The following is a 288,358-nucleotide window of genomic DNA, read 5'->3' as shown; positions in this document are numbered from 1 at the left end:
TGGGCCAATCAGATAACATTCTGAAAAGTGAAAAAGAAAAAGCATGTTGCAAATTAGGGGTGTCAATTGGATTGAATTTGATCCAATCCGGTTCAATCCAATGTGAGTCCATTACAAATGGACCTAGTCCAATCCAGTCCAATGAATATTTTGGACCATTTTGAAACGGTCTAGAAACTGTTCAATCTATTCAAATTCCTGCTAATTTAGATTGGTTTCAATTCAAACCTGGTCCATTGACAATTATGCTCTTATCTTCTATCAATAGACCAGATATTGTCTCAATCCAATATAAATTCATTATGGGCGGACCGGGTCCAACCCAATATGTCATATTGATCCCTCCAGCAAATTCAATATGTCTTATTGGTCCGTCCAATCCGTCCAAACGAATCAAATATAACACACAACATTTAATATTTCATCGTTATTATCATACAATCTTTTTGTCAAAATGCCAATAAGAAATGAACAAAAAAGACTCCAATAAAACCCTAATTAAGGCCTAAGCAAAAGGACCAGATTTCAGAGTAACATATCCATCCATGGCCTCTCTCCGTCTTGCCCAACACAGGCACAAAATAAGATGACGGAGAAGCAAACAAAGGATCGCAGCGGTAGCATACACAAAAACCATCAACAACTCCGAGCGATTCTTCGGCTCATGAAAATAATCAAACACTCTGCTTAATGCTTCAGCATAGGATCCGTCATTCTGCATCAACACTCCACCATCATACTGTGGGAACCAGATGGTCTGGAAAGCAGGATCAAAGAAGTCCTCCACGCCATGAACAATCACATGCCCATCATTGTACAGATTCCAGTAAGAGATCTTGACGTCGTTGACAGAAGCGTGTCTGTTCACCGAAGTGACCACAAGTGGATGCCCAGGAAGGAGGGTGTCGACCTTAGACCAGTGCAGCTGCGATGTCTCCAAAACCTCCCTGTCCAGATTTTCGAGTGCAACGTGGTATCTGAGGAGGGTCAAGGGAGGTCCTGTGTACTTGAAGTTGGGGGACGTGAATGCTTTGTCAGAAGGGCAAAATATGGTGAGTGTTTTGATATCTTTGTTGTTGAAGAACTCATGAGTTGGGATCAGGTTGCTGAGAGCTAGTTCAAGAGTCATGGACATGGTGAGGTAATTTGAATCAGAGAGGGCTTTCTTGATCTTCTCTACTGGTATTTCTAGGGCATGATGAGCAGCAGTTGGAGTATCATCAGCCGTGGTTGGTAAGACAAAGAAACAAGAAAGCAACAGAGGAAGGAAGAGGGAAGAGAACTGCAACATGGAAGCCATTAGAGAGAAAAAATGGAAAGTGAAGCAGGTCGTCAAGAGAAACTGATCACTACTGAAAGAACAAGAAGAAGACAACCGAATGATGAAGGGAAGGAAATGGGGTTGGGGGATATTTATAGAACATACATGGATTACGTTACGTATAGACCAACAATCCTAGTTGCTTTTGGAAAGAGTTAATTTGAGTTAGGAGTTGTGAGTTCGTTAAGACACGGATTTGGGTTGCGGTTTACTTGTAAGTTAAGTCGAAAACAAACTCTTGTTTTAAGCATGATAAGTAGTCCAACAGGTCGATCTTAACCGTCCATACGTGATTAGATGGCATTCTCATGTTAATTAATTTGGGCCGTCAAATGATTGTTCTATATATAGATCGAGGCCTACACGGTTAAGACATTCCCTGCATGACTGAGACACGTCAAAGATTGAATTAAAGACATTGAAATAAAATAAAAAGAGAAAAATAAATTCCAAGCCGATACGAGCACCAATGAGTTACAGTAACAGTCTTGCACGAGCAGAAAAGCCGATACAGATAGGGGATGTGAGAGAGATGAATAAGAAAGAGAGCTTTGGGAGGAGGAAGGAGAAACGCAGACACAACAGAGCGCGAGCGGGAAACTTGTGCAAGTTTCCTGAATCTATATTAAATCTCTACCATTGGTTTTAATTGAAATCAATCATTGAAAATAAATCATATGTACGGTGGCGTTTAATGTTTTCGTATCTTATATATATATAGATAATTAGATATATATAATTATCTAATTATATAAATATATAATAGTTATTATAAATATTGTTAATAATTAGATATCAAATTGTTCGAATGGTTTTGATCATTTTTTATTTTATTTTTTAATTTTTTTGTCAGAAAGGGCTGATCATTCGTATTAAACCGTTAGGACGGTTTTGACCGTTTTTTATTTTTTTATTTTTTTGTCAGAATGGACCGACCATTCGGTTCAAACAGTCAGACTATTTGACCCGATAATCAAACCCCTGATTGGTTCAGTATCTGGGTTGGTTTTAAAAACCATGGTGTTATGTCATTCGAGCGTGTGACTCATATGACCTGAAAATAGAATTGTTCTGGCCACCGGTTTTTGGGTCGATGGTTCAACCGTTTGGTTTAAACAGGTGGCCCATTCTGACAACAAAAATAAAAAAAAATAAAAAACAGCGAAAAACCATTGAACGTGTCAACGGGTTGGTGGTTCAACCACTCGGGTCAATGGGTTGTTGACCAAGGTTTTTGGCCAGGGACCGGGATTGGGGTAGAACGGAACTGGTTGCCTGGACGGTTCCCAATTAAAAAAATAAAAAAAATAGACAAGCCGTTCTGACAACAAAAATTACAGGAAAAAAATTGAGTGTGAGGTTCATTAAGCAATACCATGCGTGTTATGTCATTTGAGCGTGTGACTCATACGACCTGAAAATAGAATCGTTCTGGCCATCGGTTTTCAAGTCGATGGTTTGATTGTTCGGTTCGAATGGATGGCCCGTTCTAAAAGCAAAAATTAAAAATATAAAAAAACAACCAAAAACCATTGAACGGGTTAATGGGTCGTTGACCGATTCAATGATTTTTTACCGGGGACCAAGATTAAGATAAAACAGAATCAGTTACCTTGATGGTTCCCAATTAAAAAAATAAAAAAACGGCGAAAAACTATTGAACGGGTCAATGGATCGATGGTTCAACCACTCGAATCAATAAATCGTTGACCGATTCAACGATTTTTAGCAAGAAACCGAATCAACAGTTCCATTCCAGCCCCTGCGAAGCAGGGCCCTTCCGCTAGTTCACTATTTATTACAAATATGGCTTTCATGCGAGTTGATTAGTGGCGTCTAAGATATAATTTAGCGGCAGTTTAAAATCTGCCGGTCAAAATACAAATACGATAGCAGTACACGGTTGCATTTTTAAGATACGTCACTAAAGATTTTTTATAGGGGCATCTAAAAAATGCCACCATAAAAAACGCCAAAATAACTTGAATTAATTTGTTGTATTGAGGGAATAACGCCTATGGCTGTATTTGGAAACGATATAAATCAAGATCGATATAAATATTTATGTTAGTTCGATTTTATTGGCATTTGGAAGGAGTATAAATCAAAATCGACATAAAATTCTACTTCAATTTAAATTTAATGGTGTTTGAATAGAGTGAATTTTATGTTATAAATCGATGTAAAACCTCGTCACATGTAAAGTCTTACATCGATTATCGATATAAAACTCAATCCTTTTTAAGTTCACACTTTTCAAAATAACAGTCACTTTTTTACGGTTCGGTGTAAAAGCTCATTGATGTACTTTTACACCAATGATCATTCTTGGTGCAACCCAACCCGTAATCCATCCGGCAAAACTGAACCAAGTCCAAAATTTGTTGTGTCTGATTTAGAGTTGCATTGCAAACAAATAGAACCTAACTCTTATACATTGCCATCAAGTTCATACTTGCAAATACAGTCCAAGACCATGTGGGTAAGTAAGCCTAAGTTAAATAAGCCAGTAAGAAATACTTGCATATAGGTTTTTAAGTAAATCATAGCTAGCATATAGAAAGCATGGATTTGATTACTCAGAGGAAATTATGTATTGATGAAAGAAGCAAGGATTGGTCTATTTGCAAGCATTAACGAGCTATTTATCTTTTTAACATACCACATCAAAGATCTTCTACTTGGATTATAGGGACAGATTAGATCTGTGTTGGATTGTCCTGGCGGTTATTTGTAGGAAGATCTCTACTACCGCCCAAAATTCCTTGTGGTGCATGGTGTTATAGTTAGTGTGGTGACTGGTATTGATGTAAGACTTTATGTAACTTTCAAGGCAGTTGTTACTCTTAGCGTCAGAGATGAATTCTTTCTTGGTTTGACTCTCTAGGCATTGACTCAAGATGGTCGATCAATTGACCTTTGGTTGAGATGGCCATCGGCACCAGTGGATCGACCGTTAGGATGTTGATCGCCAACTAGTTGCCTCAAGTTGTGCATCTCATCCAGTAGGATGGTGATCTATTCCATTAGTGACTAGAATTGCTCTTGGGTGATCTGAGTTTGAGGAGCCAATGAAGAGTTCTGCCTAGAAGGGTAGTGGATCTTCGATCTAGAGTTTACACCTATCGATCATTGAATTTGACAATGAAGGTAAATTAGAAACACTGGGAGTTGAGATTGGCCTAATGTCCTTACTTAACAATACAAGAAAATGTCAGAAGCCCCAAATAGTGGTATCAGGACAAATACTCTTAACGGTCAAGTTTGCTGAGATACAAGAGGCCAAGGTGGGAGCAAAAACAAGAGTGGGAGAGTGCGTAAGAGAGTACTTATCGCTTCTCATCCTTTTTATTGCTGACCTCAATTAAATTGGTATTAAAGGGGTTTTATAACAGCTCCTTAAGTTGGCTTACATTGACTACCGACTACATTAGTACAAGGACATAGTCGAGCGTTACACTGTCATTTAGTGATCCCAAGCATTCAACTAAGGTTGTAACGGTCATAAGGATATCATCATTAATATAGGGACCTATCATTTCTTGTCCTATTTATAGGTGAGCCTCTATTAAATGTAGTATTAAATATAAAAAAAAAAAAGTATTAAGGGTGATCACCGGTCGGGCCAAGCCAGGCCCGGAATGAGCTTTGGAACCAATGATAAGGCCTTTAAGCTAGGCCTGAATTTGGCCCAACCCACACCCCAGCCCTAGATTATAAGCCCAAGCCCGATACTACACAGGCCCAAGCTGGGTTTATGAGATTTTTGGGCCTAGCGAGTAATGATTTTGGGCCTATGATATCAACAAATAAAATTTAATTTATTCAAAATTTTTAAATTTAATACCTACAAAAAAATTATACAAGCTAAAGTTAAATTGGACTTGGCCAGGCTTTAGGCCTATGGCACAAAAAATAAGGCATGAGCTTCATTTTATTGTTAGACTTGATTTGATTTGGGTTACTATCCTTTTATAGATAAAGACAAGACCTTCATTCCCATTCTTGAGCAATGTAGGATTTGGGACAACACTATATAGTTAGTGCAACCATTGAGTCATTGACTATTTTACCAAGTCCCAAATTGCTTAAGAAATAAGAATGAAGACTTTGCATTCACCTATATAAGCCCTTGCTTAGGACAATGTGTTGACATATGTGTTGATTCGTTTCAATTCATAAAAATTTATTTATATATTGCGGGCCAGGCCGGGCCTAGGTTGGGCTAGAAGTATTAGACCTTGACACTATATTATTGTGGTCTCAATTTGCTTGCTTCAGTGCATTTAGGGCCACTAAGAATCTTGTTTCTTGACTTAATCAACTTACCTGATGATGCAATTTACCATCTAATGTTTAATACTTTAATTGTCCTTCAATATCTATATCTGGGGGAATGCAACAAAAACGGTAATATCAATATCCATATCACATCTAGGAACCTTAAGAACATACATATTTGTGAACATATATGGTGGTGTTCTGACTCTTCTATGAAAATTGATGCTCCAAATCTGATTATGTTAACATTTGAAAGTGCTTTGCCAAGGGGAGAATATAATATTTAGGATGTATCATCTCTCTTGAGAGTAAGATTCGGTCTTGTAGAAGATCTATATCACAAGAAGTGCAACTCTACTGAATTTAAAGTAGAAAAGCTTCTTGGTGAACATCATGTTAAAGAGTTCACAGTTAGGGGTGTCAATTGGACTGGATTTGGTCCAATCCAGTCCAGTCCAATGTGAATCCATTACAAATGAACCTGGTCCAATGAATATTTTGGACCATTTTGGATCGGTCTAGAGAGTGTTCAATCTGTTCAAATTCCTGTTAATTAATTTAGATTGGTTTCAAATCAATCTATGTTTATTGGTTCAATCTATGTTAATTAATTTAGAGAGTGTCCATTGACACCTATGTTTTTATTTTCTATCAATGGACCAGATATTGGTTCAATCCAATATAAATTCATTATGGATGGACCAGGTCCATCTAATATATCATATTGGTCCATCCAATCCATCCAAATTCAATGTCTTATTGGTCCATCCAATCCATCCAAATGGACTTTGATTTGGACAGAATCCAACCCAAAACCGGTCCATTGACATCCCTACTCATAGTGGTAGGCAAATTCCTTCAGGTATGAACATCTAGATCTCCTTTTGATTTGTAACTTATTTAATGCATGATGAATGGTTGTTTAAGTAGCCAAAAATTTGACATTTTCCTAATTATTACTTATATTCACAAGGAGTTTGGATGCATAAGTTATTTGGTTTTAAGCAGCACCCCCAAGTTGTTGAAGTGCATTATCCAAAATGAAGTCATTGCCTTAGCTCTACTTTAAATGATTCTCTTGTGAATCAAAATCCATGATGTTATGCAATCATGGCGGCAAGCCAAATTGAATTGTAGTCATTTTTGTTCTATGTCCTCTAAATAAAGAAACCAGTAGTGATCTAAAAGAAGAAAATAAGAGAGCTGCAATTTCTAACTCATAAAGTTTATTCTGTTGTCTTTTCAATATGTTTTTTTTTTTTTTTTCATAGGTTTTCTATATCAGAGAGGTATGGAGTATGGATCATCTTTCTCTTAGGCCCTGTTCATTTTTTAGTAAGTTATTTATCCAGGTAAATGCATTTACCCATGTTCTTTTATTTTCCATATAAATAAGGTATGACCATTTTAACCATAAAAATCCATTATTATTAAGAGATGGGTATCATTTATTCGGGTAAGTGATATCCAAAAAATAAACTTTTCTTGGTCCCCACATAAATATGAAAAAAGAACATAGAATTCTTGATCAATGGAAATCAAAATCCTATTAACTAACTTAATATCACATTTCTGGAACTGATGGATTCTATAATTCCGTACTAGGTGCCGGATGGATTCTGATATTATACAGAAGCATGATTTCATGAAAGAGAGTACTGGAAGTGGAATTCACAGGAGCTTATTTTCTTTTCCCTTCATAACATAAGACTATCAAGATAAATAACTGTTTAATATTTGCTAGGGGTGGCATAAAAGCACATAAATTTTGAAACCCTGGATCATAAAGTTAAACTTGTGAGGTTTTTGTTGAGAAGCTGCAAGGTTTTAGAGAGAATTATTATTAGCAAAGGTAATTGTAATGATGTGGATGAGCGCAGATTTGAGCTATTGTTAAAAGTAACCCGCAATCTTTCGCCAATAAATGGCACACTAAGAAAAGTCAAACAGTCGATTATATTTGTATCTTTGAAAGAAATGCCTCAGAATTGATGACTTACGAAACTTCTAATCATCTTTTGATCAGATACATGTCGAAGTAAAATTTTTTTTTTCCAATTTCTGGTTGTGGCCAATCTCTCCAACATTTATCCAAAAGACACAAAAGCACCATCAACCGGTGTTGATGATATGGCTAAGGTTGTGTTTGATAGCATTGTCATTTTTACTTGTAATGTTTTGTATTAATGAATACAAATTTTTGAGAAATTATCTTGTCACATCACATCAGAGAATCACTTCCACTAAAAATATATAGACATCGTATTAGGTGTTGACATTTATAGTAAAAACACTAAATTTGACATTTCTTCAAGTAGTAACAATAGTATCCAATATTGTATTGATAACTCAAAGCATTTGTGGTAGAAAAAAATATATTCTCATAAAATTTGTATTGACCAACCTAAAGCGTTGCAAGAGAAAGTGACAATGGATTGTGGGTATCAGTCATTTAGGTAAATTTGTTTGAGATCCACTTTAATAAGCATGGAAAAATATTCAGAGGAGTTGTACATATCTTCTTGGACAATCATGCGTTTGCCAGGTCTCTGATCTTGAGAGGAATTACCATTGCTTTTACCTGCTTTGTGCAGCACCACCATAGGTACCCCCATGTCTTAAGTTGGTCTTATACCTGCTAATGATGCATAGTTCAACTAAATGATAATGCAATCTACTGCAATGTACCTAAAATATGCCAAATTAATGACCAGATAAAATTGATGGTCCCTCATAGGATGTAAAGAGGTTCAAGCTTGGGGACCCAAGGGCATTCCACTATCTAAACCAAATAAACTGTTATGAAGTAGCAAATGTATGATGCCAGGAAGTATTTGGAGATCAGAGATGACATGGATATTGTAGGGATCAGTCAAGAAGAACAGGTACTATGTAGGAAAAGAAATTAAAAATAAAACGAATGATGTCATGATATATTTGAATTATTATTCAATTTATCATATAAAACAAAGAGAAGTGTGATAATCAAGAATTATTTTTAAAATTAATTATAAAATAAAAAGAAAATTTAAAGTTTCTCAAAAATAAAATCAACTTTTTTTCAAGTCAAATAGGTCAATACATGATGTCATAGTTATATAATTAATACTGAAAAAATAGTTAGAAATAAAAATATTAAAAACAAAAAGTATGTAATATATTTATCATATTAAACAAAAAATAAATATAATAAATAAGAAATATTTTTATTGATAATGAAAATAAAATGCAAAATTTAAATCCACCAACACATTATGCTTTGATTACTTATCTTTTTTAATGGGTTCTGAAGAAAATATAGAAATTATCATTATTTTCTGAGATAATTACAGTGTACAATGCATGTACATGTTTACTAGTCTTACTTAAATTTTTAGGTAAATACCCACTTTCCTCCATCAACCTGGAGGACTCCATATAAGGGATTCAGTATCATGCGAATATGGTTTCTCCCTTTTTCTTTCTGACTTCTCAATATTTTTTTTCATTTTACTTTAAAAATTAAATTTACCTGCCAAATCCATGTTTCTTTTTTATGTATTATTTTTCTTGAAGTATATAAGTTCTCTTGACATCTGGCCATTTCCCTGTGTTTTCAATGAACAATTCTGATCATCCACCTTATTTGAATTTGAGTCGGTTCTGGATTGGGCCACTGGCCATATCGCTTTTGGGGAACAACAAAGTAAAATTTACAGATGTAGTTAATCGCTGTGACTATAAATATTGTACAAACTAAGGTTTTTAAAAGTGAATCGGATAATGAATCGGTTAGGGTCTAGTACCCGGGTCAAATGATCCAATCTTTCGAACCCAATAGACAGTCTATTTTGATAAAAAAATAAAAAATGGTCAAACCGTTGAAAGGTTTAAACGGTTCGACTGCTTAGTCAATGGTTTATTGACTAAATCAATAGTTTTTTAGAAAAATAATGATTCTAGGGTAAAATGAACCTGTCACCGGTTCCCAATTTTTCCAGTCCAACCGTCCAGTCCGATCCGGTTTTGAAAACCATGATACAAACAATTAAAGAAATACAATTTAATTCATGAAAGTTTTATATATCAAAGTTGTATCGTACAATTCTTGGAAAAATAATGAAAAAATAATAGATTCCAACAGAACCCCACTGCACAAGGGAAATTAATAGATTCAATAGAAAAATATCCATATAAGTTCTCTATATGTATTGGGCAACACAGTCGCAGAAGAATTTCACAAACCACAAAACAAGTATCCCGGCAGCTGAAAGCACAATGGTCAACATAAGGTCTGAACCATAATTCTGCTCAAGCAAAAGATCAAACGCTTTACTTATAAAGGCCGTGGCATAGGATCTGTCATTCTCGATCGATACTCCACCATCGTACTGTGGGAACCAGATGGTCTGGAAAGCAGGATCAAAGAAGTCCTCCACACCATGAACGATCACATGCCCATCATTGTACAGATTCCAGTGCGAGATCTTGACGCCGTTGATAGAACCGTGTCCGTTCACCGATGTGACCACAAGTGGATGCCCAGGAAGGAGGGTGTCGACCTTGGACCAGTGCAGTTGCGATGTCTCCAAAACCTCTCTGTCTAGCTTTGCCAGTGCAACGTGGTATCTGAGGAGGGTCAAGGGAGGTCCTGCGTACTTGAAGTTGGGGGACATGAATGCTTTGTCAGAAGGGCAGAATATGGTGAGAGTTTTGATATCTTTGTTGTTGAAGAATTCATGAGTTGGGATCAGGTTGCTGAGAGCTAGTTCAAGAGTCATGGACATGGTGAGGTAATTTGAATCAGAGAGAGCTTTCTTGATCTTCTCTACTGGTATTGCTTGGGCGTCATGAGCAGCAGTTGGAGTATCATCAGCCTTGGTTGGTAAGACAAAGAAGCATGAAAGCAATAGAAGGAGCAATAAGGAGGAGAATTGAAACTTAGGAGCCATTGAATTAGAGACCAAACAATGGAAATTGAAGATAATCGTCAAGAGAAACTGATCACTACTGAAGAACAAGAAGAAGACAGCCCAATCAAAATTGAAGGAAAGCGAATAGGGTTGGGAGGTATTTATAGGACAAAGGTTTGGAAAGAGTTTAAGTTCTTGTCAAAATTCGATTAGGAGTGGTGAGTTCATCCAGACACGGATTTGGGTTCCGATTTACTTGTAACTTCAGTCTAAAACAAACTTTTATTTCTGCAAGATACTTCTCCACGTTTTGAGTGACGAGATTTGTTCCTCACAAATGGGCGCCTCACAGGCACATCAGCGCCAGTGAGGCGCAAGGTGTGAGGAACACATCTGATCTCACGTTTTGAGGGTCGTGTAAAAGAATACCAAGCCAGCAATTGCTACGTGTTGCACTTCTAGAAGAACAGATCAATTAGAAATCGAAGCAGTACATCAATCTGGTTAATACATTCCTGTATGACTTGAAACATGTCAAAGATTGAGCTGAAGACGCATTGAATTAAAATAATACAAAAAAAAAACAGTCTATTTAATTTTCATATGAGCTTTCTGATTAATTTCCTTATTGGGTTTGCATCAGATCTCATCAGTTACGTTCTTAATCAGAAACCGGATTCAGTCCGTTCTAACAACCTTTATAGTCTTGCATTAGGAATATTTCCCCATAATGCAAGACTATCAGAACAGAATTTGGATATTGAATATCATTGATAAATCAAACCGAAAATCATTAAAATATTGTATTAATATTAATATTTTTATATTACATTACACAGAGAGTTAAAGGGGTGGCGTACAGAGCAAGGTCTATTGACCCTACCATGCCAATTAGGAGCTCAGATCTCAAAGCAAAAACTCTATACACATGGAATCCAGCGGCACATGGATAATATTTCCTGTACGTTTATATATTAAGTTTATAGGGAGATGTTCTCAGTATGCGGCTTGACTCCCATTTTAGAGTATATGCAAGAGTTTTTGGTCGTAGGGAATCCCGTCAGCCCATGGAAGCCTGCAGTTTGGACATATCTCTTGTATATATACCTTAAATTCATAAGGAGATGGTTCCCAATGCATTGTTGGATGCTAGCGCAAACCTAAATGCGAAGGCATGTGGTTTTGATCCTATGCCTCCATACTGGGGTTGAGTGACTATGTTAGGGCTGCAACTTGAGTGATCCTAATCTCAGTCCAACCGACCCAATTGGAGATTTTACTAGGCCTCAGGCTGGGTCTGACCTAAATTTGGATTGCACTTGGGTTGAGATCTCAAGTAGCTAATCCAAACCTAACCTGATCCATTCTTTTTATTGGTAAGATCAAAGGGGGAAAGGGCGGGGGGTATATACAATAAAACACAAAGGAGGTTTGAGATATACAAAGGAGGAGCGGGAAAGAGAGCTTGATGCACCATCAAATCTGCAACTTGGTTTACTTCTTTGAAGGAGTAGAGGTAGGAGACACCACATTCCAACAAGTCAGCCAGCCTTGAGCATTCTGAATATGATAGTCTTCAACTTCCAAGGGATATCAATCTTCTTCTTGAGGCAAGAGATGACAATAAGAGAATCACCTTCAATACATACATGGTAGTTCCTATAATTAAGAGAAATGTTATGGGTTTCCCAAGCCTCTACAAGAAAGCAATCAAACAATCTCCATCGGTCCTCCCTCCTAGAAGAATCAAAATTTATTTTAATAATGCCATCTCTTGGGGATTTCCTCATAATAGATTTCCATGTTTTTAGGGCCTTTGCATTGCTAATCTTTGTCAATAGAGGAAAAACTTCCTTATAGGAACTTAAAGCTCTATCAATAATAATTGGTGGGGAATAACTTTTATTATTAAAAGTTTTCTTATTTCTATTTTTCCAGATAGACCAAAGAATGAGATTGCATTTTTCATATCACAAGGGCTTCTCAAGGTTATTCACCTCACTCAGGTTTGCCCACAAATCTTGGATAGAAAGATCTCTGAATTTAAGGACCAAAACTTGGTTGGCCATGGTACACTTTCTGAAAATATGATCCACATCTTCATTTTCTCCACAAAAACTACAAGATCCCTCAATAGCAATCTCATGAAAGATAAGATGAGATTTTGAAGGAAGCCCAGAATCTAGGAGAAGGTAAATATAAGTTTTTATCTTTTTGGGGGGATTTTGAGATTCCAAATCTTACTAAACATCATACTTGTCCCACCCAACCAACCCCTTGACATCACGCTAGCTTCCTTGTACGCCAACTTAATAGTGAAGATTCCTTTGGGATCAAACCTCCATATAAGTTTGCCCTCACACGAACTAGAAGGGAAGAATATAGATCTAATATTGTCCCAAACATGGTTCGGCACAAGGCTACAACCCACGTCTTCTTTCCAAACTTTTCTCATGATCAATGAATGGATGGGTTTCTTACCACTCCCCTTGTCCCAAAATTCTGTTGACTTTTATTTATATCTTCAATAGCACTCTTTAGGATTTCAAGGGATCTTATGATGAACTAGGGCATAGTGCTAATGGTCGAGTTGGATAAAGTAACTTTACCTGCTAGTGAGAGGGTTTTCTTTTTCCACCCTTTGAGTTTGTTATTTACTTTCTCTTTGAGATTTGAAAATAATTTCTTGGAAACCCACCATTAATAATTGGAGCCCCTAAAATGGAGCCATTCTTTTTCTCCAAAGGAATTCTCATCAAACTTTAATAGAGTTTCTTTGACTCTCAAGCAAGCCAACATGGTTGTTTTGGCAAATATCAAATAATCATTAACAAATTGGACAATAGGCACACAAGGTCCATCTTTTGAGGCTTTATAACCAATGAGACTCTTAGGTTTGCTTGCTTCCACCATAAACTTTCTGGTAAGCGCTTCCACACAAAGAACAAAGATGTAGGGGGATAGGGGATTTACCCTACCTAATACCCCTACAAGGTTCAAATTTCCTTGTAGGAGATCCATCCTAAACAAATACATATATACATGCATTTTATTTGTATAAAACTATCTTTCTTCTATTTATTGAGGAAAAAGAAAAAATAAATAAAATATTTTACTTACTAGCATATAAAAATCAAAGTCTAGACTAAGAGTGAAGCAGATGAGGAAACTCCTCCAACTCTCAAAAGTCTCTTTGGCTTGGCTGGTTGAGAATTTGAGATGTGTGATCTTTCCATTGTGAGAAAATATGTATACTTCCTCAAATCCACCATTGTTTCTCTGCTTCTTAAAACAGAGGTACTTTGCATGCTAATAATCAAATGCCTATACATGGAACACTCTCATTCATGTTCAAATTTGTAGCCCTAAACCAACCAAGTGTCACATCCTGCTCCATCTCTCCCTACTCCCACCTTCACCATTTGAATCTCCCCCCTCAACTTGTTCGTTGGTGACCTTGGATCTCTCATCAAACAACTTCTCCAGTCACATCCCTCAAGCTATTTCTTCAAGTGTTATCATTTTGAAAATTTGAAGAAAAAGAAAAGGTAAAATAGTCTTTTCTATCTTTCCATTAACAGTTGCTAACAATTGTCAATTGTTAGGAAACTCAATGGTATTTTAAAGGACTTTTGAAACAGCAGGATAAGTTTTAGTTCATTTTCTAAAGCTTAAGTATTTTACCCTGAGATGTATAATATAGCACTCCACTAAGTAGAAGGTTTCTAGTTCTATTGACGTTTCCTCATGCTGGACTATTAAACCATTTAGGATAATGGGTCATAAGTTGGAAAGTCCAACCAAGTAATTTGATTACTCGATTCATTTCAAATGAAAAATAGCAAAGATTAACAAATAAAAATAATGGGGAAATTTATGATGCAAAAAAGATATGATACAGGAAGAGCTTTGACCAATCAACCCCCTCCTCGAATTTACGTGAGAGTTTAAATTGGCTCCCCACATCAATCCTACAGCACATTCCATCTGCACATCATGAATATATTTCATACTTGTATGTTGTCATTCAAGGGGAGATAGATATTCCCAGCAAAATATTCTATGGGGAGCCAATCCAAATTCACAAGATAACGATTCGTTTTGGTTACAAGTTTTTCAATATCATGTCTTCTCCTTCAAGACAAGGATGCATGACTTAGCAAAGTGCCAATTGGTTGGCTAGCAAGGTCTCAAGCCAATTGTAGTGAATATACCCTAATTTGAATCCGATGTGATCCATTTGCATCCCTAAAACCAGCTTTATTGCTAAACACATTAGTTTTAGGGAAGGTTACCAGGAGCCAGATTGTAATGTTGGGGTAGTGAAATTTAATGGTTTCAAACTTTCACTGCTTGTAATAAAAGGTACCTTCCAAAAATCAATACTCAGGTTTATCTAGAACATGTGATGTCAAGTGTACCTTGAAAGATTTAAAAATTCCAAAACTATTGTTTTCTTGTTTCATGAGTCCATTTTTCCATCTCTTTCATCAAGTCTCTAAAACCCTAGTTCCTAACCCTTTCTTTCCCATTTCTTAGGGTTGAACGAATAAAGTTTTAAAGCAACCCAAAAATTTGCACATTAACCAAGTCCGTTTTTGTTATTTTGCAATTTTATTCTCTCGTATTTAAACTGAAAATGGGTCTTTTGATAAATTTACCACTCACCACACTTAATAAATTGGACTTGAGTGTCGATTTCTAAAAGTCTAGGATATCTCATTGTTGCAAGTAAAAGTTAAGACCCTAAAGACTGTTTGGTTTCCCTACCTTTTCCTTCAAACCAAACATAGTCTAAGTATCACTACCCCCAAAGTACAGGGTACTCCTTATAATTTTCACTTTATGTAGATATAAGCACAAATGTTTGAATGTTATTGGATCGGATTAGGGTACATCAAGATTCCATCAAGTTTTAAAGTAACCGAAATCAAATCACTTAAATCAAATTGGTTTTGATCAATACTAGGTGTGGATTCAGACAAACATATACCATTTGAATTGGTTAGGCAATTTTTGGTACCTTGGTATATCAAATCACCTATAACATGTGATCAATACTAGGTTTATCAATTTGGAGACCAAGAGTTAACTTAATGTGACAATTTTTGGTACCTTGGTTCAATAATTCATAACAAGGGAGTGATTGAGTAAGATGTCATCCAAAGAATTAGAATAGGTTAGGCAAAATGGAGGGATGCATCTGGACTTTTGTGTGATAGGAGAATACTAGTTAGATTAAAAGGAAAATCTATAAAAACAATTGTAAGACCAGCTATGTTGTATGGAGTATAGTGTTGGACAATCAAGAAACATGTTCAAAAAATAAGTGTGGCAAAAATGTGAATACTAAGATAAATGAGTGGAAAAGATAGAAAGGATAGGATTAGAATGGAGTCATCCATAAAAAAAAACTTAAAAATAGCTCGAATAAGTGATAAAATGAGAGAGACTAGACTAAGAGGGTTTTGTCACATGCATCGAACACCGCCAACACAACAGCTCTAGTTAGAAGAAGTGGTTTGGGACAAGTGGAAGGGACTAGAAGAACTAGGACTAGACCAAAAGGACGTGGGTAGAAGTAATAAAAAATAATTTTAAATACTAATATTTTAAAAATAGATATGACTCTAAATAGAACAGATTGGTGAAACAGGATTCATGTAACCGACCCCATAAGGCTTGGATGATGATGATGATGATCAAGCAATTAGAACTATTTTGAGATTCGGCCCATGCAGAGGGAGTTCATTGTAGCATGTTTCAGTCAGATCAAGACTTAGAGGCATCCTACGGATTCAGACCATAATATCATATACAATATTCCCTTCTGGATGATAGAAATAACTATAATATCAACTGTCAAGCATGTATTTAATTTATCTTTTACACACGAAAGGCTGCAAAGCCATGGTTGTATCTCTTACCTTGTAAAGCTGTACCGTTGATGAATTTATCTGATATAAAACAAGTGCAGCAAATTAAAATTGAAGTAAATGGCTTCAACCTAAAAAATAGTAATAGATGACAAACACAAAATCTTTGACAGAACGTCAAACTCACTGAAAACAATGCCATGAAAAAGTTGCAGAAATAGAAAATATCAGTTCAAACATACAAAATCTCCTAAGCCTAAACTTTGCTGCAGCTTAGACTACCGACAGAGTTGCTCAACAGCAGTCACAATCTGGGCAGGCTGAACCACAGTCCACTCCTCCAATGTTCCAGCATATGGGGTTGGTACATCTTGTGATGAGAGGCAAACAACTGGTGCATCCAAGTAATCATGGAAATTCTCGTTGATGGCGGCCGTAAGGCTGGCACCAATACCACCTGTTCGCATGCACTCTTCCACGATCAGTACACGGTGTGTCTTCTTCACTGAATTTCCAATCGTGTATAGATCAAACGGCTTCAATGATCTGATATCAATAACCTCAGGGTCATATCCCTTGTTCACCAGTGTCTTTGCAGCCTGCATCACATGGTACCTCATACGAGAATAGGTAAGGATAGTAACATGCTCACCAGGCCTCACCATCTCAGCTTCCTCCAGTGACAGAACATACTCTTCATCTGGTATTCTCTCCTTGAGATTGTAGAGGAGCACATGTTCAAACAATATCACTGGGTTCTCACTCCGGATAGCTGCCTTCATTAAGCCCTTGGCGTTGTAAGGGGTTGAGCAGGCAACCATCTGGATCCCAGGGATTGACTGGAAATATGACTCTAGTCGTTGAGAGTGCTCTGCCCCAAGCTGACGTCCAACACCTCCAGGCCCACGGATGACAATTGGAATTTTGAACTGACCACCTGAGGTGTAGTGAAGCATGCCACAGTTGTTGGAGATCTGGTTGAATGCCAGGAGAAGGAAGCCCATGTTCATGCCCTCAACAATTGGCCTGAGGCCTGTCATTGCAGCCCCAACAGCCATACCAGTGAATGAGTTCTCAGCAATGGGAGTGTCCAGCACCCTGAGATCCCCATACTTCTTGGCTAGGCCCTTGGTCACCTTATATGAGCCTCCATAGTGACCCACATCCTCCCCCATGACACAGACTCGAGGATCTCTGTCCATCTCTTCTTCCAGACCTTCTCGAAGGGCCTCAAATAGCAAAAGCTCATGCCTGGTGATACAAAAGTGAAATACCATCAAGCACAGTTGCAACAGGTAATATCAGACAAGGATAAATAACAAATATAATGCAACATAATATAATTGGGATCATTCCATTAGCCTGGCATACAATATACCAGTGTCTCCTAGTTAAGGTTCTACTAAATCATTGAAGTAGCAACAAAAGTACGAGAAAGAATCATTTAATCACAACGAAGACATGCTATGATTCATGTGTAAAAAATGTCCTATTCTTTTTGGTTCTTTCCCCACATACGACACTCACATCATTAGCTGGAGCACCAGGCGGGGAAGGTATATTTTCATAATCTCCTCGAACCTTAAACTTGCTTAATAATCTCTTTTCTTGCCAGAACCCATTGTGGAAAACATGGTGGCTCATTCCACTCAACCACTTAATCTCCGAAGAGAGAGAGTGCTTCTTGCTCCAATCATTAGGTTGATGAACACACCCATTGGGGGATTACACTAACTAACCATTTCTTTTTCCAACTTTGGATCCTGAAATTCTCAAAAACACGATTTGGACCATTATAGATGGAGTACATGACAAGATGCAGATGAAATTTTTTAGATAGCAGATAAAACTATTTCTCTTAAAAATCTTCTTAGGTTTCTCTTATTTTCTTTCTGTTGGAAAAGAAAGGATTAATTTTTGAAAAGTGATGTTGACATCCTTAGACATCTATTTCAAGTTGTCACAAGCATTGATTTGACATCCTTCTGCCTGCAACAAACCTTCTGGGATACAACTTACCCAAACAATTCGAGAACTGAAGTTCAATGATGGCACCATCTCATGGTATAGAACAAAGTTAAGTTTCAGATGGCTTGTATAAGAAAGATATTGATTCAAGCATAGAAAGCTGAAGCCTAGTTCTTTTAATGCTATAGTCATTCTTCAATGGGATTGCCTCTATCACGTATTACATGGCTCAAACAATGTTACGAGAATCTCCAACAATCTTTCTGTTTTCAATTTGCAAATCCACAGCCAACTGGTCTACTGCTCTGGGACCACATACTTCTGCTACATCATTTGATGAGGTGTGAACGGGTAATACTATTGCTGTAACAAACCTTCTGCCTGGATCCAAACACACATAACCAGAACCTTCTTTCTTCTCTTGTATCATGGCTGCACCAAAGTAATCCTCCCAACCTGCAGTTTTTTCTGAGCTTTGACTGTTCACTAATGATCTTTTTATAGTATTCTGAGAAATTTTATCTTAGAAGTGTTCTTCATAAAGAAAGTTCCTTTCTCTTATGAATTCAAGCGAACCCTACATTTTTTTATCAGTCAAGCGAGTCCTACACTTTTGCTTGCAAGAGTATTTTATTAATAAGAGTAACTTATAAACTAATGTATCATATGTTTAGCCACATGGTTGGTTCCACCGCCCAGACAATAGGTGCTTTACTACTTTCCAATGGACATCTATAGGCCCATAAGATGTAAAACCCTGCATATAAAAAATCACACATGCTCTCTTCTAAAACTTGTAATAGTCCATAGTACTAGGGTAAAATACTGATACAAGGTGGGCTATAGGATCAACATGGACTGCAGGATTGGACAGGTGACCAATCCAGTGGATGACTTGGACTAGTCACATCATCCATCAACACTAAAAAGGGCAGAATAGGAAAGGTCATATGCATATATAAATATATTCAAACTGGATTTTCTTTTCAAACTATTTTATTTTTCTGTTATGTCATCTGAAGGAAATCAATACACCAGAGACAAAATTAAGATACTGAGCATCAAACAGAAGACTCTCTTCATAGGATTAAACAGAAACAATTCCCAGGTTTCAGGTTCAGAAAACAAATATTCAAATTCCAAAATGAGTGACTGTGTTTACAGAATTCCTTGGAAAAAAATCTATCTTCAATTGAGTGTTTTGGGCACAACTGTAATCTGTACTATGTTTATAATTCTGGTGAGACTCTCCTCTGTTGTATAACGTTCCCCTATTATAATGAAATCCTGTTATTGATAAAAAAAAAATCCTATGGTGCATTGATTATTTAAATTCCTAATAGTGTTATCAATGTAGTGAGGCAATAACTAGTCGATGAAGAAAAGATACGTTCTATCACAAATATTTAAAATAAGAGCATGAATATAACTATGTGATTGACTAGGTTGACTAGTCGTTAATTAACTAGTCGGTCTAGTTGATGCATAGTTGTCATAGGTGACCACATTGACTAGTTAATAATGCAGTCAATTGACCCTCAATTGAATAGTCAACAAGTAGTCAATCCTTTGAAAATACCGATTCTTATGTTAAGCTTTTGAGAAGACAGAAATCCAAACCCCTTGAGGACCGATTTCAGCAAATAATAAAAAGAACAAAGCCGAAGTAAAATGAGGACACTTTATGTAGATCGTTTATATATAGGAAAACAACAAAAATTAACGTCTCTTCTCAATGAACACAAAAGCTATGAATATAGAGAGGGGTGCAATGAAAGACTTGGACTCTACATCCGTTAAACCTTGTATTTTCAAACCCCAATTCATAATCAAAGGATTCTAAAGCAAAAAAAAAAAACTTGGACTGATCAACAGAACTATAGATTAGTAACAACCTGGAAAAGACTGAGTAGCATTGGAGTTTCTGTAACAATATTATGAAGCTAAAACTAGTTGCATCAAAATATAACACAAAGAATAATTCCTTACTTATCAAGAAAAATAAAATAGAAAAGAAAAGGAACAAATCACAATCTCAATAACTCTCTAGTTCTTCACAGGTTAATAAATAAATTCCCTTTTGAACTGGAAAATGCAATGTCAAGTCCTTGTAATATAACGTGACCAACTCTCAACCTTGGCTAACAAACATATCACAGCCAATGCTTATCAATTTAAATAAAATAGACAAATCCCATACCCCCAGTTCATTGTGGTAAGAAGAATACAGCGTCAAAAAGGAGAAATGAAAAATAAAAAACAATTTTCACAACAAGAAATAGTATAAAAGAATAGTTTACCCTCCAGTCTTAGATGCTGTAGAAGCCGCAGACTTTTCAGCCTTCGCGTAAACAAGAAACAGATTGAAACGTCATCAGTAACAAAGACCCATTTTTTTATAAAAATCCAAAAGAAATAGCTAGGACAATAGATTAGTCGAGATATTTAACTGCAACAGCATTAGCAGCAACCAATCGGCCAGCACTGCGAGCTCTGGCATTAGAAACAGGAACCACCTTTGCATCAGATCCGTCAACCAGAAAACCTCCCTTCCGCTCTGAAACTTAGAAAAATGAAATACCCAGATCCGGATTAAAGATGAATAGAAAAAGAAAAAAGGAATTTTCAGAAGATGTTCGAAACACCCACTTCCATATGGAATGCGAAATCAATAAGTAATTGAGAAAAACAAACCAGAGAGAGAGTGGGATCAAACCTGGAAGAGATTTGAGGGAGGGGAGCTGAACTCCCTTAGGAACGAAATCAGAGGATGATGACAGAACTGAGGTCGCCACTATACCCTTCAAAATCGCTGCCATTTCTGTAACTACGAAGAGAAGGGATGATTGGAGATCTTGTATACAACAAATGGAAGAAGGAGAAGACAGGAGGGAAGAGCCAACGGTGTTGCTGGCCACCGCTCTCGGCTCTCTTGGTTTTGGGTGTCTCTTACTCTCTTACTTGGCTGCTGACCCAAATTAAATGGACTTCCTTCCAACTATCATCTTTGGTTCTATCGCCTCCACTCCACCAAGTCTCTTTCTATATTTTCTTGTTTGGCCTTCTCTCTCTCTTCGTGTTTGATCATCATTTTGCCGTTGGCCAGCTATACCTACCATGGAAAAAATTCGGATGTATAATGGCTGTCACAGGGCTCTCCCTGCCTCACACGTTCATCTAATAGTAAAAATTATACTGCACTCCACTTCAGAATTTTAAATTCCATTTTAAACCTATACATAATTCAAAATTTTAAATACCCCATCTATAACATTAATATTCGCCTGTGTATTGGCATTAATTTCTAGCAGCACCAATCTCAACTGTACAATGAAACTAAGGTTTCTTAGAGTGACAACAATAAAAATCCCTAATCTATATATAAAGATGTCAGTGGATCAGGTTAGGTGGTCAATCCACAATGACTCGATTCTAATGGGTTAGGATCGGGTTGGGTTGAACTTAATTGGGTTTTTAGTCAAGTTCAGGTTGAAGCGAACACATGCTGAATCTGACATTGACATTTACAATGCAGCATTGAAACATACAAGTACACTCATTTTTTCTGATTGAGGTTGCATTGATCGGTTTTTTTTTATCATTTTGGTATTGCATTGATCGGGTTCAAGTTGGACCAAATCCGAAATTGTCAACCCTATAAATATGTAATAGTAACAGCGCTGCATATTAATATATAATGAAAACAGTTAATTTCTTTATATAAAATGTTAAGGGTTTTTTAATAACTTATTAACATTTTTAGAATTTTAATCAGATTGAATCATGTTTGGATATCTAACATTCTTAATAAATTTAGATTCAAATCATCATTTATAAGATGTGATTCGATCCATTTGCATTTGAATATATCCCAATTCAAATTCAACCCGATCCATTTGCATCTACATATCAACTGCCGGTGGCTCAATTGATAGAATCTCCAACTCATTATAGCGGATAATTGGGATCAAAATCCCTGTGCCAGTAGGGTTGGAAATGCTGAAAGCATGACTGTATCCATGTCATGGAGAGAGATCTTAGACAGCTGAAGCTGTCTAACGTGGAACAGACTTCTTAACCAAATTTATTCACGCACATGAGCTGATGGGCTGACGACTTGACGGGCACCACGTGATGATGTGTTTACAATTACAACTTTTTTTTAACGAAACTACAAGTATAACTTGATTGGCTCAGTATCCTCCATCTCACATAGGCGGGCGTAGACGAATCTAAAGCTCAGTTTGGAAGGAGTACAAATACAAAATATAAGATCTTGTGCTCTGCATATTTGTATTTGTACTCCTTCCGAATTATGCTTAACCTTGTATTTTGTATTCTTTTGTATGTATTTATACTGTATATATTTATATTTGTATTCATAGATATCTAACATGAATCTCTACAATCCTACTCGTAATAAAGGGCCAATCATAATAACCCATTTGTAAAATCTTACACAAGGCCAACATATTATAATGCTGTGGCTATAATGATTGGACCAGCATCTACAGTTAATAAAGGATCCGATAAGTTTGATAAGTGTCATGATTCATAGAGAGTGAGACAGTTGGGACAGTTGGAAGGATTAAATTAGGTTTGTGGACATAATAATAGAAGATTTCATTTTCTGAATTAATGGCCTTGGGACAAGACCCATCCTATTTGATCTTTATTTCGATAGAAACTATATAGCGGACGGTCCATAGATGGGGCCTTTTATCTTTTTCTATCTTTCCATCCAACCAAATATGATCCACAACTTTGGTGTCCTAATATCAATCATATGATCCTTTTGTCTTTCAAATGTTGGACTATTCCAATCATGTTACTGGTGTACCGGATCAACCCAAAGGTCTAAATTATCAAAGTATTCTCATAAGATTAAAGAATTATTAATCTCAACCATCCAACTGATGTACCAAGATTTCAATTCATTTGAGTCATCCAAAAAAAAATCAATCCAAGAGCCTATGCTATCAAAGTGATCCTTAAGATTAATGAATTAATTGTGGCCATCTGATTATCCGAGTATCTACGATTAATGCATGAAATTTTAGGAAAGAAACAGAAAGCTATGTAAATGATGTATAAAAGAACATCACATCCAGATGTAAAAGTCTACCCAAATGGGGTATAAAACTAATGTTTCCATATCCTATGTCCCTGCCGCTTCACTTTAGGCAGCTCTACTCTTGGCGGCAGATAGCCCCCGCCTACCATGACAGTTTTCACTTTGTTCCAAGTATCCCTTTCCATGACAGTTTTCACCCTGCTCTAGGTAGTCCTCCCAAGTAGTTCTCTCCATGACTTGTGATAAGATGTTGAGATGTGGTGGTAGGTTCTGATACCATTTGTTGCATAACTAATACACCAAATGGCTGTCAAGCCAAGCCATTTTAACCTTTTAGGACTGTAAGAGACCAGGCGCACTAGAAAGGAGGTTTTACCAAACATTCTTGAAAAGGAAAAAGATCTTGACAAAACAATTTTGTTGTGTAATGCACCATTTTTAACCGGAAAAAAAATTTACAAAATTTTTAACAGGAAAATTTTGCATTTAAGGCAATATGAAAAGAAGAAAACTTTGAATTTAATGAATGTTGCCTGAATCAACAATGACACAACACTTTTTTATTGGAATTTGCTTGCATTGGCAAACAAGTTGATATAGAACATGAATAACCCAAAATAAACAAATCACATAAAAAATACAAATCACTGATGCATAATTGCCAAATACCTCATTGATGATCTTCTGCGCTTGGAGCCCCAACATAAATCAACCTTATAGATCTTTCTCTTTGTTTCAATGAAGCCTTCAATCTTTCTCTTGGTCCCAAGGAAGCCTTGGCAATTTGGAGCACCACAATAGCATTCAACTTTGGGTCCAAAGTGCACAAATCTACAGAAAGAAAACCATGTCATTGTTTATTTTCACTTCCAATTTAAGAAGCTTGAAGCAAAGAAAATCTCATTATTTAGAAGCCCTATCAAACCAAATATATCGAACCAAAGGTGTATATCATTCTCAATAACAGGACTCTGGTCTTTTGAAGATCAAAAGATGAAAAAGGAAATAGTCAAATTAATCCTTGGAAGAGGTGTTCAAAACCACACATACTAGCAAGAGTTAACCCAATTCATCAAGGGTTGAAATAGCGGTACCCTAAAAAACTTAAAATATTAAATGAGATGTCAAAAATCAACATTTGATCACTTTCCCTAGAAATCTGCATTCATAATCATTGTATGAAAGCTCTTACATATGAAAAATACTATTGATGTGAATGATCTTCAATACGCTATACATATTAAGACCTGTAGTAAGTCTTGTCCTGAATTAGTGTGAAAAGAGGAGAGAACAAGGAGTAGAGATCACTGGTAATAATGATACCTTTTTTTGAAATATGAATTACTACTATACCCCAAATGTATCTTTCTATTGAGAGACTAACACTAATACTCCAATAGTCCCTCTCAAGTGAACACTAACCGGCTTGCCTAGAAATAATGTAATATTGCCGGCAACATAACCAATTGATCTGCCATAGCTTTTTTCAAACAAAGCAACTTGAAGATTCTGGCAATGGCAACCAGTGCAATTGCATTCATAGGGGCACTTTTGGCTCTTACCACAAGACAAATCTTTAACTGGTTAGATGGCCTGGACATTACCAACACAGTATTTTTAGAGGCCTACATCTCTTACCCAAGACAACCTATCATCAAATCCACCTCTCAACACATTTTCAACCATAGAACTACACTACCAACTTAATGGAGATTAATTCATAAATATGCCAATAAAAGAAACACTCTACCAAAAACTTCAAATTATCAAAGAAAGAGACCTAATAGATGTTTATCTCCTCATTGGTGTGCTCTCTGTAAGGCTGATGGTGAGTCCGGTTACCACTTATTAATTTCCTGTCAATTTGCAAAATGTATTTAGGAATGGTTCACTTCTATTTTTTTTTTTTTCTTTTGGGTGCAGTTGGAATTCCCCCTGAATGTGCAAAGCCTATTTACTTTTTCCTCCTTCAGCTGGCCAACAAAAAGAGGAAAGGTTATGTGGAGATGTGTTAGGGCTGCTGTATGCTGGTCTATTTGGGAGGAAAGAAACTTAAGAACTTTTTCTGATAAGGAGAGAATTCTAGAAAGTGTCATAGAAGTGATCCACATAAGGGCAATACACTGGCTGAAATATTTGCAGATGTTCAGACTTCTCAGTTGATGATCTGTTACAAAATTGGAAGGAAGTTGCGAAGTCAGTCCCATATAAGTTGACTTCAAGTCCATCATGGAATCCTCCCCCTCATGGCTTCATCAAACTGAATTTTTTTGGTAGCAGTTTGGGAAACCCAGGGCCATCTGGCATCGGGGGAGTGTTAAGGAATGAACAAGGGAATATAATAGCCTTGTTTTCTGGTCCAATAGGAGTTGAGACTCCCTTAGGGCCAAGGTAATGGTGGTCATGGAAGGTGATTCTAAGATAGTAGTGGGCGGGATAAAAGAAGACAAGATTGGGGTCTGGAACTACAACAATGAGAAGAGGAAGTTTAAGTGGTTGACTAAGGACGTTGATTTAAAATGTATTTGGGTAAAGAGAAGTGCCAACTCCTTCGCCAATGGATTAGCTAGGCAACGAATGCATAGGGATGCTACTTTCTGGGCTCATTTGTAACTGGTTTTTCTCTCCTTGATTGTTTATTCTGAAACGTCGGAGAGCTAAGATGTTTTATCTCCCCAAATCTGTATTCTAATCTCTTATTTTAATGAAATGCTTCCTGTTATTGATCAAATACCCCATAGAAACTGAAAGAGGGGTAGACATATAACCCAGTCTAATAACATAAACCCGAAGTGACCCAAGTTCTGAAATAGCAATCAGGGGTCATGTAACAAATCATGAGAGCAGCATGAGCACATACAAGTGACTGACAACTGGACAACTGACTGACATAGCAACCTCCGAACTTGCACTGATGTGGCATAACTGCCTAACAGATAGAAGATCTGGAGGGAGGGAGGGAGGGAGGGAGGAGAGAGAGAGAGAGAGAGAAGCTAGATAAAAGGGACCTTGAATCCTTCCATCCTCTTCCACCAGCTGACTCAAGCCAATCCTCAGGCCTTTCACATCCACTGCCACCATAACCCCCTTTTACAAAGTACAAGAACAATTAAAAGTAAATTGCCTTAAGACAAAAACCTAGAGTCATTTAGGCATTTTATCAAACATGTATGAAGCGCATTGAGTCCTGAAGCGCATTTAAGATAATTCAATGAGTATCTGTAATGCACCATGCATCACCAAAAAGCGTGACCACAAATGAAGAACCACTTCTTGTCATTTAAGATTCAGAAATGAAGCTTCACCTTCCTCCTAAAACCAAATAGAAACTTGAGTACCACTTGAAACAAGAGTACAAGACCAAGCTTAAAGCTATGTCTGATTACTATTAATCAAAAAATAAATTAAAAAAAAAAAAAAACTGTCTGATCACTACAAAAGAGTTCATCAATCCCAAACAACTTTATTGAATGATCCTTGATCACTTCATCACCAAAAAGGCCTAAATAAATGAATCTTGACCTACAATCAAGATATAAGAGGATAACTCCCAACAGGCACCAAAATAGAATGGGAGAAAAAAGAGCTGCTCTTAATTCTTCACAAAATCCAATAAAACATTAATCACTAGATCTAGAAATACTTTAGAAGCCTAGAAAAGTCCTAACACAAGCTACATTCGATTTAGACATAAAAGCACCAGTTTCAAGAAAAGATTCTAGAACTGTTTTCTAGACAACAAAAAAATGCCTCAAAATTCTCCAAAAAACCTTAAAAGCCAGGCAATTCAAAAATGACAGCCAACAGAATATACTATTTAAAGTCTGTTCTTACTATTTATGTTAATTCTAATAATAACTAATTATAGTAATTTCTTTAGATACTATAGCCATCATCATCTAATCTCTTTCCAACGTTATGAGTTCAGCTACATGAATCTTGTTCCACCATTCCTTTTGTTCAGTCCCATACCATTGTTAAAGCCTTTAAATTATATCCCACTACTTAACACATCCTTTTTGGCTTGCCCCTATCTCTTCTAGCCCCTTGTAACAGATCACTTCTTCTGATTGGTTCTCTTCTAGCCCCTTAAATCACTTATAGGAACTGATCATTTCTTTTGGATTTAACAAACCTTCTTAGTTGACCTACCCATTTTCACGCACATGAGCCACTCCTAGATTCCTTCTAATAAAGTCATGCCTGGTTGTATCCTTTTTCAACATTCTTAGTACTACCACACATTTTTTTTTATGTCTTCCTTGACTGCCCAACACTCTGGTCTATACAAATATTCCTTTTAGCCTAAGAAATATTTTCGAATAAACATGAATTGAATGAAAGATAACTAGACCAATAACTAAGAATTGTTGAAGAAGAAATATAGATGCTGGAGAGAACAGATCTGAAATTAACTAACAAATCTGAAGACATCATCATAAATATCTCCATCATTGCCAAAGTCTTCTTGGTGCTCTTCATACCTTCTTGTCATGAATATGAATATGCAAGGAGAGAGAAAAGATAACAATGAGAAGAGTAGAGAAACTCTTCAGAGATGTCACTCTCAGTTGGGCTACTGCCCAACTCAGGTGTTCTTTGAGGGAACACAAATATCTCGTTCATTTCTCCCTTCCAAAAGGGTTCCACTATATATAGATTTTATCACAAATCATAACAGCCTCTAATACTCTGATGCAGATCTTAATGGTTTCAGCTGACGTGGAGACGCTTTCTCCTAGCATATACTCGATCATATGATGGTCATGCACTTGGGTTTGTCTGCTGTTCGAATATGATAGATTTGTCTCCATCTGGTAAAAGAACACCCTCCAAATGGGCTTTGTCCTCAAGGACAAAATATGGATAAAGCTGTAGTAAGGGTTTATAGGGTTCCCATGTGGCTTCCTCCCTAGATAGCCCGATCCAAGCTACAAGTGCTTCCTGGACTATCTTCCGCCCTATTTTCAACCAACGGAGATCAAGAATGCTCTATGGCTAGGTAACAACATGGTCATCCTCGGAAAATTCTAGTAAGCAAGACACAACTGCTGAATTGAGACCTACGTATGGTAGAATGGCTGGAGGATCTTTCCCATAAAGAGCCTTGAAAGGAGTCATACCCACGGCTGAGTGAAATGGCTGGCGATGATAGGTCTCCAAACACCTATTGAGTACCTTGATCTGCCCATTTGATTGGGGATGATAGCTAGTGGTATGGTGTAGCCCTATCACCTGCAACCTGAAGTACTTGTTCCAAAACTGTCTGAGGAAGGTAGGATCTTATTCCAAAATAATAGCTGTAGTACCATGTAATTTAGCAACATCCTTGACATATGCCTCTGCAACTTGGGCCACACTATAAGGGTGTGATAGTGCCACAAAATGAACATATTTTTCATTAGTCGTTCCACCACAACCATAATGACCGATTTTCCAAGAGTAATGGGTAACCCCGAAATGAAATCCATGAATACTTAATCTCATACCAAAGCTGGAATTGGAATGGGCTGAAGAAGACCAGCAAGTGCCTGAGCTTCATACTTCTATTGTTGGCACACTTGACAAGAAGCAATGTACTCCCGGATTTTGTTCTTCATTGCTGGCAAGTAGAAGTGAGAAGCCAAATGGTAGTATGCTAGGGATGTATCATGGAATAACCTCAACAATTCTGGAATAAACCAGGATGTCAAAGGTATTACCATTTTGCCTTTGGAGAATAGAATCATATCCTTCACTGAATAATTTGGGTGGGAAGTGGGATCCTGGAGACATTGCATGCAAATCTAGGATAATCCTGGGTCCTCTTGGGCCTCAAGCTGGTCGAGAAGAGGGAAACTAGGCTTCAAGACTCCTATATGGCTCATTTCATGCATGAGAAAGAGAGAGAGAAAGAGAGAGAGAATCTTCCACCTTGTTGCTTGCACCTAGTTTATATGACATAATCAAAGCCCATCAACTTGGTTAACCATTTCTTTTGTCCAGTAGTATGTATGCATTGTTCCAGCAAGTGCTTCAAGCTTCATTGGTTGGTTCTAATGGTAAACCATCAGCCTAGTAGATAAGCCTCCACTTTTGGACCACTAGGACGATGGCCATTAATTCTTTTTCATAAATGGACTTGGTTTGAGATTGAGGTGATAGAGCATGCCAAAGAAGGCCAGTCGTTGACCCCCATGCATGAGGACTATGCCCACCCCGCAGCCTGATGCATCACATTCAAGAATAAAATCCTTTGAAAAATCTAACAGTCCCAAGGCTGGTGGAGTACACAAGACCTATTTCAAATCATCAAAGGCCTGTTGGGCCTGTAGGGTCCACTTGAAAAAGTCATTGTGCAGCAATTTAGTGAGGGGAGCGACTAACAACCCATAGCCTTTTATTAATCTCCAGTAATAACATATAAGGCCCAAAAACCCCCGCATTCCCTTTTGAGTTTTGGGTAGTGGAAAATCAAGCATGCAGGTGATCTTAGCAAGATCGACCATTATCTTTGCATTTGTCATATTATGGCCCAAGTAGCTTATTCATTTTTGTCCAAAAGTACATATGGAAGCCTTGACTATATATGAGAATGCCAATCCAGACTATATATACTAAAAAAAACTTCTAAGATAGGGCATGAAGACATCATTCATCACTGCCTAAATTGTGGAGAGGGCATTCATCAAGCCGAAAGGCATGATTAGAAATTCATAATGTCCAACATTTGTGATGTGGTTTAAGATTGTCTTTGAAACATCCAAGAATAAATCTCTGATCGGAATGGGAAACCAATCCCTAATGGTGATGTGGTTGAATATGGGTTGTTGTTAGGTTGAATGTGTTTCTTTGCTAATGGCTCAGTTACAATCTTCTCTATCTCCTCTCACTGAAATTGGGGGAATCTATAGGGGTAGACATTAGCTAGGGGCAGACATTAGCTAGGTGGGCCCCAGAGGCTCTTGGCTTGAGGTGGTTCAAGATTGCTCCCTTGGAGATGGTAAGGTTACTCATGAAGTGTGAAGTCCATTGTCATATTATCCCAATCACAAACAACAGGTCCTAGTTGGCACAGCCATTGGACCACTAATACCACATCAGATCCAGAAAATTGAAAGGGATGGAGGTCTACTTTAAATGGACACCCTTGTATTTTCCGAAATCCTTACACAACCCTTCACAGGAGATATTGTGCCCACTAGCAACCCGGACGACAAAGGGTAAAGTATGATAGATTACAAGCCCATGTTGCAGGGCAACAGTTAAGGTCACAAAATTAAGGGTACTTCCATTGTCAATTAACACCAAGAAAGTTCAACCCATTAATATTCCCTTAACCCACATAGTCAGATAGTATAGGGAATCTTTTGACAATTTAAGGCTTGAAGAGATCTCAGGTACCCCCATTTGCATCAAATCACTAGCATCTTCATTGTCAAGTTGGCCATGGACCCAGGGCTGGCTATCTTTAGTATCTAAATCCACACTTTGTGATAGGAAGACTTGTTGGGCCTTGCATTTGTGCCCAACCCAAACATGTCATCACAATCATAACAAAGGCCTTTCTCCCTTCAGGCCTACATCTTATCCCACTTTAGACATTTGAAGGGGAGGGTGGGTTAGCTTACCCCCTTGGCAATGGTTGGACGAGGGTTATCTTGTCCTGGGCCAAGGGTCTTAAGGATGGCTCCAGCTAGTCGAGTGAACTGCTTGGCCTAGTTCAACTTTTCTTCTCGTAGTTTTGCAAGGCCTACCATATCCATTATAGTAGTTGGCCTCCAAGCTTGAACTTCTAACTTGATTTCTTCCTTCAAGCCCCCTAAGGAGCTCCCTACCAGAGCTTTCTCAAACCAACCTATAACCCTGGTCACAATCTTCTCAAACTTGATTTAATACTCATGGACCAAGCTAGTGATAAAGTCTCAAAAAAGTCATTATAGGCCAAAGGGCCAAATCTAGCATACAGTGTCCCAGTAAAGTCCGCCCAAGAAAATTGAGGGTTAGAGGCATGTACTAATAGAACCAAGAGATTGCCTCTCCATCTAGATAGATGGATGCAATAATAACATGCTAGTAACTAGGGGTTGAATACAGATCAAAATATTTCTCATCCCTCAATACCTAGGATAAGGGATCCTCACCTGGAAAGTGGGGGAAGTCAAGCTTGGCAAACTGGATTGGAACTCCATTGGTGTGCCTAGATCCTCCATTGCTAGAAGCTCCATTTTCATATCTCTAACTCTCAACTAATGTGGACTTTTCGATCTACGTCATGATCACCAATAAAACTGCCTTGATCATCTTCAAATCATCTTCGAACCTATGTAGGCCAACCTCCAGTTGATCAACTCTCTCCTCCATGGAAGAGGATCCGGTAGTCAACATGATGCTCTGATACCAATTGATGGGTTACTACCCAACTCCAGTGAACTTCTAGGGAAAACAACCTCCTACAAAGAGAGAAGAGGAAGAAAAATGGAATTAGGGTGCATTAGGGTAAATATCTCATTCATTTCTCCCTTCCAAGAAGGTTCCACTATATATATATAGATGCTTTCTCCAAGCATACACTCGATCATATGATGGCCATGCACGTGGATTTGGCTGTTGTGGTTCGAATATGATAGCTTTGTCTCCATTTAGTAATTAAACCCCATCTGAATGGGCTTCGGCCTCAAGGTTGTGAGCTGCAATTCTAACACTCATTCTTTATATTTATATAAAATTACCCAAAATTACATAAAAGTACTTGAATATAATTTTTCTTCCTAAAAAAACCCCATTCCTCATACACCTCAAGAATTAATACTACAACATGAATAAAATGCAAGGAGGAGGAGGTGAGACAAAGAGAGAGAGAGAGATTCACTAAATGAACTAAAAGATTCATTGATAGGATATAATCACAATCATCACCATTAAATTTGTCCAACTTTTAACAACTGGGAAAACATTTATATTTTGCCATTCCATTAATTAGTGCAATATGAATTATCCTGAATGCTAGCGAGTTAAATGTACCCTCAATGTCAATTCATTATGAAGAGGTAGAATGATTGAGAAGAGGACATATGCAAGGTTGTCAACCTCCATTGTAGAATCAGAAATTACTTTGATAATCACATATCTCAAATTTTGGGTAATGAAAGGAAATTAAAGTGCCAATTACGTAGACACCGCAGTATATGAATTTCAACTGGAAAGTAAAAGATAGGAATGCAACTTGGACAAGCCTAGGCTAGCTTTTACCAAAATTTGAATGGGCCCAGCCCTCAGCCCAAAGCAGTGTAAAATGCTAGCTTGGGCCAACTCGAGTTGCACCCCTAGTAAAACAAACAAAAAGCATTGGATAATCGATAAATGCTGATATTAAAAATTTGAACCAAAAAAGGGCTAAATGTTATAAAAAAAGAAAAAAGAGGGAAGAAAAAAAGAAAAGAAAGTTCACAGAGCAATAATCTATACTACTTTAAAAAGTATGAATAGCCTCAAAATATTTCTGAAATTTTGAGGTATTAATTTGCATTCACCTTCATTGAATCATATATTAAGGCTTCTTTGTTTCTTCTCACCATTAAATTCTATAATTAAATGCATACATAATAAATTAATAATTTCAATAACATAAAAACTTATACTTTTAAAATCTACCTAGAAAAAATAGTGCTTTCATCTAAGTGGTGGTATGAAATTAAACCATTTGGGTCAAATGGACTAATCCATGCTGCCAAAATTAAATAATAAAATGAAAAAAATATATATATAGAAACTACAAAAATGGGAACGTTTTTAACATCATATATTTGACATATTAAATAATAATAAGTATGATAAACAGTGTTTTAAAAACCGACCCGGAGGCCAACTCGCTTTTGCCTTCGGGTCATAGTTCACCATTTTGACTGTCAAGGTCAAACAAGTCAAAATGCATATTTTATCAATAAATAGTATAATTATGTTTTACATATATCATAGTTATGATTTACATATATTACATATAATATATGTATTATGATACATATTTTATGTTTTTTAATTCCATATTAAATTTTTTATTCATAAAAAATATTAAAAATTACTTATCACACTTAATTTTTTATTCAAACAAAAATTAAGTGTGATAAGTAAAAATTATGTATATAATGTAGATGAAATATATAATTTAAAATTGATCTGAAAGCAAAGCTATTTTCTTATTTAAATGGTGGATCAATGATCCACCTTTTCAAGGAAATTCATGACATCATAATTGAATAATAAATATTTAAAAAAAGATAGAACACAAAAGATAAAAAGTATAGAGTTTTTCCAGACATTTTGGAACATTTCTAATGTTATATAATCATCATATTAAATAAAAATAATTTTTATTAATTTTTATTTAAGACATAAGTGGAATACAAAATTTAATAATAATTGTAGTAGTAATTATAGTAGTAGTAGCAATTATAATAATAATTGTTATTGTAATTTAAAATTTCTATAAGTGCACATTTAGTACAAGTATTTAAGTTTATTTTTAACCATATTGTTACTTTTATTAATTTTCAATTTCTATCCTGGATAAGCATTAGGGCTATGTTTGGTATTGTGGCCATTTATTTAATAAATGTTGTATACTTGATTTATCTTGAAAAACAAGAAAGTGGTTGATAAACGTTTTTAGGTGTTGTTGCTAGGCGCCATTAGATGCCATTAGGCACTACATAAGCTGAATAGTAAATAAATTTTGGGTGTTGGGAGAAACATTAATTTAATAAATAGTCTTACCAAATGGTTGGCTTTCGCACAAACTGACAAAACGTTTATCTAATAAACAGTCTTACCAAATAGCATTTTGGAATAAACACCTATGTGGCGATGAGCTGACACCATTTTTCAAATAAGCAGCCACAAAAGAAAACTCCTCTTCTCTTTGTCGAGGGAGCTGACCCTAAGTCTAATGAATTACAGGATGTTGGTGGAGAGGGACAAGAATCGGCCGTGAGGATGGATGTGGGTATTCCAGTGTCGAAAACACAGAGAAAGGATTGCCAAGTGGGTAGGTCGTTAGGAAGTGATTCTTTCACTATCTACTGCACAACTTTGTCCAAAAAGGAGAAAGGCCTTAAAACCATTTGTCGCCTGTCAGCAACTCAATTCTAGTGATTCTAGTCCTACCCCCGTCCTACCAGGTATGGGTGTCAATTCTTTTTTAGGTACTAACTTGTCTGCTATGCTTGAAACAGATATTCCAGCTTCCCATCCAGGAGGTTCTAATGCAAGAGAGAGGGTGATAGTGGAAGGAGGAGAGAGGGTGATGGAAGGAAGTAGTAAGGGGGAGGCGAACTGAATTTGGGAGTTGATCTGTACAATGATGGAGGAACTAAAAAAAAGGAAGGATTCTTAGAGAGATGTTGTAGCCAAAATAAGTGTGAGCAGGGTAAAATTCTTCCTCAGAAATTGGCTGGAAAGGATGGAGAAAAGAAACTGGATGATTGTTGCATTAGGAAGGGGGAAAAAGGAACAAAGAAGAAAAAAAGATCTGAAGTGGAAAGGCTAATCTCAGACATTGAGGGAGATTTAGAATTTAGTGGTAGGGGGATAGGAGGAAGGGCCTAAAATGAGGAGATTATGGCCTTTCATGGGTTTTTTGCTATTTTGTCTCGATGAAAATTATTAGCTGGATAGTAAGAGGGTTAGGGAGTGCAAGAAAGAGAAGGTGATCAAAGACCTACTCCAAAGGGAAAAACCCGATATTGTGTTGTTACAAGAATCCAAAATGATGGAATTAGATGGGAGATGGGTGAGGAGTTTTTGGAGGTCTAGAGGTTTAGGTTGGAGCTCGTCTCCTTCTTGGGGAGCCTCGGGGGGGATCGTAACACTGTGGAGGGAGGATGTGGTGGAAGTAGTGGAAGAATTGATAGGTAGATTTTAATGTCATTAGATTCTCTAATGAACTATATGCAATTAAGGGGCTATGGGATGGCCCTTGGTGCCTGGGCAAGGATTTTAATGTCATTAGATTCTCAGATGATACCAGTAATCCCCAACAGGTAATTACAACAAGTGAAGGAATGGTGGGGTGAGGAGGAGAGGGGGGTAAGATGGAAGGGGATCAAGTTTCATAAGAAATTAAAAAGGTTGAGAGCCAAAATAAAAGAGTGGAATAAAGATCATTTTGGTAGAATTGAGGAGCAAAAATTGTGCCTAATCTCTCGAATAGAAAACTTGGATGTAAAGGAATCTCAAAATGGGTTGACCGAGGAGGACAGAGTGTTAAGGAGACAATTCAAAAAGGATTTGGAAGAAGTGTTACTGAGGGAAGAAATCAGTTGGAGACAAAAATCTAGACACAAGTGGATTAAGGAAGGCGATGGGAACACTAGATTTTTCCATGATTTGGCAAATGGGAGACGAAGAAAGAATCTTGTGACCAAGCTAGAGATAAGAGAGGAGGTGCTTACCAACCAGGATGACATAGCCAGAAAATTTGTGGACCACTTCAAATCGATTTATAGAAGACCTTTGAGTGAGAGAGCAATCGTTGAAGGGGTGGGAATGGCCAAGAATTGATGACGGAGTGGCAAGGTGGCTAGAAAGGGATTTCGAGGAAGAGATTAAGAAAGTTGTCTTTCTAATGGATAGATCCAAGGCTCCAGGTCCAAATGGCTTTACAATGGGTTTTTATCAAGACTGTTGGGAGGTGTTGAAAGAGGATTTAGTTGAAGTCTTTAAGGAATTTGCAGACAACCACATTATAAGCCCTAGAATTAAGGCCACCTATTAGTCTGGTGACAAGCATCTATAAAATTATGGCTAAAGTGCTCTCGTTGAGGATCAAAACAGTCCTCCCCTCTATCATTAGTGAAACCCATGGGGCTTTCATTCAAGGGCGACAAATAACAGATCAGGTCTTAATTGCAAATGAGTGTGTGGAGGAAATGAAAAGGTCTAGGAAGAGAGGTTTCATTTGTAAATTGGATCTTGAAAAGGCCTATGATTTGGTGGACTGGGAGTTTCTATTAGAGGTTATGCGAAACTGTGGATTTGGGGACATGTGGTGTATCAGTACTTGTCACTACTCTATTCTGGTAAATGGTATGGTGAGGGACTTTTTTCCAGCTTGCAGGGGTGTCAGGCAAGGGGATCCACTCTCACCCTTCCTTTTTACCTTAGTAGCTGATGTGATTAGTAGGATCATTACTAAGGCTGACAGTGAAGATGCCATTAGGGGATGGAGAATAGGGAGACACCAAGGACCCGTCACCCACCTTCAGTTTGCAGATGACCTAATGATCTTTTGTGAAGGAGGTTTTAGCAAAAAGGTAGCAAACCTAAAGGAGCTAATCAAAGGATTTGAAAGTATTTCTAATTTGAGAATAAATTTGGAAAAGAGTTGCATGGCGGGTATAAATTTGGAGGTAGGGGAGGTCGAGGCTATTGCGGAGTGTCTTGAGTGTTCCACCTCTGCTTGGCCTATGTCATATTTAGGGCTTCCTTTAGAAGCAAATCCTAAGGAGAGTAGTAGATTTTGGACCCCGGTGATAAAAAAGTTTGAGAAGAGATTAGCCTCATGGAAGAGGAATTATGTCTCTTTAGGAAGGAGAATTACCCTAATAAGAGCTACCTTCTAACTTACCTACCTATTTTTTGTTTGTATTTAGGATACCAGTTAGGGAAGCTAGGAAACTGGAGAAGTTGATGAGAGATTTCTTATAGGAGTCGGGACAAGAAAAAAAGGATCACTTGGTTAACTGGGAAATTGTGTGCAGAAGTAAAAAAGAGGGGGGTTTGGGACTTGGGAGGGTAACTAGAAAAAATCAAGCTCTATTAGGGAAATGGTTGTGGAGATGGCCATTGGAAAGAGAGATTGTGGCATGAGGTGGTGGGAAGCAATCATGGGAGGTCAGAGAATGGATGGGATGCTGGTGTATCAAGGCAAGCTAACCTAGCAGCACCTTGGAAGGCCATTCACAACACCCTTCCTCAATTCCTCAATTTTATCAGGTATGAAGTTTGTTCTAGCAACACTACTCATTTTTGGGAGGATATTTGGGTAGGAGACACACCTTTAAAGGATCTGTTCCCTTCGCTATTTTTTGTTTCTTTGTACAAAAAAGAGGTGGCCTCAAAATTTGTCTCACCTTTAGGAACACCCTTAGATCCTACTTGGAATTTTGGGTTTCATAGAGGACTTAGGGATGATGAAATTGAATCTCTTTCTGTCTTGCTTGGTTGTCTTAATCAAGTTTGTTTGGATCCCTCCAAGCCAGATAAGAGGGTATGGACTCCATGACCCAATGGAACCTTCACATGTGATTCTTTCTTTAAGTCTATCTCTCAACTTTCTACTCACCAACCCTTTCCGTCAAAAGAAATTTGGTGTAGGCCAGTTCCCCAAAAAATAATGGCGTTTTGCTGGGAAGTATTCCATGGGAAAGTAAACACTCTAGATAACCTACAAAAGAGAAGACCTTTCCTCTGTATTTCTCCTAATTGCTGTATCCTCTGTAGAGCTCACGGTGAGGATTGTTACCACCTATTAATATCTTGTCCCTTTTCTGCAGACCTTTGGGCTTGGCTACTTTCATTGTTTGAGAGTAGTTGGAGTCTACCAGCAGAAGTTCACATGCTCTTCAACCATTCTACCTTTTATTGGCCTACAAAAATAGGGAGAATTATGTGGAGATGTGCTCGTGTTGCCTTGATTTGGAATCTTTAGGAAGAAAGGAATATTAGAATTTTTCAAGAAAAGGAAACGAGCAGTCAGGAATTGAAAGACTGTGTGTTAAATAGTGCAATACCTTGGCTGAAGACCTTGGAAATCTTTCATCAATTCTCCTTTAATGACCTTTGGAGAAATTGGTCAGTAGTAGCGAGGTGTTCATCCCTAAAGGACAAATCAATTACAAGCTGGTCTCCTCCATCCGAAGGCTCACTGAAGTTGAACTTTGATGGAAGTAGCATGGGTAATCTAGGATTATCCGGAATGGGGGGTGCTTTGAGAAATGAGAAGGGAGAGATTTTGTTGCTCTACTCAGGTCCCTTGGGAATTGGGGACTCCATCAGAGCAGAACTTTTAGTTGTTGTACAAAGGGTGCAATTTGCAAACCAGCTGGGGGTACAACACCTAACAATCGAGGATAATTCCAAAGTGGTGGTGGGTTGGTTGAAAAATCCTGAAGAGGTTATGTGGCGTTACAAGAATGAAATGAAGAAATTTAGTTGGTTGACAAGGAATATGTTGGTCACTATATAGTGGGTGGGGAGATCAGCAAATACTTTGTCAGATGTGTTAGCTAAGCAAGGGTAAATAGGGAAGAATTGTTTTGGGCTCAGTTGTGATTCTTGCTTTTCTTTCCTAGTTTACTTGTAAGATTCAAGGAGGGGCTGCAGCTCACGCCTCTCCCTGGGATGTTGTATGAACTCACTCTAAATTTGCTTCTGAATTAATAAATTTATTATCATTCATCAAAAAAAAAAAACAACCACAGAACCAAACACCATCCAAATCTAGCACCCACCCTCTTTCTTTGCCATTACCAACATTGATTTGTCAAACTTATAAAAATTGAAAGAACATAAAATAAGACATGTACATATAAGTAAATGGAATAAGAAAAATGAATTTATGAAAGTATAACCTGTAAATAAAAACTTCCATACTTCCTTACATCAGTGCAAGAAAACCAGCACTTGCTAAGTGGACTTTTAATACTAACAGGAACAAAATTTAAATTAAAATAGGAATTGTTCATCAAGAAAGAATAACCATGTATACCTGTAGTCGTAAGTAAGTGGTTCACCAACATTTATAGAACGAGCTGCAAACACACCTACACGTGTCTCCCCATCAACTTGCCTATGTGAATGTGAAACAGACATCATAAGGATGGTCATGGTCCATATATCACATGGACTTTAAGAAAGAAAGTACTCAAGGGCCATCTTCAATAAATTATATACATGCATGCATGCGTATGCATGTATTTATACACATACATACATGCGTTGTATGTATGTATTATATATATACATACATACTTGCATGTGTGTATGTATGCATTGAAAGAAGGTAAAGTAATTCATTAAAACACCACTATAGGCATGTACATGTAAGAGTCTTGTACAGTGAGAAACTATACATATATAGGCTAGGAATGTACACCAGTCACAAAAACACCATGTTCCATCATCTTCAATAAACTCAAAGCCATTTACTGGAAACAATTTCACTGGATTGGGTTGTTTAAATGCTACAGTTACTTCAGTATGATACAGCACAAAACTAGACATTAGGATCTTGACTTCTCAGTATGGAACTAAAACCGGGTTGCAGTAAAATACAAGATCAAATAGTTTTTTTTGTTTTTTCATTTATTTTTTATATTTGGGGGAAAGAGGGCCATAACATTTAGAAAGAAATGGGTTCCAGATAGGCAAGTTGGTTGATGGCATGCCTACATAGAAATCAGTTGTGAAGAGAATGACTGGCCTTGGATGCATTTATACACTCTCCCCTTAACTGTTACAGTTTGAGAGAAGCTAATTCTACATGATGTCACCAATTCTGCAATATGCCAAGAAAAAGTAGATCACAAAAAAAATCAAATGTACTAACCATTTTTCTAGTTTACAATTGGGATCACAGCTGTGATTTAAGAAACGAGAAGCATTGCCCTTGAAAGTTGCATCAATTGTGAAGTCCTTCCGAATTTCACACATGTAAAAGTTCTGATCACCCCTAAATTTCATATCCCAGAGCCTTTGCTCACACAAAGCATCATTGATGACTGAATGAAAAAAAAATTAAAAGGTGCAAGCATGAGAAGAACATGTAAAACGAATACAATACTAAAGACAGTAAATTAAATAATAACCCATATTTGTTTTACATTACTACTTTAGCGGGGAGAGAGAGAGATTTTAAAAATGATGCATGTCAACAGAGAATTTCTAGATTCTGATTAAACATTTCAATTGAAAGAAATTCAAAAAAGCATCTATTGACAAAGGGAATATTCCAAACCCAAAAAAAAGGAATTATGAAGGATGTTCTTATGATGCAGGTAGTAATATTAGAAATAAGAGAAGAGGTGTGATGATATAGATATCATAGTCTTACTTGTTAGAGCAATAGCGAAGGAAAGGCTGAAATGGACAAATAGTACATTATATAAATAACAAAAAAAAACTCCTCATCTAATAATGTAGCTAAACCAAGGTTAGAAATATACATCACTCATCCAAGTCATGCTACCCAACTGATGACGGCTCAGTTGGGTAGGATCTCTGACTCGTTGTAGCAGATAAATGGGAAGTGGGATCAAACACAGCTGCCACCAGGATTTGTGGGGTGAGGGTGGGGTGGGGTGGGGTGGGGGAGCACTGTTAGGGGGATAGGGGATGGGGTAGTCCCATGAACCAAAAAGTCAAGTCATACTTGGAACCACACTTGGTCAAGAACCACTGCAGAAAGGAATGCATCTTAGTCAAGCAGTAACTCAGAGACTCAAGAAGCTTTGACTCTTGATTGAGTCTTGCATGAGCAAAAGCCTCATTAAAAAACCAATTGCGTATTGTCCCAATGTGAAATTATATGTCACCTCCAAATCATTCAATTCTTTCAGGTTTCAAATCAAACATCTCATGTAATCTCTGCCTCAGCCAAAATATTTCCCAGTAACATGCAAGGCCACAGCCAATGATATTGCTGGCAGACATCATCTTATAGGCAACCATCGTCTCTTATATTATGGAGTGGAACTATTCTCCTTCATGATGATTATAGGAAACCCAGAAGCAATTTTATTATCTATCATTGCCAGATAACTTAACATGCCCAGTATACCTGTAGTTTATTTTAACAATGCTTACACAAAATTATTTTTTGATAACCATGAATTTTATTAATTATGAGCAAGTGTGTACAAAATGTACATCCAGCCAATACAATAGGTGACCCCTACTACCCTTTCCTCATCATTTAATTTACATGTTAGCCTAAAACATTTCATTACTGCCCACTCCTTGTTTTAAGAAGAAAAAGGCTAGAGGTAAGAGCATGACAGCAACATACTGGATACAGTATTTGTATCTTGAGAATGTGTCCCAGATTTTGAGAATAAAGAGCTGTGTATCCTGGTCCTGTATAGTGGTCCACTGCTTTGGGCAATCAGGTTTGGGCCTTCAGGCCAGGCCCATTCAAATTTTGACAAAAATCCAACCTGAGCCCACCCAAATTGCACCCCTAGTTCTATATTTGGGTATCTTGCACCAATAGTATACCAGCATTTTGCTTCGTAAGTATGCCAATATCTTCATTAAAATATTATCCATACACAAGAATTTTTACCATGTATGGATTGCTTATTATAGAGCTATTTGGCCATATGCTTTATTTCTTATTTCTCTTTATATTTATGGGCCTCAGTATGTTAGTTGTTTAAGTGATGATTAGTGCAGATCTTGCACCAATAGTATACCAGCATTTTGCTTCGTAAGTATGCCAATATCTTCATTAAAATATTATCCATACACAAGAATTTTTACCATGTATGGATTGCTTATTATAGAGCTATTTGGCCATATGCTTTATTTCTTATTTCTCTTTATATTTATGGGCCTCAGTATGTTAGTTGCTTAAGTGATGATTAGTGCAGCTAACAATTAAGGACACTCTTGTAATTGTACATTGTTTCATCAGTAGAACTAATAAAATACAATTTAGGGGGCTGGGGTACTGTTTGATTCTCTTCTCCCATACCCTATTTCTCTCTCTCAACTCTTCTCTAGTAACCTAAACCCTTCTCTTCTCACTTCTGCTCATTATTTCTTGATTAAATAAACAAACCTTATTTTACTTCTTGGTATCAGAGCAGTGATCTATCACTTTCTTTCTCTTTCTTGAATCCGTACACTCTAGAATCAGCAGTGTATATAGAGGGTTAAGTTGCGGATCATCATTGAATGCTGTCACCTAATTGGTAGGAGGTTTTGGAGATCTCACAGTTTGTTTTTGAAGCCTAGAAGATTCCTGAAGATTTCCGACAAAAACCTGGGCCAATTGGAATAGAATCTAATCCTACTTGAGGTAAGGGTTAAAAGAGGTATTTTGAGACTGGCACTTGGGGCTCTGTAGGAGCCTTTTTGTCTGTTTTAGCTGCCTTTGGAAAGTGATCCAGGAAGGCTGATAGGAGCAGCTGCAATTTCTCTCTTCCTCCTGAAAGCCAAAGTGGGTGAAACCCTAACTTCAGGTGTGGTATTGACTAGAGATCAGTTGTTTGAACCCAGAGTCAAAAAGTGTATCTTCCTTAGTTATGCCCCCACACAGAAGGATTATTGTTGCCATGATCTTGTTAGTGGTAGCCGTTTTATATCTATAGATGCCACATTTACTAAGCCTATTCCTTTTTATCCTACTCCTTCAATGGAGGAGCAATCCTACTTATTTTCTCCTCTTCCAATTCTAGTTCCTTGTATTGACTCCCTTGATTCCCCTATTCCTGTTTCTTGTTCTTGTATCTAATGTGCCACCTACTCTTGTTCCTATTGCATCTCCTGCTCCTACTCCATCTTCAAATCCCAGGTTCACCTCTCCTATTCTTTCTCCATTCTCCATCCAATGTATGTAGGTTCACAGAAAATATATACATGCACAGGTTGCTCCCCCTTCATCTTAAGAGCCTCCTATGCAACTAGTTACTGATTATGACATGATGGGATCTAATCCTTCTACTCCACCTTCAGCCTCTTCCCCTAACTTGGACCTTTCCATTGCTTTACAAGAAGGTAAACATAAGTGTACTGCTCATTGCATTTCTAAGTATCTTTCTTATGGCCTTCAATCTCCTATTATTCCTTTTTAGCCTCTATTTCTTTTAAACCTATCCCACAAATTGTATCAGGGGCATTATCTCAAATAATACATGGCAAATAGTTAATTTGCCTGATGAAAAAGAACTTGTTGGTTGCAGGTGGATGTATACCAACAACTATCATGCTAATGGCACTATTAAAAACAAGGTTCAAAATTTCGATACGCTAATGGGTGTATACATAAAGTGTTGTTTTTAAGGCTTTTTTTTTTTAAAAAGGGTCTCATTTTAAATGATAAATAACAATTCTATCATCCCCTCTGAAAACATGAAAGCAATGTTTTAAAATGCGGAGGTGTGACGCAAGGCGTTCCACTACCTAGAGGCATGAGGCATAGTTCAGAACGTAAGAGGTGATTAAGCCACCCGAACACAAGGAGGCACAAGCCTACTTAACAGGAGGGGGGATAAGGAGGAAGGAGGGAGAAGAAGGAGGATCTCATTTTTCTTTATTTTTAATAAAAATCTTTTATATTAAGAAGAATGAAGAAGCATAGCACTAGTTAAAAGTATTAAAAATGATTTTAGGTTTTGTTGAGATTTGAGAAACGTATGTGTTGAGGATTTTCTATAGATTTATGAGTTAATTTTATTGATTATTTGATTAGATAGGTAGTAGGGACCATAGCACACTTGTTGGGACCCTTTGGAGTCTTTTAGAGTGCCTTTTTTAAGTTCTTTATTGAGTTTTTGTGTTCAGCTGCCATATAAGGGCATACTTGTCATTGTACCTGTTTTTAACCTCAAGTATAAATAATAATGAGAGGGAGCGGCTCAAGAACACTTCCTTCTTCATCTTTTCTACAGGTCTTTTATTTCTGCATATTTCTACTTTGTGCATTTAGTTCTTATGGGGCTTTTATTTATTCAGTTGGTTCAGTCTTTGTATTCTTTTTTTGTTATTGAGTTCATGGAAAATTTGTATTGGACCATCCTAGGCCCATCAGCCATCCCCTACTAAGGGAAATCTGATCATTACACCTTTAACTGTAATTAGGTTGATTATAACAAAGATTAGGGTTCTAAGTAGCCACAATTTGACTTCGTCTCAATCATTATCTTCTCTCTTGTTACAATCCATAAGGATGACTACATGTATCTTGGGTAGTAGATGCAAACAAAGAATTCTATTATTCCCTACTTCCCAAGCACCCTAGCAAAAAGCCAAAGGGATGGGCTTCAACAAAGTGGACCTCCTCCGGTGTAGCTGGAGATACCCACCACATGCTAAATAGCAAAGAAAAAAAATCATATTCCATAAGGCACCTTGAACTCGGGAGCACATGTACTATAATGTGCTCACAAACTAGACAAGTTATACACTATCTAGAAAGAAACCCCTTCTATGTATACAGTTGTTATTGGACAAATATGTCAAGAGAATCTGACTAAAGAAAAGCCCCTACCATGGGTTGAAATCATAACCCCCATAGACAAACCAAATCTTCAACATTCAAGAAGGATCTAAAGAAAAACTATAAGGTGCACAAATTATCCTAAACTACAAAACTATTGACCTGTTCTGTAAGAATGGATGAGACCTTAAAGAATTTTAAAAGGTCCAAGAAGTTAAAAATTGCTGATGTGCTAAGCAAAAAGAAAGCCTTGTTTTAAAACTCATGCTTTCTTCTATACTAAAATATTTTTTTTACTAAACCTTTGCAGACATATAACCTTCCTTGACATAACAACCAATGATGAATAAGAACCTTGAAACAAACAAAAGGAGCATTCTCAGCCAAATAGACAAGTATCCAACTAAATAAATACAAATTCCAAGTGTGCACATGAATCCTTCACCACAAACTAAAGAGATATTAATGCAAAAGCAAATACTTGTGTTGGTGAGAACTCTCTGGTTGGATAAAACATAAACACTTTAACAAGAAAAGGTGTAACAAATAAAAGCCATTATAAGCTGAATGGGTGTAATCATAGCCACCTTCCCCAATGTATTCGATTACAAAATCCCCTTTCTTAATGAACTCAGCTGCCACGACTCCCCATCCACAATATTGAGTCTGGAAAGGAAAACAAACTCTTAATTCAAAAAGAAAAGTTATCTATCAAAAAAACTTCAAAAAGAAAAGTTTTACAAATTTAACTAAGATCATGCTAACTTTGAAGTGTACTAATAATTAAGATTAAAGTAAGCTAGTTTGTTTCTCTTACAATACAAATTAAGATAAATGAAAATAAGACTATTTGATTCTAGTGTAAGATTACCTTTACAATTTTAATCTTCTTCTCTTTGCGGAATGGTCTATTTGTGCATGCCTCTGAGCAATGACAAGACTTTGAGCAACTTATGCATTGAACCCTATTAGATCACATATTCATGTCATAATTCTAGAACAGTTATAAAGAAACACCTTGAATTCATTTATAGATTATTATCCATAAGAGAAAATGAAGAGAAGAGAGAAGAGAGAAGGAAGAGGAGAAAAGAGAGATCTGTGAGCAAAACTCAATGCTGGCGGCGCCAACTTTTTGGTATTTACATTAGGGCAACCATAACATAATATAAAAGAGAGAAGTCGGTTGCATTATGGTTTTGGGAGATGACTTGTTCGAACATCACTCCCTTCCCTAATCTTTTCATTAAAAATAATTTGCAAAGTTTTTGTATTTACAAGAAGGCCCTTAATTGGGTGATTAACTTAATTAAACATAAAACATAAAGAAACATAAAGGCCCATTAACAAAAAGGAATAGAAACACAAAGAAATAAGAGCAGCCTATGGGCCATTTGGCCCATTCTCTCTACACTCCCCAAGCTGACCATAGATGTCAATCATGCCCAACTTGCAAGTGTCATGTTGTAGTTTGGCCTTGGAGATTCCCTTGGTAAGAATGTCAGCTAATTGTTCTTCAGATGTAATGAATGGTAGACAAATTTCTCCAGAAGCCACTCTTTCTCTGATAAAATGCCTGTCAACTTCAATATGCTTAGTCCTATCATGTTGCACCGAATTGTGGGCAATCTTGATGGCGGCCTGATTATCACAATATAGCATCAATGGCTTATCATACTCAACACGTGGTTCCTCCATCAGGGATCGAAGCCAAAGTAACTCAGAAACTCCATGAGCCATAGCCATGTACTCGGCCTCAGCTGAAGATTTAGCAACAACATATTGTTTCTTGCTTCTCCAAGAAACAATATTACATGCCACCATGCTACAGTATCCCGAAGTTGACCTCATATCATCAATGTTTCATGCCCAATCAGCATCTGTGTAAGCCTCCAGTTTCATATGACCATGATTAGCAAAAAGAATGTTCTTCCTAGGAGTACTCTTCAAATAACATAAAATCTGTTATGTTGTTGTCATATGAGTGTCCCTAGGAGCATGCATGAACTACCTAATGCAGCTAACAGCATACGCAATGTCAGGCTGAGTCATACAAAGATGTAGAAGTTTCCCTAGTAACCTTTGAAACACTCCCTTCTCCTTCAACAGTTCTCCATTAGAGGCAGAAAGTTTGTGACTCATATCAATAGGAGTAGCCACTAGTCTTGCACCCATTTTGCCTGTTTCAGTGAGAAAATCTAGCACATACTCGCTGAGAGATAAAGAATCCATCCTTAGACCGAGCCACTTCAATGCCAAGGAAATACCTCAACTCCCCCAGATCTTTGATCTCAAACTTTGTATGAAGGAAAGATTTAAGATCATCAATCCCTATCACATCAGTGCTAGTCACTACAATATCATCAACATAGACTATGAGATATGCCACCAATGAACCTCTCCTCTTCACAAAGAGGGTATGATCAAACAGAGTCTGTACATAACCAAAGTTAACAAGAGCAGCTCTAAACCTTTCAAACCACGCCCTAGGCAACTATTTGAGTCCATAGAGAGACTTCTTCAACTTGCACACTTTTCCCTCCATGTTTGTGCCATACATCCCTGGTGAAGAGACATATAAGCTTCCTCATGTAATTCTCCATTCAAGAATGCATTTTTAACATCTAGCTGATAAAGAGACCAATCTGAATGAACTGCCAAAGATAGCAGAACTCGCACATAACAGTATAAATAATGCTGACTAATTTGTGATTGCACCAAATTCACTAACCATCCAATAACAGTATAATTCTCTTGCAACCATTTCTCATAAGATGGGTCATCTTCCGATGGTGCTTTCTTGCTCCAGGAGATATACCCCCACTTGCCTCTACTACAAACATGTATTTTTATTGATTCTGACCCATACTAGATAGTTAGTTCCAGAGATTGATTGTGGTCACAGCTAATAATGAGTCTACAGGTGCTCTTGGAACTTGTCCGGACTCCGCGCCACACTTATTTTCAACACCAGGGACATCAATCTTCCTCAAACAACTCCAGAAGAACTTCAAACAAGTTCAAATGATAAACAAGGAAGACAGGAAAAAGCAAACACCAAGTACCAACCTCTATGAAGTCGTATCTACCAGCTACGTCTCACCCGGAACCCGGGAGAAACAGGAAAACAATAGCCACTCCCTGTAAGCTTCACAGAACTACACAAGACTTGGATCGGTCTTCAAGATAAAGAAAAAGAACCCCTTCAGTCACTGAGCGCCAAGGTGAAAGCTCCCTGTGGGGCCCGCAATCAGAATTCTCTAGTTGATTAGAGTTTTGGGCAAAAAACTCCAAGGACTGCCAGAATAATGACCAAGACAACATCCTTTTCTCCAAAAAACCACTAACAACTAGGCTGAATACTTTCTTCAATCACTAATTCGATTCAGCTCTCCATACACACTGTATATGGGAAAAAAAAAAGGAGAAAAAAGGAAGAAGAAAGGAGCCCGCTATGATACCAATAAGGAAAACAGTCCATAAGAATGAGAGGACTGATTTAAAAAGTGTGAAAAAGGTTAGATATCAGCAGCAAAGAGAGAAGAGAGAAGAAGAAGAAGTCAGATGCAATAGGGTTTTAGAAGATGAGTTGTTCGAACATCACTCCCTTCCCTAATCTTTTCATTAAAAATAATTTACAATGTTTATGTATTTACAAGAAGGCCCTTAATTGGGTGATTAACTTAATTAAACATAAAACATAAAGAAACATAAAGGCCCATTAACAAAAGGAATAGAAGCATAAAGATATAAGAGCATACTATGAGCCATTCGGCCCATTCTTTCTACAAGGGGGAATTACAATAGTACCCCTATGATACTAAACAGAAATAAAATAAAAGACAAACAACCTATAAACAGCCTTTTAACACTCCCCCTCAAGTTCAGACATAGATGTCAATCATGCCCAACTTGTCACATAGATCATTATACTGCAAGTGATGTAACCCTTTTGTGATGATATCTGCAAGTTGATCTTCGGACCTAACATAGGGGGTGCACACTTCCCCTTTGACAACCTTTTCTCTGATAAAATGCTCGTCTACCTAAATGTGCTTGGTTCTATCATGCAGCACTGGGTTAGCAGCAATGTTTATGGCTGCCTTGTTATCACAATATAAAGTGATAGGTCCATCAACTGTAAACCCCAATTCCCAACTCACTCAACAAATTTTTTAGCCACATTATTTCAACCACTCCATGAGACATTGCTCTATATTCAGCTTTAGCACTAGACCTAGCCACCAAATTTTGCATTTTGCTTCTCCATGTGACTAGGTTTCCTCCCACAAAGGTACAGTAGCCGCTGATAGGCTTTCTATTATCCAGTGATCCTACCCAATCTACATCAGTATACACTTCAACCTTCAAGTGCCCATGCTTTTGGAACAATAAACCTGCACCTGGGAATTTCTTAAGATATCTGAGAATTCTTTCAACTGCTTCAAGGTGGGTGGTCTTAGGGACATGCATGAATTGACTAAGAACACCCATTGCATAAGCAATGCCTAGCCGAGTCATGGAGAGATATAGCAGTCTTCCTACAAGCCTCTGAAATTGCTTCACATCTTTGCTGAATTCACCTTCATAATCACTTAATTTGTGATTAGGATCAATAGGAGAATCAACGGGTTTCACTCCCAATTTTCCCGTATCCTATAACAGATCTAAGACATACTTTCTCTGAGAAATGAAGATACCCTTTTGTGAGCAGGCAACTTCAATTCCAATGAAGTATCTCAAAGGACCTAGATCTTTCACCTCAAAATGAGTAGCAATAAATCCGTTCAATTTTTGAATTTCATCTTTCCAATCACCAGTGATAACTATATCATCAATATACACTATTAGGGATGCAGTTTTCCCTTCCCCTCTTATCACAAACAATGTATGATCAGATTGACATTGCTTGTAGCCTTTTTGTTGTACGATTACCTGGAATATGTTGAACCAAGCTCTTGGTGATTGTTTCAGGCCATATAATGACTTCTTCAACCTGCATACCTTTTGTTCATTACCTTGAACCCGAAAACCAGGGGGTTGTACCATGTACACTTCTTCTTTAGGATCACCATTTAGAAATGCATTCTTGATATCCAATTGGTGAAGGTCCCAATAGAAGTTAGTAGCTAAAGAGAAAAGAACCCTAATGGAGCTCATCTTAGCAACTGGTGCAAAAGTTTTTGCATAATCCACCCCATACACTTGAGTGAACCCTTTTGCCACTAAGCGAGCTTTATACCGCTCCACTATGCCATCAGCCCTATGTTTTAATATAAATACCCATTTACATCCAACTAGTTCCTTCACCTCAGGAAGATCCACCAATTCCCATGTACAATTTTTATGTAATGCATTAATTTCTTCATTGCATATGTCCATTCAGGAACCGAGAGAGCAATAGGAAGGTCAAGATCTCAATACCAGAGGTATCAATAGCAATAGGATTAGAAATATCAATGGAAACTAAGGTACCTGGCTGGGTAGGATCCATCCCCAGAGAATTTGATGGCGTTGGTGGTACAACTTCTAAATTCTCCACAACTCTTGAACTTGGTTGGCATTTGTGACGGCGACAGAAAACACGGAAGGGAGGAGGATCGAGAAGAGGAGGGAGATGAATCTGAAGCAGAAGAGGAAGATGAACATGTTTTTCCTCATGCCTACACTCCCCCTGAGGAGAAATAGGAAAGAAAGGTTCACTCTCAAAAAAGGAGACATCCATAGAAACATGATATTTTCGAGAGACGGGATCAAAGCACCGGTACCCCTTCTGAGTTGTAGGGTACCCCAAAAGATGCAAGGAATAACACGAGGATCCAATTTCCCACGAGTGGTTGACAGGTTTTGGACAAAACAACGACTACCAAATACACGAAGAGGAATAGACAAAAGAGGAGCTTTAGGAAACAAAAGTTTATGTGGGGCTTTGTACTCTAGCCATCGAGAGGGCATGTGATTAATGAGATAAGTAGCACAAAGGATAGCTCCAAGCCAAAAACGTTTGGGGACATTTATATGAATCAATAATCTCCGAGCCATTTGAAGAAGGTGGGAGTTCTTTCTTTCAGCTACACCATTTTGTTGTGGTGTTCGGACAGAGGAGCTATGGCGGAGTGATCCGCGTAAAGCAAAGAACTCCGTGAGATCATTATGAAGGTATCTTTGGCATTATCGGATTGGAAGATTTGGAATTTTGGGTTGAAATTGGGTGAAGATCATTCTTTGGAAATCTTGGATAATTTTTAGTAATTCATCCCTAATTCGCATGGAATACACCCATGTGTACCTGGAGTAGTCATCAATAAAGGTAATAAAATACTTGTAGCCACTTCTAGATGTTACAGTAACTGGGCCCAAAACATCATAGTGAACAATATGGAAAAGAAATTCAGATTTATTATTCTTTGAAGAAAAATGAGTTCTACAATGTTTACTCAACTAACAAGTTTGACATATAACCTCTAACACTGGCACTGACTTAAACAACTCTAGGAACACAATCCTTAAGGAATCAAAGGATAAATAACCAAGACAATTGTGCCATAAATAAGCTTAACTCTTACTAGACTGAATCTTAGACTCTATGACTGCAACACCAGCCTTATTCTCCAACAAGTAGATACCATCCACCATATGTCCTCTACCAATCATCTTCCTTAAAGCCAAATCCTGAATCAAACAATAAGAAGGGAAGAAGGTTACTGAACAGTTTAATGAATTGGTGATACTACTAACAGAAAACAAATTAATAGGGAATTATGGAACATGTAAAACATTAGAAAGGGTAGAACCGAAAGGAAGAGAAATGGTTCCTTGACCAGCTATGGTAGAGAACGAATCATGTTGTACTGGGCAGAATTGTAACTAATTGCTAGAAATTGCAGTTTGTCCCTCTGCAATCTTTATCTATTGTAACTTAATTTCTCTATTTTTAATGAAAGTTTTTTGCTGATAAAAAAAAAGCATGAACCATCAGCCAATCTCACTTTGTCTCTTCCAGAGAAGATGATAGGTCTAAAAGTAAATAGATTTACCAGTCATATGTTTTGACACTACATAATCAATTATCCAAGGAGAGTCAGAGGAATGAGACGATACATGAAGAGTTGTAGCAGAATTATCTGATGTAGACACATATGAAGTTGATGGAGGAGGAGCATCTATCTGACGAATTGCCCTACCATAAAGTTCTAAATGGTCACAGAAGGAATTAATGATATCCTCCCTAGGGTCAGAACCAGAGGTGTATGTCTAAGTTGCAGTAGTAGTCAAGGGTTGGTTCTCTTGAGTAGCCATATTTGTTGTAGTGAGCTACCTTGCTGCCCTAACTTCTTATTCAGATCTGAACCCTGTTTCTTACTCAATTCCTGAGCCCATTTCAGCTTCCCATGAGGGTCCCAGCATGTGTCACAAGTGTGTTGAGACTTCTAGCAATGGGTGCAACATGATTTTTCTTTGTCATCCACCCTTTTTTGAGAGTCTCCCTTCTTAAAGGGATTTCCCCCACCTGTAACAACACTTCCTTTCGTTGCCGACACAACTGCATCTCCCCTAGAATTATTCATCAGATTTCTTCTAGTTTCCTCTAACTGTACTAGAGCATATACCTCTTGGACAGATGGGAGATCCTTGCTTCCAAGAATTTGTACTCTAATGGATTCATAGATAGGGTTCAAGCCAAAGAAGAAGGCAAAGACTCGCTGCTATAAAACAAGAGACTTATACGCTTTGGCATCTTCACCATAATTCCAATCTACACTCTGAAAGTGATCCAACTCCTTCCAGATGGAAAACAAGTCTGAGTAGTACACAAAGAGACTCCTCTCCCCCTGTTTACAAATAGAAGACTGCCTATAACTGATAGATTTTTGCATAGTGGCACAATTCAAAATAGGTTGACTTTGCTTGTTCCCAAATTTCATAAGGTGCTTCAGCCCACATAAAATTTCTTCTCACCTGAGGTTGCATAGACACTAAGAGCCATGACATTACCATGTTGTTTTTTTCCCTTGCAGTAATGTATAACCTAATCCCCTTCGACCATTCTAAGTAATTGAGACCATCAAGAGGTATATGACAGCCATAGGGAAAGATAAATCCATACCCCCACTCAGTCCATTCTGCATTGAGGAAACACCAAATGTAGCAGAATCTTCACTATTCATGATAACTGGTTCAGATCACACTCAAAAGAGTTCCAAAAAAAACTAGAAAAATACAGTCCAACCTGTTTCCCTTTCACACACTGTTATTTCTGGAAAAAAATGCACCAGGAAGCTAGATACAGCCACCTTTTAATTCAAACACAGTCCTTCAATAACCAAAAAAAAAAATGCTTTACTACTATTACGGCACCTAGAGGCCATCACCGACCTACAAACTAACCATCGTACTGCTGTCACAGCACACACAGTTCATCTCCGACCTACAAACACACCACAAAGCTGCTGTCATACCACATACAGGTCACCTCCGACCTACAACTACCACAAGGATCACTCGATCCTACAAAAAAGGAAGGTACAGGTGCTGATCACCTCACATCAGTTGATGGATCGCCTTGTTTTGGTTCTGTCCTGATTCACAATCAGGAAAAAAGATAAAAAGAAGGAAGAGAGAAGCTTCTAAGGTCAATCCAAAGATCTACCTTGGTTCTTCAGAGAAAAAATTCAGCAGCAAGTGAAGGGAGAAGACAAAAGAGTGCTTTCACGATCTCCTTTCAGATCAAATGGGCCTGCTCCGATACCATATTATCCAGAAGAGAAAGTGAAGAGAAGAGAGAAGAGAGAGGGAAGAGGAGAAAAGAGAGATCTGTGAGCAAAACTCAATGCTGGCGACACCAGCTTTTTTGGTATTTATATTAGGGCGACCATAACATAATATAAAAGAGGTGGAATTACAATAGTACCCCTGCGATACTAAACAGAAATTAAACAAAAGACAAACAGCCTATAAACAGCCTTTTAACATAGATGTTAATATATTTCCTAATATTTCCATGACATATTTTCATTTCCATGGGTACCAACACAAAATATTATTGGAACCAACATATTCAGTATATAGAATACAAGAGATGGTATTATAAATACCATAAGTTGGCAACAATATTGTAGACATGCATAGTAGCAGTTGAGCAGTATTATTGTCTGCCTAATGGTCATGATTTCCACTTTGATCTAGCTCAAACAAAAACAGAAAAACTATCTATTCCTTACAAACAGAAAACTAAATTCAAAAAATACACTTGGATGTCTGCCTTTAAACATCAGGTGTATTGCCAGCCATGAGTGGATCATCCCCAGAATTTTCCTTAGTACATCTTTTGAGTTCTGAGTTCCTTCAAATATTCAGTTATTTCTTTCACTCCACACTGCCCACTTAACAGCAGCGGGGATGATGCTCCATGCCACCTTTCCAACCTTACTAAGACCTCACAGTCATAGTCTATTAACCATAGTTTCATAGCTTTGTTTTATGATTTGGAAGAATATAATTTAAAACTGTGTACCTATGCTTCAATTATCACTCCGTAAAATATCATTCTATATTTTTGCATATTTTTACAATATGTCATTCATGATGTTTCCACCATATCTATAATTTTTACATTTCCAACATGTTTCCTATATTTTTATGACTGATATTTCTACGAACACTGATGTTTCAAACCTTGGTGTCAGATTTGTTTTAAAAACTTAGATATGTATCATGGATTACATTTATATTACATAGACATAGGTAAAAGCATTGACATATGACATGGGTACAACACTCAGATACCTGTACAAGACTAACTTATTGGTGTTGTACCTTGTAGAGAGACTAGGCCGAATGGACCCTAGTATCTTTTCTTGTAATATGTTATTTATTTATTTGTAACCTAATGGGCCTATCTTTATGGGCTTGTTATTTCTTTTTTGTAAGTTCTCTTTATGTTATTGCCTAGCTGGTTGCCCACTTAAAGGCATACTTGTAATTAACCTAATGATTGAAGTTTAACAAAAATATTAGAGAAGGGAGGGAAGAGACATTTCAAACTCTTCTTCTTCTTCTTCTTCCTTTGTGATGCTGTTCTCTACTTTTCTTCTTCTTCTCTAATTTTTACCGAGTTTATATCAGTTTTAGAGGATTGATTCACATCTGGGTATCAGAGCAGGTTTCTTTCTTCCTTTTTTCCTTTTTTTCCTCTTTTCCCATACACCCTTTGATTAAGAGAGTGTATGGAGAGATAGGTTCTCTATAGTTCAGAGGACCTTTTGCCGAGTTGGTAGAAGGTTTGGAGAGATGAAAAATCTGGCTGGAAACTACCAAGATGTGATGTTGTACTGTTTCTACCCAAAATCCTAGCCGATTAGAGATTTTCGAAGTTAAGGTAAAAGTGAAGCTTTGGGTGTGGCGCTCTGTGCTTGGGAGGTGTTTTTTGACTTCTAAAAGAGGGCGGTTCAGTTTTGGAAGAGATTGGGAAGCTCTGGTAGGAGCGGCTACATCTCTCTTTCTCCCCAACAACCGGGCACAGTGAAACCCTAGTTTTCAAGCATCTGGGTACTGGGTTGACTTTAAGTAAGTTTATAAAAACCAAACTTCTGGTTTTTTGAGTTTCGTTTGATTAATGGAGCAATGCGGAAGTGAGTTCAAGCAGGTGCCGGTTTCCGGGCTTGGCTCGATAGATTCCGTTTTGACTGGTGCATAGTTGTCAAGGCAACGCCTAGGCGACAAGGCACTCATGGGAGCTCGCCTGGCAGTCACCAAGCAGTTTTGTGCACTAGGTTATAAATTACTTTTATATTTTTAATTTTTTGACATTATAATTATAAAATAGGCATTATTAAACTAGAATATTCATTTTATGTGTTTATATACTAGTTTCTTTTTATCATTTTCTTATTTTGTTAGCATTTAATCAACACAAACAACTGTTGTATTGAACCCATGGTTCAAAGTATCGATACACCTCTATGTATTGGCAAAGGTGTATCGATACTTATAACGATACTCCCCCTATTTTTTTATTTCTTTGGTTTTCAATTTCATTTTTAAATATATATTATTTAAAAAAATGGGTTCCCAAAAACACCTATAAACAGGTATCGGGACCCCAAAGATACAATACAATACACCCGATACAAGGCATATCGTATTGAAATTTTGATCCTTGATGAAACCTCAAAAGTTTCAAAACCCGAACCAATAAGCAAGGGAAGAACTTAAAATTTTGTCTAATCAACACATTTTCTTCTTCCACCTTTTCTTTTCTTCTTTCCTATAACAAAAGTGGGGTTCAGCCCCTATATTTTTTGAATTTTCTTTCCTTTGTTCTTTTTCTTCTCATAAAATGTTGATTTTCTAGACTTAAACATGAAATTTATACTTTTCTTATGAAAATTATGAATAATTATTAAGGAAAAATGGTTATGAAACCTAGGGAACTACCCTAGTGTTAGACAGTTTTGTATGCCCTTACCTTCAATCTAATTTGATGTACTTTTGATATTTAGTGTAAATAAATAAAGTGCATGTTTGATTCATGTTGTATGGTATGATTCTATATAAGACCCTAAAACTGGACACTTAATGAGACTCGGTTAGTTTTGAATGTTCACAGCCATTGGATAAGTCTAGGAAGATTTATCCTGCCAAGGCTGATATTGGTGTGCCACCAAGTGTTGGGATGGCCTGTCTTGGCCACCAGGGTAAGACCCAAGGCACATGCAATATGGGATTACTCGAATCCTTGAATCGGACCAGATTTCCAGTATTGCCCTAGACCTTAGAGATAGATGGGCAAAACTGGAAAGTTACACCTGACCCCTAGACTCGATTATAATACTTCACTAAGTGTCGGATTGGGCTGTCTTTAATATGCCAATCAGTGAGATCCTTAGCGGGGGTCAAAACCTGGGCATGTTGGGGCAGTCTGAGAATTCATCTGAGTGGGTGATTGTAGTGACAGGATCAGCCCCTTTGTCGGACAAAGGTAATGATCGGGAATGCACTCTCTCTGATGGAAACCAAACTGCCAGCAGTTGATTTCAATCGTTGGAATTTTGTTTTTGCAAAATTTATATAATATGATATATATTTAAGTATGGTTTCAAAAATGTTTGCAAATGGTTTTAATTCCCGGGATCCATGTGAGTGGAGAGTGCAGCACTGTTCCTTGCAACCGAGGGAGAGATCCTCTCTTGTCGGGCAATGCTTGATCATTATGGGCTGAGAGGTTAAGTGTAAGGCCATTTAGGACAATACCTGATGGACTAATCTTGCACCTGCCCATAGTCCCTGGGTTTTTATAAGATGGCTTGGCCCAGGGACCACTTAATGCAAGTGTTGGGCCCATAGGGTCCATATGATGGGCTCAGGGGTTCACTGGGCTTCTTAGTGAATTCGGCTAGGCCTTGTAATAAAGGTTGGGCCGAACCCATGTGGCTGGTGTGTAGATCAATGCTTGGGTCCCACGCCATACAAAGAAGCCCAACTGGGCAGCAGATTGGAAACTAATTAAGCACTGATTATTTAATGGGCCAAAAGTCCATTTTGAACTGGGCTGATATGATCACCCACTTAAGGGGCGGATCTGAGATTAAGGTTAGCAAAAGGATTGGGCCTTTAACCTAATCCACTCTAGGAGACCAAATTCAAATCAAATTTGAATATGGTAATCTCCTGATAAGATCAAGAGTTATCTAACCTAATCTGCAGATAGGATTAAGATCATCCCCTATCAAGATGCTGATTTGGATTGGGATAACTCCCAATTAGGAGATTTCTTAATCAAGAAGAAAAGAGGAGAAACCCTAAGAGGAAAACAACAGAATTCGAACCTAGGGTTTTGAGCAAGAAATCATCTTGCGAATTGAGATAGGATCTCATACACATTCCAGAGAGAAGAAAAGCATTCTTCGCCATCTTCATCTTAGGAATTCTCCTCCAGCCACCGCCATTCTCTGAAAAGATTCGATCTTTGAAGAAAAGAAATCAAGAAATCAGTTCTTGATATCAAAGAACTAAAAAGGTTCGGTGCTCAGTGTTTCCAAAGGATTCTTTTGAAGGATCCAGTGTGTGGGACACACTCTGTTGGTTCCGTTCAACATATTGATGCATCATCTTCAGCAGGAGTGGATCTTGGTGTCCTCTATGGCCGTGAACACCAACTTTGGGAGATACTGCTTCTCTGGATCAGGTATAATTCCTCCCTTGTCTTTTGGTTCAGATCTGGTTCGATTATGGTTCAAGTAAGATCATTGAATATTGTATTCTAAATTTAGGGAATATGATTCCCAATTGGAAGAAGGTAGGAAAATTTTTGAAATTCGCCCACCCATTCCGCAACCTTTCTAGCGTCCATACGATGGATCCTACCATTCTTTCACCTAGGATATATGGTTTTACTTAAAAAAATCCATCGCCTAGGCGACAAGGCACCCCCTGTCGCTTAGCCTCGCCTTGGCGCCTTGAAAACTAGGGATTGGTGTGACCACAATTAAGCTAGATGGAACCAATTATCTTGCTTGGGCAGAGTCTATAAAGATTTATGTCTGTAGTAGAGGAAAATTACGATATCTCACAGGCAATAAGGTAAAACCCGAAGAAACAGACCCAGAATTTGAGAAATGGATGCAGGAGAACTATACAGTCATAGGATGGTTGGTCAACTCTATACAGCCTCATATAAGTCAGCACTATCTCTGGATGTCCTCGGCCAAGGAGATTTGGGACAGTGTCTGAAACCTATTCACAGAAGTTGAATGTGGCTAGAGCCTACAAGATGAAAAGTGATGTGAAGAACCTAAGACAAGGGAAGAAGAGTGTGGCAATCTATTATCTGTTAGTAGCTTAACTAAATCCATGAACTGTAGCATAACCTTCTTTCCCACTCGTTGTGTTTTTCAGGACCTGCAACCTCAGAGGATGATTGAGAGTGGCTACGAGATGAATGGAATATACTTGTTGGACACACCTGATAGAGTTCTTGGACCACCTCATGGAGTTGCTTTGGAGTCAGTTTTGTTAGTCTGTTGACAAAGTCATCTTATGTCACTTTCGGTTTGGTCCTTTGTCTTTTTCTGCTTCGAGTCATTTGTTTCCAGATATGTTTAAGGGAGTGTCATCATCAAGTCTTCATTGTGAGTCGTGTGAACTGGCAAAGCATTGTAGACAATCTTATTCAGTAAGCAATAAAAGATCTATTTTTCATTTTCATATTGTTCACTTTGATGTGTGGGGGCCATATCATTTGCCTACTATGGGGGGTTACAGGTACTTTATCCTTTTTATTGATAATTACTCCCGTTACACTTGGATTTATCTCATGAAATCCTGCGATGAAGTACCAACTATTGTGCAAAAATTTCATGAACTCATTCTTACCTAGTTTAACACCCGGATCAAAATATTCCATTCTGATAATGCTAAGGAGTATTTTGAGAAAACCCTCAACCTATCATGAAACTTTTGGGGTTATTCATCAAAGTTCTTGTTCCTACACTCCACAACAGAATGGAGTGGCGGAAAGGAAGAACAGGCATGTGGTTGAAGTGTCAGATCCATCCTTTTTGCATCCCATCTTCCTATAAAATTTTGAGGAGATGTTGTCCTTAGTGCTACCTTTTTGATTAACCGTATGCCTTCCCGGGTTCTTGGCTTCAAAACCCCCTTTAGCCTTCTCTTTCCGAATGAGGATCTCTTCTCTCTTCCTCTCTGTATTTTTTGGTGCACCTGCTATGTGCATGTTTACAGCCATCAAAGGCACAAATTTGAACCTAAGGCTCATAAATGTGTTTTTTTGGGATATGCCCCCACGCAGAAGGGATATTGTTGTTTTGATCCAGTTAGTGGCACTCGCATTGTATCTCGAGATGTCACATTTGCTGAGTCTACTCCTTTCTTTAGTATTCCTCCTGAGGGGGAGAAATCTGAGGAACCCTTTGCTATGTCTCCAACAGTTCCTCTTCCTGTTCCTTTTGAGTCATCTGATGAGGTGTCCACTTCTCCCACTGGACATACCTCTAGTATTCTTGCTCCTCCTCCATCTCATCCTCCTGTAATTCCTCTTCATCCTGTTCTCCAAAGGTGGTACCAGAAGCACAGATTCAGACATCGGCAAGTTGTTTCTACTCCTATAGAAGAGCCTCTTGCTCCTCCCATCATTACTGAGGCAATAGGTGAGCCTTCCTTTGACCCATCTACCTCTTTCCCAAACCTTGATCTTCCTATTGCTCTTCGCAAGGGCAAGCGGAAGTGTACGACCCATTGTATCTCCAAACACCTGTCTTATAGCCTTCTATCTCCTACCTACTACTCTTTTCTTGCTTCTATTTCTTCCCATGTGATACTCAGGTCTATACCAGAAGCCCTATCTAAACCTGAATGGAGGAATGCTATGATGGCTGAACTGGATGTTTTGCATAAGAACCATACCTGGGATATTGTTGACTTGTCAGAAGGGAAGGAACCAGTGGATTGTAAATGGGTATTTGCCATTAAATATCATTTTGATGGCTCTATTGAGAGGTTTAAGGCCAGGCTAATTGCTAAAGGCTACACTCAGATGTATGGTATTGACTATCTTGAGACCTTTGCTCCTAAGGCTAAGATGAACTCAGTCCGGGTTTTGTTGTCCCTAGTAGCTACTTTTGAATGGCCTCTCCACCAGTTTGATGTTAAAAATGCCTTCTTGAATGGAGATCTACATGAAGAGGTCTATATATCTTTGCCTCTGAGAGTGTATGGAAAGGAAATGCAAGGGAAGGTGTGTAAACTGCAGAAATCCATTTAGTCTCAAACAGTCTCCTCGGGTTTGGTTTGAGAGATTCAGGGCTACTCTTGTCTCATTTGGTTACACACAAACTCAATCTGACCATACCTTGTTCTTGAAAAGAAGTGGCTCTTTGGTGACCTTTTTGATAGTTTATGTTGATGATATTGTGGTCACGGGTAATGACACCCAAGAGGTCAGTAAACTCAAAAGGTTTCTTAACTCTGAATTTGAGATCAAAGATTTAGAAGATCTCCGATATTTTTTGGGCATTGAAGTTGCCAGATCTAAGGATGGTATCTTCATTTCTCAGCGCAAATATGTCCTTGACCTCCTTGTTGAGACTAGTAAACTTGGTGCTAAACCACCCTCCACTCCTATTGATCCCAATCATAAGCTTTCTACTATAGATGGTGAATTTTTATCTGATAGGGAAGTGTTTCAGAGTGATTGAGAAGTTGTTATATCTCTACATGACTCGACCGGACATTTCCTATGCAATGAGTGCTATTAGTCAATTTATGCATTCTCGCAGAGATACTCATTTAGCTGCTACAAAAAGAGTTTTGTGTTACTTGAAAGGTACTCCAGAGAAAGGCATTCTATTTGCCAAACATGAACACATGAAACTAGAAGCATACACTAATGCTGATTGGGCAGGTTGTATTGATGATAGGTGATCCACCTCGGGTTATTGTGCTTTGGTGGCAAGGAACATTGTTTCATGGAGGAGTAAGAAATAGTCTATAGTTGCCAAATGATGTTCTAATGTGAAGCCAATGATGTTCTAATGTGACAGCCACGCAGCTATCAACATGGCACATAATCTTGTTCGACGTGATAGAACTAAGCACATTGAGGTTGATAGACATTTTATACGGGAAAGAGTTTCCTCGGGAGAAGTTTGCTTGCCATTCATCGCCTCAGAAAAACAGTTGACTGATATTTTGACCAAGGGAGTTCCAAGAGGGAAGCTGACACACTATATAAGCAAGTTGGGCATGATTGACATCTATGCTCAGCTTGAGGGGGAGTATAGTGAGACTAGGCCGAATGGGCCCTAGTATCTTTTCTTGTAATATGTTATTTATTTATTTGTTAGCTTATGGGCCTATCTTTAGGGGCCTGTTATTTCTTTTTTGTAAGTTCTCTTTATGTTACTGCCAAGCTGGCCGCCCACTTAAGGGCATACTTGTAATTAACCTAATGCTTGAAGTTTAACAAAAGGATTAGAGAAGGAAGGGAAGAGACATTTCGAACTCTTCTTCTTCCTTTGTGTTGTTGTTCTCTACTTTTCTTCTTCTTTCTTCGCTAATTTTTACCAAGTTTATATCAGTTTTAGAGTACTGATTCACATCTTACCTGATATAAGCATATTAGATGGGATATTCATTCTCAGTTCTAGGACCATAGGAAATTGAGAGTTGTATCCTATTTCCAATACTTGTGTCCATTTCAGTATCTCTATTTAAGCATCATAAGTCAAACTTTAGAAGACTGAAAATAGGATCTACGCATTCCACAAGAGCAATTTAATTTTTACCTTATGTTTAATAAACATTATGTTTTATAAATAATGGAGTAATTGTTGAAAAAACTACCAAACATAGATAAAAATATAATATTTATAATAATTGCATTGAGTTATTAAGAATCATAATTCATTAGCAAATTTTATACTAAGGACTAGAGGTACTTTAGTCAGGTATGACAATTTGAAAAATTAAAGAATTTCATGAAGTGTCAAGTTTGTAACCAATGTATTTGACATGAGTAAAGGCCACATTTCCATTTCATAGATTACGAAAACAGAAGCATGCAACAACCTTCTCTAAGGTTCAAACAGTAAGAGGAAGGTGACAATCAGTTGTTTATCACAAATAGCATAAGAATAGAATATACAACTATGCAAATAAAGAATAATATAGAAAGAACATATTGGCCAAGAAAAACAAATAAGAAAACAATTGAGAGCCCAATTAGACAAGCAGCATAGAGGAACAAAAAACAGATCAAAATCAGCAATGTAATTTGGACATAGATTGTTTTCATTTAAAATTCTTTTATGAAAAGCTACTAGTTAGATAGTGTCTTAACATGGAATGGCTGAAGAAGGATTTTAGGGTCACTTGGCAGCATAGGTATACTTCAAGACAGATTAAACAGCTGGCTAGAGAGTTAGATGCGACCTGAAGTTGAATTTTTTTTATAAATAAGTGAAAATTTTATTAAGGAAGCATCAATAAACATGAGATAGTACATGCAACCCAAGGAAAGGTACAAGATGCACCCCCAAAGGTAATAGCAATGTTTCTGAATCTATTGGGGGCGAACCAGCGAATGATGTAATTTAATTGTACAAGGATTAGGTCACTGAGGCTAGCCTAATCTATGTAGTTATCATTGTACATGTTTTCAATTTTAATGAGCATACTTAACAGTTACCACTAAAAGAATCCTAAGTTCTATCAACTTCTTCATTACACAAATCATGGTCAAAATATGACTGCAATAATCACATTGGATCAAGTTGAAATGCATGCATTCACATTGTGCAAATACATAAATATTAATTGTTTCGTTAGGTAATTTACCTTTGAGTGTTTGTGCTTTATAAATTCTTCCTTGTTATTTTAGGTTCTTAGTTTTTCCGATTGAAGGCATCAAAATTCATATATTAAAGCATTGCAAATCTTATAACCTTTTGCAGCAGGACTTATTCATATCTTGCAAGGATCAAAAGGATGCATGTACACACAACTCCATGCCATTAGTTTCTAAACTTATGGCATGCAGTGTTGCTGTTCACTATTAATAATCACCTAAACCATACTAAAAGGTTTCTCCCCAAATGTAACAACTTTAATTTCTTAATTTCAGATTATTTTCTCTATTTCTTTTAACATAACCTAACCCAATAGTTCAGGCTAGTTTCTCAAGACAGTACCTTAAACTGTGTCATCCCTACTACATCATGTTCAAGTAAGACTGATTAAAGAGAACAAACACAAAAGTACCTGCACACACAATCCTCAGAACACATAGTACTGCAATTTGTGCATCCCATATCAGCATCTGCATCATCACGCTTCTTCTTAATTAGGTAGACATCTTTTTACAGTCAAGGATAGTACCACGGTAGAACCATTCAGTCCAAAAGACAAGAAATGAAAACACACTTATTGAAGGTAAAAAGCCTCAGAAACAACAGAATTGAAAAGTTGTAATAGGCTCCAATATCTGTTTTGATGATTGCACATATAGGATACTACGCCTGATGTGAACATATGGAGTTGGCTCCATTTTATTCTCCATTAAATCCTTCCAAATAGTATCAATTTTGAATTCCTCCTCGACATATGGTAGGGGTAAGCGAGAGAAAATTTCCTAAAGAGATTAAAGAATAATGTTAGCAAGTAGTAGAATGCTACAACTCAAAATAATATGTGCAGTGACTATAATAATTGGGATTGATTATGCTTTATAACATTCATTCTACATGCGCAAGAGTCATAATATCTAACCATTTAACAGGAAAAAGGGAAAAAAGGTAAGTAAACCGGTAATATTTCTTTTATATATTTTTAATTAGTAGGAAGGACAAAAAACGTTCCAAATGTTCCATAGCATGAGGACCATTTGTGTTAAACATTAATTCCAACAGAATCTTGAAAGCTCTGACCTCTATATCATTCGTTGGAACTGCATGCTGCTCATCCATCAAGATACATCAGCCCTGTCAGCCAGCCTAATCAATGAAAAATAAGAATAAAGTACCAAAGCCCTATGAAAAGCTAAATAGAAGCATTACAAGAAGAACATTTTATCAACCTTTGTAGAAACAGTTTAGCTTTCTTATACTTTCAAGTATTAAAGATTTTATGTCCTAACTTGTGCCTAGAAAATATTGTTTTTGGTATTAAACAGGTGACTGGGAAACATGAAAGTTTCCATATGCACATAAATTATGGATAAACACCGCCACATGTCTACCCCAAGAAAATGATAAATATACCAAAACAGGATCTGTAATATAACTCAAAAAAAAGAATTTGTAGAACATATTAGTGTCAAAATATGTTATTAAGATTTGGGGTTTAAGTTTCTGGTGGAGCAATCAAAATCTTGATACCCCCAGGATTTTGCAAGACCACATTTTAAAATCCAGATTTTAGAACTTAAAGTTTAACACAATCACATGAGATGGGAATGTCTGGGTGCCATAGCCACTCAAGTAACAAGACTAACCATAAGAATAAAGATAATTGCACCCCCGGTGACTTTAGACTTCTATTGGATTCACTGATATATACCATATAGGATTCCATTTGCTCCTCATTCTCAATGTGTTCAACAGAAATCAAGCACCTTGGCTACCTTTTTTTCTCTTTTATAGAACCAACCAAGCCCAAGATAGATGATGCTCCAGATAGAGCTCCTCACCAAGAACCTTGGCTACCTTTTTTTCTCTTTTATAGAAACTATAAAAATAAAATAATAATAATAATATCCAAGAAATGAGATTGAAAGGAGATCAGCCTGCATATAGGGTTTATGTATTCATTATGTTTTATTTTATTTCCTTTTTCTGTTTGGTGAGTCTTTTTATTGCAATAGGATGTAGATAAACTTTCTTGTTATTTGCCCAATAATAAGGGGCATTTGTGTAATTTTACATATTTTTGCTCTATTCAATAAAATATGCTCTTTGGGGGTGGGGGCATTCAATTCAATACATCCCCCAACTTCTCTCTTCTTATTTGTTCAACACCATAAACCCTAGAAGGGTGACATGGACCACATGGTATCAAACTGGTGTGGGGTCTTTTGTTCACGGGTTACTGTAGCATATTATAGCCAGGGGTCTTTTGTTATTTCCGTTTTCTATGAGGGTCATTTTGTAATTTTGATAGCTTATATTTTGTTTTCTTTTGTTGTTAGTTTGTGGCTTGGGCTGCAAGTTTCTTTCATGTGGCTTACTAGGCAAGCCAGTTAGTTATTAGCCTATATAAAGAAAAGAGGCAGATCTGTAAAGGGACTTTTGGCTTATTTTCATTCAATATTATCAAATTGAAAGGCTTGTTACAGCCCTTTCAACCTGTTCCTTCTTCTGATCATCTTCACTCTCTAAATTGATCTCTCCCCCTACTCTCCATACAACAGTTTGAAAGGCTTGTTACAGCCCTTTCAACCTGTTCCTTCTTCTGATCATCTTCACTCTCTAAATTGATCTCTCCCCCTACTCTCCATACAACAGTTTGGTATCAGAGCAAACTGATCTATTGACATGATTGCAAGAGGAACAGCTAGTCGCGGAGGCAGAGGACAGCAAAAGCACAGCAAGTTGAGATTTTAGAGATGCAACATATGATCAAACAGTTGTCACACCAAGTGCAAGCACTGCAAAGGCGGTGACATGCAAAGGCCCAAATGGAGGTACCGGAGGGCAACCATGAGACTGCTGGTGTACCGGAAGGTGACCAGGAGGAATATGAAGGGTCTGATTATGAAGAGGATATTAATCCTTTTCATAATCTTCAAGGGAGAGATGAACCAGATTGTGGAAGTTTAAAGGAAAGACTGGTGGAAGAGAGTTGAGGAAGTCCGCTTTTGTCAAAGAAAAGCAAAGATCAGATCGTGGAAGACATGAAGAGAAAGATGCAAAAACAATCCCTGCTTACAGATTTAAGGGACATGTACTACCAGTTCCATGACTTGAAACAAAGGGATCGTAGTGGAAAGGACTATTCTAATGAATTCAATAACTTGTTGGTGCGTATTGGTCTCCAAGAAACTAATGATCAACGTACTGCCCATTATTTATCAGGCCTGAATCTCTCGATTCAAGATGAGATTGGGGTGGTGTGGTTCACAAATCTGGAGGATGCCAAACAGCATGCCCTTTGGGCTGAAGCTAGAGTCAGAAGGTTAGGGTCAATGAAGCTCCAGCTGTATGAACAGATGCAGATTCAAATCAGAGGTCTTATGGGGCTGCTAGGAACCAATGTTTTAAAACGCGGAGATGTGACGCAAGGCATTCCACTAGGCATGAGGCATAGTTCAGAACCTAAGAGGTGTAAGCCTCCAAGCCTCCCAAACACAAGGAGTAAGCCTCCTATAGAGGGGGACGAGGAGGAAGGAGAATCTCATTTTTCTTTATTTTTAATAAAAATATTTTATATTAAGAAAATAAAGATGCATAGCACTAGATAAACTTTCTGTTTGGTAGGTCTTTCTTTTACATGTGGGGAAAGGGGGCACACCTCTTATGCATGTCCACAGCAAAGAGTTAATCTTGTTGAAGGAGAAGATGAAAAACAACTTGTGGAGCCTGTGTATGATGACTATGAAGATGAAGAGGAAGGAGTGGATGCATTTCCTTCCCTAAGAGTGAAGAAGAGGAGGATTGGTGTCGTCAAAGCATATTCCGTACATGTGTCGCTAATGGCAGAGGATGTGCAATCTGATCTTGGATGGAGGGAGCAGTGAAAATATCATCTCCAATGATGCTGTAGAAAAGCTAAAACTGTCTACAGAGAAATATTCACAACCTTACAAGGTTGCTTGGTTCAAAGAGAGTATAGAGTTTCCCAATTCCCATTACTTCACATCGCCCTGTAAGATTTACTTTTGGTGATAAATATGATGATGAAGCATGGTGTGATGTGGCTCCTATGGATGTTTGTCATATACTTTTGGGAATATGATCACAAAATGGTGCATCTTATGGATGGCAATACTTACACCTACCAGAAGGATGGGAAGATCACTTTGCATCCTATAAAGAGGAAGCTACAAATCCTCCAAGGACAGAAAGGTTGCAGATTACCTTTCAGCCCATAAATTTGAGGAGGAACGCAAGAAGTCGGGTGAGTCAAATGCCATGGCGGCGTGGCTGATGTTTTGAGCCGAAGATCTGTTCTGTTGTCAAGTTTGAAGGCATAAATAGTTGGATTTGAAGAATTGAGGACACAATACAGCAATGACCCTTTTTCAGCCACATATTGAAGGAATTGGAAGACCAACCAGCAGGAAGGATTCTTCATTTTTTATGGTTGAAGGTTATTTATTTAAAGGAAATCAACTATGCAATCCCAAAGGGTCACCACAGGAACAAATCATAAGATAATTGCATGGAGGAGGGTTAGGAGGTCATTTCGGTATAGATAAGGCTATGGCTATGATGGCTGATCACTATTTCTGGCCTCATATGTACCGAGACGTGGACAGGTTAGTGAGGCATTGCACAGCTTGTCAATTGGTTAAGAGGCAATCACAAAATACAGGTCTGTACATGCCATTACCAGTGCCAGAATCACCATGGGTGCATCTAGGCACAGATGTTAGGATTACCAAAGATAGCAAGGGAACATGACTCGTATTTTGTTGTGGTTGATCAATTTTCAAAGATGGCACACTTTATCCCATGTTCTAAGACAACCATAGCAACTCATGTAGCTGATTTGTTCTTCAAAGAAGTTGTGTGATTGCATGGGGTGCCAACATCAATAGTTTCCGACCATAATGTGAAGTTTGTTGGTCATTTTGGAGATCACTTTGGAGGCATTAGGGAACCCAATTGAAATATTCCAGCACATGCCATCCCCAAACTGATGGGCAAATAGAGGTAGTTAACAGAAGTTTGGGTAATATGCAAAGGAGTATTTTGGGAGAACATGTGAAGATATGGGATCAGCTCTTCCACCAAACTGAGTTTGCTTTATAATAACTCAGCTAATTGCACCATTAAGATGACACTGTTTGAGGCTGCCTATGGATATAAACCACAACATGTTTTGGATCGTGTTCAATTACCACAGGGGCTTGGGTGAGTGAAGATGGTGAGGCTTTTGCTGAACACATAAAGAAGATTCACATGCAGGTGTGTGAATCCTAAAGCATAGCAATGAGCTCTATAAAGAAGCTGCTGACTCTCATAAGTGCTTAAAGGACTTCCAAGAGGGGAATATGGTATTGGTGTATCTAAGAAAAGAAAGATTTCCAAGGGGCAAATACAGAAAATTGAATTCGAAGAAGTTTGGGCCATGCAAAATACTGAAGAAGATAAGCAATAATGCCTATGTTATAGACCTACTATGGCTTTCTCATCCTCCTGACTACTATGGCTTTCTTCCCACCATAGTTTTTGCTCTGTTCTTCTTCAGGGCTACATATATTTCCAAAAATTATCGAGAAGCCGTCTCTGTTCCTTGTTTGAAGGAAGCCATGGATACTGAGATGTGTGCCTTGATTGAAAATGACACATGGGAGATGGTAACTCTTCCTCCAAATGCTACAGCTATTGGTAGTAAATTGGTATTCTCCGTTAAGCTAAAATCGGATGGCAGCATTGATAGATATAAAGCTTGTCTTGTGGACCAAGGTTACTCACAAGAGTAAGGAGTTGATTATGAGGAAACCTTTGCTACAATTGTCAAAATGACAATTGTCCATCTAATTCTTGCATTAACTACTCTCAGTCACTGGTCTAGTTTTCAAATGGATGTTACCAATTCATTTCTTCATGGTAATCTCAAAGAAATTGTTTACATGAAACCACCACTTGGGTATTATTATAATCAACTTAGTTTGTTGCCTCAAGAAGTCTCTCTATGGCTTAAAGCAAGTTCCCTGTGCCTAGTTTGAATGCTTTCATCATGCTTTTATAGAAGCCAATTATCATTAGAGTGACTATGATTCATCTTCTTATGGTGACCGGAGCCTTACCATTTTGCTTGTTCATGTGGATGACATTCTTATCACAAGTGATAATATTGAAGGGATTAGCAACTCAAATTATTTCTCCAAGTCTCCTTCAAGATGAAAATCTTGTTACTATGACTTATTTTTGGGTTTAGAGGTGCGCTCATCTACAAGAGGCCACTTTTTGAACCCAAGAAAATATCCTATAGACCTAATTCAGCTAGTTCACCACACTTACTCCGAGCAGGTTGATACTTCTATGGAACTCAATGTGAAACTATCTCGTGATGAAGAACCTTTTCAAGATCCTACACTATATTGTAGACTGGTTGGGACTCTTATTTATCTCACCGTGACTCGTTCAAGCATAACCATGGTTCAAAGTATCGGAAAAGGTAATTTTAAGAGACGTATCGAGATACGCTTTGGAAACGCATAGATACGGACGAAAAATCATGATACACATGGATACACTAGAAAATCCAAAAAAAAAAAAACCTTAAAAATATGAACAACAATAAAAATGAGTTTTATGTGATTATAACTAATTTATTTTAACATAAAAACCATTCTTTAATAATTTATATAAAGTATCGGGATATAATTAGTAACTGTTGAAAAATAATAGAAGAACTAAAATGTATGTGTGTGTATATATACTAATATTTATTAGTTAATATTTTTTTAATAAATAAATATAATTTATTAGTAAATATTTATTATATATAGATTTAGATAATATTTATTGTGTATACAAGTTAATATATACCTTAATTTTTAATAAATATATATAATTTGTATTCATCTTATTAATATTAATAATCAAATTTTAGCATTTATTGGGAAACATCCACCAAGGAAAGAAAGATTAGTTGAGTATAAAAAAACATGTTGTTTTAATAAGCGATTAAGGTTGGTATAATGGTTAATTAATTATTGTTGTAAGCAAATGACTTGGGTTTGAAAATTGTTACCTTTGGTTTGTGATTTTTAACAAGTTATTTGATTTAAATAACATTTAATGACATATTAAATGTCGTAATTAAAGGTAGCTTAAATGACCATTTAATTAAATAATATTAGCATTTAGTGACGTCTCAAACTTTAAGGCTTAATTAAAATTGATATTAATGAGAGAGAGAAGAGATAAATTAAATTTAAATTTAAAAAGGAGAGGGAAATTAAACTCGGCTGATACATAATGAGTATCGGCCCGTTTCGGGTTGTATCGGCCGATACATACCCGAAATGGTCTGATACGAGGCTGATACGATCTATATCGGTCCGATACGAACGAAAAAATACGAAACCATCTAATTATATATGTTTCGCATATCGGAACTCTTCCGAAACGATACGTATTCAGCCGATACGATGCAAAATTTAAAACCTTGGACATAACACATTTTGTTCAAGTGGTTGGTCAATTTGTATCTACTCCTAGGCATCCCCATCTCATTGTGGTTCATAGGATTATTCAGTATCCTTGTGGTTCTCTTGACCACGGGTTGTTCTTCCCTTCTTCATCTTCTATCCATCTTCGTGTATACTCTAGTGCTAATTGGGCAAGATGTCCAGACACACATCGATCTACACCTAGGTGGTGCTTTTTTCTTGGTGATTCTCTTATCTCATGGAAATGCAAATAGGCTATTGTATCAAAATCCTCTATTGAAGCTTAATATCAAGCTATGTCTATTAGTGGTAAGATAGTTTGGTTGAGAGGTCTTTTGGCAAGAGCTTCAATTTCCTCTCACTACTCCTACTCCATTATATGTTGATAATATGAGTGTCATTCGCATTGCTTCCAACTCAGTCTTTCATGAGTGCACCAAACATATTGAGGCTGATTGTCCTTTCATTCGTGATCAGTTTATAGTAGGGATAACCACACTTCCACATATCTCTTCTGAGCTGCAACTTGATAATATCTTCACCTATGACTTGTGCACTTCATGAATTCCTTGTGGGCAAACTGATTTTGTCCCCACATTAGTTTGAGGGGGTGTATAGGGTCGTATGTGTTCACTATATTTTATTTTATTCCTTTTTTTGTTTGGTGGGCATTTTTTATATTGTAATAGGATGTATATAAACTTTCTTGTTATTTACCCACTAATAAGGGGGATTTATGTAATTGTATATATTTCTTCCCTATTCAATAAACCATGCTTTTGGGGTGGGGGAATTCTATTTGATACACCCTCTGACTTCTATATCTTCTTCTTTGTTGAACACCACAAACCCTAGAGGGTGACACACCCTTCCCCTGTCAAACAATTTGGAAGGTGTGTGTATGTTTAAAACACACTCATCTTTATTACATAGCACTCTCTACTTATGAAACAAATCAATTAATAGAGTTGCAAAAGTGGGGGAACAATTGGAAAAAATGAAAAATGGAACTTCCTGAGTTTAGGATGAATGCTATTGGACCAAAAGGGTATGTTGCAGGAGCTAGCCCATTGAAAGATGAATTAGAGTTTGGTCCCAATGTATTTGTAGCAATAAGCCCTTAAATCTGGACTTAAATTGATAATCTAGCAGATTATGGGAAGGATGGCATTAACTTTGACTGAAGTGTCAACCATCGTTTTGTTCTAGTTTGTTCATTTTCATCTACATTGAGTTATAACAGGTGTTGGGCATCTGGCTTTTCACCTAGAGTTGTTTGGATATGAGAAAAAATCAACCCATAGCCTTGTTAGACTTTAGATTATATTCCCCCTTTTTATTTTTTTTTATCAGTGTTATATTCCCCCTTTTTATTGGTTGTAAGGAACTGAATTACAAGTAGGTGAGAAGGGTTAAGGAGGTGAATGTATATGCTGTTATCTCCAATTGTCAAGTAGGTAACATACGTGATTACATGATATGCAGAAAATCAGGGGACAAAAAACAAGTGATTAGAAGGTTCAAATACAAGGTGACAAATAAAAGGTATAACCAAGAGGCAACAAGCAAGTGACAAATAGTTAATGGAAGTTACTTGCTTACAAGGGAATTTCTTAGTCCAAGTCTATATATACTTGTGTACCATGTTCTTTTGAAGGAAATATAGTGAAACCCTAGTGTCATTCGAGAAATTCCTTCTTCCCCTAGGAGAGATTCCTAGAACCCTAGTGTCATTCGAGATTTTCTTTATTCTTGTTAGTTGTGCTGACTAGAATATCACTAGAGTGATTCCAGTAGATCTACCCTCTCTTTAACCCCCAAAATCAGCATATCCCCATTTCCCTTAAAGGTCATGTCTTGCATCATCATTGTATCTTTATTTCAGGAATAATAAAAAAAACAAAATAACCTAGTAAATGGCTAAAGATGTCTTCAAACCCAACAGTTGGATCAATACAGAATGTCACATGTGGCAAGCTCAGTGATCTTGAACCTATCTCTACAGTTCTTCAACAATTGGACCAGTAGACTAGAGACACTAAGAGGGTGTATAAAAACACAGGTACCCTGTCTAAATGAGTTCTAAGAAAAGTTAACCTGACTTTTGATCAAGGAACCAAAATAAGCCATCTCCCCCACCCAAGGTTGAAAATTTCAATACGAGACACCCATATCAGAAACATCATATCGTATCTTTCGAATCCTTATGCGCTTATTTTCAGGGAGTTGTGAGAAATTTTGATTATTAATAATTAATATATATATAAAATAATACAATTCTGTGAAATTTTCAAAAAAAAAAAAAACTAAAAAAAAAGGTAAAAGCAGAAGGACCAAGGTATCCATACACCCCTTCCACCATATCAGAGTGTATAAATATTTTGAACCACCCCCACCATTTGGAGTTTATGGGGCACAGTTGCCTGAATTCGGTAAGCTAGCCAACTTAGGTCTTACTGGTTTCCTGTTCTTCTCATGATTTCACATGGAACACATTTTACAACCTAAGTCCTAAAACGTTGTTTTCTATTATTATGATCAGTCTTTAGAAAAGCATATTCTTAGAAATAGTTTAGGTAGAAAGAATTTTGGGGGTTTATAGAGAGGTTTGAGTACTTAAATGTAGTGTTATTTGTGGCAAAGTGAATAAAAATCATAATAGAGGTTTCTTATTTAAAACTAAATTTTCATGCTTGCTTCCATTAAAGTATACATTCAGTTTATTTTGGCTCTTTTCTTTGCTTACAACTTTTTTATTTGGTTTATGTTGTTATTTTAGTGTAGTTGGCAAGAACCAATCTACTTGACCTACAAATATTCATAAACTTTATAAAATGAAAAAAAAAAATGATACACTACACCACAATATCAGCTTTAAGTTTCAACTGCGAAAGTGTCAATATGAATTATGAAGTACTTTATGTATGTTTTGATATTTCACTTCAAAAAGCAAAATAATTCACGAGATAAATAAAATAATACTAAAATATAGCTATTAAAAGATAAAGCCAAGCAACCTAGAATTATCCCCAAGTAATTTACATTATAACTATTACCACCAAAATGACTGTCTAATAAGAAAATGATTCAACAATAAAATAATAGAGCCAGAAGATGAAGTTACCAAGTATTGGAATCACAGACTTACCTTCAGTTTCATGGAGAGGATTAAAGGCATTTTTTTAACTCCAACACATAAAAGGTATATTATCTATGGCATGACTAAAGTCTATAACCAAAACCAACTCCAGTAATTGTAAAAAGACAAACAGGATAAGAGGAAGGAACATTTCTGATGAAGGAAAGAAGAGATTGACCTTCTTTTCAAGCTTCCAATTAGTTGAATGCCTCCAACAAACAGCTCGCCTTTGTTGATTTGTTAGACAGATGACGTCTTCCGGCCAAGGTGCACACTTAGTATGTGATGCAATTGTGCATCGCACACAGCACCAATGACCTTTTTGTTTGCATACGAAGCAAGCCTGCCCATGGAAACATGTTGCACATATAAGACTAAAATCTCCGACAAACAATCCACACAGACAGAATAGAAACCAGGATGCATAAAAAACCATAAATATAATTCTGTTATATACGTAACCAACAATTCCAAATTATAAGCACCATAAATATAATTCTGTTATATACGTAACCAACAATTCCAAATTATAAGCACCATAAGTTAACAGATTTTGAACAAGAGCAAATCAGTTGCAAATCAAAACACTTGACAAAAGCACCTTATGTAGTTTATACATTCAAACCCCAAATAATTTGCAAAGATCAGTATGAATTTCATCCAATCAGATATGATTTATGAATGCAGGTTTCCAACTACCTTACCCTAAGCATGGAATTTGAGATACAAACAGATAGGATCAAATCAGATAACCTAGACCCATATCTGATTCATTAATATTCGGATTTGGATCATATCTTATCCTTCACATTTATATCAGATACAGTCAATAGAATTAATAAAATGAACTAAATTGACCTTCCTGCTGCATATCATTTTTTTGGTAATAAAACAAAATTTATTAAAATGAAAAAAAAAGAAAGTACAAAGGAGAAGAGTGACCAGAAGTCACTTGAGAGAGGAAAGGAACAGCAAACAACACCTAGACCAGAATCCCAAGCCACAACAACCTCAACAATACCAGCAAAACCCAAAACCCAAGATGAACACCAAAAACAAACCCACAAGAAACAAAAACCCAAGCACCTCAAAACAAACTTGACCTCAAAAGATGCACAAACAAAGCACACATCAGCCCCCCAAGAAAACAAACAAAACCTCAACAAAAAACCCCCAAAGATTGCATTCTTTAAAAAAAAAGAAAAAAAAAACTCTGACCATTAAAAACTTCTTGAGGCTTTTCTGGATTTCAAAATCTTCATGCTGCATATCATTAACAAACGAGTTGAATATAACCTGCACAAAACTTGAACCTTTGACTCTAGTAAAAATGCAAAATCTGAAATAATTTTACTAATAGATACAATATAAATTTTAAGTTCGTATATCAAATTGGATCAGATAGCAGTAGATCCATTTTTGAGACAATTATTCGGATCACTCTTAACCAGATAAAATTCGAACTAGGACTAATGGATACTGTTTGCAGCCCTACATGGAATTGTAATGCAAATCATCACTATCTTCACTTTACAAGTTTTTCTCATATTTAGAAACTGTGCAATTCACTCTTTCAATGATATATTATATAATGTGTTACTTTCAAGTTTGGATGTTCAACAACATTAGAAATAGAATTTAGTAACAAAGGATCATGAAGATGTTAGACAAGTAATAATATTACTTTACAAATCATTATACAAAACATATAGCAACAGTACCCTCTCAGTATAACATGTAATCTCATCTTGTTTCCTACAAACTTGAACCAACATAGAAAAAAAGTTTACATGTTGTGGGCATTTGAAACTTTTTGATGAAGAAAATCCAAGTCTTTCCTTAGCACATTTTAAGTGATAAACTTCTTGGCAACCACGAACAGAGCAGGATAATTCATCCCCTGGGTAGACAACTTTACAGCAGAGACAGCACTCAACCTAAATAGGATTGCAAACAGCATGTAAGCAACTAAGGGCTTCATTCAAAATGCATCAATAGTAACTAAAATATCAACAAAAAATTTAGCTTAAGACAACATGAAGCATTGAAGCAGGGACCCAAAAATGCTTCCTTTCTTTACTATGTCTGACCCTAAGTCAGTATTCACTAAAACTAAAATACCAAAACCAGACCCCATACATGCACACATCTATAGACTATGTACACATCCAGGGGCATATTAAGTACTAGACACATGACAAATTCACTAATTGCCACAATGAAATTTGCAACTTTTGAAAATATTTTTTTTATAAGCAAATAATTTCACTAAAGAAGAATATTAAAGTTAATACAATTGTTGAAGATACAAACACCCTTTAGTAGCATTTTACTAGTTTGCCCAAAAAAGATTTTTCCTGTCAACTCCTTGTTTAGCTAATACATCTGCTACCCCATTTTCAGGCCTTCTCACCCAGCTGAATTGTGAATTCAATAGCTTTGCAATAACATCAATTCCCCTGAAAGCATGTTTATATTTCCAAGGTGCTGCCTTGGGCTGCTTTGCCCAATCGATCACTAATTGTGAATCACCTTCTACCTACAAATCTCTAAGGCCAAGCTGCTATGCTTATCTCAAGCCTTGTAACAATGCCAGGTTTCTGCCTTTATTGAATCTCCCATGCCAAATGGTCCTGAATACAAAACCACCATCGAACCTAGATGGTTTCTGATAACTCCCCCAATACCTGCTCTTTTGGGTTGCCCACAGAGCTACCATCAAAGTTCAGTTTCAGTTTATTTACAGTTGGGGGCGGCTTCCAGTCCATTCTCACCTCTTCAGTGTGTCTATATGATTGAACCACTTCAGACCAAGCACTAATAATATCATTAACCGAATAGACTTTGAACATTTCCAAAGTTTTTACCCAGAGAACAGTTCTCACTGAGATAGCTTCTACAATCTCCTCCTTTGACCTGCTTTTCTCATTGAAAATTCTGTTGTTTCTTTCCTACCAAATTGGCCAAATCAAGGCAGCTTTTACAGTCCACATGATTTTCCCTCTCTTTTCTTTGGGTCTCAGGAAGTTTGGGTTGAAAAGATGGGTGGGGGGGGGGTCCATCTGCAACCAAAGAGAGAACAGAAATATTCCCTAAGACAAACCACAAGAGGACAGGAGATTAATAAATGAGGCAAGGTTTTATCACTAGCCTTACAAAGAACATATGAGGAGAACATACTTTAGATTTCTATCAAGAAAACATACTTTAGAGCTGGCAATAGTTATTGCAAAGGCCTTTGTGGACTACTTTAAATCAATCTATAAAAGGCCAACTATGGAGAAATGGAGGCTGGAGGGTTTGGATCACCCATTGTTAAGGAAGCTGCTTTCTCTATAGACCGCTCTAAGGCCCCGGGCCTAGATGGTTACACTATGGCTCTTTACCAAGATTGTTGGGAGTGGCTAAAAAAGACCTCATGGGAGTTTTTGAGGAGTTCTACTACAGAGGGTGTGTCAATAGGGGAGTAAATGCTACTTTTATTGCTCTGATTCCGAAAAAAGCGGAGGCGTGCCACCCCAAGGACTTTAGGCCAATTAGTTTGGTGACAAGTCAATATAAGATTTTAGCCAAAGTCCTATCCCTCTGCTTGAAAAAGGCCCTCCCATCGACTATCTTGCACTTCCAAGGGGCCTTCATTCAAGAAAGGCAAATTTTAGATCATATACTTATTGCAAATGAGTGTGTGGAGGACTTTAGAAAATCCAGAAAAAATGGGGATTGAGTGTAAATTGGATCTAGAAAAAGCCTATGATTGTGTGGACTGGAAGATTTTGATGATAGTGACGGAGAAATGTGGGTTTGGAAGAGATGGGGCAAATGGATAAAAGGTTGCTTACAATCTTGCCAATTTTCAATTGTGGCAAATGGGGTAGTCAAAGAGTTTTTTGGGGCTCTAAGGGGTACAAGGCAAGGAGACCCACTATCACCTTTTCTCTTCAACTTCATTGCTAAGGTTTTTAGTAGAATGATTTCAAGAGTTGATGAATGAACCAGAAATTACCATAGGCATGCAAAGGGATACCATAAACATTTATCCAAACGAAACTTGAATGCCCAAGTTTCTCAGAGCCCCAAATAGAGTGTTCCATCTCCCCAACCTTAATTCTTGGTATCAAAACTGATTTTGTTCACGATTTAGACTGTCAAGAGCTTCTACTTCACAACTAAAAGAAAAAAGAAAGAAGCCAGCATTGAGTCTCCTCACCTAGAAGTGACTACTCGGCTTCCATTCAGATATTGCCGAGGTCCACACCTCTCCCACATCTGGTTCCAAATTAACAAATCACAAAATTTATTTACCGCCATGGATGGGTTTTAAACTTGATGAGGAGTTTCACAAAAAACCGGGAGCTTTTACGTCCAACAATTACTCGGTTTGCCACTGCTTACTTGACATTGCAAAGCATTTATAAACAGAAGCAACCTCTTCAATCAATGTTTGCTTCTAAAAAGTGGAATGGGAGTCATTGGAGTAAGCATCCTAAGGGTGTCAAGGCAAAACAAACTATAATGTTTGATAGAAGATTTTGGCCTCTGGTGGCATTTTGTGTAAATACCACTTTGCCATTGTTGCAGTGTTGAGAGAAGTTGATTCTGAAGTAAGACCCTCAATGCCTTATTTATATGAAATGATGGATTCTGCAAATGAGCAAATTGCATTTGCTTGTGGTGGGATAAAGAGAAAATATATGCCTATTTGGAATAAGATTGATGAAAGATGGACCCCTCAACTTTACGTCCCTCTTCATGAAGCAGGCTATTATTTAAACCCACAGCTACACTATGAGCCAAATTTTTCGAATGATCGTGAAGTAAGAGAGGGATTATTTGAATGCATGAAAAGGACGATTCCTGATAGGCATGAACGTACCCTAGCAGATTGCCAGTTGGATATGTATGATAAAGCACTAGGAGATTTGGGTTGTGACATGGAAATTGATACGAGGAAGAGGCGATCTCCTGGTAAATGGTTTATTATTTTGATAATTAGTATTCAACTAATGCATAATTCTTTTTTTGGATATTTTAAGGCTTTACTAATGTCTTGTTAAATGATATCACCAGAGTTAACAAAATTTGCTATTCGAGTTTTGAGTCTTACATGTAGTGCTTCCGGTTGTGAAAGAAACCGGAGCACCTTTGAGTAGGTTATTATTTATTTTCTTATTTACTTTTTAGGTTTTTATGTAATAGTTGTGTTTTGTCGATGTTTTTAATAATATATATTTTGTCTTTGTACTAGATACACACAAAAAAGAGAAACAAATTGGAGCAACAAAGGTTAAATGCTTTAGTTTTATGATGTATAATATGAAGTTGAGGGAAAGAAACATGAAGAGGAGGGCAAGTGCAAGTATTGATCCAATTTTGACAAACCATGTGGAGGAGGATGAGTGGATTACTAAAATTGAGGATCCAGTTCTTCCAACTAATCCTTCTTGGGTGGCTAATGACTCTTTGGGCCTTGAAATTGCCGCAATTGAGGTGGTTGAAGATGCAGATACAAATTTAGTAGAGCCAACAGCCCCTATCAACAAAGAAGGATCAAGTGGAAGAAAGTGTTAGGCAATGTATGCCCTTGGCTCCAATCAGATTAATGTACATTATGACATTTATTGTAAATGAATAAAATACATATTTGATTCATGTTATAGTGGTGTGTTTCTGTGTAATACCCTTAAACTGGACACTTATGAGACTCGTGTTAGTTTAGAATATTCACAGCCATTGGATAAGTCTGGGGAGATTTATCTTGCTAAGGCTGACACTGATGTGCCGCCAAGTGTTGGGGTGGCCTGTCTCAGATGCCAGGGTGAGACCCAAGGTACATGCAATGTAGGTTTACTTGAAACCCTAAACCGGACCAGATTTCCAGTATTGCCCTGGACCTTGGTGATTAGTGGGAAAAACTAGAAAGTTACACTTGACCCCTAGACTCGATTATGATACTGCACTAGGTGTCGGATTGGGCCGTCTTTGATATGCCAATCAGTGAGATCCTTATAGGGGGTCAAAACCTAGGTATATTGGGACAGTCTGAGAATTCATCTGAGTGGGTGATCATAGTAACAAGATCAGCCCCTTTGTCGGACAAAGCTAATGATCGAGGATGCACTCTTTGATGGAAACCAAGACTGCCGATAGCCGATTTCAATCGTTGAAATTTGTTTTGCAAAATATATTTATATACGGATATACATATATATATATATATTACGGTTTCAAAATGTTTGCAAAAGGTTTTAATTCTCGGGATCCATGTGATTAGAGAGTGCAGCATTGTTCCTTGCAGCCAAGGGAGAGGTCCTCTCTTGTCGGGCAGTGTTTGATCATTATGGGCTAAGAGGTTAAGTGTAAAACCATTGAGGGTAATACCTGATGGGCTAATCTTGCATCTGCCCACAGTCCTTGGGATTTTATAAGGTGGTTTGGCCCAGGGACCACTTAGTGTAAGTGTTGGGCCCATTAGGAGCCCATGTGATGGGTTTCAGGGGGTTCACTGTCTTTTCAATGAATTTGGCCAGGCCTTGTAACAGAGGCTGGGTTGAACCCATGTGGCTGATGTGTAGATCAATGTTTGGGTCCCGCGCCATACAAAGAAGCCCAACTGGGCAACAGTTTGGAAGGTTAATGAGCACTTAGACTTATTGGGCCTAAAGCCCATTTCGAACTGGTTTAGTTGGACTAATTAAAGAGAGGGGCGGATCTGGGATTGGATCAGTAGATAGGATAGGGTTTTACCCTATCCACTCAGAGAGTTCAGATCTGAATTTAGATTTGGAAACCTCCTAATGAGATTAGGAGAGAGTTGATCTAATCTGAAGATAAGATAAGGACTTATCCTTATCACTTAAAGAGAGTCCATATTCAAATAAGGATTTGAATCAGGAAACTCCTAATGGGATTAGGAGTTGATCTCTTTAAGTCTATAAAAGGAGGAGGGGGCGAACCATTCAGCCCATCCCAGCATCCAGAGATCAGATCTCAGATCATACAGAGAGAAGACAGCAACAGCGTGACTGCGCCATCTTCTCCCTGCGTTTTTCCACCAGTTGCCGCCATAGCCAGTTCGATCTCCATTGTTGTAGGAGCGATCAAAAAGCGTTCTTGATATCATTTTTTGGTGAAAAACTGGTTGGGAGTCGTGCTCACCTACCCTCCAGCGAATTCTTGGTGAAGGATTTGCTTCTTTGGAAGAATACTACTGATTCTGCTCCATCCTGCACTGTGTCATCTTTAGTGGGAGCAATCTTTGTATCTTTCCATTGGAAGATATTATTTCTTCGTATCAAATATATCCCTCTCCTACTATTATGGTTCAAATCTGGTTCGGTTCTTGATTCAAGATTGATCCTTGAAAAATGTAGTTTTTCTAAAACAGGGAATGTGATTCCCAGATGGGAGAGAGAGATACCTACCTGCAAGGTTCGGCCATCCATATGATGGATCTCTCATCCCTTCAGAAAGAGGGGCTCAAGTGATAGTGGTAACAAGACATTTGATCGTAAAAATCAAAAGGCTCAAGCTGTAAATCTTAAAGTAAGTAATAATTAGTGTATATTGATTCTATTCTTCTAGTGGTCCAATTAATTTTCTAGTTGAGGATTATTGAGTGAGGTGATAATTGCAATTGAATTTTGTTTGTAGGGACAAGGAAAGGCAAGAGTGTTGAACTAAATTTGATTGATGAGGATGAAGATGATGAAATAGGGAGAAATGAACCATATGATGTGGATGCAACTCTTGAAGCAGATGATGATGCCTTTGTTATTCTAGAAGAAGATGATTTGATTGAGTTTCAGTCCTAGAGTTTTGTTTTTTTGTGATCTATGTTGCATACTTGAATCAAGAATTGTATTTCACATTTTCACTATGTTATATTGTTAGTTGGAGTTGAAAACTTGAGATTTAGAACTCAAATCTTGATTGAAATTAAGTCACTTTAGTGTTATATATGTTTTTATGCTTAAAATATCTATTTTTTATTAATATACCAACTATAATTATAAAAAAAAATAGATAGTTGAGGCTTACGCCTCCCTGTGCTCGGGAGGCTTACACCTCCCGCGTTCTGAACTACGCCTCATGCCTCCAGGTAGTGGAACGCCTCACGTCACGCCTCCGCATTTTAAAACACTGCTTTAAAGCATTCTAAGTTACTAACCAATCAAAAGTTTCTTCAATTGATCTAACAAACACATCTCTCATTTTTCCTACATCATTTTAAGCACCTCTAACAATCTTTACCATTTCTTAGGAGATCCTCCCATGCAGGTCCAGTTCTAGACCCTATCACTTCTCTACTCTCTTAAAATTTCCCTCCTTACCTCACCCTCTTTCGATTCTCATTCTTCTCATAGGAGACACCGGTTTCCACTTCACTCCTCTTTTTTCTTGCATTGTATCTCCCCTCCCCCTTCTTTCCTCACATAAGCTTTCAAGTTTGCATTTCCTTCTTTGACTTCTTTTGTTCTTTTATCCCTCCTTCAAGAGGGTTTGGTGATTGTTCCTCCAACGGTTTGATTCTCTAGTTCTTTCCCACCCTGAGATATTTTCACAACCTAACCTCCCACCAGTCCATACTCCCTTCATCTTTTTCCTCAAGAGCAATCAAGGTAGAGAAATTTTCTAAAACCAGCTTCATTATTACCTTCTCTTCCCCTGGCACTAACTTATCCCCTTCCAACCTTTCAGAGACATTCAAATCATTGTTCGTAGCTGAAATATGAGGTACAATTGGATCTACAAAGCCAACATGGAGAAGATTAGGGGAGTAGAAAATAGAGGGATGGATTGTTAGACAGTATATGCCCTTAGCTCCAATCAAATTGATGTATAAATACATTTATTGTAAATGAATAAAAGTGCATTATTGTTTCATGCTGATATTGGTATGTTTCTATGTAATTACCCCTTAAACTAGATACTTATGAGACTTGTGTTAGTTTAGAAAGTTCTCAACCATTGGATAGACTTGGGGAGTTTATCCTGCCAAGGCTGGCACTGATGTGCTGCCAAAGAAGTTGGGGTAGTTTATCTCAACTGTTAGGGTTAGACCCGAAGCACATGCAGTGTGTGTTTGGATGACACACTGAACCCGGACCATTTTCTTGTTATGCCCTGGACCTTGCAGATTGATGGACAAAATTGGAAAGCCACACATAACCCCTAGAGGCCTAGACTCGACTATGGTACAGCACTAAGTGTTGGATTGGGTTGTCTTTGATATGCCAATCAGTGAAATCCATCAAGGGTCAAAACCTAGGTATGTTGGGGCAATATGAGAATTCATTTGAGTGGGTGATCATAGTAATAGGATCGGCTCCTTTGTCGCACAAAGTGATTGATAGGACTTACACTCTCTCTTATGGAAACCTAAACAGCCGATAGTGGATTTCAACTGTGTTTGAGATTTGGTTTTGCATAATATATTTATATGATATATATATATTAATGTTTTATGAAAAAAAAAAATGTTTGCAAAAAGGTTTTAATTCCTAAGATCCATCTCAGTAGAGAGTGTGACACTACACCTTGTAGCCAGGGGAGAGGTCCTTCCCTGTCGGGTAGTGTTTGATCATTATGGGCCGAGAGGTTAAGTGTAAGAGACCATTACAAAGTTGATTACCTGATGGGTTGTATCTTACTTAAGTCCATTATCCTTGGGTCTTCATAGGATGGCTAAATTCAATGATCATTTAGTGTAAATGTTGGGCCCATATTGAACCCATAGTGATGTGCTCAGGGGTTCACTATGTTTAGCAGTAAATTCGGCCAAGCCTTTTCATAGAGGCTGGGCCAAACCCAATGTAAACTTATGTGAGGTCATTGTGGGGTCCCATGCCATACAAATCAGGCCTAAGTTGGCCATGCAACACCCTTGGATCGTGAGCCTTATAGCCGGCGGGCCTAAGGCCCATAATTAATATGATTAATTAAGCTGCCACATGACAACGTTGTCATGTGCCATGAGGCGAATCTGGGTTTGGATCTGGGAATGGAGCACTAATCTTATAAGAAGATAAGGTATATCTCTAATTAGAGTACCAATCTGATTTAGATCTGAATTATCTCCTAATTAGATTAGGAAATAGCTCCATAAGAGATTATAAAAGAGGAGGGGGCAGACCAGTCAAAGACAGCTTCATATTTTTGTAGTTTCTAGTTCTCTCTACACCCTTTTTGTCTCCCAGTTTTTTTCCCAGTTCGACATCAGCTTTCAAGGACTGATAGAGATCAGTCTTCTTCTGACTTTTGCAAGAAAAATTCAAAGGGATTTCAAGCTCACCTTCCCTAGTTCGACCCAAGCAGTTGGGTTGTAGTTTTGCTGAAAACTGTGTTGCTAAACCAGCTTCACCTATACACTACACCATCTTCAGTGGAGGCTGGTTTTAGGACTGATTTGGGGGTGAACTTCCATATTGGGATCTACATTTGTGATATCCATAATAGGTACAAACCTCCTTCTTTGTTTCATTTCAAATTTGGTCCAATTTAGTGCAAGACCGATTCAGAAAAATGCAATTTTTCAAAACATAAGGAATTCGATTCCCGAAAGGATTAGGAAATTTTTGAAATTTTCCCCATCCATCTAGCATGGTTCAGCCATCCATTTGATGGATCCTAACCCTTCCAACATGGGTGAGGATACTCCTTGAGGTTGCGTGACAAATTCCTCCATAAGACTAAGCTCTAGTGTGGCATACTCCTTTCCAAATTCAACTCGTACAACCAAATCAATTTGTTCCTCACGTGTATTTAGATTTGGCTCCTTTTGAATTGTTTCTATGTTCTCTTCTCTTAATAGCACATTTGGATTTCCCCTAAACGAACAAATTCCTTTTCGTTCCTCCATATCATTCAACTCAAGAGTTTTCGTAGCAAAGGTTTCCTCAAAGAGCAACTCCATACCTAACTGGTCAAAGTCGAAATGTTTGCAGCCTTTTGTAGTGTCATACCTCCAATACTTGAAGGTTGCTCAACCTCCTCTTCTTCTGCAAAACTGAGGTCCTCCCAATCCATTTCTTCCTCAGAGTCTGAGTCATCTGGGTGTTTCCTATTGTAGCACGGATTAGGCTTCTCTAGGGTGGTTAAGATTTCTACTTGACATTGAACCCACGCAAGGTCCTTACCTTTTGGTTTCAATCTCCTCTTAGACATCGAGGAGGGCTTTGGGATAACCTTAGTACAGGTCCGACCTACTCTATGGAAGATTTCCTTCGTTAGCATCCGCCCAACAACTGAACCAATAGATGGGGACAATGATAGATGGTAAGTATCATCCCTCATCAACAAGTTACAACAAATTGGGCTTTTTTGTAAAAAGTCACGTGACTCTAAGACATCCATCCCTACTTTCGGGTCAGCCCGATCTGGTTCAATTCGGGTTTAACCCACACCTTTCAATTCCCCCTTCTAATAAAGGATTGGCCGCCTTTTGAAGTGCTTCATTATAAGATCAGTGTGTAGGGTTGTTTTAAAGTGTAGGATTGGGTTCAAAATTATTTAAAAAATTATCCTTAAATGGAAGCACGTCCGTCAACATTGTGGTTTCCTTCTTTTCGGACTCCAAATTAGTTTCTCCTTTCTCAAGCCTTCCTTGCACAATCAAATGAGACCCACATGAAGTATTACTTTCCAACTCAACACCTTCTTCTTCCTCCTTCATTCCTTCTCACCAGAGTATCGCTTCAACTGTTGTTGCTAAACACACTCTTCTCCATCTTTGCATCTGTGGATATAGAAGGGGACTAGAACATAGTTGAAATACAAGAGTTCAAGAAGAAATAGGAAAGATTGAGAACAAATAGGAAAAATATAAAAAAAGAATGGTATTTTCCCTTGTTTAGGTTCAAATGACAAATTTCCACCCAAATTTTGGTTCAGTGCTAGGTCAAAGCACCTGATAAAAATTGGTCTTTGTCAGAATAATTAGTAGATTTTTTATATTAGCTTAAGTGGCTGAACTAAATGGCTTAATTCATTATCTTTGAATTGATGAAATAGTCATATAATAAAATATTTATCAGTATAATACTCAACCCACATGAAATTCATCCATTAAGGAGCTCACAGCCTACTTAATGATTAATTCACTAAAAGACAAAGAAATTAGCCATTCAATTCAGCCACTTCAATCATTATAAATGAAACAGATCCAAACATTTCAGAATTTTAAATAATAAAAAAACAAAATTGGGAACATTAGAGTTCATTGAAGATGCAGAAGTATGTTGGTTCAATCTCTATTTCAATCAAAGTCCATTTCAAGTAACATGACCTCCAAACAGTAAAATAGCTATTTAGATACTGAAATAGGCATGACCAAAGGGATCATTTTTAGTGCCAAAAACAATTAAAATAAGGTAGGTAGGTATCCATCTGCAAAATCCATCCATGCCTTAAAATGTCCAATTAGGTCCACAAATGTTCAACTTTTGGAGGAGAAAAATTCCGTCATCATAATAAAAAAATACAAAAAAAAAAAGTAAGAGCAAAGAATAAGGAGGGAAATCATAAACAATGGAACGATGGTACCAAGCTAAACTAGAAGCACAGTTTTCAATATAAAAGACTATGCTTGAACAATTGCAATAGATTCCCCATCTTACTACAGCAATTAAAGATAATTCCAGCATAATTGCATCCTGCTCACACTGATCAAAAAAAAAATCGCATCCTGATTCACAGAAAATAAAACAGAAGGTCCTAAAGAACCCAAAGAAAACAAAAACCCAAGCAGAAAAGAAAGAAGAGAATCACCATTTTAGTAGCATTGACAAGGAATGGGAGGAAGCATTCCTTTTCAGGAACACCTGATGCAACCTTCTTCTCCGCCCAAGCCTTCACATGATCCTCCAAAGACTTACCCATCACTGCCTTCTTAGTCCGTTCCATTTCCCCTCGAGCCAGCCGCTTAGAGTCCCTCCTTACAAACTTAATCCCTAAACCATTCCTTCCAGCAATGCCTTCTTTACTCCCATTTGGGTACCGACGTCTTTGCTCCCAACTGCAACACCACCCATTCTTTTTCTCTAGGGTTTCCGACTGAACTGAACTGGGGTACAAGGAATCACTCGAATCACAGAAATCTGACACTGATAAAAGATTAGGGCAATGAGGGAGTGCCAACGAAGATGAGTTGAAGACATCGAGGTTCGGCATTGCTGAAAAACAAAGAAGACAATTAGGGTTTGCTCATCGTCTCTGTGAGACGCAGAGAGGGATAGATACAGACTTCCTGGAACTTCGACTTCCTGCAGTTATTCTCCGAAAGAGCAGTTTCTGCAGTTACTAGTTTCCATATATGTGAACCAAAGAGAGAAAAGCAATAATAATAAGAAGAAATCTGAAAATGTTGCTTGGGCGGGAAACCCTGAAATTTAAGGAGCTTGAACAGTTGGGACTGTAAAGGCTCTGCAACTGAGTAAAATTACTGAAACTTTTATTGGTTCATCGAAATTTACAAAACTACCGAAATCCAACTGAAATTAATTAGCCGTTGGAAACTTGGATCCAATGAGTTCGGCTTCATGGTTCTGATTGCAAAGATCAGGATCTGACGCTAAAGAAGAGAGATTAGTCTCAAGGTCTTCAAATCTAGTGGCGTGGAAATGTAGTAATATTGTGATACGAAAGTACGTTACGTAGGACAGTATTCTCCATCTGCCAAATCCGCTAAAGAACGAAGCCTGGATAATTTTTCACGTGGTAATGGAGTGCAGCCCACCAACGCAAGTCAAGATAAAAAGTTCGCGTGATGGGATGATTCTAACCATCTGATCTGCAGACTCTCCGACAGAAGTACAGCTTTTCACGGGAGAAAAGCCCGGATCAGCTGCAACTCGATGGCTGTATTAGGAGCCATTTAACCAATGAAAACAGCCCACGTCAGCCATCAAGTATATGGGCCCCACAACCACTCCAATTTCTTACTTCACGTGCATGCTTTAACAGCTTAATATTATAGCCATCTCCGTTGTTCCAGCTTCCAACTTCCAAGGAGTTGCAGACTAACAGCCCATATGATGATATTCATAATACACGGCTTGAATGCACTGTGGAACGTTGTGGGGAGCAATCTCGTGAGGGTGATTTGAACTCATAAAAAGGGACGAGAAGGAAGGCTTTAATGGCCAATGGGCCTGTCAATAGTTTGGACTTGGACCAGATTGGCGGGAAAAAGCACCTTGGGTGGTTTTGGGCTCAAATAAAGTGGCCGAACGAAAAATTAAAAAAAAATAAAAGAATCACTTCTTTCTTTGCTTTTGTTGGATAAAATAATTAAAAAATAAGGTATTTCATGGGCATAGTAATCAACCCAGCTACTATTGAAGAGTCATTTATTTTAGCCACTTCAGCTTCAGTTGCTATCAAAATAATCTAAGAGGCAAAACAAACTTTTGGACCGGATGGTTTAATTGAAAAAAAAAAAAAAAAACATTTTGGTTTTTAGGTTCCCTGGTTCAATGGTTGTTTTACGTTTCCATCCCATCTTGTGTGGATAAATATGGTAAAGTAACTTTTGACAATATTAATGGATAATGGCTTGGTTTATTAAGGAAATTTTATTATTTGATTTGATAAACCAATGCCTAAATATATAATGGAATCGCTTTTCTCATTTATAAAATCTTTGTGAGGGCCATACTATGTCATATAAGGCAAATAGTTGCACCCCAAATACTATGATCATGTATGGTTAATACTTACACACCTGCATAATATGTATTCTTACACTAGGGATACTAAAATACTTCATGCATATAAGTCATTTTTCTATGATGGGAAAGGGAAAATAATACATCTTAATATATACACTCGGTATAGTTCTGGAAAAGAGTGGTATTTGGTTTGGTTTCATATTCATACTATTTTTTTAACCACACAATGCAAAAGAGGTTATTCCATTTGTAGTTCATTTTTGAACCATGATATAATAGCATTGATTGTACCATTCATGTCTTCATCTACTTTCACTTACTCTTGATTGTAGGGTCATCATCAAGTAGAAACATCATAGTTAGAGTCATATTGGTGTGTGATACACTCATACACCATGGAATTGCCTTATCATCTTTAGATCAGCCAACCATGTTTCCCTCTTGAAAATATCATAAAATGTTTTGCTGAATCTAGGATCAGAAATCCAAAATCGAATTTGGTCTTCATAAAATTGTGCTCGCAGCACCATTTTTACAACTCTTTTTAGCATACATTGGGAACATCTCCCCATAAATAAAGAACTATAAGTATGGAGATATTCTCAATACACAACTGAAAAGGATCATGAACACGGTGTGAGCACAATTTTGTGATGACTGAAGAATGAACCAGGGTTCTAAAACCAGTACCACAAATATACAAAGCGCCCAATTGCCTTCTTAAACAGAAAGAAATATGAAATCAACCATAAATTGAGCACCCCACCCCAACTCATGGTTTTTTTTTTCCAATATTTTGTGAGTATTATGATGTTGTTGATGATGATGATGATATGACTGTGATGTTACAAAATTAGATACACCGGTGTTATTAAGGGAGCCTTCATCATAATTGTAGTAAGGCGCAATTTCATCATAAAGTGCAGTAATGTGGGCTCCCTTTTCACCATGTGTCTCACCTAAAAGGTCACCTCTTGAAAGAAAAAAAGACCAAATTAAATTTAAATTTTAGTTCACTCTTGCTTTGGGTTTTGTTTGAGGTTTTATTTTACTTCATTTACACTACAAATAATAAACGGAAGTAAAATCTATAATAAAAGTAAATCAGAATTTTCATACAATTCATTTGCACTCCCATACTTTTGTATCACATTGCTTTGCAAACAAACTAAACCAAAAGCTGTATTTTTTCCCCTCAGATTGCTTGGTTGAACCAAGTTGCTGTTAATACGAAACTTCTTGATTTGATTATTTAGATAGTCAATGAACTTTACTTCCTGTCTCTTCAGTTCATAATTGCTGTTTATAATTATAACATCTATTTTGACGTAGATTTAATATCAAATTGTCAGGATATGTTGCAACAAAAAATCCAAAAGGAAGGGAAGAACAAAATAGGCAAAGATAAATATAATTCGTCTACTTCAAGTCCGTCTTCCTCCAAATCACCTCAAATTCACTTGGATTTGTAATTCACAAATAATCTAGTTTGCAATGCATGCACTTAAAATAATATTCTCAAAAATATAAAAGATAAAAGAAAAAAAAGAGACAAAAAAACCTTTCTAGAGAGCTTTTCCTCCATAATATTATTCAAAATAATAAGAAGTAAATTAAAAGTATAAACAGACTAAGCAATAAGATAAAGCAAAAAAAAGAGAAAAAATAAAAAAGAAACTATGAGATCAATGGAGATGATGCCTGCAAATAAAGCGAGAATGAATACTTATCAAAATGAGTGAATAAAAAGTGAAACAAGCATCTAACAACATAATAGAATTCAGTTTTCCATACGGTTGAAGATGAGCCTCTAATAAACATTGTTTATTAGTGTTGCTGGCCGAAATGGGCTGAGGGTAATAATGTCAATTCGCTTCTAAGCCAAGGTGTGGTTGAGTAGTTTAAGGCCCGTGTCGCGCACGGTCTACACCCGTCATCAAGACTCGTCTCCCTCACGGTTCGTAGACTGACAGTGGTTCCACCCTACAAATGACTAAGTCGCAACCTCACGCCTCTAAGTGTTATGCCCTCGGCACCTCCAACCGAGGCCGAGGCCTCCACGGATTTGTCTCTGCACCAAGAAAAGAAACAGGATAGGGGGGCAAGGTTCCCCTCATCCATCTTAGGTGCGGACACCAAAGCCAAGGCGGAGGCCTCCCAGTAGCAAAAGCATCCACAGCACCCCTTGGAGAAGGGAACGAAGATTAAGTCAATGCCACCACAAGCCACGTCATGCTCATCCCCGACAACCCGAGGCCGAGATCCTTATCCAAAAGGTCCAATAGTGCCTCCCAGTACAACTGACACACTCTCTTTGGCCGAAGTTGAGGTCCTCAACTCAGACCTCCACCATGGCATCGAGAGTGGAGGCAAATGATGTAGGCGCATATGGCCTTGCCCAATAGCAGGCTTGCACGCGTTTGGCGATGACGTTCAGAGCGGACCCAATCAATGCGTGCGTAGAACAGAGCATGGCGGGCATTCCGGGACCAATGGCGTAGAGTCACCTAGTGACCTCGGATGACCACGCCCCTCGTGTATGGACCACATCTAGACCGTTTGAGCTCACCTACCTCCAGGTGGCCTCAAGTATAAATAGGAAACAACCCCCCTCAAGGTAAAGGATTGGAACTTAGACTCAAGAATAGACAGAGAACCCTTAGTCTCCTTTGTGGCCTCATCTGAGTGTTCGCACCTCAAGCCTTGTCCACCTTGCAATGCATTCGTACTAACTTGACCGTCGGAGTCTCTGCCTCGGGTACCAACCCGGGGCCTCTGACGTTCTCCTTTCTTCACTCCTCGCAGGACGGGCCTATCAGCCCTGTGACACTTTGAGCCTCAGACTACTTGACCACACCGCCGCTTAGGAGCGAATTTACAGTGTTGCCCTTGGCTCATTTTGGCCAGCAACAATTAGTAATCGTATTACTTGATAAAGGTAGCAATCAAATACAAAAGTTTGTATGCTAAAACTACTCGAGCAAAGTAGGAAATGCAAGCACACCACCACTCACAAGGTCTTATCATGTGTTGTAAATAAAACAAAATATAATTAAAATAAAATAATAAATATTATGAAATCCATGTAATAGAAACACATGTATCATACCATTAGGGCTATCAACGGGTCGAGTACTCAAGGAGAAACAAACCACACAAGCCCAATTATATAGATCAATCAGGTTCAAGCATGAGAGCAGCCACTTTGTGAAAAAAAAAATGCCAAAAGGTTGGGACCCTATCCAATCTTCCCCTCCTAAGACCCCATGTAAATGAGTCTAGATCTGCTCTTCACAGAGTGCTCCTTACACCAACCTCACACCATGTCCAAGCCACACATCAAAAACATCTCCCACACTTGTATGTTATTATTCATGTGGAGATGTTCTCAATACACGATGGGATATGGCTGTGAGGTCGGTGTGAGGAGCACTTTGTGAGGATTGGATCCCAGTTCCATGTAACTGGGACCAACATTGGATATATGGGATTTGGACACTAGCCTATGATACGTGGACTCCATTTATTTGCCAACTTTCAAGTAGATTGAGATATCTATTCACACCATTGCTTACACATGCATCTAAAATGAGCACACATCCTTGCCAAGGTTGTATGCCTATTCATGGGCTAAAAAACAAGATGGCAAATGGTATTAATTTGCATTGAAATGAAATCTAATCCAATTAAGACAATTTGTTTAAAATAGGATCAAATATGGATTCATCCCAATCCAATTCAATGTGATATGATACAGTTATGTTAAAATAAATGTGAAACATAGGTTTAAGTTTTATAGGCTAGGAGTTATTTTCAAGACATTTTATTCATGACATTATTATTATTATTGTTGTTGTTCTTGTTTTGATAGTAGTAATAATAGTAGTACATATATTATTTTGACAATTTTATATTTTTTATTAAGAGTATTCAATATCCAAATTCAATTCAAGTTGATATTGTTGAGATGGTTTGGGGCAATGGTACTTTTGTCATTTTTGCTCCTTTGTATTTGAGCGCCCATATGAGGGTTTACTTGTAATTTCTCTCAAAAATATAAAATCTCAAATTTGAGAAAGTGAAGAGTAACTCTCCCTTCTCCATTTGTAACTCCCTTTCTTCCCTTGTCCTCTTCTCATAATCTTCTTCTTTTCTTTATTAATAAAACCAAAGATATTACAAGTTGGTATTAAAGCAATTAGGTCTTCAAAGATTCTTTCTCTATTGGTTTTTGCTCGGTAGGGGTGGATTCAAGCCGAGCCGAGCCGAATATTTGGGTATTTGAGCTCATCTTGGTATAACATTACAAGGCTTCAGCTCAGGTTCGAGCTTGATTCGAACTGGAAATACAGGCTCGAGTTCGGCTTGAATGAAAAAACCATATATTCGAGCTCAATTTGGCTCAAGCTCGATAATAAACCAAACCTATTTAAGCTTGAGCTCGAGCTCGAGCTCGAACTCTGATGGACGGTGTGGTGGTCTTTCTGGTTTTGGTATTGATTGTTACCTTTGAATGCTGGACAGCTGGTTACAATCTTACAAAGTAGTTGATGGGAGATTGGGAGCCAATCAGTCCTTCCAACTTTGAACTCTTAGATCTATAGAAAGGACACTGAAAAACCCAAAATCAGGAAGAAGAAGAAGAAGAAGAAGAACCTAAAATCTAAGAGACTAAGACTGTGAGAGGTGAGAGGTAGCAATACCGTCGGGCGTTGGTTGTAAGAGACTAAGAGGTTGAGAGTTGAGACTTGACTAAGAGCTATAAGTACTGTCGGTTCCCCGGTGCTGGGCGTCGACTTGACTAAGTTTGAGAGTGAGAGAGCTTGAGGGTGAGGTAGGGTCGCAGGCTCACACACAAGCCACAGTTTGCAGTCTCGCAGTCGCAAAGTTGCAACTTCGCAGGGAGAGGGAGGGTTGAAACTGAAAGGGTTCCTGGCTTGTTCGATTGATTTTTTCCCTCTTTCTCTTTGGTTTGGTATTTGGTAATTGATTTCTTTAGAATGTGAACGGGACCACCATACATATGTATCCCCACCAATAAGATTCTTTCCAAAAGCATAATATGTATAATAAGTGTTATATACACATGAATTTATATATATACTCTTAATAAATATAGGCTCGACTAGGCTCACGAGCTTAACGAGCCGAATTCGAGCTTTATGCATGGCTCGTATCTTATTCGAGCTGAACTCTTGGTACCCTCCTCTTAGACCCTAGATACTCAGAAACATAATCAGATCAACTCGAGACTTCCCAAAATCCAAAATACCCACCTCTAACACAATCCATAGGACAAATAAGAACCTTGAGATCAATATCAGCATTCGATCAAACATCATCCCTAGACTTTGAAAAGTATAACCTAGTTACACATCAATTTTCATGACTAAACTCTAAAGATCCACTGTTCATCACACCAACTTCTTTTCTAACGGCCCCGATCTATGCGATATCCAAATTCCAACTCCTCCAAAATCAAATCCAACATATCCATCACCCCAAGACCACTAGGAAATAATCAACAAGCAATCTACAGTGATGAACAACAAAAACATCAAAGTCTCATTCCGATGGCATTGAATGATTACCAAGATCAACCATATTTTTCTCCGATTAGAACCATCCACCGACTCCTCTCTTTAATCCATGCCTACCCACCAAATTGTAGCTCAAGATTCCCTCATTTAACCCCCCATCAAGTCTAAATCCTATTCCAACAAATCTCATTAATTAAATCCTACCAACCATCATTCCAACTTCACGTGACAAATCAGACCTTACCTTTGTGTTCATAAACCCAAAAAACCTCACCATGTCAAATCTCACGACCAAACACATTTGTTTAACTATTGAAAAAGTAAGATTCCATTTCAAACCCTTTCGTGATTAAAAAATCATAAGCTAAGACCATGATTTGAACTAAATTAGTCAATCTATACCTCTGATCGAAAACCCACCACTTCCATTAGATTCAGGGTGATAAAAAATGCCAACTCACCAAAGATTCTATTTTAGTAAATCTTATTAATTCGAACTTATCAGCCACAGATCTCAATCATCCCGACCCTATTTGTCCGATCAGACCTCACCACTATGTTTTGAGACCCAAAAAAAACCCCAGGACACCAAATTTCATGATCTGATTCACCCATTTGACCATTAAACTAGAAAGATACCATTTCAACGCACCAGATTAAATTGTCACATCATCAGGCCCAACTTGAAGTCTTAAAAGGGTGTTGGCTGATGTGAAACTCATTCTTAACCCCTTAAACACCTAGACCAATGAATTTGGACCTAATAGGCTTAAAAAACCCAAAACACCAAACAGACCCCTACTTAAAACCAAGAAAAGACAAAACCAGTTTAAAAAGTTCATCAAATTTACATTTTCTGCAACTAACAGCCCCAAATACGAGATTGTAGCATCTGACACTCCCTTGGCTCCCATTGGATGCACAAAAACCAGGAAAACCACCTCCAAATCAAAGAAAATGTTTCACCAAATAAGAAAGCTTAACTGGGCACCCATTTCTTTGAAAAAATCTTGCCTATTTCAATGAAAGAACTTTGCTCAGCCACAGACATTGTAGATGAGCGAATTTCAGACCATTTTCTCTATAAATAGAGGCCCAGCTCGAGTTTGAGAAAGGGGGGGGGACCTGAGAGGCAACCTGAGGAAGGGACAGAAGAGAGAAAATCTGAGGGAGTCCCCTAGAGAGAGAGAGAGAGAGAGAAGGGAACTTTCTTCCAACCCATACTTCCTCTTGTTCACTTAAAACTCAAAAGTAATCTAAACCCCATATCCCAAATTCGCCTCATCCATTTTCAAGCAGAAGTTTTTGCAATCGAAAGCACTTCCTATCTCAAGAACCCATTCAAGCTTCGTTCTACCTCATTTCGAGCTGCTGGAAAACTCCCGTCAAGGCACATACGGAAGGTAAGTCTTTTTCAGTTTTTTTGGGTTGCTTGAGGTTCTGAAATGTTGGAGAACCATTGCTTGCAATTTCTTTTTGACTAAGAGTAGAGGCAGAGAGGTGAGGGTCTTAGGGAAATCAGTACCTAAGACCCGATAACATCACCTCAAGATCAATTTAGGAGAAGTTGAAAGCATGTTCCTCCGGATTTAAGAAATTCTTGCAACCATTTCTGTTTTTCACCCAAAAGAAGCTGAGTCTGAATAACTCCCATATCGGGCTGCAACAGTAGCTTGGAGAGAGGGGTGCCTAACACCTCCCCTCTCCCAATTCTTGGGACCCGAATCTCTTGGTTGTATGCCTTTCCCATGGAGGACGAAGTCACTATCAAAGACCTGAAATCGATATTTTCAAACCTGGAATGAGGGCTCATTTCCTCTAAAAAATGGGTGGTGACTCCAACTCTTTTGAGCTAGCCATGAGCTTCCTAGAGCTCAAAAAGCTTGAATAGCTTGTGAAAAGCTCGGTTCGTTTCCACCTCTATGCTCAAAGGGTAAGCTACTAACATTAGACCGTCATTGGATGACAAGTGCATGGTTTGATTCACCTTGATTTTAGATGAATTTTGGTATATATCTTGTTGTTTGATGCCTCTATGATTTATTATGGATTTTTCAAGTGGAAAATCACAAAAATTCTAGATCTCGTTTAGAGGATTGCTTCTCTTGTTTGATATTTTTTTCTACAAAACCTAGTTATTCTAGGTTGTTTTATATTTTGTGAATGATGAGAAGTGGTCCCATGTTTTTCTAAACCCTAAAACATTTTGTGAGTTTTTCTTCTCTAAAATTTTACCACTAACCAATTTTTTGGCCCTTATCTAGCCTTCAACCGAGTTTGGCCCTTTCTTTTGGGTTTGTTTGTATTCCAATTGGGTGTTGGGGTTATCAAGAAAGTTGTTTGTGAGGTATGAAATAACCAAAGGATGTATGTATGGGTTCTAGTGTGTTTCCTGAAATGTTGATGTTTCCAATGGTATGATAACCACTATAAAACTTGATGGGACCAACTTTTTGGAGTGGTCCCAATCAATTAAACTTACCATCATAGGGGAAGATAAGTTGTGATTCATTACAGGCAAGGAGGTGAAGCAAAAAACTGAAGACCCTAAGTTTGCAAAGTGAGAAGAAGATAACTCACTAATAATGTCTTAGCTAGTCTATTCAATGCAACTTCACATTGCTTGTAACTACATTTCCTCTCGAATGCCAAAGATATTTAGAACAAGGTTGTCGCCACTTACTCACAAGTTAACAATACTCTAAAGTATATCAGCTTAAGAGGAAAGCTTGCAGTATGTGTTAGGGGAGATTATAGTGGTTATGTGTTTCTCCTCTCCACAATCTCTTTGGGAAGAAATAGACCACTTGAAAACCTTTGAGTGGAAGGATCCTATAAATTCTAAACAGTACAGTCATACAGAAAGTACATTAAGGAAACTAGGGTCTTTGCCTTTCTAGTTGGTCTAAATCTGGTGTTTTATTTCACTGGGCAACATATTTTGAGTGTGGGTATTTTAGCTTTGTCTATTGCTTACTCTCTTGTACAAGGGGAGGAAAGTGGAAGGGCATCCTTGATGTAATCCTTTGTGATTGAGCATTCTACCTTTATGTCCTCTAAACCTACGCCAAGTGGTAGTAATCATCCTATTACTAAGAAGTCTAATGATGTCGTTTATGAATATTGCAAGAAGCTGAGGCATACTAAGAAATATGTTGGAAACTCAATCGTCACTTAAAACCCAACAAGTTTAAAACTAGAAAGAAAAACAATGCTCATTTGGCCACAACTAGTAACAAGGGTCAATTTTATGATGTGACCATTCCCTCTCATGACTCCTCTAATTTAATGGATAAACTTTGGAGTCTTCTATTTCACTTGGAAAAGATTGAGGCATCCACCTCATCTAATTCTAGTAATCCATCAAGTGCATATGCTAACACAGGTATTGTACTTTCTTGTTCCACCTCTGCCACCCTATGGATTGTTGACTATGGGTCAAGTGTCCATATGACTAGTATACATACCTTCACACTTTCTTCATATAAGTTAACCCCTAGAAAGGACAAGATTACTATTGTAGATGGATCTCGGACCCCTATCTTGGATCAGGAGAAACCAAACTTACCTTCACGCTTTTCTTCATATAAATTGAGCCCTAAGAAGGGAAAAATTATTGTTGCAGATGGATCTCAAACCCCTATCTTGCATCAAGGAGAAGTCAAACTTATCCATAACTTTTCCCTTTGATATGTTTTCATGTCCCCCAGTTACATAAAAACTTGTTATCCGTTAGTTCTCTTACCAAGTCCCATATTATTTTGTGACCTTTTTTTTTCTACCTATTGTGTTTTTTAAGATCTAAGCTTGGGGAACCCACTTTCAATTTCCCTTACTAGCTTCTTCTTCCTAATGAACGCACATTCAATTTACCTCTCAAGGTCTTTAGATGTGTCTATTTTGTTCATGATATGAGTCTTTCAAGATATAAGTTTAATCTTAAGTCTACTAAATGTGTTTTCCTTGATTATTCTCTTGTTAAGAAATGTTATAGATGTATTGACCCTCAATGTGGTCAGAATAATGTTTCTAAGGATGTTATCTTCCTTTAGTCATCATCCTTTTTTCAATTATCATGTTTGCCTCTTTGGGCGGAGATTTCCAATGAAGATCGAACTCCATTCTTCTCCATTGTTCTTGTTTATGTGTCTAGTAGTTATATTCTTCCTCTCATCCTTGTAATGAAGGCATTATTTCCCCTCCTCCTCCACCACCACCTCCTATGTATCAACCTTGGTCCTAGCAACAATTTTTCATTAAGTGCAATAAGTGAGTGGCTCCTAAAGTTGAATGCCCAACACAATTTAATCCCTAGGACTCAAATAATCCTAAACTTCCTAGTATTTCTATTGCTAACCTTAATCTTGATCTCCCTATTGCCCTTTGGGAGGAAAATAGAGCATGTATCAAGTATTTCATTACTAATTGTGTCATATGATACTCTCTTACCCTCATTGGAGGGAAGTTATGAACTAAGAGATGGAGGCCTTGGTAAAGAACAAAACTTGGAAGATTGTGTCTTGTCCCAAAGATAAGGTCCCTATTCGGTGTAAGTGAGTGTACACAATTAAGCACAAAGTTAATGGTTCAATTGAATGGTATAAAACTCACCTTGTGGCTAAAGGATAGGTCTTAACCTAAAGCATTGACTATCAAGAAACTTGTTCTCTAGTTGCTAAGATTAATTCTATCCATGTGGTTATGTCACTTATTGTCCACTTTTCTTGTCCTTTATGTTAGATAGATGTCAATAATGCCTTTTTTAATGGGAATCTACAAAAAGAAGTGTATAGGGACTTACCTCCTTGAGTAAGCTTCCCTAATAGTGAAGGGAGTGTTTTACATCTGAAGAAATCTTTATATGGGATCAAACAGTCCCCTATAGCCTAGTTTAACAGATTTAGAAGTGTTGTTTTGAAGATTAGATTCTCTTAGTCTCAAGCTTATCACACAGTGTTCATAAGAAAGTTCGATGGTCGGTTAACTATGTTGATGACATTGTTGTGACTAGAGATGGCACCTCAGGTATTTCTCAGTTCTTTCTTGCTTCAGAATTTGAGATTAAGAATCTCGGTGATCTTATGTACTTTCTTGGAATTAAAATTGCAAGATTTAAGAGGGAATCTTCATTACTTAAAGAAAGTATGTTCTTGCTTTACTCTAATTGATCCCAAACACAAGTTGAGTACTATTGAAGGAGATGTTCTTCCAGGCAAAGGGGTCTTTCAGAGAGTGGTTGGCCGCCTTTTCTATTTCTGTTTAATTAGACCTAATATATCATATGTAATCGGGGTAGTCAACCAATATATGTATGAGCCTAGAATTTCCCAATGGCCACATGCAAGATATTAATAGAATCCTAGCCTATTTGAAGGAATGTCTTGGTAAATGGATGTTGTACTCCAACCATGGGCATCTAAAGGTTGAGGCCTACACAGATGTAGGCTGGGCAAGGTTTGTTGATGATAGAAGATCTACATCTAGTTCTGTGCCTTAGTTTGAAGCAATGTGATTTCATAGAGAAACAAGAAACAATCAATTGTTTCTCAATCTAGTGCTAAGGCAAAATATAAGGAAATGGCCCACGGGTTGTTAGAATTACTATGGTTAAAGACCTTATTTACTGAAATAGGCATCCATGTTGATACACCAATGAGACTTTATTCCAACAATCAAGCAGCCATAAACATTGAACAATCTTGTACAACAAGACTGTACAACACATATCAAAGTGGATAAACATTTTATTAGAGAAAGAATATATAGTAGAGAGATTTGCCTACCCTTTGTAAGGTTAGAATACCAACTCACTAATTGCCTTACTAAAGGCCTTCATCATCCAAAGTTTGTCAAGAACCTAAACAAATTGGGCATGGTTGACATATATGCTTAGCTTGAGGAGGAGTGTTGAGATTGTTTAGGGGCAAGAGTATTTTTGTCATTTTGTTCTATTGTATCTGGGCACCCATATGAGGGCGTACTTGTAATTTCTCTTAAAAATATAAAATCTTAAGTTTGAGAGAGTGAACATAAATCTCCCTTCTCCATTCATAGCTCCCTTTCTCTCTTCTCCTCTTATTCTTCTTGTTTTCTTTCTCAATAAACACCCTAGATATTGCAAGTGATATGAATCCAACAGGTAATTAATATCTAAATATTGATCAAGGCATATAAATTAAATAATTGACCTAATCCATTTTGCAGCTCTAAAGGTTTAATCAATGAGAGTATTCAATGCAATCAATGCCATTAGTTCCCAGTCAATAAGCAACTTGATTGGCTTCATGGTATGTATCATGAAGGTGCATGTGGATGGACTTAGAAATCTCTAGTATGTAGTATAAATCAAAAGTCTCTAATATTAAGACTAAATATTTCCATTTAATACTACCATACATAGGGATGTAATCGGATCATATTCAACAAAATTCGTTTTGATTATTGAAAATTTGCAGTCGAATCCTATTAGATTTGAAGACCTTGGATTCAAATTTGAATCCTAATAGACTGATCAGATTTGGATTTAATTAGGATCATTTTAATTTTTAAAATACAAAAAATTAAAAATAAATTATTTTTTAACTTTATATATAATAAATCAATGTAAAAATAACATATTGAATTTATTATGTATATAAATTCATGTGTAATATAAATATAAAAATATATTTTTTTATAAATTTAAATATAATTGTACAAAAATTATTATTAAAATCAATAAATATTATAACATAGTCGGATTCGGATTTTAATCAGATCGGATGGAATCAAATCCTAATCCGATGAAATTACATAAACATATCATCTTAATCTAAGATAATCTAATCGAGCTATAGATTTTCAAGTATCATTGATAGGCCTAACCATACAACTATTAATGAACTTTTGCGCATTAGGATTTTGGATTTATATACAATCAAATTGCTTGTTTGTAAAAGAACTATTGATTTGGTAAATAAAATGTGACCTATCTACAATCAAAGCATCGAATTGTTTAACTCAATTAGTAGGATTTTGGGTTAGACATTAATTCTCTCTTTTTCCTTAATTTTAATAAAAATATTTTTAATTATCACACATATATTATATAATATTAGAGAAGTGCCCATATTTTTCTACAAAATTTTTATATTTTTAACAACTTATTATATATATATTATATAATTTTTTATTATTTAATTATAGCATCATGGACTGACCCATTTGACCTAGATGGATGAACTATTGACCCACTACTTGGATGGAAAAATCGTTTTGTTGTGGGTCAATTTATAATTTTGTGTTCCATTGTCTTCATTAGTGAAAAAATATATTATTTTTCACACTTATTTTCGTTTAATATGATGAATATATAATATTAGAGATTTCACACTTATTTATCATACTTATTTTAGTTTAATAAAGACAAATGAATATATAATATTAGAGATTTCACACTTATTTATCATACTTATTTTAGTTTAATAAAGACAAATGAATATATAATATTAGAGATTTCACACTTATTTATCATACTTATTTTAGTTTAATAAAGACAAATGTATAATTTTAGAGATGTGCCAAAATTTTCTACAATTTTTTTAAATTTTTTAAACTTCAAGTATTTAATTATGGCATCATGAGTTGACTTGTTCAACCCTTATGGTTGGTCTACTTACTTGCACTTATAAAACTGGTTTTGCTTTCAAGTTGATTTCAAAATATAGGTTTTATACTTTTAAAATTATTACTTATGAATTTAATTGGTGGAATTTAACAATGAAAAAGAAAGATACCTTAATATAGGTTTCAAAGGTAAAGAATGAGAGTTAATATCTTAAACATATGACTTAATGAGAGAGAATAGAATTAACCGAATAATAGCATTCAAAGTACAATTTCTACTTTTACAGGAGAGAAGAGTCAAATTCAAACGAAGGGGTATTTTTAATCAAGAAAAAATCCAAAGGCCTTGGGAAAGCAATTCTTACATTTTATTAGTAATTAATATAGATGTATATTAAGGGGGTGCTAGCCAATGTGTATGATTTTGGTTTTCTTTTAAACAAAACAATTGCCACATTAGCAAAATATTTGTATATTATCTTTTGTGATAGTTGTTTTTGTTTTGACAAACAACACCAATCATGTTGCTCAACACCCCCTAATTGATGTTTGGTCTTTAAACAAATTCAATTATGTTTAGAAAAGGGTTATCATCTGAAACTCCCATTCACTTTATCCCATTTCTCTTATCCCTTTAACCTCTAGAGACCCCTATCAAAGTATGTTTTTTTAAAACTTAGAATCTATCAAGTCACCATTAGTGATCATTAACAAAAGTCATCCAGATAGGCTATTAATTATTTTTAATATCCAAATTAACCTTATCCTTTGTTAAATACCTCTTTAACAAAGAATATAGGTAAAAGAATAAAAAAATATTTCTTCTTTTATTCTCCTCTACATAAAAGGCCCCAAGCCATTTAGATGAAGAAATGAATCCCCAAATCTTAGATGGAAGAGTGTTCATCGTCACACAATTTTTGTTCATGGCAAATTCGAGGGGAGGGTAGTATAGTAAATTTAGAAAAGCCATTCATCTACCACTGATATATCTCTAACAAGGGGAAGTCTAGGGTATGTTTAAGGCCCCGTTCATTTACAAATTTCTCACTTACCCGGGTAAGTGCACTTATCCAGGTAAATGTTTCATAGGTAAAACTTACCTGGGTAAGTTCACTTACCCATGTTCTTTTGATTCCTATGTAAGTAGTATAATGACCTTTTTACCCATAAAAGCTAATGTGAAAAAGGAAAATTTGTCCCATCATGTTTTATAAACTTACCCCCAAGTGGGAAAATTACTTACCCACTTAGGGGAAGGGTAAGTTTTAGCCAAGGTTCAAAATTTCGATACATATCAGGTTGTATTAGGGGCCTCCCGATATGCCCCTATAGGGGGTGTTTTGGGGTTTAACGCGGCTCAAAGGGTAGATAGGCCTTAAATCGACCCCTATGAACTAGGTTTAAAAAAAACTAAAAAAAGAGAAATGAGCTTTGATACATGCCAATACGCCTCTACCGGCATGTCGGTCATATCAATATTTTGAACCTTGAGTTTTACCTAGGTAAATGAATCTCTCTTTATCATGGGGCCCTATACTTAATGCAAAAATAATACTGTAAAGTTAGTCAATAGGAAAGAGATACTCACTGACCAAGTTTCCCCCTCTTATTTACTAGTAAACTAATAGGGCCTAAGAGAAATGAGGAAAAAGGGAAGGGGAGCTTTAAATAATAACCCTTTTAGAAAATATTTGCAATTTGCAAAAAAACAATAAGTATGAACAATTTTATTTATTATTTATTTATTTTGGATCAATTCACCCTATCCATAAGATAATACCATTTGTTATTCTCTCTTGTTTACTCACTATCTCCCTCTTTTGACTATTTTTGCTGCAACAAGTAGGGGAAGAGAATATTTTTGCTTTGTATTTTCCAAAAGTTGTTCTTCACACCATCTCTTTCCAATTAATCAAGGGCTTTGAAAACTTGTGATCCTATAAGTGATATTGTCATTGTGGTTCAAAGTAATTTCAATTCTTTTCTACATTTTAGAGATTTTCAACAAAACAAGACCTTAAATAAATAATAACATATTAATGACTTTACAATAACTAGTAAATTTGCATGTGCTTTGCACGTGGCAATTTTAGATGATGAAGATAGTAATATACGTCCAAATTATTTTAAATTTTGTATATATTTCTGTGTATACAATAATTCTATATTAGAGATGTCCCAAATGTTTTCTACAAATATTTTGTATTTTTTGTGTTCTATTTCTTTAATTTTAATATTTAATTATGACATCATGGCTTGATCCATTTGACCCAGATGGTTGACCTTATCCACCACCTAGACAAAAGGACAATTTCATTTTTGGTTCAATTCTGAAAAAAAATGTGATTTATATTATAAAAAGTATTGGGTATAGATCTAATAACATAAATTATTGGTCAAAAAATATCTTAAATATATCATTTAATGAAAGAGAATGGACGTTAGTACCTCAAATATATGACTTAATGAGAGGGATTTGATTGAAGTGAAAAATAATAGTTCAAATTACATTTTTTTACCCTCACAATTAAAAAGGGACTAAATTCAAATTACATTTTTAACATTTTTATATTTCCATGTCTACAAAATTAATCCTTATTTATAACACTTTTTTTTTGTTTAATATGATGAATATACAATATTAGAGATGCGCCCAAATGATTTTTTTTTTTGAAACTTTTATGTATTTTTTATTTTTTGATTTTTTATCATGTTTTTAATTTGTATTATTTAATCATGACATCAAATATTGACACATTTGACTAAAAAGTTGAATTGTTGACTTGGACCAAATAGGAAATCAATTTCATTTTTTTGTTGGTTTTAAAATTTGTGTTTCATTTGCATTATCAATGAAAACAATTTTTGTTTGATACTTTTTTCTTTAATTTGATTAATATAAAAGTATTAGAGAAATGACCCATTTTTCTACATTTTTTATTTAACTATGACATCATGGATTTACCCAATTGGGCCATATGGTTGAATTGGCTTACCCACCACTTTGATGGAAGAGTGTTTTCATTTTTTTTGTTAATTTGAAAAAAAAAAGGTATATTATTGAAACCTTACCTGAAGTTTCTAACCGTTGCTGAAATCTCCCCTGAAGTTTGGTAATTGCAATCGCCTCCCTTGAATTTTCTAATATAGTTGCAAATAGACCCCCCTCTTAGAATCCTCTAACAAGAGGCACACAAAATGTCCAAAATACCCATGTAGTTATTATTGAGGTTAGTGTTTGCATCGCAAACAATACAAAATTTAAACAACAAAAAAAGTTTAAAATTACAACTTTACCTTTGAGGGATTCATATGAAAGGAAAATTTATAAAACAAATTAATTTTGGAAATGATTGGGGTAGCGATTGATATGAAGGGAAAACTTGGAAAATAAACATTTTAGTTAAAGTAACTACATGGTTATTTTGGACATTGTCATGCCTCTTGTTAAAGGATTATAAGAGGAAGGTTATACTTGCAACTATTGTTAAAGTTCAAGAGAGGTGATTGCAATTACCAAACTTCAGGGGTTTCTTATTGTTAAAAAATATTTTTTACCAAAAATATTTTTCAGCAATGGTTAGAAACTTCATGGGACGTTTTAGCATTTTACCATTTAAAAGCATGGGTTTCTTATTGTTAAAAAATATTTTTGTATTTGATAAAGATCTAATTATTAGAATTAATAGATAAAAATTACCTTAAATATAAGATTTAATGTGAGAGAATGTGATTTAATACCTTAAATATAAGACATAACGAGAGGAAATTAAATAAGGTGAAAATTATAAATGATATTACATTATTAGATCTTAGAATTAAAGAGGGACTAAATTCAAAAATAGGGGTAGTTTAGTAAAGTTCCATACCCTCATTGGTACTTTTAATAGTATAAATAAATATACTATATGTATGTATGTATGTATGTATAAAATAAAAGTAAATATATACAAAAATACTGACTTCATGTAGAAATTTTAAATTACAATAAATTTTGTATTCTATTTCCATCATAAATAAAATTAACAATTATTTTTATTTGACATGATGAATATATAATATTAGAAATGTTCCCAAATGTTTTAGACAAAATTCTATACTATTTCATTTTTTGTGTTTTATCTTTTTTAATTATTTATCATTCAATTATGACACAATGAGTTAATTTGAAAAGTTGGATAATTGACCCACCATCTAGGTAGGAAAATAGCTTTGCTTTTAGATCAATTTTAAATTATATATTTCATTTACATTATACAAATAGTTTTTACTTATTACACTTAATCTTTGTTTAATATAATTAATATATTAGAGATGTGTACACATTTTTTATAATTTTATATTCTTTTGATTATTTGTACTTTCTTTACTTATTAAAGATTTATTATTTAACTATGACATCACTGGTTAATCCATTTGACCCAACCCACGATCCAAAAAGGAAAATAGATTGAATTTTAGATTTTCTCTAGTTTTTTTTGTGATTCTTTTATTTTCTATTTTTAAAATTTTATTATTTGACTATAGTGTCATTTCATTTCTAGGTTGATTTTAGATTTGACATTCCCTTTTCATCATTAATAAAAACACTTTTTATATTTTATACTGATTTTGTTTAGTATAATGAATATATAATATTAGAGATATGCCCAATTATTTTCGTTTTTCTGTACTTTATATTTTATTTATTTTAATTTTTTACTATTAAATTATGGCATTGTTGATTAACTCATTTAACCCCGACCAAATGGTTGAATTGCTTACCCACCACCGAAAGGTAAGAAAATGGTTTTGTTTTCAAATTACTTTTCAAAATATTTATTTTTATACTATTAAAATTAATGTTGCGGATTTAATGATGAGAAAAATATATCTCAAATATAGGATTTAATGAAAGAATATAACTTAGATATGAGATTTAATGGGAGAGAAGAGAATAGGAAAATGGTTTTATTTCTGATTGGTTTTAAATTTTGTATTCCATTTCCATAATTAATAAAAGTATTTCTTATTTATCATAATTATTATTGTTTAATATGTCGAATATATGATATTAAAAATGTTCATATTTTTTTAATTTCTATATTTTTTTAAATTTTTTATTATTTAATTGTGGCAATATGAGTTCGCCCATTTGACCCAAAATGGTTCAATTTCTTACCACCACCTAGATGAAAACATTATTTTTTCCATATAGATTTTAAAAGTATAAGTTTTTATGTTATTGGAATTATTAATTTATTATGTATGGATTTAATTATAGGAATTTAGTGATGAGAATAAATAAAAAGTGCTTTAAATATATGATTCAATGAGGGTAAATGGGAGTTAATATCTTAAATGTAAAATTTGATGAGGGAGTTGAATGCATTGAATAATAGTATTCAATTTACATTTTTTACCCTCACAATAAAGAGACTATATTTCAAAAAAGGGGGTATTTTAGTCAAAAAAAATTCCAAAAATTTTAGAGGCTATTGGTTGATACATTATCAATAAACTTATTGGTGAATATCACACACGTCCTATCATTAGGTGTGTTCATAAAAAAGCGAAAAACCAAAATATTGAATCAAACTAAGAAAATAAACCAAAAAATGCGGTTAATTGAACCAACTGGTATATATATTTATATGTATGTTATATTTTCTAATATATATCAATATTATATATAAATATATGAGTACATTATATTTATAATATATAATATATTATATATATTTACTTATAATATATGCTATAAATATAAAAAACTAAAAAATCGAAAAACCAAACTAGTCAACTGGTTAACCAATGGTACCAATTTGGTTTTGGTTCAGAGAATTTCAAAAACCAATAAGACTGGTTTTGTTTCAAAAAATAACCCACGGTACAATTAACCGAATAGCCAAACCGTGGCACCCCTACCTACCATCGTGGTAATGTCATATTTCTTCATATAAAGCCTCCTCTCACAAGATCGCATCAAGAATTGAGTAAACACTGAACAGTCACCAAATGCTATCATGTTACAATGTTTTTCTTTTTGGTAACCAAAAAGGCTTCTCAGAAAAATATTCCAATAATGAGATTATTTCGAGGCCCATGAGAACAAGATCAGTCCGTGGAACTAAGGTTCAAAGTATCAACACGTATCGGCCGATACATATTATTCCAGAACCTCTCCGATGCACCCCTACAGTGGGTGTATCGAGGGTTTGACCGGTTCAGGGGGTCCCCTAAACCGGTTGCGAAAAAAAAAAAAGCATCAAAAGCTGTATCGATTCGCCTGATACACCCAGCCTTGCATGGAACACAAGAATTGGCAAAAGCTGCAAAACCCAAACACGATTCTACTCTGAAGAATCGCTTATATCACCAGAAGAGATTCTTCAAAGTGATGCCAAACAGGACCTTAGAGAATTCAAAATTTATTATTATTCAATGCATACCCACCAAAAAGCCAAAGAATCGAATATTTCCCATAAGGCCATAAGAGAAACACAAGTAGCACTAGATTTGGAATTCCTTCCTTTTCTGACTAGCTTTTCTATGTCGTTCCGATCCACTCCTCGAAGCAGAGGCTACTGAAAGTCCTAATATATTGCTGGGTTTGGATTGGGAGTAGTTGAACCATTGATGGGACAGAATTGGGACCAGAAGAATCCTCCATCCCGTAATTTGGGAATTCTTATCCGACTCAATTTTCTGTTTCTTCTCCAATCCAAGAACAGGGTAAATGAACACCAGAATTGAAACATATAAATATATAATTATGACGTAGATATCTTACAAGCAACAATTTTTTATTTTACATGGCAAAACCACTCTCCAGAGTAGAATGCCTCCAAAGAAAATATTACTATGTTTATAAAATATTCAACTTGGATAGGAAAATAAGCATTCCGGTTTCTCACTCGACATTACTGTATTGTATTTAATGTGATACACATGCACACGCCTGCAAATGAAGGAGTATATTACTTACTATATAATAAAGTTGTGAGAGTTGTGGTGGTCACTCAGAACTCCCTCTCTGGAAACAGAAGGGGCGCAACCAGAGACCAGATATAAAGGGCTGCTGTGACCCATCCTGTCACAATCCGGACCCACACAGATGGCCACCCCACATCGACCAAATTTCCACTTTCCCCAACCGAGGTTGACCAACCTGTTAGAAGCATTGCAGAATACATGCTAGCTAGCGAGAAGATGACATGGAAGAAGGCATATGAGTAAGTGACTGGCCTAGCTTCATCCTTCTTCTCGTCCTCATCAGCAGTCTTGTTCATGGGAAGCAAGGGCTTGTCGGCACCTTCACCAGGAAAACAACAATATGAGTTGCATGAAAGAAAATCAATTTTAGGCTTTAAAAAGCCTTTTCACCAATCTGTAATACTAACCTCCACGGGGTGAATCTGGTTCTAAAAGTAGTGTTGTAGAAGAGCCAGCACGTACAGCAGAATAGACAACAGACAGAACTGTAGTAAACAACCCCAAAGTAAGTGTGCCAGTAGAAACAGCTTTGGTGTGTCTGTGGAAGCCATTGCACTCGTAGTCTCTTGGTTCACTGGCAAGTCCACTGAAGCAGAGGTATGTGCAATACAATGATATAACTGAAGCTGGTAAAATGCTGCCGCCTACCTGTTCTTGTCAAAGAAAACCATGAGAAAGGCAAAGCACAATGCCATCTAATCATATGTATTTAGGTGGTTCATGCATTGCATTACCAAAGTGGAATAAGGTAAACAAGCTGTTTTACAGAAAAAAGAACCTAGTAGGCTCTAAAATCTAAAGTAAAATCACCACCTGACTGTTAAATGATGATAGAAATCACTTTTATTTCTTAAAATATTGAAAGGATCTGGTTTGAATTTTGTTTTATCATAATTTTATGCCCAGAAGCAATGAAAACTAAAATTGAATAATTTTTAGAGTCTTTCAGATGATTCAATAATTGGGGTCATTATGTTGTAAATGCAAGATCAACTCACCGCAGGATGGAGTGCGACAATTGCAAAGACAAATACAAAAATCAGGGTCATAACAATAAAGAAGGTATTGATTCCACAGTCATGTCCAGCTGGCGTGAACCAATGGAAAAGAAGACCCGAGAAGGAAAATGTCAACAGATAACACACAAGTGAAACAACAAACAAAGCAATGTACCTGCATCCAATATCTGAAGTCAGTTCTCAAAGACATACAAAACTTCCTTGCAATTCTGCAAGGATGAAAACCAAGGAACAACTGTGGTGATGAAGCTGCACTATTGCAAGAATATAAAAAATATTGCGAGAATATAAAAGATAGCTAAACAAACCAGAACTGTTCATCCTTTCTGACCCATTTGTCATTCCATTCATGAACGAAATCCAACAACAAAACCACTTGAACAAGAAGAAACAATCCAGAGCCAAATTTTGACACTGTCTCTGCATTTGAAAATTTTAAATGCCAACTTAAGCCATTGGAGAAAAGATTTCAAATACCATCAACAACAAAGAAAAAAGACAAAATTAAACACACTTGAAAAAAGGTCCCTATGAGCAGTGATACATACATTCTAAAAATATAGACCTCTTCACTACGATGAAATTGCAGTTTGGAGTTCTTTTTAACCAAAAATTCTGACTTCTATCTGATCTTGACAATGCTTCAACAAATGTGAATGTTTTTCCTGATAACCAGAATTACTATTCCTAACAAATCCCCTACATTAACAGGGTTTACTATTGTTATGAAGTAAAAGAATTCTGTCTGTTGATCTTTTCTAGGCTTCATATAAATATGAGTAGCTTGATAACGAATTTGTCTCGATCTGAATGACCTTTTTTTGGCAGTAAAATAGAATTCATTAAAAAGAAAAAAGAAGATTACAAGGAAGGTGACCAGAAGTTACTTGAGAGACTTCTGGTCTATTTAATTTATTGGCATCCTTGTTTGGGTGTGTAGTAGGGTCCACCACAAAGATCCTCCTATATGCTGTTCAGCCTTTTTTTGTACATCACCATGCTTGCATAATTAGTGAATAATCTTTCATTGTTTATGAATAAAAACTATAATTGCAGTTACCTTTCTTAAAAATTTTATGCTTACACACACACACACACACACACATATATATATATATATATGCACATGTTAGCTGAGCTGTATCAAAGGCCTACCATTCTAGGCTAACAATCTTTTTTGTTCTTTCTTTTCTCCTTATTTCTGTAGGTGAGTTCCACACTCTTGCTGCCAACTCAGAATTGTAGTTTGGATTCAGCAGATTTGAATTTTGACTTTTGTAGGCAAGAGTATGAGGTCTGGCAACCTCAGAAGGAGAAATTAAATTTTAAAGCCTATCAACCTTTAAAAAGACAAAAGCAAGGTGCCAGGCCCCATAAGCACTAATCACTTCTCAGTACAATAACATGCAAAAATTGCAGCTGCAACATAATACACATTGCCACACCTCATACTCTTTTAGCAGGATTATTGGCTATAGACAACTTAGTCTAATAGATAAGCACAACTATAAAAAGACAAAAAAGGAAGAATAGTCAGGTTAACATGCTTCCATATATAATCTAGAAGAAAATGGATTAATCTAGTATCCATATAATGCTAGTACACCTAAAAGGTAAACTAGCTTTCTTGATTGCTTGGAAGTGGGAAATTCTCAAATGGTGAAGGGCGCAAATCTCATATGTGGAGGAACCAAGGAAGAAAATGGATTCAACATCTCAACAAACAATAATAAGTTATAGATATTTAAGTCACTATATACCAGCTAATTAATACCACTTACCATAGGAGCTGACAATTGCGTTTGGAAGGAAAAACATGATAAATACTAAAATGCACCAGCAAACAATCTTCGTCATCCATCCACCATGGTGCAAACGATCACGAGGATCCTTTTGATCCTTGACTCCAATCATTAGAATGGCTAGGATGGTGAAGAATAGAAAGTTCCCCAAGCTCACACGCAACACTGCATCTGTTTCAAACCACTCCCTGTTTGGAGTTTGGTGGAAATGATTGATCCCTGACAGAGAGTTGTAAAAAGATCATTTTTTTCTGAAAAAAAAAAGATTTAAGTATGACTAGCATTAATCAAAATCAAAAACCTTACAAACACCCCACATACACCAAGGACATTGAACTCACATACATCTTTCTCAGGGTCTGGAACTACAATTTTGAGAAAGGTTATATAAGAAGCAAAATAAGCTATACATGAAAGGATGTACAGATCTACAGAAGACATAGTAAAAAAACAAAAGGCCAAGAGCTAGCCAGAAAGCTATTCGTGCAAAGGTGTTGTTACCATGCAAAAAGACCTCCTCAACCCCCATTTCTCAAGCGTCAAAGATGTGGCAACTGATTCCCTAAGAACCCATCTAACTTGGACACTCAACTGAACATAGTTTCTGTAGTTACTGAGTTACATTTAGAAGATGTTCTAGTCCTCACAGCCATTTCCCACTTTATGCACCATAAGATTTCATTCCTGTAGTCACCTTCTACTGCTAAGAAAGAGAGCTGAAGATGTCTAGCTATATATAATCCTGTGACTAGAGCTCTTACATAGTTTCTATGGAATATATGTCTCCAATTGGCCCACTATATGCTCAATGGATGGTACCGTCCACTTGAAAGAAGATAAAATATTTTAACCAATTCCAGATGATTTGGGGTTCTAAATGGAGCTTCCATCAAACTCGAAGTTGGACCAAATTAGCAAGGAACGGTGGCGATATTGATCTTGTGGTGTTAGATGAGATAAGGGATTTAAAGGAGGAGCAAGTCAATGGACCCTTCTTTGGGTCTATCATCGTCTTCCTCTATTCCTCTCGTAAATTTGAGCTTGCAATGAAAAATATTCTTCAAACAGGCCTTTGGGTGAAAAGAAAAAAAACACAGGAATGCTTTGGTGCTGAAAAGGAGGTCTGTAGATTTCAAAAAGTCCTTTTCTACGAAATTTGAGGGAGTTAAATCTGATAGCAAAGAGGGAAGTATTGTGAGCAACTTGGGTAATACTATGAAGGTTTCTCTCTCAGAGGAGAACCAGGAGCAGGCAAAGGAGTGTTGTAGATTAGATTCTTTGGAGCCCACAAACAAAACCCCACTGTCTGGCAATCTACACGAGGATAACTGTCGTTCATCTGCTAGAGTTATTTCAGGGGAGACACAGATGGAGGCATGAAACAACAGGACAGAACAAGATAAGCTTTTCGGACAGGAAGAAGCAAGCAGGGTTAGGGAGGAAATTCAGGGGACCAATACCTTAATCACTAGGTATAATCGACTGGTTTCGATCTCTGAACATTCAGTTGTGACATCAGATGCTAATGACCCAAAAACGGGAATCAAAAGAAAGTTAACATTGGATCAAGGGTTGTCACCAAATATTCCCAGTCACACAGGTTATTATTGAAAAATTAGGGGTGGACTGGATCTAGGAAGGAAAAGAGAGAAGAGTCTATCGGAAAGGAATTTTAAACCTTTAAAGTCTGAGGCTGGGTCGAGAAAGACCAAAAATCGAAACAATGGACAATTAGTACATGTAACAAAAGTTTTTCATCGTTGAAGGAAGGAATTTTTAGGGATGGCCCTTGTAGTAAATTCAAGAGGACATACAAGAGAAGGGTTTCAAAGACCAAAAGTGTTGAGGATTTTGTGCAGATTTATTAATTGTTTTTGTTTATTATTTGTTTAGATAGGGAGTGAGGACCACAACACACTTGTTGGGACCCTTTGAAGTAGGGGTAAGCACTATTTGGTTAAAACCGAAAAACCAAACCGGGAAATTTCGGTTTTGGTTTTTAGAATTAGAAATTTGGTTAACTGGATTAACCAAACTTTCTATTATTATTATATAATATATAATATATAATATATAATGTATTTATATATTAATATATAATAAAATGAAATTTAATTTCATAATATATATTTTATAATATATAATATATATTATATGTTATAATATATATAATAGAGTATATGTTATTAAAATTTGGTTTTTCTATAATTCGGTTTCGGTTTGGTTTGGTTTTTATTTTTTTAGTTCGGTTTATTCGGTTCAGTTTTTGACCGAATAAACCGAATGCTCACCCCTACTTTGGAGTGATGTTTTTAAGTTTTTTTATGCAGTTTTATGTGTTAGCCACCCTATAATGGCATATTAGTCATTGTACTCTCTTTTTAATTAAAGTGTAAATACTAATGCAGACGGCAGCCAGATCTGTTTTGCTCTCTCTTACTTTCTCAACTTCTTTTCATTTTCTCTTCTTCCACAAGAAACACTTCTTTTTTTTACAGATTTTTGATTCAACAGATTTCTACTAAAAGCAAAGAAAAAAAGCTCTGTTGGAACTAGCATCCATGATAAGTCAAAGCTTGAGCTTGACACAGAGGTTGTAAGACGTCCCATACAGGCCACTTAGGAAACTCCTTGCAAAGAGAGTTGGAGAGAAAGGAATATGAAGCAGGTTTTAGGGGAAGACAACACAGGTGAAGAAAAGACTGATGGGAAAAGGAGGAGATATCAGAGGAAGACAATTCTGAGGAGGACCAAGAAGAGGAGAGAGAGAGATGTTGGCCAGAGTTGGAATGGTAGAAAAGAAGACATATAGAAGAGATAGTGGAAAAGGCAGTTCAAGCAAACAAGGCTTTAGGGATTTGGGTGTTAGGTGGGGAAGAGATAACAAGGAAGCCGTTCAAGGAACTGAAGGAAAAGTATCTGCTAACTGAAGAACAATTTGGAGAAGGTGCCCGAGGGCCATGCTAAAGCAAGGGTTTGTTTTTGGGTTGGGGAATATTAATGGGGTTGAGTCTTGTTTTGGTTTCAGAATTTTGCTCTGTTTTTTTGGGTTTGATTTCTTTATCCTGTAATTAAAATCTAGGGCTGAAGGGGTGTGTATTGGTTGGACAATGGATGTTTTCATGGGGGTGATATCTTGTCACCTGTTTTGTTTTATCTCCCACTTTTAATAAAAGTTTTCTTCTTTATTGATTACCGAAAAAAAAGTAAAGAGGCCATCAGAAGAGGTTGGCCAAATTCTAGAACGCTCAAGGTAAGAGTCCAATGAAGCCTGCTTTAAGGTTTCAAGTAGGAGAATCAAAGAAGAACATTCATTTTCACTTAACCCCCTTCTGAACCCCAAATTCCAGTTTAAGCCAATTGGAGAAGGTGTTCCCAACCTGGAAATGGTCTCTCCTTTGGATTGAGAGATGGAAAAGAGTACAGGGAATCGGTCTTTAAGTGGACTTGGCCCCAGCCATAGGTCCTCCCAGAAACGTATTTTGTCACCCCTTCCCACATCATACCTGATAGAGTTAAGAAAGATTGGGTAGACTTCATGAATTGCTTTCCATGGAGACAAAGAGGAGCAGGGAGCAACTTTAGCATCCCAGCCATTACCTTCAAACCTAGGAATGCTTGCTATAACCTTATGCCACAGTCTACTCATTTACCTAGCAAAGGGGAACCTCCACAACCATTTACCTAGTAAAGCAGTGTTTCCTAGGACAATGTTCCCTAAACCTAAACCCCCTTCTTCCTTAGGTTTGCTGACATTTTCCCACTTTACCAGGTGATCCTTTTTTTATCTCTTCCAATTCCCAAAGAAAGTCCCTCATATACTTCTCTAACTACCCTGCAAACCTAGATGGGATGCAGAATGTGGAGAGGGAATAAATAGGAAGGTTTGCTAGTGTAGCTCTGACCAGAGTAATTCTTCCCCTCAATGATGTGTAATTCCTCTTCTAAAGGGCTAATTTCCTAGCGAACCTTTCCACCACCACTGGCTTCCAAAACTAATCACTTATAGGATTTCCTTCCAATGGCAAACTTAGGTATACTATAGGCCATTCTCTAGTCTCACATCCCAGAACCTTAGCAAAACTTTGCATTTCCCCATCTTCCATGTTGATTCCTGAAATCCCATTTCTACACCAATTAATTTTCAAGCTAGTCAGCCCCACAAAGTCATTGATCAATAATTTCAAGTTTCTCAAAGAAAAAACAGTTAATTTATCAGAAAAAAGTTACAAATTTTTGGAGTAAGCCTATCCCACTCAAAAGTTAAGCTTTCTACTGAGAAATTTTTCTTTATAAGGTAAATACTTGTGACATGCGGAAGAATAGAAGGCCCCTTGTATGCCTCTCTCCTCATATGTGCTTTCTTTGTATGCCTCGTGTGCCTCATGCACACCTCATACAGAAAGACAGAAAAAAAGAAAAAAAAGAAAGAAAAAACAAAACAAGGGAAAAGAAATGGGATAGAGGTGTAAATCGGGCCATGCCGTCCGCAACCCATCACAACGGAACGTGGGTCATGCCAGGGGTTTCAAGTCCTTGGACTGGCACGGCACGACACGACTGAGCTGGCTGTGCCGCTGGTATATTTATATATATATATATATATATTATATATAATATTTAATATATATATATAATTTTATTATATTATTTCATTTTATTATTGCATATATAAACAATTGTATACATCAAAATTCATATAAAATAAAATTTTAAGATCTTTTTTAATTCTTTTGTCTATTTTTTAATTTATGTTAGAATTTTCATTATTTTTTCAAAATTTTTAAAAAACATGGCTTGGCCAGGTCCGCGGTCCAGCCTAGCCTAAGGCTCGGCTTACGGACCAGCCCAACCCGCGGCATGGGCCCACACGGGCTCGGGCCATAGGCCGTGTCAAGCCGACCCCCAAAGTATCCCCAGGGAGGGAAGCATAGCCTGATTTACACCTCTAAAATGGGAAGGGAAAGAAAAAGAAAGAATGCCAATAGGTGATGGGGATCCATTAAGGGCTGAGGTTACGGCCATGATGGAAGGAGTGCAAAGAGCGAAGGATATGAACATCAGTAACTTGATTATAAAAGGAGATTCAAAGTTGGTGGTGAGCTGGTTGCTAAAGGAAGAAGCCGGACTTGGAACTACAGCAATAAAAGGGAGAAATTTAAATGTTTAACACGAGACATGGATGTGAGAGTTAATTAGGTTAAAAGAACAGCTAATGGTTTTGCTGATGCTATGGCAAAACAAGGGTTGGTTGAAAGACTGATCTATGTCTCTTACATCTTCTTTCCTTTTTTGGCCCTTGGACCACCCTTTTATGTTGTAACTTATGTACACTATCTTTTGTTTTATTATTTCTTGTAAGACAAGGACATAACTGTCCTTTCCATAACATTGTATTATCTCATATATAAGTTAAACATTTCTGGGTGTGATGTTCAAGACAGAACACACCCTTTTCACTCTCAACTCTTTCTCCTCTGTTTTGATCTGGGTTGACATGGTATCAGTCTATCAGAGCAGGTTTTTCAACCTGTCCTTGATTGAAATCCTTTTAGATCTGTGAGATCGACCCATCTTCTTCAGTTTTGGATCTCGTATGTTGCTGTACTGATCTGCACACATCTCGACTGCTATTTCTCTGGAAGCTCGCCATCAGAAATAGGGTTTCTTCATTTTCTCTCAATCGGCTACTCCAATCACTGTGAAACTTCAGATCTGAAGTCGGCCATGTCAGATCTACATAGATCTATTATTTTTTTTTTCGTTCGGATTCCTTTTGAAGAGTGTTCTACCCCTCTTCTTGTTCGACAGTCCAGAAAACTTACCTTTTTTGGACTGTTATCAGTTCGAGATCTCCGTGTGACTGGTTTCTTTGTTGCATTTTGATTCCTCTCTGTGGCGTGTGGTTTGGCACACTTATTCCACTGAGTTTTGGACTTTCTTGAACCTTTGGCTGCTCTATTTTCTCGGTTTTTCTTTGTTCCTAAACTTACAACTAATTTGATCTCAGTCGGTCAACTAGTTGAGGATGGTAACATTGTTCCCTTTTCCCATGATGGTTGTTTGATATAGGACCAGTGCACTGGGACGGTGAAAGGGAAGGGGCGTAGACTGGGTCAGCTATTTGCCTTGGAATTTGAAAAGACACCGGGGCACTCATCCACATCCTGTTTACTTACTATCACTCCTAGTACTAAGGTTACTTGCAGAAATAATAAATGGCACTTGTGGCATAGGCGTCTTGGGCACCCCTATGCAAATAAACTTGAGTCTTTATTTCGTGATGGTTATTTGTGTTCTAAAGCTATTTCTTTTAATAATGTTGATAAGGCTTGCATTTCTTGTTGCTTGAGTAAGAGCCATGTTTTACCTTTTCCTTCAGTTGTTGAACATGTGTTTGTTCCTTTTAAAATAATACATAGTGATATTTGGTCGTCTCCAGTTGTTTCCAGATTGGGATTTAAATATTTTGTTTCATTTATTGATGACTGTACTCGCTTTACATGGATATATTTCTTGATAAACAAATCTGAAGTTTTTTCTACCTTTGAATCCTTCCTAGCAAGAATCAAAAATCAATTTGATGCAAACATTGGGGTTTTCCATTCAGATTCGGGGGGTGAATACCTTGATAGAGATTTTCAAACTTTCTTGAGAGACAATGGAATACAATCCTAGAGATCTTGTCCTGGCACTCCACAACAAAACGGAGCGACAGAGCACAAGAACAGACATATCCTGAGCATAGTTCGAACTCTTCCCATGCTCCTACTTCATTTTGGGTGGAGGCGGCCAGCACTGTTGTGTACCTTATTAACATTCTTCCATCATCCGTCTTGCATAATACATCTCCTTTTCAAAGTTTGTTTCACTGTTCACCTGATTTTTCTATTCTTCATGTCTTTGGTTGTGTATGTTTTGTTCACCTTCCCCCACATGAACGCACAAAGCTGACTCCCCAATCAGCAATGTGTGCTTTTGTGGGATATAGCCCTGATCATAAGGGCTTCCTTTGCTATGATCCGAAGTCTCGTCGAGTTCGCGTATCCCGCAATGTCATCTTCCTTGAGAACATATCCTTTTTTGCTCACATTGTTAAGTTGCCTGCTACTTCCATTTCGATACTACATTCTTTTGACTCTGTAGGTTCTTCAGATTCACCTTCTATTCCAGAGTTGCTCCGTGTCTATTTCAGAAAGAGGTTAGCTGCTTTAGCTCCTATTGCTCTGCCCCCTTCATCACCAAAAGCTGATCCATCATCTCTAGCCACGAGTTCTCATCCTTCTCTTGATCCTGTAAGTACACTTGCACCCATCCATGATCCTCAACCATCTTCTAATCCTCCTTTACATCGCTCTTCTCGAATTTCTTGTCCTCCTGACCGCTATGGTTTTTCTTCAAACCTTAGCTCCTTCTCTGTTGTTCTGTCTGCCATAGATATTCCCACATCATACCGGAAGCCTATGGTTGTCCTGCATTGGAAAGAAGCAATGGATATTGAGCTCCAAGCTCTTATGGATGATGAGATATGGTTCCAGCCCCTCCAGATGCCTCTCTTATTGGAAGCAAGTGGGTATATTTAGTGAAACTCAAATCTGATGGGAGTCTCGATAGATACAAGGCACGTTTGGTGGCACAAGGGTACAAGCAGGAGTATGAGATAGATTATGATGAGACATTTGCCCCTGTAGCTAAGATGACCACCGTCCGTCTGTTGTTGGCTATATCTGCAATTAAACACTGGGAAATTCATCAGATGGATGTCAAAAATGCTTTCTTGCACGAGGACCTCAAGGAAACTGTTTATATGAAGCCTCCACCGGGATACTATGACAGTTCTTCCTTGGTATGCTGACTCAAAAAGTCTCTGCATGGCCTTAAACAAGCCCCTAGGGCTTGGTCCCGTTCAGTGAACATAGATGCAGGATTCACACAGAGCTCTTCAAATTATTAATTGTTCATATCAAGGAGTCCCCAAGGAATTACATTACTACTTCTTTATGTGGATGACATTCTTATTACCAGTGATGACAGTCAAAGTATTTCCTCTCTGAAGCAGCTACTCATAAAGTCTTTCAAGATGAAGGACCTTGGTCACCTCACTTATTTTTTGGGTTTAGAAGTTACTCACTCTCCCCGTGGGTATTTTGTTAATCAACACAAGTATGTGATGGACCTTGTGAGATATGCAAACCTAAGTGATGACAAACAGGTTGACACACCTCTTGAGATGAAAATGAAATTTCCGAGAGATGATAGGGACCTCCACGCAGATGCCACTCTTTATAGACACCTTGCCGGTAGTCTGATCTATCTCACCATGACACGTCCAAATATCCCTTATGCGGTTCAAGTAGTCAGCCAATTTGTTTCTTCTCCTCGACAACCGCACATGACGACAGTTCTTTGCATTATTAGATACATTTGTGGAACACTTTCACATGGCATTTTTTTCCTTGCATCTCCTTCGCTTAGCTTATCCGCATATGCAGATGCTGATTGGGCAGGATGCCCAGACACTAGACGCTCCACTACTGGTTGGTGTGTCTTTCTCGGTGACTCTCTTATATCCTGGAAGTGTAAGAAGCAATCGACTGTTTCCAAATCATCTACCGAGGCTGAGTATAGAGCTATGCCATCTGTCTGTGGTGAGATTATATGGCTGAGAGCCCTCCTTAATGATCTTGGCATCTCCTTGTCATCCCCAGTTCCTATTTATGCTAACAATGTGAGTGCTATCAAGATTGCATCCAACCCGGTCTTCCATGAGCGCACCAAACATATAAAGGTTGACTGCCACTTCATTAGAGACCAGTTTTCTGCTGGACACATGTCTACCGCACGTGTCTTCTGCCCTACAGCTTGTTGACATATTCACGAAGGGTATGACCCGTGCTCGCCACCAATTTGTAGTTGACAAGCTGATGCTCGTACCTCGGCATCAGTTTGAGGGGGGTGTAGAGACTGATCTATGTCTCTTACATCTTTCTTCTTTTGGCCCTTGGGACCACCCTTTTATGTTGTAACTTATGTACACTATCTTTTGTTTTATTATTTCTTGTAAGACAATGACATAACTGTCCTTTCCATAACATTGTATTATCTCATATATAAGTTAAACATTTTTGGGCGTGATGTTCAAGACAGAACACACCCTTTTCACTCTCAACTCTTTCTCCTCTGTTTTGATCCGAGTTGACAGTGGGAAGAAATCAATTGTTTTGGGCTCAATTGTAACTATATTATTAGTATTTGGGGAGAGTTAAGGGATTTTACCTCTCCTTCGTAATTTGTTTATTATGTTTTACTGACATTTGAAGTTATTGATCAAAAAAGAAAAAGAAAAAGAAAGAGAAGAAAAAACCACAAAAGAAAGAAAAGGGAAGGGAAGGAAAGAGAAGGGGAAAGAAAGTTTGGGTCCCCCTTTCAACTAGTCTTATGCATCTTCATACTTGTTAATATAAGGCATCTTTTATAGAAAAAAAAATAAAAAAAATATGAATCATCCTTCCTCTTCCTCTTCCTCCTCATCCCCCTCCTCTTATGTTCTGAACTACACTCACACGCCTTGTGCCACGCCTTTGCATTTCAATGCGTTTCAAAACATTTAGCCATGATATAAAGCCAAATGGTCCTACCTACCTTTCTTTTGCTAGACAGAATTCCATTATACATCCAAATTAGATAAAAAGCTCAAAAGGCATTATATAATTACTATCATAGTCACAGTGAGAAACAATTGTTCTCTTGAAAACTATAAACAAGTGGGTACTTGCAAATGCAAAACCACATGAACTGAGAACATCAATAATTTTAAGAGAAACAAATATAAGGTTATAAACCATAAATGTATACAACAAAAACCAAACACAACATCAAAGTGAAATGAATACAATAGGCTATGGATTTTGACAGACTTCCCTAGATAAATGTACTATATGAACTAGTTTTTTCGCCAGCTATTTTTTTATCAGTAACACGGAAAAACATTCATTCATTAAGATTTTAAAATAAAAAGATCACAACAAGAAGTTGTGAGAAACCAACAAACCCATTACAAACCAAACCACCCGACATTGTATTACAATTGTGCCCAGTACATTTGTTGTCTTCAACCCCTTGCTTAGCTAAGCCATCTTCCAAGCTGTTGGCAGATCTTCTAACCATCTTATTTGAATGATCATGTCTTTTGATATCTTTTCTTTTTTCTTTTTTATCAATAACTCTGAAAATTTTCACTAATTAAGATGCTTTAATATACAACAAGAAGTTACAAAGAAATCAGCATAGAAGCTTGACCCAAGACAGAATTACAAATGTGCCCAAAACATATCTGTTCTTTGAACCCCTTGCTTTGGTTCATGTCTTTTGATATCCATTTGAAGCACCTACATCCAATTCTCATCTGCCAAATCACCTCCTCACCTTTTTCCAATCACCCCACTACTAGTTTCGAATCACCTTCAATGATCAAACTACCAATTCCTAATTCTTTGGCTTTATCAGCCCCAAAAATTGCTGCTAAAAATTCTACCCTTACCACATCTTCTTGAGGGACCCAAATTGCCCACACTACTACCATCAAATTTCAATTCCATCCAACCATCCACTAGGGTTGATCAAACCTCTCTGATTGTTTGTTTCCTAGAGGATGAGCTAGCTATTTCCCCCCAATTCCTGATGTCCTCTACCTTAAAGTTTGAGAAGAGTTTCAAGGTGGGCAACTCTTAGAGTTATGTGAGCTCAAACACTGCCTCCTTACTCCTCTCCTTCTCCCTTAAAATTCTTGAGTTTCTTTGTTCCCACAATATCCAACTCACTGCTTCCTTTGTACATCTCCACAAGACCGTGTCCCTCCTTTTTATGCATCTCAAAACAGAAGGGCTACGCAACCTTTCCAAACTGGCATGAGGGTTTCACTTGCTCAAGAGAGCCAAGTTTTTCATACTCACATTGTCAATTCCTGAACCACCTTCTTCCTTCTTTTTACTCACCTTTTCCCATCTCACCAAATGATATTTATATTACCTCCATTGCCAATTCATCAATGTTAACCCCCAATGGGTTAGTAGTTTGAGTGTTGTTTTGTACCTCCATTGTACAGCCTCTGGTTGTACTTTTCCTTTTAATGAATTGATACTTTACTTCTTCTCAAAAAAATGATCTTTCTATTATCTTTTGGTTGACTAAAAAAAATCATTACCTTTGATTAACATTGATGAATAAACATAGATTTTTTCAATTTGTAACAAAAAATCTATATCTCGATTTAAGATTTCCTGGGCTTAAGATTATTTAATCATTTATTTTTAATGTGATGGTCAAATCAACCTTCCTTAATGAGGTCCAGGCTTCGGTGATTAAGGCTCACGGCTCACAAATATTGAGGTTTTGGTGCCTTGGCTCAAATCAACTTTTTTGAGACACCGAAAAGAAGTTATAATTTTTTTTTATGATAATTGAAAAGAAGTGAAGTTATAATTCTTGCACTCAGATTCTTAATACTGATACTTAGGAGCTTCTAAGGCCTCTTCCCAACCAGTTTAGAAGCATCAAAACCTTCTAAAGCCCTTCAACCAGTTTCTTGTACACTCAGAAGCAATAAAAGTTGTCTAGTTTCAAAACATTGCTATCCAAACGGAAAAACCTTCTAAATCCCAATTCGAGCTCATGAAATCTCAAATTTTCTTTTCCGAACAAATTGTGTTTTTTTTATCGGTATCAGAACAAATGCGTTTCGAATCCTATCAACGATTCAACTTCAATTTCAGAGAACATATAATACAGCAAAGCGCGAACAAGGAGAAGAAAATTTCAGGGACTTACATGGAATCTTCTCCATGAGAGGAGCAGCCACCTCTCTAAGAATCCATGAGACGATCAGAGACAACGCAAAGAGACCACAGTACGCAATCCGAGCAGAGCGCCGGCTTATACTAGATGCCACCGATCGGCATGCCTCACAAGCGCAGGCCGCGCAACATGAGGCGAGGCAAGAAGCTGCCCACATCTTCCTCAATATTACTCAGCACTGTTTAACATCCAAACCAAACAAACAAACTCCATTAATTAAATTGGTAACCAAAAAACGAATGAACGAATTTTTTTGCTTGAACTATGGAAATAAATATCGTATAATACGCCCAATTTGCAAGGGAATCCAGTTCCCCCTATACCATGGGAAGGACAGAAAGAAAATGATCAAAAGAACCTGAATTGCAGGAGGTCGAAACCTAAAACAAAAACAAAAAAAAGGGAAAAATATTGAAGAAGAAAGAAATTTCTAGGGTTTCAGAGGGAGAAAGAAATACCTTTGCGACAGAGAGAAGAACAAAAGGGTACGACGTCGATTGGAGTTGTAGGCGAAAGTGGTTTGGTCTATTTGAGAATCACCTTCAAAACAGCCAAGCTTTTTTCTCTCTGAAGTCTTCTCTTGGAAGAAAAGAGTCTAGTGACCGACGTATACGAATTCTAGGACGAACTATTCTCTGACTGGTCTACGGAGACCGTGGCGCTAGCATTGTTTACAGCAATCAGCAATTTTATCAACACGGGCCTTGGCCTTGGGCCCTTGGCCCATATAGGAGGCTCAATTTAGAAAGAGTGCAACCACAAATACATACATATACATTTTTATATTTGTATTCTTTCTAAACTGAACCATATACTCAGACCTCGGCAGGCCTAAAGAATTAAGCCGAGGCCCGGCCCATTGATTTTCAGGACTGATGTAAATCTGGGCCTGGACGTAAAACCCATACCCAACTATCCAACTACCCATGCCTGGAAATTACAGGCCAGGTTTCGGGTCAGCCTAAGAGTGGTCACCTCTAGATCTTTTAAATGTCCTAGGTTGTGTTTGGTTTGAACTTCCTTTTCCTATCTTTTTCTTTCAAACCAAACACAGCCTTATTGATTTCAAAAATGAATTTATCATTTTCCATTGACTGATATTATTGACAAAAAATAATATCAGTAATTAATCTCGAAAGTTCAAGAAATGAACCAAAGCTATGCATAGAATCTTGTCAATCTAAGGGTCAGTTTGGTTCGTGGACAGGATTGGAATCGGAATTAGAATTGGTATCTCCAGGAATGGGAATCAGAATCACTTATTCCCGGTGCCTGTTTGGTTCAATCAGGAACCGTAATCAGATTCTGACCGTTGCTGTTTGGTTCAACCAGAAGCTGGAATGGGAATCAGCTTAAATTTCCAACTTTGGCCCTCTTAAAAGAACTTCAATAGTAATGGTGAAAAAACAGAGCAATCCTGAAGAAGAAGAAGAAGAAGAAGAAAGGACCCACCTCTCGATAATTCTAAAGAGGATTCCATAAGGTTTCCAGAGATATTCAAGATCTGGGAGCTTGGATAAACACCCAATCGAATTCGGGAGAGATTTAAGCTGGTTTGAGTGAACATTTGACACGAAAATGTTCAGTAGTCTTGTTGTTTAATGATTGGAATGCTCTATTGACATTGTAGAAAAAAATAGATAAATTAAATTTAGGAATAAAACAAGATAACTGAAGAAAAGACATGCTTATAAGATTTTCTATTTATAGACATGCTTGTACAACAAAGAAATAAAATAATATTATTGGATGACCTGTAGAGTATACGAAGCCAAGAAGAAAGAATAATTTCAGAAGTAGAAGAACCAGAAGCCATACAACCTGAGACTCATTTTACTGCATTTAGATTTGATATGTGGAGATAAAAAGAACTCCAAAGAGCTAAACAGAATAGAAACCAAGAGGCTAATAAAAAATTGTAGAGAAATATCTAGGTTGCTGATAGTGGTGAGATTCAGAGACAGATTGGGGATAGACTCCATAGACATATTGCTGAGATCGATGACCTGAAACTTTTCTTCCTTGATGAATTTCTCTGCTCCGTCCACTTCCTTAACTCCATTCTCACATAGCATTTGTACATCATGCTTCTACTTTATGGTTTCTGATATTTACAGAAATCCAGAAATTGAAGAGATGGGATTGGCAGCGACAACGGTGGTGGCTGATTTGGAAGAAGAAGAAGAAGAAAAGGACTATGAATGATTAACAATGGCCTTAACTCACCAGAGATGGGGTTGGTTGGCGGTTGTCTTACTTCACCGGATATGGGGTCGACGGCGGCGACAGTGGGTAGTATGGAGGTTGAAGGAGTTGCTTACAGAGCCTTCAAACTTTAATGGAATAAGGGTTGGAATCGAATAGGATGTTTTCTGTCAAAAAATAAATAATTAAATAAATGGACCAGAATGGAAATCACAATTGGGATGGGGTCGGAAATGGCCATTCCCCCATATGGGGGAATCCCATTCCACTCAACCAAAACGTAGGAGAGTCATTCTGATTCTGATTTCGATTCGAAGATCCTATTCCCTCTAATCAAATGCACCCTAAGGCTATGTTTGGTTTGAAGGAAAAAGTAGGAAAAGGAAGGAAAAGATAAGAAAACCTTTACAAATCTTGTATAGATTTTTTTTACCTTTTCCTTCCTTTCCCTACTTTTCCCTCAAATCAAACATAACCTAAGCAAATTGAGTCAAGCGATGGCTCAAAACAATCGAAGTGATGCACCAAATCAACCCATCAAAGTGGTCTTTTATGAGAAATGAATCATCTGATCTAACTCATCCAAATGATGTATTAAATTAACCCAAAAGTCAAAGCAAACAAGTATTTTCTTAATATCAATAAATTGGGCTGGTATGTGGCTCGGGTGAAATAGTTGTCTTTTCCCCCTACTTTTTTAAGGGTTGGGTCTGGTGAGGTGAGGGAATTATTTGGATTCGGGGCAAGGTGGGCTATGTCCCCTCTTCTTTCAAGGTGGCTGCCCTGGAGTAAAAATAAAAAATTAATATCAATATATTGATCTCAACCAGCCAAGTGATGTACCAAGATTTCAACTATCTGGTGCATCTCTTCGATATTAATTGATTGCTCTAAGAGACCACTTTAATGGCCTAGATTTTTGGATTGGTTTGGTATAATATTTAATGGCCTTGATTAGTTCAAATCCCAGTATAGTATAAAACTTGATGGTTGAGATTGATTCGCTGGCCTCATGTTATCATTTTGATGGAATAGATTTTTCAGATTGATTTAGCATATAATTTGATTTTTTTTTTTGAGTTCAGCATATAATTTGGATGGATTAGACATAATGAAATCCTTTTTATGTTTTTTCAACAAAAGGCCAGAACCTTGGTACATTATTTGAATGGGTGAGATTAATTGACCGATTTCGGGTACCATTTTGATGGTCCAGATCTTAGGTCTTATTTGATAAATTACTATACGCGGCCCGGATCTTTTTAGAGATTTTTATGCATTATTTGAATGGTTGAGACCAATTCATTGATATTGATCTATGATTAATATTAGTTGAAAACTTGGTCACTGGTGCAATGAGTGGGCAATTTGTAAATGGCCGCTCACCTTTTGATACTGTTAGGATGTGCAAAGGTTGGGGTAATTTGCCAAAAAAAAAAAAAAGAATAGAGAGAGCCAAAACAAGTAATAACCATATTTTGAAGTGTTCAATAAATTAATATTGTGATCTATGAAGGCATCACATACTTTTTTTTTTTAATTTTTTATAGTTTCTAAATGTAGTGAAGTTAGATATTTTGAATGTTAGAACCTCCAAAAACTGTCCATCTTTTTGTTAAAGTTCAAAATATGATAAATTTGGAAATAAATGCGTAATATGATATGCTTTGGATATGCATGAATATGATGGATAGATATGGATATGCTTGGATATATCAAGGAAATATTCACAAATCCTACAAATACATCAATGATGCTAAATCCAAGTTTTTCTTTGATAAAATACTAAATATTTTTTTTGAGAAATGGTGTATAATAATATTCTTAAATAGAAAGGAAGCAAAGCTGCTGAGGGTAGGGGTGTCAATTGGTCTGGGTTTGGTCCAATCTGATCTAGTCCAATGTGAGTCCATTATAAATGGACCAGGTCCAATCCAATCCAATGAATATTTTGGACCAATTTGGACTAGTCCAATTCAATGTCTTGGGCCAGTCCAATTCAATGAATATTAACTCTTTTAATATTGATTTAATGACCAAATTGTCTTTAATTTTTAATCTTTTGGTTGAACATTCATATATAACACCATTTATTTGAGTTAATTTTCTTTATCATTCTTCCCTATAGCTTTATTAAAATTTTTTTTTCCTAATATTCCTTAACTCTTATTCTCATATATCAAACAACATTTTTACATATTACCACTAGTTGGGCCCTGTGTGATGCATGGAATTTCTTAAGTGATGTTGAAGTAGAAGGGGCCATTTGATGTTCCTAAGTTTTGCATTTCTGAAATTATTTTCATTCGACTTAATAATTCATCTAGTCATACATGATTATAATCTCATTTAACAATACGTCCAATCAATTATTATTGTTGTTGATGTCTATAAATGAAATTTGTTCATATTTTTTATCAACTCTACTTCAAAATTGGGTTATAAAACCCAACAAAATGGCTATACAAAAATATATTAATAAATTCTTCAAACCTGATTGATGTTTTTAGTTGATCGTGCATATGAGAAAAACTTTCTTGTGGCTGTGAATACAACTTTCTTTTCCTTCTACCTGGTGGCAAAGGTATAAGGTGAGACTAGTGGCAAAGGGGTTTTATTAGACACATGGTGTGGATTATAATGAGACTTTTGCTCTAGTTGCCAAAATGAATTGTATTTGGGTCTTATTATTTTTGACAATCAATTTTTCATAGCTTCTTTATCAATTAGATGTGAATGATGCATTTTTTGAATGATGACCTCGAAGAAGAAAGTGCATATGTCTCAACCTCTTAGATTTCAAATGTAGATAAGTCAATGAAGATAAAGTCTCTCACCTAAAGAAGTCTCTATATGGTTTGAAGTAGTATCTTAGAGCATGGTTTGAGAGGTCCAACAATGTTATTTAACAAGTTGGTTTTGTGCAATGACAAGATTTCACACATTCAATTGCCATTTTGATTGTGTATGTAGATGATATTGTGACCATAGGGAATTGGAAGGAAGAAATTTAAAAGTTAAAGAATGCTTTGCCTCACAATTTGAAGTAAATGATCTTAATCTTATAAAATACTTCCTTAGAATTGAAGTTGCTCAATTTGACAAAAGTATTTTTGATTTACTAAAAAAAAAGCATATCCTTGATCTATTGAAGGACATTGGAAAGCTGGGATGTAAGATAGCGATACTTCTATGGATCTAAGTAATAAACTTGAGAGTAATGGTGAGACAGTTTCAAATGTTCACTAATATAAGAGACTTATTGGGAGGCTTCCCTATCTTTCCATGATTAGACTAGATAGTGTATTTGTTGTGAGTCTTTTGAGTAAGTATATGCACCCATTTAAATCTAAACCCTCTCATTTTTATGGCAACTAAGAGAGTTTTATCCTACTTAAAGGGACACCCTAGTGGAGGCATTCTCTTCCCTAAACAAGGCCATACCAAGGTGGAATGATATACTAATGCTGATTGAGCTAACTCTATTAATTAGGCTTAGATGTCAATTAATATTAACTGTAATTTCATTTTTTTATTTATATTAATTAATATTTAGATTATTTGATATATATATATATATTGATTTCTAGATTATTTGATATATTGCTTATATTTCATCAATACGTTGTTGACTTACATTAATTTGTTGCATTAGAATAAATTTTCAACTAAAATAACTTAACTAATTAACTAAAGTTAATGAGGTGTCTACATTATAATTAATTTATCATGATATGATCCTATGTTAATAATCATACATTATTATTAATTATGGCTTAATATTCTTTTATTATTATCAACCTATATTATTCATTATCCTAGATTAATACTATGTTCTTATTAGTGTATTAGTATAACTTCTATATTGGTATTAATCATAATATTAGTATATTAATTCTATATTCCTATATCAATTACTATATATATATATATATGCATATATAACTTCTATTAATATGGGATTATAGTTTTTATTAATCCTATATTACTGAAATTGAAGCAAAAGGAGCTTTATAACATTACCAATTAGGCCAAGTTGGATAGAGTCCAACCTAAGGGTTATTTTTGTGTTATGTATTGTTAAAAGAATTATATTAATTATTATTAATAATTTTTATTTTTATTACTAATTGTTAAATAAGTTTGTTTTATTTATACTAAGTTTATTATTTTTAACTATGTTTTATTAATTTCCATTATTTTTAAGTTAATTTTAAATTGATAAAAGTTTACTAATTATTTATTAAGTTATTAAATAATTATATTTATCAAGCTATTAAATCAAACCACTCTAAATTTTTAAATTTTTTTCATTAAAAACTCTCCTTTTTATTTTGGAAAAATCTATGATATAAAAAAGATATGGTATGGAAAGAGATTTGACCAGTCAAACCCACCCATAAATTTTAATAAATAACACCTAATTCGCTTTCAAGTCTATGATTCCAGTTGATTGGTCAGGTGTTTTTCGGATATCATATCTTTTCCATATCATTGTTGAACCCTTTTATTTTTTGTCTAAGGATAAATAGCTTAAATTAGTAACGGATATTTAATTAATTGATACTTTGAAAATGTGGAGAAGATTAAAAGCAATATCCGATAGATTGTAGGAATGCTGGAAGGAGGGGGGGGGGGGAGATTTAAGAGGTGACATGATAAATTAAAGTGGAAGTGAGGTGATTGAGGAGAAAGCATATGACGTGGCATAAATTGTTCTATATATATGATATAGATTTCCCAGTAGAACATGTTCTGCTTCCCGGTAGAACTTTTTATTGATATCAAAATGTGGTGAGAAGCGTGAGCTGTTCATTTCGACAATACACCGACCTTTATAAATGAATAGTAGACACAGTCATACAGCAAAACAGCATTTTTCTTTTCTGTTTCTTTTCTTTTTTCCTTATCAATCAAAGCTGCCTACCGAAATAAAATAAAAAAAGTACGCTTAGGTGACTAATAATCAACAGGGACTATTTACATAAAGAACCTTACCACTAACCTAAGTTCCAGTTCAGGCTCCTTATTATCCACCCATGATTCCACTGCAGGATACTCAACCACCACCTGGATACTGGTATAAACCATTAGAGTTGAAAGTTATTGGCTATTCCCATGAGTGAAGCAATCTGTGGGATTTGAAACTATTGAGAGATGGTGTGTGCGAACTGATATCGCTATTAGAGGTTGTGTAGATAGGAGAGGAAAGGCCTTGAATCTTTGGCAAACCAGTGGCAGTATCGATGCTTGAGCTTGAAATTGAACTTCGAGATGTCACTTCACTGTCAACTTCTTCTAGTGTCTAGAAAATGATATGGACAAACAGTTTCTTGTTAAATGATGATGAAGAGAAATGCAAAAAAAAAAAAAAAAAGAACATGATAGCAAGAGTATAACGACATTGAGAAATTCCCTATTAAAAAAGAAAAATAAAAAAGCGAGTAAAATTCAAATGATTGGAACCTAGAAAACACCATTGGAGCCCACTAACCTCGGAATTCTGAGCATTACAGAACTGGACACAAACAGCAGAATCCAGATAACTAAATCTGGGAATACCCCCACCCCCAAAAAACAAAAAGGAGCATTTTCACTACTGTTTATGATCCAAACACAACCTAAATGAAAACAAAGGTAGATGTCCTCTAAAACAGCTTTAAAAAGCAAACTACTTTGTATATGCATACAAATGCATGCACGCATCTAGTTCTGAAATATAGGGATACCTGTTCCTTTATAATTTTAGCATAAGAAATTTGACTAAAGCCTATCTTGCAAAAAAGAAAAGGGCTTGATATCAAGGTTTTGATGGGCCAAGAAAATGAGTACATATCACTTCACGAAGCTGTTTTGAATTATTAACCTGAACGGCTTGTTGAAGAACCTGGAACATTTCTCGAGTACGCTTTCTTTTGACAACAGTATCATCCTGCACATGAAGCATCTCTTCAAAGAGATTCTCTCTGCAATGTAGACAAAAAAATAAATAAATAAAAAGAAATTCCAGGAAGAGAATGTGGGTAGGGGCAGAACCAAGAAAAAAATCCTTTATAGGGGCCTAGAGTAATTGTATTTCAAATTATATATAGTTAGTTTGGCTTCAGTCCAGGCACGGTTCGCGCATTCGGAAGACGCGCCACGTGTCCTCCGAATCCGAATAGTGTCTCCCGTTAGATCTGGGTTAAGCTGGACGAATCGGCTCCTCTCCACTCCTCTCCTCTCCTGTCGCAGGCTCACGTTCTCTCCTATCCGCCCGGCGGCAATCATCACCGGCGGCGGATCAACCTCAGGTATGGAGTTTTTTGCATCTCATCTTCCTTGCATCTCTTCTTCCATGAAGACTAACCCTAACCCTAATGGTTTTGGATGGCAGCCATCCACCCGGCGGCGGCGACAAACAACCAAGGCCATCAAGAAATCAAAGACATTGCTTTCTCTTCCAACCCTTCTGCAGCAGAGACCCTACTGTTGCAGCCTGTGGACTCTTCGTCCTCATGTACTCCTTCATCAGTGTTCAACATCGACCCCTCCCAAGTATAGTCGTTCTTGCCTCCTAAATCTTGCTTGTCTTCGCTCCTCAACGTTGTCTGTAATAACCCTTTTGAGAATGGTTTCGATTTGGGCTGCGACCCGGGCTTTCTCGCGCGGTCACAGGGGACCCAGAGTTCAGGCTCCCCTGTTTGCCAAAACAGGGGAAGCGGTGTCTTGAGTGGATTTAACGGTTTGACTACAGATGGTCAGATGAGTACTCCCGATCTGAGTTCCAATTCGCAATTCCCTAGTACCAGACTGCTGCCTTTGGCCAAGAACGGCTGTTCTGTCAGTGGCAGTTTCAGTTCGATTGGTTTTGGAGGTTTCGAAGGTTCTGCTAATAATCTGTTTCTGAATAGGTCTAAGGTTTTGAGGCCCCTGGAAACTTTCCCGCCTGTTGGAGCACAGCCCACTCTTTTCCAGAAGAGAGCTGCTTTCCGGCAGAACTCTGCTGCAGCGGCGGGCAATTCGGTTTTGATGGGTTCAGAAAGTTGTCGTGTTTCAGCTAGTGTTGAGGAAAACAAGGGGAAGGGTGAGTTGGAGGAAGAGCAGGAGAAGAAGAGGAAGAACAATGAGGATGATGAGGTGGAAGAAGGGAGCGTCGATGGGTCGGGTTTGAATTATGACTCGGATGAAGCTATGGAGAATAACAAGGTCGATGAGATTGTCAAGAATGGAGGCAACGGTTCCATTACAAATAGCACTGTCACCAGCGTGAGTCTGTGAGAGAGGAGAGGAGAGGAGAGGAGAGGATGGTCAGATGAGTACTCCCGATCTGAGTTCCAATTCGCAATTCCCTAGTACCAGACTGCTGCCTTTGGCCAAGAACGGCTGTTCTGTCAGTGGCAGTTTCAGTTCGATTGGTTTTGGAGGTTTCGAAGGTTCTGCTAATAATCTGTTTCTGAATAGGTCTAAGGTTTTGAGGCCCCTGGAAACTTTCCCGCCTGTTGGAGCACAGCCCACTCTTTTCCAGAAGAGAGCTGCTTTCCAGCAGAACTCTGCTGCAGCGGCGGGCAATTCGGTTTTGATGGGTTCAGAAAGTTGTCGTGTTTCAGCTAGTGTTGAGGAAAACAAGGGGAAGGGTGAGTTGGAGGAAGAGCAGGAGAAGAAGAGGAAGAACAATGAGGATGATGAGGTGGAAGAAGGGAGCGTCGATGGGTCGGGTTTCAATTATGACTCGGATGAAGCTATGGAGAATAACAAGGTCGATGAGATTGTCAAGAATGGAGGCAACGGTTCCATTACAAACAGCACTGTCACCAGCGTGAGTCTGTGAGAGAGGAGAGGAGAGGAGAGGAGAGGAGAGGAGCCGATTCGTCCAAGTTAACCCAGATCTAATGGGAGACACTACTAATGGAGTTGAAGAAGATTCGCACGCTTCAGTACCTCACACGATTCGGAGGACACGTGGCACGTCCTCCGAATGTGCGAACTGTGCCTGGACAGAAGCCGAACTCATATATAGTAGTAGTTGGTTGTTGGCTTGGAGGCCACATGATGGAGGACCGAGCGACCCTGATTATATATAATTCTTCAACTCTACCAAACTAAATATGGTCTATAAAAGCAGAAAATGATTGTAAGATTTGCTTGAATAAGTTAGACATATCTAATTAACCCCGTCACAAACAAGCATATTATAGAAATCAAAATTGCATGGACAACATGTATAAAATAAGAATCAATTTAACTTTTTTCTACAGAATTGGAGATAGGGACTGATGAAGTTTTGGGAGGATGTTTGGCTGGGGGGTGTTGCCTTTAAGGATAAATACCCTAGAATCTGTTCTCTCTCTAACTTGCAAAATAAATCAATCACTTCCATAGCCATCCCATAAAGATAATTTTCTTGGAGCTTTGGTTCTCAATGAAAGTTTAAGGGATACAGAAATTTCTTGGAACTTTGGTTCACAAGTGATATAAGTCATATTTTATTGATTAAAACATACTCAACTTCAGGTGGTTTGTGGTTTATCTGGCATTCCATAAGAAATTAAAGTAGTCCTTTCAATAATTTGCATGTCACAGAGATTCTTGGAAATATTTATGATTACCAATAGTGCTTGGAGAAAACTGTACCTGTACAGTTTTTGTATGAAGGTGCTAAGAAGGTTTCTCTTTGTGTGGTTGACCTAGGGCACATGACAAGAAGAAAAGTTCAGATGGAATGCCTAAGAAACAGATAAGAATCTTCTGATTAGTGCCAGTAAGAGGTACTATGTATGGAGAAAAGAAAAGACAATAACAAGTTACCAGAAAATGCATTATAGCTTTTGGCACAAAATCTTGAATCTTCTTCCTGACAATATCATAGTAAGATCTCAAAAGCAATTTAATCACTATTATTTCCAATTCCTGTTGCTCCGTATGAACTCCTGAAAGTCTTAAGAGGGCTGGGGGCTGAAACAACATAAGCAAGTAGAAAATTTAGTGTTTCACAACAAAGAAAATATATCAACTCAGACATGAACTAAGCAATACCTATGAATTAAGCCATTACCTCTCTCAATTGGACTGTTGTAGGTAAATGCACAACATCATGCATGGGTTCACCAAAGGATTTACTAGATGAGCTACCTCCAGAGGATATACGGGACTCACTACCACCGAATAATGATGAAATGCCCGAAGTCCTTCCAGTTGAATTACCTTCAAATAGCAGCTAGTGAGATTCCAAGCTCCAAATACTTGCATTTTCAACTTCCTGTCAGATTTTTTTTTTCAAGTTGCTTTCCATAATAGAAGTTCCTTGCACAGAAGCATAGAATGTAAGAAACAACATTGTATTCATGTGCCACACATTTGGTGCAGCATCATCAGAGAGAATTCAAGATCACCAAAAAGTTCTTCCTCAGATAAGGGTTTGGACCTCAAAAGGCTCCTTAAAATTCAACAACCTATTTCAAATGTGTCCACAACATCCACCCATGACCTATCTTTCAAAGTCAAAGTTGTAATGATATTTCATTTTTCTACGACTGTATGAGAAGTTTGGCTTTGGTTATCCTTTAATCCATTTTATATGCTACTTATATCTTTATATAACCATTCATTCCTTGACCTCTTTACAATGTTGTCTGGACACCCTGTCTTTGGAGGGTTCTTGCAATCAATGTGTGTTCATGAGTTGACTTGTTTCCGCTTCTCCAAAAAAATGTGTTGGGCTCAGCTAAGTGCAAATCAGGTGGATTTACCAATCAGCTAAGTGCAAATCAGGTGGATTTACCAAAATGTCTGCAGTATTAACTCTTCAAAATTATGAATCCTCAGTTTAAATGCCTGTGTAATAGTAGAGTTGGACAAGGTATGCCCTCAATATACAAGTTGCATGACCTTTAAAGAAAAATTAGAGTTTACATTATGTAATTACTTGTGTTGTGGGTAAGCATTCTGTGATATATCATGGGCTATATTTTATGATGATGCTAGGCTACTAGTTCAGCACTGTTAGAAATATAGGCAGCAGGAGATACCTGTCATTAGTTTTCTTAATCAAGGGCACTCTTGTAATTCTGGTCTTTATTATATAACAAACAATTTGGGCGTCAGTTGATTGAAGAGAGAACTCTCCTGTTTTTCTGGTCAACCCACTTGATTTATTGGTTCACCTGAAATCATACCAGGTTACTTTCATGGTATCAGAGCATATTTGATACCTGGTTCAATCTTAGGTATTTCCTCTACTCTGCACCTAGAGTTCTCAGCCTCTACACATGGGAGAAAAATTTTCTGGGTTGCTGTGACTGATCAGACCAGTGCTTAGAGGCTTCTATGCCTCAGTTTGCAGCAGATGGTGAGATTCAAGTGGTGCTTTAGGCCCCCTCTACTTGGCAGTTCAAAGAGGGAGAAGTTAATATGTCAAGTGAGAATTTCTTAGGTTATTGGTGATGGGATTGAGTGTTCAGGCTGGATTCAGAATTCTGGGTTGGGAAGCTTAATTGATTTTCTTGAGATCGGCAACCCTTGAATGAGAAGTTGTATGTTTCAAGTGACTGGTGGTGCTATGAATCTAGAAAACTAGCAACAAATGATGAGTGATCGATAACAAGTGGTGATTCGGTTTTTGTATGTTTCCTGAATTGTGAGAGGTGGACAGCACTAGATAGTTGGTGGCAAAGCTATTGTGAAGCTGTGGTGTTTGCAGAAAGTCCTAGCAGTGTTTGCGCTATGAAATATGCTGTTTTTATGTTACAGTGATGAGCTTATAGTAACCTGTGTGTGGTTACAGTTTTGATTTTTGCCTACAAGGTATTTGTTCAGTGTTAGGATGGTCAGCAAGTTGCAATCATTTGATTGGCTGATTGGTTCTTGAGATCAACAATCAGATTCATTGAGTTTCTTTGGACCAGCCATTCTTGAATGATATGATCTCTGTTTTGTGCATTCATATGGAGTTTGGGAGGTAGATTGCTGAAATATCATAAGTGTGTTTGGTATTGTGAGAAGAAAACCAGTCTGTGAGAGTGTGCAACGACTAGAAAATTTGTTTCTTATGGCTCTTTCTAGTAGCGAGAACAAATCTAGGTTGCTAATAAACCCAGATTTTGTGGCTGTTGCTAGAGGAGGTTGTGCTGGTAGAGGAATATGTGGAAGAGGCTCTGATCATGGTGGTGGGAGAGATGAAGTGCTAGGGATGGTAGCAGAAGTGGTGGTGGCCATGGGCAGGTGTGTGAATGCAACCAATGTGGCCATGAAGGACATATTGTTAGTTTCTGTCATGACTTGTATGGCCACCAACCACTTGGGATAATCAGGTTGCAGTTGGTGTTGCAGTTGGTAATTATCACATGTGAGGAGTATGAAAAGCTTCGTCTTTCTTCTTCTTCTTCCAGTACTACTTGCCACCCTTGCTAAGTCTGGTATAGATGGTCTAGTTTCTTTTTCTAAATCTACACCTTGGATAATAGAATCTGGAGCTTCAAACCATATGATTGGATCTTCAGATTTATTTATGTCCTTGTCTCCTTCTCATACGCCATAGAATGTCACCTTGGCTGATGGTACTACTTTATCACTGGTACTGGTAATGTGTCTCTTGATTCTAATGTCACTTTTATCTTCCATGTTATATGTACCCAAATTCCCCTTTAGTTTTTTCCCTGCGAGTAAACTGACTAAATCTCTTAATTGATTGGTCACCTTTTATCCTTCTTATTGTGTCTTTCACAGGGTTTAAAATGTCAGTGTCAGTGGAAATGTAAATCATCCAAATATAGGAAACATGTTAGTGTTGAAAATATTTTAAAAATTACAGACAATGGTGGAAACATTGTGAAATATGCAAAACTATAGAATTGAATTTTACAAAATGATAAAAGAAGCGTAGACACACCTTTTTAAATTATTATATTGTTCTAAATCATTAAACGAAGCTCAGAAACTAAGATTGTAGACAAAATAATATGTTGTGAAGTTGTCCTATAAGCGTCAAGAGTCAAAACTGCATGATAGAATGAGTTCAAGAAAAGCTTAAACTCATTGAAAATGCAAATGATTCTAAGATCTACCAAATAATCTTGTAAGTGTGGTGGTGAGGCAATGTGGGATGGTCTCCTTGAAAGACGAAGATGGGATTGGTCTTGAGTTAAGGTTGTAGGTAGGCTTAGTCTTCTGGGGAAGAGGAGGTCAAAGGATTTCGGTCGATGATTCTCAGAATTCTGTGTCTTGCGGTTTGTCTCCTCTCCCTTTTATAGAGAGGATCCCAAGGCTGTAAAGAGAAGAGTCCAAAAGAAGACATTTCCTATTAGGAAAGGGGATGTTTGTCCTTATGTTGGCTATCAAGGGAGCACCATTGGGGTTTTGCCACGTGTCCAGCGAGATCCTCCAGAAATAAATTTTCCTTTTTCCTGAGGATTCTTGCATAGTACGTGTTGGTTACATCCCTTTATGGGTTCTCTCTTAAAAGGCTTTCCTGTTTCTCCATACCCTCCACCGTAGACATCATTTATAAGAACCACCATCTGGATTGCCCTTACCATCCAAGCATCCAGGACCCACCTAAGTAGCAAGAGGAATTACCCTCACCCATAAGAGATCGCCACATTTTCTACCTTGGTAGAGGAATCTCTTAACATCTCTACTAACAGCATCATCCTCCTTCCAACCCCATAGGCCCAAAGTGAAGGGTGGCACCAGTTTCTTCCTTGCACAAAATTCATCTACTGCACATTTGAAATCCTCTTTCCATCAGAATCTTGATGATAGTGGAAGAAGCATGTTCAAGAATGATACCATGTTCAAAATACATGATGAAAAGTATTGAGTTCTTTTATTTATAAATAACACAAAATAAATTTCTTTTACATATATATGTATAAATATACTTATATGTATATAAACATAATTTTACATGTACGGTAAATTAGTTTTTTCTAAAATTAAAACATATAAAACAATATATCTCTAATCAATTGGTTCTTGTACTACATTTCTTTGACTGTATTTTTATTCTTGGAGTCAAACTATACATGATTTTTTTTTCCAATATCCCAAATGGTTGTCTATCCCTTCTATTTTTCACTTTGGTGCATATCATTCCCAAGAATTTACAAGGATGTGGACTGCCATTCTTTGTTTTTATTTTTCTTCTTTTTAGAGTGGTCAAATTTATTGAAGAATTCAAAGATCATAATCTGGATGATTCTGATAAAAGCTAGGAAAAGGTTACTTGTTAATTGTTATATATGTAAACTTTCTTGTAAGGCAACTTCTTACCTATTAAGTTCTCATAAAATTTCATCTGTGTGAAGCATCCAGATAAAAGTACTTAGTCAAAAAGCAAAAAAGAAAAAAAAATCATGATTTGATCAGTTAATATTAAGAAACATTAAGTTTCCTGGGAGGAAGAAGTATGAATTGAACGCTAATTGGTAATAGTATGCTTACCAGATGATGGAGGTTTGTCATTATTTAATTGAGGCCGACTTCCCTGTAATAAGCCAACAATCAAGTAGTTAAAAGAAACTTCCATTAACTTTTAAGGAAGATGCAAGGACAAAAGTAGTTGAATTTTTCAAAATCTCAGAAAAAAGGCATTTCGAACACATGTTTAATTAGCAATCTTCGTTCCTAATTAATAACAAGGAACAAAGATGAAATGGGATCATTAACATACCATTAACAATTAACATCCTAAAATTTTAACTGAATATTTTGTCTATAGAATTGATTTCGACTTGATCTTGATTTGTATTGACTAGTGTGTGTTCTTGATTTTAGAAGCAAATAGAGAGGCATGAAAGAGGAAGAAAAAGAATTTGAGAGGAGAAAAGAAGATGACCTCACATCATCATTTCTTTAAGCATATGAAGAGAATGACATGGAAAATTATAATAATGCCTTTATGTGATTATGTATAATCAGATCTATAGTAAAAACATGGATTATTTCCAATATCTCAACAGCCCCCGTCAAGTTGGAGGATGAATATTTCCCATGAACATTCTCCAGCTGAGTTTTGCTCATAGCCATGGTCAACGCATCAGTCAACAGTTCACCTGTCTCCACAAAGGATAGATAAATTTCTTTGGGAGTTTCGCATGAACATTCTAGCTATATATTGATGTCAACTTTCTTATCACAATATAAGTTCATTCCACCCATTACAAGATGACTAAGTTCAAACAAAATGGTTTTCAACCACAATAGTCTAATGCACCAAGGCTCTATCTGAGATTTTCAACTTGATCTTGATACCATAGACTGCTGCTTATTTCTCCGAGTAACTAGATTGCCACCAACAATGGGTGGACTTCCTATTTAAAACAAATTTAGCCTAGTCAGCATCAATATAAATCCCCATTTTCATTTGACCATTATTATACAAACAGGAGCCCCTTTCTCTGTGACCCTTTTAAGTAGCCAAGTATATGATTTAAAGCATTGAGATGACTAACACAAGGAGATTGTATGAATTGGCTAATGACTCTAGTAGCATGTTCAATGTTAAGTTTGGTGATAGACGAGTAAATAAATTTACACACTAGTCTCTAAAACATCCCTACAACTTCAATCTTGTCACCACTAATATCATCAGGTTCCAAACTAGGCTCCATTGAAGTAAAAAATAGCTTGGAAACTAAGGCCTCGTTTGGTATCGTTCCTCAAGAATTTTCCTGCATTCCTCGTGTTTTTCTGAAATGGAAATATGTTAGGATGGATAAAATAGCAAGAAATGTTCTGTTCTGGGAACGAAACAAGCATCCGAGAACATGTTTTTAAGAAATGATGATATCTTCATTTCAAAAAAGCTTCCAAAGAACTGTGTGTTCAACATCGTTATTTTAAATTTACAAACACATATGCCTTGTTTTCACATGGGAAAAGGGGAAACATGGTAATTTTGCAACATAAAGACGTCGGACACCTCTTCCATTGCCGCACTATCACTCCCTTTCATCGTCTTCTTCATTTCTTCTGTAAATCATTCTGAAAACCCCAACTCCATATCATCTTGTGCACATGAGGAGCTCAGGAAGAATGATTTTCCAATCAGGCTGCTGCCAATAAATGTCTTATCTTGACGGTGTGGCCGGCTAGGGATAAGAGGAAGAGAAGAGAAGAGAAGAGAAGAAGAAGAGAAGAGAAGAAAGGAGAGAAGAGAGAAGGTTTTGCAATGTAATAGTACTGGTGGCGCCAGTCTTTATTTTACTATATATAGGGCGACAAAAATAACAAGGGAAAAGACCCTCGTGCCCCTGAGTACAGTAACAGACATAACAGAAATAAAAAACGAAATAGAAAAACACTTTAATTAGCCAAACAGGCCCTAACATCTGCAACTAAGTTATTTTAACATTATTCTAACACTCCCCCTCAAGTTGGAGCATAGATGTCAATCATGCCCAACTTGTCACACAAATCTTTGTGCCGCACATGATGAAGACCTTTGGTGAAGATATCTGCAAGTTGCTCTTCTGAGCTGACATATGGTGTATACACTTCTCCACTTTCAAGTTTCTCTCTGATAAAATGCTTGTCCACTTCAATGTGTTTTGTCCTGTCATGCAGAACTGGATTAGCAGCAATATTGATGGCAGCTTTATTGTCACAGTAGAGTGACGTAGGATTGCTTACTGCGAAACCTAGTTCACCTAACAGATTTCTTATCCACATGATTTCCGAAACCCCATGAGCCATCGCTCTATACTCTGCTTCAGCACTGGATCTAGCCACCACACTTTGTTTTTTGCTTCTCCATGTGACAAGGTTTCCTCCTACAAAGGCACAATACCCACTGGTAGACTTTCAGTCATTGACTGCTCCTGCCCAATCTGCATCAATATATACTTCCACTTTTAAGTGATTGTGTTTCTGGAACAACAAACCAGCTCTAGGAAACTTCTTGAGATATCTCAAGATCCTCTCTGCAGCCTCAAAGTGAGTTGTCCTCGGGCTGTGCATGAATTGACTAAGGACACCCACTGCATAGGCAATATCAAGCCTGGTCATAGACAAATACAAAAGTCTCCCCACGAGTCTCTGGAACATCTTTACATCTTTCAAAAACTCTCCCTGACTGTCTCCTAGATGGTGATTAGGTTCAATAGGTGAATTAGATGGTTTTACCCCCAACTTGCCTGTATCTTCTAGTAGATCTAGTACATACTTCCGTTGGGAAATAAAGATGCCCTTGTGAGAGCGGGCAACTTCAATTCCAAGAAAGTATCATAAGGGGCTTAGATCCTTCACCTCAAATTTAGTGGCTAAGGATTCTTTGTCTCTGGATTTCAGCCTCCCAATCTCCTGTGATCACTATGTCATCCACATACACAATAAGAGCTGCAATTTTACCTTCACCTCTTTTCACAAACAGGGTATGATCTGACTGGCATTGTTTGAATCCCATCTATTGGACTGCTAAATGAAACTTACTAAACTAAGCCTGAGGTGATTGTTTCAACTCATATAGGGATTTTTTTAACCTGCACACCTTTTGTTCACTGCCTTTGGCACAGAACCCTGGGGGTTGGATCATGTACACTTCCTCTTCCAAGTCACCATTCAAGAAGGCATTCTTGATGTCCAATTGGTGAAGATCCCAGTCAAGATTTGCTGCCAAGGAAAGGAGAATCCGGATAGAGTTCATCTTCGCTACTGGAGCAAAAGTCTCTACATAGTCCACTCCATATACCTGTGTGAAGCCTCTTGCTACCAGTCTAGCCTTGTACCTTTCAACAGTTCCATCAGCTTTGTGTTTCACTGTGAATACCCACTTGCACCCCACTGGTTCCTTCCCTTCAGGAAGATCTACCAACTCTCAAGTACCATTTTTGTGTAAAGAATCAATTTCTTCCTGCATTGCATCTGTCCATTCAGGTTTTGACAAAGCTTCTGCCACAGTCTTAGGAATGGGGACACTATCCACAGAAGAGAGAAAGGCACGGTACGAAGGTGAAACATGCTTATAGGACACAAAATTAGAGATAGGATGATTAGTGGTACAAGATCTAACACCATTTCTCTTAGCAATAGGAATATTAAGATCATTGGTGATAGGGGAATCAACATTTAAAGGAGCAATGGGAGCAAGTGTACTTGGCTGATGAGATGGATCTGCCTCGGGTGAATCCGATGATGTTGGTTGCATAGTGTCCGACTCCATGACTCTTGAACTCTGCTGGCTCTTATGGCGACGATGAAAAACTCAGAACGGAGGAGGATCGGGTAAAGGAGGTAGTTGAATCTGAGTTGTCGCCTGTTTCTCCTCAACCCTACTCTCCCCCTGAGGAGAAACCGAGAAGAGCGGTTGACTCTCAAAGAATGAGACAACAATGGAAATATAGTACTTGCGGGCAATGGGATCATAGCAACGATACCCCTTTTGAGATGAAGGGTAACCAAGAAAAACACAAAGAATAGCCCGAGGGTCAAGTTTACCACGAGTAGGTGACAGGTTGTGGACAAAACAACAACACCCAAAAACACGCATCGGAATGGTGGACAGCGGGGCTGTAGGGAACAAGAGCTGATGTGGGGCCTTATACTCTAGTAACCGAGAGGGCATGCGATTGATGATATATGTCGCACACAATACTGCATCCATCCAGAACTGTTTTGGCACATTCATATGAATCAACAAGCCACGAGCAACTTCGAGAAGGTGACGGTTTTTTCGTTCAGCCACACCATTTTGTTGGGGTGTCCTGGCACAAGAGCTTCGCTGAAGTGACCCACTCGAAGCAAAGAACTTCGTGAGATCACTATGGAAATATTCCTTTGCATTGTCCGACTGGAAGATATGAATTTCCGTTTGGAACTGAGTGAACACCATGCATTGAAAATCTTTCACAATTTGTGGCACTTCATCTTGAGATCACATAGGGTAAACCCAAGTGTATCGAGAATAATCATCAATCAAAGTAACAAAATACTTATAGCCAGCTGCAGTAGGTAGAGTAACAGGGCCCCAAACATCAGAATAAACAATATGAAATGGAAATTCAGATCTTTTATTTCGTAAAGGTAAAGAACTTCTACAATGCTTACTCAACTGACAAGTTTGACACTGTAACTGACTCACTGACAAGGACTCAAACAACTTTGGGAACATAACTTTTAACGACGCAAAAGAAAGATGACCTAAATGACTATGCCATAAATAGGCCTGACTCTCACTTGACGAACTTGTGGACTCGGTCGCCACTAGACCAGCATTATTCTCCAACACGTAGAAACCATCCACCATGCTTCCTCTACCAATCGTCTTCCCCGAGTTCAAATCCTGAAACACACATGAAGACGGAAAAAAAGTGACTGAGCAGTTCAAAGAGTGAGTAAGACACACACATGAAGACGGAAAAAAAGTGACTGAGCAGTTCAAAGAGTGAGTAAGACTACTAATGGACAGCAAATTAATAGGTAATTTCGGAACGTGCAGGACATTAGGAAGAGTAAGGCCAAGTGGGAGAGGTATGGTGCCTCGGCCAGCTATGGTAGAAAAAGGACCATCAGTCAGTCTTACCTTATCTCTCCTAGAGAGAAGGTTATATGTTTGAAACGAATTTGACTTACCGGTCATGTGATTTGAGGCTCCAGAGTCAATAATCCAAGGAGAATCAGTAGTATGAGATGACACATGGAAGGCTGTGGCATTACCTGATGTAGACGCAAATGAGGTAGAAGGAGTAGGCCCAGAATCCACCTGACGAAGAGTCCTACCATACAATTCCAAATGTTCACGGAAGGAGTTGATAATATCTTCCTTAGGGTCGGAACCGGGGTGTCTCTCCTGAGTTACGGAAGGACTAGTCTCTATCGATGCCATATTAGCTGAGTTATACCTTTTCTGATTCTGCTGGCCTGGTTTCTTGCCCTGATCCGGTGCTGACTTCTTACCCAAATCCTGTGCCCATTTAGGTTTTCCATGGAGATCCCAGCATGTATCTTTCGTGTGTCGTGTCTTTTGGCAGTGAGTGCACCAAAGCTTGCTTTTATCTTCTGATTTTTTCTGAGTGTCACCCCTTTTAAAGCTACCTCCGACATTTGTATCTGAATTTCCCCGGACAGCTAGGGCAACTGACTCCCCTTCTACACCATTCATCACACTTCTTCTGCTTTCTTCTGACTGCACAGTAGAAAACCTTATGTGCTGATTTCGGCCAAGCTTCTTGTGAAAGGAAGAGTAGAAAGTTGGGGATTTCAGCAAGAGACAAAGGAAAGGGAAGAAAAGAGAAGAAGGTCGACTAGGATAGATTGACTTAACCCTAGCCGCCAACCCCTCATTCTATACTTAAGTATGAGATATTACAAAGATGCCCCAAGTAGGGCGGCAACTCAACCTAAGTAATTACAACTCTTGAAAAAATAAAGACTAATGGGCCCAAGGCCCAACAACATCTTAATTTAAAAGGAAATAAACTAAACACAAGTCGGCCCACTCAACACCCCCCCTCAAGTTGGGAGTAGATGTCATACATCCCCAACTTGTGTAGATCATGCTCCAGCTTATTCTTTGCAACGCCTTTTGTGAGGACATCAGCAAGCTGCAGATCAGAAGAAATGTATGGAAGACAAACTTCTCCAGAAATTACCCTCTCTCTGATAAAATGTCTATCTACTTCAATGTGCTTAGTTCGGTCATGCTGGACTGGATTATGAGCAATATTAATTGCTGCTTGGTTATCGCAGTATAGCATCATAGGTTCTTCTGCCTGAACACCGATTTCTTCCAATAGAGAATGGATCCAGAGAAGTTCTGAAACTCCATGTGCCATGGCCCTATATTCGGCTTCTGCACTTGATCTTGCCACAACTGTTTGTTTTTTACTCTTCCATGAGACTAGGTTGCTCCCAACTAGGGTGCACACTCCTGAAGTTGATCTTCTGTCATCGAGGCATCCTGCCCAGTCCACATCTGTATAGGTCTCTAGCTTGAGCTGTCCATGATCAGTAAACAATATGCCTCTGCCTGGATGTCCCTTCAAATAAGCAAGGATCCTGTCAACTGCCTTCCAGTGCTGGTCTCGTGGAGCATGCATGTATTGGCTCACTACACTTACTGCATAGGAGATGTCCGGTCTTGTCATGCACAAGTAAAGTAGCCGACCCACAAGTCTTTGGTACCTCCCAAGGTCCTTTACTAGTTCACCTTCTGATGCACTGATTCTGTGGTTCTGATCAATGGGGGTGCTAGCTGCCTTTGTTCCAAGTTTCCCTGTTTCTTGGAGAAGGTCCAAGACATACTTCCTTTGAGAGATAAAAATTCCATGTTTCGATCTTGCAACTTCAATGCCTAAGAAGTATCTCAGTTCTCCAAGGTCCTTAATCTCAAATTCCTTATGCAGGTTCCTCTTCAGACTATCAATCTCACTCAGATCATTCCCAGTGACAACAATATCATCCACATAAACAATTAGGATTGACACCAAGGATCTCCTGCGCTTCACAAACAAGGTGTGATCAGATTGAGTTTGAGTGTAGCCAAAAACGATCAGGGCCTTTTTGAATCTGTCGAACCATGCTCTAGGGGATTGTTTCAAGCCATATAGTGACTTCTTCAGCTTGCATACCTTTCCCTCTTTAGCATTATCATAAAAACCAGCTGGAAGATCCATATACACCTCTTCTTGCAGATCCCCATTTAGGAAAGCATTCTTTACATCCAGTTGAAACAAGGGCCAAGAGTATGAGGCAGCAAGAGAAAGGAGTATCTGAACAGAGGTCATCTTTGCAACTAGTGCAAAAGTCTCTAGATAATCAATGCCATAGGTCTGTGTGTATCCTTTTGCAACAAGTCTTGCCTTGTACCTCTCTATGCTTCCATCTGCCTCATACTTTACTGTGTAAACCCATCTGCATCCAACTGTCTCCTTGCCTTTTGGTAGGTCCACAATCTCCCATGTCTGATTCTTAATCAAAGCCTCCATCTCTTCTTGCATAGCTGCCTTCCACTCAGGTTTGGAGAGAGCCTCACTAACACCATTGGGTATAGACACGGAATCAAGAGAAGAGAGAAAAGCACGGTAGGAAGGAGAAAGTCCACTGTAGGATAAGTATTGTGATATGCAATGAGCAGTGCACTTCCTCTTCCCTTTTCTAAGAGCAATAGGGAGATCAAGGTTATTTGTAACAGTGTTAGTGGGTCAAATGGGAACTGAAATAGTAGAGGGATCAAGAGGAATACCTGGATCTGTATCAGCCGAATTTGGAGTCTCCAAGAGATCGACAGGAAGTGGTGTGAGTTCTGCTGTAGTGGAATCAACCTCCTTATGAAGTCTCTGCCGTGAGTAATACTCTGAGACGGAACGCAAAGGGGGGGGGCAAGGTAGGTGACATCGAATGGTTGTCAAGCACAGTAGTAGGCACAGGAACTGGAACTGGGAGAGGGATAGGCTGCTGACTTACTTCCCCAAAACACTTCCCCTGAGAAGGATTCCTTGAGAAGAAGTATGTAGATTCGAAAAAAGTGATGTCCATAGTAACAAACCGGTTCCCAGAGACTGGATCATAGCAGCGGTACCCTTTCTGATTCTCTGCATATCCAAGGAAGACACATTTCTTTGCCTTGGGATCAAGCTTCGAACGGTAAGGACCAAGAATATGCGCAAAGCAGACACACCCAAACACCTTTAGAGGAATATGAAACATCTCCCCCTGAGGAAAAAGAAGGCTGAATGGAGTGCTGAATCCAAGTATACGAGAAGGCATCCTGTTAATCAGATATACTGCGTAAGAACAGCATCACCCCAAAAACGAATCGGAACTGTCGCTGTGATCATCATGCTTCTTGCCGTCTCAACAATGTGTCTGTTCTTTCTCTTTGCAACACCATTCTGCTGTGGACTGTAGGAACAACTACTCTGATGGACAACGCCATACTCCAACAGATATGAGGCAAGATGTCTCTCAAAATATTCCTTAGCATTGTCAGATTTGAACATCTTGATTCTAGTTCCAAACTGTGTTAATACCATCTGATGGAATTGTCTCACCAAGGATGGTACCTCATCACGTGATTTCATCAAGTAAATCCAGGAATATCGAGAGAAATCATCCACAAACAGGAGAAAATAGCGATAGCCGCCCATAGAGGGAACATGATAAGGGCGCCACACATCCGAATGAATAACATCAAAAAGAGAAGAACATCTTTTATTACTTGGTTTAAAAGAGTGTCTACAATGCTTTCCAAGTTCACAACCTTCACACTTCAACCTTGACAGACTCACAGACTCAAACAGTTTTGGAAACAAAGAACTTAAAGAAGAAAAAGACAAATGGCCCAGACGATTATGCCAAAGTATAATCTGATCCACAAGTTTTGACTCACTGCCCTTGCAAACATGATGACTTTGGTGAATTGGAAGAGTATCTAGGAGGTAGATTCCATTCACTTCACAATCACTCCCAATCGTCCTCTTTGAATCCAGATCCTGCAAAATACAATGTCCAGGAGAAAAAATTACTGAGCAGTTCAGATTCTTAGTCAAACTACTAACAGATAACAAGTTGGTGCTCAATCTAGGAACATGGAGGACAGAGGGTAAACAAATGGAATCATTAATCTTGACAGATCCCTTCCCAGCAATAGGAACATGGGATCCATCAGCTGTGGAGACCCTATCTCTGCCAGAACTGAGCTGGTAAGAGGAGAAAATGGTGGAGCAATGGGTCATGTGCTTTGAGGCTCCAGAGTCTATAATCCAAGGAGATCTCTCCTTACCTGAAGCAGAAACATAGTTTGCAGTGACATGTGGACTACCTGTGTGGGCAAGGGAGGTAGAGTGAGTTCCACCTGTGCTACCTGTACCTTGTTGTCTGGTTGCGGCTGAATTGGAACTAACTGTATCCCTCTGATTCAGAAGTAACCCAAACCTCTCAAGCTCTGCCCTTACTGCAGCAGCTGCAACAGACTCCAAGGCAGCTGTAGTAGGAGGGGCCGGAGTGTCACCAGTAACTGCCATATGTGCATTTCCTTTCTTATTCTTCAATCTGGTTGGCACAAGATGTGGGTGAAGCTTCCAGCAAGTATCTCTTGTATGCTTCGGTTTCTTACAGTAGTCACAGACTAAATCCCTTTTGTCTTCCTTCTTGTTCTCATTGCCATTCTGTTTAGGTTTCACAACACTTACCATAGCAGACTGATCAGTCATGAGATTCTTCATCATTACATCCCTCTTGCACTCCTCCCCTGACACGAATGCATATGCTTGGGAGAGAGTGACACTGTCCCTAGAAAGAAGATGCTGTCGTGCAATGTCATACTCAGGGTTAAGGCCAGCAAGGAATTTGAACACCCTATACTTCTCTAAGTGTCTTTGATAGGTAGCTGCATCCTTGGTGGTTTCCCAAGCAAATGTCTCTAGATGATCAATCTCCTGCCACAGGGTCTTAAGGACTGAAAAATAAGCTACAACAGATCTATCTCCCTGCCTAGTAGCAATAATCTGATTTCTTAGTTGATAAGCCCTAGCAACATTTTCCTTCTGTGAATAGGTCTCTGCCACCCCATCCCATATCTCCTTAGTAGTGTTTGCCCATAAAAAGTTTTTACTTATATGTGGCAACATAGAATTACACAACCATGTCATTACCATATAATTTTCTTGCACCCACCGGGAGTTGCCAGTTTCGGGTTTTACCTCTTCACCAGTAATATACCCCAATTTTCCACGAGCCCCAATGGCCATCTTTGCAGATTGGGACCATTCCAAGTAACTTGTACCATCCAACCTAACTGTAGTAATGGTTCCTGCTCCGAAGGGGTCTCCAACACCTCCTCCCATTGGTCTCATTTCATTCCCGGGCTTATATTCAACTCTGTGTCCCTCCATGTGTCTCAAAGAGGTACAGAAAACAGCTAAAAAATGCACCAAGAATAAACAGAATACCTTCTGGAACCAACGACACTCCTTTGGTGTCCTGGACTTTCTTCCCACGAAAGATTCCTTTTCGGTGGGATGGGGAAAAGAGAGAGAAGAAGCAACCGCCCTCTCTAGAGGCCTCCAAACCACATGGAACTTGAATCGCCCCTTACAAAAAACCCAGAGGAACCCTAAAAAAATAGGGCGCCACTACCTAGGTCAAAATTGAAGAGTCCAACAAAATCAGGACTCTTCCCCTTTCTCCAGTTTTTCCTGATTCTGATGAGAAACCCTAGACCAGCTATAGGGCATATAGATCAACCAAGAAAATCCAAAAATTGGGCTTACCTGAAAGCTTCGATCAGCCTCTTAAATCTCCATGCAGTCGGCTGATCTAGGGCTGCAGGAACGAATCTCTTCAAGAACCTTCAACCCGCTCTGATACCAAGTAGAAAACCTTATGTGCTGATTTCGGCCAAGCTTCTTGTGAAAGGAAGAGTAGAAAGTTGGGGATTTCAGCAAGAGACAAAGGAAAGGGAAGAAAAGAGAAGAAGGTCGACTAGGATAGATTGACTTAACCCTAGCCGCCAGCCCCTCATTCTATTTATAATTAACTTAAGTATGAGATATTACAAAGATGCCCTAAGTAGGGCGGCAACTCAACCTAAGTAATTACAACTCTTTAAAAAATAAAGACTAATGGGCCCAAGGCCCAACAACATCTTAATTTAAAAGGAAATAAACTAAACACAAGTCGGCCCACTCAACATGCACCAAGGCATACACCTCCTGGACTGATGGCAAGTCTTTACTACCCAAGATCTGTACCCTGATGGACTCATATGACGGATTCAGCCCTAGGAGGAAGGCAAACACTCGTTGCTGTGATACAAGTGACTTATAGGCCTTTGCATCTTCATCACACTTCCAATTCACATTCTAATAGTGATCAAGTTCTTTCCATATTGATGTCAAATCAGAATAGTACATCGAGAGACTCCTCTCCCCCTGCTTGTAAGTAGAAGATTCAGCTTGTAGTTGATATATCTTGGCATAGTGTCTCTGTTCTGAATAAGTGGACTTTGCTTGTTCCCATATCTCACAAGCAGTTTCAGCCCACATAAAAGTCTTCCTTACTTGTGGCAGCATTGAAACCAAGAGCCAAGACATCACCATACTGTTCTCTTGGTTCCACCTATCATGCTCAGCACTTCCATACTTCGGTTCCTTTACTCTCCCATTGATGTATCCTATTCTCCCCCTAGCAGTGATATAGAGTTTTATTCCCCTAGACCACTCAAGGTAATTCAGACCATCAAAGGGAATAACAGCCATGGGAAAGCTCATATCCATTCCCCCACTCACTCCATTGTGGCTCCCTGAGATCTCTGAAGTAGCAGAATTCTCAGTCGACATGGTCAAGCAGTTAATCAGTCCCCAACACCGGACTTAGGACCCCTCCTTACTCCACAAAACAATGCTCCACTCAGTTCACACCCACACACTTGGGTTTAACAACCAGGTTGAGCACAAACAATACCAAATTCCGGACAAAAACTAAGGTAATATTCGGCAGATTTCAGACCTGTATAGTTTTAACAGTCCCCACCTACCAGAATTCCAGAATGTCTAACAGCCACTAATCAGCAGAAGAGATCCTTCTTACTTATAGTCAACTCAAACCATTGAGAAGACAGGTCATCCTTGACCTACAGTTGTCTTAACACATGAACAGGATCACACGATCCAAGAAAACTGGGGTTACACATGTTCGACAGCATTCAGCCGCCCCAGATTCATAGGGTTTTCACTCGGCACATGACCAAGGAGGGTAAAGAAGAGAAAAATAGGGAGAACTGTACCAGTTGTAGCTATTTTGTAGTCTAGAATCAGATTTCTGTTCTGCTAGTCTGTTCGATCTGTTCTTTGGGTTGATCGATCTTCTCTTGACAGTAGGGTTGATCGATCTGCTCTCTTTTAATCAGCATTCCCGCTCTGATACCATCTTGACAGTGTGGCCGGCCAGAGATAAGAGGAAGAGAAGAGAAGAGAAGAGAAGAAGAAGAGAAGAGAAGAGAAGAAGAGAAGAGAAGAGAGGAGAGAAGAGAGAAGGTTTTGCAATGTAACAGTACTGGCGGCGCCAGTCTTTATTTTACTATATATAGGGCAACAAAAATAACAAGGGAAAAGACCCTTGTGCCCCTGAGTACAGTAACAGACATAACAGAAATAAAAAACGAAATAAAAAAACACTTTAATTAGCCAAACAGGCCCTAACATCTGCAACTAAGTTATTTTAACATTATTCTAACATCTTACACTGGTCATATTTGGATTTTGGCCGCAGGGAGACTTTCCAACCAAAGTAGATGGTTCAGATTTCAAGAAAGTAATATCCCTGCCTTCCATTCGTATCTTCTCTGCCTTCCAGATGGGCAATGCAGGAGACCTCTCGTTGTGCTCTCACTGCCCTCTCTCTCTAATTTTGTTTGTCTCTCAATTCCATTCCTGCAATTATTACTTTTGATTTATGAGCTAAGGAATGATTACTTTGGATTTTGAAGCGGTAATGAGGATGGGTGATTTTGAACCAACACCAAGTACCAAATGTATGTTTGTTCTACTAAAAATTTAGAGAGCTAAAAACAATGTACAATATGTAAAAAAATGCTTCAGTAACTTTCTTTTCTTTTTTTTTTTTTTCTTTCTGTTGTTTTATTGCCATTGGATAACAATAAAATATTATAAATTTGGTGTGAATGGTCCTCAGTAGCAAACATGTGGAGTAGAGAAATGTATTTACAACTGTGGTTTCATCAGCGATTGATCTTAGAGTCAGCTTGGTAAGTCAGGGATTATTGAGTCTAGTCGTATAATTTTCTTTTTTGATCATGTCTCAGTTTGCTTCAATTAGGAAAAAATGTTAGAATTTATTATGTGCATTTGGTTAGTAATATCATGTATATCTTTGACAGTTTGAGGACTTTCTAAACTTGATTTCATGTGATTTGGTCCAAAAAAATGGTCTTAAGAAATAATGCAATCCAAACATCATTTCTGCTTGTATAGAATAGAAACATGTTTTTTAGGAATGTTCTGCCAAACGTGCTTTGTTTCTTAGGAAAAGAAAACAAGAGAGATGTTCTGGAATAGGAATTTCTTAGGAACAGAAATAAGCGGAAATGATGCCAAACAGGGCCTAATTTTCCCATTTCCTGTAGTAGGTCAAGAACATATTTCTCCTACCATGGATCTAGCAAAGGCAATTCCATGAAAGCAATTTCTGAATTGCTTTCATTTTGAAGAAATAGTTGGTTAGCCATGAGTGTGGGGTTCCATACCCACACTCAGGCTCTAGTGTGTGTGGTTTCATACTCACACCTAGTTGTTTCTTCTTTTTAGTAGTTTCTAATTTCTGTTAAGTTGAGCCGGCTGGCCTTATTGTTTCTATTTTTTGTTTATTTCCTATTCTTGTAAGGATCCTAAAAGCTATAAATAAAGGAGTGTATGGGGCAGCAGAACATTCACCACTGAACCCCTTCTTTCTTTTCTCCTCTCTTCACTCTTTCTCTCTCTCTCTCTCTCTCTCTCTCTCTCTCTCTCTCTCTCTTTTCTTCTCTTCAAACCTATAATACAGTAAACAGTTCTTCTTTAAAGTTGGTATCAGAGCCTTAGATCTAGGGTTTCTCATGTGGATTTAATTCAGCCGACCACATGAGAATTGTTTAGGGCTGAAAGTTCAGAAAGATCCTTATTCGGCTGATTCTTGGAGGTTGCAAAAAGGCTTTAGCAGCTGTCCTAAGATTGGAGAGAGCTTCTTGTAATCAGGAAGAATCAGGCAGGAATTGAGTGGTCAAGATCGATTCTTGATCAAGATTGGAGGTGCCGATCAATTTTTTTTTTTTCCTTGGTTCTTTGGTCAAGATTCAAGGTGCTGACAGTAATCGATTGATCAAGTTTGAAGACTGAAGGTAGCCATCAATTTTCTGGGCTTTTTTCTTCATAAAGCAAGTACCTTTTCTTGAGATTGATACTCAAAAGGACTTTGCTATTCATTCAGAGAGGTACGGATAAAAAATCTCAGGACTGATATCAATCCCAGGACAGTAGTTGGCTGTTATCTAACTGCAAAATCATTGTCCTAGGTCGGCTGTTCTTAACTTGAAATACAGTTTTTTCTTGTCATAGTAGTTTAAAGCCTCTTCTTAACTTAGAATGGAGTACAAGAACCAAGGGGAAGGTGCTTTTGGGACTGGTGGTTCAGGTAACATGACTGAAAACACCTTTCAGATTACAACTGTTAAGTTTGATGGATCTAACTACTTGGAATGGGCCCAATCAGCCATGATGGCTATTGGGGTTAGAGGAAAATTGAACTTATTGCTAGGGGATGTGAAGGAACCCTCCAAGGAGGACCCTGCTTATGCTAGGTGGGTCCAAGAAAATTTTTTGGTGATGACATGGCTATGCGACTCTATGCAGCCACACATCAGCCAAAACTACTTGTGAGCCAAAACAGCTAAGGAAATATGGGATGTTATGAAGGAAATTTACTCTTAGCCTCTTAATGTTGCTAGGGCTTATGAGCTAAAATGTGAGGTTAAAAATTTGAGGCAAGGAGAGAAGCAGGTCTTTGTTTACTTTTCAACCTTAAAATCCTTGTGGCATGAAATTGACCATCTTGAAACAATTGAGTGGGAGAGTCAGAAAGATGCACAAACATATAGAAAGCAGGTTGAAACTAACAGAGTTTTTGAGTTCTTAACTGGTCTGAACTCTGAATATGACATTGTGAGACAGCAGTTATTGACAAGAGATAGTGTGACTTTATAACAAGCCTATTCCCTAGTGCATAGTGAAGAAATTAGGAGAAAGGTTATGTTGTAGCAATAGCCCTCCGAATCAGCCTTGGTAGCAATTAGACCTAAATCTGGGGGGGGGGGGATAAGGAGAAGAAGGAAGCTAAGAAGGACTTAGTATGTGAACACTACAAGAAACCTAAACATACTAAGGACACCTGTTGGAAGTTGCACCCTCATCTAGTTCCAACAAAGCTCAGAAATAAGAAAGGGAATGCTAATATGGCTGTCAACACTGATAGTACATCAGGCATAAGAGGCACTCCTCTAGATACCCTAGCTGTAGTCCGAGCTGCTCTGACTCAGCTAGCAAATGAATTTAGTAATTCAGCTCAGCCTACATTAGCTCAATAGCCTACTTCAACCCTTGCTCATACAGGTACAAGAGCTACTGCTTGTCATGCTTCTATCCCAGGTAATACTAGACCTTCCTGGGTAATAAATTCAGGTGCTTCAGATCATATGACCAGCATATCTACTCTATTTAGCACCTATTGTTTATCCTCTGGGAGAGACAAAGTTTCTGTTGCTGATGGCTCTCTTGTACCAATTTCTGGCAAGGGAGACATCAGATTATTAGATACCATCACCCTATCCTTAGCTTTGCATGTTCCCAAGCTTAGTGCTAACTTACTTTCAATTAGTAGTATTACTAAAAATCAAAACTGTTTGATAACTTTTTTCCTTGATCAGTGTATTTTCTAGGATATGGAATGCATCACAGAAAGTGGTGGAGGCAAGTTGATTCTCGTACTCAACAACAATCCAAGCCAGTTCCAACATCTTCTACAGCTTCAGATCCAGACACTACTACTGCTCCCATTGTTGATCCCACTGTTATAGAGGTTCAGCCTTCACCGACAAATGACCTTGATCTTCCAATTGCTATTCGTAAAGGGAAGCGCCGTTGCACCTCATCCACTGCCCCCATTGCATCTCTAAGTTTCTTTCCTATAATTGTCTCTCAGAATCCTACAGATCTTACTCGGCATCTATTTCTTCTATTCCTATACCCAAAAAAGTGCAAGAAGCTCTTTTGATACCTGAATGGAAGGAAGCAATGCAAGTAGGGATGGATGTATTGTTAAGAACAATACATGGGAACTAGTTAACCAGCCTGAAGGGAAGAAACCTATTGGTTGCAGGTAGGTGTTTACTGTGAAATATAATGCTAATGGTACTATAGAGAGGTATAAGGCCAGATTGGTTGCAAAGGGATTCACACAAACTTATGGCATAGACTATATAGAAACCTTTGCACTTGTTACAAAAATGAACACTATCAGAGTTCTTCTATCCATTGCTGCAAACTTCTCATGGCCACTATTTTATCTGGATGTTAAGAATGCCTTCCTCAATGGAGACTTGTAAGAGGAAGTATACATGGAGTTACCCCCTGGTTTTTATAGTACAGAAGCAGGAAAGAAAGTTTGCCTTTTGAAGAAGTGGGAAGAAGGAAAAGTGGACTTGGGTGATCTCCATGTTTGATAACATAGGGAGAAGAAAGGATGAGCCAAAGGACGTGGGGGATTATGGTAGCAACAAGGTCAGTCATTGCTATGGAAAGCTTAATAGCACTTTAATAGCAAGATTTAGACATTTCAAGATCCTTTCCTAGCTTTTCAATGATCAGGCTGTGTCGGTTCAGGTGACGAGTGCCAAAGTTTCAGCTTGGCTGATGGAAGAATAAGGGGGGAGGTTGAATTTGGAAATGGTTTAGAGGTGCTGACAACAGTGGAGGAAAATGTTGAGAGGGAAAAGGAAGAAAGAGTTGCTTAAGAAAAAGATGAGTGTGGAGATGGCAGCTAGGTGTTGTCCTCAGGTTTTTTATCAAGGAGGCGTGGTGATTGATATAAGGTGTGCTTTTTTGAAGCTAGAAGTAATCAGTTGGTTACCGAAATCATTGTGGGAAATCTAGGAGTTGATTTGGGGCATCGAAGGAAGGACACTGAAAAGGTTGAATCTTCCAGGAGCTCAAGAAAATCTCATATTATGCATGTCATTAAGGTGTTTTCATAGCTAAAAGAAGGTTTAGTAAGCACAAGCCCTACTAACAAGTACAAAAAAAAAATGTACAAAAGAAGGGGAGCAAAACAAAAAAAGTTTTGGACCAGGGGGACCATTCTGGAGAGGAGATTGATCATCAAAAAACTTCAGTAGCAAGAATAGGCAGTCGTTGGGTTCCCTTGTAGGGGAGTTGGAAATAAGTACAGTCTTGGAGGAGAAGGAAAAGGAGAGTGGTTGTATAGTTGAGAAAAGAACTGTTGAGGTTTCCTTAGAGGGTTAGGGGAAGGAGAAAGGTAGTATGAAATCGAGAAGTTGGTTGACAGGGATATAAAGGTTGGCAAATTCTTAGGCATGTTTTTCTTAGGACAGGCTTTTGCTACAAGAACTTTTGAAGAGTTCAAGGGGAACAAATGGAAAGAGGAATGAGGGAGGGCAGGCGGGAGGAATTATTTGATGGGGAGGATTGAAGATGGTGGTGAGGTAGAGGGTGGGGTCGTGAGGCTTGCTTTTTGGGAAGTTCTTTGTTTGCTTTTTGGATGTTCAAAGATGAGTGTTCTTGAGTTTCCATTTGTGAGGGGAAGAGGGTGTCAGGTGTGTAGGCAGTCTTTCTTCTTGGGTTGTTGCTAGTTTATTTGGTAGTGCTGTCTTAGCAACCTATTGGTGACTGTATGTACCATATATTTTCCTTTTTTAATAAAATTTTTTCTTTTACTATAAAAAAAAGGTCAGTTTCATTCTATTTTTAGTTTTTGATTCTTTCATGTTATATAACATTTAATGTTTACTAGTTTATACATTTCATGTTATCAAAAGAAAAATATAACATTTCATGTTTACTACTGTTTTGATCATAATTCAAAAAAGAAAAAAGAACTCGAGTAGAATTAGGGTTTTCCTATCCGGGGTGTATAAGTATACACTATGTTTACTAACCCCTTAATTATATTCCTTAGAGGAAATACCCTTTGATTTTGATTTTATGTGAAAGAGTTACTTTGTAAGGGTTAAACCCAATAGTAGGTATAAGCAGTCCCATCAGCTTGGATTCTTAGTGGGTTATACCCATGAGCGGGCCCCACAATTGGTAGATAGGTCATAGGACTCATATACTGAAGGGATGAGAGATCCATCGTATGGACGCCTGAATCTTGCGGAATAAGGTTGGCGAATTTCAAAAAAAAATTTCTCTCCCTTTCAACTGGGAATCGAATTCCCTATTTAGAAAATCATATTTTCAAGGATCAATCTTGAACCATAAACTGAACCAGATCTGAACCATACCTGATACGGAGAAATAATATCTCCAAACGAAGGTGTTCACGCCCAAGGAAGGATCCAAAGACTGCTCCCATTGAAGATGGCGCAGTGTAGGATGGAGCAGAATCAGCAGTTTTCTTCTCCAAGAACTCTATCCTTCGCAAGAAACAGCAGGATGGCACGTGAGCACAGCTTCCTATCAATTCTTTCTCAGAGAACTGATGACAAGATCGAATCTTGCTTTCTCCCACAGAGTTGGAGATCGAACTGGATGTCTGGCGGCTGCAGGAAGGAGGCGCAAGAAAGATTTTCACAGGGATTGCATAAATCTTTCTTCTGGGATTTCAGCTCTGAAGAGAATGTGAGTATCTCTCTCTAAAGGCTGCCGCCCCCTCCTTTTGTAATCCTAAAAGATCAGCTCCTAATCCAATTAGGAGCTGCTGATCCAAATCATATTTGGATCAGACATCCTTTTAGATGATAAGGATAAGCCTTTATCTTATCTGCAGATTAGATCAGCCTTCTCCTAATCTCATTAGAAGGTTTCTAGATTTGAATCATATTCAGATCTGGACTCTCTGAGTGGATAGGGTTAAGACCCTATCCTATCTGCTGATTCATCTCAGAATTCGCCCATATTTAACTTATTAAATAAGTCCAGTTCGAAATGGGCTTTAGGCCCATTAAGCTTATGTGCTCAATTAACCTTCGTAACTGCTGCCCAGTTGGGCTTCCTTGTATGGCGTGGGACCCAAGCATTGATCTACACATCAGCCACATGGGTTCGGCCCAGCCTTTGTTACAAGGCCTGGCCGAATACACCGTTATGGACAGTGCACCCCCTGAAACCCATCAAATGGCCTCTATGGGCCTAAACCCAAGGACTGTGGCAGATGCAAGATTAGCCCATCAGGTATTATCCTCAATGGTCTTACACTTAACCTCTCAGCCCATAATGATCAAACACTGCCCGACAAGAGATGACCTCTCCCTCGGCTGCAAGGAATAGTGTTGCACTCTCTGCTTATATGGATCCCGAGAATCAAAACCTTTTTTTTTTGCAAACATTTTAGAAACCATAATATATATACTTTTATATCTCATATAAAATATACTTTGCAAAACAAATCTCAACAATTGAAATCGGCTGCTGATAGTCTAGGTTTCCATTAGTGAGAGCGCATCCCCGATCATTACCTTTGTCCGACAAAGGGGCTGATCCTGTCACTATGATCACCCACTCAGATGAATTCTCAGACTGTCCCAACATACCCAGGTTTTGACCCCCGCTAAGGATCTCACTGGTTGGTACATCAAAGACAACCCAATCCGACACCTAGTGCGGTATCATAATCGAGTCTAGGGGTCGGGTGTAACTTTCCTGTTTTGCCCATTAATCTCCAAGGTCCAGAGCAATACTGGAAATCTGGTCTAGTTCAAAGATTCAATTAATCCTACACTGTATGTGCCTAAGGTCTCACCCTGGCAGCTGAGACAGGCCACCCCAACCGACTTGGTGGCACAACAGTGTCAACCTTATCAGGATAGGTCTCCCAAAACCGACCCATTGGCTGTGAATATTCTAAACTAACACGAGTCTTAATAAGTGTCCAATTTAAGGGTATTACATAGAAACATACCAAGGGAACATGAATCAAATATGCACTTTTATTCATTTACAATAAACTCATAAAGTACATCATTCTGATTGAAGCTAAGGGCATACAAAACTGTCCAACATATACTATTGGGTACTTAGGTATTTTAAACTTACACATCTTAACAGTGAGTCCCGTTAATTGGTAGAAAGTGGGACCCACTATACTGATTTGGTAGTGGGCATGGCCCACTTTAATGTTTTAACAGTGGGTCCCACAAATAAATGGGACCCACTATACTAATCTGATAGTGAACGTGACCCAATTTGATATTTTAAATTTAATTATTTTAACAGTGGGCCCCACTGATGGGTGAGACCTACTATGATGACTTGCTAGTGGGGCCCACCTTAATGCTTTAAACTTGAATATTTTAATAGTGGGCCCTATTGATGGGTGGGGGCACTATGATGACTTGATAGTGGTGTGGCCCACTTTAATGTTTTAACAGTGGGCCCTGCTGACAGGTGGGACCCACTAGGTTGATTTGATAATGAGCGTGACCCATTGACATTTTATACTTGAATATTTTAACAGTGGGCCCATTGACAGGTGGGACCCACTAAGTTGATTTGATAGTGGGCATGGCCCATTTAATGTTTTATACTGAATATTTTAATAATGGGCCCCGTTGACAGGTGGGACCCACTAGGTTGATTTGATAGTGGGCATGACCCACTTTGACATTTTATACTTGAATATTTTAACTATGGGCCCACTGATAGGTGGGACCCATTAGGTTGATATGATAGTGGGTGTGGCCCACTTTAATGTTTTAAACTTAAATATTTTAACAATGGGCCCTGCTGACAAGTGGGACCCACTATGCTGATTATAAACTCGAATATTTAAACAGTGGGCCCCACTGATATATACTGTTTAAATAGTGAGCGTGGCCCACTTTAAACTTAACAGTGGGCCCCACTATACTGATTTGATAGTGGGATCCACTAATTCATGATAATTCATAACTGTAAATAATGGGGGTCAGATTATATTTTATTTATCTATTATATACATGTATATTTCTTTATAACTAAGGTGGATAGATCCACGGATTGAGATCCACATCATATGATAGTGGGTCCCTCTGTAACAGTTGGTAGTAAACTGAAAATTTGTCAGTAACAAGTGGCAACATGTGCTGTTACAGGTAGGTAGCAACCAACACATCTGTTCCCTTTTTAGGTGGGTAAGATCCACTGACAGTGGGTCCCAGAGGTTTGCTATTTATAAGTGGCAATATAGGCTGCAACAGTAATACATTTGTCACCTTTTTAAGTGGATAAGATCCACTATGGGATCCACCAAATATATATATATATATATATATATATATATATACAAAAACCTCCCCTAAAGTTTCTAACAATCATGAAAACCTCCCCTATAGTTTCATTTTAACAAATACCTCCCTTGAACTTTTGAAAAACTCGACAAAACCTCCCTTTTGTCACCTTCCTAGATGGAAAATGTTAGATAGATGCACTGGTTTTTTCCAAATGCCCATTCTACCCTTTTAAAAACTATTTTACATACAAAAATACTGAAATAACCATGTTTTAACTCAACAAAAATGTTAGAAGATGATCGTTAGAGGAGGTTTTTGTCAAGTTAAAATAGTGTTATTTTAGTAATTTTGTATGTAAAATAAGTTATAAAAGGGTAGAATGGGTATTTGGAAGAAACTGGTGCATCAGTCTAACGTTTTCCACTGGGAAGGTGACACAAGGGAGATTTTTATCGAGTTTCTCAAAAGTCCAGGGGAGGTATTTATTAAAATGAAACTATATGGGAGGTATTTATGATTGTCAGAAACTTTAGGGGATGTTTTTGTATTTTACCCTATAAATTGAGATAAGATCTTGAGTTCTAACAGAACTCTAGATAGATAGATAGACAGCGAGAGAGAGAGAGAAGATAAGGATTGATAGTGGATAAAATTTAAAGGGATAGAAGAAAAAGATAAGATCTGTACCTGTGTACACTTATCCTTAATCACTTCAATCAGCAGAACTATAAGTTCTCTCTATTTCCTCTCTTCCTCTCTCTTCTCTCTCTTTTTTTTTTTTTTTTTCTCTTTCCCTTTTATCTCTTTCTCTTCTCCCTTTTCTCTATCTGCCGTCCATTTTTTCTCTCCTCTCTCCCTTATATAGAGGAGGCAGTTATGGGTAGGGAGGTTAGAGCAACCTCCCCACTCTTCATACGTGGGGTGGTTGCTTCACTCCCCCCATAACCAAAATAAATTAACATTTAAATTTATGTGAAGTGGGCCAGCTGTCAAATCTGGCCCCTCAAGCCTTATATATATATATATATATATTATATTTTTAATCCTAAACAACTACTAAGGAAAAGTTAACTCATAAAAATATTAACAAAAAAAATCTAAAATTAACCAAGTCTTATTTTATAAAAGATAATCACAAAGGTTGTTAGCTGGATGACAATCACTACCTAGTCACCTAGCTCCACCTTAGCACCTTGAAAACTATGAAACCAATTGCTTATCTAAATTGAATAAAAAGTTCAAAGAAAAATTCAGAATAAGATAAGAAACTAGAGGATGATAAAAAACATGCCTGGTCTAAGACATATCCATTTGCAACAGACTTAGCAAGAATTGCTCGAGATTTCAGGCCCCTTTCTGTCATGGTTGACTTTTCCACATAGTTTCTACTTTCCCCAAAATTTGTTCCCATCTGCAGTAAAACTTTCTACTTTCTACTTATGAGAATCTTGAGATCTGTCCAAGATATTTTTAGAATTGTATAATGTGAATGAAACACTAACAATATTTCTGTCAAATATGTTACAAGTATCAGAGAAAATTTGGAACTTAAAACAGTCAAAGCAAAATATATTTCAATAGAAACTACATTTGTATTAATACTATTTTGTTGGATGCCAATGAATGAGTCCATAGGTAGCATATTTGTTAAACCTTTCATATATATATATATATATATGTGTGTGTGTGTGTGTGTGTGTGTACTTGGTCTTTTACAGTAAAATTAAGTTTTACACAAATTTTCCATATTCCCTATCCCTATGCTTCAATCATTCCAGAAAATGTTACACCGTTTCAAAATTTCCCATTTCTAGAAGATTGAATTATCAACGTTTTGAACCTTTCTGTATCATATGAACATTGTGAATCCTTAAGAGTTCTCATCTGCTTTAATTAAATAGTGTTTAAAAGAGGCAATAACAAACTCAGCAGTTGCAACTAAAAACATGACTTAGGTCCACCCTAAGTTGTATATACCTTTGTTGATTTCAGATGCTGCATTGCAAGCTCCACAGCTTTGCTTCCACTGAGAAAATTTGGATGAGAGGTATTTATATAATCCATCTGAAATAATAAAGATTGTTTGATCAGTGCAAAACCCACCAATGTTATCAGTCTTTAAAGCATCTATTTAAGATAAAAAACAGTGATAGAGTAATAGTAGGTGTATATTTAAATACAATAGCATTATCCATCTGAATGACTGAGCTCTAAAAGAGATGAAGCACTACCATTGCTCAAGTATTTTCTAAGAATACTGTAAAGACAACAATTTCTAATCATCATCATCATCTAAGCCTTGTCCCAATTATATGGGTTTGGCCACATGAATCCTGTTCTGCCATTCAGTTCTGTTCAGTGTCATATTCATTGTTAAATTATGGTCCCTTAAACTACCTCCATTTCAACGATGTTTGCTATCATTCTCTCAGCAGGCTTTACACCATCACATAAAAACTTGCCCATGACTTCGTCTACACTCCTTCTAAGAACAGGAAACCTCTGCATCTCAGTTGCCTCACAAGCCCGGCTCATCTGCAGTATAATACAATGACATAATCTTCCTTATCCACAGCCATTTAACAAATTAAAGAGATGAAAATCAGCAAACAAAAATTTGCACTACAATTGACTTTCAACAAAGTGTTGAACTAGTAACACCATTAACACATTCACCACTTTCTTCACCTTTATTAGTTCCTCATAGACAAAACGTAGGCACTGGAGGCTGGGATCTAACAACCGAGCAATCTGTCGTCTGATCAAAACTTCGAAGGGTTCCTAAAACATCAATGCTTGAACTGATCACAAAAGGAAAAGAAAAAGGAATGCTATACAAAGGACTTTTAGGCAAAAGGGTTTTAAAGGGAAGATGCAAAAGATGAAATTCCAGTACAACTGATTATAGATCTCACATCTGGAACAAATAAAGCATCTTTAGGACCAGTGGCATTCTCAATGGCTGTTTGGATGTCTTTGTCAGTGAAACCATCACAAGGATCCACTTCCTGCACACCCGTGAATTTCCCAATATGATAAATAAAATCTTATATCTGACAAGTTGATATAATAAAAGAAACACAGTTTAACAGTAAAAAGAAAGTGCTGAACGTAATTTATTTTGAGGATCTGTGGAATCAAATGTATATTCCAGTTTAAGGCATTGCTGGCAAGTTGATAAAATATGATTTAACAATCAATGAAGAACAATATAAAGTAATTCATTTGGAAGGTTTCAGCTTAATGGGAGAAGTTACCAACTACAGATTGATGAAGTACAAGATCATATGACAAAGAATAATGCAAGGATGCAAATCGCTGAAAAGGTAGATAAAGCACCTCCAAGCTTTTCACAAAAATTGATTCAAAAATGTAGTGGATCCTTGCTCCTCCTGACAACTCTGTAGTTGACATCTCCCTACTCCTCCCATCCAACATGTGAGAAAAGGCTAGAAATTTGATGTATAGGTGAAAAGCAGAAGTTAGTATGCATTAGTTAAAAGATGCAGCAGACACATAAACAGTAAGCAGTATTTGTAAAGACAAAAAACAAAAAATAAACCAGGAAACAAAAACACAATCAGCCCAAAACAGAGATGCAAAGTCCACAAAAAGCCTTCATGGTTACTATTAGCAGAAGAAAAGAGAAGAAATAAGGAAGAAGAAGAGAAGAGAGAAAGGAGAAGAGAAGAGAAAGGTTTGGAGAGTTCTAATCTGTCTGGCAGCACCAGCTTATGTTATTATATATAGGGCAACCATAAATAAAAGGGAAAAGACCCTTATGCCCCTGCTGTAGTCAAAGTACATAAACAAAGGAAAAAATGCTATTTTAACCAGACCAAACAGACCCTAAACTAAGCAGACCAACACTCCCCCTCATGTTGGGACATAGATGCCAATCATGCCTAACTTGTCACACAAATTACTATGCCGCACATGATGAAGGCCCTTGGTGAAGATGTTTGCAAGCTGTTCTTCTGAACAGACATATAGATTGCACACTTGTCCACTCACAAGTTTTTCTCTAATAAAATGCTTGTCCACTTCAATATGTTTTGTTCTATCATGGAGGACTGGGTTAGCAGCAATGTTGGTAGCAGCTTTATTGTCACAATAGTGACATAGGTTTATTAACTACAAAACCCAGTTCACCTAACAGGTGTTTTATCCACATGATTTCAACAACTCCATGAGACATAGCTTTGTATTCCTCTTCAGTGCTGGACCAAGCCACCACACTTTGTTTCTTACTTCTCCAGGTGACTAAGTTTCTCCCCACAAAGGTACAATACCCATTAGTAGACTTTCTATCATCAACTGCCCTTGCCCAATCAACATTTGTATACACTTCAACCTTCAAATGCCCATGTTTCTGGAATAGCAAACCAACTCTTGGGAACTTCTTGAGGTATCTAAGGATCCTTTATGCAGCTTCAAAGTGAGTTGTCCTAGGGTTATGCATGAATTGACTAAGGACACCCATTGCATAGGCAATATCAGGCCTAGTCATAGACAAGTATAAGAGTCTCCTTACAAGTCTCTAGAACATCTTCACATCTTTCAAAAACTTCCCCTGACTGTCTCCTATGGTTAGGCTCAATTGGTGAATCAATTGGCTTCACCCCCAACTTGCCTGCATCTCTAATAGATCTAGTACACATTTCCTTTGGGAAATAAAGATGCCCTTTTGAGAGCGGGCGACTTCAATCCCAAGGAAATAACGTAAGGGGCCTAGATCTTTCACCTCGAATTGAGTGGCTAAGAATTTCTTCAGCTTTTGTATTTCAGTCTTCTAATCTCCTGTAACCATTATGTCATCAACATACACAATTAAACCTGCAATTTTCCCTTCACCTTTCTTCACAAATAGAGTATGATTTGGCTGGCATTGTTTGAACCCCATTTGGGGTACAACTAAGTGAAACTTACTAAACCAGGCCTGAGGTGATTGTTTCAACCCATATAATGATTTTTTTAACCTGCACACCTTTTGCTCACTACCTTTGGCACAAAAACCTGGAGGTTGAGTCATGTACACCTCCTCCTCTAGGTCACCATTCAATAATGCATTTTTAATATCCAACTAGTGAAGTCCTCAATCAAGATTGGCTACTAGTGAAAGGAGGACTTTGATAGAATTCATCTTGGTTACTGGAGCAAAGGTCTCTGCATAGTCTACTCCATATACTTGTGTAAACCCTTTGGTCACCAATCTGGCTTTGTACCTTTCTATCGTACCATCGGCCCTATGCTTCACTGTGAACACCCACTTGCATCCCACAGGTTTCTTTCCTTCAAGAAGATCCACCAACTCCCAGGTTCCATTTTTGTGTAAGGCATTAATTTCTTCCTTCATTGCATTTGTCTATTCAGGTTTGGATAAAGCTTATGCCACATTCTTAGGAACAAAAACACTGTCAATGGAGGAAAGGAACACACGGTATGAAGGTGAAATATGATCATAGGACACAAAGTGAGAGATAGGATGATTAGTAGTACAAAATCGAACACCCTTCTCTTAACAATAGGAACATCAAGATCATTAATAACAGGGGAATCAATATCAAGAGGTTCAGGCATATCAATGGGATCAAGTGTACCTGATTGATGAGGAGGATCTACCTCTAGAGGGTCTGATGGTATTGGTTGCATAGTTTCAGGTTCCACGACTCTTGAACTCTACTGGCTCTTATGGCGGTGAAGGAAGACATGAAATGGAGGATCAGGAAGAGGAGGTAATTGAGTTTGAGTCTGGGTGTGTTTCTCCTCCTCAACCCTACTCTCCCCCTGAGGAGAAACCGAGAAAAAAAAGGCTGATTCTCAAAGAAGGATACACCCATGGAGGCATAGTACTTGCGTAAGGAAGGGTCATAGCAATGGAAATCCTTTTGAGATAAAGGGTAACCAAGGGAAACACAAAGAATGGCATGAGGTTCGAGCTTACAACGAGAAGGGGACAAGTCATGAACGAAGCAACGACACCCAAAGACACACATTGGAATAGGGGACAGAGGAGCTGTAGGAAACAGAAGTTGATGTGGGGCCTTATACTCTAGTAAACAAGATGGCATACAATTGATGAGATATGCAGCACACATAACAACATCCATCCAAAAGTGTTTCAGAACATTCATATGGAGTAATAAACCACGAGCTACTTCGAGAAAATGACAATTTTTCCTTTCAATGACATCGTTTTGCTAGGGTGTCCTAGAACAAGAGCTTTGATGAAGAGATCCACATGAAGCAAAGAACTCCGTGAGATCACTATGAAAGTACTCCTTTGCGTTGTCCAACTAGAAAATATGAATCTCAGTTTGGAATTGAGTAAAAATCATGCGTTGAAAATCTTTCACAATCTTTGGCACTTCATTTCTAGATCACATAAAATAAACCCATGTATATCTAGAATAGTCATCAATCAAAGTAATGAAATACTTATATCCAATCTCAGAAGGTAGAGTAACAGGGCCCCAAACATCAAATTAGACGATATGAAATGGAAATTCAGATCTTTTATTTCTTAAAGGAAACAAATTTCTACAATGTTTGCTCAATTGACATGCCTGGCACTGTAACTCACTAACTGACAAAGACTTAAATAACTCAGGAAACATAAGTTTTAAAGACTCAAACGAAAGATGACCAAAACGACTATGCCGTAAGTAGGCATGACTCTCACTAGATGAACTTAAGGACTTTGTAGCCACAAGACCAACTTTATTCTCCAACATGTAGAGACCATTGACACCACCATACTATTTTCTTGGTCCCACCTGTGATGTTCAGCACTTCTAGACTTTGGTTCCTTCACTTTACCATTGATATACCCTATTTTCCCCCTAGCAATAATGCATGGGGAAACTCATCCATCCCCCCACTTTCCGTTTCGACCTCCTAAAATCTCAGGCATTGCAGAATTCTCAGAGGACATGATTCAAGAACACTTCAGTTTCAACACACACCTTAAGATCTCTCTTAATACCCAAAAAGGTCCAAAAAACACACTAGAGATGCAGTCCACATGCACACACTCTGGTCTGGATACAATCTGAATACAGACCAGCTCCAATTCTCTTAATTTCAGGTTGATTTCAGCACTGCACAAGTTTAACAGTCCCAATCCACCAATTTTCCAAATCACCTAAACACACCAACTACTAGGAGAGATCACAAAGCAATGAAGTCACACCAAAACTTGGTAAAAACAGGTCATTTGTGGCCTACAAGTAATCCATTCTCAGGTACAGGATCACACGATCCACAGAAAAGAGGTCTGAACCTCACAATTCCTCTGACTGCATTCAGCAATGTTGTTTCATAGGGTTTTTCTTGGTACATGACCAAGAGAAAGGAAAAAAAAGGGTAAAGCAAACTTGTACCAGTCATAGGTCAACTTCTCTGATTTCAGTTGAAGAAGACAGCAAGGTAAAGAAGAAAGAACTAGTTTGATCTGCTCTCAGACCCAGTAGAACCGCTCTGATACCATATTAGTAGAAGAAAAGAGAAGAAATAAGGAAGAAGAACAGAAGAAAGAAGAGATAAAGGAGAAGAGAAGAGAAAGGTTTGGAGAGTTCTAATCTGTCTGGTGGCGCCAGCTTATGTTATATATATAGGGCGACCATAAATAAAAGGGAAAAGACCCTTATGCCCTTGCTGTAGTCAAAGTACATAAACAAAGGAAAAAAAAGGCTATTTTAACCAGACCAAACAGGCCCTAACTAAGCAGAATACAATCATAAATATAAAGAAAAAGATTCCAACAGTTACCAAACTCTAGCTCTACACCTAAAACAGAGTACCAGTTAAATAGAAAATCCCTATGATTTACCACAAAAACCAATTCTGTGGCTGAAAATCTAGCTAGAGAAGTGGACAGAAGTTATCTATAGTAGGAATCAGCATTGTCGGGACATCAACACCTTGCTTAGTTGGTTTTGACTTCTCATGATGCTTCATCTATAGTGGGTTATCATTTAAGCTTTTGTGCTTTACCATTCTGTACTTGTTATCTCCCTTTGGTTATCAATAAAATTCTCCTCTTCCAAGTCTAAAAAAATCACAAAATCTTTTTTTTTTCTTTTTGGAACTGATCAATAAAGGGATATGGAATTATAAGTGCGATAGAACAAGAATTTGAAGAAATTGATGTCTTTCTATTGAGAAAGTAGTACATATATATACAACCTTGTAGATACTAAAAAGGAAGAAAATCATATAGCCTTGCAGATACAAAAAAGGAAGAAAATCATACAGCCTTGCAGATACAAAAAAGGAAGAAAATCATACAGGCTTGTAGATACTAAATAGAAAGAAAATCAAAGAAAGAATAATTCCTATAATCAAGCTATTCCTAATTGGGCTAATACTACATATTTACAGCCTATAATTTCGTAACACTCCCCCTCAAGATGGAGCATAGATGTCAATCATGCCCAGCTTGTTACAAATATAAGAAATCCGAGCTCCATTAAGAGCTTTTGTAAAGATATCTCCTAACTGCTCTCCAGTCTTCACATATGCTGTAGAGATCAAGTTTTGTTGAATTTTCTCATGAACAAAATGACAGTCTATCTCGATATGTTTAGTTCGTTCATGAAAAACTAGATTCGAAGCAATATGAATCGCAACTTGATTATCGCACCATAGCTTCGCTGGAACTAAGACTTTAAGACCGACCTCAGTTAAGAGTTGAGAAACCCACATAACCTCACACGAAGCTTGTGCCCTTGCTCTATACTCAGATTCTGCACTAGATCGCGACACCACATTTTGCTTCTTACTCTTCCACGAAACCAGATTACCACCAACGAAAACACAATAGCCAGTAGTGGACCTTCAATCAATCTTGGAACTTGCCCAGTCTGCATAAGAAAAAACACTCAATGTTACTGTGACCATGATTCCGATACAGTATCCCCCGTCCAGGAGCTCCTTTCAAGTAACACAAGATTTGTTCTAAGGTTGCCCAATGGTGCACTATAGGAGAGGACATAAATTGACTTACAATACTAACTGAGTAAGCAATGTCTGGACGAGTCACTGTGAGATAGTTCAACTTTCCAACTAATCTTCTATATCGTTCAGGATCATCAAAAGCATCTCCATCCTTTGTGAGTTGCTGGTTAGGAAGCATTGGAGTACTGCATGGTTTGACTCCCAGTTTCCCAGTTTCTGTTAACAGGTCCAAAACATACTTCCTCTGAGACAGGAAAATGCCTCTTTTACTCCTTGCCACCTCAATCCCCAAGAAATATTTTAGGTGCCCCAAATCTTTAGTATTGAACTGGCTCTGCAAGAAGGATTTCAAGGATGAGATTCCCTTTGTGTCACTCCCAGTGATAACAATATCGTCTACATATACAACAAGTAGAATGAGGCCAAATGTGGACTGCTTATAGAAAGTAGTATGGTCAGATTTGCACTTCCTCATCCCAAACCTCTCTACTGCCTGACTGAATTTTCCAAACCAAGCTCGTGGACTCTGTTTTAGTCCATACAACGATTTTTGAAGACGACAAACTTTCCCAGACTCCCCCTAAGCAACAAACCCAGGTGGTTGCTCCATATAAACCTCCTCCTGAAGAACTCCATGCAGGAAAGCATTTTTAATATCAAGCTGGTAAAGTGGCCAATCAATGTAGCTGCCAGAGAAATAAATAATCGAACTGAAGTCAATTTTGCCACAGGGGAGAAAGTATCAGAATAGTCCACTCCATATGTCTGTGCATAGCCTTTGGCCACCAGGCGAGCCTTTAGGCGAGCCACTGATCCATCAGAATTAAATTTAACTGCAAAGACCCACTTGCATCCAACCGCTTTCTTACCAGCAGGTAAATCGACCAGATCCCAAGTACCATTCTCAGTCAAGGCATTCATTTCCTCAAGCCGCCACCCAGGATGGGATAAAGCCTGGTGAACAGTTTTGGGAATCCCTACAGAATCAAGAGAGGCAACAAACGAACAAGAAGTAGAGGACAAACAATCATAGGTAACATAAGAGGAAATTGGATAAGTACATTGACGTTTACCTTTCCGAAGAGCAATAAGTAGATCAATATCACTGGGCATTGGATCTGATGACGAAGAAGAGACCGGTGCCGGACTTGTCACAGGAGGATTAGGTCGTCGAGAATAGACTTGAGTAATAGGTAAATTTGGTTGAGAAGGTGGTGGTGGGGGTATTGGAACAACACTAGCGTCTGGACTGGTGACATGATACACTAGTAGATCATCATCCTCTTGTGGACACACAGGTGTAGATGGAGCAGTAAAGAAAGGAAGATGTTCATGGAATGTAACATTAGCTGACACAAGGTCTGTTCAAGAGAGTAGAAAAACACCTGTACCCTTTTTGGAGACGAGAGTATCCCAGGAAGACACATTTTAATGACTTGGGGTCCAATTTGGAAACCTGCGGACGAACATCACGAACAAAACAAGAACATCCAAAGATACGAAGTTCAACAGGAAGCATAGATTTATTAGGAAACAGAATCTTATAAGGGATCTGATCATTTAGAACAGTGAAAGGCATGCGATTAATCAAAAAACACGCTGTAGAAACAGCATCAGCCCAAAACTGTTTAGGAACATGTGTTTGAAATAAAAGAGCCCTGGCAATTTCAAGAAGATGTCTATTTTTTTCTCTCAGCCACTCCATTTTGAGATGGAGTATCAACACAAGATGATTGATGGAGAATTCCATTCTGAGTCATGTAAGTCTGGAAGGAATCAGAGAAATATTCTTTGGCATTATCACTTCGCAATGTTTGTACAGACACATCAAACTGGGTTTCTATTTCAGTAGACAAGGTTTTAAAATGTGAAAGCAACTCAGAACGAGATTTCATTAAATAAAGCCAAGTCATACGAGAAAAATCATCCACAAAGGTAACAAAATATCGAAATCCAGTCTTAGCCATAATAGGACAAGGTCCCCAAACATCTGAATGTACTAACTCAAAAGCATGACTAGCCCTTTTATTAACTCGAGAAACAGACGATAGACGATGATGTTTTGCAAACTAACAAGACTCTCAATCTAAAGAAGATACATCATGAAACTGAGGAGATAACTTCTTTAACAAAGGTAAAGATGGATGCCCCAACCGACAATGAGCTTCAAAAGGAGATAAAGTACTGGAACAGGCAATGGTCTGAGGTTCCTGGGTATCCAAAATGTACAGACCTCCTGATTCTTGTCCTTTACCAATAATCCTCTTCGTCATACGATCCTGAAACAGACAATGATCAGGAAAGAATGAGATACAACAGTTAAGAGTACGAGTGAGTTTGCTAACAGATACCAAATTAAAAGAAAATTTTGGTAAACTCAATATAGATGACAAAGAAAGTGTTGATGTGGGATTGATAGTGCCAGAACCAAGGATAGAAGAAATAGAACCATCTGCTAAGGTGACTGAAGAAGGAAAAGTGTGATTGGAAAGTGGAAAAGAGACTAGGATTACCTGTCATATGATCTGTTGCACTAGAATCAATGACCCATTGAGAGGAAGAAGAAAGAAGACATGTATTGGTTTTACCTAACTCAGCAAGGGCAGTGATGGACTGAGAGGAGTTCTTTAATGCCTCTTGATACTGGGTAAATTTCGCATACTCATCTGCAGAAATTGTAATGGTCTGATTTGACGATGGATGAGGAGCATCACTCGTAGTTACAACATGAGCTGACTGAGACCCAGAAGACTTCTGGTTTTTTTTTAGCAATTTCTGGCAAGTCCTTTTAGTGTGTCCTGGTTCATGACAATAGTAGCAAACTACTCCCCCTGTGGCCCGAGTTCCAGCATTCCAACCACTATTACTGCCACCTCTGCTACTATTCTGAGAACGAGACCGGCCAGTTGATCCATTATTCTGACTGACAAGTGCACTAGGTTGTTGTACAGGTGAGGTATGGGAACCAGTATCTGTACGAAGGACCCTAGTAAAGACCTCTTTTAAAGAGGTAATCTCAGGATTAGACAAAATCTGTGACTTAGCACCATCAAATTGAGGATTAAGGCCAGCCAAAAAACTCATAATAGCCATCTGTTCACGTTGAGTCTGCTGAACTTTGATATCAGTACTGAAAGGTAACAAGGCGTTCAATTCTTCATAAGTGCACTTGAAATTCATGAAATAGGTCTGAAGAAACTGATCCTGTTGTTCAACCCGATAAAATGTCTTGCAAACATAAAAAATACGGGAAATATTTTCTTTACCAGAGAACAGAAAAGCCAAATATTCCATTAGTTCTTTTACAAACTCACAGTGAGAGACATGACTGACGTACTCATTCTCAATAGAATTGCGGATTTGCAAAAACAATTGAGCGTCAATCCTTAGCCATTCAGTGTGGGTCTCATCAGTAGGAGGGTCCTTAGTCAGATGTTGTCCTTAGAGATACTCCGTAAATACAAACGAACAGTCTTACTCTAGTCTAAATAATTAGTTCCGTTTAGTTTTTGTTCAGTGATCTTAGACAGAATGGGGATAACACTAGGCATAGCCAAGTTCTTTTGTTCAACCGCCATCATAAACACAGGAAAATAAACTTTTAACAACCAGCAAAGCCAATAAAACAGAATCGGCAACAGATGCAACACCCAAACAGCAAGAAACCACAACTGGCAGCACCGAAATATCAACTGTATAAAAAAGAACAGAGAAGAAAGACTTTCCTGATGGGCAAACAAACACCACAGGAGTAACACCGAGGCTGTTGTGCTACTCTCCGACCTGTTGCAGACTTGAAAGCCCTCTCCCGATTGAAGTGAAGAAGAGATGGGTGAAGGTGGGTAGGCCGATCTGGGATTCCGCTTCCACTGGTAGGGGCGGTGAGATGCAGATGTCACTCGGAATGGGTGACCTAGAGATCGCAACTGCTGCTCACTTGGGTAACGTAAAGAATTCAAAGCTGCTCACTTGGGCAGCAGAGGGAAGAAAACCAGAAATTAGTTTCAGACTGGAATTGGTGTCTCCAGCTCTGATACCATGTGATAGAACAAGAATTAGAAGAAATTGATGTCTTTCTATTGAGAAAGTAGTACATATATATACAACCTTGTAGATACTAAAAAGGAAGAAAATCATACAGCCTTGCAGATACAAAAAAAGGAAGAAAATCATACAGCCTTGCAGATACAAAAAAGGAAGAAAATCATACAGCCTTGTAGATACTAAATAGGAAGAAAATCAAAGAAAGAATAATTCCTATAATCAAGCTATTCCTAATTGGGCTAATACTACATATTTACAGCCTATAATTTCGTAACAATAAGATTCATACATACACATCACAACTAGGCATCAAAATAAAAAGAAAAATGTTTTTTATAAAGTGTAAATTGTATTAATATGGAGGAGGACCCTCAACAAAACATTTACATGTATGTAAAGTCTGCACAAAATATTGCAGCTACAATCTTATCCACTATCCACAATTTCAAAATAATTCCCTCCCAGTAAGAAAAGAAGTGTTGATATTTCAAATGTTGAAATGAGCTTTGACAGCAGGCCCATCCCATGATGGTCTTTTCAATCTTCCCTATTAGTGCTTCAATTGGATGAGCTTCATTTTAAAAGATCCTACTGTTGTGATCTTTCCATAAGTTCCAACATATTACAAGAGGTGTCAGCTTCCACAAAATCTAGCTTTCCTTCTTAGGTTTTTAGACTGCCAAGAGGACATCAAGCATTCAAAGCTTCCAGGAACCACCCATTGCCTTTTAAAGAGCTGAAGGAAATGTGTCCAGATTTCATAGGCTTCTGGAAACCACAATTGCAGGTGCACCATGAACTGATTGGACTCACTTTCATTACCACACAAGCCACACATGCAGTCTACCTGCATTCCTCTTGCAAGCAGCATCTCTTCTGTCCATAAGAAAAAACTAACTTTGCCAGGGGCCTTCACATGCCAAATCCACCTCCAAGGTACACGTTCCCTCGGATGGCCTACAAGGGACCTGTAAAAAGACTTAACAAAGAAAATACCAAAACTTTCCTCTTTTCATCCCCACTTATTCCTTTCAGTTGGCTGAGGAAATTTCCTCAATAAAAGTTACATCGGTCTTTGTTGATTCTTTGTCTCCCAATCTTGAATGTTCCTCTGAAGTTTTGGCACCCATGCTGGCTGACCTCCCAGAATTTCATATGAATCTCTGACTAAAGCCTCCTTATTTAGGGCAATCTACAGTAAAGGAAACACTTCCAACAAGGGTGTTGACCCATGCCAAAGGTCCTTCCAGAAAAGCACCTTTTCACCACAGCCCACTTTAAAGGATATGCCTTCATGAAATAAGTCTCTTTGATTCATGATGCCTCTCCATAAGCTGGTACCATATGGTTATAGGCAGGAAGTTGTTTCCGAGTCCATGACATCACTCCATGCGTATGCTTAATAACCTTTCTCCATTAGCTGGCACATTATGGCTTCCAAGGTTCCTGATACCTGCTCCACCAAGTTCTTTAGGTTTGCAAACTTCATGCCAGGAGACTAGATGAATTTTTCTTTCATCGTTAAGCCCATCCCATAAGAAATTACATCTTAACCTTTCAAGGGTCTTTAAAACTGATGCTGGAGCCGCAAAAAGGGAAAAGTAATAAGTAGCCAGGTTGGATAACACACAGGATTAAAATGCATCTCAGACAGACTGCAAACAAGATCAGGAAGAAAGCTAGAGATACCAAAAATAGTCACCTAAAAGTGGGATGAGAAAGAACAGAAGCAATTCTATTATTAATCTCAGTGAAGATCTATCATTCTCTACTATTCAGGGAAAATACCAAAATGAATTGGAGGACAAGACAGTGCTTATGAAAAGTTAAAACTGTTAAAAATTATCAATAAGATAATGTTAGTTCAGGAAAAAAAGAATCTAAAATGCAATATAAAATTTCGAAGTAAATAGGCATGATGATGTGACCTATTTTCCTTTTGCCGAAAAGTACATTACATCTTGAAAACTTTACTTGTCGATGACTAGAAAATATAAAGTGATATATCAAAAAATGAATCTCACCTTTACAGAATCTTGTCAGAATGTTTAACAGTACTGCCCCTTGCTCCGCCTAGTTAATTAATGGCATCAAAGAAAATTCATAGATCACTCAGATGATACAGACATACATATGTCATCAGATACATTGAACAGACAACTTTTTGTTAGGCCCTACTCCTGTCAAGTGTCAACTACCTTCAATTTCAGATGGAAGCATGAAGAGTTATCTCACTGAACAAAACAGAGAGGCACTAAGGTTGCATTTGGATCATGGAACTGGATTTTAAATTTGAATTCCATTCCCACCTCAATTCCTCATAATCGAGATGATCAAACACCTTACCCCCTGCCCCCCAAGAAAAAAAATTGTTTTGAATCTGCTGAAACACCAAATTTGAAAGGCTAACCATTGTGTTATGCCAAATCCCACTCCAAAAAATGGACACAAACTGCCGATTCGTGAGCTTGATAGAATTAATGATTCCAATTCCATGAAGATCCAAACACAGCCTAATTGTTCACAGCCCTTGTGATGCCTCATGACCGTGTCCAGAAGGAACTCTATTTCATGGAGATATAATAATGGTGCTCAGTCCATATCTCTTTTCTGCATGCTAACAAGCTATGAAGTAAGTCATGCACATCAATGATCTTTGTAAAGGCAATTCACACCATTGACTTCATTCTTGAAAGGATTTGTGCTTACATGTAAACAAAATATAGTATGTCTACTATGAGCACAATTACAGTTTTGTCTTTCCAAATAGCATCACAATCAAAAGAGACAGCATAAAAACATATTCTCAAAATTGATCTTAATCCAGCTGAACTTACTTTTGATTCTATATCTTCCCCGTAGGTCCGAATCTCCTTTACAACAGCAACCATTTGAGAATTCAGCTCAGCCTTCAGTCGTGGAAGGACTGTTCTAATATGCTGTTCTAGAATCTGGTGCAGAAAAAATAACAAGGAAATATAAGAGAACTATTCACAATTTCCCACATTCCTGCTGTTTTCATTTTTTTTTTTTTTGGAATAACTCTGATATAATGCATGAAGACAAAAAGAAATGAAACAATTAAAGAATTAAGAGAGTTCCCCCCCCAAAAAAAAGAGAACTTTGTATGAGCACTCGTCTTGGCTAAGAGATGCATCAACTCTTTTTATCAATATCTGTGATTTAATAGATAAGGGAAAAGAAGAAATGCCTAGAGTACGAAGGACTGAACTCACAGAACCTTTATAGGAATGAAGAAACACCAAGAAATACAAGAAAAAAACAGCCAACAGAAACAACCATATACCAAAAGAAGCTGACCATCAAAAGCATCCCAGATCCCAAGAACAAGACGATGTCCAAAATACTTATTTTTTATTGATAACAGAAATTATATAAGTCTATGAAAGCAGCAAAGCATAAACATCCAGCCTACCCAAGTAGGTAGGGGTACAACTTGAGCAAGCTCAGATTGAGAATTTGTTAAAATCTGATTATCTGACTGGACCTGGCCCAAGGGCCTTGGTCGGATGCTGTGTAAATTCTTCTAATTTGGTACCTGACCTGCACCCCTACAATTAGTGCCGCACCAGACCAAAAGGAGCTGCCTCTCATACAAGAAGGTAGCTCATAGCTGTGTACCAACCAGGAAACAATTAAAAGTAGCAGTATAAAGAAATGGAATAACTCCAATAGAACTCAGCCCTCACCACTCCTTTCCTAGCTAATCATTTGCAGAGATGTTCACTAATCTCCATAACCAACAAAACAAGATTCTCACTATGAAAAATAGAGCTCTAGCCTCTGTAATTAGATGTCAGTATTTCCATTGTCCCTCGATACCATCTCTAAGCCATCCAATAACAATCTGCAAGTTCCTTCCAACCTCCAAATGGGCTGGTTATTCGTCAATGCAGAATCATACCATAAACCCTGAAGTACTGTGTTTATCTCAACCTTCATTGAGTATCCAAAACCCCATCAGCACTAAATATGCTATATGGATCTCCTATCCCATCCCTTTAATCACCCTCAAACCTAAAGATCCTAGCTTTTTTTTTCCTGATCGGAAAAAGTAGGATTTATTAAATAAATATTAAAACTGCAGGTTACATTTCTGTGGGTATATTACCCACACCCAAGAAAACATCAATATAAAGCTAGTACTCAATCCCAAAATTCAAACATTACATTTTATCCTAAAACATCTGTGCCTATTTGCCCCTTGTTTAGCTAAAACATCTGCCAAGCCATTTGCAATTCTTCTCACCCACTTAAAGGTAATATTTAATTCCCATGTTAAGCAATCAATTTCCTGGATCTTGTGCCTGTAAATCCAAGGACTTTAACTGTGAAGTTTTGTCCAAGAAATAACCACCTGGGAGTCCCCTTCCCCTACTAACATCCAAAACTCAAACTGCTTTGCAAATTTTAGTCCTTAACAAAATCCAGAAGTTCTGTTGTCAATGAGTCTCCTTGTTCTACAGGGCCCAAAAATAGTGCTAGTACCTTGTGAATATCAAAAGACACCCCCTAAACCAGCCCTTCCTTCACTTCCCAAAAAGCTTCCAACAAAGTTTAATTTCACAGCATTGGTTGTTGGTGGTCTCTGCCCCATTATCACTCTCTCCTTTTGAGCCAAATGCATTACTTCCTTCCATGATCTCAAAATATCAGTAAATGAGAAATCATGGAAGGTTTCCAAGGTTTTTAACCAGCGTGAAAATTTTGTGTTAATGGTATCTATGACTCTCCGACTCAGACCTACTCTTTTCATTGAAAATCCTCCCATTCCTTTCTTCCCATATAGTTCAAATCAGTGCTTGTCTCACTGCTTTCCACATTATTTTTCCTCTCTTCTTTGGCTTTCTCAGAAAGTTTGGATCAAAGAGACCCACCACATCTCGGGGAGGAGTCCATCTGCATCCGAAAAGAGAACAAAAATGCTCCCAAACACAAAGCACAAGAGGACAGTGAATAAATGAATAGAAAATACTTTTACCACTAGCTTTGCAAAGGAAACATGTATGAGGAGAGAGACATTTATTTATTTATTTTTTCCTGCAGCACCAAGAAAGATCTCCTGACAAAGGACCTGAATTTTTGGTAGAATTGTTTTGCTCCAAATTTCTTTCACTGGGTGGTTTAACCCCAAGATCACAGGTGAAGTTACCATCAAGAGATATTGCCCATACCCTTGTGTCCTCTGTACTTTGGTCCAAGAAGACTGATTCTAATTTGGACAATAGAGGTATGAGAGCCTCTATCTTCCTATGACCCCTCCTCAATCCAAAGACCCAATTCAACCCCAAATTGCTAAATGTCACAAATTTGGAAATGGGTTCAAACTTATAGTTTTTTTTTAATAGTACCAAGAAATATTTTATTAATTAGAATAGAAAAGATTGGGCAGCCTCGGCTACCCCATTACAAAGAGAAGCATTACAAGAAAACACAACAGTAAGTATGACTTAAGCATTATAATTGAGCCCAAAAGCACTGTGCTCTGTTAACCCCTTGTTTTGCTAGTTGATCCGCAATATTATTAGCCGACCTTGGGACCCACTGAAATTCCACCTGCCTATTACTTAGCAATCTTCTGACCTTTTTTATCTCATTCTAAAAGTACCATGGGGCTTTTTCAGACTGTTTCAGCCAACTGATTATTACCTTTGAATCTCCTTCTATTATCAATTTATTGACTCCTATTTCAACAGCTTTTTGTATCTCAAATGCCATAGCATTCCACTCTGCTGTCATGGAGTCCCCTGGGCTAAGAGGGCAGGAATATAGTCCCAAAATTTCTCCACTGTCATCACTTGTCATAGTTCAAACTTATAGTTTGACCATGCAAAGATCCAAAGAGTAAGGGGAATTGGACCTTTAGAGGTTGTTCTCCTATCCAGAAGTCTTCCCAAAACAATATCTTGTTCCCTCATCCCACATCAAATCGGATATGGCTAAGGAAGGAAGGATATGCCTCATGAATTGATTGCCAAGAAGTTGACAACACATTAGAAGCTACTTTTGCATCCCAGCAGTTGTCCAACTCCAACCGTCCATGTATATTTTCAATCACCCTGTACCAAAGTCTTTCTCATTCTAAGGGATATCTCTATAGCCATTTTCCTAGGAGAGAGTAGTCGTACAAGACTACAAATATTCTTTAGATTTTGAACAGAAAATAAAAGAAAGGAAGAGAAGAGGAGAAGAGAAGAGGAGAAGAGAAGAGAGATAGAGAGGGAGAACTCATGGAAGGACTTTTGAGAGAAGAGAGTGGTTGGTGTATTAAAACAGCCGCCCCACCCTTTGAATTTATATACATAGTTTCCTAATTGTAAAAGAACTTTAACGCTTACATGGCAAGATAAGATAATTAAAAAACTAATCCTAGATAAGATAGAATAAGATTAAAACTGATTCTACTAGGAAAGCTGATCCTAATCATAAATCTAAGTACAACTCAGGCTGTCACACGAGTACACTAATGTGGGGTCCACAGTTTCCTACAGAGAGCTGCACTTTTCTAAACTGAGTTCCCTATCCAAGCCCCCCTTTGTCCTTAGGTCTACACACATGTTCCCATTTCACCAAGTGGTATTTCTTTTGATCTCCTAGTTCCCATAAGAATTCCCTCATCATCTTCACCAATTTTCCTACTATTCTAATAGGAATTCTGAAGGTGGACAAAAATAAATAAGAAGGTTAGCCGTTGTTGCTTTGATTATTCCCCCTCCCCCATTGAAATATAATTTCTTTTCCACATGACTAGCTTTCTAGCAAATCTCTCCACCACTGGCTTCCAAAATCCATCAAATCTCAGATTACCTCCCAAGGGGAAACCTAAATATTCCAAGGGCCAACTTCTAACTTCACAACCTTAAAAGATATGTTATTCTATGGATTTCCTCCTCTTGCATATTTATCCTTGCAACACAACTTTTCCCAAATTAGCCTTCAATTTTGAAACATTTTCAAATGAGCTAAGAAGTTCCTTGAGATTCCTTGGAAGAGAGCTATCATCATCACAAAAGAGGATTATATCGTTTGCAAACTCCAAATGGGTAACCACAATCTCATTCCTACCCATCCTCCAACCTCTAAGCAAGTTATTCAAGTCAGTCTTGAATCTTGATGATCATATTGCTAAGTACCTCCTACAAATAGATTGAAAAGAAAAGGGGATAAAGGGCTCCCATGTCTTATGCCTCTTTTCGTTGGCAAGAAATCTCTAGCAGTTCCATTAATCAATATTGAGTAATGCACTAAACTCAAGAATCCCTTGATCCACATCCTCCATCTTCCCCAAACCCAATCTTCCTCATTACATCAAGTAAGAGAAACCAACCCAACATAATCATAAGCTTTCTCTAGATCAAATTTACAAATGAAACCCTTCCCCCCACCTTTCCTTTTCTCTACTACACACTTATTTGCCACTAGGATTTGGTCAACTATTTTTCTTCCTTCCACTACCTTCCAGAACTTCAGCTAAAATTTTATACAAGCTGCCCACCAAACTTATGGGTTTGTAGTCTCTTAGGACTGTGGCTTCTCTCTTTTCGGGTATTAGGGCAATAAAAGTGGCATTTGCTCCTAGTAAGACCTCACCTTTTTATGGAATTCCTTAAAAACCTCTAGTAAATCATTTTTTAAAGTCTCCCAACAGTCTTGATAGAACACCATAGAGAAACCATCCAAACCAGGGGCTTTTGATCTTTCCATAGAGAAAATGAACTCTCTAATTTCCTCAATTGTAAAATTGCTCCCCAAGGCCCTGGATTGTTAACTTGTCACCCTATGCCACTCAAGGTCTATCAGTTCTCGGCTTCTTTCATCTACTCTAAAGAAGATACCCTTGAAAGGATCCACATAAACTTTAATGATCTCCCTGTCCCTCCTGAATTCCTATTCATCCACCTCTACCTTAGAAACAAAGTTTTTCCTCCTCCCATTTGCAAGAGAATGGAAAAATCATGTATTCCCATCCCCTTCCTAAAGCCATTTACATCTAGACTTTTGCCTCTAAAAGATTTCTTCCTTCCTTAAAATTTCCTCCTATTGAAAAAGATAGGATCAAACATGGACTTATTTGAAGGAAGCTAGAAGTAAGTCCAATAGGTGATAAAATGAAGAAAAGTAGACTAAGATGGTCTGTCACATGAAAAAAAAAATACCATCTACAACACCATTAAGAACAGAATGGTAGCTACATGAATCACGTAATTAACCCCATATAGTTGGGGATAGGGATGATGATGATGATGATAAGTTTTTAGTTTAATTCTCATTGATAAGTGTTTAATTAAGAGTTCTTAGTCACAAGGTGCAAACTGGTTGGTAGGTAAGGTCTCCAGCTGGTTGTAGCGAAGACATGGAATCAAATCCCACCTGCAACAAGGTTGGGGGATGGGCTACCTCCTGTTGTGTAGCCCCATGGATCCAAAAATAAAAAATAAAAAAAAATTCTTAGTCTATAAAGAAGTTAAAATAATGATCTTATAACTATTCTTACTGCTTAAATTTTTGGGGTTGGAACTAATCTATTTAACTTGTTTTTCAACACTCATTTTTTATATACATATCAACAATAAGAAGTTAAGGTGAACTCAATGTGCTTCGAAGAAGTTAATGGCCATTTTATTGAAAAGGTCGATGACTCATGAGGGAATTAGAGTCTCAAGGAGTTCTTTCTCTTTATATAAAATTGGAAAGTTATGACTATTTTTTATTAGGTGGGTACTCTCATGGAAGCCAGGTCCGAGAGCATTGGAGGCACTTCCATAGGTCAAAGGGGTGGGATCCTTTTGATAAATCCACAGTGGAGTATAGATGCAAGAAAGAATACATTAGCAGAAGTACCACTTCTAGAGCTTAAAAGAAACTTTGTAGGTGTTTAAAGAGCCTTTAGTTTAACTGTTTAAGATCTACTACAAGTTCTATAGATAGTGAATTGGGTTTATTTGATATTTCTGTTCAATCTCAAGAGTCAAGCCATGGTTTGATTAGGATTTTTAAGTTATTTTGGATCAGGTCAATTGTTTGTAGTTGTTGGTTATGTTTTCAAGTTTCAATGTATTTGGGAACCCTAGGAAGTTAACTTGTTGTTTATCTATGATTAGATTAGAAGAGAGGATAAACAGATAAATGATACCAAATATTACTTAAAAGAACAACAAAGTAAACCAACCTTGTTCAACTTATTTGCCAATTGAGGAATGCCGCATTGATCAGAAAGGCCATGGTATACCTGTAAAGAGATGTACGTGTTCAACAGAAATGCAACTTTAGTGGCACTCTGAAACTCTCAACAAGTAATAATGAAAGAATAATCATTTCAGTATGTAAAAGATACAGGGTGGTTATGGAAGAAGTTCTCCTCATAATTAAGTGCTTCTACAATGCTCCAGTCTTGATTAATGTCCTACCAAGAGAAGCAAGGGAAAATCAGATATAGCATGGTTAAGCGAGTTTGTATTAATAAGGATCACAGGCATCACCCTAGCAGGGTTTGCACCAAATTTAATTATAAAAGTCTAACAACAGAAGAATTTAGTCCTCAGTTTAATATGCCCCTAGGTTTAATGACAACACCAAATTGAGGAACATGAAGACAAAAGATATAAACATTTCAAAAGAAAAATGATAAAAAAAAAAAAGATGTAAGCATTTCAACATCAAAGCAATTATAATGAATCTTGGAAGAAAGAAAGGCAATTCATATGACAAAAAACAAGGAGAGAAAAGTTCACTTGAAAAATGCAATTTAAAAGTAACTTGGAGGCATTTTGCAAAATGTGATACAAGAACATGAATACAAATATGCAGTGTAATCTTTAGTACTACATTTTTCAATAACTCTTGACGTTACAAAAAGTACAAGGAAAGATGTCTATTAACCTATACTTAAAGTGGTTAACAATTAATGTCATTCTTGTTCAACTAACATTAATGGATCCCAATAATGACTCACACCAATACACCATACACCAAACATTAAATGCTATTAAATTAGGAGAGGACAGGAAGTATGTAACTTTTTTTTTGATGACTAATAATAAATTTATTAATTCAGAAGCCGATTTAGAGTTGTGAATTCATACAACATCCGAGAAAGAGGCGCGAGCTGCAGCCCCTCCTTGAACCTTACAAGTAAACTAGGAAAGAAATACAGGAATCACAGCTGAGCCCAAAACAATTCTTCCCTATTTACCCCTTGCTTGGCTAACACATCTAACAAAGTATTTGCTGATCTGCCCACCCACTGTACAGTGACCAACATATTCCTTGTCAACCAACTGAATTTCTTCATTTAATTCTTGTAGCACCATATAGCCTCTTCAGGATTTTTCAACCAACCCACCACCACTTTGGAGTCCCCTTCGACTATTAGGTGTTGTACCCCCAGCTGGTTTGCAAATTGCACCCCTTGTACAACAGCTAATAGCTCTGCCCTGATAGAAACCCCAACTCCTAAGGGACCTAAGTAGAGCAACAGAATCTCTCCCTTCTCATTTCTCAAAGCACCCCCCATTCCGGATAATCCAGGATTACCCATGCTACTTCCATCAAAGTTCAACTTCAGTGAGCCTTCAGATGGAGGAAACAAGCTTGTAACTGCTTTGTCCTTTAGGGACGAACACCTCGCTACTGCTGACCAATTTCTCCAAAGATCATTAAAAGAGAATTGATGAAAGATTTCCAAGGTCTTCAGCCAAGGTATTTCCCTATTCAGCGCACGGTCTTTCAATTCCTGACTATTCCTTTCCCTTTCTTGAAAAATTCTAGCATTCCTTTCTTCCCAAAGAGTCCAAATCAGGGCAGCGCGAGCACATCTCCACATAAGTCTTCCTCTTTTTGTAGGCCAAGAGAAAGTAGAATGGTTGAAGAGCATGCGAACTTCTACTGGTAGACTCCAACTACTCACAAACAACGAAAGTAGCTAAGCCCAAAAGTCTGCAGAAAAGGGACAAGATATTAGTAGGTGGTAACAATCCTCACCGTGAGCTCTACGGAGGATACACCAATTGGGAGAAATACAGAGGAAAGGTCTTCTCTTTTGTAGGTTATCTAGAGTGTTTACTTTCCCATGGAATACTTCCCAACAAAACGCCATAATCTTTGGGGGAACTGGCCTGCACCAAATTTCCTTTGACGGAAAGGGTTGTTTAGTAGAATGTTGAGAGATGGACTTGAAGAAAGAAGTACAAGTAAAGGTTCCATTTGGTCTAGGAGTCCACACCCTTTTATCTGGCTTGGAGGGATCCAAACACACCTGATTAAGACAACATAGCAAGACAGAGAGAGATTCGGTTTCATCATCCCTTAGTCTTCTACAAAACCCAAAATCCCAATTAGGAGCTAAGGGTGTTCCCAGTGATGAGAAAATTTTGAGACCACCTCTTTTTTATACAAAGAAACAAAAAATAGCAAAGGGAATAGGTCCAATAAAGGGGTGTCTCCTACCCAGATATCCTCCCAAAAGCGAACAGTGTTGCCAGAAAAAACTTCATACCTGATAAATTTGAGGAATTGAGGAAGGGTGTTGTGAATGGCCTTCCAAGGTGCTGCTAGGTTAGCCTGCCTTGACACACCAACATCCCATCCATTCTCTGATCTCCCATGAATGCTTCCAACCACCTCATGCCACAGCCTCTCACTTTCCAATGGCCATCGCCACAACCATTTCCCTAACAGAACTTGATTTTTTTTGTCACCCTCCCAAGTCCCAACCCCCCCCCCCCCCTTCTTTACTTCTTCACACAATTTCCCAATTAACCAAATGATCCTTTTTTTCTTGTCCTGGCTCCCACAGGAAATCTCTCATCAACTTCTCCAGCTTCCTAGCTTCCCTAACTGGTATCCTAAAGACAGACAAAAAATAGGTAGGTGAGTTAGCCAAGGTAGCTCTTGTTAAGGCAATTCTCCCTCCCAAAGAGATATAATTCCACTTCCACGAAGCTAATCTCTTTTCAAACTTTTCTATCACCAGGGTCCAAAATCTACTCTCCCTAGGATTGGCCCCTAATGGAAGCCCTAATTCCTCTCCTAACCATTTGGGGGTAATTGACAGATCCAGCCAGATCTTCAAAGTCAAAGGATACAGATAGAATTGCAAGAGTAATAAAAATCACCTCGAGACTGGCAAGTATCTAGGGTAATTCAATCCCTTAGGGCTTGAGGCATTTGCATGGCTAGTAGCAACCAGAAAGTTTCCATACCAACTGAACAATAGACACATTAATTTGGAACAAGTGGGTATTTTGTGCCTTTGAAGAAAATGTTAATCATCATATTGTCTAATGTAATATCACTGAACAGATTTGGGGCATCTTTTTATTCATACCAGTGTTTTGAAAGGCATGGGAGGCATACGCCTAGGAGTGCACCTCCAGGTGAGGCGCCCCCAAAACACCCTGAGGCATATGCCAAAGGCGCTTCCACTGGTAGTATCTTTTGGATTATATAAAATATCTACCTCTGATTTTACATATCCTCAGTATTAGGAAGCTTCCAATAAGTGATCTCAAATCTTCACATTTCCCACATGAATATAACACGTGAAACCATTGACTCTTGAGTCTTGATAGAGCTTAATGGTAAGTTTGGATTCATGTGGAACACCCCAAATAGTTGGGATTAAGGCTATATTATCAAGTTGAGAGTTGAAACAATAAACTCTAACAAGTCACAACCAAAAACTACCATAGCAAAGATGTTTCAATATTGAAAACTACTGACTGCACAACTGTTGAGACACAAATAAAGGGAGTACAAGTGTACAAGAAAAGGCCACGCCAACCTTTAAAGAATGTAACTAACAGCCAACCACTAGAACAAACTAAATAACAAACTAGACAAGTGGACTGGACAAGTGGAGAGGCTGGTATAACAGAATTGTAACAGCAGTATATAAATAAGGAAAGGAGGTTAGGAGGGGATTATCGATTTGGGAATACAATCTCTCTCTTTCTCTCTCTCTCTCTCTCTCTCTCTCTCTCATTCAGAAGGTAGGCTCCTTCGAAAGAGTCCCTGAGTTAGGTAGTCCCTAACAAGTTGGTATTAGAGCCAAGATGCCAAGCACAAGGTCATCCGCAATGGAGAACAGAGTCAACAACATGGAAGGAGAAATGCAAAGAATATCGGCTGACGTCAAAGAAATCAAAGAAAGCTTTGCATCCTTGCTTGAACGACTAGCACAGGCACCACCTGCGCCGAATCAAGAAGAGCGAAGTGACACCAGTCATCGAAGTGGATCAAGAACAGCAAGAGTCGAGTTTCCCATCTTCGCAAGGGGAGATCCCACATCCTGGCTTCTGCGAACAGAAAGATACTTCGATTACCACGACACACAAGGACCTGATCGTGTTCCATTAGCTTCTGCACACCTGGAAGGAGAGGCGATCATCTGGTACCAATGGTACCGGCGACGGCACCCAAGAGCCACATGGGCAGACTTCACCGATGCCTTAATCATGCGATTTGGAGTCTCGGCTTTTGAGAACTATGATGAAAGCCTCGCTAAGCTACGACAGACCAGCTCCGTCCAAGATTATCAGATGGCGTTCGAAAGATTGGCTGTGTGTGTGCAAGGCTGGCCAGAAAACGTGCTTATCGGCAGTTTTGCTGGTGAACTCAAGGAAGAATTGCGGCTGGAGGTAAAAGCCATGCAACCCACCACTGTTCTTGAAGCAGCAGCATTAGCTCGACTACATGAAGACAAACTGAATCGGACAAGAAGGATTAATCGACCTCTGGGAGCTGCGATCAGACCAGGTACCGAACCCAAAACCAGGTATCTTGGGTAAACCGGAGCCCAGATCAGGAGTAGGAATCACAGGAAAGGACACAAACTTTGGTTCAGGCCCCGGCTCAGCCAAGAGGTTAACTTGGGCTGAGATGCAAGCCCGACGGGAAAAGGGCCTTTGTTATGCATGTGGAGACAAATTCGGGTCGGGCCATCGCTGTAAGATCCCTCAAGTTTTCTTCCTTCAACCTGAAACCGAATATGTCTAGCAATCAACAGACATTGAAGAGCCAATGGACAACCAAGAATGGGGGCAATGGACAAAGGAATACCCGGAAGTATCCCTGTAAGCCTTGAACGGTCTTGCTTCTTCTCAAACTATGAGAGTAATCGGACTGGTACAAGGGCGCCATGTGTCAGTTCTGATAGATAGTGGTAGCACCCTCAATTTCATTACCCAAACATTGGTCAGACAACTAGGGATTCCGGTCCAACCATGTACAGCCTTCTGGGTGCACGTAGCTAATGGGAGCAACCTGGTGTGCGACAATACGTGCACAAAATTAAAGATGAAGATACAAGGACATGAGTTCGAGGTAGATCTGCACCCCCTGGAAATCAATGGAGCAGATGTAGTTCTCGGAGTCCAATGGTTAAGGCAACTAGGGCCGGTTATATGTGATTGGGCCCGTCTCACTAGGACCTATTGGTCTCGCCTCCCTAAGGAAACAGGCAGCAGATCCAACCCACATCGTTTTAATGCAAATAGACTCCCACGGGAATGGCCCCATTCTAGCCCAAGGAAGTAGATCCGAAGAAGGCCACACACAACTACAGCAACTACTTCAGAAGTTCTCAGTGATCTTCCAAGAACCTAAGGAACTACCACCAAAGCGTGCCCATGATTATTGCATTCCCTTGCTACTCGGAACTGCACCCACAAATGTAAGGCCCTATCGTTACCCCTATTTTCAGAAACTAGAGATTGAGAGGCAAGTGCAAGATATGCTTGACAGAAAAATTATACAACCCAACCAAAGCCCATTCTCCTCGCCAATATTACTTGTGAAAAAGAAGGTTGGGACATGGCGGTTTTGTATAGACTATAGGGCTCTAAACAACATTACTGTGAAGGATCGATTTCCCATACCGGAAATCGATGAACTACTAGATGAACTCGACAGGGCCACCATATTCTCTAAACTAGACCTGAGATCAGGATATCATCAAATTTGGGTCCATGAGGGAGACATCCACAAGACTGCCTTTCGTACACACGAAGGGCATTATGAATTTCTGGTTATGCCATTTGGGTTGACCAATGCGCCAGCTACGTTCCAAGCCCTTATGAATGACATATTTCAACCCCATTTGCGTAAATTTATACTCGTTTTTTTTTATGATATACTTGTATATAGCGCTACATGGGACGAACACCTAGTACATCTACAAATCACCTTGGAACTGCTAAGGACTCATAAACTCCTTGCAAAGGAGTCAAAATGCGCATTTGGACAGACACAAGTACACTATTTAGGGCACGTGGTCGAAAACGGCATTGTAGCAGCAGACCCGGAAAAGATCTCAAGCATGATAAATTGGCCCCAACCTCAAAATGTTAAGGAGTTACAAGGCTTCTTGGGTTTAACAGGGTACTACTGAAGATTCATTAGAGGGTATGGACTGATTGCTGCCCCCTTGACAAGTTTACTTAAGAAGAATGGGTTCTGCTAGACTAGGGAGGCCCAACAGGCCTTCGAGACACTCAAAACAACTGTCTCATCCCCACCGACGCTCGCATTTCCAGACTTCTCAAAGGACTTCATCATTGAATGTGATGCGTCAAGCCAAGGAGTTGGTGCGGTCCTCATGCAAGAAGAAAGGCCACTGGCGTTTTTCAGCAAAGCAATGGCAGCACAGAAATGGGCCAAATCAGTATACGAATGCGAACTGATAGCAATTGTTCTCGCAGTTTAGAGGTGGCGGCCCTACCTTCTAGGAAGGAGATTCATCATACGAACTGACCACCAGAGCCTGAAATTTCTGTTGGAGCAGTTCATACTATCCCCGGAACAGCAACGATGGATAGCCAAATTACTTGGCTACGATTATGTCATTAAATACAAGGCAGGGCACACTAACAAGGTGGCAGATGCACTGTCACGCCAGCCACAACTATTTCCATTACTTCTCACGGGCCCAACATGTTCCATCATGGGTCAGCTAAGGGAAGAAGCTGAAAGGCACCCACAACTGAGCAAGCTGCGTTCACAGGTCCAAGAGGACCCTACTAGCCACCCAGGGTACACCGTGGAGAATAACTTGTTGCTGTATAAATGCCAAATGGTGATACCACAGGATTCAGCCCATATTCAGCAGCTTCTGGAAGTGTTCCACTCATCCCCAGCAGGAGGACACTCGGGGATCCTGCGCACTTACAAGAGACTAGCCACCCAATTCCACTGGAAAGGCATGCGAAATTCGGTCCAAAAATTCATAGCCGAATGCGTCATTTGCCAGAAAAATAAGGCAGATACCCAGTCTCCAGCAGGACTGCTACAACCACTCCCAATTCCTACACAAGTGTGGGCAGATATATCCATGGACTTTATAACGGGGCTCCCCCTTTCCTATGGCAAGTCCGTCATTCTCATAGTGGTTGATAGATTCACCAAATACAGACATTTTCTCCCTTTGTCCCACCCCTTTACAGCCTCCATGGTGGCTGAGATTTTTACTAAGGAGGTGGCACGACTGCATGGTACCCCTAACTCTATTGTCTCAGACTGCGACCCTATTTTTATGAGTCGTTTCTGGGCAGAACTTTTTCGACTACAGGGAGTGAAACTCTTCAAATCTACCAGCTACCACCCTCAAACAGATGGGCAGACTGAGGTGGTCAACCGGAGTTTGGAAACCTATCTAAGGTGCTATGCAAGGGATAGGCCACGTCAGTGGCTCAAGTGGCTTCATTGGGCGGAAGGGTGGTACAATACCACGTATCATAGTGCAGCAGGAATGACTCCCTTCCGGGCTCTATATGGACGGGACCCACCTCCCCTACTCCCATATGAGAAAGGGTCTACAGCAGTAGTAGTAGTAGAAGACCAACTCCTCTAGCGAGATAAGGTGTTACAAAATCTCAAATCCAACCTCCATCGAGCCCAACAATGGATGGCAGACTCCTACAACAAAAGGCATAGGCCTGTCCAGCACCAGATTGGGGAGCAAGTCTTCCTTAAATTACAACCATACAACCAAGTTTCAGTAGCAGGCTACCGGTGGAACAAACTGAGCCCTAGGTACTTCGGCCCATTTCGGATTGTGGAATGCATTGGGTCGGTGGCATACAGGCTTGACCTCCCAGCAACATCAAAATTACACCCTGTATTCCATGTCTCCCTATTGAAGAAATGGCCAAAAACAGGAGCAATAACAACAACCACCCTCTCGTCATTCTCGGAAGATGGCCAAGTTCAAACTGAGCCCACTCAGATAACAGATTTCAGGTGGATACGCAAAGGGAATCACATCGAACCAGAGGCATTGGTGGTATGGTCAGGTCTCCCAATTGAGGATGCAACTTGGGAACCTTACTTGGATTTATAGAATAGATTCCCACATCTTGACCTTGAGGGCAAGGTCGCTTTCAAGGGAGGAGGGACTGTTGAGACACAAATAAAGGGAATACAAGTGTACAAGAAAAGGCCACGCCAGCCTTTAAAGAATGTAACTAACAGCCAACCACTAGAACAAACTAAATAACAAACTAGACAAGTGGACTGGACAAGTGGAGAGGCTGGTATAACAGAATTGTAACAACAGTATATAAATAAGGAAAGGAGGTTAGGAGGGGATTATCGATTTGGGAATACAATCTCTCTCTTTCTCTCTCTCTCTCTCTCTCATACAGGAGGCAGACTCCCTCGAAAGAGTCCCTGAGTTAGGCAGTCCCTAACAACAGCAATTTCTGAAGTTTGATTTTTTTATAGTAAAAGAATCATTAAAAAGAAAAAAGAAATTACAAGAGAAAGGCAATAAGAAATCACCCAAAGAACCAAATCACCACTACAATAACCAACAAAAAATGCAACCTTACAAACATAAAACCCATACAAAAAACAAACTCCACCCTCTGAAAACCAAACAAAAGAAAAAAATCCATTCTCAAGAAGACATCATCTCCAAGCCCTCCCTTTTAAAACTCTTCAGACAAACATCCAACCATCTTCTCTAAAAACCAGAAGAAACTACCTCCCCAACCTCCTTCTATCAACCAATAGTACTCCTCCACATCTAAAACCTCTTCCTGTCCCTCGCCCTCATCCCACACCTCCCCCGGCTCCTTTGGAATGGTACTCTTATGGCATTCTTCCTTTTTCTATTTCACAAACTCTTCAAAAACCTTCTTACAAAGGCCTCACCACCCAGGAAAAGAAAGACCCGAATCTTTACCCACTTCCACATCCCTCTCCACGAGATTCCTTAATTCCAAACCACCATTTTTCCTCTTCTCTACATCTGAATTCAATTCTCCATCGGTCCTCACAGATTCATCAATACCCACTTTTTCCTACACCTCTTGAATTCTGTTCCTCTTCAGCTCTCCTTCATCAAAACTCCGAGCAACAATATTCAGACCACTGAACACATCGAGAGCCTTATGAGTCGTGGCTCTGGAATTAACCTTTCTTCTTGTGAAGACTCTTTTATATTTATTACTAGGGCCAGCCCCAACAAATCCCACTTTCAAGCACGAGAGTACTTTAGTAACATGCACAAGATGAAACTTACTTGATCCTCTAGATTTCTTTGCAGCCACCAAACCTTCACCAATGACCGCACAGTCGGACACCAACTTCCTCCTACGGTCCTACCCAAGTCGACTCCAATCCTTCCAACTATCACTTCTTCAATTAGATGTTCATTGATACTCCTTTGGCTACCAATGTTGTCCTCCATATCAAAACAACCATTCCCTTGACTGCACACTATATCTGTCCTCGCCTGCTTCAGCGATGTCTCTGAAGAAGCCAAACCACATTCAAGACAACTAGCAACTGAATCCAAAGGAAAAGGCACCTTACAAACTGGATCAAGGTCAGATATTGATCTTGTGATTGAAAATTTTCAATGAAACTATTTTTATGCTTGAAACAATGAACTCTAAGTCACAAAAACCAAATTATAAAAACTACCATAGAAAAATCATTTCAAGATTACCAACCACCCAATATTTGTTTAGTGTTTGCTTCTAGTAATTTGACTTGTTTACCTCCTGACTACGGTTCACAACACCAATGTAACCAAGCCGAAGTGGAATTACTCTTCCCAGCAAAAAATTGCGGGCATCAGTCCCCCTGTCCATGATATCTAGCTGCCTCCAGACAAAAATAATGTGACACCATTACCAAGCAAATTATTAGGAAAGTAATAAACTTAAATAATTATATAGTCTTTCTAGAGCAGATGAAAATCAAACCTTAGTGATCACACCTATTGTCCGAGAACCTGTTAAAAAAGTTTGTGTTAGTGCAGCACTATGGCAGATAAACCATTATAGCATAATCTATACTATATCTGTGTCTGTGCATGGACTTGTGAAAGTCCATAGTTAAGCATAAACAGAGGCATGAAGATGTGCCTCCATAGTATTGGCCATGCAAGAAGAGCACTCTCACTTCTCTGTTCCACAGTTCAAACATGAAAGGATGTCAATGACAAGACAGAGTGGCTAAAACATACTTGCAGAGCATGTGTAGGGTCAGGAAAGGCATAGCCTTGTACCACATCCCATGTACCTTTTATAACTAACTATGCTGATGTGGCATGTAACAAACTGGTGTATTTCTGACAGAAACTTTTGTTGTGGTTCCTAAAAGAGGTCCTAAAATAAAGATAAAAAGGGTACTAAAGTAATATCAGGAATGTCCAGAAGTCTGGAATCTTCCAGGCCAGCTATAAACATTCCAAAAGGGAAAACAGAACAAGACAAAGCTCTAACTAAGAATAGGAGAATCATCCTCGGGAAAGCACAACTTAGCATTGTCTCTTCCAGTCTTTCATCTGGAGAATCAGAAACTGCCATTCTCAGGGAATGACTTCTCCAAACCTAATTTCAGCCTTCTTCAGCACCAGATCACAACAGACTCCTTTCAGAGTTCCATTGTCACTTTCAACTAGACAGAATCTTTTCAGAGTTCCATTGTCACCTTCAACTTTCGAAACTCTAATCCACAGTGTCTTCCCAGTGGTCTTCCAGTATCATCACAGCCAATTGCTTGAGAAAATGCTAGTAAAGAAAAACTACATAGGTTCATGACGGGTTAGAATACATCAAAGAAGAACCTACCAGCAGGGTCAGCAGCTCTTGCCATCTGAAGTGCATCAGAGGTTGCCAAATCAGAATTGGCTGGACTTACTGCCAATATTACACAGGTTTCATGCTTGATATAGGACATGATCATTGTCCTAATCCTTGCCTCTATATCACTGGGCTGATCTCCAACTGGGACCTTCGTCATTCCAGGCAAATCAACAAGGGTTATATTCAAAACATTGGGAGAAGAGATTTTTAGACGAATCTGTTTATCTGAGACACCTTTATTAGTTCCTGCTTCCCTTTCAGTCTCAGCCTGCATTATCAATCAAATAACTCGAAAGTCAAAACAAAAATTGTTGCAATACTAGCAGTCTAGCACTAAATAGATGGAACATGTAGAATAACGTATCCAATTTATTTTCTTTACCAAGTAAAGATCCAGTTTCATTAATAGACGAGCTTTCAAAAATTAAATTAAATCAACGGAAACTTGCTGAACAGAAAACGATTCGGCTAATAAACTAAATAACAAAGAATATTTTCAAGAATTTACAGTTACTTCTAATATACCAATTATGAAAGAAAAAACTATGAAAGCTTTCTGAACAAGAAATTAACCAATTATATTACTATGCCAAAATTGAGAATCAAATTATATAGAAAAATAAAAACCATGCAGAAAGCGAAACCAGCAGCAAGCCAATTAACAAAAGTTAAAAAATCTTTCAAATAGTGGAAACTAAACCAACACAATTGCTGCACAACAAACTATGGGGAAACCCTCTAGAACATATAGTTACTTGTAGTATCCCAATTATGAAATGAAAATTTTCTCAATGTCATACAATTTAACTATACCTGAATTTCTCGACGTATTGCTGAGAAATCATAAAATCGCTTCTCAGGCAAGTGCAAAAACTCACCCCACTCCCTATCATCATCAGTATTGGGTCTCCGGGGCCGATGTTCAAGCTGCAAAACCAGTGGCCTCCGGGTGCAAATATCCGAACCGCGTGGAAGAAAATCCCTTCCGACAAGAGCTTCGAGAACACTCGATTTTCCACTGCTTTGGCTTCCGATTACAGCAACTTGAGGCAAATTGATCTTTGGAAAACTCCCCCCCAACGGTGCAAAGATATCCTGCAGTCTGTTCACAATAGGAATCACCGAAGAACCAATGGAAGCCGTCTTCGGATTGTCGGCAACCGACGAAGCTTCATCGAACGGATTTACCTGCTCTCCCATTGATCCTTGCTGGAAGTGCAAGTACTGAACTCTAAAACATCAGAGGAACTGGAGAACAAGGCTTATGGTTATGGCGTCTGGTTCAGCCGTTACTCTACATCATTTGCAGAGGATGGAAGACTGGAAGAGGATGAAACAGGGGAAACGAAGGACCCGCGAAATATGGACGATTGGATTATAATACGATTTTTCCCGGGAAACAGGTCAGGAATGATGGGGAATTCTATGCTGCCGAAAATACATGATACCGAAAGGATTTGACCCATCAAAATCCCACGTCCACCTCAATTTTGATAAATACCTTTGCCACTTACATGATACCGGTTGATTGGTTATAAGGTTTTCGGTATCATTGTCGAAGATTGTAGAGGCTGCGCGGTAGGGACCCCATGGGGCCCGCCCAGGACCCAAAGCAATATGAACCACTCACTAGTCGCTGCGAGCCTGGGATATGGGAGAAAGTGGTTCTTGATCGCTCTGGAGTCTGGACCCTTGCAACTTTCCAGTTCCAACTTCCAAGTATTTCTTTTCTTTCTTGGGTACAGAGTAGAAGAACCCTTCCGATTCCCAAATCATCTACTTTTCATCCTCTCAAGGTCCTGGGAAATTGAGCTCTTCTGCTCGAATCTGCTCTGAGTGAGTGTTTAGAAGCTCTTACTGAGACAAAGAAGCTACAGACAACCCTTTTCCCCTGTTCCGTGGTTGATCTTTGTTTGGAGAGGCAGTATAGGGACTGAGATGCAAGGAGATGGAAGTAAAGAAGAGAAGAGACTGATGAAGAAAAAATCTGAATCTCCATCCTTCTTTCTGTATGCGACGGTTTTAGCTGATAAACCGGTAAACATGATTGGAGTGATAGATCAGATTAAGAAAATGTGGTGGTGGGTCAAAGGATCATTAGTAGCCGATGACATCTTAGCTATCAATTTTTGAAGGGAAAAAGACATGGTTAATATCGTGAAAGAGGAGCCGTGGTTATTCAAGGATTATCCCTTACTGCTGCAGAGGGGAACTCCGGAGGAGATACCTAGTGAGCTTCGTTTCAGCCATCTTAACATTTGGGTTCGAGTTCTAAACATACCATTGGACTACAGAACCTTAGAAACAGGAGAGCTGCCCGCACGAGATGCAGAAATTATTCCAATGAAGCCTGATGAAAGTGATTTGGCCCGAGCTGGTAATAGGGGGCACATGTACACAATCTGACTAATAGATGACAGTTCAGCCCGCTATATCAATACCGCAAAAGATAACTCGGATAATCAAACCACCTTGGCATGGGTCACCTCGGGACGAGATCATCTCAGTACAAGGTAGTATCAGGATCATCTCCGTCCTAAGGCACTTTGGGGTTCACTTCGGTTCGGGACTGAAGAGCATCAGTTTGGGGATACCGACTCAGTTCACTACTTGACAACCCCGGAAACCACGCTATCAGATTTCGAACCTTACGGGATCATGCCTCGTAATGGCAAGCCTTATCTTCCTCCCCGCCTGGTTCGGGTGGAATAGATAAGTCTTATCAGTTGGCAACGTTATCTCCCAATTAATGTGGAAACGGATCTCGTCATAACAAGGATCCCGGAATTGCTCCGCGAAACCCGCGAGGACTTCACTATTTAAAGGCTCCAACCCCGAGGGCACAAAGTATGCGCGATTTCTCTGCTCTCTAGCTTTCTATATTTTTAAGCTATTTCAGCTCGCAACAAATATATTAACTTAAGCATTAGAGCGATCTCGCCGATAGCCACCCCGGGTTCTTTGATCGTCTCCTTACATATCAACCTCGTTCATCGTCTGACCGGAAGCTAGGTCACCTCCAGCAGAGCAGCTAGATCGCACTACATCAAAGCCGGCGAAAGAAAAGAGAAGGAAAAACAAGAAAACTGAATGGAATAAAGGTCCGAGAGTTAGGGTGTGTGTGGATATCAAAAAGCCCTTGGCAAAAGGGGCATATGGTTTTCTTGAAGAAGGTAAAAAGTCTGGTTTCCTTGAACTTACCTGTCTTCTGCTATCGTTGTGGTCTTTTAGGACATGTCGAGAAATCTTGTAAGGAGAGCACCAAGAATCCGAATGCTGAGTTCGAAGAGATGATTAAAAACTTTGCGAATCAATCCATGGGAGACACAGATGGACCTATCCCCTGTGGTCCATGGATGAGAGTCTTCGTAGGAGCAGATGAGGACCGGTTCATGAATGTAAAGAATAAAAGCCAAACCGTCCAGACTGAAAAATTAGATGAATCCGAAACCACTGTAGACGGGAATGTTTCTCATTCAAACCCAAATGTCACAGAGAAGGAAACTGCTAGTCAGATGGAGGTTCTACACGTTCAAGAAAAACTCCCCGTACGTAGGAAGCTTTTTCAGGAGAGTGCAGTATCGGTGCTGCAGAAACCTCACCGGAGAAGAGGACATCCCAGACAAACGTAAAAGTGTTACCATCTCCGGCAAGGTTTTTCCTCGGTCAACGGTGAATTTGAAGCTTGGGCCTAAGTCTTAAGCCCGAGCCAAGTCCGAAGCTTGGCTGAGTCCGAGTCCGATTAGAAATTTGAAAATAGAATTTTTTTATTTAATAAAAAAGTGTTTTATTACTTAAAAAAACAAAGAAAAAATATCATATATATATATTTTTTATTAAATAAAATATATTTTTTATTATTTTATATATAATATCACATTGGACTTGGGCTCGAATCAGGCCTTTTTTGAAAAAGCTCAAGCCCGATCCAAAAAACAAGTCCGATGTTTTAGGCCCAAATCCAAACCCGCAGCCTAAAATTATGATTAAGCCTGATTTATAATGAATCGGACTAACCCGTCGAACTATCTGACCCATGAACAGGTCTACAAAAGAGGTTCGCGAAAGGGTATTAATATAGGGCAGGAAAATCTTACCTTTCCAATGTATCAAGGCAGTGCGTAAAGAACCAGGCAAGTAATCTTTTACCCAAATTGGAAATCGTATACAAAAGCCTTTCCGGAGCAGGAAGGTGAGGTCCGGGGGCCTTTGAACTTGTTCCGTTTTGAGGGGGGTCTATTGAGCAATGAGCTACAAACTAAAGGGGGGCATGTAAAATAGTTGCGGGTCATATATTGTCAAATGGCTCGAGGAAAAGGAAAGAAGACAGTGCAAAAAGAAGAAATAGCGGAGACGCATGTGCAAAATACGGAGACCTGATTTCATAACCCGAGTCCACCACAATACCAAATAAAAGTACACGGGTGATGCTTTACATTCAACCGTGAAAGTGACTATTGCTTTTTAAAATATGTGACGAGTGAAGAGAGTAAAGTTTGATGCATTTACATTGATAACTGGTGTAAAATCTTGTTTGTTTCAATATAAATTTTTACACTGTTCTTGATTTACACCAACTCTAAACGCAATCTTAATAATTTTTCAGACAACGGCGTAACCAGCAAATAAGCCCTCGTCTCAGGAGAGATAGGACTCCAGGAACAAAAAGATCTGTCAAAAAACAACCCGACCAGCAAGAAGGCAAGGATTTTTTACGACGATATTGAAACGGAGGTTCTAATGCTCTTCAACGGACCTACTAATCTACCATCGACTCCTTATGATGGGGTAATAGCGAACTCACCTCAGACTAAAAAGGTACTATCTTCCTTTGCAAGGAATTAAGAAAAAATTTGCAATAATGTTGTTGATTCGGTTTTTTCTAGTACTAATGGCTTTGTTCATAGTTATCCCCTGCCTGAAGTGGTGTATCTCCCATCCAAAGTTTGTAAGGAAACAGTCGAGCACCAAGTTATGATGTTCGTAGAACAAAGGGCGTTGGGAATTTGGAGATTCCCAGTGCCTTTGAAATCCTCGGCTCTTGGTCAATCGATGAATGACTGTTTGCTCAAAACAAAAAACAAAAAAAAAAGAAGAATAAGACAAAATCTGGAACAACTTATGTCTTCAAAAAAGAACAAGGTTTTATTAAACAAACAAAAATCTGCAAATAAATTGATGAGTTCGAAGAGTCTGTTTAATCCTAGCCTGGTCAAAGTTATTCCAAAAGGAACGGGGTTTCGGCATATGCGCCATAGAAACTTATGGTTGTTGTAGTGTTCCAAGTATAGTAAAAGGTGTGTTAAGCTTAGTTCCCCTTCTTCACAAATTCAAGATCTAGACAGAACCCAAACTATAGAGGATATTTTTAATGATTGGCTTAGTGCGTGAAGTCCAGGGTAGAAATAGAAGACATGGGACTAAAGAGATTCTCTCACAAAAAGATTTCAGTTACAACAAAGGGCTTATAAGAGTTGACCCTAAACATTCCCTCAATGGGAATGAAAGCATGGTGCTGGAATTGTCAGGGGTTAGGGTCCCCCTTGACAATTTTTGCAGCAAAAGAGGCTTTGAGAGGGATTGATCCTCAGATTATCTTTTTGAGTGAAACAAAATGCAGTTTCTTAAACTGTAGGAAAAAGTTAAAATTTCTGCTCAAATGGAATTGTTGGGGAGTAGATTCAAGAGAGATTGCGGGTGGGCTGGCAATGTTTTGGGATGATTTTGTGAACCTAAACATTTTAGCTGCTGATAATAATTTTATTCATGTCAGAATTCAAGAAGATGATGATAAGGTTTGGCGGTGTACCTCTTTATATGGTGAAGCAAGAAAGAAAAAAAATAAAATAAAATATTTCTATGAGAAGGTGAGTGCTTTAGCAGAAAAGGTTTGTGCCCCTTGGTTCTGCATTGGTGATCTCAACATGATCTTTCATAAGGATGATAAATGTGGAGTGCCCAGGTAAAAATGAGAATATCAAAGCAAAATAGAGGTATGTTGGGGCAGTGGGATCCTGAAGAAATTCCTTCAAACAAACCTAACTACACTTGGTCAAATAATAGAGGAGTAGATAATATTAAGGCCAAGTTGGATAGAGGTCTCTGTAATACCAGTTGGAGAAAACTCTTTCCTGATGTTGTAGTCTTTTCCCAAATGTCGTATGGATCTAATCATTTACCTATCTATCTTAACACTTGTCTTGTTAGAAGTAAAAGGAAAAAATCTTTCAGATTTGAAGAAATGTGGTTGACCCACAATAAATGTGAGGAAACTATTAGAGACGGCTGGAGTGGAGGGAGTAAGTCTGTTAGCTAGAAGTGCAAAAGGCTAAGGGGGGTTTTGAGCAAGCAATGAAGAATTTGGTAAAGTGCATAGTTAAATTGAGGAAGCAAAGCTAGCATTGGAAAGAGAGAAAAATAAACATGGCTCTAATTTTAACTTCCCAGCCAGCCATGAAAGAGGTAGAAAAAAATTGGATATGCTTCTAAGGAGAGAGGAAATAATGTGAGCCCAAAAATCTAGAGTGAATTGGTTATGTATGGGGATCGAAATACTAGATTTTTTCATAATACTACAATTAGGAGGAGACCTAAAAATAGGGTCCTAAAGTTAAAGAATGGTAACGGGGAATGGATGGAAGGTGAAGATCATATTAAAAAATTCTTTACAGATTACTTTGAAGAAATCTTTACCACCTCCAATTCTACGGATGTGGATTTGGCTATCAACAATATTCACCCAGTAATTTTTGAAGAAGATAATGAAGATATGCAGAGAGAGGTAATTGAGGATGAGATTCACCAAGCCTTGTTATGGCTCCGAGGAAAGCTCCAGGTCTAGATGGATTCCCCAATCTTTTTTACTAAAAGTTTTGGAACTTGGTCAAAGAAGACATTATAAAAGAAATTGGAGAATTTTTTAAGGAAGGAAAATTGAGTTCTGAAATAAATTCCACCTTTATAAATTTAATTCCCAAAATAAAAACCCTAAGTCAACCTCACATTTTCAGCCTATTAACCTTTGCAACTTTGTTTACAAGATAATTGGCAAAATCTTAGCAAATAGACTCAAAGGGAAGCTGGAAAGATTATCTCTGATAATCAAAGTGCCTTCATTCAAGGGGGAGTGATCACTAACAACATCCTACTTGCTCATGAGGTATTACACTATATGAAGACATCTAAATCAAAGAAATAATGGATGGCAATCAAATTAAATATAAATAAGGAATATGATAAGGTAGAGTGGAATTTTCTTCAAAAAGTAATGGAAAAGATGGGTTTAGGGCAAAGTTGGACCTCGGTATCCTACCAAATTCTAATTAATGGCTCTCCCTCGAAGAAAATTTGGCTACAAAGAGAGCTAAGACAAAGGGATCCTCTCTCCCCTTATTTATTCCTATTATGTTCTGATGTTTTCTCCTCTTTATTAAATGGCTTACTTAGAACTAAAAGGTTTTCTGGTGTCAAGATTTGCAAGCAAGTTCGTTATCTCTCATTTGTTTTTTGTACATGACAGCTACGTCTTTGCTAAGGCTGATTTGGAAGGAGGAGCATTATTGGATGTTATTTGCTCCTATGAGAAAGCCTCTAGCCAATAGGTGAACTACTCAAAATCCAAAGTCTTCTTTAGTCTCAACGTGCATCCTAGACTTAAAAGGTTGGTGGCACATAAGCTTCATGTTAGAAAGGTATATAATCCATCTATCTATTTAGGAACCTATCCTTTAATAGATAGAAGGAAGTATCAACTTTTTGAACATCTAACTATAAAAGTTGCAAACAAGGCCAGGGGCCGGAGGAATGCTCTTCTCTCTCAAGCTGGGAAAGAAGTGTTGCTCAAATCAATAATCACATCCATCCCTACCTATTGTATGTCTTGTTTCTTGTTGCCAAAGAAAACTTGTAACAATATTAGTAAGGTCCAAAAAATCTTTTGGTGGGGGAATTCAGAGGATAAAAGAAAGCGAGATGGGTGTCTTGGGATAAAATTTGTGAGAACAAGGGTTTTGGGGGGCTGGGCTTTAGAGATCTGCATACTTTTAATATTGCCCTTCTCTCAAAATTAGCTTGGAAGCTTTGTTTTGACTCTTCTAGCCTTTGGGCTCAATCCATGAAAGCTAAATATTTTCCAAATGATCACTTCTTAAAGACCAAAGGTAGAAGAGGGCAATCCTAGGGGGGTGGAAGAGTGTGTTGGAAGGGAGGGGTGTGATTGAGAAAGGGACAGTTTGGAAAATTAATAAAAGAACTAAAATAAGAATTTGGGATGACCCGATCTCATATGTTAATGGTTTTAAGCTTGTAGGTCCAAGACCAAGGCTAAGCGACATTGACTTGGCTTTTGACCTTATAAACCAAGAAAATAGGGAATGGAACCTTGAAAAACTAAACTCTTTATTCACCCCTACCCTTGCTGAAAAAATTATGCAGATTAACCTCGCTGAAAATCTATGGGAAGACAGATTGGTATGGAATCCAAACAAGAAGGGTTTGTTCTCTGTCAAGTCAGCTTATTCAGTAGCTTTCAAAAATTAGGGTAATAGGAATTTTGCAATTCAAACTTCAAGGATCACTCATGAAGGATGGAATGCAATTTGGAAGATTCAAGTAGAGCCAACATTTTTAGATTTCCTATGGAAATGTTGCTTGAACAATACTGCAGTTAAGGAGAATTGTGTAACAGAAAAATAGCTTCATCCTCCACTTGTGAAAGATGTAACCATCATGCTAAATCCACTTTGCATGCTCTAGTATATTGTGATAAAGCTAGGTGCATCTGGTTAGGGGCAGGTATCAGGATTGACCTACAATAGCTCATCCATATGGCCAGGTTTGATAGTTAGTTCATGCTTTTGTTAAATGAGATCGGAATAAAAAAATTATGATATCTAGCTAATTGTGCTATTTGCTTATGGGAAATTGGAAAGATAGGAATGCTTTCTATTATGAAAAAATTGATTCTAATCCTTTGGATGCTATCTCTTTTATTCACAGATTTATAGTGGAGAGATCTCAAAACTTGCCTCTAAGATTGGAAAGCTCTTCAAGAGCAACGGGTTCTGCCAAAGCAAATGTGGATAGTGGGTTTCGAAATCTAAGGAAAGCTTCAATTGGTTTTGTTTTTAGAGATTCTGCAGGCATACGTCTTTTTGCAAAGGCTAGTCAGGTCCAAGCTTCTTCTTCTTTGATTGCAAAAGCCAAAGCCTTATTTGAAGCAGTGAAAATTGCAATTGATTTAAATTTGGAAGTAGTGGTTTTTCATTCAGACTGTAAATCTCTAATAGAAAATCTTTTTGATTGTGATCTGAATTTCCACCATGATTTGTTGGTTTTATGCATAGATTTAAGGAAGCTGATTCAAGGAAGATCTTTTGATTTTTGTTGGGTGCCTTGCTCTGCTAATGGGGTGGCACATAAGCTAACTATCCATGGTTTGTCTTCTCAGAGTTATTTCACTGAAACCAATCCTAGATGGTTGGTGGACTTTGTGGTGTTTGATCAAGTTAGTAAAGAACCTAAGTTTTCGACAGTAGTTGTTGTGTGTCTCCTCTTTTTTGTTTTTTTTTTTCCTGGTTATGTTTCTCTTCCTTGTTTGTTGCAGGTGTGTTGTCGTTTCTTTTCTTGTGTTGCAAGTTTAGGTCTATGAGTGTCTTGCTTTTGCCTTTTGTTGTATCTGTTTCTGTTGTTCTCTTGTTTCTGAATGAGTCGCTCTTTTCAACAAAAAAAGAAGGAAATTGATTTTAGCCCGACGCATGCACAAACCTGAATCTATTGTTCATTTTAATTGGATAACATTAATGTCCTCAATGATTGTTCTCAAACTCCATGGTCCAGGCCAATTTGGTTCAAAGAAGAATTCAGATCAAACTGTTTGGTCCGATTTTTAATATGATTTGGACATTCTATTGGGGTGAAACTTAGAAGGTTATTATATTATATATATTAGGGTTTTACTATGATGCCAAAGATATATATTCTTTATATTCTTTGTTCTTCATTATTAATCGAATGTAGATTGTAAAATCCAAATTTGATTACATAAGCACAACATATTGGGATACAAAGTTTTGGGTATCATTAGCAGGCATACCTACTTGGCTAGGCTCTTCTTTTTGTAATATTTTATATTCTTAGTATATACTTTTTTATTTATTTATAAAAAATATAAGATTTAAAGAAGAAGACTTTAATGAAGTAAAATTTGTAGTTCAAACTATAATTTAAACCTCACAATTAAATAGAGATTAGATTCAAAAATGAGTATTTTAGTCAAAAGAAAGTTTCACAATTTTATTCATATTTTCAATAGTAGTGTAAATATGGAGTTATAGATGTGTTCAATTTTTCTATAATTTTTTATTCCATGTGTGTAAAAATAATACTGTTAGTTACACTTATTTTTTGTTTAATATGTTAAATATATGATATTATACACGTGCCCAATTTTTTTTTGTAAAACTTATGTATTTTTTATTATTATGTATTTTATATTTTATTAATTTTTATTATTTAATTATGACATTAAAGGTTGACAAATTTAACCAAAAGTTTAACTATTAATCTTTGCTAAATAGGAAAATAATTTCATATTTTTGTTTTAGATTATATATTTCATTTTCATCATCAATAAAAATAACTCTTGTTTGTTACAGTTGTTTTTTAATTTGATTAATAAAAAATATCATAAATGTGCATATTTTTTCTAAATTTTTGTAATTTTCCATATTTATTTATATTTAAAAATTTTATTATCTATTCATGGGGTGGTCAATTTGATTTGGATAGTTGAATTGCATAGACATCACTTGAATAAAGAATGATTCTGTTTTTTGAGTAAGTTCTAATTCATCGAAGGGGCCACCAATGTCTTTTGTTGATCTTTAGAAAATGTTCCAATTCATCCAAGACTGCACAATTAGAGGTACAGATTGTACAAAAACTTTAAATGAGTGAAATCAGCAAGGATCTCACCCAAGGGATTCTGGTTGTAAGTCTTTATGAGGATACAAAATAGTACAACTTCAACTCTCACTGCACTCCACCTTTGGAGTAACCAATAAAATTGGTTCTTTATTATTTTTATTTGTTAGAACAGGTCAATTTGGGTTGGAGAAGGTGTTTATTAAAGGCAAAAGGAGTTTATTAACCGGTATGGATGTTAGAATAGTTGTAATTCTTGGGAGGTGTTTGAGAAAAGAATGAAGCAATGGGATTTGATCATATAATTGCCGTTCTAGGTTGGAGCAAAATCAAAGGTATTAGAGGTTTGGTTCCTTTTTCTTTTCAAATACCTTCTTTAATGTTGCCGCTTTTCTTCTTAATTTTCTTCAAATAACATTTCCTTGACGAATGAACAATATTTTCAACATTCGATCTACTTTGTTTTTGTTTTAAATTCATCTTGTTCTAGATCTATGACTATGCCTTTTGATTTATTCTCGTCAGATTTGGTTGTCTTTGACAATCTAACTTTTTCTTCTTCAATATTTTGATATTTGCATCGCATCCATTCATTCAGTTTGGAGAGAGGGTAGGAAGGAAGAACAAGGGTAAAAATGGAATTATAAAAACTTAATGGCATATCTAATAGCTCTGACACTTTTTTTAATATATGGCTAATTTGTGTTATGTGGGGCCATATTACAAGGTATATATAAAAAGTTTTGAAAGTTTAGGGTACATTTAAGTATTTTCATAAATATACAGTGTATAATTAACTGTAATAATTATTGTGTATGAATTTATTAGTGGAATTTAATGATAATAAATAAAAGTACAAATGTTGGATTCAATGAGAGAATGTGATTTATCTAATGACTTAAATGTATTTAATAGTATTATTTTAATTATAATTTTTGCCCTCTCAATGGAGATGAACCAAATTCAAGAGGGGTAGTTTAGTGAAGAAAATTTCTAAAAGTCCACTACCTCATTTGCACTTTTATAAGTAGTATAGATAAGCACTTATTTATCCAATAAACACACCCAAGAAGGGGCTAACATAATTAACTTGAGAGTCAATTTGGGAGGGATTCAACATTGATTGAGCTGCATTGAAGGAGCCAATTTGGGGAAGCTACTAAAGATAACTTCACTGGAAAGTCAATTTTGCAGCTCATGTAAACATATTTTTGATTTTCCAAGTTTTTCACCAAACATGGCTTCAACACTTTTTGTGTGAGGGTTACCTTCCGACTCTAGAAGTCATGTGAAAGCCCTACAAAATAGGCACTAAGACAACCTCGTTGGAAAGTCAATTTTTTAATCCATGTAAGCTTATTTTTAGATTTTTTTTTTTTTTTGCTTTTTTCCCAAACCTAGCTTCAAGGCTTTCCATGTTTTTCAACTCATGTAATATTAGAAGCTACTTCATGCACACCCTCCCAAATGTACACCAGTTAACTTAACATACCTCTAAAATGAAATAAACTTAATTAATAAAATTAATACAACTATATAGATAAAGAAAATTTTCATTAATGAAGTTCATAAAAATATAAATTAATAAAATATTAATTTAAAATTTTCATTAATGAAGTAAACACTAATAAAATTTAATTATTCATAAAAATAAAAAATTATTTAAACTCAACAAATTTAACAAAAACAATATGAATTATTTAACAATAATAAAAATAAACAAATTTGGATTTATTAATAAAATTAATAGTCATTCAGGTACTTTGAGGGAGATATCAAGGAGGATGTCACCCAAAGAATTAAAACAAATTGGGCAAAATGGAGGGGTGCATTTGGACTTTTGTGTGAAGGCAAATATCATTTAGATTAAAAAGAAATTTCTTTAGACAATTGTACGACAAGCTATGTTGTATGGAGTAGAGTGTTGGGCGGTGAAGAAATATGTCCAAAAAATGAGTGACTGAACTGTGAATTCTAAGATGGACGAGTGGAAAAGAATAGAAAAGATAGGATTAGGAGTAGCTCCAATTAGAGGTGTAAATCAGGTCATGCCATGTTGGCCTAGCACAGCCTACGGGGGTGGCCCATGCTTTTACCAAGTTGTGTCATACGGGCTAGGTTGGATCATGCTTGCTACCTTTGGGATACTTCAAAGGTCCGACCTAGCATGACCCATGGCACGGGCCCAAGTAGGGCCAAGCTGTGTCGTGCCACAGGCCGAGCCTTGGGCTAGGTCGGGCCGTAGACTGGGTCAAGCCATGAGAGGTATATTTAAAAAAAAAATGAAAATTTTAAAATAAATTAACAAAATAGACAAAAAATTGAAAAAAAAATCTTAATTTTTATTTTATATGAATTTTGATGTATATAATTGATTATATATGCAATAATAAAATGAAATAATATACTAAAATTGAAAATAAAGTTTTATACATATAGGGTTGGGCCATGTTGGCACCGTGGATGTGGGCAGCATGACCCGCTCAATAGTGTCGTGTCATGCCAGCCCATGGACCTAGAAACCTAAGCCCAACACGGCCCATGTGCCGTCATGCCAGGTTGCGGGCGGCATGGCCTGATTTACACCTCTAGCTCCAATAGATTATAAAATGAGAGAGCGTACACTAAGCTGGTTCATACACATGCAGAAAAGACCACCAACACCTCCAGTTAGAAAAAGTGATTTGTTGCAAGTGGAAGGGACTAAAAGAGATAGAGGTAAAATAAAATGGATATGGATAGAAGTAGTAATAAATGATTTAAGCACTAATAATTTAACAAGAGATATGACTTTAAAGAGAACAAATTGGCCAAATGGGACTCATGTAGCCAACCCCATATAGTTGGGATAAGGCATGGGTGGTGATGATGATGAAAAAATTAACAATCACTAAAAAAATGTTAGTTATACAATTATTTTTTTTTAATTTAAACTCTATAAAAAATGAATAGAATTTAATAAATGTTAATAAAGTTTAACATGAATTGGAGGTGCAACTTGAACTGTAGTTAGATTGGCTAGACATAACCTAAAAAATAATGTATGAGTTGGAATTGGATTGGATCATCTCAATTGGAAATGTCATTATGCTCATCTTCAATTTTGTTTAACAAAGCCCAAGCATCACATGGATCCGGACTAGTATTGAAAAAATTTGTAATCAATCAACCCCCCAACATCATTTGTCAAAAGAGAGAAAAAGAAAGCCCAACATCATAAAAGTGGGAACCAATCATATGGGTTTTATCAAAATTCACATGGGGAGGAGGTTGACTGGTTAAAGCTTTTTCTGGTTTGGTTTACAGTTGTTTGGTTTCTAAAATTCAAAAAAAGAAAAAAAAAAAACTGAACCGATCTGTAAATTGAAAGTTAAGATTATTCCAAATAAGACCAAACCGCCGTTTTCAATTTGGTTTGATTTGGTGGTTTGGACCGTATAACGAACACTCCTATTCATGGGACCTTGGCTTTGTGGCTAATCAATTCAATGCATTCCCTTCCATTAGTCCTTTGGACAAAATTGTCCTCACCTTTTGAAGCTGTGTATTGAACGCCTTCATATTTATATATTTTCGTGGGAGATATTTTTAATGCACAGTTACAAGTGGCTGTGAAAACAGTGTGAAGATGGTATTGTGAGGACCAAATCAGAACGTTGTTTGTGACCACATAACAATTCAAGGACCCACTGGTGAATTGTGAGCACGCCACCACTTGAAATAATAATAATAATAATATTATTATTATTATTATTATTATTATATGGATGTGTTGAAATTGCAAATGGTGACATGTTCATTTTTCATCCGAAGTCACAGAATTATTTTACGACCATGGTCATAGGTAATACGAGCTCCCAAAAGAATAGTACACCTCCCAAGGTTTTCAAAATCTCACGGTCCTCATATCTTGGAATGTACTACTGTTTTGTTTAGGGAGAATGACGGTTCAGCCGAGGGTCAAAATTTTTAAGCCCAAAATACAGTTGGGGTGAATGCCAACTTGGATTTGATGCCAATTCACGGGCAGACATTGATATATAAAATGGGGTTTTTAACATTTTGAATATTTATAACTCTGCAGTGGAATTCAGAAATCTGCATTGGGCCTGGCCGTACTTTTCCATTTTGTTTATAGGCTTTGGCACATCCACCGTTAGTTAGTAACTATGTTTGCCATGTAATTTCATTTGGATTGATGTAGATATAAGGGAGTGCAAATAGTGATTTACATTCAATTCAATTTCTTTCCTATTTTGTTTGTTTGCATTGAAAATAAAAATGTGAAATGAAACCTAAAACAAAGTAAAGCGAAATTTAAGACAAAAGTGAACCAATATTTGTATTCTCCGCACCAAGACCTTATACAATGGCGTTCTAAGGATAGTCTTGGGCTCATTTTCTTGTCTTGAGAATAATGATAAATCTCATTGTCTCCAAGAGATTGTTCGTTCAAAGTTTCACAATGCATCACCCATATGTATCGTATCTTTAAGGGGTCAATACAGGAAACGCTACAAAACCATTTGTATCATGTCTTTTTGTCGTACTGACCCCATATTGTGACCGTATCGAACTTGTATCGGGGTGTATCAAGGCTGTATTGTAACCTTATTGGGGTGTATCGGCCAATACAGTACAATTTCTTATAGGCAAAATATGAATTAAAAATGTTTGAGAAAAAAAACCTCTAACTCTTTCCAAAAGTCTTCTTTCTCTCTCAAACTCACCAAATCATCCCTACACATTCTTAAATTGTAAAATCTTAAAAAAACACCCAAAAACCAACCTCCACAACTCAATATTTTAAAAGTTTTTTCAACCTTTTACAAAAATTGCAAAAATAAATATTTTTTTCAATTTATTTGATATTATGTTACAATATTTTATGCTTTTAATGAATCTATTTAATTTATTGAAGAAAATTTCGGAAAAATATAAAATAACAAAAAATAAAATTTTATATTTTTGGTGTAATATGCCCATGAAGAATAATTGTGTCATAGATTTATGGGTGATCTACCATATCCACAAATCTATTGAAATTTCTAAAATATTCATTTTTATTTTTAGAATTTTTGGAATAAAAATATTTACTTTCATTACTGAAAATGAAAAATATTTATTTTTTGTAAAATGTAAAATATTTATTTTAAAACTTTTTGTTATTTTAGAAAAAAAAATATATTTTTATAATTTTTAATTCATAGGTCTATTGAAATTTATTGTAAAATATTTTTTTTTGTAAGTTTTGGTGTGGTCTAACCATAATACTTACCATATTGTAAATCTATGGATGATCTATCACATCCATAAAATTATTTTCTATTACATTTTATTTTATTTTTATTTTTTAATAAAAAGAAAATAATTGTTTGAATAAGAAAATGTTTTACTAATTAATTATTAAGCTTATATTTTTGTAGTTATAACCTTATTAAAGTATACCCTTATATTTCTATATGTTGATTATGATATATTTTTTCATAAAAATCACTTATAAAATGTGATTTTTATGTATATATAACTCATTTAGGCCTTATATTTAATATTACTGGTGTATATTTATGACTTATTGGAATATTTATAGTGTTTTCATGGGTATCTTAATTTTTCATTCGTACCCATGTATATTCAAAGGATATCGCGATACGTCTCTTAAATTTGTCTTTTCAATACACTTAGCATTTTCAATACTTTGAACCTTGGTCCCTACAGCTGAATTATATAAGCTCTTGGTCTGCATTTATTTGTTCCAATTATAATTGACTCACGACCATTTTGGTTCAAGGTTCTAAATATCGACATAGACTAATACGTCAGTAGAGTGTATCGACCTGTGTTGATGCTTTTTTTATGTTTTTTTATTTTTTTCAAAATCAATTCAGAGGGGTCGATTTAAGTCCTGACTACCCTCTGAACCATGGTCTAACCTGATACAACCCCTGTAGGGGCATATCTGAAAACTCTTGACACGATACATATCGACTGATACGAGTCGATACATATTGGTACTTTGAACCTTGTTTTGGTTATTGCATACCTATTAAGACCAAAACTGATTACAAGCATTTATCTTGTCTCATACTTGTGTTTCTCGTGGTAAGCTTGTAAAATTGTCATATAATCATTATCTAGGGCTCCATTTAGGAAGAGTGCAAACAAATGGATGAAAACATGACTTCGAAACCAGAAATTCAAAAACATATTTGTGGTTTCAGTTTTGAAAAAAACACATACACACATACACAACCAATAGCATGTTCTTTTTTTGTATTTTTGTTTAAAAAACAATCAGATTTCAAACTAGATTACTTTATTTGCTTTTGAAACCAGCAACAGGGAAAAGAATTCCCATTATAGAACACCCCTAAATGTGTTGATTTACCAAATTTTTAAGTTTATTGTCAAATTACATGCTAAGCAGAGTTGTTGATTTTAATGATCAACAAGATGGCCTATATTGCTACTCCGGTTGGTTCTGGGTACATGACATGTCATTAGAGGGTTTATTTGAAATTGGTTCTATAATAATGTGGTCGATTAGAGCCCCTCTATTCAGACATGTGACTTTCTATTAATTTAGGAAAGTGGTTTGCTCCCATTTTTTAAGGGAAAATCTATGATATGGAAAAAGTATCTTTTCTATATCGTATCGGATGAGATGGACCACCAATCAACATTCGCCTTCTCTGTTTCGGTGAATAAACTTAACCGGCTTTAAAAACAACCATTTAAATTATATTTTTAAAAAAGAAATTCATTTCAATATAAGAAAGACGTTAACGTCTTCACTGTTAAACGTCACCCGAAAGCCGCTCTAGCGGATGGGGGTGCACGATGACCGGAAAAGCTCACTTCTGAAGGTGAAGAACGGCTGCCTCGGACGACTAGTACAGGGGGGCCTCTGACAAACAAAGACAGTCGGGAGCAAGAGAAGTCGTCTACCGAATGGAGAATGAAGGAGCACGGGGAAGTCGTCGTTTTCGAACAGAGTTCGTTTCTCCTTTTTTTGAGCACGGGGAAGAAGATGGCAGGGAGCAATCTACAAGATGGTTAATGGAGGAGCACAGGGAAGAAGACTATCGTCGTTTTCAAACGGAGGAATAGAGGTGTCGAGTTTCAAACAGAGCTCTTCTTCTCCTATTGTTGCATTCAGGGGTATAGCGGTAATAATTTTATGATGGTGGGGAACAATCTATTGGATGACGAATAGAGGAGCATGGGGAAGAAGACAGTTGTTGTTTTCAAACGAAAGAGCTTAGAAGTCATTGATTTTCAAACAAAGTTCTTTTTTTGAGAATGGGGAAGAAGACGTTGGGGAATAATCTACCGGACGACGAATGGAGGAGCACGGGGAAGAAGACAGTCATTTTCAAACGGAAGAATTGAGAAGTCATCGATTTTCGAACAGAATTCTTCTCCTGTTTCGATTTTTTTTGAACTACCAAAAAGAGCCTTCATTTCATTATTATTTCATAGGTGGTGAGCAAAACTAGAAAGCAGAAGCTTTCGCTCATTTGTTTTCTTTCTACAAAAAGGATCACAGTTGATGTTTACTCACTCTAGCCAGACTCTAATACGTACTAAGTAGCAGCAGTAGTAGTAGTAGGTCTATCTCCTACATCCTACAAATTACAGTTTATCTAAAAACCGGCGAAATCCAAGATGGAGAACAGTCGTCCACCATTATCATGTTTGTGGCGCTGCTTCTGCTTCAGGGGACAAGGAACAAAGAACGACTCCTCCCATGTCAAAAGCCAGCTCCTTGGCCTCCTTGTCCATCTGTTTCCTCACGTTGTGTTCTTTACCAGCGATGAAATTCCTCTTGTTATCTTGGGCGTTTATCCCAAATACAATTATCTGCAAATTCTCTTTCTCGGAAGCAACGACGGTGAACACATGCCCCAGTGGAATTATGAAACCTGTATTTGAAGACACACGGGAACTGGCCTTCTCATACTACACCCCATCACCTTCTCCTTCTCTTCCTCTCTACTTCTAACTGGAGATGTCTGGGCACGCCATCTCCCACCATCCATTCCCTTTCACTACAAAAACTATCCTGGTCAACCTTGTGTTGTACAAGGGAGCTAGCATTGCTCCGGCTCCCTGGCTGATGTTGCTAAATATGACGGAGACGTCGAGGTCTTTGAGCTGCTGGTAGTCGTAGGGTTGGGCCTCGTAGAGTTGTCCATAGCTGTTAGAATAGATGGGGCGTTTCTTCAACAGGTTGAATGGGCTCCTCGTCTCACTTTTGTGTATGCTCCACCGACGCCCGCCCTCTGATGATGAAGAAGCCTGCTCGCTCATGGCCTTAGTTTGTTCCTTTGACGCCTCCCTCATCACTCCCTTCCTTTTCTCTCCCAACAATCTCTTTAGTTTGTCTTTTGGAGTATTTAGAGCGGTTTCCAGGATTTCATTGCTAAATGCAATGTAGAATGATTCCCCATCTTCGCTGCTGGCGCTGGAGAATTTCGAGATGTGGCCGGGAGTTGAGATGGTCCTAAAGAGTGTGACTATCTGGAGGTTTTCGTTGTCGTCTCTATTCACCAAGTAGGCCATCATTCCAGCAGGAATCCTAGCTACATCTCCACACTCAAGATTGTAGGATTCCCTGTTATCATTGTGCACCAAGTTGATTGTTGCCTTCCCCTTAACAACGATGACAACAACATCTGCATCCCAGTGGTGGGGGATCAGGAAAGTGTTAGGTTCGGCTTCTAGGATAGCCTAGCGGTAGTTATCTAGACCACTCAGAAGCTTGAATCGAGAGCTGAATCTCTGCTCATCGAAGAAGTAGGGGTTACTCTTATGTCGCTCCTGCTACTGCTCCTCTCGGCTGCCTTCTCTTTGCTTGTTATCTCTTTGTGGTTTCAGCAGGTAAGCCAGTGACAAAGCTGCCGACAAAAGGAAGAGAGAGAGAGGAGGAAGAAACACAAAGGAAACTTGGCTTTGATCGCCATGACTGAAAGAAAGAAAGCTTTGGTGGACGGGTTCTCCTGTTTCAAATTGCGCCAAGGGGTATAACTGTTTCACTGATAGGGAGGAGTTGGGAAAAAAGTTCATATTTTTTTAAATATTTTAAATTTTAATTATAATATAAAATAATTAATTACCGGTTAATATAGTAAATTCGGTAATTACAAGGGATTTTCCATACGATATGGTTTTCCATATCATAGTCGGACCCATTTTTAAATAGAATTCTTTGAGAGTGGTTAACTCCACACTCCACTTACAATTAGGAGGCTTTAAGTTTAGCCACGTGACAAACCACTCTTTCAAAAGTGGGGGCAATTAAATAAAAAGCAACTAAATAACTGTTTCTCATCTCTATAAAAATAAAACTTAATTTAATCTCTTAAATTAAATAATAAAAAATGGGTGTTAAACAAAAATGATAAGCATACATAAGTAAAAAATATATATCAAAATAATAGTCGATCCTCAAACTAGAGAGCTTCTCTTTAAGACACATGGCCACCTCTTCTTTTAGACAAAGGCATCCAATACGTGGTTACCACTATTCAGATAAGTGGTCTTCTCATTTTCTAAACAGCTAGACATGTGACAATTTCTGAGAAATTCAAAGCTCACACCATTCAAACACATGGTCTTCTCATTTTTCTAGAAAGCTAGACACGTGTCATTTTCTGAGAAATTGTTGCTAAAGCTCACAACCCACTACCACCGTTTTCAATCCATTCCTAAAAGAATGCAGAAAATGCAAAAGTGGTTATCTACAACCACTTCTACCTACATTCTATCAATCTTAGTTAATCATTAACCCTCTACGTATCATAACAAAAGAAAACTATCCATATTCTAATAATTATTGAAAAGCTATTTTTTGAAATAAATATTTCTTGAAATTTTAATAATTATTTAAAACATTAATAAATATAAATTTAACAATATTGATTCCATAATGTAAATTTAACATTACTGATTCCACGTACTTAGTACGGGGTCATTCACTAGTTTACCACATGATTAATAGATTGGCAATTTTGACCCACCCATTCTAGTGGCGGGTTAGTATGGAACAAGTGACCCAATAGGGTCAGGGGGCAACAGGTTAGGGTGGGTTAGGTCGATGTACCAATTGAGTCATCAATGAGGATACATTTTGGGATCGAAAATTTCTCAGTCATTTTCAGTAGCTAGTCAGGGGTGGGGGGTTGGAAGGTTTCTCTACAATCTTTCATCTCCATCGTTCTCAGCAACCACTTAGGGTTCAAAAATTGCTCTACAACCTTTCACTTCTATTGTTTTTCCCATAAAGGGTAAATTTCCCATAAAGCTGTAGAAAGGGATCTCCAAAAGAAAGAAAAATTCCTTTTTGATTTTGAAGGAAAGAATAAATTATTGCTTAAGTACTTATGTTTCAACAATTTAACCCATAATGCTTTCTCTTAATTGAATTTATGAAAAAAAAAAGGTTTGAATTTCTATGCTACTTTTTTGAAAAGCTCTATTAATATCTTTAGCTCTCCTTAAGCTAAGACCTTCAAATTTAGGAGAGCAAATTACATCCCCATTAGTCCAACAAAACACAAAAGGAAATAGTAGAAACACACAAGTAAACTACGTTACATTAAAGATCAGAAAAGCCTAAAGTCCTCATGACATGAATAATCAAATCCCATTCTATTCGGTCATAGGCTTTCATCATATCTACTTTGATGGCAATAGACCTAACCAGTGTTTTTTAACCGTTATTGATCCAAATGATCAGACCGTTTGGCCCAGGAACCATTCAATCAACTGGTTCTGTTTCACCCTAAACCCGTTCTTTGGCCAAAAACCATTGACTTGATCAACGACCAATTGACCCAGGTGGTCAAACGGTCAACCCGTTCAACCCAATCAACAGTTTTTAGCCTTCTATTTTAATTATTTTTTAAATTTTTTAAAGTTGGAATGAGCCATTCGTTCGAACCAAATGGTCAAATCACTGACCTGAAAACCAATGGCCAAAGTAGTTTCAGTTCCAGGTCGGTTTTTAAAACATTGCACCCATCCTCTCTTTTATTATGCTTCATATAATGCAAGATTTCATGGGTCATAATTGCGTTATCTAAAATTTGCCTCTTAGGAATAAAACCATTTTGAAAAAGAGAGATTTTTTTACACAATACAAACAACATTACACAAGCTAATAGGACAAAAATCTTTAACCTAAGAACTATCTAAATTTTTAGGAATTAAAATGATACAAGTGTGGTTAAGTTTTCTCATAAACTTTCCATTAAAAAAAATCTTAAACAAATCCAATTATATCTTCCTTCATCCAAAAAACTTTGAAGACAAAAGCAAGAACCCATTATGTCCTAGGGCCTTAAGATTCCCAATACTAAACAAGGCTAATTCAATCTCCTCCTCCTAAGGGACCTGAGTCAAAACCAAGTTATACTCCTCCAAAATTACAAGGGTAAAAAGATCAACTCATCTAGACACCCCTGAGAGCTATACAACTCTTTGAAAGGCCTTATGATTAAGTCACTTATTTGACCATGGCTCGAGATCCAGTTCCCAGCCTCGTCTTTCATCCAAATAATCTTATTTCTCCTTTGTTGATGGAAGCAAAACAATGAAAAAAGATCGTATTTTTGTTCCCTACCTTTAGCCAAGTTTGCCTAAAGTTCTATCTCCAATATAATTCCTTACATTGCAACAAATAATCTCTCTCCCCCCTCCATTAGCTTGCTCCCCACATGAACATCCAAAGGACCCTTTTCGAGTTCCTCAATTTCATTCTTTATATGGATTAACCTTTTATTAAAATTCCCAAAATAGTCTTTATTCCATTGCCTAAATTCCATTTCAACCTTTCCAATTTTTTTGGCTATCCTGAAAGCTGCATAACCCTTGAGGAATTCGCATGGGCGCCCCACAGAACATGACTGTTGTGCATTGGAAAATCTCCCCATGGCATGTATGGGAGATGTTCTCAAGGCACGGGAGTGATGTGTTGTCGTGCATGTGTAAGGTACGCTCTGTGGGGCACCCATCTAAACATTTTATAAAGTAGTTCCACCCATCTTTAATAACCTCTACACTTTTCTCTAGTAAGCCACATTTGATAAAACCTAAAAGGATTAAGCTTATTAACCATTTGGGGAGAGAGATACAGCATCAAAGCATGGTGATCCCACTTAGGCCCTAGATCTAAAACAAAGTTAGGATAGATAGATAGCCACCAGGCCAAATGTCCTTTACCCTGGACAAATTTCTACCAAGTGAACCCTCCTCTAGTCTAATCTCATGAAGATCCAAGTCTCGAATCATATTAACAAGGGCTGAGGACACTCTACACTTAGTAGAACCAACCACATCAATAGAAAACATAGACCCATCTTCATTTACCATTCCAACTTCATTAAGATCTCCTATAATAACAAAAGGATAGTTCCAACTAGAAAATCTCTCATAAACTTATTGATCAAAAAGTCTACCATAAACTTGAGTCCAAAAACAATTCCTTTTAATGCCCTTCCGACTCCCCATAAAAGCAAACAAGGAGACACGGGGAAAACAAAGGTTGAGACTCAATTTTAAGTACAATATCTCTATTACATGAGAAAACATGAAATATCAAACCCATTTTTCCAAATCACAAGTAAACCACCAGCCAGACCATTCAGGGGACATCAACAGAATATGGGAACTTAGTAACTTTGCTCAAGCAAGTAGCCTTATCACAAGGAATCTTAGTTTCGTTTAGAAAAATAACATCAAGGTTCCACCTAGAAACTAAGCCCTTTAAACCACGAACTGCCGGAGGGTGGCTACCCCCCGCCCCCCAAAAAAAGAAAAAAAGTAGCCATCACCAACCATAACAAGATAAAATCATAAATAAAAAATCTCACCTGAACATCAGCATCATTCCCCAATAATCCCCCATCCGAGCTCTACAATTTTTCCCCTACTGCTGCTAACATAAAGATCAAAATCCAAAAACACGTAACATAATAAGCAAAAATAACAACTAAAGTAACACCAAAAAAGCAACCCTCCATAATCTAACCCACTGTCCCTATAGGATGGGTCTTAACTGTAACAAGACCCAAACCCTCACCCAGTTCTCAAATCCAAATACCTGAATCAGTCCTCTGTCACTTTCTATAAGTAGCTTGTTCCTCACTTCCCAAGGTAGGTCCAATCTAGAATAGTCATATCTATTTGACTTCGGAGGTGGGGAAATCTCAAATCTAAAATCTGTGACTCCTTTTCAGCTTCTCCCGGTCACTTTCAAGACTTTTAGCCGCCATGCCATATCAGGCTATCATTACTAAATACGTCACCAGCCTACCCCCTGCAACTCTAGAGGATTCTATGTTGGGTTATAAATCAGGTTTGACATGACCGAACCAGGTTTGGTGGTTGGCCGAATTTACAAAAATTTTCTAACCCAACCCGGCAATCGATTTCCCGGTAATTTTGAATTCTGAAATTTTTGGATCGATCTTGCACTGAACCAAACCAGATTTGAAACCCAAATTAAAACTGGTCATACTTGACACAAAAACCACAAAACACAACTCTCAGAGTTGTAGTAGTTCATGCCCAATATCAGTCCCAAAATTGACCTCCAACTGAAGATGGCACAGTGTGTATGTGAAGCCAATTCAACAACATCATTCAAACACTATTCTCCAACCTGCTTGGATCAAATTGGCTCTGTGAACCTGATACACCCTGATGTTTTTCTTGCAAAAACACAGTGGATGACTGATAGAAATCAGTCCCTAACAATGCTAGGTCAAATTAGGGTTTTTGGGAGGCAAGGGAGAAGATGAGAGAATAAGAGAGTAGGGAGAATTAGATGAATAACTCTCCCTTCTTTCTCCTTTATATGGAGTACTCTCCTAATCTAATTAGGAACTGATCCAAATCAAATTTGGATCAGGGCTCTATCTTTAATCGATAAGCACTATCCTCTTAAAAGGGTAGGTGCTCAATACCCAGATCCATGCCCATTTTCAACCCAAGTCACATGACAATTTAAGTTGTCATGTGATCACTTAACTAATCATATTAGTAATGGGCCTTGGGCCCATTTTCTCTAATGGTTCACATCTCAAGGTGTTGCATGGCCACTTTGGGCCTGAATACTGTACAAAGGTCTCACACAAGTCCATAAGGGTTCGGCCCTGACCGAATTCACTGCTTAAGGTAGTGAATCCTTGACCCAATCAGCTTGAGCTCAGTTTGAGCCTAACATTTAAACATAAATGATCATTGGATTCAGCCACCCTATGAAGACCCAAGGATAATGGACTTATGTAAGATAAAACTCATCAGGTAATCAGCTCTATAATGGTCTCTTACACTTTACCTCTCGGCCCATAATCATTAGAACACTGCCTACAGGGAATGACCTCTTTCTTGACTGCAAAACACAGTATCACACTCTCTACTTGGATGGATCCCGGGATTAAAACCTTTTTCATAAAATAGTAATATAACATATAGATACATTTTGAAAATCAGATTTTAAATACAGTTGAAATCCACTACCTGTAGTTTAGGTTTCCATTAGAAAGTGTAAAGCTTGATATTCACTTTGCTTGACAAAAGGGTTGATCATATCACTATGATCACCCACTCAAGTAATTTCCCAAACTGCCCCAACATGCCCAAGCATTTGACCCTTGATGGACTTCACTAGTTGGCACATCAAAAACAGCTCAGTCCAATACCTAATGCAGTATCATAATTAAGTCTGGGGTTAAGTGCAATTTTCGAGTTTTGCCCATCCATCTCCAAGGTCCAGGGCATAATTGGAAATTGGTTCGGGTTCAATGTTTATTCTAAACACCCACTGGATGTGCTTGGGGTCTAACCCTAGCAGCTGAGGCAAATTGTTCCACCAGTTCGACAACACACTAATGTTAGTCTTGTCAAGATAAACTCTTCAAGTTTATCCAGTGGCTGAGAACATTCTAAACTAACACGAGTTTCGTAAGTATCCAGTTTAAGGAGTAATTCACAAAAAAGCATACTGATTAGAACATGAAACAATAATGTATTTCATTCATTCACTCATAATGTTTTATGTACATCAATCTTATTGGAACTAAAGGCATACACTGTTTAACATTCTACCCCACCAACACCATCTAATTTGCCATCTCCATCCTTAGAACTTTCCCAACTTGCTTTCAAAACACACCATGGTCCTTGAATTGAAGAAAACATCAAGATCACCAACACTAGGAAGAGGACCTAAGTGACAACTACAAAAGTAATGACCTAGTTCCCCACAATGGTAGCTGAAATAAGCAAGCTCCTTATAATGAAAGATGGCCCAAACAATAGGAGATAAAAAGATCCCATATTTTAAAGGTTGGCTTAAAGATATTTGCACCTTAACTCAAAGATAAAACTTTCCTCTTGAATAACATACACTCCCAATTTTTTCCCTATCGTTGAACCAATGTCAGTAACAATATAATCATTAGATCATGAATCTAAACCCAAACTTTTGCCTTAGTAAGAGAAATAGAAAAAACTTGCCCAACATTCCAGTCTTTAATAAGAATCCATTGATCGAAAACATACCAGGGACCATCCATAATCACTTTATCAAAATGATGAACCTCTCAAAACAAAGCTCAAAAATGTCCTCTTTGATGAGGATGAAACATAACTTCCTCAACACTCATGTTCCAAATACTATGTGAAACCCAACAAAGATCATGGAATGGGAAGACTGTCTTGGGGATTAACCTCCCAATATAGTAACGTCGGTCTTCAAATTGGACCAACACACCCCTAACATCCAGAAAATTTACACCTAAATTAACCCCCTCACTGACAACATTGTAATAGTGTTTGTTCCTGTCAGAGTTGTGGTGGTTCCAAACTCTGGGAAAAAAAAAATATAGAGGAAAGGACAGGAAATTTTAGCTATTGAGAAACTTGTCAAAAGAGATGTAAAGGTGGGCAAGAAGCATGGTTGTTTTGTGGGGGTGATGACTGGTGAGAGGTTTGCTAGGACAGCCTTTGAGGAGTTCAAGAGGAAAAGGAAAGAAGAGAGGTTGAAAAAAGTCATAATTAGGGGAGGTTGAGAGGTTTTGAATGAAGAAGATGATGGACAGGAGGAAGGTTTCGAGGGGGAGGATTAAGAGAGGGATGTTGCTTGCTGATGTTTGGTTTTGAAGGAGTTGGAGGTGTGTTGGACTATTTAGGCTCAAGGATAAGAGGGTGTTTTAGTAGGTCCTTGATCGAGTTTGTTGGAGCTTTGGCAGCTTGAGCTCTAGTATGTTTTGTTTGGTTTCTTTGGGTGTACTTTGTGATTGCGGCTGATAACTTGTCACCTTTCTTTTGTAATCTTTCTTTTTTAATAAAATTTTGTTTTACTCTTCAAAAAAAAAGAGTGGAGGAGGTCCATCTGAGCTTATGGTGAGGACCTCTCACCACCCCTCTTTACTCTTCTCTAATATAGATGTAGATTCTCACGAACAAAAGACAAAATCAAATCTAAAGCAAAAGTAAACCAGAATTTATATTCAGCTTGTTTGCACTTCCATGCATTTACACCAATACAAATGAAATTCGCACTGCAAATTAGGTCCTTTCTTTGCTTTACCACTTTTCTTAGATCACATAGGTGGAATTAGGATATTATGTCCAATAAATTGAACCTGTACAACCTGGGCCTGAGATTCAGTTGCAGATTTGCAATTGCACGGGAAGGCTGAACATCACATAAAGTCAAGTTAGTCAACCTACCAAAACTCATATACCCTTTGCCTCTAATGGTAGGTAGCAAAGAAATCCATGATACTTCCCATCTTCAAGAAAATAAGCTAAAAAGGATCACAAATTAGCATAGATTCCCTATGTTTTGGACTTGAATGCCTCTGATATACTAATTAGAGAAGTAGCTCAAAACTCCAAAACAGCAAAATAGTATGTACCTTTATCTTCACTACCTTCCAAAAGATACAAAAATGCTAAACTCCTCTAATGCAGTTCAGTTTTTATTTATCCAGCTCCCAAACAATACCTCCATCCTCTGCAACGATTGAGAAGAGCATTAGCATATGATCTACCTCAAACCAGAAGTAAGAAAATAGAAAGCATACCTACCTACTTTTGATCCAATATTTTGGAGGAAAACACTAAGCCAATCCTTGGACCATCAATTTTTTTGGTTGGTTCTAGCATCTTAGCAATTCAAACATACCTAAGGAGATATGATTTGTGGAACATAAATCCTAGAGCATGTTTTCAATGGTTCAGATGCTATAGCCTGGCCAAGTATGATGATCCTCAGGGACTGGCTTAGTGTACTTTGGACCCTTGAACAACAAAACTATTACATGCCACCTTACCAATTATCTTAAGTAAAATGGAGGTTCAAACCATGAACATAGATGTTTGGGTCCAAACCTTTACTTTTTTTTATCAGTCAAAACTTTTACTCACTTATCAAATGACTCTTGACTGCACTTTCCTCCCCCCAATCCCAAAGGAAAAAATAGAAAGAAAACAAGGGTTTCTAGGTTCAATCATAAATTTGCTCAGCAATAGCAAATAGGAGAGACTTGCACAATCCAAGTTTTACAAATGGAAATCCGAGGAGTGAAACCACCAATGAAAGCTACCAACAAAGATACCCACAAAAACCAATCTGATAGATGATTACTTTTTGTTTTTCGAAGAGTAAGGATAAAATGATTTTATTAAAAAGAAAACAAGTACAATCAGATCAGGTGTCACGGTGACAATACCAGTACACCAGTCCAAAATAAAAAGATTTGCATTTGATGATTATAAAAGTCCACCCTATCACAGAAACCAAAGGATGCATCCAATGTTCCTTAGATTGAATAGCTGCAATCATCAAAACTAATTAAGTACTTATTATGTAGGAGCAATAGTAACACCCTGCGCTGGCAAGTGAGAACACGAGTTTGAATCAGAGAGCAAATGCCAAAGATTAAGACCATATCCAGGTCCAGTGTACCCCTTCCAAGACCCCAGATAGTTAGGACCAATATTAGGTAATGGTCTTATGGCCTATTATGCAGGGGACCCCAGACCCCTTGGTATATAAGTAAAAGGGCAGCCCAGGGCACGAGGCACCCACTAATGCAGGGTCTGGGGAGGGACAGATGTATGCAGCCTTGCCCCTGCACATACAGAGAGGCCATTTCCAAGATTTGAACCATGGTCACCCAGGTCGCAATAGAGCAACCCAACCATTGCACCAAGGCCCACCCTCACCCATTGGCATATAAGTCCTACCCATCAAATGGTAGGTCCAGTCTTATTATGTACAGACCATGTAGCGTTACAGACTAGGGAAACTATCCAGAATATCTTGGACTAGTATCTTTTTATTCATTTTTTACTTGCTTTCTTACTGCTTTTTCCCAGGTTGTGAACTGCAACTCAGCAGCACTGCCCCCTAGACATCAACATTCCGGTGCTCTATTCCAATGGTTTGCAAAACATACCTTTTATTTTCTTGTCTATCCATTTCTCAACCAACATCCCTGCACCAACTCCAGCTGCACAGATTGCTCCATAGAGTGCAATGGCCGAAGGTATGGATCTTCGAGGGAGAAAATAGTAATCTGGGACTTGTCTAATTTTTTTTGGGAGTCGCTTCTTGGTGACAGGTCCACCACTTGAACCATTACCTATGTCACCACCGACTGTTTTCCAGTCCACCCCTTTCAACAAGTCTTTAGGCTCTTCGGTCCCCATGAAAGTAAACCAGTTTGTTTTACAGTTCTATTCTGCAGAAGAAAGCAAAAACAATTGCCTTGTGATTGCAAAAATTCATAAAATTAGCTAACAATAAAAAGAAGAATGACAAAATACTTGTGTTTCCCTGCAAACTAAGTGAATGTTTGGCAAACTGATGAATGGTGTACATGATAGAGAACTATGAAAATAAAAAATACAAAGACAAGGAAAACACAGAAAAATAAACAAATCTAAAGAAAACACATTGTCAATCATGCTGAAGATCCCTTAAGAATTACCAGGTTCTGCCTGAAGGTGGTGTGGGGCATTGCAATGGGGTCTTCTCTCCCAAGATGGTTTTCTTTTTTGAAAAAGAATGGTAACTTTATTCAAGAGGCAGGAGGTACATGAGTAGATGCACACAGAAATTACAACTCAAAAAGATTAAATAGGAAGAAATCTATCACTAAACAAGAAACCCCTGTGTGCACCACTCTTTGCAAGGCCATCAGCAGAAGAGTTCAGCTCCCTAGGGATCCAGCCCAACTGTGCATTCAAGTTAGAGAGGATATCTGTAGCTTCAGCCAAATAATGAGCTAAAGCCCAGGAACCACTGCCATGGTCAGATAACCACTTAATAGTATTTGCAGAATCTCCTTATATGAGTATATTCAGGTAGCCCAAATCTCTTGCAATCCTGATTCAAGTTAAGGTTGCCATGACTTCAGCCTTTGTTGAAGAGGCTATTCCAATCAGTCCACTGAAAGCCCAATTGATTGTACCATCTCTTCTTCTAAAAATTCCACCAATTCCTGCTGCACCTGGGTTTCCAATTGCGCTTCTGTTAAAGTACAGGGTTATCTCCCCTTCCTCTACAGATCTGTGGAATTGGGTGGTGGTGAAAGACAAGTGTTTAGAAAATAAGAAATCTGTGGCATTTCTTTGAAAAACAGAGATGGATACTCCTTTAAAAAACTCTGATTGTCCAGAGGAAACATCTATAGGAAATGATAGACAAGAGCTCCTCGTGGTTTCTTATTCCGTTGTTGAAAATACGGTTATTTCTTTCTTCCCAAATGCTCCAAAGGATAGCATGAACTACTGAAAGCCACAAAATCTTCCCTCTTTTGCTTAAACCTCTTGTTGTCCATTGTCTGAGACATTCTATCACATGTTCTGGGAAGGACCAACTATAACTGAGAAGATTGAGAAAGAAACTCCAAAATTTCCTGGTTTCCTCGCAGCGAATCAGTATGTGATTGGATGATTCCCTGGCTTTTAAGCAGAAGCAGCATACATGTGGGGATAAACAGGACCTTCCATGGTTCTTTTTCTAGAGGAGGTCAAAAGTGTTGATCCTCTTCAGACTAGCTTCCCACACAAAAAAAAAGCAACTCTGGAGGGAATATGGGCGCACCAATTTCTCTTGAAGGGGAATTGAACAGTTGCCTGTTCTTCCTCGATTAGAGCCCTGAAGCAGGACTTAGTTGAAAACTTACCGGCTAGGTGTAGGGTCCAGACTCGATGTCGGGGGTATTTGGAGAAAGGTATACTTCTCTGAGAATGTATAGAAATCTAGTTATTTCATCGAGTTCATTGTCTCTCGAAGGTAGGGCTGTTCATAACAAGACCCAAACCGACCAACCCGGTCCGATCCAACCCGAGTTGGCCGGTTTTTCTTCAGCACCGGTCGGTTTCAGGTTACAAAAAAACATAAACCGATGGTTAGATATTATATATATATATAATATATCCGACTGATATATTTCAGTTTTAATATATATATATATATATATTTCAGTTTTAATATATATTTCAGATATATATTTGTGAAATATATATATATATCAGCTTTATTTCGGAAATATACATATTATATATAAAATTTCAGCTTTAATCCATCAAATCATTTTTAATTTCCAGGCATCCAGCCTTCGCTTCTTAGACTTGAATCCTTTACCGTTCACACCGAGAGAATCATTCACAAAACCGACCCAAACTGACCAGGTCGGTTTTACTTAGTACAGGGTTGGTTTCGGTTTCATTTCTAGGTAAACCAACCAGGTCGGGTCAGTTGGAAAAACGCCAGTAAACCGACCCAACCCGACCCGTGAACAGCCCTACTCAAAGGTCTTTTAAGGTCTAGGTTCTAGTTGAACTGAGAAGGGGATGAGGACAATACAAGAGAGATGTGAGATTCTTGGTTATGGGTAAGGCTGTAGAGGCGAGGAAAGGAAGTGGCCAAGGTAGAGTCACCCCACCAAACATCAGTCCAGAATTTTATTTTATCCCCATTTCCCACATTGTACCTGATATGGGTTTTGGATTGTCTTGCCCTATCTGGGTAGGCTTGGTGATGTATTCTCATTTTTTTTTACTTGCTAGCAATGGGTACATGGCTACATGACTTGCACATGGATAATAATAATAATAATAACAATAATAATAATAATAATAATAATAATAATAGTAATAATAATAATTGGTGGTGTTTTTCTTTTATTGGTTTTTGCCTACCTGTCCAAAGAACCCAAATAGCTGGGACCAATATTGAGTAATGGCCTTTATTTGTATAAAATGGCAGCTCGGGCATGAGGCTCCCGCCAATGTGGGGTCTGGGGAGGGATAGATGCGTGCAGCCCTATCCCTGCACACACAGAGAGGCTGTTTCCAAGATTTGAACCCTGGTCACCCAGGTAACCTTTCTTTGTATATTATGTAAAATGAAAAGCATGTTGGGTTGAGTATTGTACTCTTAAATATTTTATTATACAACTGTTTTATCCACTAAAATAAAAGCAGTAAGTCATTAAATTCAGCCATTTCAGCTGTTATGGCCCCTTAGGCTCATAAGTTCCAAAAGTCACTAAAAGAGTTACATGTGTATCTTTATTTCTCTTGGTAGGCCATGTTCACTTTTAACAAGGTGTAAATGGATTTTGAAATCAGGATCACAATATATTCAATTGGCACCACTGTTTTTCTTTTTTTTTTTTTTTTGATCACTTTGAATTAGCAACACAATTGCCATGAACTACAGTAATAAACTAATAGAATAAAAAAGGCCATTACACAATGTTGGTTCCAGCTATTTGTGGTCTTGGGAGGGGTAGACTAGGTAGTCCTAACCTTTGGCAGCATAAAGTGGCCGCCCTCAGACTTGAACCCTTGCTCTCACACTAGGCAGACCAAGGTTTTACCATTACACCATGTAATGGCCCCTTTATAAAGTAGAATATGACTCAAAAAGTAGGAAAAAACACTAATAGAATCATCATCATCATCATCCAAGCCTTATCCCAACTACGTGGGGTCAGCTACATGAATCCTGTTTGCCTCCAGGAAATTTCCTCTCTATAGAGGACCTCTTCTAGCTCCTTCTTCAACTACCACCTCAACTCTCTCTTTTGTTCTTTCATGGTTCCTTGAGATTCCTTCTCGCCTAATTCCTCGATGCAGGAATTTAAGGTGGACTTCTGCTCCTCTATTCTCCCAAAGTGATCTTTGTTCCATTCTTTTATTTTGGACCTCAACATTTTCAGTTTCTTGTGGAACCAAATTCCTTTCCATTTCATCCCTCTCCTTATCATTGAAGATTTTGGCATTCCTTTCCTCCCAAACAGTCCACACCAAAGCAGCTCTCGCACACCTCCACAAGACTACCTCTTTTATTTGGCCACCTAAAGGTTGTGGGGTTAAGTAGATTGCAAATCTGCCTTGGTTCTGTCCACCTGCACCCAGAAAGATCAAAATGCTCTTCCCAGAGGCCTACAACAAGAGGACAAGAGATTAGTAAATTCTGTCTCTAATAAGTGGGATGGAGTACACTGAGTCTCTATTTCAATATTTCCATTGTTATGAAAATTTAAATAACTATTAAGGGAAAAAGAGACTTTTTGGTGATTCCATTAAACATAACTCAGACGGGGGAAATCTTAGTCCTTTTTGAAAAGAGAAGGGAGGTCTTAGTATTTAGCACAAACCTTGGGAGGTTTAAGCGTTTACCCTTTTTCTCACCAGTAACTGATATGACTTGGTAATAAGAGGGGGGAATCAAGTCCACTGTAATCCTGATTCTCAATTGAAAAAGCCATCACCCAGTGTTGATCCTAGCTATAAAGGGTCTTGGGAGAGAGGTGAACTGTCTATGGACCTAACCTTTGGCATTTTCTTGCACACAGCAGCCACTCTCAGATATAACCTAACTGGCTAACTCTGACTCTCAATTAGATAACCTAATTTCTGATTGTGCTTCTATTCTAATGGGAGACATTATTTCTGGTATCCACATAGGAGATACACCAGAAAGGAAGTGAGAGGTTAGGGGCTAGATGCATGAAGACAGTGCCTACTTATGATTGACTAGTGCTGGCATTAATTTTTATGTTCATCGTCAAAAGAAATATAAAAATCAGGCCTGCTGATTTTGATAACGGTGAAGAGTGAATTTAGGAGGTGAAAAATCCAATAGGGAAGAGGATGAAGTCACCAGAGTGAAAGAAACAGATAATGCAGGTAAAATAAAAGAAGCTTACGGCTTATTCAGGTACAAATAAGAGAAATAATGTGGAGATGCTTGTCAACAAAACATTAGAGTATGTAAACTTTAGGATAAAGAGAGAAGGTTGACCACCATTGAGAAGGTTCCAAACTTTAGAATGGACGGTGATGGGCTGTTCAGGGGAGAGTTGCTAGAGTCCAAAGCCTAGGAACAACATTCGGAAGGGAGGTGCTGTTGTCCCTAATTGAATTTGAATAATCTATTTCAGAATAACGAAAATCCAACTATGAAAATGGTCATCCAGTTCCATGTGAAATATGATTAAAGTGGTAAGCAAACAAGTGCAGAGGTGGAGCACATGACCCACAAGCTATGAAAGCTTGAGAACAATTCAATGCATTTACTTCTTTAGCTAAACAACCACTAATTTTTTACTGATTAAAGTTTCCATAACCAGAACCATACTTGAAAACACATGAAATGGGAGCCACTTTGACAACTGCTTGACAACCAAATCCTTCATGGATTAAAAACATTAAATAATAACCTATGATAAGGATTCATTTCTGATCGGTTAGGAATTCAAACTTGCATTACCCTAAAACATGATAATGTCCGACAAAGTAGCAGCAGCTTCAGACGTAAATCAAGTGCCTTAACAAATTCAAGCAACACGAAACCGTACAGATCATAAACATTAAGAAATATATCAAGCCTCACTTCAATTTCACGCATAGGAGAAGGAATCAAATTCCTTGAGGAGCTCCATGTATAAGTGTATAACATAAACCAAAAGAGTGAAAACACTAGTTTAGACACGAAGTTTTGACTTTTGAGCCACATACCGCAAGAAGCTCCGCATTAGCTGAGTCAGAAGCTAGGGTTTTCTTTTAAAGCCGTAAACGATCTCTTCTACTCTTCTAATAAAACTCGAGCTGCCCATCCAGAACACTTCCTTCGTTCGCCATTGAGAGTGGGGAAACAGAACACCGTGTAGGAGTGGATTCGAGCCGAGCCGAGCCGAGCCAGTACGAGGCTCGATTTCGGCTCTCCAAAGTAGTACAAGCTCGATCTCGATTCGAGCTATAACCTTGAGTTCGAGCTCGGTTCGAGTCAAAAGCTCATTCGTTCAAGCTCGATTCGGCTCGAGTTCGATTTAAAAAAAAATATTTTATAAAAATAAAAAATTATATATAAAAAATATTTTTTATTTGATATTTTAAAAATTAAGAATTGGAATATTTTTATTATATATTATTTTCTATAAATATATATGTATATTCGAGTTCGGCTCGTTTATTAATTGAGCTTATAAATTGGGCTCGAGCTCGGCTTGAAGCTTAGTTGAAACCGAGTTGAGTCGAGCTCGAGCTCGGCTTGAAGCTTAGTTGAAACCGAGTTGAGTCAAGCTCGAGTAGCTCGTGAAGAGCTCGGGTCGTGGCCACCCCTATCTGTGCACAAGCACAACTTTGCCTGTTCGAAAACTCACGTGCATGGCTTTACAAGGCTCCACGCAATGTTTTAAAAACCGACCCAGAAGCCAAAATCATTTTTGCCTCTGAGTCATGAGTCACCGGTTCGACCGATCGATTGAATGATTGCACACACAGACACATACACACACACATATATACATATATACATATATACATATACATATATATGTATATATATATATATATATACATATATATGTATATGTATATATGTATATATGTATATATGTATATATGTGTGTGTATATGTATATATGTGTGTATGTATGTATATACATACATATATACATATATGTGTGTATATATATGTATAAATATATATTTTCGCAATAAACAATGTATAAATATATTTTAGATATATTATATGTATTGTTTTATATTTAATTTATGTTTTTAATTCATTTTTATTTTTTATTTATAAAAATATTAAAAATTGCAATTTGAGGGCAAAAAAGGGTTTTTACATGAAAATAATGGGGCAAGGCACCTATAATGCCTTGGGATGCATAGATTTCGAAAAGTTACCCAAAATAAAAAATCACCCCAATCGAACACTAGAGCGCAAAGTTATGGTCTCCAAAAGTTTTGTATGCATTAAGTGTGCAACCCGCAACCCGATCACCAGGTTGAATGGGTCAATGATTGAACTAGCCGAGTCGAACAGTTCTTGACCAAGTCAACAGTTTTTGACCGTCTAACGGATCTTGATTGAACCAAACCCGAAATCCTAGCAGAGTGATGGTTCGAACCAATGTTTTAAAAACCAACCCAAAGGCTGAACCATTTTTTGTCTCCGGGTCACCAGTTCAACTGGCCGAGTCGAACGGTTCAAACCATGCCATGTCATCATATATATATATGTGTGTGTGTGTATATATATATGTTTTATTAATAAATAATGTATAAATATGTTTTCAATATGTACTTTTATATTTGATTTATATTTTTTAACTCAATTTTTAATTATTTTTTATTTATAAAAATATAAAAAATTACAATCTGAGGCCAAAAAGGGTTTCTTTTTTTTGCAATTTGGTGCCTTGGGATGCATAGATCTCAAAATGTTACCCAAAATAAAAAAATTACCCCAATCGGACATCGGAGTCCAAAGTTATGGCCTATGAAAGTTTGCATACGTTGAATGAGAAACTCACGACCCAGTGACCGGGTCAAATGGGTCAACGGGTGAATCGGTCGGGTCGAACAGTTCTTGACCAAGTCAAGTGTTTTTTACCGTACAATGGGTCTTGATTGAACCAGACCCAGAATCTTGGCCAGGTGATAGTTTGAACGGTTTGATTAATCGAGTTGAAAACACTGGTTCAAACGATTTGACCAATTGGGTCAATGACGGGTTGAAAACATTGGCACCATGAGTCCATGACTGAGATGGATTTGGATTTGGTTTGGACTGCTGCTTTGGTCCAATATCGTAGGGCCCACAAGTCTTTTTGTGGAGGTTAGACCGAGTCCGGATCACCTGCCAACAAAATACGTTTAACATTCTACCAACATCATTCGACACCGCAAGGGGTGTAAATGGATCGAATTCGAATGGAATTAGGCAATATCTTAATTTGAATCCGATTAGAAAATTCAATATTCGATGTAAATTGAAAACAAAAGTTTGAATTTGATTAAATATTCAAATGTTTGTTTGATTCAGATTTGACCGATTTATTGTTTTAGGTAATTAACAAATATTTTTATATAAATACATAAATTGTCTATATAATTCAATTATATATAATTTATATAAAATATTTAAATATTTCATATATTATATATACGAATTAAATAATTAATCAAATCTGAATATTTGTCGAATCAAATCAGGTCATTTCCGATTATGTAGAATCTCGAATTCGAAATCAAATTTTCGAATACTGTTGACACCCCTATGCACATTTCATGCATGGTAGCTAGGTCCCACTTTTATGGTGGGCCCCAATTTCATTGTGAGATGTGTGGTGTTAGATCAAGATGGTAGGGTGTTGGAACGTGTTTTGTTGGCAAGAGATCCCAACTTGGTCAGATCTACTAACAAAAATAAAAGATTGTTCCAATATGTTCCAACATGATATGTGTTCGTACATTGCAAATATGGTGGGTCTCATCCTCATCATGGATCCCAAACTCATGGTGAGATGTGTGAATACATATTATGTTGGTGAAGTGAAGAATTTGGATTTGCTAATAATAGAGGACACCTCACACCAACCTCACATCATTTCTATATGGTCAGCAATGTGTTGTGAGGTTGGTGCCAAATGCCCTCTACGATGTGAACCGTAGATCTTACTTTAAGTAGCCCTGTAACGATTGATGTATTGACTTGCTGGTTTTGTTTTTCATTTTTGCAAATGTTGTGAGCAGATCCCACTCCCTTTTTCAAGTCGGAATATCTCTCCATGAATGACAATATACAAGTACAAGAGATGTTTCTGATGTTCAGTTGGAAATGCTATGAGGTTGGTGCGGGGCATGCTTTGTGATTTGAACTATAGATCTTACTTTAAGTAGCCATGTGATAACTAACGTGCTAGCTTATTAATCTCTTTTTTTTTTTTTTTGCTTTTTTTTATTAACCATTGCTCATAATTATACACCAGAGAATAACCCTCGTACTAATTAAGTACGAGGGTTAGTTTTTTGGTTGATTATAATTACACCTACATATTATTTTGGTTTTTGTTTTTCTTGTTTTTTGTAATAATATTATTTTATTTGAGATTCATTATTTATCTAGTAATTATATTTAGTTTAATTTAAATAATTAAATTAGGTTTAATTTGTAATTTAAAAATCTTCATAATGACTTTTATTTGAATTTAAATTGAATTACAAGGATTAATATAAGCACCATGTTCTTTTTGGTGAGACCGGGTAGACACATGTATGGAAAAGAAAGCTTCTATTGTTTATTCAAAAATTAGAATGCCATGTGTATGAACAAGAGGCCCTTTACTCTCCAGGTTTTCCTTTAACTACTTATAATAGGAATTGGCTATAACATATCTAATATATTGAGAGCATTACTATGAGCAAGAGTTTTCAATAAAAGAACTCTTCGAACTTAATCAATTAGAGTGAGAAAGACTAGGTAGCCATCGTGGCTTATACGTTTCTAACCAAGAATTGAGATTCTTTTCATGTGCTAAGCTTGTTATTGTATTGCATCCTCTTGCTTGTGACATTAGTTTGTATTGTATCTACTTGTATCTGCCTATTTAAAGGCTTTAGATGTATCCATGCTTTAGCTGTTATTATTGTTTGTTGTATTTAAGGTGTTATAAGAATTGAACACTTGTGTTGGTAGGGATAGCTCTAGGAAAGTTTATCTAGGTCTAGCAGGCATTTGAAAGTCCTATTGGTTTGTAAAGGTTTTATTATCACTTGGGAAGTCTAGTCAAGTTGGTTTAGTGGAAATTTTAGGAGGGGCCTTAGTAGAGGAGGTAGGTTGGGGTTGGTCGAACCTCTCTAAAAATTTCTATGTACTTTACTTATCTTATAATCTTCATTTTCTTACTTATTATTGCTTATCTTATTGAATTCTATTACATTGCATTCTTTAGCATACACAACCTTCACATTGATTGTTAATGCATATATCTTGTAGAAGGATTTGGGTAAAAAGGTGGAAAAGTTTTCAAGTACCCACCCTCATCTTGGATGAGTAGGTGAATTGGGTGGAACATGCCTGTCAGACCTCTATCCCTACGGGATTTGAGATGAGGGCTCCCATCGAGGAGGAACCTAGTAGCTCCTATTGAGCTCTCATGAGGTGGTTGTGCATGTATGAGGACAACCTAGTAGCTAAGCTTAGGTTCCCCATAGACGAGTAGGTGGCCCAGATTGGCTTAAGTTCCCACGGATGAGCTAGAGGCCTCAGGAGAGTGTGGAGATATTCGACAACAAGCTAGTTGTAGGCAAAGGGTTCAACAGGAGAACCCCCTCTAGTCCAACACTATCAAGTTTTTGTAATAGAGTGGCCAATGACCATAGGCGGCAACATGCAAAATATATAGTTGGCCAAGGCATTGGCTCTAGGGTGTATATTCCAATCAACCAAGTCGAGGTTTCATCTCATCCAGCCAAGGTTCTCCATAGGCAAGCTTACAACAAGATCATGGAAGTTGTATTTCTTTTTCCTACTTTTGTTCCTTATCTCTATACATTGTGATATTAGCTTCTTTATCCTCTATAATTGAAATTTACCGTGAATGCCCGATATGATTGGTTAACAAACATGTCCCACTAATACACAATTGTAAAGAGAGGCTAGGCCACCTATGAGGCCAAGATGGTGAGGTTAAAGGCCAAGCTAGAAGAGATCAGGTAGAAACTCAAATTTACTAAAGGAGAAGGTTATTGCTATGGAGGCCTGGGTGGGGGAAGAGCGAGCACATGATGTTGTAGAGTATAAGGAGTTGGCAATCACTCACCGCAAGAATCTAAACAAATATGAGATCAACACATTATTGGATGACTTCGACATGTGCACAACCAAGGTTACTTAAGTGTTCTCCAACCTGAACCCAAGCTTTTTAAATTAGAGGCTACCCTTGAGGATTCTATTGTTGCAGTCACAGTCAGGGCTGAAATAGAGGGCATTGAGTTATAAAAAGATTAGAGGACCGACCACTTGGTACCAAGGAGGCCTGTCTCCTAGGGCCAATACTTTAGACCTTTCTTTTTTCCTTTTACTCTAAAGTGTATGTACCTTGGACCTATGTGCCCTTATATTTTCCCCTTTTTTTTCTTTCCTTTTCTGAACTTTCAATGTATAAATAGGTGTTAAGCCTTTTCAAATAGTAATGGTCTAATATTTGTTTCTTTATTGCTTAATTTCGAGTTGTTTCACAAAACTTTCCATAAAAATCACCAATTAGGGTTGGTTGTCAGTCTGAGGTACAATTTTATTGATGGTACATTCTCGGACTATGAGTTCTAGGAGCATGACATAGGCTTCCCTTCCAATATCTCTAAGTGATAGGTGCCCAGACTAGTGACTTTGGTGATGCGGTAGGGTTCTTCTTTGTTCGATGCAAGCTAGTTCTAAAGCTATATAACTTTCCTAAGCACAAGGTACCCAAACCAACGTGAACTATTCAATGCCAATTTGCTGTGATAATTTCCCAAAGGGGCTGCCGTAGAACTACTTGATATTGGAGATGAGTATTCGTGGTATCCTAAACTAAATAACTGATCTTCTATAAGAACCCATGGATATTCTTTTCTACAATTTAGGCCACAAACTCAACTTTCAACCATTTGGTGAAGTAGTTTGTGGCCATTATGAGGGATTGCTTCTATCTTGTTGCAATTGGGGATGGGTCCAAGATAACCCTGCCTACATGTGTGAAGGGCCATAGGCTATAGATCGGAGTCAGGCAGGGAGCAGGCTAGTAAACGATGTTAAAGTGTCTTTGGCAGTTATTATATCACTTAATGAATCAAGTTACATTATGCATCATGGTTAGCCAATAGAATCTTTGTCATATGGCTTTATGTGCTAAGGCCCTGCCTTGAAGTGATTACTACAAATGCCTTTGTGTATTTCCTAGAGGGGGCAGTTCGCCTCCTCCACCCTAAGGCACTTCAGTAGGTTAGGGTGAAATACTACTTGTATAAGTTTTCTCTGATGACGATGTATCTGCCAGCTTAGTGGTGATCTTCTAAGCTTATACTTGGTCTTCTTGTAGTTTTTCATCTTTCAAGGGTGAGGTAACATTTCAACATCCATTGTCCTTCTATAGTTAGTGACTTAGTGCTAGCCAAGCTAGCTAACTTAGATAGGGCACCAACTTGAACATTTTTCGTCCAAGGTATCTTATGTAAGATGAAGTTGTATAGGTTATTGATGAGGTTTCAGACTTGTTATCACTTGATTTTTGCTCAATCCGCTACCTGAACCCCCAATTCACCCCAAGCACCCAATCAAACCATTCTGATCCCTCTAAAATACCAAATAACCCAAATTTCAGCCCAAAAGCCTCCAAATCCACCTTTAAATCCGTCTGACATCAATCCGATGGCTCCGATTAACCCCCATTTACACCTTGATCATTAGGTCAGACACCACCATCAAATCCTAGACCTCTTAAAACACCTGTCCATAAAATTTCAACTTAAGATTCCTCTGTTTACCCTTCCATCAAACTAAGATTTCATTTTAACTATTCTCATTGACCTAAAGACCCATAACCCAAATCCCCTTGATCCTAAAACCTTAGGACCAATCAGAAAACCCCATTGAACCCTGGACATACCAAAATATATGCCTATAAATTTTCAACCCAAAACTTCTTTGTTTGCTCCTTCATCAAGCCAATATTCCATTTTAGACCCTTTTCGTTGACCCAAATTACCATGATCTTGACATATTTGAACCAACTAAACATTTCCATCAGACCCCAGACACTGAAAAATAGCCACTTGTGAATTTTTATCCAAGATACCATCGATTTCCCCTCAATCGCACCAAGATTCCGTTTCAAAACTCTATATTGATTGAATCACTACCCCTTTAAATCTACTAAATCCAAGCCTATTTGGGCCAATCTGACTCCTCCAATCAATCCAGAATGTTTAAAAAGCCCGCCCTACCAAATTTTATCCAAAAATACTTTTGTTTGCCTACTTATATAACCGATCAATCTCATCAACCCGCACACAAAATTTATCTCCTGCTTTCATCAACTTCTTGGATACAACTCCCAATCACCACTGTTTTTTGAGAAGATGATTTGAAACGAAGAGACCCCCTGTTGCATCATGCAAATCCAGGTCAATACCTAGTCTAGGTACAACCTACTCTCACTTTATATTTCTTGTTTTTTTTTTCATTTCTTGTGCTTTTTCTTCCCCATTTACCATGGAATAATAAGCATCTAGATGATCTCCGAAACCGGTGATGAAGTTACTTCTAAACCGGTTCTAAAAAGATTATGAAACCAACCCAGATCGGCTACATTTTCATACTATGATTGTCGTATGTATTCATTTCTCAAGGGAGGATGTTCCTAGCTATTCGGAGAGAGAACTAGCTTTCTCTTTATCTTTTTTTTTTCTCTCTTTTCTAGTTCTGTTTTTCTGTTTGAAGATTTCTCACCATGCCTTCAATTTCTTGATCAATGAAGGCCAGATTCTATTTGCATAAGGTAGTTAATAAACCATGAATCCTAATGCATCTTCACCCTCCGATTGGTTCACTATTGTGGATTGTTATGTCCGTTGTGTTCGGGATTGACTTAAAAATGAGATTTATAGTGTTTCAGTAGTTGATAATTAAAGTATATTGTTTTATAGGCTATTCAATCCAATAGAATGAATGTGCTTGAATCGCAAGGTTTACTTGACTTAGCCTTATAGTACTACAATGGTAGGTCTTCGGATTTATTCGTTGCTTTATCACCGAAGTTGGGGTAAACTATCACTACGATTTTCTCCGATTAATGAGAGCTCAACTCTTGTAGCTAAGAATATATAAAAAAATAAAATATAAAAAAGGAAAGAAGAAATTAAATGATAGGATGGGATATTGGAGCAGAGATTATCACTTTGTTTGCATATTTAAAGTGATAAGGTGGTTGGCTAAGGAAGACAAATTAACTCAATAAAAAATGTGTGAAAAAAAAAGAAAAATGAATGAAATAACAACAAATTGGGTCAAAGGAAAAGTGGAAAGGCTAGTATAAACTCAAACATATTTAGATAACAAGTAGGGGAATGAGCTATCAAAAAGGAGCAATAACAAAAAATATAATAAATAAAAATTAAAAATTAAAAAGATTAAGAAGAAGAAGAAGAAAGGAAAAAAAATAAAAAAAAAAGTGAAATAAAATCATTAAAAATAATAATAATTAAAAATATGATTAGGAAGGATTCTCTTTAATGTTTTCTTCTTGATTTTTTCTACTTTTATTGATTAATAATGTGCTCTTAGTCAATTAATTTATTGTTTTTTATGCTTGTATAGAACCCCATGTGGGCCCCATCTATTGGACCCTAGGAGAGGGGTGTCTAACCCCTTCCCTCTCCCATCTGAGTCTTACCTAGACTGGTGTAGCCGATGCCTTGAGTTTAGAGTCACTATGAAATCTAAAAATGCTTTGTGATATAAATCTTGGAGGTCTCATCACCTTCACTTTACTTAACTGATGGGTGGCGACTCCAAATCAGCCCAAGTAAGCTATTTTCTTATGCTCACAGGATGCTCTATAAGTATTTGGCTATAGAGGGTTCTCGGGCATCATAATCTCCATTAATTTAGCATACAATTAACTAACTAGAAGTTACTAAAGGCTTCTAGTTGGTCCATACTAATCTCCTTAACAAGCTCGATTTCGAAAATGAGGGCCTCATACTCCGCTTCATTGTTGGAGGTTTTGAATTTAAACTAGAAGGCATACTCTAGGGTGGTGTTGTTAGTGCCTAGTAAGATGAGCTTGACATAGCTCCTTTCTGGTTGGACAAACCATCAACATGTAATGCGTAGGCAGGTGAGACTACAATTTCTATGGTGGGGTCATCATGGTTAGAGAACATGCACCTTGCTACAAAGTCAACAAGGATTTAGGCCTTGATGGCAAGCTGGGGCTTGAATTGGATGTCAACTTCTCCAAGTTCTACAGTCCACTTGATTAACATATCAAATGCTTCCGATTTTTAGAGTATCTGCTAGAGAGGCTGGTTAGTTAACACTTGATTAACATATCGTGAGAAGCTTGGCTCGACTCGATTTAAATCGAGCTTCGAGCTGAGCTTGAGCATAGTGAAACTTGGCTCGTGAGGCTCATGAGCCTAATCGAGCCTAGTATAATAAATAAATATTTTTTAGTATATACATACATACATACATACATACATACATATACATATACATGCATATAAATGTATAAATATATAATAAATAATTTTCATAATTCTTATTTTTTGTATGTAAAATAAAAACATTTTTATATGTATATTTTTTATTTTTTATATGTATAATAATAAATAATTTTTATAATTCTTATTTTTTGTATGTAAAATAAAAAAAAATATTTTTATATGTATAATAATTTTTATTTTTTAGAAAAAAACTTGGCTTGCAGTTAAGCTCGAGCCGAGCTGAGCTTGAGCTTGAGTCTAATGTATTTTCAGCAAACTAAGCTCGAATAGCCAAGTATTCGGCTCAGCTTGACTCGAATCCACCCCTAATTAACACTGTGATGGCATGGTCTTAAAAGTATGGCCTCAACTTATCTCGATGAAGAGACTAAGGCAAGAGTGAGTTTCTCAATATTTAGTACCTCATCATGGCATCTTGGAGTACCTTTCCCATGTAATAGATTGACCTTTGGACTTTGGATTTTTCTTTGACGAGGACTGCACTTATGACTTTATCCTCCACTAAAAGGTAATAAAAGAGCACTTCACCAAGCTTGGTTTCGTAAGGAGTGGTGGTGAGCATAAATACTTCTTGGGTGGCTAGAAGGCCTATTTGCATTCTTTAGTCCAATAAAATCCTTTGCCCTTCTTTAGATATTTGAAAAAGGTAGGCACTTCTCTACTGAATTGGACATAAAGAGGCTAAGCGCAAGAATCCAACCTATTAGGCACTATACTTCTTGTTGCCCAATGGCCTAACCTGAGAGTGGGGTGAATTGGATTCCTTACTATTGAGGATGCAACAATGAATAAATGGATAAATGTTGTACAACTAGATGTTTATATAAAACATGCATGTATGCAAACAAAGATAACAACAAGGCACACCAGATTTATAGAGGTTCAACTATTCACAACCTACATCCTCTCCTCAGGGCCACCACCTTAGAGTTTTCAATCCTAACCAATTGGACTTCTAAACACTAACAAGACCTCTTACAACTTCCTAGATAGACTTACCAACATAATCCAAACTTACCAGAGTTTAATCCCTAAACACTCTACAACACCTAAGTAGAAACCCTCTACCTATTCAACCACAACAAAAAAAATACCAACAAAGAATACAAATAACAATAAATGCAATGCCTTTAAGCAAATTTGTCAAATACAATTGTATATAATAATTCTAGGGATCAAACTCACAAGAAAGTTACATTTCTCAGTGAGAAACCAACTACGGCTCGAACTTCTCTTTTCTTTTTCACATTACTATTCCACTCTTTTTTTGGCTTAAAAACGATTTTGGAACTCTTTTATTTTCTTTTTCACTTGTTCTCCTCTTCTCTTTTATGTTTCTCTATCTTACTAGGGGTTTTCGTTTGAAAACATAAAAGTTTTGAATTTGAATGTTTTTAATGCATTGGATATGATCAAAGTTCTATTAGAAAGATTCAAAAATGATTTCCAAGAGGTTTCAAAGCTTGTTTAACAAAGAAAGAGTTGTTGATCTTCAAAAGCTTGTTTCAAAGATTAGTAGTTGACTACTTAACTTGTTAGAGTAGAGGAACTTTGATAAGCTTGACTAGGAGTGAACTATTTAGCCTTGATAGCTGACTCTCAAGCCAAGAATGGCTTTTTGGACCCAAGTAGTCAACTAGTTACCATTAGTAGTTGACTACTTGGATCTCCCAAGTTGGTTGTCTTAGGTAGTTGATTACTTGACTATGTAGTCAACTATTTTGTGCCCTTTTTGAATATCCTATAGCAATTAATCGACAACTTGCCACAAACTTCCTTGGAAAGCTCAAGTAGTTGACTGTCAAGTCTAAGGAGTCGACTTCTTAGGCTCTAAAAGACGTAGAATCATTCCTTAATCAATCAAATTGATCCCTTGCATACCCTAGCTTAAACCATTGGTCTCTAGGGTACGAGTTGGACTATGATAAGTCTATAATGAGCCCTTGCATTGCGCAGGCGTGTTGATTACATCAATTTCCTATAAAAAAAACTCTTTAAGCTCTTGAACTTCATTTTCTTCTTCTTTCAATACAAGAGTTTTACATTTCTTACTCAATTTCTAATTCAAATTCAGGATAATCAAAGAATCATTTGCATACTTGGTGAGGTGTTGGTCAACATTGATGCTTTTCACCAACATATCATTTGTATATGCCAATTTGATCCTTGATGATCTTGTTGACAAGTTGTTGGTATGTGGCGTTTAGGGGTGCTCATTGTTTGGTTCAAACCGTAAAACCAAGTTGAACCAATTTGGTTTGGTCTACACATGAAAAATGGTTTGGTTTGGTTTCATATTTTGCTAAATTGTGGTTTGCATGTTTTGATTTGGTTTATAAACCAAACCATAAATTGTAAACCGAAATTATATATGTAAATGATGTATAAATATTATATATATATATATAATATAACATATCTAAACCAAATGTATAAAATTATAAATATATAATAAACTATTTTATTTTATAAAATAAAAGTTTTAAGTTTAAATTTTTAGGGAAGCTATTTGGGCTTTCTAATTGGGTTAATCCCAATAGAATAAAAAAATGGTCCAAAGTTCCCAAAATTATATTAGAAACTGCACCAAACTGTAAAAAAAAAAAAACACTTTGGTTTGGTTGGAGAATTTCTTAAATCATAATTTACTGATTTGGTCTAATTTCTTCTCTAAACCGCATCAAACCTGACTGTGAACACCCCTAGTGGCATTGACATTCCTTAGTCTAAAAAGCATGACTTGGTAACAATAGAGACTTCACATGGTGACAAATGAGGTATTCTCTTAATCGAGGGGATGCATCTTGATTGGATTATACCCTGAGAATAGAGTTGTAAATTGGTCTAACCGACACGACACGGGCTGGGTTTGACATGAACTAGTCATTGTAGCCTCAAATCGTGCTAAACTCGACCCATACCCTTGTGCCATGTCAGGCTTGGGTATTGAGGCTTGTAGATCAACATGATATAAAAAAGTAGGTCATGTTAGCACAACACAACTTGCCATGACATGGCACAAAACTAGAATACGACAGGCCATATTGGTCTGCCCGATCTATTATAGCCATTGAAGGTTTCTAATGTCTATTTTCACTTTTTTTTTTTTGAGGAGAGGGGTGATAGAAATACCCCTGACAACTATAAACAACTAGTTTTGGGGGTATTTGTCTATTTTGGCTCTGGGGAGCAAAAAATGACTGAAATGCTTCCCAACAACTATGTCATAGATAGTTTGGGCACATCTAAGTAAAGTGATAGTTAACTTTATGAAAAACCAAAAATACCCCTCTTAATATCTATAAAAGAAAAAGGTTTTAAGGTTATTTTGGCTAATTAAATTATTTTCAACTCCTATAAATACCCTTACCCTCCTTTATTTTCATCACCAATTCTCATATTCTCATATACTCACACACTCTCACATACTTTCTCATACACTCTCATGCTCTATCTTATAGTCTTTTAGCCCCTTGCTCTCTAGTCCCTAATTTTCAACTTTATTCAAGTTTTAACAAGAAGAAGGTTTGCTCAAGTGTATCAAGTTAGCAATTTGAGAGGCTTAGAAACTTCATATGTTGAAATCAAGTTGGGATACAGAGTAGCAGACTAGGTAAGTGACGATTCATATTCATTTTTTTAGGATTCTAATATTTTATTTTTAATGGTTAGTTCCTCTAAAAATCCCTTTCTCTATAATTTCCGTTTCAATGATGTCTAGTCACAATACGAAAGCACTGATATGGGTGTAGTGGTACTGTTGCTGATGAAGCCACCCTTGCTAGTGTCAATGCTAGGGGTGGCAAGAGAAAGACTAGCGAAGTAGGGAAATATAGGTATTTGCATAAAATGTAGGTAGGGGTGTTCATTCGGTCGGTTTGGTTTGGTTTGGTTTAGAAACAAAACCTAACTGGCATTTTGGTTAAGCCATTTTTATAAACCAAACCGAACCAAATTCAAATCGGTTCAGTTTGTTTTAAATCGGTTAATTTGGTTAGTTAAAATATAAATTTATTTTATATTTATATTAATAATAATTATTAAAATATATCAACATAAATACATTTTATATATATTATATATTATTATAAATAGTAATATTAATATATATATTAATGTTAATGTTAATATTAATATTAATATTTATAATTAAAATATAAATATATGTTATTTTTTTGGTTAATTCAGTTTCAATTTAATAACCGGATTTGAACACCCCTAAATGCAGGGGTGATTTTAGTTGTATGCAAGATGTATGAAATGAACACTTGGTATGAATTAGTCTATACCACACCTTTAATTAGAATACCCCTTTGGGTGCATACTATTCCGATCCACACATTTTATCCACGGTTCAAAATCGCTAGAGAGTAGAGACAATAATGTGATATAAATCAATCTATACCTATATATTAAAATGAAATGTTCCAAGGTGGAACTTTTCTTCTTTGTGGCTTATTCTCAAAGTCACTTATCTTTTTTCTAGTTTCTTCTCAAAGGCACCTATCTTTTTTTGTCATTTTTGAATTTTCTAATTTTAAAATTGAACAAAATAGTTCAAGTGACCAATCACTTTTTAAGACTTTTAACACTCCTCATTAATATATATACCATTAACTCTCTCTCTCTCTCTCTCATTAACTCTTTTAATAATCTCTCTTCATTAATTATGTTATTAACTCTCTCCTTCAATAACTCAAGCCATTAATTCTCTCTCATCAACATTACTCCATTAAATTGCATAAAATATATTAAAGTTATTTATATATATTCATTTCAATTTAATTATAATTTTTTATATATTAGATATATTTTCATTAAACTATAATTATTAGTAAAGATTAATTATATTGAAATTGAAATATTCAATGATATATTATTGCGCTAAATAATCTACTTCCATTCAAAATTATAATCCATTTATATTCCATTTAAAAATAATAAAAATTAATCAACCATAATAAAAATAATTTAGTAAGTTAAATAAAATAAAAATTGATGTAGCGCGATCCGGTCACTCCTAACTAGCACTCGCATGGCTCCTGAGAGGTACCTGAGACGAGAGGAAAGAGGAAGAACTCCCAAGGGGGTTTCCCGGCAGGAACGCTCCGATGCTTAAGTTAGTACTGTGTGCAAGAAGCAAAGGGTAAACGAAGGCTAAGAGTGCAGATTGCGCAGGTGATTCGAAGTACCTTGTTCCTTGAGAATAAGCCCCTTATAACTGAATTCCGTTGCTTCAGGTCCCATAACCTCTAACAGGGCAGGTATAACCGCCACTGTCAGTCTGCCACAACTCTTACAGGCAAGGCTGAGGTGGCACGCGCGGGCCGTCACTGCAGGGTACGTGTTTGTCAGGTGTGGGACACCTTTCTAAAGGTGTCCATCGGGAGGAGCTCGGGCCTTAAAAGAGGTCAGGGTGCCCCAAACTCGGGACCCCCCGAAGTGCCTTAACCTCGGGCAGGAGGTGCGGGTAAGGCGGCCTTCGGCGAGTAGTTTACCTGCCGAGTTGCCGAACTGAACTCGGTGGGACTTTCCCTCTGAGTTGTGCTCACGCTCATTACGCTGTCATGCTGAGTCACTGTTTGAGCAAGGTCACGCCCACGTGTACCCGTGCTGCAAGGTCGGGCCAAATCACCCTCCATCAATTGCCCCCCACTCCCTACGCTGGTGGCGGTGACCCAGTGCGGGGAGGTCGCGTCGGGTGGATTTGGCATCGGTATTCATGCCACTTTGTCACGCGCTCCGTCCTGCTGGACCGGTCTAGTGCCTGGTTTAACCAAAAAAGACTCGAGTCGCGTCTGGATTACACGCGGATCTCACGCAATTTGGACTTCGCTGACGTCAAAAACGCACTCAACCGTTTTTGCCTCAAGGAACCCGCAGCCTTCGCCACCAAGCTCTCCTCATTATCGTTTGAGCTCGCGTCGAAGGTCTCTTAGCTCGGGTCTTCCGGTTCGTCCTGTTCTCCCAGTCCGATCGCGTTTCCTTTGGTGAGTCTCCCCGAGCTTCCTTCCCCTTTTCAATTTGTTTCTTCCTTTTAGTTCGCTATGTCATCTAGTGTAGACAGTCTTATCGACAAGCTCGAGGTGCGTACCTCGGCTCGGGGTGTCTCCTCTGCTGCCCTGCCATCCGAAGTACGGGTGGCTTCGGGTTATCTGGCGTCCACCTCCCATCGAGGTCAGGAACCATATCAGTTTGGACCTTTCATAATGACTTCGGAGAGGCTTCAGGACCTCATACAGAGGTTCTGCCTCCCTAAGGAATACTCATATAGCCTTCCCACCGACAATTTCCCATGGGAGCACGGTCCCGACGAGATCGTGATCTTTAGGGAACAACTGATAGCTGAGTTCCGACTTCCACTTCACCCTCTGATCGTTAAGGTGTTGGTACACTTCAACATCACCATGGACCAACTCCACCCAAACTCCATACGGAATGTGGTGGGGTCCATCTCTTTTTGCTTTGATCGCTCCCTCTCTATAGATTTAGATGTTCCCAATGCAATTTTGGCTATAAAGAAGAGCACTTCAGGCGCTTTCCCCGGGCATAGGCAGTCCTACTACCTGTCCCCCCGCTCGGGTTTCAAACTCATGCACAAGCTCCCGAGCAAAGTCCCAGCTTGGAAGCGGGACTACTTCGTAGTCCGGAGCAGTAAGGGGTGGCCCTTCCCCATCGATTGGAGGATAGCCGTTCAAGACCCTGGTGTCATCCTAGACGGGAAGACCAAGAAGGTGCTCATGTTATTGGCTCAGCTCGGGTTGAATTATAAAGACTTCACTTCTGAGGAGAAGCTCGTCCAGGCGAGCTTGAGCCCGGGTAGGTTTTCCCCCCACTTCGGCTTTCTATTCATATGTTTGCTTCGGGTTGCTGATGTCGTGTTTCACTGCAGGTCCCATGGAGGAAGAGAGAATAGACAACCAGAAGCTCTTCCGCCAGATGAAGAGAAAGAAACGCGTAGCCAAGAAGGCGCGCGTTGAATCCCCGCAAGCTTTAGCCGAGCCCCAACCTCCGCAGACTTCTGCCTCGGGGCCCGAGGTGGTAGCCGCGCCCGTCGTCGACTTGGAAGAAGGGGCCGTGCCTAAGGGGCTTGAGGTGATGGTGGAACCTACCGTTAAGCCCACCGAGCCTGCTGCCAAGCCCACCAGGCCTGCTGGTGAAAGCGCTGCTGAGGCCAACACTGCTGCTGTCGGGGTTCATCCTGCCGAAGTTGCCGCTGAGGCCTCTGAGAGTTCCACTCCTGATGTGGAGATGACGGCTTCCAGCTCGGAGGGTCAGGGGAGACAAACTGTCATGAACCCCCAATGCAGCCTGAAGAAGAGCAAGCTGGCTGCATACTCGGGGGAGGTCAGTGATTGGGCTGAACTCACTCCTGGTCAGCTCGGCGCCCGAGCTGCCACTCATACTATGGTGGTGAGTCTTTCTTTTTCTTCTTCTTCTTCTTTTTTTTTTTGGATTTCCCACTTGACCGGTTTCCCTTTTGCAGGTGAACACCGCCATTCACGCCTTGACCCTTCAATTAGATCGGCACCTGAGGCGGGCTCTAGAGGCTGAGAAGTCGTCTCGCGCAGTCCATACTGAGTTGAGGGCAGCCCGTTGTCAGGTTCACCGCTTGGAGAGTGATGCCTCGGCTCAAAAGAGCTTCATCGAGGTGTTAATGGCAGAGAAGGGGGAGCTGGCCCGAGACAAAGACAAGTTGAGGGCCGAGGTGAACGGCCTCAAGGTCAGTCAGGAGCCCTTAGGGTTTGAGGTGAGCAGCCTCAAGGCTGAAAGGGATGCCTTGAAGCTCAAGGTGCAAGGCCTCAAGGAGGCAAAGGGGAAGCTGGAGCATGAAGTGAGGTACCTCCAGGTGGACATAAGAGAAAAGACTGCAATCTTCGAGGAGGCCAAGACTCAGGCCGTCATTGACTACGTCAACTCTTCAAGGTTCGACGACGTGATGACGGAGGCCTACCGTAAGGGCTTCAAGCTCAGTCGGTGGCTGATCAGGCACGTCTACCCTGACCTGGATACGAGCGCCATCACCACTTCACGGATCACTGACGACATCGTGTGTCAGTCAAGAGATGATCCAGATTCTAAAGACAAGGGTGCCGAAGATGAAGCAGAGGATGCAGGCCCAGTTACTGTCCCCGAGGAGGTCCTTAACAGAGGCAACGAGCTCCCGAAGTAGTTTGCTCACTGTATTCGTAAACTTAATCTCCCTTGTAATCAAGATGTTCTTAATGAAATTTGTGTACCAAACTTCCCGTAATGAAGAGGTTTTTTCTTTCTTTTTGCCAAAATTTTTGTGCATTCCATCTTGTTGAAGTGGCCATTCACCCCAAGCTGTTAATTTATCGAATTGAACTTCCGAGGTGGGAGTTCCTTAACGGCCATTGCGGCCCCGAAGTGTTTAGTAGGGGTAGCCTTGTGTATGCCCGGGTGAGGGGCATAGTAGGGCTCATGCCCAACCTGTCTGCACCCGAAGTAGTCTGCTGTCAGTTGTCCTTACGGGTTTAACTCTTCGCATGCCAGGGCAGGCTATTTGTCGTAAGGCTCGTGCCCGAACCGCCTGTACCTCAGGCGCTGCAGGTACTTAGTTTGTGCTAATGGGGCAACTTAGCTTTATATGCTTCCGAGGTTCCTTCATTAGCTCGACGTTTCAGCCCTTAGGCTGGAGGAGTGGCTCGTGGCCCGCTCTCGAAGTCTTTCCATGCGATAGAGGCGACTGGGTCCCGTTGTACCAAGGTCATATTAGCTCGGTATTCTGGCCCTTAGGCTTTGGGAGTGGCTCGTGGCTTACTCAATTCTTACAGATAGTATTGTCTTAGATTGACAATATTCCATGCACGAGGTACTTGTTTCCCTTCGAGGGTCTCGAGCTCGTAGGTTCCCTCCCCGAGCACTCGCTTCACTCGGTAGGGACCTTCCCAGTTGGACCCGAGCTTGCCAACGCTAGGCTCAAGTACCATAACTTTACGAAGGGCCAGGTCACCAATGCGGAGGTTCCGTCTCCTGACCCTGGCGTTATAGTACCGAGCTATTCTTTGTTGGTAGGCTGCGGTCCTGATGTACGCAAGGTCCCTTACTTCGTCGAGTAGATCGAGATTGGTGCGTAGCTCATCTTCGTTTGTCTAATCACTGTATGCTTCTAACCGTAGCGTAGGTATTTCGATCTCTGCGGGGATCACCACTTCGGTGCCGTAGGTGAGATTGGAGGGTGTTTTTCCTGTGGCGGTCTTCTCCGTGGTCCGGTAGGTCAATAGAACATTGGGTAGTTCATCTGCCCATAATCCTTTAGCTCGGTCCAATCGTGCTTTTAGTCCACGGAGGATGGCTCTGTTCGTGACTTATGCATGGCCATTTGCTTGAGGGTGTGCGCCTGAAGTAAAATTCTGTCGGATTCCCATGTCTTGGCACCATACTTGAAATTTGATATCCTCGAACTGCTTTCCGTTGTCAGAAATCAATACCCGAGGTAATCCAAAGTGGCACACAATGTTCTTCCAAAAGAAGTTTTGGACATTTTAGGTTGTGATCGTTACAAGGGGTTCGGCCTCTACCCACTTGGTAAAGTAGTCCACTACCACTACTAAGAACTTCCTTCCACCCGTTGCTGGCGGGAATGGTCCGAGTAGATCAATGCCCCATTGTGCAAAGGGCCACGGGTTGGTGAGATACTTGAGGTCGGCAGCGGGTTGGTGGTGAATATTGACATGTCTCTGGCATTTGTCACATTTTCTAACGAGTTCAATGGTATCTGCCATCATTGTTGGCCAATAATATCCTTGTCGAAGTGTTTTCTGGGCAAGGGCCCTGCCCCCCAAGTGTCCGCCACACAACCCCTCATGAGTGTCGCGGAGTATGAGTTCGGTTTCGGTAGGCCGCAAGTAACGTAGATAGGGGAGTGTGTAGGATCTCCTGTACTGCTGTTCGTCTATCATGACGTATTTGGCTGCATGGCGCTGCACCCTTCTGGCCGCATTGCGATCTGCATGGAGGGTTCCGTGTAGCAGAAAGTTCGCGACTGGGTCAATCCAGCTCGGCTCTGCTTGAACGACGGGAGCGACCTCCTCTACCCTCCCGAGAATGCTAGGTCGGGGCTAGTCCTCTATGTACACGGTTCTCATGGTGATGTCACTAGTGCTGGCTAGTTTGGATAGGGCATCGGCCTCAACGTTCTCTGACCTTGGGATTTGCCTGATGAAGTGTGACTAGAAGTTGAGCAGGGCCTCTCTGACTTGGCTCAAGTAGGCAATCATGGTTGGCTCGCAAGCTTCATACTCGCCAATGACTTGGTTGACCACGAGCTGGGAGTCGCTATAGATAATGATGTGTTTGGCTTTTATTTCTCTAGCTAGGGCTAGCCTAGCTATCAACGCCGTGTAGGACTATTCCAACCCCGCTGCCATGTTGGTTCGAGGAGCCATCTACATGAAGGATCCAGGTTGACATTAAATTTGATTTCTAGGTTGACACTAAATTTTATATTACATTTCCATCATTGACAATGAATGTATATTATTAGAGATGTATCCAATATTTAATATTATGAATATATAACATTAGATATGTGCCCAAATTTTTTTCTATTTTTATTTTTGTTATTATTTATATTTCTATTTTTTTTAGTTTTATTATTTGACTAAGACATCATTTCATTTATATGTTGATTTTAACTTTGGCATTCCATTTTCATCATTAATAAAATTACTTTTTGCATTTCATACACATTTTTGTTTAGTGTAATGAATATGCAATATTAGATATATGTCCCCTCCTTTTTATTTTTTGTATTATATAATGTATATATTTTATTTCTTGTTATTTAATTATGACATTATTTATTAACACATTTGACCCAAATGGTTAAATTGCTTACCCACCATTGGGAGGGAAGAAAATAGTTATTTTTTAAATATTTATTTTTATAATGTTAAAATTAATTTTACGGATTTAATAAGAGAATATACCTTAATATGAGATTTAATGAGAGAGAATAGAAAAATAGTTTTATTTCTAATTGGTTTTAAATTTTACATTCCATTTCCATCATTAATAAAAACATTCTTATTTATCATACTTATTATTGTTTAATATGTCGAATATATAATGTTAATTGTTGAGGGCGGATTTGGCCCTCCAATGACATTGTGACACCTGGCACCTCGTGAAAACTAGGTGCAGCCTCGTGACAACCAGGCATCTCGCCACAAGCAGCTCGCCACTTACAGGCAGCTAGGCACCCGGTTAGCCCGATACCTCACAGGCAGCTCGCCACCATGAAGCACTTACAGACATCTCGCCACTAGGCAGCTCACCATCATGTAGCCTGGAAACTTAGACAACTCGCCACCCAAACAACTCAGCACTTATAGGCAGCTCGCCACCATGCAACACTTACAGACGGCTCGCCACAGGCAGCTCGCCACCATGCAGCACTTACAGACAGCTCGCCACTAGGCAGCTCACCATCATGCAGCCTGGCACCTTACAGGCAGCTCGCCACTAGGCAACTCGCCACCCAAACAGCTTGACACTTCACAGGCGGCTCGGCCTCCGCATGATAATTCCCAGGAGCTCACCACCGTACCCCGCATTTTACAGGATTATGACTTGTAACGGCTATATTAGCTCACCCACTCCCCGATTCAGGCGGGAATGGGCAACCTCACCAGTTGGTGGCTTTAGCCCCACCTAACACGAAAGCAAGTCACATCACAGCAGGAATCCAAGAACTGCTCCACCAAACCCACGAGGACTCCAGTATATAAAGACCTCACCCCCAGGGGCGAAGGTAGGCAAAAAAAGAGGGAAATGAGGTGTGATCTCTACTCTCTAGCTCTCTCATTCTCTAATATCATTTTCAGCTCACTATTAAGTGCTGACAAAGCCATCGGAGTGTCCCCGCCGGGTAAGCCACCCTGGGTTCTTTGATTCAGTTCTTGCAGGCAACTAGTTCTCGCCGTCCACAAAGATGAGCATATCATCTCCTGCAGGGAGCAGCCGGGTTGCACTACACTAGGGAGCTCCACTTCAGCCTCTGAGTCATCGGCCACCTGGGAGCAGACGGGATGACAATGTACTTAGCAAAAAAATAAAATGATACGTGACTGGAAACGGTTACATCAATTGGCACCGTCTATGGGAACATGCTACCAAAAGCTAAGTTCTCATCCTACAAAAAGCTAAGTCCTTTTCTCCCATAAAGCTAAATCCTCACTTTTTAGAAACTGAAGCTCTCGCATTACGAGGCGGATGCAGCGCAATGATAGCTCTAAGACACCCACCGCGCAGCCTGGCGCGACCTAGCGGTCTGGTGCAGCCTGCGCGCGGCTTGGCGGCCTGGAAGACTTCCTCATCGCTTAAGACCTAGTCGCCTCTTCGGCATGGGCAAAATCAAGGAGTGGACTACGAGTCGCTCCCATAGCCTAAGGGTTAAAGTACCGAACTGGCAGAGACCTCGGCACCTGGTCAGCCCGGCACCTCATAGGCAGCTCGACACCTCACAGGCAACTCGGCACCTGGTCAGCCCGACACCTCATAGGCAGCTCGACACCTAGTCAGCCCGACACCTCAAAGGCAGCTCGACACCTCACAGGCATCTCGGCACCTGGTTAGCTCGTTACCTCACAGGCAACTCGGCACCTAGTAAGCTCGACACCTCACAAGCAGCTCAACACCTGGTCAGCCCGGCACCTCACAAGCAGCTCGACACCTCACAGGCAGCTCGACACTTCACAAGTCCCAGTCGCCTCTTTAGCATGGGCGAGCTAAGACCCAGTCGCCTCTTCGGCCTGGGCAAAGTCTAGGAGTTGACTACGAGTCGCTCCCAAAGCCTAAGGACTACAATACTGCACAAGACCCAGCCACCTCGTCGGCATGGGCAAAGTCAAGGAGAGTGGACTACAAGTCGCTCCCAAGCCTAAGGACTAAAATACCGAACTAGCAGAGACCTCGGCACCACTTAAGACACAATCGCATCTTCGACATGGGGAAAATCCAGGAATGGATTGCGAGTCGCTCCCAGAGCCTAAGAAACTAAATCAGTGCTTACGAGCTCGTCGGATTACGGGCCAAAAGGAGAAATCTACTCCCTTCGCCGAGTTATCTTTAGCTCGGGAGTGGGGGGCAAATGATGAGGGCGGATTTGGCCCTCCAGTGACATTGTGACACCTGTCACCTCGTGACAATTAGGTGCAGCCTCGTGAAACCGGGCAGCTCGGCACCCGGTCAGCCCAGCTCGCCACTAGGCAGCTCGCCACCATGCATCACTTATAGACAGCTCGCTACTAGGCAGCTCACCATCATGTAGCCTGGAAACTTAGACAACTCGCCACCCAAACAACTCAACACTTACAAGCAGCTCGCCACTAGGCAGCTCGCCACCATGCAGCACTTATAGACGGCTTGCCACTAGGCAGCTCACCATCATGCACCCTGGCACCTTACAGACAGCTCGCTTCCTAGTCAGACTGACCACCACATGAGAACCCCGAGGAGCTCACCACCGTACCTCGCGTTTTACGGGATTGTGACTTGTAACGACTGTATTAGCTCACCCACTCCCTGATTTAGGCGGAAATGGGCAACCATACCAGTTGGTGGCTTTATGCCCACTTAACACGAAAGCAGGTTCCATCACAACGGGAATCCAGGAACTGCTCCACCAAACGCACGGGGACTCCAGTATATAAAGACCTCACCCCCCAAGGGCGATAGGAGGATGCGAGAAAAATGGATGGTAACCCCGACTCTCTAGCTCTCTCACTCTCTAATATCATTCTCAGCTCGCTACTAAGTGTTGACTTAGCCATCAGAGTGACCTCGCCGGGTAAACACTCCCGGGTTCTCTGATTCAGTTCATGCAGGTCTCTCAGTTCCCGTCGTCTATAAAGATGAGCAGATCCTTTTCAACTCGGGAGCAGCCAGGTTGCGCTACGCTAGGGAGCTCCACTTCAGCCTCCGAGTCATCGGCCACTTGGGAGTAGACGAGGTACTTAGCCAAAAAATGATACGTGACCAGAAAACGTTACATCATTAATAATGCTCCCATTTTTTTAATTTCTATATTTTTTTGCATCTCATCTATTTTTCAATTTTATTATTTAATTGTGACAACATGGATTGACCCATTTCTCCCGAAATGGTTTAATTTCTTACCACTGCCTAGATGAAAACACTACTTTTTTTTTTCAGGTAGATTTTAAAAGTATGTTTTTTTGTTATTGGAATTATTGATTTATTATGTATGGATTTAATTAATAGAATTTAATGATGAGGTATGGAGGGTAAATTTTGTCCTCAAAAAATTCCAAAAATATTATTGAGGCTATTCATGCTTTTTAAAGTAGTATATTTTGTCCAAGAAGAGTAAGGAGCTAGAATTACTTTTTAAAAAATAAATTAGTGAAGGGTAAGGTTGAAATTTTAAACTATGTATGGTAATACATTAACAATGATAGACCTTCACTGTCGAGTTCAAATCAGCCCCCCACAACGTCCCACAGCACATCCCCGTCGTGTATTGAGAACATCTTCCGATGATAATATCAGAAATGATAATGCCATCATCGAGAGATATTCTCAATACACGGTGGGGATGTGCTGTGGGATGTTGTGGGGGGATGATTTGGTCTCTTCAATGTCTTTGTTATTGAAAAGCCATGGGAAATGAAGTATCTACACTTTTTTTTTCAAAGCAATAAGAAAGGTCTTTGTTAGGGTCAAAGCACAAAGGTGGTTTATTTATAGAATTGTTTTAAGAGGATGCTTCTTTATAATTTTACCTAGAAATAATACAATAATAATAATCTAATAAAAGTTAATACAAATTCTTTTTCAAAAAAAAAAAACATTAAGATACAAAAAAATACAAATTTATCTAAAGAATAGGAAATTGACCACTCTCACTAAAACACAACTTAGATTTTAATTGGATAAAGTAGACAAAACCCCAAAAAATAATACTCGAATTGAAATTAGATGAACACCACTTAATTGAAAATGCTCCATCTTCAATTTTGCTTATAATAAACACCGATCCTAACTAGTTTATACCAATGTTTTAAAAAATGACTTGAAATCAGAACCGTTTTAGCCACCGGTTTTTGGGTCAACAATTTGACCATCCAATCCAAATGAATGGCATGTTTTGATAAAATAAATTAAAAATTTTAAAAATAGCAAAAAGCTATTAAACATGTTGATGGTTTGATCACCCAAATCAACTAATCATTGACCAATTCAATTATTTTTAGTCAGGAATCAGATTTGGGATAAAACAAAACTGATTGCCCAAACGATTTCTAGGCCGAACAGTCCAACCGTCCATATCAACGGCGGTTCGAAAAACATGATTATTAAATGACTAATGACACCTATGATCATGCATTTAGAATTTTGCCGAAGTAGATCTTTATCTCCCTGGTCCCAGCAGATGTGAACTTCTCTGCATTGAAAATTTGAGGTTTACAGTACTTCATGCTTAATAGCTCATTAAAGATAAATAGCCACGTGGCATGCAAATTCCAATTCCAAAGCTGGATTTGACCTCGTACCTACAACAGATGCCTATCCACGGCCATACCGTTAATCGACATGCATTTGGATTTTCAATTTTGGCCTAACATAGTCATAGGGCCCACACGTCTCTTTTAGCAACCGTGGGCAAACTGGCAATCAACTCTTGTTGCGCCCATCGACAATAGGAACGCAAGCAGGAATAGCACAGTCATAGGGCCTAACATAGTCATGGTTGGGCACTGGCAATAGTTTTTGACTTTACTCGCAGTGACACGAGAGTCAACAGATCTGCATCGAGTCTGCGTATGCATTGTCATACCTAGTGGGCCCCTTTTAATATAACTAGCCACGTGGCATGTGAGTGTACCTAACTTTCAAAAGCTGAGTTCTCTTGAACGTATTAATATTGGGAATAAATGAATAATCCTTTCCGGAGGAGAGATGGAACGCACTAATTGAGGTGGTGGGCTCCCTCCCTACGAAGTAATAAAAGAGCCGATTGGCCACGGCCAACAAACCCAAGTTTGGTATCACGAAGAGTCACAGATTCCGTACATCAATACATACATTCGGCGCTTCTCTCTCTATTTCTCCCCCCCCCCTCCCTCTCTGTGCACACCACGCGCTATACGCGGTTTTGTGGACGAGCAGTCTACCTCGCCCGGATCTCCGTACATCGGGACGGGAAACGAGAGACGCAGAGAGGAAGAAGAGGAGAGAGAACGAGAGACGCAGGAAAAAAACGAACAAATTCAGTAACGTTAAGTAGTCTCTCATTCTTTCTTCTATTGTGATCGGGGCGACGACCTGTTTACTCACCTCCATCTTCTCCTATTCTTCCTCTGTAAGTTCGCGTTCTTCCCTGATATCTAGGGTTTTCCCTTTTTTTTTCCTTTTTTTGGGGGTTTATTTGGAGTTTTATAGTAGATCTGAGCTGTAAAGTCTACCTTATTTCTGTTCCCTTTGTTCTGATTTTTGTTTTGATCTAATTGTGTTAGCTTATTAACTGCTGATTGGTTTGGTGAAGTTTGATGCTTGGAATCTTGAATTTCTTCTGTGGATGGACAGTGGATTTTTTTTTGGATGGTTGTGTGGGAAATATTCGTTTGTTTCTATGATAGCTGTGGGAGATCCATTAATCTTGTTTGAGGCGCAAAGTATTTTCCTTTTTCTTTAATTCTTTTACTCATGAAAAAATGAGTTATTTCATTATAATTTGATTTTAATGTTTTCAACTGCAGTCCCTAATTGATCTTCTAAATTTTGCACTTAGGTGGACATGAAGCTCGTTTTTGTTTTTTTTTTTTTTCTTTTCTTTATTCGGCGGGGAGCAAGTGGACTGTTGACTTGAACCTCGCAGATGATAGTTTTTGGTTATACTAATCAAGAAAAAAGTTGACTTTTGGGTTTTTATAATGGTCTGGATGAAATTGGAACCCTAGCGTTTCGATCTTGGAAGAAGCTATGCTGTATCACTAATCATTAAATTCGTAATAGAAATAAGGGAATTGGGTTGTTGAAACATCGCTACATGAGTAAGTTTCATCCCCAGAAGATATCGTGAACAGAAAAAAGCATAAAGATGTTTTTTGTTTTGCTGTGTTTCTTTAGTATTATAATTGAATTCTTACAAGAAACAAAATGTTAAGAGTTTGTTAGCCTAAAGTGAAATTACTGGCCAAAGAACTGCAGAATATGGATGTTAAGAGAATGACAACCCCTTTTTCTAACGATGAAGTGGCGATGTTGCTATCATATTCTTGATCAACTAAATTTACACATTTATGTGCTAGAAGTTGTTAATTTTACACAGATATTGTGAAAGAAGATGCTCTAAATCCGGATTAGTGCATCAAGAGCTCGTCTTATCTGAATTTATGCTCATTTAGTGATATTATAACATCACACTAAATGACTCTCAGTGCTAAATTATAATTTTTTTTTCTAAGGGTTCTATCCCTGATCCTTTACATTCATTTTTTTTGGGAGACTCCATGTATAATTTTGACAATTGAGTGAATCAAGAGTCTTTATACTATGCATTGGAGAGATCTTTCTATAGTCATTAGCAGTGTTATCTTTGAAATTTGAAAGTACTATTGTGTATGAACGTACAGCTTTGTATATGTCACTCTTTAGATAACCCAAATCCACCTCTTTTCCTTGCAAAACAATTTACTTGCTATTTTTGCTTTGAGGTAGAGTGGTTAAAAAGATACGATAATGGAGTTCATGAGGGAAACGAAGTTTTATATTATTTTGTCTTATCTTGGATGAAGTTGTTTGCAGTCATGAGACATTGGAAATTAACTTATAGACTAATTCAAATTGTTAAAGACATGTAAAGCTTCGACATGGTTGTGAACAAGGTTCAAAGTATCAATACGTATTGGCCCGTGTCGGCTGATACGTATCGTGCCGGTGGCTTCCCGATACGCCCCTACAGGGGGTGTATTGGGGTTCTGACTGGTTCAGGGGGTGGAGGAGCCTTAAACCGCCTCCCCCCTGAATCAGTTTTGAAAAAAAATTCCTACAAAACACTATCGGTATCGCCCAATACGCCCCATCGATATTTTGAACCTTGGTTGTGAAAAGGAGTCTATGATCTCTATCCTTGTATTTCTTAAATGTGGTATTCAAACTCATTTTATTCATACCTGATGTCTAGGGGTTTGGTAAGGTGATACAATGGGAGAATTGTGTGATGGTTGTGGAGACCATTTCATTATCAGTTGTGGACTAGCTTGTTATCTTTATGTTTATGAACCCTTAACTAATTGAAAATCTTTACAAAACTCTAAGATAATATTAATTGTTGGCTGTATTCGCCCATTGTATTACATAGAGAAATAAAACTACCTTCAGGGGATATGTTAGACAAAATACTAGTTTTCCTTGTAATAGGGGGGCTATGTCAGCTCTAAGTTTCTAGGCTTTACTTTTCCCGTGTTTTTCTAATTCAATGCTGCTTTTGCCTCTGAAACCCATTAATATTAAGGTTTTACATTTCTTTCTTTATGACTGAATTGGTGCAGGACTCCAGGTATTGCCTAGACAGGAGGTCGAGATAAACCATGGTTCTTGACAGCTTATCTTCTCCACACAGGAGGTCCCAAAACCCATTTTCCTCATCATCATTGAGAAAGCAGATCCAGGCCCGTGAAGAGTTGGGTAACTGTTCAACTCTTCTCCAGCGGCACCGCTTTCTGCTCACGATGCTTGTGCTCCTTGCGTTCCTCTGCACAGTGTATCTCTACTTTGCTGTCACCCTAGGCACCCCGGAAACATGTTCAGGCTTGTCTGGAACAAAGAAGGCTCTGTGCAAGTTGGAGGAGGCAAAAGCTTCTGTAGCCAAAGGAAAATTAAAATTCTTCTAACAGAGCGTCTTCCAGTCCAGCTCAAAATAATATTTTGTTTGTTATGTGATTATTTTGGGTTGTTCACAAGCTCTGGATGCCCCTTGGTCTTTACTTACACATCAATTATACCATGAATTTTTCTATTCTCGCTTTTCCCTGTTTTCAGTGGATGATGGGCTGGAACATTGTTTTCTCAATGGTTGTTTATTATGAAATTGTAGTAAATCTCTGGCATCGGTGAAACATTTCTGTTTTTCTTCCAAATATGATGCTAATTCCTCAAGCTAAATGAGCAATCTGTTGTGGGTTTATTCCACCATATCCAACAATGAATCGATCTTCAATCCTCATGTCTACTTGCCAATACAATTTTCATTGTGGGGTTGGTAAAACCATGTATGCAGTTACAAAAGGCAACTCGTTTACTCGCTTCGCTTGGGATTTCTCCTTTCCAAGGTATAGAACCAGAGGAAATGCAACAGATAAAAAATTTTGAAACTTAAACTTTGTAAGGTGCTGTGGTGTAGTCGGTTATCACGTCAGTCTTACACACTGAAGGTCCCCAGTTCGAACCTGGGCAGCACCACTTTTTAATGGAAATCTGTTTCTAATGTCTAAATTACCTTGTTCAACAATTATATTATTACTACAAGAAATGCTAAGACTTAACAAATGGGCTACAAAATTATAAGGTCTAAATATAATTAATTAATGGGAAAATGACTCTGAGCCCCCCTTGAAGAAAAGAAAACCCCTTCACACCTGTATCAAGAAAATACAGCCATGGAAGCCCAATGGAAAAATCAAAATACCACCGCAACCCCTTCAATTTGGCAGACGTGATATACGTCAGCCATCTCCCAATTTATTTACGAAAATACCCATACCGCTAACTCTCAAGTTAGCGTTCATTAAATGTTATGACAAAAGTGCCCTATTAATAGTCGGTGTTTTTCAACGCCACTTACATCTCAACATCAGTCCTGGAGGCCGCCGTCCGAGGGCGAGAACTAGAGCGGTATTTTGAACAAAACCTTTGAGAGGAGAGCTTCCAAATACTTCAAATTCGAGCCCCGAGAGATGGACGCAAGCATGATGAACGCCCTTTGCCACGTCATGCTTGCAGAGATCTCGACCATTGCATTTGTTCTCAATGATGAATTCACCACTCACCAGTCACCACCTTGGCCTCATCCTCGACGGCCAGTGTGAGTATTGCTCTATCAATTTCTACCTCAAAGTCCACTACCACTCCGGCCATACCCTTGACGTTATCAGCTACGACCTCAAAATCTCCAACCCTTCCGTCATCCTTACCAATGTCGCCCAATATGTAGAGTCTGGTGGTTACAACGCTTTTGAGCAGAGGGGTATACTTACGGTGAAATTGCGTCGTGGACAAGAGTTAAGAATGAGGTGAGAGCGATAGTTGGGAAGGGGATAGGAAAAGACCATGCAAAGTGGTCGCCTGCACCCAATGTGACTTTTCATGTATGAACCAAATATTCATATTAGTGAAGATTTGATGGGATCACTAACACTTTAACAGAAAAGAGATTGGATTGAGAGTACCCCAGCAAGGCTTTTGACATTGATCCCAATACTCATAAGGTTATAAAGGTTGATCTTGAGGCATACACTTACGATGATGAGGGGATAACGAAAGTAAAGCACAATGGGGAAGCCAGGACTTGTTGAGGTATATGCTAAAGAAGATAGTTTCATTTTCACTGTTGAATCTATTGGCGCCATTAAAGCTTTATAGATGGTGGTCAATGCAATAGAAGTGCTTATACAAAGGAGTTTCTTCAGCAAACTCTCCCTAAAAAATCGAAATTTCAATTGGAGACGTACAGAAATCAAAACCCATGCCAGCCCCAGCCATCCAGCCAACAAATTCGAAATTTGTTATGGCTCCTCCCCTCCCCCCACATCAGCATAAGTTTAAGTATTATACCCGTTATACCCCTCTATGAAACGTTAATCGTCTTCCCCATTTCGAATTTACAACGCCTTCCTCATTTTGAAACTTTTAAGAGTCATTTAATCACTTGAGTTTTTCATCTCTCATCACCGGAGCTTCCTCATTTCGAAATTTCAAAGAGCTGTTTCATCACCAAAGCTTCCCAATTTTGAAAATTTTCAGAGTCATTTCATTGCCGGAGCTTTATCTCTCTTCATCTCTACCTGTGTTCCCCATTTCAAAATTTCTCAGAGCCATTTCTCTATCAGTTTGCCGTTTCATCACCGGAGCTTCATCTCTCATCATTGGAGCTTCATCTCTTACTCATCACTAGAGCTTCATCTTGTCGTTTCATCACCGGAGCTTCATCTCTACTTGTGTTCGCCATTTCATTACCGGGGCTTCATCTCTACTTGTGTTCCTTGTTTTATCATCGGTCTTGCTTATTTAAGACGTTGAAACATTCTCAGATCCCCCTGTGTTCACCGGTCACCGACCATGGACGACACTCAACGTTCACCATTCAGAGGAAGCTGGAGCATCAATTTACTGTTCACCATCCGTCGGAGGCACCTTTTGTTAACCATTGACAGGATGCTCAAAGCTGGTTTTAGCGGTCATTGGAGGGTTTCTCAAGCCCTTGCATTCAACCACTGTGGAGGTGGTTCCTTCGTGTTTTCAGCACGATCCCTGTGTTTTTGGTTCATTTCGGTTTGGCCACTCATGCATTTGTTGACATAGCTCGACTACAGACAATTTACTTTGTTACATTTTTTCCTTTATTGATTGCCGTAAGGACCTTTGTAAATGAATATTTGAATGTTGCTTAGTTTAGTGCTAATGAAAATGAAGTGTTTAATGTTGATTAAGATATGGATGTCGTTATTGTGGGTTATTGAACATTTGTAGGTATGAATAGCCAACGGAGTGTCGGGAATCAATCTCCGAGTAGTTTGCAATATGATACTAAGCATTTGCTATTGCAAACGAAAATGCATCGTTCGAATTTCAACAACTTGGAATAGCCCACAAAATTTGTTTTATATTTGTCGATTAAAATCCGAGGTAATATTTTTAGTGGGATGATATTATTTATTAGCATTGATATAAGGTATGTATATTGCTAATGACATGTGTTGCACTTGTAGGAGCATGTGCTGAATAGCCCAACGACTGAAAGCAATTCTATTGGCGGTTGCAAATTTTTTGAGTGGGCGATTCCTCAAGGTTGGTCGGATGAGGTTACATCGGGAAATAGTCATGGTGATGTTTTGGAACGCCTTGAAAATGTGGAGAGAGCATTCGATGTTTGCATAAGGCAGATTGAGTCTATGAAATCAGTCAATGAGTTAGCTACTGAAGGGATGGTTACAGTTAGACAACTTATTTTTCTTCTTTTTGTTATTATTCTCCTTACATTGGTCTTTTGGAAATAGTTTATCATTATTGATGAATAGGGTTGGGCTGGGAAAAATTGTGATTTTGCACTTTTGACCATTAAAGACTGTTATGAGGGTTTCAACAATTAGATGGGAACCTTCTTCTTTGAATGAATGTGTTTAATGGATAGCGATGTTTGTTTGGGCACCTAAAACCTATAGACAAGGTTAGGCTAGTAAAAAATGTAATTTCATAGTTTTGACTATTAATGACTATTGTGGGGGTTCTATTGGTTGAATGGGCACCATCTTTTACGTGTAGATGTGAAAATCCGTATAAAGCGGAGTATGTATTAGCACCTGATCATGCCAAATAGGCTCGAGGTGGCCAAACCTATGATTTTAAAGTTTCAACTGTTAAGGACTCTTATGGGTGTTATGGTTTCAAATAGACATTGTCTTTTACCTATAAGTGAAACAAATCACTTGTGAATTAGGGCCCACTTGTGAAATGCTTCGGTGCCAATCATCACCAAAGACATCAACATTTCTTCTATATCTAATGTTGCCTTAAGTGATCAAACCAATCATCCTCCATGCATGTGTGCACCCGGACTGATCATTAGCGTCTTCAGTTTCCTCAGACAAACTGACTACACTCAATTTCCGTTTAATCACTTCGATTGCATTGATTACCATTTATAAAGCTTTAATGGCACCAATAGATTTAACCAATGTTTTCAACCCGTAGTTGACCTGGACAATCGAATCGTTACCCGACCAAGATTCTGGGTCTAGTTCAGTCAGGACCCGTCAAATGGTCAAAAACCATTGACTTGGCCAAGAATTGTTTAACCCGATCGGTTTGCTCGTTGACCCGTTCGACCTAGTCATCGGGTTGCACACTCAATGTATGCAAACTTTCAAAGGCCATAACTTTGCACTTCGATATTCGATTGGGGTGACTTTTTTTTATTTTGGGTAAGTGCTGGTATTTCCATAAAAAAAACCTTTTTTAGCCTCAAATTGTAATTTTTAATATTTTTATAAAAAATAATTAAAAACATAAATTAAATATAAAAATATATATAACATATCTAAAATATATTTGCGCATTATTTGTTAATAAAATATATATTTATACACACACACACGCACACACACACACACATATATTTATATATTTATATATATATATATGATGACGTGGCACGATCTGAACCGTTAGAACCGGTGACCCACTTTGAAAACATAAGATTTAACAGTGAAAATGAAACTATTTTCTTTACCATATATCTGAAAAGTCCTTGCTTCCCCCATTGCATCTGCTTTCATTATCACCTCATCATGGTCAGTGTATACTTCTGTAGGGTCAACTAGTACAACCTGATAAGTATTGGGATCAATGTGAAAAACACTTGTTGGGCTGCTCTCGATCCAATCTCTTTTCCTATCCCCTTTCCAGCTACCACTCCCACCTCAGCTCTTGCCCACGACGCAATTTCACGATTAGTATACCCCTCTGCTCAGAAGCGTTGTAACCACTGGTCTCTACATACTAACTGGGCGACATCGACTGGGTTGACGAAAGGGTCAGAGTGACAATGGACTTTGTGGTGGAACTTGACGGAGCAATACCCACACTGTCCGTCGGGGATGAGGCCAAGGTGGTGAACGATGAACTCATCGTTGAAAACAAAGGAGTTGACCTCGATTTTGATGAGGTCAATTGCAATGGCCAGTACCTCTACAAGCATGACGTGGCCAAGGGTGTTTGCCATGCTTGTGTCTGTTTCTTGGAGCTCGAATTCAAGGTAAGATACTCCCACCACTCTCATTTGCAAGCTCTTTCTCTAGAAGGTTCTGTCCAAAATTTTTCTCTGAGCCTCTGACTCTCCTGAGTTGAACCGCTAAAGAGATATAGGTGGCATTCAAAAACACTAACTATTAATGGGGTTAGTTCTGTCATCAAAACATTCAATGGATGGATGTGGATTATGTCTTGAGAACAGTGAGGATTTAGCCATGGTTTCGTTATTTAGTTTTACATAGCCCATATTCATATCACCTATCTTTGGGTATTTTCGTCAAAGAATTGTGAGATGGCTAACGTATATCACGTCTGTTGAATGGACGGGGCTTGTGGTGGTATTTTGATTTTTTCATTGGGCTTCAATGGCTGGGTTTTCTTGATACAATTGTTACGGGGTTTTCTTTTCTTGAGGGGGGAGACCAAGGTCATTTTCCCTTAATTAATATTGTTTTGATAGATTCTATTTATTTATGTTGTTACCACTTGCCAAATGTGTCATTTCAATATTCAAAAGTTTGAAACTAGGCATCGATGAGAGAGAGATAGAGAGAAAGAATGATGAAGTTACCGACTAATCAAGCAAAAGAGTTCGTGATGGTAATGCCAACAACTGAAAATAGCTCAGTTGTAAAGCCTACAAGCACTCAAATCGTAAAAGGTAAATTAAAGATTAAAGTTGTAAGAAACTGACAATTAACTAAGTCGGGGCATGAGAAAACACCCGTTGAAGTAATAAAGAACATTTTTTATGAGGTCCATTCATGCGATTCAATCATGAGCTGCCAAATGTTTTTGAAACAAAATACTCAAGAAATTCACCAATGCTTAGCCAACCAACCTGACCAACTAGTTCGTTTGGACATCTTCAGTGCCCTTAGATCCAGATAAAAACAATCACCAAAAGGTTTAGGTCAGGCTTTGGAGTTATTTATCTAGGTAAATGCATTTACCCATGTTCTTTTATTTTCTAGATAAATAATATAATGACCGTTTTAGTCATAAAAATCCATTATTAAAAGGGGCATTTTTATTCTATTCAAGTGTTGGCAACTTCCCCCTACATGGGAAAGTTATTTACTCACTTGGGAGATGGTCGGGCAAGTGATACTCAGGAAAATAAACTTCCCTAGTCCCCACACAATTCTGAAAAAAGAACACGGGCTTCTTGGTTCACAATCCCATTGATCAATTTTTCCCCACTCAAAATCCAAAAAATGAACGCCCCTAGTAGAATTAAGATTGCTCAATAAGCATGACATCGCTATAAATAGGTAAAGCATCCATAAAAAATATACATATGTTATACATCTCTTCTTGTTGTCATCTCATCATTTGCTTTTTTCATCAATCAACTTCCTCAGCTTGGTCCAATGATCCCTTGTTCATTGGAAAGTTCTTCCTCTAAGATACACCTTGAGGCTATTCTCCCCCTCTTGTAGGTGCTTTATTAGGTCAGTTAAACCAACTTCCTTGGCTCATTGGTTCTCTAGTTAACCTTATCACAAAGAGCCTACAATTATACAAGTTTGATGTCATGCCTCTATATTTAGAGGGATGTTAGGTGACCATCTCAACTATTAGGTTGTCGTTTGGTATCATTGCCATTTCTACAAGTAATATTTAGGGTGGGTCAATACAAATTTGTGAGATGATACTGTTTTACCATAATTTTTTTGAATTGTAATACAAATTGCCATTTTTATTTGCAATGCCAAATTTGATCTCTGGTCACAAATTGCCATTGATTAATACCATATTTATATTTTATTAGTTGAAGTGATTATCTTATGCGATATGACATTTTCACCCACTCTATTACAAATAGAAGTAGTAATAATACCAATGAATTTTGTTCCCAATGTGTAGCTATAGTGTGCCAGTAAATCACTATTAGATTTTTGCATATCCTAAAGCCAATGAATTTTGTTCCTAACATTTGGTATATGTGCAAAAAGAGTGACTTCCTTGTATCCCATTTCGATGAAATTCATTGGCCACAAATTGTTAGGCCCCAAAAACACAATCTTATTGCTTGTAGTTAACTACTTCACATATAAATTTGTTAGTAGTCGACTACCACCTCAATAGAACACAGAATATCAACAACAATAAGCTAAAAGTAATAGGGAAACATCTAAACAACAAAAGATCAACACAACACCAATTTTAATGGGAAAAACCTCTCTGATGTGAAGAGGAAAAACTTAGGGCACTAATTTAAAAATCTCCACTATGACAACAATAATGAGATTACAATGTATTCCTTTCTAGCAACAACAAGAGGATGATATTATCAAGAGAAACTCTCTTGGTTCAACTCAAATCCTCACAGAAAAAGGTGGTTTACAATAGTAAAACAAGAATAATCTTCTCACGTATAGGAGAGAACAAACACTCTTGAGAAACCTTTTTGGAGATGAATGATAACAAAATCATTGCTGTGGAAATTGTATTTACAACAACTTTTTCTTGCTTGAACCCTTTCAAGAAAAACCCTAGCCTCAAGAGCCCAAAATTCACCCAACAAATGAACATGAACATGTTGGATGATAGAATGAGGGTATTTACTTAACCCATTTTTTCCTTGTCTTTTCTTAAAGTGAGTGGATTCCACCTTATAAAGAGGGAGCCCAACAATTAATCTTCCCCTCTTGACTTAAATGCTTCTACAATATTCAAACTCCTTTTTCAATAGGGCTTTGGTCATCATGTCCGACTCATTATTGTCGATGTGAGTTTTCTCAAGTTGCACTTCATTTTCTTCAAGAATATTCTGAATCTAGTGATGCCTCACATTAATGTCTTTAGATTTGGAATGAAAGCTTAGATTTCACACAGGTGAATGACACTCTGACTATCACAATAAAGTTTAACCCTTTCTTGTTTCATACCAAGTTCATTAAAAAACCTCTTCGTCCACTATATATCCTTAGAAGACTCTGTGACAACTATATATTCATTTTCTGTAGTTGAAAAACCTACACTTTTGCAACTTTAACATTGCTCCCCCAACAAAAGTGAACAAAAAAGTCATGATGTAGACTTTCTGAATTTAATGTGACCTGCTATACCAACATCTATAAACCTTTCAAGCATAGGTTTACCACCACTAAAACACAAACATACCTTAGAGGTGCCTTTCAGATACTTGAGATCCACTTCATTGCTAGCCAATGCTCTTTTCCTAGATTGGCAATAAATTTACTAACCACACCAATTGCATGTGCTATGTCTAGTCTAGTACAAACCATTGCATACATAAGACTTCCTATACAATTGGATTAACAATAAATCTCCTATTTCTTTTTTCATTCTTTGGGCTTTGATTACTATATAACTTGAAATGACTTGCCAATGGAGTACTAACTAGTTTTGCCTTGTCAATACAAAATATCTCAAGCACATTTTCTACGTAACTTTCTTGTGACAACCATAATTTCTTGGATTTCTTATCATGTGAGATTTTATACTCAAGATTTGTTGAGCTAGACCTAAGTCCTTCATGGAGAAAGAATTGCTTAACTTCTTTAACATATCAATTTTTGTACTATCTTGCCCAACAAGCAACATGTCATCAACATAAATCAGAAGAATGATAAACTCATCACTAGAAAAATACTAAGTGAACATACAATGATGTGAATCTATTTTACCATACCCATGTTCCATTATAAATTATTCAAATTTCTGTTCTTCCTTAGTTTGCAAACCATGTGTCTTTTCCTTTGACTACAAATCCTTCCAATTGTTTCATATAGATGTTTTCTCTAAATCACCATAGAGAAAAGTTGTCTTGACATCTAATTGTTCAACCTCCAAATCCATGTTTGTAGGCAAACCCAATGCCATACGTATTGATGACATTTTTAGCACTAGAGAGAAATTTTCATCAAAATCAACACCATCTTTCTATTCAAATCCATTCACAATCAATCTTGCCTTATACCTTGATTATGAGCTCTTATCTTCATGCTTCAACCTATACACCCACTTGTTCTTGAGTACATTTTTACCTTTACCAATCATAGGTATTGATTCTTATGTAATGAATCAATTTCCTCTTGCATAGCCACGAACCATTCTTTCTTGTGCTCACTTTCTTGAGCTTCATAATAGCTCTTGGGTTCACTTGCATCTGAAAGCATTATATGCTCATTTGATGGGTATCTTCTCAATGGTTGGCATTCCCTAGTTGATCTTCTTAGTTCGACTAGTGGCTCTTGAAGGGGCTGCTCCCCATGTTTATCATCACTGCTGGCATCTTCATTAGGAGCATTATCATCATTTTTCGAGTTCACATCTTATTGTTGCGCATCTCCCCCATTATTTCTATGCACCAAGGGAGGAGAAATTGGATCCAAGTTCATAAGTTCACCATCATTTGCTTGAGGCATTTCAATTTTCTCAAAGTTTTCAATTGTTTGGTATTTAGGAAAGACCACATCTATACTTTTGATTATCTTCTTTCCAATTGGATCTCATAACTTGTAACCAAACTTTTCATCTGCATAACCTAAGAAAATACATTGCTCGGTTTTGTCATTAAGCTTGGAATGCTCATCCTTGGGTATATGTACAAAAGCCTTACAACCAAATAACCAAAATGATGAGCATTCCAAGGGAACTACATGAGACAAATTAATCAAGTACACAATTGTATGCATAGTTTATTCCCAATAGCATCTTGACAACTTTGCTTGTGACAGTATGCATCTAATTCTCTCTAAAATGGTGTAGTTCTTTTCTCAGTTACACCATTTTGTTGTGGGGTCTTAGGGATTAACTGTTCATGCTGAATTCTACGGTTTTCACAATAATTTTGAAATGGACTTTCATACTCACCACCATTGTTAGTACGAATACACTTAAGAGGTTTACCTGTTTTTCTTTCAACTATAGTATTTAAAACTTTAAAGACATCAAGCGCTTGATCTTTAGATTTCAAAGCATAAGCCCATGCTTTTCTACTAATATTGTCTATAAAAGTAACAAGGTAAGATGCACCACTAAGAGATTTAACTTTCATAAGCCTATAAACATCAGAATGAATTAATTTTTATAATAAATTTTCTTTTATGAGGAGAACTTTGAAATGAGACTCTATTTTGTTTACCAACTAAGCTATGAATGCATGTAATAAAATGCATACCTTTTTATTCTGTTTAACAATTTTTTTCTTAGCAAGAATTTGCATTCATTTTTCGCTCATATGGCCCAATTGTCTTTGCCATAATTCTGTGAAAACTTCCTTCTCTATAGTGTTTACATCACCTTTGCACGCGCGTCCCTGTGTACGATAAAGAGTGCAATACCTCTTGCCTTTTTCTACCACTAAAGACCCCTTGGATAGTCTCCATTTTTTATTGCCAAATTGGTTATTAAAACTTTCTTCATATAACTTTCTAGCTAAAATCAAATTTAGGTAGAGGTCTAAAACATGTCTGACATCCTTGAGAACTAATTTGCAATCTACATCAGTCTCAAGATAAATATCACCCATCTCTATAATTCTGGAAGTTCCACTATTTCCCATTCTCACAATATCAAAATCACTTGTACTACAAGAGATAAAATATTCCTTGTGAGGGGTATCATGATAGAAAGCACCTGCATTAATAATCCAATCTGTGTCATGATATGATAAATTAATGCAAGACTCTTTACAACCTGTGAGAACAATGATATCTCCAATTTTAACTGTAGTGGTGTATTTTTCTTCATTCTTTTCATTTTTTTTCCTTTCTTATTGTCTCTCTTGAGTTTCCGACACTCACTCCTGTAATGACCTTGTTTCTTGCAATGAAAGCATGTAATATTTTTCCTTGTTTTGGATTTGCCTCTAGACAAGTGTTGTCAACGGTCCATGTCTAGTTCGGAACAGGGTAGAATTGTTCTAAATCGATTGTTAAAACCAATAGTACCATAACTGAACCAAACCTGGTCGGTTCTCTTATTTCAAAACTGGTACCGAACCATTTAGTAATCGGGACAATCGGATCTAACCCGATTGGACCCGATTAAACAAAAAAAAACTAGTAATACTTCAAAGACCTATATTTTTTTATAAGAAAAAATATTTTATTCAATAACCTATTATTAGAAAACTTGATAAATAAGAAAATGAAAAGGGTTTTATGTTCTAAACCTGCCTAAAATTACAATGTTAAATATGTAAAATACTTATATTACATGTAAATAACAAAATATATAAAATATAATAGGTATATATAATCGGTTTGGGGCAGCCAAAATCGGTCCCAAACTGATAATAATTGGGACAGAAAAATTAAAATTAGAATCGATCCATCGGAATGGTTCATAGGACCAAAAACCATTATAAACTGTTTGGGTCTGTTGGGTAGACCTGACCCATTGATAGACCTACTCTAAACTTGTCACGACTATGTAAACCTTTGATTTGGCTTCTACCTCAGCTTTGTATAAGAAGAGCATATGGCTTTGGGTCCAATGATTTTCTTCTAATTTCCTCATTGAGAAAATATCTTCTTATCATAATTGTTGTTATTACTCTATCAGGTATAAAGTTACTGAGAGATACTACAAGTGTCTCTCAACTTTTCGGTAATGAGCTAAGTAATAATAGAGCTTGAAGCTCATCATCCAACACCAACTTCATTGAAGCTAATTGGTTTACAATGCCTTGTATTTGATTCAAGTGCTTGGTAATGGTGGTGCCTTCCTTGTACTTCAAATTTACAAGCTTCCTAATTAAGAAAGCCTTATTGTCGAAGGTTTTCTTCTCATATAATTCTTCTAACTTGTTCCAAAGTGAAATAATTGAGGTTTCATTTGCTACAAGAAGATAAACATTGCCATACAACCATTGTCTAATAAAAGCAACTACTTTTAAGTTAAGGAGTTTCCTGTTCTCGTTGGACATATCTTATGGCTTGCCATTATCACCTCTCATAGGTGCATACAAGTATTTAGACAGCAATAAATCATTCATTTTTGGTTTCTAGAGAAACAAATTCCTTTCACTTAAAATTTTTTTTCTAACCGAACTCCTTTCATGATTTACATAAGAACCAAGAGCTTTGATAGTAGTTTGTTAGGTCCTGAAAACACAATCCTATTGCTTGTAGTTGATTATTTCACGTAGAGATTTCTTAATAGTTGACTACTATTAGTATAATGTTCCTAGTGGTTGACTACTTGACAAAAAGATTTATTAGTAGTCAACTACCGCTTCAATCGAACACAAAATAACAACAACAATAAGTTAAAAAATAATAGAAAAACATCAAAGCAACAACAGATCAACACACAACACCAATTTTTAATGTGTAAAACCTCTCCGATGTGAAGAGGAAAATCCACGGGGCACTAACCTAGAAAAATTTTCCACTATAATAACAATAATGAGATTACAATGTATTCCTCTCTAGCAATAACTAGAGGATGATATCATAAACAGAAACCCTCCTAGCTCAGCTCAAATCCTCACTAAAAATGGTGGTTTACAACAGTAAAACAAGAATAATCTTTTCACCTAATAAATGAGAGAATAAATACTCTTAAAAAACCTTCTTGGAGATGAATGATAGCACAAACCTTGTTGTGGATATGGCCTTCACAATAGCTTCTTTTTGCTAGAACCCTTCTAAAAAATGCCTTAGCCTCAAGAGCCCAAAAGTCACCATACGAATGAGTGTGTTGGATGATAGAATGGGAGTATTTCCTTATCCCCTTCTTTCCTTGTCTTTTCTTAAGGTGAGTGGGCCCTGACTCATAAGGAGGGAACCCAACACATACGACCATCCAATGCTCGGCTTATGTTGATGTATTGACACTACTTGCCTTTCTCATTTAAAATAAGAAAGGATTTATCTCGTAAAAGCATAAAAAAATGAATTGCAGCATTTGGGAATTTTTCTTTTCCCATGATCCATTAACAAATATTTTAATATATGACTGGTCAATCCATTTTGTATGGTATGAATTGCTATTCACTATTATCTTAGGGGGTGTGTTACAATATGAATGTTTTTTTTTCACTTGTTTTTGGAATCACCACATAAAAGGAAAAAAACAAATTGGTTTTGTTTCAAAAAATAGTACATACTTTTGGAACCAACAAAATATTGGTTTTTAAAATAAAGACAATTTTTAGTATAGAAATTATATGATTTATGGAACATGAAGTTGAATAAACAGATGAAAACATGTTTTTGAAAGAAAATTCAAGAACATGTTCTTAGTTTCAGTTATAAAAACAGGAAACAAACATACAACCAAGAACATGTTTTTTGTGTTTTCATTTTGAGAGAATTTGTTTTCAAACCAGATGTTTTGATTTGTTTTTGGAACCAAGAATAAGAAAAACAATTTATGTTGTAGAACGCCTCCTTAGCATATCCGTTTGTACTGGTTGGAGTGGTTGGGAGAAATGAGTATTCTCTCCTGATTATCTATACTTAGTTTGGACTTTGCCTTATAGTATTACACACACAATATAGAGGAGTGAGGTGGGGCTAGAGAAGGGTGCACATAAGACCCCTTGATCATGGAGCAGTCTAGATCTCTTACCCACAACAACCCTATCTATAGGACACCATGGCCATACATCAGGAACATCTCTCCTTGAATGACAACATAGAAACCAACTGAGCGGTTCAAAGCTCGCAAGTCCGAACTCGACTACAAGCTAAGTTTTGATTCAGTACATTTTGAGCAAATGGCTGCACATTTTGGAGGGATATCTCATTTTTTCTTGTTACGTACTCCATCTTGCATAGCATGGATTTTCCTGTGTGAACAATAATTATGTAGTATGTAGATGCTTCTAAGAAATGCTAAGTGGATATCAATGCCAAAAGTATTTTATTTCCAATTCTACAGAAACGCTAATGTAGCAATTTTTTTGGTAAGAAAAAGGAGAAAGAGAGAAACAAACAAAAGAGAAATAAACAAAAGGAAATCACCTTTAGCAGCAATAGCATGAGAAGCCAACGGTGATGTAGCAAATTGGTGGATTCAAATATCTTCTGGTCTTTCTTTCACTGGTTAAACAGTCTGAATTTTGATTAAGAACAGTTTGAGGCCTGTTTATATCATCCTGCTGAGTGGTGTTGATAGTCATGAATCACGAAGTGATGTAAATGATGATATATACTAGCAATTGGACATGGATTCTACCAAAGCCAAATCTAATTCATCATGCCTATGGCTTTTGTTGGATTTGTCCGACTGTTAGTGAATAGTGATGATCTACCTTTTCTTTTACCTGTGAAACTACAGATTTTAGGAGTGGGATACAAGTAGCAACTTGAGTGTAAGATTGAAGAAAAGAAAGAAAAGAAGATATCAGATTAGGATGTAGCAATTGACTGTTAGTGAATCACCTTGTTTGGAGTATTTTGTCAACCTTCAAAAAACATACAACAGGAACATCTCTTACAAGAATTGTAACAAAATATCTTTGCAATACAATAAAATCAAACTGTGCCTCCATCATCAAAATTTATTTCCAAATTCTGTGTTATCTCTCTCAGTTCATCTAATTCCTTCTGAATATTATTTATTCTATTGTGAATATATGATGAGAAGTTGTTTCTTGCCAGGTCCCCAGGATAAGTCTTCATCAAAGATTTCACTCCTCTCTGTTTTGGCACCACTTTTACCTTGGGACACTCTTTAACAGTCAATGATTCAAGCGAAGTAGGCAATGCCTCCCTTGGAAGGGATTCAAGATCTGAACAATGTTCAATCCTCAAGTTTTGCAAGCACATAAGATACTTGAGGTCTGGAAGATGCCTAAGTTTGGGACAAGAAATCACATCAAGTTCACGTAGGATAGGGAATTCACCCTGCTCAAAATCATCCCATTTCTCCAACTTACTCATGCCTTCAAACTCTAGTTTCTCCAGTGACAAAAATCCCTTTACAGAATCCCCTCGGTAGAACTCATAGCCCACATGTTTCACTTCTTCTAAACTACTTATCTTGAGAAACCTGAGGTGAGGTAACTGGCCTAGTGGTGGGAGGAATTGACACTTTCTACAGCATTTCAAGGAAATAGATATAAGATTCGAGTATAATGGATTGCCCAACCAAGAAGGGAACAACAAACCATCATATGATACTATTTCTAATTCCTTGAGGTTCTCGTGTGGTCGAAGGCCTTCCAAGACATCCTCAAGTCCATATTGTTTTGATTCCCCATTCCATTGCAGTATCAATTTGTTCAGATGTTGCTTGTTCTGTAGCATGGCCTCTTCAGCCTCTTCAAGCGAATGCACATTCTCGAGCTGAAAAATACCAAGTTCTCCCCGAAGCTCAGTCAGTTTCTTTAGCTCTCCAACACGATATCCCGTCTCCCTACTAGCAAAGAAAAATGGTAACGTTTGAAGGCAAGTTAGTTCCCCAATTTTTTCTGGCATCTTAGTCAACTTATGAGAATAAGATGTATCTATTTGTAAATGTCGTAAGTTAACTGGACTGTTTACATGAATTGAAAACTTGCACAGGCTATAGCAACGAAGGAGTCTCAGTGTTTGGAGCTCATGAAAATCTCCATCCAGCCATCCAATGCTACTCTCAGAAAGGTCAAGATAACATAAAAACCTCAATCCTCCAGTTGCAAATGTAAATTTTCTATCCAACTTGGTGTGACTCAGGTCCAACACACGCAAGTATAGATAATTTGGGGACAGCTTGTCTGGGAAGTAAGCACCCTGATTGCCTCTCAGAAATAGCAAACTACGTAAGCCACTACACGATAAACCTAAGGCATCAAAAGTACTATCAGAAAAATGGTCACAAAGCAAAGACAAGTGCCTTGTGTTTTCAGACAAACTACTAAAGTCTTCCTTCAACATAATGCGGTCATTCTCCCAAAGGGACAGAACCAGGTCATGGATACGGGCATTCATTTTGTACCTTGTATCACTACAGGGAATTTCTTCGAATAACTGAAAGCCATCAGTTTGAGCTTCACATTCATCTTTAACTTTTACTTTCAGGAAGGACCTTGAAAGTAGGTAATCAAAGTAGCTAGAACCTATGTCTTCCATCCTTCTCCCCCTTTCAGGCAAAACATAACCCTGTGCCATCCATTGCTGGACCAATTTATCCTTCTCAAAAGGGTAATCCTTGGGAAATACAGAGCAATAAGCAATACATTGCTGAAGATGCAAGGGAAGATGGTGGTAAGTCTCATTCCATGAATCCTCCCGTTTGCCATCCAATAATCTATACAACCTCCCATAATCAGTCTTCAAAGTTTGCACATTCCAACTGTTTGAAACAACCTCAAAGCGCTCATTAGTAGTTAAGAGAACCTTGCTTCCTGGAGCTCCAACAATTAAAACAGACTGTAAAGCTTCCCATACAGAGTAATTATCTTCACATATATTGGCTAGCACAAGAAAATATTTCTTGCTATGTAGAAGGTCCTGGATATTCATTTGAGACTGACGAGCAGACTGCAAAATACACCTTGTAACGTTTGTGAGGTCACAAATCTGATGCATGAAAACCCAAGCACTAAGATCAAAATGTGCCTTCACCCTTTCATGGTTGTAGGCCAACCAGGCAAGGTAAGTGTTCTCACTGCCAAGTATTCTGATTATACCCAAATTCCCTTTGTTGGCACTGGATTTGGGGTTTTCATTCGGCAATAACCATTCTGCAATTATACCCAAATTCCCTTTGTTAGCACTGGACTCGGAGTTCTCATTTGACAATAACCATTCCACAATCTTATCCCTCTCATGCATCAACTTGAAAGTATGGCATCCATCAAAACGGCATCTCTCCAATATCTCTCTCAATTCACCTAATGCTTCAGTAATCTTATCCATTAGGTAGTAATAGGATGATAAGAACTTGTCTATTAAAAGGTCCATAGGATCAATTTTCTGAAAGTGTTTCTCGCATGCGATTAGTGTGTTGAGTAAGTCATCTACACTGTACATAAGGCTCCTAAAATGGTTCCCAAGCAAAAGACAAACGGTGAAATTCTCTCTGAGCTCCTCTCTGGTCTCATCAACAAATTCCTGGACTTCCAAGAACTTCTTTTGCAGATCTTTAAGTTGCAGCAGGTTAACACCTGGCAATGATCCTTGCTCTTTCATTCCTATAGCAGAGGCAAGCTTAGACCCTACTACTTGCATAATGGCTTCAATGGTCTCCATCCCTTTCCCACTTTCTAAACAATTGAAATTATCCAACAACTGAAGATTGGGAAGATTTGAGAATCTTTTGAGCAAAAGATCTAATGCCTTGAATCTTGGGAATATTAATCTGCAAATTACACACCAAAAAGAAAAAGAACTAAGCAATATATCAAGCAGGTAATTTTAAGCGCAAAAAAGTATAAACCCTGATAAGAGATTAATGTGGGTCCAATATGCAATCTCTTGGGCATTTAAGAAAAATCCATACAGAAAAGAGAAATACATGTGGCTTAAAGAAAACTGGAAATTAAAATAATAAGTTTTTCAGCTTACGCATTAAGATGGTCAAAACAAAAGAGAAGGAAATAGCTCAATGAAAAGTAGAAAAAAAAAAAGAAAATATTCCAGCGTACACTAATGAATGATCAACAACTAAAGCTGGATTTGAGAGTCTTTTGAACGGAGGATCCAACCCCTGAATCTTTGGTATATTTGAGAAGGCAAAACCTAGCAGCCTGCAGTTTACACCCGAAAAATAGCATAAATTAAGCAATATATTATAACCTCTAACAGAAAACACTCAATCAGACATAAAGCAATGTATTATAAGTTCCAAATGAAAAGAAAAATCAAAAGATTTGAGAGAGGCTTATGATTGATTGCTTTGAAATGGTAAAACCTAACAACCTTCAAATTCACAACCCAAAAAGGGGAGAAAACCCTTTTCTGCAATGACAATGTATATGTAATCAAGACACTTCATCTTGAGAAGACCGGTGATGGTTGCAGAGAGAGGGGGGGGGGGGTCTGCAACACTCATACATTACGCAAGGGTAATTGCAAGAGCACTGTTTCAATTAAGAATCGACTGGTAAAAGAGTGCATAGTCTTTCTCTCAGCATCTATTGCAAGGATTGAACATACAGACAATAATGGAAACCATGAAAAAGAAGAGAAAGAAACAAATATGAAACCCTGAAATGAAAGCAAAATATAAACAAATACGGGTGTAATTGAAGAAATCTTACCAGGGGATGAGTTTGGCGCCTGAAGATAAGGCTAATAAAGGAGAAGAAATTTCCTTTGGTTCTCAATAAGATTTTCTTGTTGAAATTTATACTCATCACGCAGCCTGATACGTTCAGTTGGGATCAAATTTCTCTGCCCATTCGATACTCCTTGGTGTTACCGTGTCAGAATACAGAATAATAAACTTTTGATTCTGGAAACAAGAACAAAAATAACAACTCAAGGAACAGTCTAACAGACTCCTGCTTACTACACTAGTCCACTTGATAACATGATTCCAATTAATAACAGACATGACGCGAGCAGAATAACTACCCGCGGACCTCTCATGCTTTACAGTTTACATTTACGGCTGTCAATGGGTCTGACCCTATGGAACCGGACCGATTATTATATGTCAGAACCGGGTCCACCTTGTCCCAAACCAATTTGGACCCAACCTGACCCCTATATATGACGGGATCTGCTCCTCACAAATGGGCGCCTCACAGCCACATCCACCATGCATTGGAAACATCTCCCATGAATAATAACCAATAGGTACGGAAGATGTTCCCAATACATGATAGGATGTGCGTGTGAGGCGCCAGGTGTGAGTAACATATCCGATCTCCCTATATATATACATCAATACAGTTATTATTGTTTTTTATCAGTTTCTTTTTTAGCAGGGTTTTCGTTACATTTTAGGTTTTTATTACATTTTTTAGCAAGGGTATTATTAGCATATATATCAAAATCGGGTCCATCGGGTTGAACCTGACTATCCCAAGAATTGATCGGTTCGATTCTGAGTCCAAAATTACAAACCTTATAGGGTCTAGGTCGGTTTCAGATCCACAAGTTCTCATATCGGTTCTGGGACTGGTTCTACCTGGTTCCGACCCAGAACCGACCCATTGATAGCCCTATTTACACTAGATCAACACATGAATAGGACCCAGACCCATGCTAGGATCCTGATTTCTGGTACGAAAGTGTCATGCTTCGGGTCCAGAAGAATAGATTAATAGGGCTGTCAATGAGTCGGGTCTATTAGATAGAACCAAACCGATTATGTCGGTTTTGGTTTATGTGATTTTGTCCGGATTAATGATTGGATGGATTTTGTGAACTGCGCTCCTTACACCAACCTCACGACGACATCCTACTGTTTATTGGAAATATCTCTGGTGAAAAATAACAAACAACCTGTTGTGCAGCTATCCTGTTGTGTATTGGGAATATCTCCCATGAAAAATACCAAACAAGAATGGGAGATGTTCCTGTTGTGTGGTTGGAATATGTTGTGAGGGTGGCGTGAAGAGCGCTCCGTGAGGAGCAGATTCGGACTCTGATTATGTCAGTTTTGGTTGTGATTTTTTTTTCGATTAATAATTAGGTCAGAACCAATTTTTACGTATTTTTAACCAATTCAGACCCAAATTAGTTTAGTTAGTTAATAATATATAAAGGTTTCTTGATTTTCTTGTTATTTTGTCAGATTTTATGTTAAAAGGGTAAATTTCATAGATATGTTCTAAGACCATTTTGGTTAAAATAATTTATTATTTTAATGTAACTTTTATTAAGGTTACATTATCAAAAACTAATGTTTAAAGAATAGGTAATTATCCATATAAAGTATAATGAGGTCAGACTTGATTGTCACGATTTTAGTAATCAATTTGGGATTGGTACACGATACACCATACCCAATCCATTAACAACTCTAAGATCAAGTTGGAAGTAGGGATCACAATTTTCCTCGTAAAACCCGGGGCCCTACCTAGAATGAGTAGGTTTTCCTTAATCATAAATGGGGATGGGAAAAATATTTTTGCCTCAAACTGGGGACGGGGCGGGGACGAGGCTTGTATATAATTCTCAGAACCCAAATGACATACTAATAAAATATTCCTAGGTTTAGTATTAATTTCTAAAATACCTCTAAGTTATCCCAAATTTTTAAAACCTTAGGATCTCATAATTTCATTTTTTTTATAATACTCCCAAATTGCCATAATCCAATTTCTAAGGCTCCGTTTGGTTTGTGGGAAGATTTGGATGGATGGGATGGATTGGGATGAGAAAGTGTGAAATTTTTAGAACCCAATGACATACTAGTAAAATATTCCTAGGTTTAGTATTAATTTCTAAAATACCTCTAAGTTGTCCCAAATTTTTAAAACCTTAGGATCTCATAATTTCATTTTTTTATAATACTCCCAAATTGCCATAATCCAATTCCTAAGGCTCCGTTTGGTTTGTTGGAAGATTTGGATGGGTTGGGATGGGCTGTGATGAAGGAAGATAACTTGAGCTTCGGAGCACTCTCATCGGGTTCCTCCTCGGAGACTACTCGCTTTCTTCCCCATTTCAGGCACCTTTTGCTCTAGTCAGAGGCAAGAACGTTGACAGCTAGGATTGACCGGATTGCGCTCCATCAGGTTGGGATGAGAAAGTGTGAAATTTTCACTTTCCATTAATTGTGCAAGGGAAAATGGTGGGAAAATTACTTTTCCCATGTTTGTTTTGTGGGAAAATCATCAGAGTTGAACTAATTATTTTGCAACCTTCTATGTTTTTTTCTCTTAATTTGTAAAAATATCAATTTGTTGGAACGGTGAGAAACTTGGGTTGGATAAATTTTAACACAACCTGACATGACCTTGTTAAGATTTTTCGTAGGTTGGATCTAGCATGTTGGGCTTCAAGCAAGGTAAAAGATTGAGCCAAGCTCTAGTTGGGCTTCAAGCATGTTGGGGTGAAAGCTCATCTGAGCTCTGGTTGGGATTCAAGCAAGGTGAAGTTTCAGTTGAACTTTGGTTTGGGGTTAAGGTTTCAGTTAGCCTGAGCCACTTGTTATATGCACCCATCCAACTTAATTTATATGTAATTAACAAATCAGGAAAAGTGGGAAGCCTCTTAATTAGGAGTTTTATTAAACAATCCTATGAAAATCGAATTCCAAATTCAAAGCTCTCTAAGTAATAAGAATTTGATGGACAATAGATATTTTTATATGCATTAACCATGCACAACATAGAACAAGATTGGCTATGGTTACAATCAACTTAGAAGTTTGAGGCTCAATTGCTTCAAAAATACATCCCGAAACCTACTAAGAAGAGTACATCATCTTTCTTATTACTTAGAGTTTGTTGAATTCAAGAAATCAACATATAGTCCATGAGTTTGTTGCAAGTTTGTCATAGATTTCTACTACATTTGCAGCCTCCATTGATCTCTAGTGTCAAGTCTTCCTGTAACATAAGAAACATAGCAAACATATAAAGAGGTGATTATATTGCCATTAATTATCAAAATATCAAGAGATAGTTATGCTTGAATTCAGTAGGGGTGGCAACGAGCCGAGTTTTTCACGAGCTGCTCGAGTTCAGCTCGTGAAAAGCTTGGCTCGGCTCGGTTTCAGCCGAGCTCGAGCTTGAGCTCGAACCTAATTCAGTGGCTCGATTATTAAACGAGCCAAGCTCGAGCCTACTAGAGCTCGACTTGTGAAGCTCGCGAGCCGGCTCGAAAATATATATATATATATATATATATATATATTATTAAATTTTTAAATATAAAATAAAAAAATTATATATAATTTTTATTTTTATAAAATATTTTTTTCTAAATATTTTTATAATAAAATATTTATAAAATATATAATAAAATATTTTTATAAAATATAAAACGAGTCGAGCCAAGCCGAGCTCGAGCCTGGTACTATTCGGCTCAGCTCGGCTCGAATCCACCCCTAGAATTCAGTTTTTAAAGTTCCTTTGAAAGTCAAATACTGGTAAAATAAACCATATAATTATGTAATAACAAGAGTCACATAGCATCAATGGTATCTTTTCCCAATATTACCATGAATTTTTAAAAGAATTAACTTATATTTTCTTTATAAATGGGGTGCAATGTAACTTGACTACAATCTATCACCTTGGAAGGTTACCTAGTGGATCTAGATTTCATGGTTAGGTTTATTCTGTCGAACTTGTGTATTGACTAGAACTATTGGTTCTGATATTTGTTTATCTGGTGGATCTAATTTGTTATTTGACACTGAATATAGTATTGGGTGTATGTAAATGAGTTAAAACTCTTTTTATTTGGTAGAGGGTTGAGGGTTTGGGTGAATGGCTGCAAAGGTGTTATTTTGCTGCATTGTAAATCTTTGCTATGTGGAGTTCTTTTGCTCATCTGAAGTGCATTAGAGTTTTGAATTCCACAATGGAAATATGTTTTTTAGAGGACCATATTTTGAGTTCAACATAGAAAAACAAACACCAAATTTTATTTTGTTCTTGGGAAAAAGGATAGTATTTCTATAAGATGTTTTAGTCTGTTTTCCAAACTAGTTAAACTTTATGGAATGTAGCCCGCCCCCCTTCCCCCATGGCTTAATCTACTACTAGATTTGAGATAGATTAAACAAGAAACTTACAGTTTGGTAAATGATGGCTCTTCTTATTGGTACCCTATCACCAAATGGTCTTGAGTCTCTCCTTTGGCCATTAAGGAAGTGGCTTCTAGCAGTTGGCTCACTATTTAAATGAGACTAGGAGATCTTGACAATCATGACTGTTCAAATTAGATGGGTTCCTAGAAGGTTGGATTCAAATAGAAATAAATCTAGGGTAGATAGGGTTATATACACACACATAAACCTAGGCATAAACATACACTATGATTTAACTAGAATTGAATAGGCTAAAAACCAAGTTCATTTTGATAATTAAATGATCCCTGTTTACAGGACTCAATAACCTGTTACAGTGTAGTGAGATTGTACTAAGCAAACTAACCTAAATTTTACCCTTTTCCACGGGGGCTTTAATGCAACAAAAGGCAAAGAAAACCCCAAAGCGAAATTAATTCACATGCTAAGCTGATCGTTGAAGGCCAATTTGGAAGAATTGAATGCAAAATTATGTTAATTTCTCAAATTATATGAAAATGCAAAATTATATGAAACTTAATGTGACCTTATTCGATTAAGAAGCAATTCCTTACTATTTCTTATTCCTACTCATATTGTTCTTGTTCAAACCTTAACTAGTTTCTCTTTCTTTTTTGATCAGCATAAAGAGGGGTAAATGGCAACTAAGCAACATCACTATTTGCTACAATTAACATGAGTAGTTTCTCTTGAAACTATTTCAGCCATGTTGAGAGTTCAACAAGACCTTTCTTCAAATATTGACTCTCTGGGTTGTCCAGGAGTGAAGGCTTCATTCCACATCAGTTCCATATTTGGCTTTTATCAAATTATGTTAATTACTGATTTTTTTTTTTTTAATTTTAAATATAAAGTTGGACAGGGGAGTGCTTGGACATGGACCATGAAAAGAGAAACACATGAAGCTTTGGCAACTATACTTTCCTCTATAAGTCTTGTGTTGTTTAATGTCCTCTCTAAACAGCTCATTTCGCATAGGATATAACTGAAGCTTAAGCCAAGGAGCATTCCAAGACAACTAAAGTAGTAGAAGCAGTAACCTCTCCATTCTTCGCAAAGAAAAACAAATTAAGAACACCAACATGGCCTCAGATGTTGGTTGGGTACTTAGCGAGACAACTCTTTACTTCATTATGCTTTTCAGACAAAAAAAAATTGCTTAAATAAATGGATAAACATAGACAACAATCTCTTTGGTTGTCATTGCTTATAACAAATGTAATGGGATCATCCTCTTTGGTTGGAGAAAGACATAAAGAAAAGCATAGCCAAGTTGTGCGCCACAAACCCAAAAAAGAAAAGCAATTATTGGGGAAACAAGCCAACAAATGAAAGGACTTAAACTATTTTGTAGAACACAATAAAAGAAAAGAATCTAAAACATAAAAGTTGTGGCAATCAGTAATTTACAGTGAACTACCTATAAGGAGATAAGCAAAAAAAATGAATGAAAGAGAAAAAAGAAATCCATCTTATATAGGGGTATTCACTGGTCAAGTTGGGTCGGTTTTAGTGATTGTGTTCAATCTACCCGATTGGCCAGGTTGCATATTCACCAAACCGAAAACTGACTCAAATTTGAAGGATCGATTTGGATTGGTTTTTCGGTTTAGTTAGTCGGTTTGCTTGAGGGATGGCTAGATACTTCATTTCTCAAACCATCAGTCAATAAAGGACAAATGAGCTTATGCCTTTGGAGCGGCATAAAGCCTTAGAGAGTAGAATGACGAACATTACAACTTGCAAGAGAAAAAATTGGGTCAAATCTGTCTTTCCAAGACTCCAAGTCAGGAATTTTCTCTAAGTTTGGTAAGTTTAAAACCTTAGGGATCTTTCTTGCAATGCTAGTCGATCCCAAAAAGGTAATAAATAAAGTGTGGGTCTTTTAGTTTTTGAATTTGACTCAAACATTGACTTCCCCCATATACCATGTTTCCTGTTTGGTGTAAAGTTTCCAACTCAAAAAACAATCCTAAGACAAAACCAATTCTCTATTTAGCTAATGTTATTATGTTACTTAAAGCTAACTAGGATATGGAAGGACTAGAGACTAGGGAGCAATAGGTCAATTACCATTATCTAAGAATGGAAAACGTTGTATATTAGTGTATTATAGGTTCAATTCGATTTGGTTTTGATTTTCATGTGTGACAATTGAAACCGACTTGATGTATTGATTTAATTACTAATACAAACCAAAACCGACCAATGGTATTGAAAAACTAACCAAACCGGGTTGGGTCAGGTCGGTTTGGTCAATTTGACATTTAATATGAACATCCCTAATCTTATATGATACAAAAACAAGAGTGAATTACTTGAAAGAGAATATAAGTCCTAGGCATTGGAGATTCTAAAACTTACAGATATTGTGGATAAGATGTAGAGATGAGGTAATTTCGTTATGCGAAGATTGCACGAGAAATGCAGATGAAAATGGAAAAACAATGTTAAGGGTCTTCCATAAGGCAAAATCTAGAGAAGAGTGAAGAGATTCTGAACTCTAAAAATGTATTTCATTTTGGAGGTATTGGAACCCAAGTAAAAACTAGGGAAGAAGATGAAGCGGGAAAAGGAGAGGGTGTAGATATTTTTGTTGAAAAAGAAGGCTCCCTAGCATGAGTAGAAGATGATGAGTGTGGTCTTAACGTTGGTTGAAAACGCCAGAAAAGTAGCCTAAGATATGACTGCTGCAACACCTCTACTAAAGGTAGATGGAGAAAATGAAGGAGCTTTGTTTTGTCAAGGCTCAATAATTTTTCCCAGAGATTTCCTCGACTTTTCCTTTCTTAGTGAGGTTGCATTGATATGGTGTGATCCACATCTCATATTTTTTCCATCTCATCCCCCTATTTCCCTCAAAACCAAACATAGCCTAAAAGTATTCCAAATTCCCATATCAATAAAATGTATTTTTAGGTGGTTGTGTTGGGTGGGGAAATTTTGGGTATTCCCTGCCTCCAATGGGATGTGGGTGCCTCGTCCTGCCACCAAAGACAGGTCAAGAACGGGGAGGGGTTCCCCATTCCGAACTACCACATTGCCATTCCTACTTGGAAGGTGGGCATTACTAAAAGGCAATAAATATATAGTACATTAGGGTGAGCAAATGGGTATGTTCTACCTAAAAATGAATGAAATTGACCACAAACTGAGTGGAATCAAACCAATCAGTCTGAGTCAAAATTCTTGGAACCAATCCCCACCTAGGCTATTCCAGAGTCTAGGCGCTTAGAGTTTACCTTACTCAAAAATACTTTAAAGATGTAAAGATTTGGACCCAAGGGCTCATGGTTACAAAGACCATAGTCTCATATAACCATTGAGTCATTAAAGTGATTTAATCATTTCTCTTTAATCTAATATTTATACATGTATAAAAAGTAATGCAAAAAAGTAATATTTACAAATTTAAGTTATAATGATAATTTTTAACTATATATTTAATATATTATGATAATCTACAAATTAAAGTTATACTCGGAATTGTAACTCAATAAAATGTGTATCATTTCAATCCATTGGGCCCAGTTGAAAACACACCACACTCTCTCAAAGTGCTCTCTATTTTGACATGGATGGTGTGGATACATTGTTTAATAAAAATTGAATAAAGTATCTTAATAATTTATTGTAAAACCATAGAAAATTGATTCCATCCAATGTATCCTAGTTCAATCCACAAGATTTAAGCATGGATGATATTTTACAATAGGGCCCAGTTCAATCCACAATATAGTATGGACCGAATTGAGCCACGACTTAAAGAATGCTCAAAACACTATGGCATGGATCAAAACAAATGACCCATGATAGGAGTACAATCGAGCCGAGTTGAACTTCTGTATGTCTTGGCTCTATTCAATTAAAATACTGTTAAGTTTGAGTTCAAGTTCAAGTTAGATTCAAACTCTTTTTCTTGATTTAAGTTTGGTTCAATTAAATATTCGTTGAGCTCAAGTCTGACTTGAAATCTCGAAAGTGAATATATTTTTATATTATATATACATGTATGTGTATATGTTAATCGAGCTTGGCTTGCAAGCTTTCAAGTTGAACTTCTTATTAATCAAGCCTTGAGTTTAAATAACTAATCAGACTTGTCTTGAGACTTGAAGTCGAACCAAGTCTAATCTAACTTGATCTCAAACTATTTGATTAGATCTTAATTTGATTACAGCCCTAATCCACACTATTATGGATTCAAGCTACATTACCAAACACCACCTAGATTACTGGATTTAATTTATTGGGGTAATGTGAGTTTTGAACTATATATTAGTATTATTGTTGAAAATTAAATTTTTAAATGACAAGTTCAGAATAGGTTTCATGGGTATACTTTAAAAATAACCCTAAAATTGGTCTTGATAGGGCAGGTTCAGTTTCCAAAAACCTAGAATCGATCCCATAAATTAAGTTTTAGGTTCTGCCTTGGAACCGAACCAAATAAACCCATGTTCACCGCTAATATATATATTGAGATGATAAGGTATTAATTTTATTAATAATAAAAAAAGAAAGAGCAAGCAACGTACTATACATATCCCAAAAGGAACAAGGTTGAATCGGGCTTTAGGATCAACACTTGAGCCCGAACTACTTACCAACCCTAAAAGACTCACAACAAAAGACACATTGGCCCATTAAAGAAAAAAAAAAAAAAAACAAATACTCCTGTCCTCTTAGAAAACTATACCATACTAGTTAGTGAAACTAGTTGAACCGTGACCAGGTGAGGGTGATCATCGGCCGAGCTAGGTCGGGTTTAGCAATTATGATAAATGCTTTAACCTAGGCTCGGGCCAGGCTTATGGGCATTCTGGGCTTATGACATTCAATAATAAAAATTTTATTATTTAAATTTTTTATTTTAAATTAAATTAAATAAAATATAGTATATATAAAAATGTGGCACAAGCCCAAGGTACATTGGGCTTGGCTAACCTTTGGACCTATGTACCAAAAAAGGCATGGGCCTCATTTAATTATTAGAGTTGATTTGGCTTGGCTTATCTATGCTTTTATAGATGAAGACATGGCCTCCATTTCCATTCTTAAGCAATGTGAGACTTGGAACAACACTAAATAATAAGTGTTACCATTGAGTGTTTTTCCAAGTCCCACATTGCTTAGGCAAAGAGAATTAAGGCCTTGCTTTGGAGGACAAATTTACATACTTGAGTTGGATCAAGTGTTCACACATGTATTGACATGTGTCAATTAATTCTCCATTTTTCTAGGTTGAACCTATGACCTGTGAAACTCTCCCTTTTTCTAGGTTTTTGTCCATTTGGTTCTCTAAGTCATCTTCAATATATGCTTGTGTTAAATTTAAAATTTTTAAAATATAATTTTATTAATTTACACAAACAATCCTATATATTTGGTCTAACCAAGCCTAAGCTTGAGGCCTGAGCATATATTATTAGGCTCAGGGTGTGGGCCAGCCTTGGCCCTGGTATCCTAAATGCCATTAGTACCCCTATAGAAACCCAGTCTAGCCCTTGCCAACGCTTAATCATCTCTACTCAGTCTCTCGTTGCATATTATAACTTTTTTTTTTTTCAAAAAGAATTACATAATATAACTTGCCATCCTATTCCATCTCATAATTGCTATTATCTTCTTGTCTCTTCTCCTATCAAAAGGAAATTCCATTGCCTTTGAATTAACACAAATATACTCTAATACAAATCCTCCCACCACTTTTAGAATGCCTTTGGTTCCTGCTTGTCGATATATTCGAAAGGAAAGATCATCATCATCATCCAACCCTTGCCCCAACTATATGGGATCGGGTACTTGAACCCTATTTCACCATTTGTTATGTTCAAAGCCATATTCATTGTTAAATTATTGGCTCATTCCAAAGGATAGATTTAAACTTAATTGAGGTTCATTCCTTCTTTGTCTTCCTTGTTCATATGTATAGAGATAGCTACCATTCAGCCGAAACTAGGTTGAAAATGGCATTTTAAAGACATTCAAACTTGGAGGATGTTTCAAATCGATTTCTTAGAAAAATGTAAGAGGGATTTGAGTTATTTCAAAGTGGATTGAAGTTTGGATTGGTCAAAGAGAAAGGGGCAAGTGGTTGGACCGGATTTAAACATTGAATTGTTAGTTTTTTGGGGATTTAATGTGAAAAATGAATTGAGGGTTCTCTTAGATGCTTAAGAGTGTTATAGAATTTTTCTCCTATTCCCCCCTCTTCTTGCTCAATTTGGTTCCCTTTTATAGAGAAAGGTGTGGTAAAAAGGTTTGAAAGTTGGTTTACATGTGGCTAGGACTTTAAGAAAATGTTTTTATGTAAGATTTTCAAGTGGAAAGGGCTTTTAGTCAACTTTCCTTATATATGCAACATTTCTCTTCGATTTGGGGTTGGTTTCAAGGGGTTTTGTGCATCCAATGGGAGGTTAGGCTGTGTTTGATACATCTAACACGAATTTCAGGTTCCCGATGGCATAAAATGTAAATTTGAGTTAACCATAATGATCATTTTATCTTTCTATAGAAAATGGTGTATCTTAGGTTTTTCTTTGTATTTTTAAGCTTAATAGGCATAATTTTATTGGTCCATGTGGTTTGAGAAGTCAAGTGGAGGATCAACATCAACCTCACCCTCTTAAGGTATTAGATTGGGAAAAAGAAGAGGCGATTTAATGCAATGTATTGAAACAAAATCTTTTTAGTTGATAGTCAAGTGGGTAAATTAGGTCATAAAATTTGATGTATTGTGGTTTCTTAGAGTCTCTTAACATGACAACGAGGTCTAATTGGTTTAAATATGCCTTTTGTAATGAAAATCCACATCTGATAAGATTCGATGAATGAGATTTGCCATAATAGAATCTTAGCTTAGTAGTGGGTCAAGTGGAGGAGTTTGGGGTTGAATTTTGGTGGATAAGCATTTTGGAATGTGTAGAATTTGATGGAATAGATAGAATTTGGTCATGGATAAAGATTGAATTATTTGGTTCAAATTAGGGTTTTAATTCATAGCTTAACAACCAAGTGAATGCTTAAAATGAGAATCTTACTTGTTTTAATTAGAAGGAAATAAAGGAATTGATGGTTGTGATTGGATGGGTATACCGTTTTGAGGTTTTTGGACTCCATGGGAGTGGTTTTATTGTTTGGCATTTGGTGCTACATACCACTAATAACCCCCTTTCCTAAATCAGTGGTCACTGGAATTGATTTCACATCAATGTTGGAGAGAACTAGCTAACATATCAATAGGGCACCCCTGATTGGTGAGTTGTTTAGTTATTTGGATAATGGATTTTGGTGCTAATTTAATTATGACTACCGGATTGGAATCTTTAATGATTAAGTAATTAAACAAAGAAATTTTGAATTGAAATTCGACATGTAGAGACAACTTAAGATGATGAATCATGTGGAAGGTTCAAATTTGGTAAATAATCTATTAATCTTAGTCATTACAGTTTTATTCATTCAAGGCTGTTAGAATGGGATATTGACAACTTTTATGGTTGGTCCTCGAAGTTTTGAGATGATATTTGATAGATGATTATATATCATGGTTTTTGAGGTGGTGGTGTGTTGGATTTAGTTTTATAAATTCAAGGTTTTGATATTGCATTAGTCAGGACCATCAAAAGGAAAGTATAATGAACAATGGATCTTTGGAATTTGATTGTTGAATTTAATGTGCAAGTGATTTTTAGTTTCCTAAGTCTTGGTAAGGGTTGTCTGATTTTCATAAAAAGCTCGTAAACTGTTAGATGCTTATTTTGTCATTCTCGTTAATTAGGATCTTTAAAAGGGATGGTTCTTTTGTGAAAATTAGTGGTAAATTTTGAGTATCTTGGGGTATTTCAGTGTTTTGAGTTTATTAGCATTTCCTACTCATGCATCATTTATAACTCTCTTTTATTGCCCATGGATCATGTAGAAGTAATAAGTATAATTGTGCTTCAATATCATGTAGCTTTGCATCTAGATATGTAGATTAGAAAACTAGACTTTTGGTGACCATTGAAGATAAATCCTATTTCCTTGAAGCCATCAAAAAGAGGTGGGTTGAGTAGAGAATTGAGATATCCTTGGTTTTATGATTAAATGGGCTAGAATAGTGAAGTTAAATACTAAGTAATAAAGGAATGAAGTAGAGTAGAATTCGACTCTGACTATGTGTAGTGCCTAATGGCTACACTCATAACCTAATCTCTTATTTAGCATGGTTAGAGACCGGTTTTAATGGAACCACTTAGATGATTTTGTACTAAAATTTTCTTTTTTAGACTAAAATGTTTTTCAAAATCATCCTCATCTCATTTCCTTCTCCCCCCTTTCATCTTATTGTTTTTAGCAATGTTTTCGAACCGCTGTTAATCCGGACGGTTAGACCATTCGGCCCAAGAATAGTCTAGGCAATAGGTTCCGTTTTACTCCAAATTCAGAATCTAGTAAAAAACCATTGAAAAAGTCAACAAACCATTGATCCGAGCGGTTGAATCGTTGACCTATCAACCCGTTCAACAGTTTTTGGCCTTTTTTTATTTTTTAATTATTTATTTTTAATTTTGCTGTCAGAACGGGCCTCCCATTTGAACTAGACAGTCGGACCATTGACCCGGAAACCGGTGGCCAGAACGGTTCCGTTTCTGGGTCGTTTTTTAAAATGTTGGTTTTTAGGCTAGCATAAAATTCAGGTGGCGACTCCTTATGGCTTTGTTTGGTGGCATTCCCATTGCTTGGCCTTAGATTCTCACAATAAAAATACATTTTTGTATTAAAAATGCTAGAAAATTTCTTTTTATTTGGTACTAAAAATGAGATTTTGCACTCAAAGTTGGTCAATGTGGAAAAGGTAGATTTCAGCCTTAGAATTAGTGCTTGTACAATTGTATCCATCACAA

General features: G+C 37.8%; 6 protein-coding genes, 1 long non-coding RNA gene, 1 other non-coding gene and 4 pseudogenes across 19 annotated transcripts; 5 read left to right on the top strand and 7 right to left on the bottom strand.

Annotated features, from left to right (window-relative positions):
* Positions 1-16,481: 16,481 nt before the first annotated feature.
* Positions 16,482-21,488, bottom strand: LOC104605406 (pyruvate dehydrogenase E1 component subunit beta-3, chloroplastic). 3 transcript variants are annotated; one of them, XM_088892913.1, is made up of 4 exons: positions 21,055-21,488; positions 20,789-20,895; positions 20,639-20,679; positions 16,482-17,621 (listed from the first exon to the last, which is right to left on the bottom strand). In XM_088892913.1, exons 1-4 carry the CDS (start codon positions 21,155-21,157, stop codon positions 16,649-16,651), a joined length of 1,224 nt encoding a protein of 407 aa, XP_088749039.1. In that variant the 5' UTR covers positions 21,158-21,488; the 3' UTR covers positions 16,482-16,648. The 3 variants fall into 3 exon arrangements, with proteins under 3 accessions (XP_088749039.1, XP_010268458.1, XP_088749040.1); XM_010270156.3 differs by having other exon boundaries at positions 20,789-20,901; positions 21,055-21,476; XM_088892914.1 differs by lacking the exons at positions 20,639-20,679; positions 20,789-20,895; positions 21,055-21,488 and adding an exon at positions 17,898-18,133.
* A 2,421-nt stretch (positions 21,489-23,909) lies between these two features.
* SDG4 (SET domain group 4) lies at positions 23,910-87,035 on the bottom strand. 3 transcript variants are annotated; one of them, XM_010270158.3, is made up of 12 exons: positions 86,846-87,033; positions 86,371-86,774; positions 75,396-75,542; positions 73,784-73,948; positions 64,051-64,077; positions 63,638-63,755; positions 63,386-63,479; positions 45,480-45,573; positions 45,196-45,274; positions 39,998-40,169; positions 39,158-39,238; positions 23,910-24,243 (listed from the first exon to the last, which is right to left on the bottom strand). In XM_010270158.3, exons 2-12 carry the CDS (start codon positions 86,770-86,772, stop codon positions 24,057-24,059), a joined length of 1,566 nt encoding a protein of 521 aa, XP_010268460.1. In that variant the 5' UTR covers positions 86,773-86,774; positions 86,846-87,033; the 3' UTR covers positions 23,910-24,056. The 3 variants fall into 3 exon arrangements, with proteins under 3 accessions (XP_010268460.1, XP_010268462.1, XP_010268461.1); XM_010270160.3 differs by lacking the exon at positions 75,396-75,542 and having other exon boundaries at positions 86,371-87,035; XM_010270159.3 differs by lacking the exon at positions 64,051-64,077 and having other exon boundaries at positions 86,371-87,034.
* A 21,115-nt stretch (positions 87,036-108,150) lies between these two features.
* LOC104605408 (uncharacterized) lies at positions 108,151-123,731 on the bottom strand. Its single transcript, XM_010270161.3, has 7 exons — positions 123,527-123,731; positions 123,042-123,246; positions 111,195-111,434; positions 109,722-109,833; positions 109,393-109,567; positions 108,802-109,042; positions 108,151-108,713 (listed from the first exon to the last, which is right to left on the bottom strand). The coding sequence occupies exons 2-7, from the start codon at positions 123,223-123,225 to the stop codon at positions 108,421-108,423; spliced, it is 1,245 nt and encodes a 414-aa protein (XP_010268463.1). The 5' UTR covers positions 123,226-123,246; positions 123,527-123,731; the 3' UTR covers positions 108,151-108,420.
* Positions 123,732-130,088: 6,357 nt separating this feature from the next.
* LOC104605409 (dynamin-related protein 3A-like) lies at positions 130,089-194,682 on the bottom strand. Of its 6 annotated transcripts, none has more exons than XM_088892859.1 (21): positions 194,112-194,682; positions 193,284-193,566; positions 192,414-192,442; positions 192,207-192,308; positions 182,540-182,608; positions 182,375-182,434; positions 176,022-176,135; positions 175,209-175,257; positions 163,522-163,631; positions 163,098-163,190; positions 162,871-162,963; positions 162,580-162,717; positions 162,160-162,246; positions 161,474-161,608; positions 138,693-138,735; positions 137,858-137,968; positions 134,308-134,456; positions 134,061-134,207; positions 133,887-133,939; positions 131,140-131,239; positions 130,089-130,578 (listed from the first exon to the last, which is right to left on the bottom strand). In XM_088892859.1, exons 1-21 carry the CDS (start codon positions 194,496-194,498, stop codon positions 130,384-130,386), a joined length of 2,547 nt encoding a protein of 848 aa, XP_088748985.1. In that variant the 5' UTR covers positions 194,499-194,682; the 3' UTR covers positions 130,089-130,383. The 6 variants fall into 6 exon arrangements, with proteins under 6 accessions (XP_088748985.1, XP_088748986.1, XP_088748987.1 ...); XM_088892860.1 differs by having other exon boundaries at positions 161,474-161,593; positions 194,112-194,677; XM_088892861.1 differs by lacking the exon at positions 161,474-161,608 and having other exon boundaries at positions 194,112-194,677.
* On the top strand, positions 131,350-133,424 carry LOC148789779 (transcription factor ICE1-like; annotated as a pseudogene). Its single transcript, XR_016079381.1, has 2 exons — positions 131,350-131,566; positions 131,650-133,424. The product of XR_016079381.1 is annotated as a transcription factor ICE1-like (transcript).
* A 204-nt stretch (positions 194,683-194,886) lies between the features above and the next one.
* LOC104605410 (uncharacterized) lies at positions 194,887-203,027 on the top strand. The gene is made up of 3 exons (XR_002023137.2): positions 194,887-196,471; positions 197,905-198,116; positions 202,296-203,027. It is a non-coding gene; the product is annotated as an uncharacterized LOC104605410 (long non-coding RNA).
* An 8,008-nt stretch (positions 203,028-211,035) lies between these two features.
* LOC104605477 (vicilin-like antimicrobial peptides 2-2 pseudogene) lies at positions 211,036-228,022 on the bottom strand (annotated as a pseudogene). Its single transcript, XR_016079888.1, has 4 exons — positions 226,916-228,022; positions 223,232-226,700; positions 222,698-222,982; positions 211,036-221,250 (listed from the first exon to the last, which is right to left on the bottom strand). The product of XR_016079888.1 is annotated as a vicilin-like antimicrobial peptides 2-2 pseudogene (transcript).
* Positions 228,023-254,034: 26,012 nt separating this feature from the next.
* On the top strand, positions 254,035-256,935 carry LOC104605411 (ephrin-A3 protein). Its single transcript, XM_010270167.3, has 2 exons — positions 254,035-254,175; positions 256,367-256,935. Exon 2 carries the CDS (start codon positions 256,406-256,408, stop codon positions 256,706-256,708), a length of 303 nt encoding a protein of 100 aa, XP_010268469.1. The 5' UTR covers positions 254,035-254,175; positions 256,367-256,405; the 3' UTR covers positions 256,709-256,935.
* A 149-nt stretch (positions 256,936-257,084) lies between these two features.
* LOC148789778 (DNA-directed RNA polymerases II, IV and V subunit 3 pseudogene) lies at positions 257,085-258,632 on the top strand (annotated as a pseudogene).
* On the top strand, positions 257,203-257,276 carry TRNAV-UAC (transfer RNA valine (anticodon UAC)). The gene has a single exon. It is a non-coding gene; the product is annotated as a tRNA-Val (tRNA).
* A 1,970-nt stretch (positions 258,633-260,602) lies between the features above and the next one.
* LOC148789777 (DNA-directed RNA polymerases II, IV and V subunit 3 pseudogene) lies at positions 260,603-261,870 on the bottom strand (annotated as a pseudogene).
* Positions 261,871-271,209: 9,339 nt separating this feature from the next.
* On the bottom strand, positions 271,210-275,266 carry LOC104605412 (putative disease resistance protein RGA3). Its single transcript, XM_010270168.3, has 3 exons — positions 275,014-275,266; positions 274,399-274,500; positions 271,210-274,112 (listed from the first exon to the last, which is right to left on the bottom strand). The coding sequence occupies exon 3, from the start codon at positions 274,001-274,003 to the stop codon at positions 271,304-271,306; it is 2,700 nt and encodes an 899-aa protein (XP_010268470.1). The 5' UTR covers positions 274,004-274,112; positions 274,399-274,500; positions 275,014-275,266; the 3' UTR covers positions 271,210-271,303.
* Positions 275,267-288,358: the final 13,092 nt, after the last annotated feature.

Source organism: Nelumbo nucifera, chromosome 8, assembly GCF_055504915.1.
Source record: "Nelumbo nucifera cultivar China Antique chromosome 8, China Antique-T2T, whole genome shotgun sequence".
NCBI lineage: Eukaryota > Viridiplantae > Streptophyta > Magnoliopsida > Proteales > Nelumbonaceae > Nelumbo > Nelumbo nucifera.
This window is presented reverse-complemented; position numbering and strand designations above follow the sequence as displayed.

What these genes read in the sequence shown, in the direction of transcription:
- LOC104605406 (XM_010270156.3), bottom strand. Translation starts at nt 21,157, where the DNA reads ATGGCAGCGATTTTGAAGGGTATAGTGGCGACCTCAGTTCTGTCATCA. An exon ending in CTCCCTCAAATCTCTTCCAG is followed by an intron (nt 20,902 to 21,054) that starts GTTTGATCCCAC and finishes CATTTTTCTAAG; the next exon opens with TTTCAGAGCGGAAGGGAGGT. An exon ending in ACAGCATCTAAGACTGGAGG is followed by an intron (nt 17,622 to 20,638) that starts GTAAACTATTCT and finishes TTGTATCACCAG; the next exon opens with GCATGAGCTTTTGCTATTTG.
- SDG4 (XM_010270158.3), bottom strand. Translation starts at nt 86,772, where the DNA reads ATGCCGAACCTCGATGTCTTCAACTCATCTTCGTTGGCACTCCCTCAT. An exon ending in TCTGAGGATTGTGTGTGCAG is followed by an intron (nt 45,574 to 63,385) that starts GTACTTTTGTGT and finishes GTGATCTAATAG; the next exon opens with GGTTCAATGCATAAGTTGCT. An exon ending in AATTGTAAACTAGAAAAATG is followed by an intron (nt 39,239 to 39,997) that starts GTTAGTACATTT and finishes ACATTCACATAG; the next exon opens with GCAAGTTGATGGGGAGACAC.
- LOC104605408 (XM_010270161.3), bottom strand. Translation starts at nt 123,225, where the DNA reads ATGTGGGCAGCTTCTTGCCTCGCCTCATGTTGCGCGGCCTGCGCTTGT. An exon ending in TCTCATGGAGAAGATTCCAT is followed by an intron (nt 111,435 to 123,041) that starts GTAAGTCCCTGA and finishes ACTCTCTGTCAG; the next exon opens with GGATCAATCATTTCCACCAA. An exon ending in TTGTCGCACTCCATCCTGCG is followed by an intron (nt 109,043 to 109,392) that starts GTGAGTTGATCT and finishes TGACAAGAACAG; the next exon opens with GTAGGCGGCAGCATTTTACC.
- LOC104605409 (XM_088892859.1), bottom strand. Translation starts at nt 194,498, where the DNA reads ATGGGAGAGCAGGTAAATCCGTTCGATGAAGCTTCGTCGGTTGCCGAC. An exon ending in TCTGACAAGATTCTGTAAAG is followed by an intron (nt 163,632 to 175,208) that starts GTGAGATTCATT and finishes TCAAATTTCTAG; the next exon opens with CCTTTTCTCACATGTTGGAT. An exon ending in TAAGAGATTCCTCTACCAAG is followed by an intron (nt 134,457 to 137,857) that starts GTAGAAAATGTG and finishes TGCTATTTGAAG; the next exon opens with GTAATTCAACTGGAAGGACT.
- LOC104605411 (XM_010270167.3), top strand. Translation starts at nt 256,406, where the DNA reads ATGGTTCTTGACAGCTTATCTTCTCCACACAGGAGGTCCCAAAACCCA.
- LOC104605412 (XM_010270168.3), bottom strand. Translation starts at nt 274,003, where the DNA reads ATGGAGACCATTGAAGCCATTATGCAAGTAGTAGGGTCTAAGCTTGCC.